General features: G+C 39.8%; 2 protein-coding genes and 2 non-coding genes across 4 annotated transcripts; 2 read left to right on the forward strand and 2 right to left on the reverse strand.

Moving 5' to 3' along the window:
- Positions 1–30854: 30854 nt before the first annotated feature.
- Positions 30855–45655, forward strand: LOC124553498. The gene is made up of 3 exons (XM_047127352.1): positions 30855–31508; positions 31583–31754; positions 45468–45655. Exons 1-3 carry the CDS (start codon positions 30855–30857, stop codon positions 45653–45655), a joined length of 1014 nt encoding a protein of 337 aa, XP_046983308.1.
- A 6270-nt stretch (positions 45656–51925) lies between these two features.
- On the reverse strand, positions 51926–242023 carry LOC124554140 (chymotrypsinogen B-like). The gene is made up of 5 exons (XM_047128205.1): positions 241904–242023; positions 209322–209491; positions 146939–147037; positions 78543–78679; positions 51926–52103 (listed from the first exon to the last, which is right to left on the reverse strand). The coding sequence occupies exons 2-5, from the start codon at positions 209359–209361 to the stop codon at positions 51936–51938; spliced, it is 444 nt and encodes a 147-aa protein (XP_046984161.1). The 5' UTR covers positions 209362–209491; positions 241904–242023; the 3' UTR covers positions 51926–51935.
- On the forward strand, positions 79406–79475 carry Trnai-gau. Its single transcript has one exon. It is a non-coding gene; the product is annotated as a tRNA-Ile (tRNA).
- On the reverse strand, positions 159452–159526 carry Trnas-uga. The gene has a single exon. It is a non-coding gene; the product is annotated as a tRNA-Ser (tRNA).
- Positions 242024–243793: the final 1770 nt, after the last annotated feature.

Below are 243793 nucleotides of genomic sequence, written 5' to 3' on the forward strand. Positions count from 1 at the left end.
TTTTGAATTGGGTTTGGTTGTTAATAACAAATTTCATAAGAGAGTATATATACTGAGAAGCTACTGTGAATATCCCTAGATCCTTAAATAAATGTCTGCAGGATGATCTTGGGTGGACTCCAGCTATTATTCTGATTACACGCTTCTGTGCAGTAAATACTTTATTCCTCAGTGATTAATTACCCCAAAATATGATGCCATATGAAAGCAATGAGTGAAAATAGGCGTAGTAAGCTAATTTACTAAGATGTTTATCACCAAAATTTGCAATGACCCTTATTGCATAAGTAGCTGAACTCAAACGTTTCAGCAGATCATCAATGTGTTTCTTCCAATTTAATCTCTCATCAATGGACATACCTAAAAATTTGGAATATTCTACCTTAGCTATATGCTTCTGATTAAGGTCTATATTTATTAATGGCGTCATACCATTCACTGTATGGAACTGTATGTACTGTGTCTTATCAAAATTCAGTGAGAGTCCGTTTACAAGGAACCACTTAGTAATTTTCTGAAAGACAGTATTGACAATTTCATCAGTTAATTCTTGTTTCTCAGGTGTGATTACTATACTTGTATCATCAGCAAAGAGAACTAACTTTGCCTCTTCATGAATATAGAATGGCAAGTCATTAATATATAATAAGAACAACAAAGGACCCAAGACACCCTTGTGGAACCCCATTCTTGATAGTTCCCCAGTTTGAGGAATGTGCTGATCTTTGCATGTTACGAGAACTACTTATTTCAACTTTCTGCACTCTTCCAGTTAGGTACGAATTAAACCATTTGTGCACTGTCCCACTCATGCCACAATACTTGAGCTTGTCTAGCAGAATTTCATGATTTACACAATCAAAAGCCTTTGAGAGATCACAAAAAATCCCAATGGGAGGTGTTCGGTTATTCAGATCATTCAAAATTTGACTGGTGAAAGCATATATGGCATTTTCTGTTGAAAAACCTTTCTGGAAACCAAACTGACATTTTGTTAGTACTTCATTTTTACAGATATGTGAAGCTACTCTTGAATACACTACTTTCTCAAAAAAATTGGATAAAGCTGTTAGAAGGGAGATTGGACGGTAATTGTTGACATCAGATCTATCCCCCTTTTTATGCAAAGGTATAACAATAGCGGTCCAGGAGCAGTCAACTTTCATCATCATGGGAAGTGTGCTGTGGCCATTACTTACCTTCTAACCCTGTAGACATCCTTCAATGTGACACTTACTCCTGTCAGAGGGTGTAGCATGGCTCCATGCAGAGCCAACGGTTGTTCACTGAGGCGCCATCTACAATTTCAGTGACGTCACTCTGGTTACCCACACCCCTCAGCTATTAACACCAGAGGCAGCACAAACAGGGCTGACCAAGCCTCAACCAGCTGCCTGTGGCGTCAGTGGATACTGAGCCCAATGGATCCACCCTGGCAGCGAATGAGGTGGCACAGTGCGCGCCAACATCAGCGATTCTCGTGTGACGAGAACAACTTGTGCCTTCTGTAGCCGCTGGCAGCTGTGAATAAAGACAACTGTCTATTTTGGAGCATAATTGTTTGCTTTGAGATTTTAACGTTTTAGTGATGTTTTAATAGTAACTTCAGGCGTTGAATAACGCACTTGCTCGCCCATGTCCAGGCTAAGTGGATAATAGTCTGACCATATCCTGCCATTGACGACCATTGACCTAACACAGTGTCCACCTCTGCAGTTGTGTGCCTCTTTGTTTTAACAGTGTTAATGATATGACCTTCCATGCATATAATATCAGCAGGAGATGAAGTCAATTGGAATAGAACAGACGATTAAATAAATTCTAAGTAAATTATTATTTCCTTCCTTTATGATTACAAACTCAATTAGGTTTGCAACATAGTTTTCGATTAACATTATATTAGACTTTCCATCATATGCTGGGTAGTCTGTTCCATCAGTCTGAACAGTCCTAAAACTTACACATAACTAAACATGATTAGTTGTCTACTGTCCATTGCCAATATAAATGTTGCTAATCTCTGTATCCTTCTTAGGAATAGTCACATTACTTTTGTTCTTCTCATTCAGAGAAAAAGAAGAAATCTGATAGCTTCCAATCATGTTCATTTATTAAAGCTAAAATCATCATTTCATATCTAAAAGATTGGTTTCAATAGCAGTGAGGAACATCAGATTATTATTTTATTCGATAAGAGTTATTACTAAATCATGCATTTCACCATAAATTGGAGCTAATAAAGGATTACATGGTTTTTAAATAATAGGCGAACCAGATTCAGTATTAAGCTTAAATCATCATTAAAATTTGTCTCCCTATGAATGTGATCAGTATGCTTTACATACATAACGTCAGGAAAATTAAAATTAATGTGTTTGGATGCAAATGGTTCATATTAGGCATCTTTGTATGAATAAATTTTTCTAAACTTTTCAAATTGTGGTGATGAATGAAAATTACAAGTGTTTCTCTATCACAATATAGTTTTTTACTTTTTAATGTGACATTTGGTGTTAAATCCAACCAATGCTGCGCTAATGCTGCTATCTCTTAGAGGTACAGTCGGTCTGTCTTTACAAACTGATGAATTACCAATTAATTGAAATAATCTATTCATTTGTTAGAAATTAACTGGAAGCACTTTGAGAGCCTAAAATAAGAATTCCAGAGAAGAGGGCAAAAAAGAAGTACACTCACATTCTACTGAACTCAATTCGATGTGCGATAATAGTTCCCAGTAGGTAGAGAAAAACAATATTAATGATTGATAAACATTCTTAGGTCCAAGTAAATGTAAGTGTCGTGTGACTAGGGCCTCCCATAGGGTAGACCATTCGCCGGGTGCAAGTCATTCAATTTGACGCCACTTTGGCGACTTGTGCGACGATGGGGATGAAATGATGATGATTAGGACAACACAACACCCAGTCCCTGAGCGAAGAAAATCTCTGACCTAGCCGGGAATCGAACCCGAGCCCTTAGGATTGACATTCTGTCATACTGACTACTCAGCTAGCAGGGGCGGACTTAGCTTCTGGTTTGTCAATTCGAATAAAATGAACTGGGTATACACTTACCCCAAAAGCTCTGAGCAGTCAAAGTACAAAACGCTTATAAAGCAATATAATGCAGCAGGTGCCTCATTAGCATCATTTGTTAGTCACAAATACGATGTTATACCATTAGAATACTGTCAAGATAAATAATTTGTAGTATGATGAATTTTATTGGAAAATCTAAATAGTGCAAGAGAATATTTTACTTGATGTATACATGAAAGAATAAACTGCTTTTATTTACCTCAAACATATTAAAAAATAATTATTATTATTGTGAGGCAATCTGAACTTTCTAAATATATTTGGTCAGGATTATGTGCATCTGCACAACATTGACCACGAATTTGGTGTTTTTCACACGAATTTTAACACATTCAAAGAACTGAGCACAAGCAGTTGGATCGATGAGTTTTGTTTCATTACTGCTGATTTAACATGTCACATATACAATGGAAGATTTTAAAATAAAATCATGTCTTTATAAAGCTGTAACACAAACACACTTTTTGTATTACAGGAATGTTTCCAAAATGCAATTCAAAAATATTTAAACTAGGTAAACGAAACACATGGAAAGTTGAGGAGTTGTAAGAAGGATTGAAACTTTGGGAAAAGGAACCACATTCACATTACAAATAAATTAAAAAAGGTGATAGATCAGTTATTTTTGCAGTTAAAGAAGTTCAAGAGGAAAGAAATAGTAGAAAAAAGAGAAATTGCTAACTAAGTGATACTTTACTGCAAAGAGTTTTATCATGACTCAGTTCTAATTCCACAAACACCACCTAAATCATCGTTTCAAAACGGCATTTTTGATTAGACGTTAGACTTGGATGACCTATGATTTCTGTAGAATTTTTAAATTTGATTTTGCCTTCCTCATTTAATAGCATCTTCACAGTTTTTGTACTCTAATATCATAGTTACATTTGTAGCTTTAAATTGTCAATACACGTAACCGCATTTTAAAGATAATAGGATAATAGTTAGAAATTCCTTCACAGCTCCCCAGAAATCCTGTCTCAAAGAAACATTGAGTTCGCTATTTTCTCTCACTCTTTCATTAGCCAAATCAACACTGTCTCTCTATAAAGGAAAGGGGTACTGCTGTGTTCATGACTCGAGCTGTCTGCAGATGCAGAATCGATATGTTCACAAAATTGGTTACCTGTGTATGTGTAGTCTGTATCATAATACTTATTACGTGTAAACTCATAGGGATCCAAAACTCAGTATATTCTAAGTTTTAATCCCTTAACAATATAATGAAATATTTTGAGAATTCTTTTCTGAGGATATTATATAATGAATGAAATATAAATATTATTTGTAATCAGTGAAGTATATTCCTCAAACAGTGGAAACCATGTAATTGAATCAAGTTAATAGTCGTTATGGTTAATGAATTTGTGTTATATTTAATGTAGCTGCTGACTGAGAGTTACTTTCGCTTGGATACATTTCATTTTTAATTTAAGTATGTGACTTTAGGGCGAACTGGGAGTTCATACAGAATGAACTGTATAGGATTCATTCATTAATAGAGATGCTATTCTTCATTAACTCTTAATGGGTTCTGACACTACCCTTTAATATATTACTATCATCTGCATCTAGATATCTTAGCTATGCACTTGAATTATTCTTATTGTTGCCTCTGGTGACTCTTTCAACTCTTCATATTTTTTTGCTCCCTCTTGAATATTAGACTGAGTCATTCATAAATAAGTTTTTAACTTCAATCTCCCTGTTATTGTGATTTGTGACCTCTATAGTGTTTTTACATTTAATCCTATCTTCCTCACCTAAATGCTTTTTAACTGCTTAATCAGCTACATCTTTACTTTCTTAATCTTTACTTAGCACTGAATGCCTCCATTAGTATTCAGGTAATTTATCTTAGCCAGGAACTGCTTGTATAATTCGTTATGGGAGTATATTCGATATTCAATCATTTATATGAAGAGGAAGATTATAAGAAAGATTGAACAATAAAACAAAGATTTTTTTGTCTAGTTGATGACTGGGAGGTTAGTAGTTTTATGAAGGAGCATATATTTGCTTTGTCTTTTGGTAATGAGGATGAATGTATGAATTAGAATTTTTTATGTATAGTTAACTGACATCACCAGAAAGTGTGGTGACTGGAATGTTGTAAAATATGTTGAAGAAATTCGTACTGATAAATTTCGAAAAGGTAGATTTCGTAATGTATGTAAGGAATTCGCACGTTATTGAACTAGGAGATTGAAAAAGTTGCATGTGAATCTGGTAGAGAAGTAACCAGGTGTAAACTCAAACAGATTGTAAAATCATCGGTTTATGACAATATCATTGCTATTGAAAGTCCTAAATAGCTTTTACCGCTATGAATGGAACTAACTTTAACGAAGGTTATGGAGCTAAAGACTTTATACAAGAGCTTAAACTGTTGAGGTTATTCCAGTTTACATAAGAAAGAATTGACATAGCTTATTGGACGTAGTCAGTCATTATCTCGAATTGCTGAAAATGTCCATCCTTATAGTCGTCAGGTGTATTTTCTCCGACGTTTCGGCAGATATTTGCTATTTCGTTTTTACAATGTGTAGCTGGAGTCACTCCAAACAAATACTGCGCATCAGATCTTTCACGCAACGCCCAGTGTGGACGAAAAGTGCCAGTTTCCTTACCCTTGCAAAGAAAATTATTTGTAAAGCGGAATTTTAGCTGCCCACTCGACAGAGTGGCCCATCGTGTTTCACTGTCCCAGTTAATACATATCGGTATAGCACTACACCAATATGCGACCTCTCTAAGAAATCGGCGTGTAAAACTCCGCTTTTACAGAGCGACTTAGTTAGCACACTGGACTCTCATTCGGGAGGATGGCAGTTCAAACCTGGGTCTGACCAACCTGATTAAGGTTTCCCATGATTTCCCTAAATTGTTTCAGGCAAATGGCAGAATGGTTCCTTTGAAACACCACATCCGACTTCCTTCCCTAATGGAATGGGACCAATGAATGTCTATTAATCTTTACCTGTCGTCATTTGGGGTTTCTCTCTTGCACGGGTAATGAAACAGTCTCTGCTTCCTCAACCTTTCCCAGATATCATTCTTAAACCTTGGTGAGTCTTTTTCGTCCTAACTCTGTTGTGGATTGGCAAGACAGCCAACCCACTATGAGGAAGCCGAAAGGCACGCGCTTAAGCTCACGCAGGCTGGCGTGAGGTCTGGAACAGGACACGGAAATGAGAATAGTAAAAAACGTACGTAGCTGCTGGAATACTTAACTTTAATACATAATTGGTGAACATCGCTCTTGACGGTACATGTTTTACAGCATCAATAGTAACTGGTAATGGCGCCTTGCTAGGTCGTAGCAAATGACGTAGCTGAAGGCTATGCTAACTATCGTCTCGGCAAATGAGAGCGTAATTTGTTAGTGAACCATCGCTATCAAAGTCGGCTGTATAACTGGGGCGAGTGCTAGGAAGTGTGTCTAGACTAGACCTGCCGTGTGGCGGCGCTCGGTCTGCAATCACTGATAGTGGCGACACGCGGGTCCGACGTATAGTAACGGATCGTGGCCGATTTAAAGGCTACCACCTAGCAAGTGTGGTGTCTGGCGGTGACACGACAAACTCCACTTGCTAATTACATATTTCTCCAGACCACATTAATAACATATTTGAACTTTGCCCATGATTCCTCTACATCCCTCTTACTGTAACTAGGAGACGTCAGTTCACTGTGTAAGTGAGGTACACTACTTATCTGATCTTTCTAACAGAAACACTCGCCTAGCCTTCTTGACTGATTTATTAACTTTCATAACCATAGTTGCTATAATGATATCATGATCACTAATCCCCGTGAATAGTGACGCTGTCGATAAGGTCAGGCCTATGTGTAGGTGCTAGATCCAAGATATTACAACCGCATGTAGGCTGCTGGACTAGCTGCTCAAGATAGTTTCCAGAAAATGTGTTCAACAGTACTTCGCAGGACTGTCTGTCTCTACCCCCTCAATGAATACATAGGCACTCCAGTCTATACTCAGTAGGTTAAAGTAGCTTCCAACTAATATCGCAACATCGGGGTACTTACGTTATACTAACTCTGGACTTGATTTCAATGACTCTAGAATTGACAGAGAGGAATCGGATGGCCGGTAAAAACATCAACAATAACATACTTCCACCTACACCTGTTATACGTGACCAGATAAATAAACTGTCACCCTTTTCGACCGCAATAGACTCAATATTTTTGTCAATTGCAATGGACACCCCTTTGCCTATGGTGTCTAATCTGTCTCTCTGATATATGTTCCATGACTCGCTAAATATCCCAGAGATTTCTATTTCATTTTGCAGCCAGCACTCAGTGCCAAGAATGAGAGTGAGAAACTCCCTGAAGGGCAGTAAATTTGGGAACTTTGTTACAAATGCCTCGACTCAGTCAAAGTGTCTTTACTCTGAATGCGCTCTGACTTCCGTTTCTACGTTTCGTCATGCGAGAGTTCATCAAAGTATCTCAAACTAGTGCCTAGCCTAAAAACCTCTCGTGTGCACTCCACAAGTACTCTGCCACCTGAGTAGCTGCTTCCTTTGTGTACTGCGCCCCTGACCTATCGAAGGGACTCCTACAAAATACCAGCTGATAGAGATGGTCTAGAAATCTGCAGCGTGGCTGTCAAACAGTCGATCAAGCCTTTCGTTGAGACCCACCACTCACAATTTTGGGAACAGCGCTGCAAATTGCGAGCGCTGCTAGCACCCTGCATGTGAGGCCAGCAGCCTTCACCACCTCCTCCAGCTGATGCATGAACTGAGGATGGCCTCAAACCTCATGGGACAGGCGTAGTTGATGCCGACATTAGCCACAACACACAGATGACTGCACCCTACATGCCCAATAACAAGCCTCCAGCTCTTGGACGAGGCCTCCCAGTAGGTGTATTGAGTGCACATTGGTTTTTTTCCAGTCTTGAATGCAATCTTTCTAAGGAGCTCCATAGTAAACCTAACACAGGAGCTCCAGGCAAGGGCAGACAGCTAACATCCGCATTGGCCCTCTGCCTCAAGCAACATCAACACATTACCACCCACCATTTTCCCAGCTGTGAGGGTGGATCCAGCACACACTAGGAGGTGCCTCAGCAGCAGAGAGACCATGGACGAAACAAGCAACACCTGACGTCTCCCATGTGTTGCGCTGCAACTCATGGCAGAAGCCTGAAGGCAGCTGACCATAGCCAAAAACGCATTCAGTTGTTTTTGAACAGCAGCCAGCTTCACACCAGGTATCCATATATTTTAACTTGTAGAAGTATAAATTACACCTTTATGTTGATTATATTGACTTCACTTGTTATTTATCTTATCTATATCTAACAGTACAAGTCACTGCGATTTCTTGCTTCAATACAAGTGTTTTTGCTATATACAATTTTCTTATCGACGCCAGAAATAAATATGCTCGTTTTACTAACACGTAGGTGTCCTAATCCACACCCTGGCAGTCGCCCAGCAACTGTTGAGGTAACGTCCCGAAAACTAACAGCAGCGTTGCATCTGGTATCATTCATCCACTTGGATAAGTGGTATGTGATAGTGCCTTTACATCAGGTAGGTAGGACCTCTAAACAAAAGCAATCTGGGATGACAGGTTGTATTGCAAACAAGAACATAGGTTTCCATACTCGTTATGTAACTCATGATAACGGCCATGTACCGTAACATATTGAGTGATAAATATTAGCTCAATTCATTACAGATAAGATATTGGTCCCAGAGTCATCTACAAAGGCATGTACTTGCTAGTCAACTACAATAGGCGGCAAAACAAAAGAACAGATACAATCAATATTATGAATCTAAAGGTGTAATAAATGCTACTGAACATTAGATTAGGTGGAACCATTTTCATCATATGAGTATAGTTTCTTTATGAAATAGATTAGTCATGATATGACTTTCTAGTCATTTATGATATGTACTAGACTGACTGTTGCCAGAATCACAGACAGTTCAGCCCATCTGCATATGGTTTCAATCTTTATATTGTTGTTGTTGTTGTTGCCTTCAGTCCTGACACTGGTTTGATGCAGCTCTCCATGCTACTCTATCCTGTGCAAGTTTTTTCATCTCCCAGTACCTACTGCAACCTACATCCTTCGGAATCTGCTTAGTGTATTCATCTCTTGGTCTCCCTCTATGATTTTTACCTCCACGCTGCCCTCCAATCCCTTGTGATCCCTTGATGCCTCAGAACATGTCCTACCAACTGGTCCCTTCTTCTTGTCAAGTTGTCCCACAAACTCCTCTTCTCCACAATTCCATTAAATACCTCCTCATTAGTTATGTGATCTACCCATCTAATCTTCAGTATTCTTCTGTAGCACCACATTTCGAAAGCCTCTATTCTCTTCTTGTCCAAACTATTTATAGTCCATGTTTCACTTCCATACATGGCTACACTCCATACAAATACTTTCAGAAAGGACTTCCTGACACTTAAATCGATACTCGATGTTAACAAATTTCTCTTCTTCAGAAACACTTTCCTTGCCATTGCCAGTCCACATTTTATCTCCTCTCTACTTCGACCATCATCAGTTATTTTGCTTCCCAAATAGCAAAACTCCTTTACTACTTTAAGTGTCTCATTTCCTAATCTAATTCCCTCAGCATCACCCGACTTAATTTGACTACATTCCATTATCCTCGTTTTGCTTTTCTTGATGTTCATCTCATATCCTCCTTTCAAGACACTTTCCATTCCGTTCAACTGCTCTTCCAAGTCCTTTGCTGTCTCTGACAGAATTACAATGTCATCAGCGAACCTCAACGTTTTTATTTCTTCTCCATGGACTTCAATACCTACTCCGAATTTATCTTTTGTTTCCTTTACTGCTTGCTCAATATACAGATTGAATAACATCGGGGACAGGTTACAACCCTGTCTCACTCCCTTCCCAACCGCTGCTTCCCTTTCATGCCCCTCGACTCTTATAACTGCCATCTGGTTTCTGTACAAATTGTAAATAGCCTTTAGCTCCTTGTATTTTACCCCTGCCACTTTGAAAGAGAGTATTCCAGTCAACATTGTCAAAAGCTTTCTCTAAGTCTACAAATGCTAGAAATGTAGGTTTGCCTTTCCTTAACCTATTTTCTAAGATAAGTCATAGGCTCAGTGTTGCCTCACGTGTTCCAACATTTCTGTGGAATCCAAACTGATCTTCGCCGAGGTTGGCTTCTACCAGTTTTTCCATTGGTCTGTAAAGAATTCGCGTTAGTATTTTGCAGCTGTGACTTATTAAACTAATAGTTTGGTAATTTTCACATCTGTCAACACCTGCTTTCTTTGGGATTGGAATTATTATATTCTTCTTGAAGTCTGAGGGTATTTCGCCTGTCTCATACATCTTGCTCACCTGATGGTAGAGTTTTGTCAGGACTGGCTCTCCCAAGGTCGTCAGTAGTTCCAATTGAATGTTGTCTACTCTTGGGGCCTTGTTTCGACTCAGGTCTTTCAGTGCTCTGTCAAACTCTTCACGCAGTATCGTCTCTCCCATTTGATCTTCATCTACATCCTCTTGCATTTCCATAATGTTGTCCTCAAGTACATCGCCCTTGTATATACCCTCTATATACTCCTTCCACCTTTCTGCCTTCCCTTCTTTGCTTAGATCTGGGTTTCCATCTGAGCTCTTGATATTCATACAAGTGGCTCTCTATTCTCCAAAGGTCTCTTTAATTTTCCTGTAGGCAGTATCTATCTTACCCCTAGTGAGATAAGCCTCTACATCCTTGCATTTGTCATCTAGCCATCCCTGCTTAGCCATTTTGCACTTCCTTTCGATCTCATTTTTGAGACGTTTGTATTCCCTTTTGCTTGCTTCATTTACTACATTTTTATATTTTCTCCTTTCATAAATTAAATTCAATATTTCTTCTGTTACCCAAGGATTTCTACTAGTCCTCGTCCTTTTACCTACCTGATCCTCTGCTGCCTTCACTATGTCATCCCTCAGAGCTATCCATTCTCCTTCTACTGTATTTCTTTCCCCCATTCCTGTCAATTGTTCCCTTATGCTCTCCCAAAAACTCTGTACAACCTCTGGTTTAGTCAGTTTATCCAGGTCCCATCTGCTTAAATTCCCACCTTTTTGCAGTTTCTTCAGTTTTAATCTACAGTTCATAACCAATAGAGTGTGGTCAGAGTCCACATCTGCCCCTGGAAATGTCTTACAATTTAAAACCTTGTTTCTAAATCTCTGTCTTACCATTATATAATCTATCTGATACCTTCTAGTATCTCTAGGATTCTTCAATGTATACGACCTTCTTTTTTGATTCTTGAACCAAGTGTTAGCTATGATTAAGTTATGCTCTGTGCAAAATTCTACCAGACGGCTTCCTCTTTCATGTCTCTCACCCACTATGTTTCCTTCTCTCCCTTTTCCTACTCTCGAATTCCAGTCACCCATGACTACTAAATTTTCGTCTCCCTTCACTACCTGAATAATTTCTTTTGTCTCATCATACATTTCATCAATTTCTTCATCATCTGCAGAGCTGGTTGGCGTATAAACTTGTACTACTGTAGTAGGCATGGGCTTCGTATCTTTCTTGCCCACAATGATGCATTCACTATGCTGTCTGTAGTAGCTTACCTGCACTCCTATTTTTTTATTCATTATTAAACCTACTCCTGCATTACCCCTATTTGATTTTGTATTTATAACCCTGTATTTGCCTGACCAAAAGTCTTGTTCCTCCTGCCACCGAACTTCATTAATTTCCTCTACATCTAACTTCAAGCTATCCATTTCCCTTTTTAAATTTTCTAACCTACCTGCCCGATTAAGGGATCTGACATTCCGCGCTCCGATCCGTAGAACGCCAGTTTTCTTTCTCCTGATAACGACGTCCTCTTGAGTAGTCCCCGCCCAGAGATCCGAATGGGGGACTATTTTACCTCTGGAATATTTTACCCAAGAGGACGCCATCATCATTTAACCATACAGTAAAGCTGCATGCCCTCGGGAAAAATTTATGTCTATGATTTGAATTAACAGTTCATCTCTTGCAATCATTTTTTGCTTAACATTTGGCAGTGGCTGCATAAACATAGCATGACTATTCTCTCAAAACAGTACTTCTAGACACGTTGTTGCATTTTAACCATCTCCATAGGATGATGGAAAATCTGTGCATAAGTGAATTTTTTTACATCATTTTTCACATGGAAACGAGGTCATTTGGTATAAAATAAGCTTCGAGTACTTCGTACTAGCATTACAAATACATGTCTGTGTGATGTAATACACAATGGACACTTTTAAAGTAAACTAATTGGCCCTCTTCATAATCTGTCATTAGAAACTTCGTGTGCATAACAACAAGCCTACTAAATTACACATTTACCTTATTTATCATAAACAAAACCTCACTAACTATGAAGGTATAGACACTCCTCTTGGCACACAGAACTCGTGTCTATCTATAAAATAACCCATATTGAGAATGTTGTTACATGGTTGCAAGTTGGACACTGATAAACATTGCGCCTTGTAGTGGCAAGGCTATTACTCCTTCACAGGAAAGTGCTCCACTGAATTTATTCTCAAAATTGCAAGAAGGAAAAATAAGGTACAATCACATCTGATCAGTACATGATAGTGAATCATTGGAAAATATACGATAAGTGCAGATGATCAGTGTTGCACAAACATAAAACCAGGTTGAATATAACCATTTGGTCCCCAGTATCCAAATCCTTAGCATAAGTTAACTATAGAAAAAGTATTGTCCAACCAAACATAGTGTGGATTCCATAAGTATTATCATAAGTGATTCTGATACTAACATGTAGTAAACATTTTACTTGGTAACGAAAACATGAAAAAAAACTATGCTAAACCTTGGGCCATATCACTTCCTCTCATTGAGAAACATTTATTTCCAATGTAAGAGACCACTCATGTCTTGTGTACTTGTTCATGCATATGACGTTTCATTTCCTGATACGTATACAATTCCTATATTCTCCATGAACCAGGAATGCTGAGTAAATACAATGTGGGCTGTTGGATAGATATAATTTCAAATAGCCCATTCCATATCTATTTCTGCTTCTTTATTTTCTTAGGGAACGTTTCGCAACACTGTGAACCAAAACTAAGCCACCGACTTTATAGCAGTGAATCTAAGAAACTTTTCCGTTGGTTCGCTGTCATGGATAATCTTATGAACGTTTGTCTCAGTTTTCTCATGAGATTGCTTAACTCTTACTAATACTGGTGTGGGTTTACACCATTCATCGTATGCTGGATTATAAGACTGCAACTTACGTAGTGGATAACCTGTTGTGTTTAGCACATCATTTACTACATTCATGAAGGAGAGCAGTAAATGACCTCAGAGAAGTAGTAGACAGAAGTGGTAGATATTATGTCCATACAGATTTTGTACAGTCTTCTAGTATGTATATGCACATAAATAAGGTCACATAAACATTGTGTGACAGGATTCCCTTCTGGATGGTTTCTTAAAATCATAATTTGTTTTATCCCATTGTTCCAGAGGAAGATTTTTCACTTGTCAATTGTAAACTGAGTGACACTGTTTGAGAGTAACTGTCAGAAAATAATCAGCTTGTGTGTATCTAATCACAGGTGCACTCACCATATTCCTCACAGTGTACAGCTCCAAATATTTCCTAAATATATTATACAATGCTGGTGCATTCACTCATGGGAGATGCCCTTGAATATTTATGGCGAGAAATTAAGTTGTTTGCTTAGAAAAATATGGTGCAATTTCCCTTTCGTGGAAGTTTGAGGCTTTCGTTTTCTGACAAACCAAGCAGGTCTTGATTGTTTGTTGAAACCAATGACACATGCTGGAAAATCAGCAATACTCATTGAGTGTATCTGTATACTTACGTACACCGATACTGACTGCATATGATAAGCATGTGTCAAATTAGGTTTTTGATTGCTCTGTGAGGAACAGACATTTGCAAGGCGCATTAATCGAATTTCTTTGATACTACAAGATCTTGTTATCTACCAACTGCTTATGATTCTGTACTAATAGTTTCGTTATTACTGTGCACCAAGTAGGATCAGTATCTTGCAGATCCAGTGTACCATTGCAAAGGTGAAGACAATATTTATGCTGTACTACATCTTTCATTGCCAACATTTGAATACTGTGTCACTTTTATTGTGTATATTATGTGTGACATTTCCTAACCATTGTAGCAGCGTTAGCATTGCAGCTGTTCCTTTTATGTATACTATTTCAAAATCATATTCTTGTAGTGATAAATACCACTGCACTTAGTGTAGGAGTCGAAGTCTGCAACTAAGTGGAAAACTGAAAGCTTTGTGCTCTCTGTAAACCATTGTGAGATGTCCCAATGAGTCATAGTGGAAGCACATAAACTACTACCCTTCTTCTAATGTTTCAAGTTCAATTGTAGAAAAAGCCCATTCATAGCGATCGAAGATGTAACTTACAAAACCGATGGCTTGTACCACTGTCTTGCCATCCATGTGTTTAGTTTAGAATAGCCAGCACCTTATTCCTCCTTCGGCCTCTTCAGCTGCCAGACAAAAGTATAAATTCATACTGGAATGAGATATTTGTAATCTGACAAAATGGCTATCACCTGATACTCAAGTGATCAATACTCAGTGCAGTCAACACATTTCTATTGAGAGCCTGATCATTCAGAAATAGTCTATAGAAATAACAAAGGACCAGAAATGACTTAACTTGTTCCCTCATTTCTAGATGTGGAAAATTACATATTGCTTTTATTTTTTCCACATCAGTCCAAATTAAGATTTCTGCAAATTATCAGTTACAACTGCTTCCCTAAAGGCTTGCAATACTTTTGGAATAATGGTAACATGCTCTGTTGAGGTAGGGGTGCCATTACGAAATCTTGTGCACAAGACTATAGCTTGTTCCAGAAGTTCAGGCCAAGTTCCTTACCAAGAGCAGCTATAAATGTGACTGACTCGAAAGAGAAATCACCAGTTATGGTCTAATTATAGACTATTATGAAAACAAATGGCTCACATGGCTATGGTCCCACTGTAAACAAAGATGTTATTTGGCTTTGGCCACTATGTATTCTGCAGCCACATCACCGTCTCCCTCCCACACTCATCTATTCCTGAAAGAAATTGAAGAAAAATGGCGGGAAATTCAAATGGGGCGTTGCCCCATAGGCTGAGGGATAGTAGCATATGTCACCTATAATTTAGTTCCTAATTAGCTTATTGCTATAATATCTGTCCCCTCTATGTTAATTACTGCAGAACATGTTATTTCATTAATCTTAAGTTCTGAGCACTATCATAATATCGCTACCTCTGTATTGGTTATGATACTCTATGATGTCAAATACTTTGACAATAGGAAGAATGTGGGAAATTCAAATGAGCTTGATACCGTTAATACATTACTATGACAGAGTCACGGTATGGCACATATGATGGCTCTATGATGGGTCAGTAATTATTCTGGTACGCTGTCATACTGTTGAAGGAAGTCTATGAGAGACTACATGTGCGTATAGAATTAAGCTAGTATATGATGTATGGACGTAGTGTCTGTTAAAAACATTGTGAGAGACAATTTGTCAGTATACAGGGTGGTCCATTTATCGTGACTGGGACAAATATCTCACGAAAATATCAAACGAAAAAACTACAAAGAACGAAACTTGTTTAGCTTGAAGGGGGAAACCAGAGGGCACTATGGTTGGCCCGCTAGATGGCGCTGCCATAGGTCAAACGGATATCAACTGCGTTTTTTGAATTAGGAACCCCCATTTGTTATTACATATTCGTGTAGTACTTTAAAAAAATGAATGTTTTAGTTGGACCACTTTTTTCGCTTTGTGATGGATGGCGCTGTAATACTCACAAACATATGGCTCATAATTTTAGACGAACGGTTGGTAACAGAGAGGTTTTTAGAATTAAAATACAGAAAGTAGGTACGTTTGAACATTTTATTTCGGTTGTTCCAATGTGACACATGTACTTTTGTGAACTTATCATTTCTAGGAACACATGCTGTTACAGCGTGATTAACTGTAAATACCACATTAGTGCAATAAATGCTCAAAATGATGTCCGTCAACCTCAATGCATTTGGCAATACGTGTAACGACATTCCTCTCAACAGCGAGTACCTCGCCTTCCGTAATGTTCGCACATGCATTGACAATGCGCTGACGCATGTTGTCAGGCGTTGTCGGTGGATGACGATAGCAAATATCCTTCAACTTTCCCCAAAGAAAGATCCGGTGAACGTGCGGGCCACGGTATGGTGCTTCGACGACCAATCCACCTGTCATGAAATATGCTATTCAATACCGCTTCAACCGCACGCGAGCTATGTGCCGGACATCCATCATGTTGGAAGTACATCGCCATTCTGTCATGCAGTGAAACATCTTGTAGTAACATCGGTAGAGCATGTCGTAAGAAATCAGCATACATTGGACCATTTAGATTCCCATCGATAAAATGGGGGGCAATTATTCTTTCTCCCATAATGCCGCACCATACATTAACCCGCCAAGGTCGCTGATGTTCCAGTTGTTGCATCCATCGTGGATTTTCCGTTGCCCAATAGTGCATAATATGCCGGTTTGCTTTACCGCTGTTGCTGAATGACGCTTTGTCGCTAAATATAACGCGTTAAAAAAATATGTCATTGTCCCGTAATTTCTCTTGTGCTCAGTGGCAGAACTGTACACGACGTTCAAAGTCGTCGCCATGCAATTACTGGTGCATAGACATATGATACGAGCGCAATCGATGTTGATGTAGCATTCTCAACATCGACGTTTTAGAGATTCCCGATTCCCGCGCAATTTGTCTGCTACTGGGCATTTTGATCACAATACCCATACATCAACACGATATCAACCTTTTCCGCAATGTATCACGAAGCAAATACCGTCCGCACTGGCGGAATGTTACGTGATACCACGTACGTATACGTTTGTGACTATCACAGCGCCATCTATCACAAAGCGAAAAAAGTGGTCCAACTAAAACATTCATATTTCTTTACGTGCTACACGAATATGTAATAAAAAGTGGGGGTTCCTATTAAAAAAAAAGCACAGTTAACATCAGTTTGACCTATGGCAGCGCCATCTAGTGTGCCAACCATAGCGGCATCTGGTTTCCCTCTTCAAGCTATCGAAGTTTCGTTCTTTGTAGATTTTTCTTTTGATGCTTATTTCCTGATATATATATATATATATATATATATATATATATATATATATATGCTTCACAGCTCCTAGAATATCTACTTCTAAGATACTCATGTTGGTGGCTGGTCTTGATTCGAATTCTGGCATATTTTACTTCGATTTCTTACGTGAAGGAATTTGGGAAGGCCATGTTTAGTACCTGTACCAACCAGCACTGTCACCGGTAGTATTCCCATTGTTGTCGCACAGAGGAGGTATTGATTGTGTCTTGCCGCCAGCATGGTTTACGTATGACATGAATGTCTTTGGACTTTCTGCCAAGTTTCGAGCCAAAATTTCGTTTCGGAAACCATTATGACATCTCGCATTCAAGTTCACGCTAAATTTCGAGCTTCTGTAAAAAGATCGCGAACATTGGGGATTTTGCGTTCGTTTAAATTTAGCATGCGTTTTCGTTTTCTCTGTAACAGTGTTCCGACGTGTTGCGTGTTCCATTGTGGACCAGCTCCGTCCTTTGATGATTTAATTAAATATCACATTTCCTATCGATACCATTTCTTTGTATTCAAGCCACATCTGGTCACAACTTCCATTGGTAAATAGGAAGGAGTGGATATTGTCTCTATGAATGCGATAAGTGAATTTTTATATGCTTTCTTGAACTGATATATTTTTCGTTTATTTCTTGATGAGTTGAGAGTTATGGTATTCAGTCTCACTACGACAAACCTATCCTCACTAACCCAGTTTTCATGTCTGTTAGCTTGTTGTTAGCTCAGGATTATTTGTTGCTAAGAGACCCAGTGTGTTTTGACAACTGTTTATTATTCGAGTGGGCTCATGAAATAACTGCTCGAAATAATTTTCAGACAATGCGTTTAGCACAATTTCAGATGATGCTTTCCGTATACCTCTGTATTTAAACATGTATTATCACCAATATATCGAGGTATAACTGAAGCCACCATCAACTATAATTATATGAGTTAGGTACAGAGGTGTACAAATTCCCCTTGCAGCCTGCTTGCCCCTAGCCCCTCTGCAACCATTCATGCAGGTCAGCCTGCCGCGACGTAAACACAAGAGTGCGCGTGTACTGAGGCATAGTGGGCAATGCGGGCGATACGGGCTCCCGCAAGCCCGGGCTACCTGGGTTCCCGCAGGCCTGCCAAGCTTCACGGGACCCGCTCAGCTTGCTGCGCCTGACAACAGGTTGCGCTGTCAAGCTACCGTGACTATTGTAGCCAGGTAGTTAGGCCGCAGTTCATTTATCGCAACGGTGGAGGCAGCACAATGAATAGGTCGAACTTTAGTGAGATTGAAAAAACAATTGGCAACTGGCGAATACATGCTGGTAACGAAACAGAGCACAAGTGCCGCATGGGAAACGTTTTCGTGAGTTTATGAGGCCGCTTCAAATAAATCGGTAGGTGTGTCTCAATGCAGACTATGTAAAAAGCTCTTAAGTACTTATTCGGGAACCTCGAGTATGTTGCGACATGTGTGCAAATTTGACAAGCAGTTCCCTCACTCCGTAAATACCTTGAAAGAGGACAAAGATTTAGTGGCCGAAAAGTGCGTCGAAATGTGTGCTAAGGACCTGAGACCATTTAGCAGTGTAGAGGGAGAAGGATTTCTTAATTTAGGTCAGACACTGATCGACATAGGTGTACAGGATGGCGGGTATGGGCAGGCGGTGGGCGTTATGGAATAATAGAGTAATTTTTAGAGAAAGGCCATTTATTGGCTAAAGCATGATGAAAAGGGGCTACATAGGCCTAGGGAGGTGAGGGTGAGCCAGAGCTTGCAATTTGGCGAACATTGTTCGCGAAGCTACCGAAAGTGGTTGTCTGCCAAAACTAAGTCCACAGTGCCGCAGCACCGGGAGAAGCGGGAGATGATCAAAGCTACAGGGCGCGCATCCGACTCGCGGGTGAGCAAGAATACAAGAGAGCGAGCCCGGCGACGGGCGGCCGGGTATATTCGACGCACCACGCGGCTTCCTCCGCCCTGATTGGTCAGAACCGAGAAAACCGTGCGGGCGGCATGGAACTTTCCAGAGCGTTGCCTGCTAAGCGACGCCTGGGACGGCGTTACCTCGTAAGCACACGAGAGAGGCGCGTGATCAAGGTGCCCTTCCTCAGTGCTGACTTCCTGTTGCTAGACCGTGGGACGAAAGAATTTACAGGCAGCTAACACTGCCGGCCGTGGCTTGGCCGTAATGGAGTAATGAAGTTACCGTTTGGGTGCTCATATAATAAAGTAAAATCCCTTATTGTCTGGCTCATCCTTTACATTCCTCCCCCTTCCGTGGGAGCGGAGAACGTATGTGAATTCGCTCAATGCAATTATTATTTGAATGTAAACAAATTTAAATTTATCTTGCAAAAGAAAGTGAACATTGGCTCTCACGGAAGACGGCAGGGGTCTTAATCTATGGGAGGGTATAGAGACTCTAAAGACCTCCTAAGGGTCGCAAGGGGACTTACATCAACAATATTGTGTGCATGCAAGAATCATCATAAGACATCAAATCATCATAGAATATCAAAACATCATAAAATATCAAAACAAAATTAGAACAAAACATAGCAGTGTGAATTAGACAAACATGTCAAGTGTTCTTGTTGCTAAGTTGGAGTAAAAATGTCTTTTTTTTCTTTTGTTGGAATAAGTTGAAAATATAAACACATCACCACTGATGAGTCACGGCGAGGGCGAGTGGCACGAGGCGGCGTGGTGTGTTGTCCTCAGCGGGCAGCGTGCAGGCTGCCGGCAGGAAGGGGGCGTGGCCGTGGCTAGGTCCGTGCACTGGAACTCAGCGCAGGGGGGTATGAGGGGAGGTCCACATGTTTCAAAACACAGTTGAAAAGGGAGTTATCACTAAGGGAACACTTCACTACACTACACTAGTTTCTCCAATATTAGTTGACATCTCAGTTTCACTCTTATAACTAAGGGAGGGCACATGCCTGATAGGTTTTTGTTTTCTACTTTTTGTTTAGTTCGTGGCTGTTTGCCATTAATTTAAGTGTGCCAACAGGCGAACGTAAGAAATTTGTCCTTTTTCATTTTTTAGCAAATCATCAAGTGACGTTAGGATGTGATTATTTGATTTATTAGATAAAACTTGAACGTTAGCTGACAAGGGATCACGAATAAGCTTTCAGGTATAAAAAACATAATTAAAGGGGTGCGAATACTAAGTAAGGCGTGGTGGCATGAAAGGTTATAAGTGGTGTTCCAACGGGAACCGTTTGCTAAAGACCTGCGCGGAGGCTACGTCAGAAAGGCGCGCGGCAGATAACTTCAAAAGCCAGCGCGTCGTCAGGGCTGCACGCGGCAGCTGAGGGGTCTACGACTGTCAAATGCCGACTGTCAAATGCAACAAAATAGAAGTGGGATTACGCGTGACATAAAGCTAGATGAGCTGTTACAGTGGGTTCTGTTTAAAATTACATTAACATACATAAATGTAGAAATGAGGCACACAAGTATATATCAAATTGTTGCAAATGCCATATCAATAACAAACAAAAAAGTTAAATGCCTCCTTGGGCTAACCATCCAAGTGTAATAACATTCACATTTTGCGAAGCATTTTCTCGTAACTCAATATATTTCCTGAACACCATAAATGGAGACTGACCAAGAAAAATGACACCAGTTTGGTGCAGGTGGGGCGTAGATTGTGTCGTTGGATGTCAAGGCTGTTGCTAACGAGAGGGGGCAAACAAAACTCGACGATGTCCATAGTAGACACAGAGAGTATAAGGAATTGGATTAGAAAAGACTAAGTTGAGCGTAATTTCTGAAGGACTTCTCCTTAATGAAGGTACAGTGCACGGCGCATCGTTGACACAACATTATCGCCTACTTAACTGTGTAAATGACAATTCTGCGATTCCAAGATAGCTGCTACTTACTTCTTCTTAAAACACGACTTCTCTCACTTAAAACAAAACTTAACTGTGCGACAAAATTCACCGTCTTTATCCTCTCAACATCTTGCGACTAACTTTACTTTGCGACCAAATTCGTCGTCTTCATCCTCTCAACATTTTGCGACTAAACTCGCCGTCTCTATAACTCCGTAGTGCTGGCCTCCTCGGGCCCAGCTGGTTGCTTAAAACTCCGTCTATCCTTGGTTATATCGCAGTGTCCTGGGACACATCATACAGTTAAATGCTACTACTTCAGTAGTCGGTATTCCTTCGGAAAATACAACGGGAAAACAAAGAAGGCTCAAGGTTTTGAACAGAGATTTCCGCTTACTGGCGTTTAGCTGCGGGCTAGACGCGGTTAGCGTCTGATGTCGCCTGATCAGCTGTCGTCAGAGAGCACGGAACACTGTTCTCGTGAACTCTTCTTCGAGATGGAAGACCAAAGTCTGGGCCGAATAGTTTTGTGTCTGTTGAAAGTTGACAGATCAAAGTGGGTAGAACGGACTATGCCGCGAAACGGAAAAGTGAAGAAACGACACAGACAGCTAAGGGACCGCGCGGGTGCCGGCCGCGTCACGTAAGGTACGTGCCCCTGCGGGTGGTGCATGTGGTATGTCCCTCCAGATAAACATTCAAATACAAATCAAAATAAAGCATAGTTACATCCTAAACTACTCTTCTAAAACAATTTATCACCTAAGACATCATTATTATTAACCAGATAATTGGCAGTACTCGGGAACTTACTCTAGCATGCTTGAAATCCTACAAAATTATTATCCTCATCAGTATAGTAACACAGCGACACATGGAAACACTAGGCTGATACAAATACTAAATTACTGGTGCTGGCAAAACTTTAGCAAAATTCTCTAAATAGTTAGTAATAAAACAGTCAAAATGAACAACAATAAGATAATACATGGACTTAAGTAATTGGACACAGGTAATTAGACATAAGTAATTGGACGTAATCAATTAGACATAAGTAATTAGACATAAGTAATTGGACGTAATCAATTAGACATAAGTAATTAGACATAAGTAATTGGACGTAATCAATTAGGCACAAGCAATTTGACATAAGTAATTGGCAACTCGTCATAGTGATATAAGCGGTGGCAAAGCCGTAACAAAAGCAAAAGTTTAAAATATTATTTCCTTCAAACAAAACTTCCTTACTCTCCAGTTACATTTCGTAGCAAAATGAATGTAAGCATCCCTTGGTATTCCTTTATGCTCTCGTTTGTGTCTTCATACCAACTAATAGTCTTTGGTACTTTTACCTAGAAGAAAACTGTCGTTAAGTCATGGCAATGTTATGTGTAATGCTGTGGAATAGTGTAATGTCACGTTAATACTTCCTGTAACAAGATTCTGATGAAAAATGATTTTATGTCTCCTTCAATGGACAGACCAATAATTATTAAACGTGTGATAAACCGTTTCCTGTGTTGATTTGTATTTGCAAATATTGACGATCATCAGTCACCCAACCAATCGTTCCGGTGTGTATTGGTTGTTCCTTTTGTTCATTCTCTCACTTACCTGCTTCCATATAATCAATATTGGCGGCTCGACGAAGCTAGTTGCATCTCGAAGACGTCGATATGACTTACCTGTCGGTGCTTTGGTTTTTAATAAAATTAGAGTTCATCTGTCATATAAAGAGTGTGTAGGGAGCAAAGTAAGTTCCTGACTATTGAAAATGTGCATAAAGTTATTCATAGGGTTCGTTATATCATGGTTAAGAATTTCTGTGTTGAGATTCAGTGCAGCTTGAGGTGCTAAGGTGCGACACGCGTCGCGCTCGTGAGATTGTAAGTTGCTGACAGCACAGCTGACAGTACGGCTGCGTCCGGTTTCACTGGCTGGGCGGCAGAACTGGCGTTCACGCTGGGTCCGTCCTCCTGCTACGCATGGAGTTTATCTCTCGGTACAGTCACAAAATTTCCTTCCAGAGTTATCTTATGTTGTTCACGACAGTTATGCATGGAGAATGTTCTTTTCTAAGGGACTCTAATAACTTCAATCGCTAGAGGTCACAAAACTATCGGGTTACAACTATTTTACTTAAACACTCTGTTCTTCAAAATTTAGGTAAATGGCAGGTGTTAGACTTCTATATAAACTATATTTTGCAATGGCATTCCAAACCCAACTCCTTGGCTAACGCGTTCCCCACTCAGCGGTCGTTTACAGGACGGATATAGCGGCAAGTGCCGGCTTCCTTGACACCATATAGATCCGTTTATTAACCGTGGTGGTAATACAACATAGCCGGAGATCGATCTGAAATTCCAATGTTTTCTAATCCTGATAGTTTCCACAATGCGTACCAGGAAAAAGTTCTCTCTTACGATTTTTGTTCCATACTGAAAATTCAAATAGACAATACACATAGATTCCCGTCTTTAGATAAGACTAATAAAATCTGTAGGGCAATATTAAGCTGGTGATTTTATTTCTATAACTATCCCTTTAGGTTTGCTGTTTAAACTGCAACGTACGAATGTACGAATGTGTAGCGTGGCTGAGGCACGTGGCCTGCAGGGCGTAGGTATGGGGGTGAGGTGGGGCGAGGGGAGAGGTGCAGATGCTGCACGCACCAAGGACAGAGGCGGTGGGTGGGGAAGGGGGATCTGCAATGGCCGCTCTCTCGGCAGGCCGGTGGATGGGGAGGGGAGGGGGCCGCGTCGCCAGCTGACAGGGAGGGGCGGGACTCGGCGCATGTGAACAGCTGTAGACCACAGTGGAGGTATTTACGCACTCCTTCCGTGGCATTTAATATACAGAAATACGTGGTACCAAAAAACTTACCTCGTTGTCTGTTCAACATCGCATCACGAAAACAATAAAATAGCACTTCAGGAAGACTCCTTTTACTTTAGAGTAGCCTATTTGTTGTTTAACTTGGACGTATTTATTCTTGTTATTATCGTTGTGTGATCATTTAGCAAAACATACATGTAATAGGGCGTCTTTCAAAGTACAGGTAGACGGCTGCATGTAGTCACTGATCTACTGGCAGTTACGAAGGCGTATTAGTATCATGTTTTTATGGTAAAGCTTTAATACCTGTGTTCGTGCACTATTCACTAAGTTAACAAGTGAAATGTGAATCCCTTTGAAATATACAAGATTAACTGATTCTTTCTCTACGTGTTCTTTTGACAAGAACAACTTTCCCCTTAATTCCATGATTAAAGAATGTTTGTGGTTTTAATTCTCGACTGCTACGATAACATGACTGGAGACGTTAAATGACAAGACAAAATGATTACATAACTTCAGTCACTTCCATTAACATGTGACGTCATAAATTCTATTACCAGTTACCAACAGTTGCCAATTTTTATGTCTACTTATAACTAACATGCACAATTTAATTAAATGTATAGTAACTACGGCGTTTTCCGTCAATAAATTCTCTTGCTGCATACAGGACTTTTCCAACTGTTTACATACCATTCCAGACCCACTTTCAGGAACGCAAATCATAGGGGTTTGACCTTATAGCATATCTACGTTGCTGTCTAGGCGGTTGTACTACCTTCTTCCTTGCTTTTTTGGGTGGAACTACTGGCGTAATAGGCCCGGTTTCACTGTTAGGTGGGGGTGGCTCGGGTCCTTTATACAGTTTCAATCTGTCAAAATGAACGATCACTGTGCGTTCCGCTAACTGAATTTCCGCATTTACTGGTGAAGTAAGCCGGATGATACGGTACGGTCCTTCATAAGTAGGTGTAAACTTTTTGGTTCTTCCCTTTTTTACTACTGGATTGCTCAACATAACTAGGTCTCCTACCTTGTACTCAGGCATTTTTGCTTTTTGATTACTTCTCTTTAGCTGTTGGGCGGTGGCTCGGGCATTGTTCCCTCTTACTTTTTTCCAAATGGATTTTAGACGTCGAGCTAGACCTTTCACATCTTTGGATTTAATTCCAGGGGGCAGTTTGTCAATTTCAAAAGGCGAATTCATAGGGCGGCCATATACTGCTTCATAAGGTGAGTACCCTGTAGCTTCATGGACACGGCTGTTATATGCTGACGTGACGTATTGAACATACTTGTCCCAGTCAGAGTGATGTTTATTAACATAGTAAGACAGCATGCGCATAACGGTGCGGTGGACTCGTTCCAGGCGACCGTTTGCTTTTGGGTGGAACGGTGTCGTTCGCCACTTTTTAATTCGCAATAACCGACAAACTTCGGTAAATACCGCAGACATGAAATTCGTACCCTGGTCTGTGAGTACAGCTTCAGGGCTTCCGTATGGTAACACCAAATGGGTGACAAAAGCACGCGCTACTGTTTCAGCGGACATATCTGGTATAGGAATGAGAATCAAGAACCTAGAGAAATGATCTATAAGGGACAGAATATACCGATTATTTTGGGGGCTCACAGGGAAAGGACCGACAATATCTGCTGCTACTACTGCCCAGGGATAAGTGGCTTCTGGTACCTGCTGTAAAGGCACTTTCGTTCGAGGTGGTAAGGACCTCTTAACACAAGGTAGACAATTTTGTATATACTTTTGCACGTCTTTCCGTCTTCCTGCCCAGAAATAACGGGCGGCTATTCGGCAGTTTGTGGCGCGAAGGCCGTTATGACATGCCTGCAGGCTATCGTGACACTGTGCGATAATCTTGGAACGTAATTCTTTCGGGATTACTGCCTGTTTGCCCAAGTGGGTCTTTCGATATAAAATTCCATCTTCAACGGAAAATTCAGGCAAAGCCACATACTTCTGACATTCGACGTCTCTTTGCTGTGCCTCCCTTAATTCTTCAATAGAAACGTCATTAGCTACGATCACTCTGACCTTTCGGCTTAATGCGTCGGCGTTCTGATGTAACTTGCCCGGTTTGTGTTTCACCTCATACTCAAATTCGCTCAATTTCAAAGCCCAACGAGTTAGCCTACTACTAGGGTCTTTTAAGCTCAACATCCACTGTAACGCGGCGTGATCAGTGATGACAGTGAATTTTCTCCCATACAAATAACATCGGAAATAAGTTACACCAAACATGAGTGCTAGTAGTTCCTTCTCAGTTGTGCTGTAATTTGACTCTGCTTTATTAAGCTGTCGAGACGCATAACCAATTGGTCGTTCTTCGCCATCTATCTCTTGTGACAGGATGGCTCCTACAGCATAATCTGAGGCGTCCACTGACAGTATGAATGGTTTTTCAAAATCCGGGTACGCTAGTACAGGGGCTCTAGTTAAAACATGTTGAATTTGTTGCATAGCTTTATCACATTCTTTGGTCCAAATAAAACTAACTCCTTTTTTCAATAAATTAGTCAGGGGCTTAGCAAGGGTGGCATAATTATTCACGAAACGTCTGTAGTAGTTTGCAAGGCCTAAAAATGACTGTAGTTCTTTGACATTTGTCGGTGTTGGGAATTCCTTTACTGCGGTGGTCAAACGGGGGTCCGGTTTGACACCTTCTCCACTTATTATATGACCTAAATATTGTACTTGTGACTGGGCGAAAGCACACTTTTCTAATTTTACACTCAAATGAGCTCCTTTTAACCTTTGCAAAACATCCCTCAGTCTTTCTGCATGTTCTTTTATCGTTTTAGAAAAAATAATAATGTCATCTAAATACACCAAGCAGGTTGTAGGTTTCAACCCACGCAACAGCAAGTCTGCAAATCTTTGAAAAGTGGCAGGGGCGTTTCTCAATCCAAATGGCATCCTTACAAATTCATACAATCCTGTAGGTACAACAAAAGCAGTTTTATGGCGGTCCTGGGGTGCAACAGGGATCTGATGGTACCCAGAACGCAAATCAAGGGTGGTAAAATACTTACAGTTGCCCAATCGGTCCAATGTTTCATCAATGCGCGGTAACGGATATGTGTCTGGTGTCGTTACCCGATTTACTGCCCGCATATCGACACATAGGCGATAGGCTTTCTCCCCATTTACTGATTTCTTTGGCACAACGACCACGGGAGACGCCCACGCACTCGAGGAGGGTTGTATGATTCCTGCAGCTAATTGCTGCTGAATCGTATCTTCAACTACAGACTGCAAATGATATGGTATGCGGTAAGGTTTTTGTGCAATTGGCCGAGCTTCTCCGGTCGGAATTTCGTGCTGAACCAAATCCGTAGCCGGTAGAAACTGCCTCTCTTCAAACAACCACAAAAATTCCTCTAATACCGGCTGCAACATCCTTTTCTCCTCACTGTTTAAATGACCTAACTTCTCTGCTAACTGACTCCTTATCGTCGACGCGACATATCGCACTTCTCTAACTGAACATTTCTTTCCTTTCCTTCCTTTCTTATCTTTATTTCGCTGCTTCTCAGCTCCTCTTATTTCCTCAAAAATTTCCTGACCACTGGCAACAATAGTACCCTTCGGTATCACAACATCTTCTACACCAAAATTATCTATACTTACTGGTATCGCAAAACCCTTCTGTCTCCTTTCCGGTCGGCAGATACTTCTCTTTATATGTACTGACTGACGATCTAAAACATCATTCTGGGTGAGCGGGTCAACCAGAATGTCTGTATTAGGCTGTTCTTGATTTTTGACATCTATCCAGAGAATCTTTCCACTTCCGCCTTTTATCCTCACAGGGTCAGTGGTTTTTATCGCCCACATCTGCGGTTTTATGGGAGACTGTGAACGGCGCCTTTCGCAGCTCCCTCGCGTCTGACGGGGGTGCGCACTGCCAAATCGGTGAATTGCTTCGCCGAACTGCACAGTTCGCGTTCGATAGTCCACTATCCCCTGATAACGGTGCAGGAAGTCATTCCCTAGTATGATGTCAAATTCACCCTTCTTTAGCCTCACTACCTCCATCCTCTGACTGTATTTACCACCGTCTATTTGCAGATTCACTACACACGAACCTGCAGGGACAATTACTTCCTCTCCAAGGCCACTGATATTGTACCGGGGTGGCTGTAACACCCTTCGATCATTTTTCTCCACAAACAATACACTAACTTGAGCACCAGTATCAACTAAAATTCTAACTGATTTGTTCCCGAATACGCCAAATAGACTAACGTGTTCCACCTCTTTACATTTTTCGGTCCTAACCGGGTGTATTATTTTTGTCGGGGGCGCGGGTGGGTGGCGGAACCTGCCCCCCAAGCGTTTCCCTGATTCGACCCCGCGTTGCGGCGGTGGCCGCGCATCTGATTAGAAAATGGAGACTTTGTGGGGCAAACATTATTAGCATGGCCTACTGTCTGGCAAATAGTGCAATACGGCGCGCGACAGCGCATTGCCGTATGGTTGGGCTTCCCACAACGCTGACAAAATACTTCTTTTGCTGGGACCGGTACTGGGTCCGATGGGCGCGGGGCGGCAGCGCAAAAACGCAACACCTCTTCGCGAAGCATTGCCAAACGAACAGCTTCAAACAGAGAAGTGGGGGAGGCTGCTTTGACTTCTCCTCCGATGCGGGGGTCAATACCGCGGACAAATGCATCAATTGCACGCGCTTCGGCTTCTGAACGCAAAATTCTGTTTTCACTGGCATTTCCACCTAGCTTGTAGGTACGACAAGACACTGCTCGTATGCGATCTGCAAAGGCATCAAAATCCTCATTAGGCTTCTGCCTAAGGGTTGATAATTGATCTCTGTAATATGCGGTACCTCTGGTATCGGAATAACGCGTAGTCAATCCGCGGGCCAATACTTCAAATTCGTGCGTGTCACGCAATTCGTCCACCGTTTCTATGAACATTCGGGCTTCCCCTGTCAACTTGAGTCTGGCTACATTGACCAATAGATCATCCGGCCAGGCACACGTGCGACCCACATCACGAATATTTTGTAAGAACATAGCTACATTTTCGTGGGACTTCCCAGAAAAGGTGGGAATGAAATCAGCCGCAGGAAAATTGCTTACAGTCGCCATGTTAGCAGAAATTGTGGCGTTTGTATTAGAGACAGAATTAGTGTTAGTTGCCTCTGTTTGAGCATTAGTTACAGGGGTGGAGCTAGCCACAGGTATGGAAGTTCGCGCACTAGCTTCCAGCGTCTGTTTCAAGACGCGGTTTTGCTCAAGTAGCTCCTGATTTTGTGTGAATAACTGGCGCATTTGTGCATTTATGGCCTCGAGTGGGTCTTGCGAGGCAGGTGCCTCTACGGTGGTATCCCGTACCGTCGCTCGTGTTCCCATCGGCATGTTTACAAATTTATGGGACGCTAGTGACCAGAAAAAAGTAATGATTGTTACAAAAAAAGGACGGCCACAAAGATTCTCAATCCAGCGGCGGAAGATCGTCGAAGATATAGTTGTAAGCATCGCGGTGACTTACATGGCGATGGAGGCGGTGCGACGCATTGGTGGCGGCGACGGCGTGGTGCAGTGGCTGCGGCGGCGGCGGCGGCGGCGTCCGGACCCTCGGGCGGCGGCAGATGTGTTGGCGGCGGACGGCGCTGGCTCGGCCGGTCGGCGATGGCGGCAGCCCCTGGCGCGTCGGTGACAGCGGCGGGCGGCGGCGGCGGATGGCGGCGGCCCGGCAGGTCGCGCAGCGCAGCGCAGGCGCCTCGAACTCAGGCAGCGGGCAGCGCGGCGGCGTGCGGCTCACGTGGCTGACTAGCGTGGGCTGCCTCGCTGCAGCGCGCGCCCTGTGCGTGTTTAGTGGAGCAGCCACGGCCCACGTGAAGCAAACGTGGCGGCCGGTTGGCGCATTCCATGCGCGAAGTGTACGGCGTCTTGCCGGGAGAAATTTAGTGTAGCGACAAAGTCACTACGGGAACGGTATCCCACTTCTGACACCAGTTGTACAGGATGGCGGGTATGGGCAGGCGGTGGGCGTTATGGAATAATAGAGTAATTTTTAGAGAAAGGCCATTTATTGGCTAAAGCATGATGAAAAGGGGCTACATAGGCCTAGGGAGGTGAGGGTGAGCCAGACCTTGCAATTTGGCGAACATTGTTCGCGAAGCTACCGAAAGTGGTTGTCTGCCAAAACTAAGTCCACAGTGCCGCAGCACCGGGAGAAGCGGGAGATGATCAAAACTACAGGGCGCGCATCCGACTCGCGGGTGAGCAAGAATACAAGAGAGCGAGCCCGGCGACGGGCGGCCGGGTATATTCGACGCACCACGCGGCTTCCTCCGCCCTGATTGGTCAGAACCGAGAAAACCGTGCGGGCGGCATGGAACTTTCCAGAGCGTTGCCTGCTAAGCGACGCCTGGGACGGCGTTACCTCGTAAGCACACGAGAGAGGCGCGTGATCAAGGTGCCCTTCCTCAGTGCTGACTTCCTGTTGCTAGACCGTGGGACGAAAGAATTTACAGGCAGCTAACACTGCCGGCCGTGGCTTGGCCGTAATGGAGTAATGAAGTTACCGTTTGGGTGCTCATATAATAAAGTAAAATCCCTTATTGTCTGGCTCATCCTTTACATAGGTAAAAAATATGGCTCAGTTGATATTAAAAATGTTATGCCTTCCCGAGTGACAGTAGCTAGGAAAGTTCAAACCTTAGCTGATAAAGTGCGCAACAAAATGCTCCCAGATATAGTGCATGCGATTCGTTCTGGTATATGTGCCAGTACAATTGATCTATGGACAGACAATTACAAAGGGGTGCATTACATGTCCGTGACAATGCATTACATAAATTCAGACTGTCGTTTGAATAAATATGTACTGATGTGCTCTGCGTTTCCTGACTGCCCAAAAACTGGCTCGAATATTCGAAACGAGTTGGAAGATGGCTTAGAAACTATGGGCGTTTCTCGTGAAGACATTGCCAAAATTACGTTTGTCACAGACCAGGACAGTAACATTGTCAAAGCTCTCGAAGTATATCAGCGTCTTCCATGCATGGCTCATAGTATAAACACAGTCTTGAAACATGTTCTGAGCGAACAGTTTTTGAAAGAAAATGTTCCAAATATATTAGCCATTCTTAATACAGTGCGGGCTACGGTTTCGTACTTCAAGAGAAGAGGTCTCTGTGTGAGACTGAACTCATCTTTAAAGCAGTGGGTTTCAACTCGTTGGAATAGTTATTTTGACATGCTTGTATCAGTCCATTCTCAGATTGATTCAGTGAAGGCTGTTTTACATAATGAAGGTGCCTCTGATAAAATGCTGGGTTATGGCCACCATATAACTGGCCAGCTTATAGAATTTCTTAAGCCGTTTAAAGAAGCCACAGTTGATCTAGAGAGTGACAAGGATCCAACCCTACATTTAGTTCTACCGTGGTTTTATGCCTTAAAAACTCACTGTACCGTACGGGATAACGATGAAGAGGTTTGTAATTTTATTCCATCTGAATATTATAGAACCACTTGTGAAATATGTATGTTGAGAAAATGTATTTTCAGGACATGAAACCTTTGAAACAAGCCGCTGATGCCTTCCTAGAACAGAAAATGTGCGTTAGTATGTTGCATAAAATTGCAACGTTTATGGTGGCTAACTACCGCACATTAAGAAAGTTAACCGAGGATGAAAAAATTGAAGTTTACCAAGCAGCACGACAGATGTGTGCTGAAGGTAAGCTCCTAAGATAATGCATATATTCTTCATCTACATGTACATGGTTACCCTGCAAGACACACGCAAGTGCTTAGTTGAGGGTTCATCGAACCACTTTCAACTTATTTGTCTTCTTTTCTCGAATTTCGCGCGGGATAGAACACCTACAGCTCTCCGTCTGAGCGCTGCTTTTTTGTATTTTATTCTGATGATCATTTCTTCCAACGTATATGGGACTCAACAATATCTCTTCGAATTCGGAGGTGTAAGTTGGTGATCGAAATTTCATATATAGATCGCGTCACGTCAAAAAACGCCATTGTTGTAATGATTACCACCCCAACTCTTGTGTAATTTCCGCGACACTCTTTCCCCTGTTTTACGATAATACCAAACCAGCTGCCCTTATTTAGACTCTTTCGACCTATTCCGTCAATAGTAAGGCTCTCCAACTTCGTATCAATGCTCCAAAAGAGCGTTTTGTCATTAAAACGCCTACAGAATTTCTGTGTGTCCATTCCTATTTAAGTAGGTCGTAATTGTAATCAGAGGTATTAAGTAGAATCTACAGCCTTTAGATTTGACTGGTTGATCTTGTAAACGAAGTTTAACGGACTTAGTTTAGTACACACAGGGATAACCTCGCTCTTGTCATTATTTATTGCCAAGTGCTAATTTTCACACCAAAAATATATACCTTATTTAAATTGTCCTGCAGTTAGTTTTGGTCTTCTGTTGACTTTACAGGACGATAAATGATAGCATCATTCTAAAACCTATTATAATTTCAACTATGTGTAGTACGATCTTCACATTATTCTGCAAATATTAATTGGAACCTGTACTGTTTCAGTACAAGTGCCCAATCACAGCAACCAAGAAACAAATCCAGGGCCGTACAAAATGGCGAAATTTGAGGACTGGGCAGAAGAGCCTCCTCTCCTACATGATGAAGTCAGCAGATACTTGCAAGAACACTGTGTGAACGAGGGAGATATTCTACAGTGGTGGAAAAATAACTCCCAACGACTTCCTCGACTTGCGTGTGTGGCAAGAAAAATATTAAATATACCAGCCACTAGTGCGTCTAGTGAGAGAATTTTTAGTTGCGTTGGAAACCTAATTAGCGAAAAACGATCACATCTTAATGCAGACAGACTTAACGATCTCGTCATAATTAATTCAAACACTAATCAGCAGACACATTGAAAATACAGTAGAACATTAAACGGGAATCTGAGTTTGAGCGCAAATTTACTAATTAAGAGTGCAGATTTCTTTCTTGTGCTTTCTGGGCGTCAATTTCTGAGATAGAAATTTTGTAATGCATACAGTTCATTTTTATTTTAGACTAAACTTTTTGATTTAAATCCTCCCAAGTCACATTAATTATTGTTTGTAAACCATTTTCTGTTACTTGGGTTTGCAAAAGTAGCCAAATATTTTTAGGAGTATCTGGTTTGGCCTAAATAATACTTTCAGGGGAACTGAAGGAAAATTTGTAAAGATTTTATGTTGAAAAGTGTTCTGCAAAATAAAATATTCATTTGTGGAGTAAGGCAATACACATTATGAGTTTAAATTACAATTTACTTTGTTGAGTTCCACACACATTGCAAAATGTAATTTTATTCTTTTATTTCTATATTAAGGGGAATCCCACATGCAGAGTCAAGATGCTGAAGACCTAGACACTACAAATACTCCTAAAATGAAGAGCGTCTTTTTCCATGAATGTATTGTAGTAGGAATATAATGGAAACTCTGAGCCGCTCTCCACAGCGTCTATATCTGCGTCATGAGGATTCAGACTCGTCGTTTAGGTCTGTGTTATGAGGGTCTAGAGTCGTCGTTTGGACTTGCATCATGCAAGTAAACACTCGTCGTCTTAGTCTGCATCATGATGGTCCGAAATATGGTCCCTCATGATGCAGACCTATACTACAAGTATGGACTCTCATGACACAAACGTAGGAGCCGCGAAAAATGGCTCAGGGTCGCCATTGTATTCCCAGTACTATAGTTTTTAGATGAACTGGATACGAAACAAGTCCTTCGATTTTGTTAAAATGCATTTTGGCAATTTAGAATGATTTTGCCAACTTCGAATGAATTCACAGAACCAGTAAAATACATCCTGGAAACGTAGTTAAATATTTATATAATTGGTGTCATACTTGGCTGAAACATACTAAAGTTAAAGAATCTAGACTTCCAAAATCTTAATTTGGTTCTCATTGCAGTACAGTGGTTAATAGGGGCGTAGATAATTTATTCTTCTGGGGAGGTGACCAATCTTCTTTTTGGGGGGTGGAGGTTCACTTCTTTAGTACAAATATCCATCCGTTTCGGTGTTGAAAAGTGCAGCACAGACTGCATTGCGTTGCCTGGGCATTTATTTATTCCATACTCTCGCAGTCCATCTTCCCTCCCGTATTTTCTCTCTATCCATTTAGTCCTCTCCCACTATCTCTTTGATCACCTCCCCCCCCCCCTCCCCATCCCTTGGCCGGCCGAAGTCGCCAAGCAGTTCTAGGCGCTACAGTCTGGAACCGCGCGACCGCTACGGTTGCAGGTTCGAATCCTGCCTCGGGCATGGATGTGTGTGATGTCCTTAGGTTAGTTAGGTTTAAGTAGTTCTAAGTTCTAGGTGACTGATGACCTCAGAAGTTAAGTCCCATATTGCTCCGGGCCATTTGAACCATTTTTGAACCCATCCCTTGGCCCATCTCCCCCCCACCCTCTATCCTTCTCCTCGTCCTCTCTCTGTTGGATTCCGCCACCTCAGTTCATCTCCTCTTCACCTATCTATGAAAACTCATATATATCTGTCAACTTTTGTGGTGATCAGTGAATCAGTGTAAAAGTTTATTGCTAGGTAGCATTTATTGTAATACTTTCTGATACGCAGCATTGATAGTTTTGTTTTGTGGTGCGTAAACAAATGAAGTTGAAGGTGTCCCGACAGGGGAATATGCGACATGCAAATAGCCATGTGAAAAACATGATTTTCAAGATTGATGCCACAAACATATAACAACTGCCCTTGCGATTTATCTATCGACATGGCAAATGTAAGCTGCACTGGAAATTATAACCGTTTAAAGTCGAATGGCATGTCGGTCGGAATCTTAGTGATACTAGAATCAAACTGTCCTCACCTTTGTACTTTCCTTTTAAAATTGTGGCTTCGATTACGTTGTTCTTTAACTTCTTCCCCGCAAGCCGGGTGCCATTACAAAGACGTGGCTGGTTTACCTTTCGCGACATGATTGCCGATCCGACTTAATTACAGATTGGGAGGCGGTAATCCGGGGAAATCCAGCGAATTTAAAAATTCCGTGGGATAGTTGAGTGCATCATCTTGGTTAGTAACGGAATAAACCGACTTGTATGTCAGCATTTCGCCAGGTGTCATATTTTGAATCTGAAAATTCATTTCGTTAACATCAAGGTTTTTTGCAGCCAATATAACACGTTCACTCAACCAAAAATGGTTTGCAACTGTTAAACGACATTTGCTGTGCGTGAATTGTCCAACATGATGACTGTGAATGTGTCAGACAGCTCTCAAATTTCAGAAAGATTATAGACATTTCGTTTAAAAGAAATATATATATATATATATATATATATATATATATATATATATATATATACACACACTCATAGACAAATACATACACACACACACACACACACACACACACACACACACACATATATATATATATATATATATATATATATATATATGCACATGTAAATATTCAAAAACCTTCTCCATGGAAACATGCGTACATAGTGAACTTTCATGGTAACCCGCAAACGATGTCAAAATCTTTTGTAAGGTACTCTCTTCAATGTACTGTCCGAAATTTTATGTAGACAGTGATGTTCCTCTTGATGGTCAAATGTGCAAAATTTCTTCAAGATCGGAATAAAATTGTAGGTTGGTGTAGAAGTGTGTAAGTAAAGTACCCTCCGCCATGCACCATTCAGAATTTTAAGCAGACAGCACCCTTCATCCTGCTTTGAATATCAAGTGTGCCAAATTTCATCAAGATCGGAATAAATACGTACAATTTGTCGAATTCCGTTATGTAAAGGAACCTCTGCCATGCACCATATGAAATTTTATGTAGACGGTGACCTTTCTCTTGGTTTCAAGGTATAGTGTGCAAAATTTCATCAAGATTGTATGCAATACAAACACACGGACACAATGAAAACGCACTTTCAGTTTTTGTCAAATTTTCCAATTTTTCGGTCGATTTTCGAAAAATTTTATTTCATAGAAACCTTGTCCTGAGAATTACGAACACAGCAAAAAAATTTTTGCCGAACTGGTCAAGGCGTTCTCGAGTTTTACGCTTATCAACACATTTGGCAATTAATTTTTATTTATATAGATAAGAAGCCCGAATATACGCGTAGAGGAAGAATATACAAATAAAACCAATATTCTTTTACCTGAAATTAACACATATATATAATGTTGGGGTTTGTCTTTTGGTGCTCAGGTAAAATAAAAACTTTTGATTAACGTTCATAATACAATGACGCGCGCAGACTAAACGGCTGCGTAGCGCAGCTCAGCAGTAATATGAGCAGGCAAGCAAGTTTCCCGCAGCCTGCCCGGGTTGGGTTCTGCTTGGCTTGGCTGGGAGTGAAGCAGCCTGCCCGTTCTGTTGACAACGAGCGGCGGCCTGCCTGCCTGGCCACCGGGCAAGCATGGGCGGGTTAAAAGCGGGACATGTACACCTCTAGTTAGGTACATGTTTGGAACTGGGCTCAGATTCTGGTTTGAACCTTTCGGCAATTGTATAATCTGAGTTAGGAGGTTTGTAAAAGAATCCAATTATTATTTTATTCCGATTGCCAAGAATGACCTTTACCCATACTATCTCACAGTAACTATCTACTTCAATTATGCTACAAGATAAACTACTTTTAACGCTTCAGAACGCTGTAAGGTCCATCGCAAAAATTTCGATAGAACTTATCTCCAGCTTTATACAGCTTTCAGTACCTATAACGATTTGAGCATCAGTACTTTCTATAAGTGCTTGGATCTCTGGTACTTTCCCAACACGGCTAGGACCGTTTACAACTGTTATCCGATTATTCCTAGGTCTACGTTCTTTCTGTGTTCGATCTGCACCCTCCGAGACTGAGGCCCTTCTTGTGTTTCCCTGAGACCCTCTAACCTAAAATAGCATCCAATCCACGCCACCGAGATCACGCTACCCGTGTAGCCACCTGCTGTGTGTAATGGACTCCTGACCTATTTAGTGGAACCCAAAACACCACCAACCAGTGGTGCAAGTCGAGGACTCTGCAACCTACCCGGTTTCAAATCCGTCTGAACCTCTGATTCAGACCCTCCACTTCACACTGTACCAGAGCTCCTCATCTGTCTTGCCGACTATGCTACAAATGTTGAGCTCTACTTTCATTTCGCAATCAAGATTGGCGGCCTATATCACTTTAGATAACCATTTAAAACCAGAAAGAAACTCTTCTGATGCATAACGAGATACATCACTGGTACTGATGTGAGTCACACCTTCAGTTGACTGCACCCTGTATTCTTCATGGCATCTGGATGGACTCATTCCACATCTGGAATGGCTGCACCCAGTCTGCACACAGAGGACACACTGACTTTCTTCCTCTCCTTGGCAGCCATGCCACTGCATGGCCCTGTAACGCACCTAACATTGGAGCTTCCAACTACCAATAATCCAATCCTCTGTGATTGTCCAGATCTTGCAGGCTGAGAGGTTTCCTCTGTAACAGGACAAGCGACTGCATCCAGCTGAGTGTCGGCCCTAGACAACACCTGCAACCTGTTTTTCAGACAAACCAGAGACCTTACATTCGGCGCTGCAGGAAATTTTTCCCAGCCTGTCACACCGTGAGCCGACCAACCACTCGACTGCGTGGGAGGCAAGCAGCAACTGGTCTGCCCGCTGGTGCAGACCGACTGGCGAACTCGTGGGTCGCACTACACGCGAGTTGGATCCTCAGAGCTGGCCCACAACAGTGATGCCTATCCACTGGAGCCTCAACATGTGTAACCGAAGGCAACACAGCGTGGAGGTGAGAGCAAAGTGTCATCAGCTCAACTTGCATCTGCGCACAGCAATCACAGTCACCGACTGTACTGAAGACGGTGGGAAACTACACAGACAAACAAACAAGTATCGGCATATGCTCTGGAACAGCACTGTACACACTAACGAAAACGCGAAACTTTGTGTAGCAAATTAGATCAACGGGTGGAGATTAAAAACTAAGCTACCAAAGCACTCAGGTGAGACTAAATAATTCGCTCCTGTTTAGGAACTTGTAACAAGTCGCAAAATCTGTTATTTTCCGACACATATAAACAGGCGAGAGCAGTATCTAGTATATGTTGAATTAACAAGAGAAAATTTAAAAACCAATCTACTACATCACACAGCTGAAACGATATAACAATATAACTCGCTCCTGTTCAAGACCTTGTAAAATGTCACAAAATCGATAACTTACCAGTTGCTGCTTGTATTTCAGCCAGCTGCCTGACTGATGTTTCCGTTATGCACCAGGATCCTTGTTTTCAGTTACTTTGCATACTCATTTGGGGTGTTTCCTCACGCTGTTGAACGTCATAATGGTATGCAGCCTCCCACAATTGAAATCTCACACATAGTGTCCTCAATACACATTTTAATTTCCTGTCATGTTAACTCACAAGTCATGCAACTTGAAGTACAAACTGACACAGTAGTTACCAGTTTACTTCCATAATTTGAGTGGGTATGATGCCCACTACGCTGTTGAGCTCTTCCATGCTTTCAGGTTGGAGAAAAAAAATGTTTAAATGTGTGTGAATTCCTAAGGGACCGAAATGCTGAGGTAATTGGTCACTAGACTTACAAACACAATGTGATCAAAAGTGTACGGACACCTGGCTGAAAATGACTTAGAAGTTCGCGGCGCCCTCCATCGGTAACGCTGGAATTCAGTATGGTGTTGGCCCACCCTTAGCAGCTTCCACTCTCGCAGGCATACGTTCAATCAGGTGCTCGAAGGTTTCTTGGGAATGGCAGCCGATTCTTCACGGAGTGCTACACTGAGGAGAGGTATCAATGTCGGTCGGTGAGGCCTGGCACGAAGTCGGCTACCAAACATCCCAAAGGTGTTCTATAGGACTCAGGTCAGGACTCTGTGCTGGCCAGTCCATTACAGGGATGTTATTGTCATGTAACCACTCTGCCACAGCCCGTGAATTTTGATCATGTGCTCGATTGTCTTGAAAGATACAATAGCCATCCCTGAATTGCTCTTCAACAATGGGAAGCAAGAAGGTGATTAAAACATCAATGTAGGCTTATTCTGTGATAGTGTCACGCAAAACAACTAGGGGTGCAATCCCCCTCCATGAAAAATTCGACAACACTATGCCACCACCGCCTTCGAATTTTACTGTTGGCACTACACACGCTGGCAGATGACGTTCACTGGCCATTCGCCATGCCCACACCCTGCCATCGGATCGCCACATTGTGTGCCGTGATTCGTCACTCCACACAACGTTTTTCCACTGTTCAATCGTCCAGTTTTACGCAGTTTACACCAAGCGAGGAGTCGTTTGGAATTCACCGGCGTGATGTGTGGCTTATGAGCAGCCACTCGCCATGAAATCCAAGTTTTCTCACCTCCCACCTAACTGTCACAGTACTTGCAGTGGATCCTGATGCAGTTTGGAATTCCTGTCTGATGGTCTGGATAGATGTTTGCCTATTACACATTACGAACCTCTTTAACTTTTGGCAGTCTCTGTCAGCCAACAGACAAGGTCGGCCTGTACGCTTTTGTGCTGTAGGAGTCCCTTCACGATTCCACTTCACTATCACATCGTTTAGGAGTGTGGAAATGTCTCATACAGACATGTGACAAAAGTGACACCCAATCACCTGACCACGTTCGAAGTCCATGATTTCCGCGGTGAGCACATTCTGCTCTCTCACGATGTCTAATGGCGCCTGATTTGGAGTACCTGGCAGTAGGTGGCAGCACAATGCACGTAATGTGATAAACGAGTGTTTTTGTTGGCGTCTGGATACTTTTGGTTATATTCTGTACCACTTAAACTAATGTTAAGACCAACACACACAGTCATGCCTGAGGGAGGACTCGAACGTCCAGCGGGAGGGGCCGCGGAATCCGTGAAACGGCGCCTCTAACATCGCGGCCACTCTGAGCGGCTCAGGTTGGAGAAGGATCAGGCCAGTATCATACCTGACAATGCAGAAAAATAAATTTCATTCCCCAAGCAAATGATGCCAGGTATAATTGTTCTGCTTCCTGGATTTGGCACGATTTATGAAGACACCTTTTCACAAGCTTGCCGAGATATGAATATCGTTTAAGCTACACTTCCCGATAATGCAAAGATCTAGAAGTGGGTCTTTCCATGTGAATTCCTGGATTCTATGGAGAGACGCCATGAAAGCACATTGTTCAGTATAACTGAGGTCATACATTTTGGATCCTGCCTTGTATCAACCTCAAACTATTGACCGATGTTGATAGCTTGCCTTTTTTTGAATGTGGGATTTGCAGGGATTTCCACAAGCTCGCCAAGGCGATTAACTGACTATGGGGGTGTACAGATGATCTGATGGTCTGAGTTACATACTTTACTTGGATGTAGGCGATGTCTGTGGACAGACCATGCAAGAAACTCTGCAGTCTCGAGGGTTCCAGTGGTTGTACAGAGATGAAATCGTCGGACTGAAGGATAAGAACCTCAGTGTGGCTGCTGATGGCGGTAGGGGATATGTCCTGAAGGCAGACCTGTAGTATCCAACTGATTTGCTTGATGAGCGCAGCGACCTACCGTTCTGTTCACATAGTCCCACAAAATAGTTCCATCCCCAAGTTGATGGCGATGCTGGTCAATAAAGAGAGATACATTCTACACTATAGAAGCCTCCACCAATGTCTTACACTGCGGATGCGACTTCTTTGAATCACCTGCTGCATTTCCTTCAAGTAACTCCCCAGTTTGAAGAAGTGTATTGATTTAAACAATAAACAGAACATGCTCGCAATGTGTGATTTCACAAAGGTTTTTATAAATTAATGATGATTTCCTTTTTAGGCAAATTACGAAGAATCTTAGAAACCACCACAATATTTATTTTACTGTGGAGATGGGCGTTGTGGTGCAAAAGATTACTTCACCAGGCCAGATTTTAAGTAAGGCACAATCTTCAATTGACTAGTTCCTGTGGAGATGACTAATGTTCACAAAGCCTGTCTCCGTTGATATGTGTGGTCTTGATCTCTTCAAAGTCCACATGTACCGATTCTATAGCAAGCATAGAAAACCAAACCTTTCTGATATCAACTTGGATATTGGGATTTTGACCTATTGGGTGAAAGGCTGTAATCCATATGAAGTAAATAGGTGCAAACCCGAAGTATTCGACTCGTCTGGACATGCGACCGACAATCCTTATGGAGTAACACCGCGCCGGCCGCTGTGACCGAGCGGTTCTAGGCGCTTCAGTCCAGAACCGCGCTGCTGCTGCGGTCGCAGGTTCGAATCCTGCTTCGGGCTTGAATGTGTGTGGTGTCCTTAGGTTAGTTAGGTTTAAGTAGTTCTAAGTCTAGGGGACTGGTGACCTCAGATGTTAAGTCCCATAATGCTTAGAGCCATTTGAACCATTTTTTGAATAACACCACAGAACACGAAGGTTATCGGCCTGATGAAAGACAGGCTTAATTGCTTGCAGATTGTGGAGTTTGTAGAACTCGGGCAAAGAAGTGTGGATACTGTGTAGGATCTCCATCATGCAGCCTCACAGGCACTCACAATGGAAGGGTGGGTAAAGGAGTACCACTTCTCTGGTAATGTGTCTTCTCAGATGGCACAGCAAGTAGTCTTTTGGTCATGGAGCCATGAGATGCATACTGCACTGCAATTGAAATTTTGTCTGTTGCATCACGATAACAAATGCTTAATCTGTGCAGATGAGATCAAGACCCCCTTCCCCATTCTCACACTATTCACATGGGTATGTCTGTGTGTGTGTGTGTGTGTATGTGTGTGTGTGTGTGTGTGTGTGTGTGTGTGTGTGTGTGAGTGTGGAATAGTTAGATGAAGCATATATCATAGTTATGTTTATGTATGTGTATTTGCAAGTGAATTATGTATTAATATTTGTGCCATATAGAAGACTGCACACTGTGTGTGCTTGAGAAAATATTTGTGTACATATATATTTCATGTCTTTGTGTGTACATTTGTCACTCTTCACATGCTGCTGTTCGTCCATATACACTGTCAACATCGTTAATAATTAAAATTATTCTCCTCCTACCTTAGAATAATGTATGTCTGTTGCTGTAAATATTGCATAACTGATCAGTCGCTCCGCCACACACCGTTGCGTGGCTTGCAGATGTAGATAAATAAATTCATTCTTTATTTACACATTTTTTAAACAAAGTTTTGTTACTGGTATTATGTACCTCTGCTGCTATAAATATTGTATAATTGATCAGTAACTGTTATGTAAATAAAGTAATATTGCTTTATACCATCTCTCTTTAAAAAAGTATTGTTGCAGGTATGATGTATTTCTGCTGTTATTAAAGTTTATAGTTGATCAGTAGTGTTATCCACATAAAATATTTGCTGTATCAGTGTTATTATTATTATTTGATCTTTTCACCTTTAAAGTTATTGTAGGGAGAAAGTAAATAACAACATTGTAGAACATTTGTTTTACATACAATCATTGAATTTTACAAAAGTATCCAAGTAATATTTTTTATATTGTTTTGAATTACGCTTGAATTATATTCAGGCCTGTAGGTGATTTTATGTACATAGGCATTCTTTGAGTAAATTCATCCTCCACTGATTTTATAGGTACAGTTTCGACACTACACGCTTTGTTACAGGGGGAATACAGACACTGATGCATTCTCTACTTGATTTATATTTAAACTGTTATTGTGCAAACACTCGATAAATTCATGATACATCCCTCTCACATATGAACGCCAGCAGCTTAATCTGCCTGCAGCAATCAATAAAGCATTGTACAGATTACTTAAATTTGCCACACTACAATGTTTAATTCATGTGTTGCACACTCGGATTTTAACTGAAGAAATGGCTCCTCATACGGATCTGTAAGTGATGCCTTACCCTTTAACACGCTAATTTTAATAGAACTATGAGATGGAGTATTCAGTTGTCATCTTTCGGTCTACGAATTCCATTTTACTACGCAGAGTGTCCCACACATGCTATGAATACTGCAGCCTAATGCCAAGATACTGAACGTTCTCCATTCAAAGTCACTGTTGGGTGGTAGACCGAAAGTTACACGTTTAGACACATTGACGTTAAGCAGTACATATTGCTGAACAGTAGTATTCTGTGAGACTTAGGTTGAGACTGCTACTGCATCTGCATTATGGTGTAGTCCAATGACACCATACCGACAGGTCACCATGACATCCTGCGGGCTGCAGCTGCTGTGGTGCTGCAAGGAGCTGCTGCGTACTCTCGTCCAGCATTGGATCATAGTCCGAACCAACCACAGCAAAAAATTGGAGCTTATACATTTAATAATGTTAACGATATTCATAGTTAGAGATGGGTTGACATAATACAGACTGACAGTCTTCTTCATACCAGCTGATCGCTGCTGCTATGAACACCACATTCTGGGTGGCAAACGATGATGCATATGCAGTCACATTATTATGAACAAAAATGCTGAAGAGGTGGGGAGCTGAGCTTGCATGCCATTGGCCACACATTAGAGCTGGGGAGTCGTTTGAGGTGGGAGATGCTTCATGCAAAATTATTAGTGGCGAAGGATGCGTGGGAGAGGTCTTTCCTCTCCACCCCTGCTGCCCCCTCCTTGATGTCGGCATGCGGCAGGACATACTTCCTGGAATGCCGTGGAGATAAGGAAGTGCTGCTGGTGCTGCTGTCAGCAAAACATGACGTGCACAGATGTCTCGGCTGTCATACGATACCACAGATAACAAAGAGCTAATGCTGTTGTCAGCACCATTCTCCACCCATACCTGCAGTGCCCCAGTATGCTACCATACTATCCTACTGCAGGTAGATAAAATTTCGAAATGGGTTAACTCCTGCAAATTCGGATTGACGTCAGCTGTTTGTGACACATGAAAATTTGTGATGACCCAGTACTCGAATCCAGATTGCCTGCTTATCAGAAGTGCCCACCTTAACCACTTTGCCTATCGGAGTCCACAGCCATTACTCTGATGCATTTCATGATCAGTTCAACTCATTGAGAAACATATGCACTGTACACAGGTACGATGTCTGTCCTTACACAGTGTCTGTTTCTTCATCTTTGAGAAACGTTGGTTTCCTCTAATACAGTACTAAAATGAAAATAAAAAGTAAAAAGACAACAGAGTTAGACTAGTTCCTCTGACGTCTAAAATTTCTGAATAAGCAGACAATTCATCAGTAAAATCGAAAATCTTGAGGAAACACTGAAACAAGGGCTTCACAGCTTCGTTGAGAACACTCCATCATGTACCTGAAAGTCTCTTAACTGTAATGTTTTTGAGAAGAATCGCCCATCTACGCTCACACTTTCTGAGGTTCCAGAAGAAGTCATACATACTGGAACTCATGCAATCCCGTGTAATCTGCACAGAGTGAGAGAATGACTTGCTCAGCATACAAATAATGCCTTAGGATTAAGTTCACAAATTACTGCTCGAACTCCTGGACGCGTACCTAGAGTACTGTCATGTCCTTGTCCTCGGCACAGAGTTGTATTAGAGAATCCTGTTCAATAACCTGAAGAAATATCTTTCGTTACCTTAAGGCTTTTCTGTCTACTTTACTGAGGATAACCTAGAAACAACTCCTTTTCTTCCGTTTTTTTCTACATAAAACTAACTTAGATTTCTTTGATTTTGTACAAGCAACATGACTGAAAAACTGTCAAAGGTAATAGCCCCACAAAAGTACATCCATTTTTTATATCATTTAAAATATTTTCCTTGACATATTCACAGAGAAGTGAGATAAATCCATTTTGTGTAGTGCTGAATAAACAACCTGAAAAACCTTTTCCTGCACTGTGACTGAGTGATTGTTCTAGCTCGACCAAATGTTCCCTTTGCACAGGGTCATACATCGATAACAGTCGAATCAGATTCAGGAAATTTTCTTTGTTTCTTGCACATGTAAGCTCTGTGTGGGTTCGGAATAGGAGGTTATGTTTAGTCAAAGACATCGCCACATCTGGCAGCCTTTTCAAAATATCTCCCCATTACATTTCTTTCTATTTCAGATGCTATATGAGTAACATGATTAATTGTTCTAGTAGTATTAAGACTTGTTTATAAGGTTTTTCCATTTTTCAAACCGACGTTACATGCCCTTCACACTTGCATGCATGCATGCATGCATGTCAAGTGGAGTTGGAATGTTAACGTACAGACGATGTGTGAATACAGACATCGTAACAATCACTGTAGTTAGGGGAGAGATTAAGAAAGAAACTAGCGAGCTCAAAGGGAAAGTGGAAAATCTTATAGGTATTTTAATTTAAATTGAAATAGATAAACCAAACAAAGAGTGTGCAAAGGAAGAAGACACACTGAAAGCAGTAGTAATATATTCTGAAATATTTCAGTGGTTTTTCCTTGTTTCAGGAAAATTAAAGGATGACTTCAATAAAATAAAAAGTGAATCGTTTCAAAACAAAGAAGTACCATTTGTTTCTTTTAACAGACAAGGCGATAAGGGCGAGATGAAGGACCCTAACTGGCAATTGATTTCTGATTTCTATGTCAATAAACCAAAGAGGGAGAAAATTCTAAAAAATTTGGTGGCATACTAAACGAAAAAGCAAAGTTTTTACTTTCCTTGGTCTAGGTTCGTTAACATAGACGCAAGTTCGAACAACACATCTAAATTTTTAGTGGCTTTGAAGATTTATGGTTGCTTAGTCAGAAACTTTGGAGTCATGCATCAGAAGAACATCATAGTCCTTTTGAAAAATTAAAAACCTTAAGAAGAAGTGTTAATACTAACAGAACAAATGACCATATTCCTCACACAGCATCTGAAACGGAAAAATATGCAGTGGGGAGATATTTCAAAAAAACTTCCAGATGTGGCAATGTCTTTGGCTAAAGGTAATCTTCCGTTCCGCACCCACACAGAGCCTACACTGGTAGAAGATGAAGGAAATTTTCTGCAGCTCATTAGATTGTTATTTACGTATGATCCCGTGCTAAGGGAACACTTGGTCAGGATAGAACATTCCTGACAGCCCAGCAAAAGATTTTTCATATTATTTATGCCACACTACACAAAATGGATTCATCCCACTTCTCGGCTGGAATGCCAAGGAAAAGACGTTTTAAGAATTGTAGAACAAATTGAAACTTCCTGGCAGATTAAAACTGTGTGCCCGACCGAGACTCGAACTCGGGACCTTTGCCTTTCGCGGGCAAGTGCTCTACCAACTGAGCTACCGAAGCACGACTCACGGCCGGTACCCACAGCTTTACTTCTGCCAGTATCTCGTCTCCTACCTTCCAAACTTTACAGAAGCTCTCCTGTGGGTACCGCACGTGAGTCGTGCTTCGGTAGCTCAGTTGGTAGAGCACTTGCCCGCGAAAGGCAAAGGTCCCGAGTTCGAGTCTCGGTAGGGCACACAGTTTTAATCTGCCAGGAAGTTTCATATCAGCACACACTCCGCTGCAGAGTGAAAATCTCATTCTGTAGAACAAATCGTTTGTAGGTTTCTCGGGTTAATGGTTCAAATCGCTCTGAGCACTATGGGACTTAACTTCTGAGGTCATCAGTCCCCTACAACTTAGAAGTACTTAAACCTAACTAACCTAAGGACATCACACACACCCATGCCTGAGGCAGGATTCGAACCTGCGACCGTAGCGGTCGCGCGGTTCCGGACTGTAGCGCCTAGAACCGCTCGGTCACTCAGGCGGGCTTTGTCGGGTTAGAATTATGCTTTCTTTGTGCGGTTAGCGGGGAGAGTGGAAATAGGTGACATGTTAAAACTCCACACTCGGGGTCAAACTATCAAGCTGTGCCACTGTGCAAGATTGAGCCATTTGTACCAAATAGAAAATTAATAGTATATTAAATTCTTCAATATCTTTTGAAAAGCAAACAGGTTTAGCAGCCAGAATGATGTAGTTTACAGTGCCATACAAAATTAATTTTAGTTTAATGTGTTGCCAGAAAAGTTTCACCTGCAGGCGCCACTTTTTGCTTTGTTGCCTGTTATGTTGACTTCTTTCCTAATCGACAGTTATTATATCACTTTTTTGTACTTGTCGGCAGTTATGGCGTTTCAAATCGTTGCAGTTTGGTGTTTCTTCACGTGCAGTTATGGTGTCTGTTCTCATTGCCAGTTATGTTGCGTTCACCAAATTGACTTGGTGTCCAACAGAAAGATGACGGGAAACAAGCCAGTACTAACGAAAGTAGTTGCTGTACTGGGAACTACTACAGAATAATTGTGGCGCCACGTAATTAGGAATAATTCATTAATAACATCTATACGAGACCTAAGACGGGTGTGACGTTGAGGCGCGGCGAGGCTGTTGAACGGTTCTCTCACAGATACGGCTCTGCCTACCGGTCTGATTTGTGCTTCCAGCCAACGATGACCGACTGCAGCAGTGCTGACTGCAGTCTGGCCGCGCTGGCGGTGTCAGCAGGTGGCTCCCGGCCCTGTTGACACTCGCTCGCTGCGACATCCGGCGGGCGCTGTGGAGGGACTGCGAGAGTGTAGAGGCACCGGATGTGAGTGGAGGAGCTGTGCGTCGGCTTACATCCACCACTGGCGTGTGGTACTTCGTTTGAGAAATATTTGCATTTCTTCTAACAACTCCCACGGTAGTTTATGAGGTCTTCTGTGACACGCTCACACTGTTTAAACAAACCCGTCGGCAGTCTTTACAGCTGTCGTTTCAACGTTTTGTAACACGTCTGGGAACAAGACTTCGCAAACTTTATAGAATAAGGAACAGTGCTCAACAAGTCGTCGAACTGTGGTGTACCCAATGGCCGCAAATTTCACAGGATTACATTGCTAAACGTGGACAAACTGCAGGAAATGGTCACTGAAGGGATTGGGATCAAATGAGGATCATATAGTCTTACAACCAGAAATGCGGTCCAAGATACACTATGTGATCAAATGTATCCGGACACCTAGCTGAAAATGACTTACAAGTTCGTTGCGTCCTACATTGGTAATGCTGGGATTCAATACGGTGTCGGCCCACCCTTAACCTTGATGACAGGTTCCACTCCCGCTGGCATACGTTCAGTCAGGTGCTGGAAGGTTTCTTGGGGAATGGCAGCCCATTCTTCACGGAGTGCTGCACTGAGGAGAGGTATCGATGTCGGTCGGTGAGGCCTGGCACGAAGTCGGCTTTCCAAAACATCACAAAGGTGTTCCGTAGGTTTCAGGTCAGGACTCTGTCCAGGCCAGTCCATTACAGGGATGTTATTGTCGTGTAGCCACTCTGCCACAGGCCGTGCATTACGAACAGGTGTTCGATCATGTTGAAAGATGCAATCGCCATCCCCGAATTGCTCTTCAACAGTGGGAAGCAAGAAGGTGCTTAAAACATCAATGTAGGCCTGTGCTGTGATAGTGCCACGCAAAACAAGGGGTGTAAGGCCCCTCCAAAAAAAAATAAGAAAAACAACACGGAAACAGCATAACACCACCGACTCCGAAATTTACTGTTCGCACTACACACGCTGGCAGATGACGTTCACTGGTCATTCGCCATACCCAAACCTTGAAAACCTTGTCATCGGATCGCCACGCTATGTACCGTGATTCATCACTCCACACAGCATTTGTCCATTGTTCAATCGTCCAATGTTTTCGCTCCTTGCACCAAGCAAGTAGTTGTTTGGCATTTACTGGTGTGATGTGTGGCTTATGAGCAGCCGCTCGACTATGAAATCCATCTTTTCTCACTTCCCGCCTAACTGTCGTAGTACTTGCAGTGGATCCTGATGCAGTTTGGAATTGCTGTCTGCCTATTACTCATTACGAGCCTCTTCAACTGTCGGCTCTCTCCATCAGTCAACAGACGAAGTCGGCCTGCACGCTTTTGTGCTGTACGTGTCCCTTCACGTTTTCCCTTCACTGTCACATCGGAATCAGTGGACCTAGGGATGTTTAGGAGTGTGGAAATCTCGCGTACAGACGTATGACACAAGTGACACCCAATCACCTGACCACATTCTAAGTCTATGAGTTCTGCAGAGCTCCCCAATCTGCTCTCACACAATGTGTAATGACTACTGAGGTCGCTGGTATGGGGTACCTGGCAGTAGTGGCAGCACAATGCACCAAAAATGAAAAGCGAGTGTTTTCGCGGGTGTCCGGATAATTTTGATCACATAGTGTTCACACGATCTTTAATGAGACCCCAAAGGAGAAACATCCATTGACTCCAAGCCTGGAGAGCGAGGTCGCCATGGTATTGGCCCTTCAAGGCTAATTTTTGTGTATTATCATGTTGCAGTGAACAACCAGTCCCAACAATGTCCTTGTACCAAGAGTCAATTGTAGACCTCCTTGGAGGGTCTTTAGCGTGTTCAGTGCGAAACTTACGCCAAACAGTTGTTACAGATTTCGTGTCTTGAAACCAAAACACGCAGCAATCGCACTCCGTGCAAGTGGCCATTGTAACTGTTCACGACGCTGGCGATCATGCTGCTGGGATGGGCTACTGATGCATTACGTGAATCGAGGTTATTCGTTACAAAATGACACACCTACTGATCCTGTAAGTTATTTCAATAAATTTCCATATAATTCCAAAGTTGTAAAGTCCATTTTGACTTTGGTACTTCTGCCTGTCCCACGGCAGACAAGGACTACTTTGGAAGTATTGCAGTGCCCCAGTTGCTTCAGCTACCGTGGAGGTGCGGCCACAATTGTCAGTTCTGCCGATCTACGTCGTGAATTCTGTCAGCCTAAATCGGTGGGCACCTGCTGTTGGATGACACCTGGTTGTATTTCTTGCCCTTCCCTCTCTAAGTCTTACTCTCTTTCTCAGTCATCTGTTTCATAGTCCGTTACTTATTTAGCTGAAGGAGAGTAGTTTCAGATACACTCTGCTGGATGTACTGTTTGTCTACCTCGCTTTGCATCGGTCCTCCCTTCTTGTAGTGTCCCACTACTACCCCTCACTTCCCATTCGAAGTATCTCCTACAACCAATAAGCGATTAATGTTATCACACTGAATTGTGTTTCCCTTGAAATCTACTATTTGACATCACCCGCTTTTATTTTAAAACCAGAGCTATCCCTGCACTGGGTAGGGTTTACTTATTTTTCACAAGTTTTCATTTAAGTAAATGCTGTGTTTCACTACTACCTGACAACACAAGGACCTGGCACATTCCACTGTAAGTTATCTTCATTTATCATATAAAAGGTTTAATTGAAATTTAATTTTGTCAGAGTATAAGTTCCCAGTATTCTAAGCAAATCATACACCTGCTTGTATCCATCAATAAGATATTTTTGTGTTATTCTCAAAGGGATTGTGCTGTGTAATACAAGAAAAGACTTTGTGCTTCTGTATTTCGACACAAATCAATAATCTCAGGTTAGGGTGTACCGTCCATTTGAGTTCCAAACCGAATTCTGTATTTTTACTGATGTTTACTGTTTGTCAGACAACACAAACAACTACACCTCTAGAGGCGCCTGTGAATCATTACAAGGTCAGTGCTGATTCAGCTCAGCCAGCTTCTGCTCTTGTTAAGTGTTGTAACAGAATCCATATAAACTCATTTAATTTGTGTGAAGCCCTCTGGCATGACTTCATCTTTATGTTCTGATAAGGCCATAGCCTGAAAAGTAAAATAAATTTTATTATAATCATTGTTTTACAATTTTGACAATGATTATTTGAGTTACTATGAGTAATCTGATTTATTAAATATATTTTGTCCTTGCACAAACTTCAACATTTTACATTTTTTGTTATTTATTTACGTGACAAATCTGAAACTTCAATTACGTGTTCAACCCCACCGCATTTGAGAAGCTCATTTCAAAAAGGTAACAAATCCGTAAAGTCAAATTTAACAAGAGAGACAGAAAAGTTTTACAACGACATCAGCATCAGAATATGTTTCATAGCTTTGTTGCTATATTGAGACAGATGTTGATACACATTATGCCAAGTATCTCTGTTAAATATCACATACAATGCCATGTAATCAAATGTCGGCCATATTGTGTGCGACATCGTTACCAAGACGAGTAGCGATTGGTCTCCAGGATTTGTTACTTATTGGAAGGGAAATAAGACTGAATTTGGTACTCCTCGCCATGAAGAGCAAGTCTTAAGGTGAAAAATATGATTAATATGGTTCGTTTTGCAATAAATAAGGGTTTTATTACATTGGTAACGGTTCTACGTAGTGATGCCATCTATTATCACATTTTTCAATTTTTCGTGTTTGATACCTTTTGGAAATGAGTTTATGATTTACAGTATCAAAATCATTGTAACATTGCCTCTTAATTTTAAGCCTTCTATCTGTGAAACCCACTTTCTGTGGAAGTGTCTGACGCTCTTTTCTAAACCTCTGTGAACGACAATTCCTTATGGAAGGGCGAAGGCATACAAGCTACCAGGCAGTAGAGGAGTGTTTAGTGATATAGTTTACAAAATTTTTATTTCAAAGTCTCCAGCACACTCTTTTACAAGTTTCCTCCCAGTATAACTTCTGCTGTGGCTGTGTGACCAAAGTTGCCTGTCTTTCAGAACTGAGGTACTTCTGCCCTCTCTCGCAACCTTGTCACACGTCGCCTCCATGTCTCGGGAGTGGTCCCGGACAGCAACCTCACCGTGGCTTCGCATGACATTGCACACACAGTGAGCGGCGATAACGGAAAAGGAGATGAATAAATATCTCCCCCCTTCCACCGAGAAATCCCAGTGTCCCAACAAGTCCATATTGTACGGTGGAAATGGTAGGTTAATGAATAACGACAGTAGATGTAAGGAGAAAATAGGAGCCGACACCTTGAGCAGACCGCCATCAAAGTCCCATAATCACTGAAGCAACTGTAATGACGTCTTTTGGCAGTTTCTCAGTCATCACGGATCTCGGCGGTTCTGGTGATCCATTCCATGTAGGCGGTCACTTTGGAGTAGGCGCCGGGTGTCTCGTCCGTGCAGGTGCGGTGGCAGAAGCTGGCCACACCCACCTGCAAGAGCTCTCCGTCGCTGTCGATGACGAGGGGGCCGCCGTGGTCTCCCTGCAATGCAGACACTTGTTTCCCCACAAACGCCCACTACACTTCTGTTACAAATGTTGAGAAGCGTTACGAACGGTACGGCACCTTGACCTGTATGAAGGATGCAGTAGGGGTACTGGAGGACTCTACGAAACCTGTGAGTTTACCGATAACACTAATGAAGGGCACAGACAAGGCAAACAGCCAGGGGTATTACGCAGCAGACTTACGACTGATTCCCAATAAAGAACTACACCTTCCAACAAATTTCTGTACTGCGCGATTCCAGGCGTCACAAGCGGATGTAATTGGGTTGACACTAGGTACGGCTTCATGCGTGACAATTCTTGGCATGGAGGTGGAAAACAGACTGAGGTGTAAGCAGCACGTGGATACGTTTAGTAGGAAGCCCATTTATCCTGCTCTACACACAGAAATCTCGCTTTGAGGCGATATGCAGACTGCATTCGTAACCCCCACTTCGAATCTTCGCACAGTAGAAACACTTTGCCTAATATTATAGGGAGATGCAGCTATGAAGAAGAAGCATCTACTCTGCGACTGTTTTACACTGATCAGGCAGAGGATTATGACCACCTCCCACAGTGAAGTTATTATATGCCGTCTGGTGGCGTTGTATGCGCTTGATGCAGTAACAAAAGTAGGTGAGTGGATCAGCCACGGATGGGGGATCACCCTATGTAAGACACGGGCTCAAAATTGGGTAATCCATTGTGACATGCGACTTTGACAAAGGGGAGATTATTATTGCGCAGAGCCTGTGAACTAGTATCTCTAAAACGGCGAAGCTGGTCGAATGTTCAAAACATCTACAGAAAGAGGTGCAAATACAGTGAGTGAAATTACCACTAGGCGCTAAATTGGTGGACGTCCATTACTCATCACAGAACATGGGGGTTTAGAGGCTTGTCTGCTCTGTAACAAGATACATGGTGGTCTGTGTGGCATCTCTGTCTAAATAGTACAGTGGTGGTGCACGCACAAGTGTTTCGAAGCACACCGATCATTGTACATTGTTGTACGTGGGCCTCCGCAGCAGACCACCCCTGCATGTTTGTACAGGGTGTTTCAAAAATGACTGGTATATTTGAAATGGCAATAAAAACTAAACGAGCAGCGATAGAAATACACCGTTTGTTGCAATATGCTTGGGACAACAGTACATTTTCAGGCGGATAAACTTTCGAAATTACAGTAGTTACAATTTTCAACAACAGATGGCGCTGCAAGTGATGTGAAAGATATAGAAGACAACGCAGTCTGTGGGTGCGCATTCTGTACGTCGTCTTCCTGCTGTAAGCGTGTGCTGTTCACAACGTGCAAGTGTGCTGTAGACAACATGGTTTATTCCTTAGAACAGAGGATTTTTCTGGTGTTGGAATTCCACCACCTAGAACACAGTGTTGTTGCAACAAGACGAAGTTTTCAACGGAGGTTTAATGTAACCAAAGGACCGAAAAGCGATACAATAAAGGATCTGTTTGAAAAATTTCAACGGACTGGGAATGTGACGGATGAACGTGCTGGAAAGGTAGGGCGACCGCGTACGGCAACCACAGAGGGCAACACGCAGCTAGTGCAGCAGGTGATCCAACAGCGGCCTCGGGTTTCCGTTCGCCGTGCTGCAGCTGCGGTCCAAATGACGCCAACGTCCACGTATCGTCTCATGCGCCAGAGTTTACACCTCTATCCATACAAAATTCAAACACGGCAACCCCTCAGTGCCGCTACCATTGCTGCACAAGAGATATTCGCTAACGATTTAGTGCACAGGATTGATGACGGCGATATGCATGTGGGCAGCATTTGGTTTACTGACGAAGCTTATTTTTACCTGGACGGCTTCGTCAATAAACAGAACTGGCGCATATGGGGAACCAAAAAGCCCCATGTTGCAGTCCCATCGTCCCTGCATCCTCAAAAAGTACTGGTCTGGGCCGCCATTTCTTCCAAAGGAATCATTGGCCCATTTTTCAGATCAGAAACGATTACTGCATCACGCTATCTGGACATTCTTCGTGAATTTGTGGCGGTACAAACTGCCTTAGACGACACTGCGAACACCTCGTGGTTTATGCAAGATGGTGCCCGGCCACATCGCACGGCCGACGTCTTTAATTTCCTGAATGAATATTTCGATGATCGTGTGATTGCTTTGGGCTACCCGAAACATACAGGAGGTGGCGTGGATTGGCCTCCCTATTCGCCAGACATGAACCCCTGTGACTTCTTTCTGTGGGGACACTTGAAAGACCAGGTGTACCGCCAGAATCCAGAAACAATTGAACAGCTGAAGCAGTACATCTCATCTGCATGTGATGCCATTCCGCCAGACACGTTGTCAAACGTTACGGGTAATTTCATTCAGAGACTACGCCATATTATTGCTACGCATGGTGGATATGTGGAAAATATCGTACTATAGAGTTTCCCAGACCGCAGCGCCATCTGTTGTTGAAAATTGTAACTACTGTAATTTCGAAAGTTTGTCCGCCTGAAAATTTACTGTTGTCCCAAGCATATTGCAACAAACGGTGTATTTCTATCGCTGCTCGTTTAGTTTTTATTGCCGTTTCAAATATACCGGTCATTTTTGAAACACCCTGTATATTGACCCAACGGCATCGTCAATTATGACTGAAGTGGGCGCGGTACCATCGGGATTGGACCGTCGATGTCAACGCGTCAGCTCTTCAGGTGAATCACATTCACCCTACGTTAGGTCGATGTTGGTGCGACCGTCGCATGCTATGGGAGACATTCTCCTCCACTTGAATGGGACCTGTGGTAGTAGTCGAAGACACGCTAACAGCTGCGAACCACCTGCATCCCTTCATTCTTGATATCTTCCTCGACGGCTATGTCGTCTTTCAGCAGTGCAATTGTCCGTCTCTCGGAGCCATAGCCTTGCTACAGTGGTCTGAGGAGCATTTAGTGAACTCACGTTGATGTCTCGGAGACTAAATTCGTCTGATGTAAGTCCTATGGAACCCATCTGGGTCGCTATCAGGCGCCATAACCATGTACGGAAAAGAGCGGCCCGTCATTGACGCGAATTACATGATCAGTGCATAGATATGTAATGGCAATACTTACACAACCTGTCAACACTGTCGGATCGCTGATACGCAGGATCAGTGATGTATTTCGTCCCAAATACGGACAAAAAAGCTATTAAGCAGGTGGTCATAATCTTTTGGCTCATCAGCGTATATCCGATATGATGGTCGAAGAATATTCCTACCTTGCCCTCAAAGACACTTTTTGACACTTCCCTAGAAAGTTTTCGTGACATTTATTGCGTCTCTGCTCACAAACATTTTCCTGCACTTCTGGTGCACTCTTTAGTAAGTCTAGTGAGTATGTGACCATTCACACCACTCATCTTCGTATGATCGCGATGATTCTTGCCATTCAAACGTAACATAGATCCCACACAACTGAGCAGTAATCAATTATGCGACCTACAAGTCATATGCAGTATCTTTTGTGGAGAATCTGCAGTTTGCAGGTATGGTAGCAATGAATCGCAGCCTACTATTTATGTAACCTAGAACTCGTTGTAACATAGCTACACACAACACTAAATATTTCTTTTATGAACGAAGAAATCTTTTAATTTTTCTTCATTTGTAAGAAAATTATTTTCATTAGTTTTAGATATTTGAGTAAATTGTTTCATACTGCAACTGTGTAGTCTCAAAAATATACACTGCTGGTCATCCAAAAAGCAACATCGAGAAGGAGCAGACATATCACAGCCAAACTGATTTGGGAGAAAACACGTTGTACAAAGATCATGTGACTGAAACTACAGAACGATGTAAAGTGATGAAGGTAATGAAATCAGTATTGAGTGTTGCTGCCATTGCTGGCTGTAGGCCGCTGCTACACGCCTCGGTATTGAAACAGAGAGGCTCCTAATGTATTATCGGTGTATAGCATTCCATGCTGCTTCCACATATTGCCGAAGTCGGTCTGATGAAGCAACGGATAGGTATCCCGAAGCATATGTTCTGCCGACGTTTTAGATGGGCGAGAGATTGGGTAGCACTGCAGTCCGATGGGGGATGAAGAAGTCTCGAACATTGCGTCCCACGTGTGGTCGCGCTTTATCCTGTTGGAATGTGGCCGTTTGCGAGCTCGTTTGAAGGTATGGGAGGTCAACAGGCTCCAACACTGCGGAGATATAAAGTTTGCCGGTTATTATACTGGCAATGCGTACTAGGAGGATGCGGGAGTGGAACCCGATACCAACCCAAACCATTATATACTGGGTTCAGAACCAGTCTGGCGATGCATATAGGAACAGCTCAAGAATCTCTCACCGCAGTGTCTCCGGACTCTAATCCGACCGCTGTGGCGGTGCAGGTAGAATCGGCGTTTGTCGGTAAAAACTACGTCGTTCTTTTCGGTTGTCCATGTCCACCCTTCGCTGCATCATTGCCTGCGCTAACGCCTGAGGCGTTGACTCACTGCTAAACGAAACAATGGACGCCTCGCCGACAGTCCACTCTGCTCCAAACGACGTGGTACAGCACGCGCGGACACTGTTTGTTGCGCAACAGACCGAATTTGTAGCAATATGGTTCGTGATGTAGCAGAGCGATCCATAACCGCCACGCACATAGCATGCAAGTCATCACATACATTGGTCCAAAGAGGTTGTTGCAATCGTTCCTGACGATCCGTTGTACCCTCTTGCAAATGGCAACTACAGACGCACATCTCAGTTGTTCGGTTCTGTCCGAAGTGATCACCGATTTCTCTGAAGGATAACCCAGGGGTATTGCATTTGGGTGGGCAGGGTATTGCATATGGGTGGGCAACAGTGCAGACGGGAATATATTGTTGCCACTGGTGACACACAACATCCTGAGCAAAGACACCATCGTAATATCAGACAACGCAACAACCTCGCAAGAAACTACACAGAAAAATGGAGTGGAGTGTTACAGTCCTGTTCATTGTACCCACACACGACGTGGTCCTAGCAACAAGAACGTCGGCTCCATCCTTCAAGATCTATATATTCGCAGACGACATGGTGGTGGGATCACACGATACAAATGAGCTACAGAAAGGAATAAATGCTCTTGGAACATGGGCCGAACACAACATACTGCAGATAAACGCAGATTGACTGTACACATGGTCTTCAGGAAAAAGAGGACGCCTATCCACGGAGGACAAAATGTACCTCAAACGAGAACCTCTACCAACTACGAACAGCTTCACATATCCTGGCGCAACGGTTGAGACGACAGCTCACTCATACAGAATCCAGACTACACAACGAGCAGCAGACGCAACCAAAGCCGTCTACGACATCAGGTCACTAAGCAAACTATCCCTGGATACAGCCATGGCCCTCTTCGAAGCCAAAGTCGTTCCTGTTCTAACATATGGAATAGAGATAACTTGGGAAAAGCTAAGCTATGGAGACCTGCTACGAATGGAAAAAGTGAAAGCCAGATTCCTGAAGGCAGCCCCGAAATTTCCAAGTACACCAAGTCAAGACTAGCGTAAGAACTCGCGAAAGTAGAGGACCTGAGATGGAAATGCCCTACACGGACCACTGGAAGAGAGTATGGCTAGAGATGGAGAAGATACAACCAGAGGTCTACTCTTCAGAGGCCATGATGAACAGAGCATCGACCGGCGCAAACCACGAACTGTCGCTGCACGGCTGGCGGTCCACGGCTACCATCACATAATCCGCAGGACGAAGACATACCAAGACCCGGACTCGATATGCATATGTGAAATCTGTGAAAAACATTGTGACCAATACCACGTTTTTTTTTTTTTTTTCATCAGTCTATTGACTGGTTTGATGCGGCCCGCCACGAATTCCTTTCCTGTGCTAACCTCTTCATCTCAGAGTAGCACTTGCAACCTACGTCCTCAATTATTTGCTTGACGTATTCCAATCTCTGTCTTCCTCTACAGTTTTTGCCCTCTACAGCTTCCTCTAGTACCATGGAAGTCATTCCCTCATGTCTTAGCAGATGTCCTATCATCCTGTCCCTTCTCCTTATCAGTGTTTTCCACATGTTCCTTTCCTCTCCGATTCTGCGTAGAACCTCCTCATTCCTTACCTTATCAGTCCACCTAATTTTCAACATTCGTCTGTAGCACCACATCTCAAATGCTTCGATTCTCTTCTGTTCCGGTTTTCCCACAGTCCATGTTTCACTACCATACAATGCTGTACTCCAGACGTACATCCTCAGAAATTTTTTCCTCAAATTAAGGCCGGTATTTGATATCAGTAGACTTCTCTTGGCCAGAAATGCCTTTTTTGCCATAGCGAGTCTGCTTTTGATGTCCTCCTTGCTCCGTCCGTCATTGGTTATTTTACTGCCTAGCTAGCAGAATTCCTTAACTTCATTGACTTCGTGACCATCAATCCTGATGTTAAGTTTCTCGCTGTTCTCATTTCTACTACTTCTCATTACCTTCGTCTTTCTCCGATTTACTCTCAAACCATACTGTGTACTCATTAGACTGTTCATTCCGTTCAGCAGATCATTTAATTCTTCTTCACTTTCACTCGGGATAGCAATGTCATCAGAGAATCGTATCATTGTTATCCTTTCACCTTGTATTTTAATTCCACTCCTGAACCTTTCTTTTATTTCCATCATTGCTTCCTCGATGTACAGATTGAAGAGTAGGGGCGAAAGGCTACAGCCTTGTCTTACACCCTTCTTAATACGAGCACTTCGTTCTTGATCGTCCACTCTTATTATTCCCTCTTGGTTGTTGTACATATTGTATATGACCCGTCTCTCCCTATAGCTTACCCCTACTTTTTTCAGAATCTCGAACAGCTTGCACCATTTTATATTGTCGAACGCTTTTTCCAGGTCGACAAATCCTATGAAAGTGTCTTGATTTTTCTGTAGCCTTGCTTCCATTATTAGCCGTAACATCAGAATTGCCTCTCTCGTCCGTTTACTTTTCCTAAAGCCAAACTGATCGTCACCTAGTGCATTCTCAATTTTCTTTTCCATTCTTCTGTATATTATTCTTGTAAGCAGCTTCGATGCATGAGCTGTTAAGCTGATTGTGCGATAATTCTCGCACTTGTCAGCTCTTGCCGTCTTCGGAATTGTATGGATGATGCTTTTCCAAAAGTGAGATGGTATATCGCCAGACTCATATATTCTACACACCAACGTGAATAGTCGTTTTGTTGCCACTTCCCCCAATAATATTAGAAATTCTGATGGAATGTTATCTAACCCTTCTGCCTTATTTGACCGTAAGTCCTCCAAAGCTCTTTTAAATTCCGATTCTAATACTGGATCCTCTATCTCTTCTAAATCGACTCCTGTTTCTTCTTCTATCACATCAGACAAATCTTCACCCTCATAGAGGCTTTCAATGTATTCTTTCCACCTATCTGCTCTCTCCTCTGCATTTAACAGTGGAATTCCCGTTGCACTCTTAATGTTACCACCGTTGCCTTTAACGTCACCAAAGGTTGTTTTGACTTTCCTGTATGCTGAGTCTGTCGTTCCGACAATCATATCTTTTTCGATGTTTTCACATTTTTCCTGCAGCCAGTTCGTCTTAGCTTCCCTGCACTTCCTATTTATTGCATTCCTCAGCGACTTGTATTTCTGTATTCCTGATTTTCCCGGAACATGTTTGTACTTCCTCCTTTCACGTACGAACGTGTAAAAACCGTGGGAAAGCGATCATAGACCTCTGTGTTAAGTAATGTATCTCAATATGCACAACTTGTGCACAATAAAGTTTACTATGTATTATGATGTGTGCATCATTTTGCTAAGGGTCATAGTCATTGTGGTACTTTCGTGGAAGTAAGACACTGCACGAAATTCGAAAAAGTTTGCAATGAAAAATATGGCTCACTATGCTTTTGGCGGATATTACACACTACGTTACTGCCTATGAAACGTAGCTAAGATACTGACTTTTTCTTTAGACTTGGCTGGAGGTCTCTATCTGTCACCAATCTCGAGAAAATTGATCTGACGTGGTGCACTCATTTGCGCTCGTACCACGCCAGGGATAAAGCCAAGTGAAATATCTGCAACATTCCTCATATTTCGTAAACGGTTTTATATATCGAAATGAGATTTTCGCAAATGACAGCACACAAAGAGGACAGTATTTTACTGTATGGTTATTACGCAAAACTTCATTATCTACCATCTTATTGCACTAACTACAGACTATTATGATCAAAGAATGTAATTTTTAAGGGCCATCTATACCTGGTGAAAGATAAATGCCACGGGTTTTGTAACAACATAGGTGAAGTCATTAACATCTACTTTGGACCGAGGTTTTGCTTTTTCATAAGCCGCTGACATTATTTGTCCTCAGTTCCTTACTTAATACACTTAATAAACCACTGTTTCAGAATTCTCGTTCAGCTGTGTCTGTACAACATGTTAGTGAGGTCAGACTCTGTAAATTCGACTGAGGTTTGGCAAAACAAGAAAATTTTAACAGGGAAATAACAGAAAAGTGCAGGTTTTACTGAAAATTCCCCATTCGTGACTCTTCTCTGAAAGTTACAAATGCTTAACAAACCAGACGAAAACAAATCGCTGCATTTCTGGGTTCAAATGGTTCAAATGGCTCTGAGCACTATGTGACTCAACTTCTGAGGTCATTAGTCCCCTAGACCTTAGAACTACTTAAACCTAACTAACCTAAGGACATCACACACATCCATGCCCGAGGCAGGATTCGAACCTGCGACCGCAGCAGCAGCGCGGTTCCAGACTGAAGCGCGTAGAACCGTATTTTTTGTGTAATTGTTTTTAGCTACTAACTAATGAAGAGATGATAGATCTTTTTGAATGTCATCATGCAAGTGCGGGCATGCTGGGGCCCCACTTAACATTTCCCAAAAAATGTTATTGTAGGCTTCAGTTTAGAACGACACTTCCCCTCCAGCGTTCAGCGTTTCCCCGACAGCGTTCTGAGCGCCCCCCCCCCCCCCCCCACCAACACCACCGCCACCACCACTGCCTCTCTCTCCACGCTCCCCCAGTTGACTCCACATTAATTTGGGCGTACTATACATCCCAGTGTTGCAGAAAACTTAGGACTCCCTACCACACGCACTGCAGCCAATGGTACGAAGACATCAGTCAACAGTGAATATTATACTGTGGATGATCTGTTGCCAATCAGTTTCTAGCTTTATGAGTTTCCTTGTCTAGTCACTAAATGGAGTCTATCATATAGTCACATATTAACAACAGTCAAGTCCAAATTCGAAAAATGTGTCGTCAATGAAGCACAATGTTGGAGCTGAAGCAATTATTATGAACACCGACATGGAAGAAGAAAAATTGTGATCTTTTGGACAAGCTTGCCGCCGTTTCTGCAGCCATCGAATATTCCAGAACATACAAACATCAGAAATTCCGAAATTCGACCATAACTGACTAATACCACATAACAGACAACTTTCCAGCACTTGTGTTTGAACAACTGGTGACCTGCAGCAAGTCAACCAGCTACTCTAACCACTGCACCACACTACATGCTCCAGAGCTCACACCATTGCTCGCTCTCCAGGAGAAACAGTGACCAGCAGAACACATGGAGCTAACCACAGAGCCCTGGATATAGATATTGTCTTGGTGCTCTGTATGCCAGCAATGGCGAACCCTCCATTCTGGTTGTGCTGTTGCATCTTATTCACTATGATGATCCTCAAAGTGCAACTCAGCATTACAGTACAGCTCCGTACAGAGGACATAGACGACGTCACTGCATTTTTGTCTTTTTGAGTAAGGGTCAGAATCCTTGACTTCATTTGTGACCTCTGATAAACAACGAAGGATACCACACAGCCCAAACTAGCACTTTAGTAACTTGTTTGACAGTCTCACTTCTAGCACAGGCGTGAAAATCCACATGAAGTCACCTGAGTTCTACCTCGCTGGTAAGTGCTTGGCGTTACTGTGCTCTTGGTTCTTCTCCTGGGTGTCCAGGGTCCATATGCGAGCCAGACGCCTTGCTTCTTCTGTCTCTGTGATGAGGTGTTTCATGTATGCAGGAAGGCATTAGTGTTTAACATCCCGTCGACAGTGAGGTCATTAGAGATGGACGACAAGCTCGGATTAGGGAAGGATGGAGAAGGCAAGCAGCCATGGCCTTTTGCAGGAACCACCTGGCATTTGCCTGATGCAGGTTAGGTAAATCACAGGAAACCTAAATCAGGAAGGATGGGCACATGTCGGAATCATGTGCTAACACCTGCAGTAACTCATATGGTAGTTTCTTGTAGTCATACTGAGTATTGTCAGGTTAAAATGGGATAGTGTATCCACTGTTCTTTCGCACTCACTATTGTGGAGTTGAAATAACACTGTGAAGCCAGTAGTATCTTGCTTCGACATGTCATATGTGTGTGATGTGTTTGTTCAAAACTGACAAACATAGAGGAAATCGAGTTCATACAAGTTGTGAATATATAAATACTAGATTTGTAGGAGAGCTAATTTGTAAGGTGTTCTGTGTGGTCATTCGTGCCTGAGTGGGAAGCAGTTGACATTCTGTGGACCATATTGCAATGTGAAATTCATTTTGACATTAGTCTCAGGTCGTAAAAGGTTCAGCAGTCAGAGATTAGCACTTGGGGTGCATCTTACTTAAAAATAATGTCTTCTACAAGGAACATTGCAACTTCTGGAGCTTTGACAGTCAACAGAGCTTTGGTGACAGTGTGGTGGAATAGATGAAAATTGCTAATCGTCCCCTCGCACCCCCACCATGTGGGGCGATCAGCAATCTACTACATCCAATATTATTCCCCTTTATCTTAACCCTTACAACCTCCTTTTAAAAAATAAATTCAACAAAATATAATCAATAAATTTAAATTTAAATTAATTTAACCAGATATAAAATAATTATACATTTTAACACAGAATAAAAATGATTGAAATCAGCTACATATAAATTTTGACCTAAACAAAGAAACCTCACACATGAAAAAAATTTAAAATTTTGAGAAGAAAGGAATAAAAATATTTATAAATTTAAAAATATTTCTTTATATGAATGGATTCATTTCTAAATCAACTCAAGCTTTCTAATTTTTCAAAAAATTAATGAGTTTGACTTAAATTTTTATGTATATTATTGGTTGTGAATATTTAAATACAACATACAGTGAAAAAGTTTGTGTGGGGCTTAGTAATGAATTTAGAATTATTTTGGAAAACAGATATAATAAATAAATTAATTATATAATTTTTAATTACAAACGAATAGAAACAAATAAAAATAATGAGTTCAATGATGTGCAATTCACTAGATGAACACCATAAGTATTTCACTAAGTGAAGTATCATCTAAAATTCAGTTTTTATAAATGCAATAGATAATTTTTAAACTGAAAATTGTAAGTCTAATAAAAGTATAAAATCAATTTTTTCATTTTTAAAAAAATTTATAATTTTTTATTTTTCATTTTTAAAATCTAATAATTTTCCATCTTACGAACTAACTCTTTCACCACTCTAGTATTCAAATATTCACCAGTGTTTTCTTTTCACCACTCTAGTATTCAAATATTCACCAATGTTTTCTTTTTTAAACATCTACTAAATTGTGTTATATTACAAATTAGCTCTCCTACAAATCTAGTATTCAAATATTCACAACTTGTATGAATTCGATTTCCTCCTTTTCTGTAAAAACCAATAATTTCTTTATTTTTCATTTCTTTTTAACATATTAAATATTTTATTTTTTGAACCTAATAATTTTTTTCCTTTTCAATAAGGGAGCAATTGAACAATCTCACAAAGCTCAACTTCCCCACTGTTTACTTGATCTCATTCTTTTTTTCTATACAGCCTTTATATAACCATATTAATTCCTCTTCCATTTTACATTCACCATGTTCAAGAACAGATGGTAAAATGTCTTCATAAACACCATCTTGGAATTCTTCAGCTAACTGCTTTTATTATATTCTTAAATTCTAGAAGTTAAACACATCTTTTGCTTTAAACCAATGATCATTTTTTCATTAACGATAATTAAAACTTATTTATTATTAGATGTAAGCATGTTGTTGACAAGCTCTATGAATTGGTCCACTTACTAGAAAAATTTTTTATTATAATTTTTGTATTTTTAGATGATTCTTTTTTATATTCTAATTTTTTTATTTTCGATTTTCAATACATGAAAGCCATCGAATCTAAGATTTGTAAAAACTACAGGCTTGAGAAAATAACCAAATATTTTACTTCACAAAACTATACAAAATATGGTTATAGAACAATTTGTATACTATGTTTATATAAATACCATTAAGAAATATATAATAAAAATCAAATTCTTTATATGGCGGAAAATATGTTTTTAAACATTATTACATAGAAAGAGAACATTATAATAATTGTTAATTCTATCAGCATTAGCTAAAAAGTATTTTTCTATGTAAATGGGTCTCTCTACAGTTTTGGAAGAGTTAGATAATCGTAAGAAAAATATATTTAAAAAGAAACATTGAACTGACAAATGTACAAAAATGGTACTATCACATATATATTCAGCATTGAGAAATGTGATAAAAAGAGTTTTTCACGATTTCTGGAAATTACAAGTTAAAAACTAATTATGATAGTTTTAGAGTATGCCTTAGACATATTAGTTTATTTCTTAATGAAAAACATAAATATATTAAATGTGAATTTTACAAAAATTAATCCAATCTTTTAATTGCATAATTTCAATATGGTACTGTGTCTATTTCATTTTCTAAAACATATCTTTTACTATCATGAGGATTGAAAAATTATTTATCAGTCGCAAGAGAATAATTTTCGTGGTTAAAGCTTTGCATTAAATTCATAGTTCTATTTACTACTTATTGTAAAATTTATTTTTTTGTTAATTAAACAATGTATAATCTGAAACCTAATTTTACTATTAAAGGCAAATTTATTCACTCCTTTTAATTTTTTCTTTTCCTCATCACCAACTTTAAAAGCTTACATTTTTGCTCTTAAACTGCAAAATTCTTCTATAATTTTACCAATATATTAATTTTTCAATTTTTCTAACACTTTTTTATTAATCTTAGGTACATTATAAATATTATTTTGTGCATAATCACTAGTATCAAAATAATCAGTTTTTATCTCTATAGCTTCATAAAAAACTTCAGTTTCTAAATCATAGATATATCTGTCCATATCCTGATAACAAAGATCAATATTTTCTCCATATTTTGGTTTTATAATGTTACAGTTAAAATTTTACGTTAATTCTTTTGATAAATTAAGTATAAACATTTCAATATAAATGAGATTTATAGTATTAAACAAAATGTTATGTTTATTCATATGGATAACAACTAAACTAGTGGTGCAGGGTACCCTCCACCATGCAACATACAGTGACTCAAGGAGTATCTATGTAGATGTAGATACATATGTAAATGTTCTGTTTGTTTGCCAAAACTAATATTTCTCTTTCATTATTTGGTATTAAGTCCAGCTCGTTTTCATTGTAACCAAGCTCTTTCACAAAGAGGTGATAATTATAGTCATATAAATTATTGATCATCATGATGAGCTTTCTTTCTTTTTTGTATAATGTTTTCTACACACAGAACCGATTTCAGTTTTATTCTGTCTTGATTGTTCTTCAAAAGTGAAAGGTTTCATTTCTTATTCTTCAGAATCAAGTTGCCCAATTTAATCAGCTTTTTTTTCATATTTTCAATAAAAATTTTATGACAGCTGGGACCTCTATACATGAATGGATATTTCTAGTATTGATTTATATATTTAATATAATAACAAAAACCACTTGGTTCACATTTTTATTATTTTATAGCATAAGATTGATATTAAATTTTTGAATTTTAATTCGATTTGATTTATTTGTTCGTTGTTGGGTTACACATATCATTCGATTCTCTGTACAGAAACCATTAGAACTATCATCAGCTGCTACTTCTAAATTTTTTAAATTACGTGTTATAACAAGCTTCCAAAAACTCCATAAATCAAAAAAGTAACTCTTTGAGCACACTTATGATTTTCAGATTTCATGTATTTACCTTTTCCTGGTAGTTCTACATTTAATGATTATTATTTAAACAATTTTTGAGCGATTATATAATTTTCCCTTACTACTAAAATGTTATAAATTTAAATGACAAATTTATTTTAGATATCCATTTTTATTAATGTGTCTTGAAATATGTTCAGATAAAGCTTTTATTCAACGGTAGTGTGAATAGTATAAATTAAAATATAAATTTAAATATTGTAATCTAATATGTTTTTAATTAAATTACTGTACCTTTTATGGGTTTACTTTAAATTTTTAGGAAATGAATAAACAGTAATAGATACATTAATTTGAGTCTCTCATTTTGAAATATTGTTATTTTGAAAAGGAAACGAAATATTACACCTTATTTCTTCAAGCTCTGTATAAATTTCTTGTAATTACATATTCTATTTAGATTTTTACATTTCTTTCTGCCAATGACAATGTGTGTTACTTGATCCTACCTTAAATTATGTGTACACAATTTCAACAACCAGCTCGGCCACTTTCATAAAACGATCGCAAAATTCGAATTCGGAAAGTCCAGAGAGCTGGATTTAATGCTGAAGCTATAGTCCATAGAAAACATCTTTGATCATTGTTTTTAACTTTACTTTATGCTTGTTTTTCTTTTGTTTTTTCTGGTGTAGACCTCTTAATGGAACATATCTGTGAATTGCTACTTGTACTTCAGTAATAATATTTAATGTACAAGCAAAACCTCAAGCTTGATAATTAAACATTTGTCTCAAAGTATTTTCTTTCCTTTCTTAAACTTTTAAAATATAATTTTGCATAGTAATCCCATAATTTTGAGTTTGATGCCCAAATTGCAAAACTTTCGCGTTTGACTTCATTTTGTACTCATAATAAATTATAAAATCTATATTCAGTCCATTACATAATTTTAAATCTCGGTCAGCTACATTCATAATTTTGGTTTCGATACAAGAGAAGTGATTAGTGTCAACGAAGTTCACACTATTTTCGAAATTAATAGTTTTTAATCATTTTAACTTCTTTATCAGCTAAATATTATTTCACTGTTTTACCAAAAACATAGTAGAAAAAGTAAATATTTCTATTAATGATTTAGCTTCATCATTTTTTAAAACATCATCACTTTCTCAATGTGATCATCTCCAGCTTTTTCTTTTGCTGTTTTTCTGATAGATGATAATGTGTTTAACTTTAAAATTAATTAAATTTGCTTTCCTTAATTTATGATATCACCTTAAATTACTTAATTTGCAGTAGTTATGAAGTTGAGCAACTGTCAGACTGTTTAATTGCTCCCTTATATATAAGGAAAAAAGTTTTATACTTAAAAAATAAAAATTTAATATATTAAAATAAAAATAAGAAATTTATTACGTTTTTAAAAAAAAATAGAGTTTATTGTTGGTTTTGAATATACAATTAATGGATTTTTGGGAGAGCTAATGTGTAATATAAAAACTTTATAAGATTTTAGAAAATGGAAAGTTGCAAATATTTGAAAACTAAATTGGTGAGAGGGCTATTTTAAAAATAAAAACAAAACATTATTAGTTTTTAAAAATGAAAAACGATTTTATATTTTTAAAAGTTTATGCCTTTTATTTTAAAAATTCTGTATTTTATTGCTACAAACTGAATTCTAGATTGTATTTCACATAGTTAAAACTTACGCAGTTCATGTAGTGTGCTCCAGATCATGAAACTCACTGTTTTTTGTTTCTCTTCCTTAATAATTTAGTTTAGCATCTCCTTATTCTAAATAATTAAAATGATATTCACTAACTAGTTTATTATATCTGTTTGGCTAAATAATTCATTATTAAGGTCCATACAGTTTTTTCACCATATCTAGTATTAAAATATTTACAGCCAGTGATATACATAATCATAATTTAATTCCAACTCCTTAAATATTTTGAAAGAATTCGAATTGTTGAGCTTCTTAAGAAATGAATCCATTTATTTACAGAAAAATTTTTAAACTTTTTTCATGCATGAGATTTTTTTATTCAGTTGAAAATTTATATTTAACTGATTTTCATACATTTTTATACTCAGTTAAAACTGTGCTGAACTAGTTTTCAGATTATTTTATATTCGGTTAAAATGTATAAGTTTTCCGATTTTTATTTAGTTTACTTCATTATATATTAAATTTTTTTGTTTAAAGGAGATTAGAGTTTTTAATGAAGGTAAAGAAAAGATCATATATATTAGATGATCACCCCACCAGTTTGGGCCAGATTTGTAGCTTTCATCTACTTATTGAGTGAGATAGTCAGTGCAGACTATTAGCCATCAATTCCAGTTTGTCGACTCCTAGAACCTCCCCAAGAAGTCAGTTCATGAGAGTGGTACCAGACGGCCAAGAGGTAATTGTAGCACATGTTTCTGTTGCTGGCATTCCTTACAGTGGCTCACATAGTGCCTGTCAGATCAGTAGAGACAAGGCCAGTGAGACCTGCGTCTGATACTGCCTAGAGTCTTCCCTGATTCCAGTTGTCCGTATGTTGGACTGTTGTAGAAAAACTGCAGGGTAGCTAGCTGCAGGTCTGGGACATCCAACTGGAGATGGTGGCTGCAACAGATCATAGTTTCTGTCACAAAATGATCCAACTATTTATTGGACTTCTTCTTTTGTCAGTAACTCCTTGTTTAAGATAGTATGGTTTTCAGCAGACCTGGATCTTCCCTTGTTCAGCATTCATGCCATTTAAAGCAGTGATGACTGAGATTTCGTTCACACTGCTATGTCCTGCCAAGTTATTCCTTGAGAGACAATCAGCGTCCTTGTGATCCATCTGTTTTGTATACCACTGAGACTTGGCACTCTTGCAGCCTCAGTGTCCATTTCATCAGTCGATCTGGCACATCCCTCAGACTGGTGACCCAGCATAGAGAGCGATGGTCTGTCATAATGATGAATGGTTTGCAAACTAAAGAAGGCAGAAACGTGTCGATTGCCTATTCTACTACAAAGTAATTTTTATTGGTTGCAGAGTAACTCATCTCTGAGTGGGAAAGTACTCTGGAAGCATCCTCCTTAATTTGCACTAAAGCTGCACCTATCCCATAATCTCTAGTGTCAGCGTGCATATCTGTCTTAGTATTCTCGTCATAAATGTTAGGATTAGACAAGATGATGTTAATGTCGCCTTACGGACAGGGAAAGCTCTTCCTGTTTGTGCATGAACCAAGGTATGCAAACACACAGATGGACATTTTCATCCTTCTTCAGAACACTCTGTTCCCACTGGCTAATGCAGGGGACAGCGAAGCGCAACCACTCGCCATATTGAATCTTCTCCGAGAATATTTGCAGACGCTGTCCAACACGTATTGAGTACTAGTTCCCTATTCAGCCTCCCACAGGGCGACATGGTTAGGTCAACTACAGCCTCGTACCCCACCTGTCCATTATGACAGGCTCAGTGACAGCTCACGCCATAAGTCAGGAACGTCTATCCATTCTGGCGACTGGTTATCTTCTCCACGCACCCAGACACCAAGCAGAGTCGTTCTAGAAAACCAGTCACACATTTATCGGTGTAATTACAAATATATTTCGGTCGCAGCTCCAATCCGGTTATATTAGACACTGAACGAAATATTGGAAACAGTCACTATGACGTCTGTGGCTCTGGAAATATCAGTGTCACACGTATATCTGTATCCTCCTTGTGACTGAACATAATTTTCCATGTAAAATGTATCATACCCCTTATGCTATCACTACGCTGAAATTGCAATTTACGGCATCAAGTCTATACCTCCCGTATGAACGGTCAAAGCCCCATTGACATCATTTTTTTGCACATGTCAGAACACTGACCACAGTAACTTCACACTCCAGCAGATACGTATTTCAGACTAGCAGCGCAATTATCGTTTATATGTGCACAGTGTCCGGAAAATTTTTTGTATGCCGCCACTCACACAAGTAACGTGTCTCGATTCTCCTCAGCTCTAGGAGATTGTTTGATGTTTTTGCCTTCCAGCCAATCAGATTCGAGAACAGATTCCAGGTATTTTCAGCCAGCTCTTCTCTAGGTGTTGCATCCTGCCAAGACTCTCTCAAAGCACAGGCGTCCCACACTATGTGATAATCATGGAAGAAAGGGTTGGACGTCATCACCGATGTGGATTTGTGTACAGTGATAAACATCACAGTCGATAGTGCGACAAAGGACATGTGAGAATGTGCTTAGATGAGCTGATGAGAGCACTTTCTGCGCATCCGTGATGTTACAGCCATACTGCCTGCCCTGTTTGTACAGGTATACTATAGCAGATCCAGTTGAACCCTTCCGTTGCTATATTGTGCAGCTGTTTACGAAACGAATCTGTCACCCCTTACTTATAAATGTGTTGAAATCACAATTCCCCGCGTAAAATGTACCCCGCCCCCATCTTTTCACCTACACATACGTAAATTTTTACAGGAATAGTAGTCTGATCACTACCCACACACTCTTGGTGAAATGTCGCAGCACTAACTACACTAACTTCACACTCCAGCAGCATAACATTCCCGACCAGTGGCGTGATTATCATTTATAGGCACAACAGTAGCGAAACACTATCACCTCACGTCCCTATCACATATATAAAATTCTCTCAAAATCCCATCACATTTCGAGAGCACTGTTCCACAGATAGAAGGCTGTCTAGGCATCCATCCGTCACTGACTAGGTACACAGCTATCACAACGAGAAAAATGGCACACTAACTTAGAGGATGTAATTCACAGCAATGCACAGTGTACACAGACTGCCCAAAGAAATTCAAAAGCATAACACTTACAACTCATCGACATCGATGACTGTTAGTAAACATCCCTCTTTATATGTCCTAGTCTCCAATATCGTATTCTTATGATTACCGCGCTAGAAATACGATAGCGTAAAAGTGTAGGAGTCTTCACTGACCGGACAGTGTCTTTCTCTCTCCCCCTCCCCCCCTCCGTCTCTCCGTTACTGTCGCCTGTACTGGAGGAACACCATATCCCACAGACCGTTAGTCACAATAGAGGGTTCTTGTGTTGTTGTTTCTTAAGCATAAGCAGACTGATCCGTTGTTGTCTGCTGTAAAACATCGAAGAAGTATATGACTACAGCTTCATACACAGCCATACATCTACCATGAATTTGTGATATGTGTCAGGTGCTAAACCCACATTAACACGTTCCGTTACATTGGCTCTCATAGAAAGTTGGACATTGCATGGTGTAAGCTTAAATGCTTAGCAGCACACAGAGTGGTTGAAATAAGAGACAGAGGACGTGTTTCTTATTAACAGAAAAGTGGAAGCCATCGCAGCATTTGGAAGCTAGAAGAGTTAGCGGCATTGTGGAGCGTTTCGAAACAGCTGTCTGAAGGTTATGACCTTTCAGTTTCATCTTCCACAGTGACGAAGTAGCAGACGTCACGATGTTTCGTTTTCGGAGATACCAAGAGCATGGATTCCTCATATTGGTGGTGCACACTGCAAGAAGCTATATGATGGCTGTTTTAGTTGTTCTAACTGGTGGTCATTCTGACCTCCAAATCATTGGACACTCGATCTATAGACTTGCAATGTATAACCAGATGTGGAAAAGGGGTATTCTGCAGGACTTAAACCAATAGACCAGTCAGTTGTCAGTCCGACCAGTGGAGGAATGGAATGATTTTCATACTCCCAGAAGACCATGGAAGTACCCTCATCCCTTCACATTTTTGTCGTAGTTTCAACAATTTTACATATTTTCCAAGTTTCATAATTTTATCAGGTTTTCCAAAACTTCAACGAATTTTACCCAATTACTCGAGGTCCAAACCGCCATTCTCGACGAGTTCTCAATTCAACATAACGTATCATCTCGTGACATTGCAGCGTGTTTCTCAGTTTCTGAACCATTGATAAACCACCCAGCCCATGACTTTACGAGTGTCATACACATGCAGACATATCACGAACCCTGTTACTCTGCCTACGTCACATGACACAAATATTGTTTCTTAGTGTAGGAAATAGCCATCGGCAAAGAGGCGGTGCAAAACCGAAGCACTTTATAGATTCGGTAAGATTTTATTTCGATTTGCTATCTCCCACTTTGTGGATGGGAGTCACAAAGTATTCTCACATTGTAGGATAAGGTCAGAGATTGAAAGATCTCGCCAACACCTTTGATTATTACCACCCCAACGAATGAGACGTGTCCATAGCAGCACTCAGCCCTGTATTTCGAAACGAGCTGCGCCTTCAGTCTCCAGATGTAACCATGAGTGCTGCGTCATGCTCGATCTCTCTAGATGCATGCATGTGAGGAGGTTAGCACTCCTTATTGGTGTGTAGAAGATACAAGCCTCATAAATTTGAGAGTGTTGTGGTGATATAACAGACAGTTATAAAGAAGAAGAAGAAACGTGTGGTTTATGCATGATGGAGGTCCGGATGGAAGGAGTTTAAAATGTTTTACATAAATTACTTGTGCTATCTCCTCTGTAGTATTGTTGCAGTGTTTCGACCCCATACCCAGAAGGTGTTTAGTTGTAACTATACGAAAATTCTTCCATTACAACCAATACACTGTACTGTACACTGTGACATCTTATAGGTGTAACCTAACGGAAACGATTAACAAAGAGAACTCATCTACATCGACATCTACATCCATACTCCGCAAGCCACCTGACGGTGTGTGGCGGAGGGTACCTTGAGTACCTCTATCGGTTCTCCTTTCTGTTCCAGTCTCGTATTGTTCGTGGAAAGAAGGATTGTCGGTATGCCTCTGTGTGGGCTCTAATCTCTCTGATTTTATCCTAATGGTCTCTTCGCAAGATATACGTAGGAGGGAGCAATATACTGCTTGACTCTTCGGTGAAGGTATGTTCTCGAAACTTTGACAAAAGCCCGTACCGGACTACTGAGAGTCTCTCCTGCAGAGTCGTCCACTGGAGTTTATCTATCATCTCCGTAACGCTTTCGCGATTACTAAATGATCCTGTAACGAAGCGCGCTGCTCTCCATTGGATCTTCTCTATATCTTCTATCAACCTTATCTGGTACGGATGCCACACTGCTACCTGATAGACAACTGAATTAATTCAGATGGTGAGAAATAGGGATGATATCTTTAAAGGTTTGAAGCCAAATCCGACATTTGAGCTTTACAGAGAATGCAGAAATGTACGGCGCAGGGCAAATCAGTGCAGCGATACTATATCGACGACTCTGTGGAAGATCCTACATCTTCATCTTCATCTAGATGGCTACACCGCAAATCACACTTAAATGCCTAGCAGAGGGTTCATCGAACTACCTTCACAGTGATTTTCTGTTACTCTACTCTATAAAAGCGCGTGGATTAAGTCAACACCTATATCTTTCCGTGAGAGCTCTGATTTCCCTTATTTTATTATGATGATTGTGTCTCCTTAAGTATGTCTGCGTCAAAAAAAATTTTTTTGGATTTGGAGGAGAATTTCGTGAGAAGATACCCCTTTGTTTTAATTACGTCCACACCAAATGCTGCATAGTGTCCATGACACCCTCTCCCCTATTTCTCGATATTACAAAACGTGTTGCCCTACTTTGATCTTTCTCGATGTTCTCCATGAATCCTGTCTGGTAAGGAGCCCAGACCGCCCAGCAGTATGCCAAAAGAGGACGGACAAGCATAGTTAAGGCAGTCCCTTCCTTGGATATGTTGCACCTTAAGTGTTCTGCCAATAAAACCCAGTATTTGTTCGCCTTCCCCACAACAGTTTCTGTGTATTTCTTCCAATTTAAGCTGTTCATAATTGTTATTCCTAGGTATTTAGTTGAATTTATGGCCACTGTATTTGACTGATTTATCGTGTAACCGAAGTTGGATGGATTTATTTTAACACTCTGTGTGTCAATAGACCGCTCTCTTCAAGGTAAGAGTCTTGCTAGCTTGGGTGTCGGCAAGGCAAACTCAGAAACTGTTTCTCACGTCACAGTTGATGAACTGAATAGCTTCTTCTCTGCCCCTTTCAATCCCTATGTGTTGCACCCAAGTTATTCACTACTCTGTGGTATGCTATTGAACGCTGTCGAGTTGTATAGGAAGCAATTCTTCGCGAAATTTTGACTTATTAATGTCTAATGCGACACTAAGATTACTTGTGACATTTTTTTCATTTCTTTTAAACTCCAGGTTCTTCGCCCATATTATCAGAGAAGAGAGATCATCATTCATCTGAATGATTGCAAATATTTGTATCCTCAGGTCTGGCAGCTGAGTAAAGTTGGAAGTCGTTTGCATAGATATGACATTTACAGAAGGACAAAACAAACCAAATGTCATTGACATGCAAGGAAAAGTCGGCCCAAGACTGATCCCTGTGGTACTCCTGAGAAATCGTTTCCAGGAGGGTTTTCCATTCCCACAGATAACTCACTGCTGTCTCTTTCTCAAGTGGCATCCAAACCACCCCAGACCAATACCTGAGAAACTCAGCTGTCGTTTTCTGACTACTACAGCATAGTTGGCAGTAATAAAAGCTCTGCTTAAGTCTAATAGTATCACTATTGTTTTCTCACAGTTGTCGATTTCATATTTCAGGTCGTCAGTTACCTTAACTAGTGTAGTGTTTGTGGTACTGTGTTTACAAATCCCAGCCTAATATTTGTCATACAGGTTGAAATTGCGCAAGCGTTCAGTGGTGTACTCCTGAAAAATATATTCCAGTGCTATGGAAACAAAAAGGTAATGTCCTAACTGGCTGTTAATCGCTAGGCGATTGCGAGTTTTCGATCTTAGGAATGGCTTAAAATATGCTTCTTTGCCACAGAGTTGTATGTAGGGGTGAACATTAATAAAACTGACAAACTCCAGGGACGCATTCCTATGAACATGTGTCAGGAACTGGATGGTGTGCACCTGACGACAACGAATCGTCCCCTAATACAGCAGAGAGCTGCATCGCATCAACACGTCACTATAGTTATTCAGAGTGGTCTCCATAGGATTCCAGATGACAGGGACAGCAAGGTTTCTCATGCAGGATACACATAATCGTACTTTGACTCACACCATGTTGTTGGGCTACTTGTTCGGAGCTTGCAGAGTCCACACAAAACAATGTGGCCAGTAGGGGCACGATCAGCAGGGGACACATGGGGAGAGTGGCAGTGGTGGGGGGTACGGGCAGGCTGAAGCTCACATTTTTTACGAATATTAAGTGGAGCCTCTCCACACCCACACATACTTGGTGACCATTCTAAAGTATCTGTCACTTCTGCTTTGGTTAGTATCTAAAAAAATAATTCCGCTGAAAATGCAAATATTTCATTTCGCTTGTCTTTTTAACCATTTGTAACTTTCAAAGAACCGTCGTGAATGGTGAATTTTGAGTAAACATACTCATCCCTCTGGTTGAAATGTTGAAATTTGCTTCTTTTGGCAAAACACACCGGAATTATAGTGTCACCTCACTAACATGTTATGCAGATAAAATTGTGAGGAAATTCTGAACCAGTGGTTTATTAAGTTTAATAAATGAGGAACTGAGGAAAATAGGTCAGTAGCTTCTGAAAAAGCTTATCCTCGGTACAAAAAACATGTAAGTTTTTTCCCTTCTGTTGTTCAAACTCATAACATTGGTCAACTGTGCCGAGAATAATGTCACAATGTCCCAGGAAACTTACACTGGTCTTTATTCCCTGAAATGGTTTCGGAACATATTTCCACGGCATTTGAAACGTGAACTCCTGCAATTACTCGTCCTACTGAATCTCTACTGTTGTGATGCATTTCAACATGGCATGCGTAGTAAAACCAGAAAACACAACCATACTGCTGAGGTCATCGGTCTATAGGCTGACAAACTACTTAATCTGACTTAAACTAACTTATACTAAAGACAGCACACACACCCATGCTCGATGAAGCACTCAAACCTCCGGCAGGGGTAGCCGCCCATCGGCACGATGAATAACATCAGACCGTGCAATGCTCTACGGCTGCGCCACTATTCAGTGGTGACGGTCATGTGTCCGTTTCAGTAATAGTTGCCGATGTCGTGGAACGTGTACAGGTCGTCGGCTGCAGAGGCCCATCATTAGGAGTCTTTGGCCCACTGTGTGTTCAGACACACTTGTACTCTGCCCAACCTTAAAGTCTGGTGTTAGTTCCGCCACAGTCCTGTTTTACCAGTCCATCCAGCCTACGATGTCCGAGATCTCTAATGAGGGATGGACGCCCAATCCCTCGACATCTAGACATTGTTTCAGCTTAGTTCCACCACGTGTTGAAGACGCTCACACAGCACTTCTCGAACACCCGACAAATCGTGCAGTTTTCGTAAAGCTCGTGCTCGTAACTCTGTCAAATTCACACAGATTGCGCACCATTCCCCATTCTACACACGGACAGCATGTTCACTGATCTACACCCACATGTGTGTGCAGTAATTCCTCGCCAGATAACGCTGCTACCGCTTGAATGGATTTATATAGACATTAGGATGGCGGTCATAATGTTCTGGCTGATCAATGTACGTATATGTAATGTGAAATATGTAGAAAGCCTGGTTAGATGTAAAATAAGGCCTCATGGTCATAATCCTGCCAGCTTAAACAAATAAAAACCGTCACAGTACGCAAACTGGAAGCTTTGTCATTGGAAATCACTAGCACCTCCTTAGGAGGTTGGAACAGGTGGGGGACCAGAACTCAAGTGACACTCTCAGTTAATTTACAAACAGCATTTTTTGTTTGCTTTGTGGTCAGATTTCGCCCTACCTTTGTGCCTGCACCGTTAGTGGGCGCCGATCTCCCCAGGACCTCTGTAAGTCCCTGAATGCCAGCAGACTTACCTGACTTTGATACCAGTAGAAAATTCTGTTGACGGGTTAGTGTGGTAACATGATACTGAATTTTGGTAAAAAAATATTTTTGCTTCAATATATTCTTCAGTATATTCACTGTTACAACGCCAAAGGGTTGTGTGAAATTCGAAAGAGAAGTGTAGATAAACTTATAATTACTTCAACTGAATGGCTATGGGAATACAGGAATTGTTAAGCAAGGCCATGTGTATCACATTGCGAAATAACTCAGACAGTATTGAGAAATATGGTGAAGGAAGTCGGGCACAAAACATGAATCTCGGTGGGAAAGCACACAAAAGTTTGAAAGACGAAACAATTGTAAAGCTGACTCATTACTATAGAAGAGCCATTGCTGACAATGCTCCAAATACTACAGCAATGAAGAGTGCAATCTATGCAACAGTGTACCGCTGGATGACCATTGACGAGAAGCCGCAACACATGAAGTGTCCAAAAGGCGAGAATTCTTGGTATTTCTTTAATCGTGCCCTTGCCAAAAGAGAACAAGCAGAACCACATAAAACCGCTATCCATACCGCTCTGTTTATCAGAGGCGCATTGTGATACAATTCTCTCCCGATGTACTGCTCGAAAGACACAGAATGCAAGTGAGTGTCTGCATAGTATACTTTGATTAAAGTAGTCAAAGGACGCATTTGTATCCAAAACGAAAGTAGAACAAGCGGTGACAGAAGCTGTTTCACAGTTCAATGAATGGTGCTGTCTGGCAGAAGCAACACAAACAGAAAAACCCCTCCCTGTTAGCAATAACGACACGAAGGAGCAAAGTTGCAGACGACCGAATTTGCATCCAGATTGACGGTCATACAAGCCGAGGAAGCTCAGACGAGAGCAGAAAGAACAACTTACAGCCCAGGTGTGTTTTAATCAAGAACTGGGGAGTGTTCCTGTTGTGTAACTTCAACAGCATTATCTCTGATTTTTTAAATCGAACATTCAAACGTAATTTTTCCTTATTCCCCAAACTGGATGAAACTTTTAAAAAACCTCTTACCATAACTGCTAACGGTCTTGAGCACAATTAAAAAAAAATCAGAAACGAAAATATTGATATGCAAATGTTTTGACTATTTCAACAAAAAGATACAGAACTTTAAAAACTAATTTTAGGGTCACTGTAAAAGATATCCAAAAAGGGTTACACAAAGCAGTCTTCAATTTTTCAAGCACGTTCAACTAAATTTACTGTAATACATAAGACCTTCAAAAAACCATGCAAAATAAAATTTCTCACTGTTGGATAGATCGAGTTGTAGCATCATACGTATATTTAGCAAAATGCAGAAATTTGAGACCAAGTGATATTTCTGGGAACAAGTTTCATTTTTTACCAGGATATCTTCTTAATTCTATAAAATGAATTGTTAGAATATTAACTAACTACAAGGTTGCATTGTAAAAAGAATGTATGTTTTCATAACTAATACAGAGTTTGAAAAGCCGGAGAATAAGCAGTTGCTAAGGAGTAAGTGATCAATACACTTTCTACTCACATGGCAAAATCCAGCGTAATTGTTTGTGGCACACAGTATTTTGGATGTAATGCGATTCTCTTCATAGTACATTTGGCATATCGAATTGGGGATAATAGTCACCTCAGTCCACCGAAGAATTTCTTGATTTTCTGTAGCTGGAACAAACAGAATTAATAATCATGTCATCTTCGTGTCTCTTTATCATAGGGAATACACAGTTACTGGATGAAGCAACATTAAATAAATGATCGCTATCAGTTCCAATGGGTTCACAATGTAAGAATGTTTGAGAAATGAACTGCTGAAGTCACAATAAAGGTTTTCGTTATAATTAGATAATGTTGTTAGAATATTTACTGAACTTCACTTCTCCAGTTCTTTTCATTATGATGGAGACTGAATCGGTTTCTGTGTGATGAATAAATCACATGTTTGTGTACACAGTTACAAACTGACTGTTAACAGACGAATGAACGACGCAGAGAAATATATTAAAATGTTCATATGGAATTATATTATTCTGGAGAGATATGAGTCTCAACCTAGCTGCAGAAATGATTTAAAATTTCTGCTAAAGCCAGGACTTGAACCTAGATATGTACTTTATTAGGCATGTGTGCTAACCACTGCAGCTAAAACAACTGCATGGACTACTCTAGTTCAATACCCTCTCTAACACAAACTTCAATTCATGCCTTCAGATTAATTCAGATCAATACCTGAGGTATAGGCAAGATTTCCTCATTACATACAAAGCTGGGGTGCTATGCCAATGTCAGAGAACCTCGACAACACTGACGATTTAAGAAGGGGGAAATAGGCTGAAGGCATGAACTGAACCTGGTGTTAGGGAAAGCACTGGTAGTTGTTTTAGCCACAGTGCCATGGTGGTGTAGTGGTTAACACATCTGCCTGATAAGCAGGAGTCCTGGGTTCGTCCCAGCTTTGGCACGAATTATAATTCATTTCTTCAGCTCCTATAATTATACTAAATTGCATTCAGATGTATCCATATTAGTCTTAATCCAGTCACGTGATTCCAGCGAGACTCACCTAAAGTGAACAAAGAAAATATGAAGTTAATCCCCTTCACCATGTATGCAATTTCTTTTTAAAATTCGTCTCTGAGATAAAAAAAACAGGTTGTCCAAAACAAGCAACTACATATTAAGTGAAAATTGTTTTTGTCACTCTTGACTTCTCTTGTTATTTGGGAGGGATTATTGTGACATCTGCATCTACATTACGCCCACAGAGTGTCTATAATTCCAGTTTCAAAACGCTGTAGAAGGACAAACAGTTGTAAATTTTCCAACTGGTGTGCAGCAGGATAGTAGGTCTTCGTATCGATAACATTTTCACTGACAGTGCTCAGGCAGAAACAATTAATGTGCACTCAGTTGTGAATGGGCTATCTGATCATGATGCACAGTTAATTGAAATAACACATATAGCACCTTACAGTATTTAGGCAAGTTCATAAAAGGTGGGGAGGCTTATTAATGCGCACAGGATACAGACCTTTAATGGTTTGAAGTATACACAGAAAATGATGCTGATGCCAAATTCAATTTATTCCACCGTAAATTTCTCTCAATACTTGAGAGTTGCTTCCCTGAAACGTTATCCAAAAATGCCATTACAAAGTCAAGTAAGCCATGGATTACTATGGGAATTAAGGTATCGTGTAAGAGGAAGAGGGAAATATATGTACAGGCCACAATAAGTCAGGATCCGATGTTACTTGCTTACTACAAAAGATACTGTACTATTCTAAGGAAAGTCATTAAGAGGTCGAGAAGCTTATGTGTTCTGACAGAAATTAATAACGCAGATAATAAGATTAAAAGTATATGAAATTTTGTGAAATGGGAGATGGCGCAGCCTGACAGTTCACAGCATACCATAGCAATAAAGCTAAATGATAATGTTGTGAGTGATAATTCACAAGTTGCAAGTATTTTTAACAATCACTTTCTGAATGTAGCAGCAAAAATAGGGTTAAAGGGTTCAGCTGAAGAAGCAAGAAAAAATGTTAAAAATATCATTCCCAGGACTTTCGGCCTTTAGAAATAACATCAGCATACCCCACTGAAAATAAGGGAAGTATAAATATACTGAAAAACAAGAGCTCATGTGGTGTTGATAGAGTCTCTAACAGTCTTTTAAAGTGTTGTTCTAATTTAATAAGTGGAGTCCTTAGCGATATATGTAATGCTTTGCTGGCACAGGGAATTTTTCCAGACAGATTGAAATACACAATTGTCAAACCTCTTCATAAGAAAGGGGACAAGAGTGACATAAATAACTATAGACCAATTTCATTGCTGACTTCATTTTCTAAAATATTCGAAAAAGTTATGTATTCAAGAGTAGTCTCACTTTTAATTTACTCAGCATGTCACAGTTTGGAATCTGGAAGGGATACTTGACTGAGAATGCTACCTACACATTCATGCTTCAAATAGTACAAGCCCTAAATAACAAATTTTCGCTAGTTGGTATTTTTTGTAATCTCTCCAATGTATTCGACTGTGTGGATCATGTCACACTCTTAGAAAAACTCAGGTTTTATGGAATTGAAGGCTAAACACACAGCTGGTTTGAATCATACTTAATGAACACAAAGCAACAAGTTGTGTTGAATAGCACAAATGATGTTGGGAGGTGGTAAATTTTAGTGACTGGGAAGTCCCACAGGGTTCAATTTTAGGTCCTCTGCTGTTCCTTATTCATGTGAATGACGTCGCACTTAAGGTTCAGCAAGCTGAACTAGTACTTTTTGCAGATGACATGAGTGTTATAATAAATCCTATTCCAGAAAAAGCAGCTGAAGATATTTTTAAGAATGTCTTTCAAACAATTATTAAGTGTTTCTCAGAAAATGGAGTCTCATTTAAGTTTAAAAAACTCACTATATCCAGTTCTGTACACCGAATAGAATCATACTGACAATTGATGTAGCATATGAACAGGGCTCAGTTAACAGGGTAGATTTGTCCAAATTTTTGGGTGTTCACATTGATGTCTACTTGAACTGGAAGAAGAATATTAGTGAGATTCTCAAACAACTAAGTTCAGCTTCTTTTGCTCTTTGTATGATCGCTAGTCTTGATAATAAATAGATCAGCCTTCTAACGACCTTACAAATTTCCACTCAGTAATGTCTTATGGAATAGTTTTCTGGGGTAACTCTGCACTTAGACATAAAGTATTGATTGCACAAAAGAGAGCAGTGAGAATAATTAGTGGTGTTCACCCAAGGACATCATGTAGGCACCTTTTCTAGGAGTAGGGTATTTTAACTGCACCATCAGAGTACAATATTCGCTAATGAAATTCGTTACAAATAATCCATCTCAATTCATGAAGAACAGTGATGTTCATACGTACAACGCTAGGGGGAAAAATGACCTTTCCTATCCGTTATTGAAGCTGTTAGTTGCTCAGAAGGAGTACCTTATTCAGCAACAAAAATCTTTGATCATTTGCCCAACAACATAAAGTGTCTGGCAGGAAGCAGATCAAGTTTTAAATCTAGTTTAAAACCATTTCTTTTGGACAACTCCTTCTAGTCCATGGACGAGTTTCTGTTTCAGAAATGGTAAAAAAAAATGTAGCTCTAAATGTAGTTGCAAGTGTAGATCTAAAATTTTCAGTAATATTAATATTAGCACTATTAATGTGTGCATACATATCTTGTAATCTGACTTGTTCCAAATCATATCGATAAGATAATCGGGAAAATGATCTACAGAAAGTGACATAACTAAAACGAAACTAAACTAAAACTAAGCATTGACACATTGGGTGTGGTCCTGAACTACCTGTTAGAAACAATTTGCTGAGAAAGCACTCAGTAATATTTCGCATGACGTTTTAAGTCTTCTACCGACTTCGAACATGTGTTTTTGGCAGGATATCGAGAGTAGATTGTGTCACCACCAACTATAATTGTATGAGTGCGGTACCTATTGCAAATAAGACTCAAATTTTCTTTGGACTATATAATCTGAGTCAGGGGTCGGTAAAACGAACCAGTTATTAAATTATTACGGTTGTCAAGTATAGCCTCTACCGACACTAACTCACAAGAACTACCTCAGTTTTACTAGAAGGTAAACTACTTCTGACGGTAATAAACGCTCCATCACTAATCGTATTTAATTCATCCTCTCTGAAATTTCGGCTGAATTTATTTCTCGCTTTAGCCAGCTTTCCACACCTGTAACGCTTTGACCTTTCATGGTTTCTATAAGCACTTCGATCTTTAGTTATTTCGGACCACAGCTACGACCATTTACAACTACAGTACCGATTGTTACTAGGTTTATCCTCTCATGTTTGTCTTTCACTTCTAAATTGATGCTGTTTCTGCATAAGACTTACCACCTCGCATCGCCAGTTAATAATTGCCTAGGTTTTCTTTGAGCAATTAAAATGAAGCAGCCAATCAATATCCAAGATGTCGGAACCCCAGACAAACAATCTTTGCTGTGCTGAAAAATATTCAAATCATCTGAATTATTCGGCAACAAACTGCATTCGCAGTATTTCCACAAATAAAATACAGCACCAAACACACACATACTTTAAAAAACATGTAACGTCCAACTGTATTGCGTAAAATGGCGCCAGGTTAATCAATTGTTAACTATATTTTCATTCCTGATTATGGACTGTCACATCAGTTGGATCAGTAAATTTCATTTGAGACTGTACTGCATTTGCTATGAAGAATGAGAATGCGTAAAAACATACTCTACATAAACAGTTAAAAACCAATAATTGCTTCTGGACTGTAGCTTATGAAAATTATAAGCAATGCTAATATGTTACTAACAAGAGTCTCACGATGCTAAACTTTTTATTTATTGCGTTTTGGGTGTGGTAACTTATCAAGTGATCAGAATACAATGTTAATAAAAGACTCTCAGCACACACTATGTCAAGTGTTAAAAATTCACGATGATAGAACAATAGTGGCAACTGATCTACATCAACGCCAGGGTTTGAGTTTAACTTTAAATGCTCTACTGCAAACATTCATACACTCAAAATAAAATCAACAGCTGACTTATGTTCTGTTGCTTGTCTTCACAGACCGACGAATGCACTCATAAACGTCCAGCGCTCGACTATAATGCCATGCTTGGCTTAAGACACAAAAAAGCCTCAAACTAATCACTTTACACATCTATTATGCTTGTCAAAAGCGACACTGTTAGTTCAGCATCAAAACATCTGCAAAAACACATCAATAGCCCTTAAAGAAAACATAGGGGCAATGTTTAAACACATCCTCGGCGCTTGCGTAGTGGTGGAGCATGACATGTTAGCTCATCCACATCAGTTAAAGAGTTAATTGTGGTCTGGTGCTCGTTAAGTCTCATAATGTTTTCTCGAAGTCAAAAATGCAGTAAACGCAATGTTTCCAAGTGTCACAATAGTATTTACCACAAACACGCACATGTCCATCAAAGATAAACATGCACATGTCCATCAAAGAGGTGCCTAAAAAGGATTATGAACTGTGCAGTATGAGCCCCAAAGCGATTGCCATGCCTTAATACAAAACGAATTCTTGAAATATTTGCACATCAGAACTATGGGACCAAGGCTCTCTAAAACGATTGAAATCTGCATTTTTTATGATCCAGTATTAAGTAACACCAACGTCTAACGAAAGTACCGATGTTGAAACAATCACTTTCAAAACATAGTTTAACATGATTTTAGGAAGGAAAGAAGAAACTGATTTTATTACTATGTATCACATAAACTGCAATATGATTTTAGATATGAAAGAAGAAAGTGCTTTTATTAAAATCTACCACTTAAGTTCCAGAACATCAGCTTTGTTTACACACAAAACAAGATTAAAGATGGTGGTATAGGTGCAACATGTTCAAGGAAGATAATAGAGTTGATATTTATCACTTAAAAAGTATAAAAAATACATGTATGTTCCACTCATCTATAATTACAAATCTCTAAAATCCTAGCTTTGCAACAGAATTTAATTGTAAGATTACGTGCACAAAACGCACTTTACAAGCCGAATGGACCTTCAAGTCCTATATTTCCACATATAAATTGTTTGTAGAAGTACATGAGACCTGCTTGTTAACACTACTTCAATCAACCATGTGCACTGAGGTGACAAAAGTCGTGGGAAACCTCCTGATACCGTGTCAGACCATCTTTTGGCCAGCGTAGTGCAGCAACTCGATGTGGCATGGTCTAAATAAGTATTTAGAAGTCCCCTGCAGATATATTCAGCCACACTGCACCTAAAGCCATCCATAATTGCGAAAGTGTGCCGCTGTAGGATTCTGTGCACGATCTGACCTCTCGATTACATTCCATAAATGTTCAATGGGAATCATGTCAGACGATCTCGATGGCCAGACTGTTTACTCAAATCGTCCAAAATGTTTTGCAAAGCAATAGGAAACATCTGTGGCCCAGTGTCATGATGAATTCTCATCCATGAAAATTCCATCATTTCATGTAAATACAGCCCAAACCATTATGGAGCCTCGACCAGCTTGCACAGAGCCTTCTCGACAACTTGGGTGCATGGCTTCATGCCGCACTCGAACCCTAACTTCAGCTCTTACCAGTTGAAATCGGGACAATTGACCAGCCCACGGTTTTCGGTTGTCTATTGTCCACCCAATAAGGGAAAGCACTCGCGTTGGCCGTCTGCTGCCACAGCCTATTAACGCCACATTTCGCTGCATTGTCCTGATGGCAACGTTTCTCTTATGTCACCTCAGTGAATATTCCGCATGACAGTGTTCAAGTGGAATTATCGTGCAGACACATTATATGATCACCAGTTAACAGATATTGTAATCAGATTTCGTTTTTGTCAGTGGTTTTTTTACTTTTTTGATCAGAATAAATATATTTATCGCAACTGTGTACTTTATCAATTCCTGTAGCCACTCCATTATCGTAGCCCACATCATGATCATAGAGTAATGGGATAAGGGTGATTCTGGAACAGTTTTAATTTACTCAAGGTGGTGGACACTCTCCCCCTTCATCTCTGGGAAATCCATAGCCCATTGGGCTTAGCCTAACACTCCCTTTCTGAGATATCCAAATCATCTCTATCTCACCCCATCCCTCCCCTCCTCCTCCCCCTCTCTTCACCTACTTCGAAAATGTTGGTGGAGGTCGCACAGTCTTTTCTGAGATTTTGGTGTGGATGGACAAAGGGTAGTTTATTTTCTTCATTTTGTGTGTTATCCTCATGGAAATTGGTGAGACTGATGCACCCAGTCTTGTGATCATGATGTCAGGGATATAAGGTGAGCACAGTAGCCTGACAGTCTCAGCTAGTGGAAGAATCATGAAACGTTAACAGCAACAGCAACCAAGATCGTCCGGCGCGTCCCAGCAGACTAAGAAGATGTGGAAAAGTAAGCACTCACTACATGTCTTTGCTGTTGCTAATGCTTCTTCTGTGTCCAGCTCCATTTGTTTGTCCCACATGTACCGGTTCTTCTTCTTCTATGTAACACAGCTGACATGACCTCCAGCATTTTGGGATCTGCAGCAGTAGCAGTAGTTTACAAAATGTCAGGACCTGCAGCAACCTCCAGCCTGTCAGGACCTGCAGCTGCAGCTGGCATGTGGGAGCCTGTAGTGTGTCTGGTCAGCATGTACGTGCGGCACAAGGAGCTGCTATTGTCCACGCCACTCATTAATGAAGACACTCGTAGTGTCCCCAACTCACAGAAATGCACCAGGAGACTCATGCAGCAGGGCACAGTGACTCCAACATACAGGCCATCCATTGAACTGAGGAACATCCCTGTGATACTACAATGACAGAGAGTAGAACCATTTTGTAGGTTCTACCTCACTTGGCTTAGTCCTGGCTCATGCCAGGACCAACCCAAGTTACCAATAAGCTACATAATGGTTCTACTATTATACACAATTTTAGGTCTAACTCACATAATTTCATTTAAAAGTACCTATTATTGTAAAATAACTTAGAAAATTAATGAAAAGGAATATTTTTCGTGTCGGATTCACCTAGTATAAAATAATTATTTTTCATACAAAAGGTGAAAGTAAGAAAACAAATTTATTATTTTTATATAAAAGCACATGTAAGAAAAAAATTCATTCTCACGAAGAATAATTAATATTAAAATTTTGTTGGCTCTCCAGTTTAGTGTATTTTATTATAAAAGCCGAAGGTAAGTAAATAAATAAAAACTGTTCTATTCCTTACCCAATTTTTTCCAATTCTTTCTTCTTAAACAGCCATAAGATTTTTATAAACAGTTGAATTTTAATGATTTATTTACAGTTTTACCACATTCAAATGTAAGCTTAATTTTTTGCTAATAAGACAGACATACATTACAAATACAATGATATCCATCTTTTGATACTTTTCTTTAAGAAATTCATTAATATGCTTTTTCTCTAGATAGTCACCACACTGCTGCAGCTGTTTCGTATTGTCAATTTACAGGTCATAAAAATGAATAGGAAAAACAGTGACTTCGAGATCACAAACTTCATTATTTCTATTTTTAAACTTCTACATTCCTTTATATTTCAGTATCATCTCCACTTTTTCAATTAATTGAAATTTACAAGCAGTAATTAAATTATAATACCTGTCTGGTAAAATAATCTAAAATTCATTCTTAAGTTCCACTCAAATTCACATCCAGTAATATTATATAAAACATTAACCTACAGCTCACTTAATTTTTTAATCTCTTTCGAGAGACTTACATTGTTGAGCTTCTTGATTAGAGTTGCAATTTATATAGAAAAATTTTTACTACATTTTTTTATAATTTGTAATGCCTGTATGGCAATGTATCTACCTTATTCTCCTAAACATATGTTTTGTAATCATAAGGTCACAATGCTTTGTTTATTTCAACCTTGTATATTTCGTGTTTTTCACTTTGAATCATACTAATTATTCTGTACTGGTTTCTATTATGAAGAAAACAATATTTACAATCTTCTAACTTTATTCTATTTTTGACAGTTCATTCCTTAATTTCTTTAGTTTTTTCTATTTTATCACCAACTTTACAATCATACAAACTTCATCCATTATTTTTCCACTATGTTTACCTTTCATTTTTCCTAGAAGTTTCTTGTTCACTTGTTGAATACCAAAAATATTATTTTCAGGATAATCGCTAGTCTCAAATATATCGATCGTCGATTTCATATCTTCATAAAATCTTCAGTTTGCATATTATAGACATAATTGTCTGCATCTTGATGACACAACTCAAAGTTTTTTCCACAATTCTGTTTCCTTATTCTATAGTGAAATTCATACATCAGTTGTTTTAATAAATCAAGTATGCTCATACCAACATAAATGGATTCATTTATTGAAATTTTTGTTTTATTCATATGAATATCAGCAAGATTTTCATTAAACGTAGTTCTTGCTTTAGAGTTTGGCTTTGCTCTTAATTTATTACACTTTTTTCCATGTGATACTAATTTTATTTAAACTCTAATACTTTCCATTGAATTACCAAGCATACAACTATTCATCAATTAGTAGAAATCTTTTTCAAAATCATGTTTTACTTTAGTTCTTATTTCTGTATTGGTACGTGTATACCTCTTCAACTAATAACTTAAATTTTAAACCTCTGTGCATATTTATTTATTTCATTCCTACAGACAGATAGTGCTTAAAATTTCTATAGTGAACTATATAATTAATTTTGACATTCAGAGCAGTCAACAATTTGCTTACTTTAGTTCCTGGTACAATTTCATTTTCAGGAGCTAATGGCAAATCTTTATATACAGAATGTAAGTCTTTTGGATATACTATATCCACTTTCAAAAGATATCCATTTTTAGGAGTATCTGATACTTTACTTATCACAATCAAAATTAATTCTTTCATCACATTCAAATCGACAATATGGTAAATATTGTCTCATAGTGTAACCATATAAATTATTTATACCTAAATATGTTACACAATTTGATATCATTTTGATATCAGTACCCTTCGTATATATATATATATATATATATATATATATATATATATATATATATACCTTAAATGTATCTTACATAAGACTGTGTTATTCCTCCCCTAATTCCCTATTCAACCATTAAAATCACATTGTAATCATGTAATAAATCAAAGATTGTTTAGTCATTTTCAACACTGCATTCCAAGATAAATTGTGGGTAGTAAAATTTTGAGATGATGGATCAAAATAATATTCTTTCATAGAAATTTCTCTAAAATTTTCAAACATGTCAGGCAATAATAGTACATCAATTTTAAGATATAGAACATGATATTCATCTAGATTTATAATACAAAATCTTTCCCAAATTATTTTTGCATATTTACAATTTCACCACTTGTTTCACAGTGATTTAACTTATTATAAAATTCTTCTTTTGCTGGTAATTGAGTCTCTTCAAATTTCTTCCAAGAATCCGTGTAATCATTTGGATATACACTGTTCCTGGTCACTAGATTAAGTAAAACTTTATGGAAAAAATTTTCTACTGTTTTTCATATTGTATCTCTTTAATTTGATGAAAGCTTGTCAAGTGAAGAAGCCATGAATTTAAACGTATCAACAAACTTCAAAATCAACTGTCTGTACTCTTACCAAAGCTAAAAGATCTGTCCTCATTATTTGGTATTAGATCTGTTTCTTTTTTATCATAAACAAGTTCTTTCATAAACAGATGTGAATCATACACTAACAAATTATGTAAATAAATCAGTAGAAAACTCAGATGTTTTAACTATAAGTTACATTTATTAGGTAAAGGATTGCAAAATTTTATAGCTAAATTATCGTGATGTCAAACTTTTTTATTTTTCTGTAAGTAAAGGTATTTATATAGAGCGCAAATTTTAAATTTATTATGTCTTGATTGCTCTTCAGGAGTTAGTGGTTTAATTTTTTCAGTTTCAAAATAATTATTCCAATTTCTTTTTTAGTACATGCATATCAAAATTTAGCTCATTATAAACAAAATGACCTTTATATTATTGATTTACATATTTAATACATAGTAACAGCAGCCATATCGCTAATGTTTTTGATATTTCATTGTATATGAATTTTCTGAATTGGGTTGACAGTTGTCCATATTAAATAGTCAATTTTCAAAATCAACATATATAATAAATGGAACTTTCGTGTATGTTAATAATTTTAAAACAAACAGATTGACATTCATTTGACAATTCTACTTTTAATGGTTACCTAACTAAACAACTTGCTGTGTGATTATCTAATTTTTTCTTTACTGTGGAAAGGGGTAACCAAAAATCATAAATAAATTTTGTTTCTTCATGTTTACTATGTTTTGTTTCTTCATGTTTACTAATTTGACATTTTCTGTAACAATAATATGAATTAACTACATGTTTGAAATAAAGAAGATTTACGAGTTTCTCCAGCCTTCATTTCGTAATTTTTAATGGATGCACTTGATATTTTTCTTCAAGTGAATAAATATTATAAATACATTAATTCTACTCTTAATGTTTGTAATATGATTAAGTACTATAGGAAATTCAAATTCTACAAGTTTCTGATCAAGGTCTAGTCCAACATTTGTATATTTTGTAATTCTTTCTGAAATTTTCTCTACATAGAAAATATTTTTCAATCTTTATTTCTTACATTAATATACGCTTTTCTATTATTTTATCTGGTAATTCAATATAACTTGATCCTCTCAGTGGAAAATATCTAAAATTCCTTGCTTTCTGTTTAATATTCATCCTGATCCATGTTGTTGGAAATTACCTATTCTTGACAAAATATTTATTTTACCAATCTTAATTTATTAATTAACTCACTTCCATTTGTAATCCAATAGTTTTCTATCTGGAAATGAAATTCCATAGTATTTATATTTATCTGCATGTGGTACTCACAAAGAAGTTTAAAAGTTACATTCAGTCCATGATGTATTCTCATATTTTCTTTTACAATTTTCATAATTTTTACTGCAGCCAAGAAATGGTTAAGTTTAACAGAGTGTATATTATTATCAATATTTATAGTTTGCAATCTGTGTACAAATGCATTACGAACTAGATAATAATGAACTGTTATCCTGTCTCTTGGTTTCTCGAAGTAATCATTACAAAATGAAAATAATATTTTATCATTAGATTTGGGTTTTTTTTGCAAAGATATTGGTAGGAAATGGAAATATTACTCGTGGTTAAGATCCATTATTTTGAAAAATGTCATCATCACTTACAATTTAGTAATGGGGTAATTATTTCCAAACACTTCATCCTCACATAAGATGTTGGCCATTAATAAATCTAAATAGATCAGCTTTATTTAATTTACTATGACCTCATAAAATATTTCCTTTACAATAATCACAAAGTTGAAAGATTGTGAATTGCTCCATTTGGCCTTCCTATTTATAGAAATTAAAACTTATTAGATTTCCAAAAAATACCATTAAAAATTTCGTTGGCTAAGAATTCTTATGTAGAAGATAATTAAATAATCGCTTTTTATTATTTTTCACATATTCTAGAGTATCCTTTTACATTTATTATTATGTTTATCTTTGTATGATTGATTAACATAGAAACAATCTGAATTTTTCATCTCTTGACAAACTTAACATGTTTTGTAGATGCATCAAGTTCTTTCATCATTATTCAATGATAGTAATATTTTCGAAGTTCTTCACTCAGAAATCATTGTAAATGATTTTATAATATATAGAAATATTCTCCCACATACAAAAAGAATTTGTTTCCTATTGTAATTTTTTACAGGATATTTGTAGTGTCACCGCCAGACACCACACTTCCTAGGTGGTAGCCTTTAAATCGGCCGCGGTCTGCTAGTATTCGTCAGACCTGCATGTCGCCACTATCAGTGATTGCAGCCCGAGCGCCGCCACATGGCAGGTCTAGAGAGACTTCCTAGCACTCGCCCCAGTTTTACAGCCGACTTTGCTAGAGATAGTTCACTGACAAATTACGCTCTCATTTGCCGAGACGATCGTTAGCATAGCCTTCAGCTATGTCATTTGCTACGACCTAGCAAGGCGCCATTATCATTTGCCATTTATCTTGTGATGCATGTACCGTCAGACCAATGTTCACCAATTATGAATTAAAGTTAAGTATTCCAGAAGCTACGTACTTTTCTTGATACTATAAATTACCTTAACTGCTCCAGACCTCATGCCAGCCTGCGTGAGCTTAAACGCGTGCCTTTCAGCTACCAATCATAGTGGCTTGGCTGTCTTGCCAAGTCACAACAATATTTATCTACACCTTGTCTACTTAACGTTCTATAACCATCTTCTGTATATTACTGTGAAGTAAATTTACTGATTGACTTCATAGTGTTACAGTATTTACAAAATTTAGATTTGACGCAAGACTTCTTTGGTTGTTGTTGACCTGTTCCATTTATATTGAAAAAATTAAATTAGAAAATAAAAAATCTAACAAAATTTTTTCTCTTAACTGTAGTGATTACAGATATGTTGAGCAATAAACTTACATATAATAATAAACGTGTGTTTATGATCATTGGTGAAAAGAATAATCTGTGGTTTTATGTAAATCAAGTTGCTGATCATTTAGGGTATGTTCCACCTAGGAAAGCAATTCACAAATTAGTTAAACAAACATGTTGTAAATCATTTGAACATCTTGGTAGTCCCATTTAGGGACTCTCCACTTATACAAAATTCGGCAAAATGTGTCAGCGAAACTGGTCTATACTCTTTCGTTATGAGATCCAAAATATATTTTGCAGAAATTTTACAAGATTTGGTTCATGAAGAAGTTTTGCACTAAATTTGAAAATGTGAAGAATTCAAAATTAGAATAGAAGTAGTATCTTTTTGTAAAGATCAGATAAATCATAAAAATTATTGTGTAGAACAACTAGAAAAAATAAATACAAAATGAAGAAATCATTAAATTAAAGGAAGAACCAATAAAAAATTTGATAGAAATTGTTTATATTGCTTCAGAAATAATAAGCGAAAGAAGCAAGGCAATGACTACAATATTGCTTCATGTTGTTCCTCAAACAGTCTATGAAAATTTGAAAAACTTTTATTCTTTAAAAATTATTGGTCAATATCATCAAAATTCTTATTATGTTATTAGAACACAATGAAAAACTTACAAAAACAATTTTATAGAATCAAAGCTAGATATCCTAATTATGAAGAAATGTTAAGACCTAATTATAATCTTAAATCAATAAATTTATATCAATGAATGAAAGAAACTTTAGGAATTCCTTTTTGGCACAATTATTTTAATATTTTAAGTGATTTCACACAAGAAGAATTGATTTATGACATAATAAATCTAGGTGTGAGAAATTGAATTAATATTTTCTTAATAACATTTCTACAGAATCGATAAACAATTTTTCTTTTAACCATTCATCAATACACTCTTTACCAAAAATTTGATTACATTTTGTTTCTGCAAATTAGTGATTTTCATTACTTAGATACATAAAACACTCTATTATCTTCAAATCGTTCTGTTAGTTCACATGCCATACATACTTTTTGTTTGAATGATTGAGATCATTCTTAGTATTTTTAATTTATTCCCTATTTAATTTATCTTGAAATTCTATTATGAACTGTTCAGATAATATTTCTTCCCTTGATATTTGATCCCAGTTTTCCTTATCTTTAAATTCTCTAACAAGATCTTCAGATAATTTATGTTTATATGATATATCATACCAATCTACTTTATCTGTAATTCTGTTACAAGATTTTCAGATGAATTAAAATGTGATATTTCATCCCAGTTACTTTATCTCTAAATTCTCTAACATTATTTCCTGTAAAATTAAGATATCTTGATACATATTTTCAATCTCATTTATCTTGAATTCTGTAATAAAATCTTAAGGTAGTATTTTAGTAGATGATACAAGCCTCCAATTCAATTTGGTTTGAAAATCTCGCATAAATTCAGTCAATTTACGTTGTCATAATATCACAGTTCAAATTATGTTGAAAATCTCTTACAAGAATTTAAATAATTGTTTTCACTTGATATAATTTCCTAATCTAAGTTGTCATGAAATTTTCTTATGAAGTCATTATGTGAATTATTATGAGTTGTTGCATTGGAAACTATTTTATCTTAAAATTCTCTCATAGAACTTTCAGACAGTATTCGCATAGTTGATCAAAAAAACAATATTATTTCTCTTATATTCTTCTCAGAAAATCTTCAAATAAAATTTGTCGTAATATTTTTATAATATTCTAACCTTACTTCTCTTGAAACTCACTCATAAAATCAACAATTAATTCATCCTGGCCTGAAATAAGATTCCTATCTGATTTATATTGAAATTTTGTTTTGATGTAAATGTTCATTCTGTATCATACCCATGGGTATTTTTAATACAAATACCAACTTTATTTCTACATGTTTCGGGTATTGCGGAAAATAATTTGTTATCGTCCCTTAAAATTACAATTTTTCAAAACAAAATTAATTATTGTGATAAGTTTTTCCTTTTTTGGTTTATAATATCGTTTAATTCCTAATTGTTTTGCTTTAAGTTTTGATTCTTTTACAGTACAATTTTTCACTTCAGTTTTGTTATTCATTTCTTCATTAATATTATGATTATTAATAAAATCAATAAGCTGTTGTTTTCTATATTTAGAATAACCTGTGCTAATTCTTTTGCCATATATTTTAATTCATTGACTTTTAGACCATTTAAACTTGTGAGCTATTAGAAATAATTTTTATTAGGTTTCGAAAAAAATTTAAAATCAATCCTTTTACTTCTTAAAAATACCTCATTTTTGAAATATATTAAAGAAATAATCATAAAGGAAAATTATTATATTTTATGGGACTTCTTCACGAAAGCCAGTGGTTGGAAAAATCGATTACTGAAAAAGTTTAAATAAAATTAAAACTCTAATAAAATTCCTTCCAATAAGTGACAGCTATTGGAAGCACATCTAAAACTGAATGATCTATTTCAGTTTATTAATCATAGCCATTGCCAACTAATTTAGGTTCTTGGTTTAAACATACTTGGTTTCCATTATTTGAAGAAAATAATTTATTAGTGATGATATTTTCTCATTTCTGTACAGGATTCCAGAGGAGGCTAATTATTCCTGTGAAGACTGGTTAGAGGCTAAATTTATACCCCTGTTTGATAGTAAAGATTTTCATAATTATAAAGCAATTTTTAGATAGGGTGGGTACCAATCATGCTAATAATACAACAGCATTTAATTGTTTTATGGAACCAGAATAATGGAAAATTATTTTTAAGAACCAATAACATACAATGAAATTGAAACTACAATTATTTATTAATTATTTCTCAATAAAAGTAAATTTTTAATTACTTTTTTATAAATGTATTCTATATAACATACATAATAATTTTTATATACATCCAGCACACAAAATGAATCAAAACCGTCAAATTTCATCAACTCCAATTTAAAATCCTCAAATAATTCTGCCATTAAATCATTTTGTTAACCTTTGTCTTAATATCGAAACATACTGTATCTTATTTAATAAAAGAATCAGTAGAATGAATATTGCACTCAGTACCAAACAAGTTTGAAGTTTTAATCACGGCTTTCAGTTATACACACATCAAAAAATGTTTTGCATATCCTCGGTTCCGAGAGTTCCGGAACCTCTACAGAAAATTGGAATAGAGTTCAACATAAACATCATTTCTGCCCTTTTTATTGCTCATGAAAACCAGACATAGCGTGTTGTACCACCATACAGCGAGACCTTCAGAGGTGGTGGTCCATATTGCTGTACACACCAGTAGCTCTAATATCCAGCAGCACGTCCTCTTGCATTGATCCACATCTGAATTCGTCATGGCATACTATCCACAAGTTCATCAAGGTACTGTTGGTCCAGATTGTTCCACTCCACAATGGCGATACGGGGTAGATCGCTCAGAGTGGTTGGTGAGTCATGTCGTCCATAAACAGCCCTTTTCAATCTATCCCAGGCATGTTCAATAGGGTTCATGTCTGGAGAGCATGCTGGCCACTCTAGTCACTCAATTTCGTTATCCTGAAGGAAGTCACTCGCAAGATGTGCGCAATGGGGGCGCGAATTGTTGTCCATTATGACAAATGATTCGCCTCTTTGCTGTCGATATGGTTGCACTGTCGATCAGAGGATGGCATTCACGTATCATACAGCCATCATAGTGCCTTCCATGACCATCAGTGGAGTACATCGGCCCCACATAATGCCACCCCAAAAGAAACATGGAACCTCCACCTCGCTGCACTCACTGGACAGTGTGTCTGAGGCTTTCAGTCTGACCGGCTTGTCTCCAAACACGTCTCTGACGATTGTCTGTTTGAAGGCATATGCGACACTCATCAGTGAAAAGAATGTGATGCCAATGCTGAGCAGTCCATTCGGGATGTCGTTGAACCTATCTGTACCAGGCTGCATGGTGTCGTGGTAGCAAAGATGGACCTAGCCATAGATGTCGCGACTGGAGTTGTGCATCATGCAGCCTATTGCACACAGTTTGAGTCATAACACAACATCCTGTGGCAGCACAAAAGCATTATCCAACATGGTGGCATTGCTGTCAGGCTTCCTCCAAGCCATAATCGACAGGTTGCAGATATCCGCTGTGGTAATAGCCCCTGGGTGGCATGAGTGAGACATATTATTGACAGTTCCTGTCTCTCTCTGTATCTCCTCCATGTCTAAACATCGCTTTGCTTCACTCCGAGATGCGTGGACACTTCCCTTGTTGAGACCCTGTCCTGGCACAGAGTAACAATGCGGACGCGATCGAACCGCTTTATTGACCATCTAGGCATGGTGGAACTATATACAACACCAACTGTGTACCTCCTTCCTGGTGGAATTACAGGATTTGATTGGCTGTCAGACCCCCTCCATCTAACAGGTGCTGAATCATTTGTTTTCTATAATTCATACTCATAAAATTGCATTTTACTTCCTCACCATTTAAATCTCTTAATTTATATGTTATTGGATTAGGAAGAATAACATTTTGGATATCAAAAATGTCTGTTACCAATTAGCTGTATACCCTTTCTCAAATATTTCTTTTAATTTAGTAATTCAAACCTTATCAAATTTTTGTAATTTCGGTTTATCATTACATGTTACTTTAGTCTAGGAGACTGTTCGTAAATTTTTTCATATACTTCTGTCGGTTTTATTTTTTTATTGTTGATGTTTTGTGTTACTATATTCATCAACTAATTTTGAAACTAGCTCAATCCATTTATAATTTCCTTGTAAGACAAAGCTTTTCCACATCTTTTGTTTATGTACTCTGTCAAATCTTTCAACAATAAATGCTTTGATACTGTAAAAATTGAATAATGATTAATATTAAATTGTTTAATCAGTTCATGAAAGTCTTTGTTATAAACTTCTTTGCCATTACTGTTTGTAAATTTTTTTGATTTCTATCTCAAATATTTTTTCAAAAGCATCAGCTACATTCTTACCTATTTCCTCATCAGCTGGAATCGCCCAAGCAAATTTTGAAAAACATCTATATGAGTTAATAAATACTTATATCCTTTATTTTTTTGTAATTCCTTTCAGATTACCTAAATCCATTTCTTCTTGCCATTAATCATCAATACCAAGAGAAATTACATTTCTTCTTTTAAAATTTTTTCCCATTGATTATGTAGTTCATTAACAATTTCTTCACGAATATTTACACTTTTACCCACAAAATGTTTATACAAATTTACTCATTTTAGTTTTACATATTGTAAACAGGCCTTCTATTCATTATCTTCCATTTCTAGTTGTTACTCTGTGAGGATTATGTGATTAAGTAATTTTTTTACTTTTCAAACAGTAAATGTAATTCCCCAAGATATATAAGATTATGTGTAAATTTACAGCAACTGGAACAGCTTTGACAGAATCTTTTATTCGTGCAGTCAGAAAACTTGTTTTAACAAGTCAATTAATTTTTTCAATAACTTGTAGACTGCTGTCATAATTACTGAGTTTGGTTAGAATACCTGTGTATTCAGGTTATGTAAAAGATTTGTTAACTCATTTTGTAAGTACCATTTTGTAACTGCATCATTTACTGGATCCTTTGTATCTATTATATACTTTAGCTGATTCAAAAACTTATGTAATTCCTTAAGAAATGGTTCAATAAAATTACTAGTCTTGGGTCAGTTTTTGTTTCTAATTCATTTGTTTATGTTTTATAAATTCTATTAATCTTGTGAGCTTTATACTGCAACTTAGTTCCTAGAATTTCGATTTCTTAGATTCAAATTATCATTATATTTATAATTATCTGATAAAAATTTTTAAACAGACATAAACGATTACAAATTACTTCATCAAAGTTTTGTGTTCTCTCAGTATTGTAGAATTGATCTTTTTTCTCAAATAGTTAACTAGTTGTTTAGGTATATTTCCTCCAAATGAATCAAAAACAGTATTTATATCATTTTTTGTAGTAATAAACACAATAAGTACTAGGATGATCAGATGTACCTAACTTTACTATTTCACTTTCTAAATTTTTTGGTTCATTAGGTAATTCATCAATCATAAAAACACATTTAAAATATTTAATTTTCAATTAGTTACAAAGACTCTTATATCACAATTAGATAAAGGATTACAATCTTTTATGATTATTACTTTCTAATTTTTTCTACATCTGCTTCATTTCTTCTCCATTGCTCAATTATGTCTTTTTTGTTCTTCTAATTCTTCATCAATTTTTTTCTTGTTTATTACTGCATTTGTGATTGCTGTAGAACTACCAATGAGTGAATGAATAGTTGCTAACAGTAATGGTAAAAATCTCCCTTCATGTTTGTTAATCTCTCTTTCTTCTTTTGTGCATCAGTGAAAAATTGATCAACACTATATAACTGTTCATTATTTTATTTTATTTTAATTTAATTTGGTTTAGTTTTGCCACTTGGTAGAAAAGTGTAATCAATACTAAAGTTATTCATTCATATAGGAAAAATTTATAAAGATTAATAATTTAACAATCCTCAAACATTTTGGACAACATATAAATCCATTCCTAATTTTAGTTTTCCATATTATTCCTCTAACTTCAGATTCAGATATTTTTTGTCCCAATGAATCATCTCTTGCATACATTCTTCGTTTTGTAGCTAAAATCCAAATATTCACATTATGGCAGATGAAATCTTTAAATAGAGTTACTATTGAATGTGATGTAAAACTGTATATGGATGCAAAATATCATATTGGAAGAGTGCTCAGATTTACTAGACAAGCCGGTGAAGCCAATAAAAAGACTATTCTAATGATGATCCTCAAATTATTCCATTTGAATTAAATAATATAAATTTCAATTTTGCTGGTGGACTATTCGCTATACATACTGATCATTTTCATGGAGAGACTAATATTGCGTAATTTAAACCAAATGCACAATTTGATTCTATTCAAGATTTAGAAATTACTATAACTGATGAAAAGGGCAATCTGATTGACTTTAATTATGTTTGTGTAATAGTTGTTTTAGAAATTACATAATAAACTTTATCCTTATGGAATAATGAACAAAATCGAGAGTTATCAGTTCTATTGATTTTTTCTGAATGGGAAAGTGAAAATAAATTAAATGCAGCAAGCAAGGATACAGAGATTAAAATTAATGTTGGTGATAGATGGCACATCCAATCACGCACATTTATACATGAACTTTAGAATTGTTATAGGTAATCATGGTGGATCAGAATCATATTATCTAACATATGGTGGAAATACAATAAAAAATCAGTAATTCCTTCTATTTCATCAACAGCTATGTTAAACCTGACTTTGTCTGTTACTGATAAAATAAGTTAAAACAGGTCCTGTGCCCATTAAAAGGGATCGAGAATGGCAGGGCCTCCCCTTTCACCACATAATGTGGATTGTGCTCAGAACTGCCCTATCAGTGTGAGGACTGTGGTTAAATTTCATACAGATAACCACATACAAGAGTCGTCAGCTCATCAGAAAGGATTAGGGCCTGGCGCAACAACTATGAAACTGTGTGCAACTTTGAATGAGAAAATTCCTTCAGATACTTTATTGTATATAACGATACATGGTAAAAAAAATTTAACTTATGATGCACATCACAAAATACTTAATGAAAATATTTAGCTATATAAATGAATAAAAAATTATAAAAAATTATAGAAATGTTAACTTCATGTTTGCATTTCCTTTGGAAGCATGTTCAGAAAGATAGAGAAAATAAAAACAGAAAAAACTGAGTATGTCAATTAGAATATGATATTTCAGTAAGCTCTTGTTATGTAGATTACGTTAGCATTTTGAATTTTCAAAGTCGGTTCATGTTTGCACATCGGTACAAAATGACATAGGTCTTGCCTGTGCAAGCCTTCTTAGGCAACTGACAGCTCTATGAATTTACAGTTTGTATTTATCTGGCACTGAGTGGCGTCTAGATAAGACAATGTTGATGTAGTGTAACAGAGTCGACAGTGCTGGCGTCAGAGGAAATGAGATAAGATGCTCTCTGGCTTTTTCCAGTTTACTCCAAGCACATCTTGCTTATACATTCTCTCTGCACCATTCACTAAGCAGTTCATAGCTTTATTCAGACATGGCGCTGAAGTAACTGCCATTTACAAGAGTATGGGAATACACTTCGTTTTTAACATATAGTATTCTTAAATCTTATTTTGAGTGTTGTAAACGAATATTATATGTTACTTACATTTCATCACATCAAGCAAAATAGGAAAATGTGAAGAAAATGATTTACTTACACTCAAAAATCAACTAATGAAAATAACATTTTTAGAATTTACTTTGCCATTCAGGTTCTACCTCTATATATATATATATATATATATATATATATATATATATATATATTGCATTTGAAAAGAACTGCTCCCCTAGTGCCTTGGGCCGGAAGGGGGCTGACCAGCCAACCAGATGCAAAGAAGAACAGCTCCATGGTTTTCGAGATGGACTTCAAAAAACTCCAGAGGGTGGAAATGAAATAAAGTAAAACAACAAGAAAATGCCCTATGGGTTTCCTTTTCATGATGTCGAAGGTTTATGGAATTTTTGAGAATAAATTTTTATTTAAATATTAACTGTCCAGTTAAATAATAAAACACACTGAACTGGAGAGCCAGTAAAATTTTAATATGAATTATTCTTTGGCAGACTGAATTAAATTTCTTTTCTTATGTGCATCTTTTCTAATTTATTTTCTTAAGTTCACATTTTGTATGAAGAAATAATTATTTTATAATAAGTGAACATGATAAAGAAAAACATTCATTTTTGGGTCATTTAGTATGTATTTCAAAACACAGACAGTATTTGAGAAGTCATACCTACCAAACTGGTCAACTGAGATATTTACAGTTCCCTAGGAGCAAGGAACGAATCCTAGAACTTATATGTTAAAGAACAGCTGTAGTACAGAAATTGCAGGATGCTTTTACATGGAGGGAATGCAAAAAAGCTCAGAACTTGATGTGTATCTCGTAAAATGTGTTTTAAGGTGTCAAGGGAATCAGATGCTAGTTACATGGCTTGGTTTTCCTGCAACGCAACAGAATTAGATTGACATGGAGCATTTGCTACATAATGGGGAGCACAGAGTAGTGTATCACACCTAATAGGATACACATTAGAGGAGGTGGTGGTATTCTTGACAAACTGCCAGTCGAATTATACGTTGTGGGATATAACTACTGCGAACCCCAAACAGAGCTTCAAGAACAATTGGCATGTGATGACAAGGGGATTAATCTGCTTGACAAGGCATGTATGGAACACAATGTTACATATGCAGCAAATAAAGGTCTCCCAGGAAATCATGCTGCAGATAGAATTTTGGCTGACAAAGCCAAGACAATACATGCAAGAAGGAATGTTGGTGTAGGACAATTGTGGTTTGCAGCTGAAAAAACTATGTGTGGTAAAATGAAGTTGGATTCAGGGATGAATTTTCAAGCTAGCTATGAACGCAGCATGACATGCATTGAAGAAGAAGAAGAAGATGATGATGATGATGATGATGATGATACCCAAGACATCAGTTGGAATTATTCCTTTCCTCACTCTGGTCCTTATCAGTCTCTTAGGTGGCTGGTGGTGATTTGGCTATTGACAGGACAGTCAAGAATGCGCAGATCTCCCAAGAGCAACTGGAGGAAGCAAGCAGACATAAGTGCATGGTGGAAGCAGCACCCAGCGGTAAAGAACTATATCTGAAATCCTACAGGCAAAGGATAGGGCTCTTCATAAATAAACAAAATTTGTAAGTAGGCTGTTTATGTTTTCTCTATGTAAGTAGGCTGTTTATGTTTTCGCTATGTAAGTAGGCTGTTTATGTTTTCTCTATGTAAGTAGGCTGTTTAGGTTTTTTATTGGTAACGCCACCTCTGTATGACAATCACTGGCTGTGCTGTGGGCAGTCTGTGTCTGCTTTGCATTGTTGTAATACTCGCCATTGTAGTGTTAGGCAGCTGGCTGTGAACAGCGCGTAGCGTTGCGCAGTTGGAGGTGAGCCGCCAGCAGTGGTGGATGTGGGGAGAGAGATGGCGGAGGTTTGTAATTTGTCATGAACTGATATATATATATTATGACTTGTGATGATATTAAGGTAAATACATTGTTTGCTCTCTATTAATATCTTTCATTTGCTAACTACCCCTATCAGTAGTTAGTGCCTTCAGTAGTTTGAATCTTTTATTTAGCTGGCAGTAGTGGCGCTCGCTGTATTGCAGTAGCTTGAGCAGCGAAGATTTTTGTGAGGTAAGTGATTTGTGAAAGGTATAGTTTAATGTTTGTCAGGGCCATTCTTTAGTAGGGAATTTTGAAAGTCAGATTGCGTTGCGCTAAAAATATTTTGTGTCAGTTTAAGCACAGTCTTGTATTATTGTTCAAAAAGGGGACGTTTCATATGGCGACCCTGCCAGGATACCTCACTGGTATCTTCTGATTTTTGTTGTAGTTTGTGTAATTAGTGTAGATTTTGTTTATTGGTAGCGCGTAATCATAGAGAGAATTTCCTTTGTAGTTGTAGTTTTTCATTGTTGTACAGTAAAACAGTTGTGGCATGCATGTAGATTTGCACCAAGTATTTCGCAGCTGCGCTTGCAATTAACTAGATATTATTTTCAGTGCTATGTTAATGTGTTCTCTTATTTTTGATCTTCAAATTGTGTTTTTCTGTGTTGTCGTGTGAAATACTGTGACAATAATGGCGTGTGAAAAACGTAATACTAGGCTCCAAAGTAAACTGAGAAATGACAGTGAAAATGAAAGCAGTGTGTTAGCGCCACCGAGTAATGAATTAACTGATGTTCAAAGTAGTAATTTGGTAACTGTTCATAGGGAAATGGAGCAGGCGGCAAACAATGGCGTGGACAGTGAAACAATTAGTGAAGAGGGACGCATTATCGATCGATCGGTCGGCAACAGCTCGCCTCAGGAATCCGAAATGACAGGACACAATTTCGCAAATACTGTAGATTCAGGTTTTGGGTCATCACCGTTTTCTCAAATAAGTCAAGACACATTTTCTGCTTGTCAAAATGTGAATGTTGTCGGTGCAAATGCACTGCCGAAAAGCGTAGAGAAACAGATTCCAGACACTAATACATTATTATTGCAATTAATGCAACAAATGGAACAAAATCAGAGACAAACACAGCAACAGTTAGACACAGTGGAACAAAATCTCAAAAAGTTAGACACAGTGGAACAAAATCTTAAAACGTTAGACTCATTGGAACAAACACTTGAACAAACACGTGAAGATTTAACTACTGAGTTACATCACATTGAATCGAAATGTCAAAAAGTCTGTAATGACGTAAAAACACAAATTTGTGAGCATTTTCAACCTATTTTTTCGCGGCATGAAAATGAATTACAGAATCACGAAGCAGCCATAAAAGAACTGCAAATTATTGTTCATGAAAATCATGAGACCTTGCAAGCTAAATTTGACTCAGTTGCATCTACCGATTCGGTTACGCAACTTGCAAAAACTCAGGAAAACTTTAAGGACACAGTAGATACTCTGAAACTTGGTTCAGAAAAACACACTGAAGAAATAAGTACACTATCGGAGAAAGTAGCCGAACTTTCGGATCAGGTCACTAACTTATCTACAAAGGTAGATGATGATCTGAATGACACAAGACCCGTAGCCTTCACTGACACAGAAGAGTATGAACAAATAAGAAAATTCAAACAAAATCAGAATCAAATTAATACACAATACAAAAGAGAAATCCGGGAAGTACAAGATCAGCTGACACAGGTAATACAAGAATTACGTATTTCAGAGGACACTCGCGCTCCAACACGGGAAGAGGGACTTAGAAATACGGAAAAGACGCAAAATAATAACACAGGGCATTTCGTAAGTTATGAAAGAAACTGGCAATGTGCACCGAATTTCGATATGGAACCGCCGACACGACGTAACAATGACCGATATGCTACTCGCCGACATGATGATTTTGACTATAAGCTGTTCATTACTACACGCAAATTCAAAACATTTAAGAATTCTGGCAACGACATTCATCCACAAGCATGGCTCCATCAATTTTCTCATTGTTTTCCTCCCAACTGGTCATTGGAGCACAGATTAGAATTTATGTGTGGCTACTTGGAGAATGAACCAGCTGTAAGAATGCGATCGGTAATTCACGATTGCCACAGTGAAGGAGAGTTTTACCATGCCTTCCTCTCAGCATATTGGTCTCAAGCCACACAAGACCGTGTAAAACATAGCATCATAATGATGAAACGTTTCGAACAATCTGAATTTTCCAGTCTTATGAAATATTTTGAAGACATGTTGCATAAGAATCAGTATCTTTCAAACCCATACAGCCCCTCAGAACTCATCCGCATTTGCTTAATCAAACTGCCTGAACATTTACGACATATTATTTTGGCAGGACGTTGCAAAGACGACATTGAAGCATTTCAGGGACTGTTACAAGAATTAGAAATTGACACTGACAATCGCGGAACGCGAAACCAGGAACACAACAATTACAGGTCACATCCGTCGCAATTCCGCGATGAAAGAAGTAATAACTTGACACGACAAGGCTATTCTCACAACACAAATCGTGACCAAAACAGACACCACCCGTATGACAACCGTTGGCAGAGTAGTAATAACTACAGGGAAAGATCACCTCTCCGTGGTAATGACTATCACAGAGACAATAAGAGAAACAGACAATATGGGAACCAAAATAAATACTATCAAGGGAGACAGAATAACTTTAGACGCAACGGACCAGCGCGCAGTTACGATTCAGGGAGAAATTCTCCACCATGTGACCGACAAACAAGAAACTATGTAAACTACCGACAAAACGACAGACGTGAATTTCATCAGAACTGGCGGGATTCTAACAGAGCTGGGCCCTCTCGGCAAGGCGAATTTGTAGAAGTTAGGTCTCCTAATCCCAATAACAACGCGCGCCAACAAAGAGACAGACAATGACTCGCGCCGCAGGCACCCACGTGCGCCGGCTGGCTCAGAGAAAAATAACATAGACGCTAACCTTGAGAAAAATTCCAGTATTCTTTGCCGACGTATACCGCATGACAATTGCATTCAAGTTCAAACTCTGAGTACTATGAAGAGTAAAGGATTGCACCACATTTCACATGTAAAACCATTTATTGAAAGATAATCTGCTTTTTAACTTAGTCTTTGCCATAAAATTTTTCACTTCACATTTCTAATATGCATTGTCAGACTTAGAATCTGTTAACATACAACAATGTTTGAAGTTAAATATCCAATCAAGAACCAAGAGAACTTACTTAAACAGAAATGACGAATGCATTGCTATAGTGAACAGACGTCACAGTGTTATTGTGTGTGTACATTCTTGCTTGTTAGTTGCACGATTATGGAACGACTATAAGGCTTACATACTTAGAACATTTACCAGTACTGCTAATGAGATTTTAATGCAACATTTTGGTTTATTTGAAAATACATTCTGAATTTAAAGTGCTTTCTGAGAGATACCAGATGACACAGAGGTTAGTTTATGTGACAGCTACACGATTTTATCACGACGCTACTAATGAGTGACAATATACAATGTTGCTTTTGCGGTGTTTCTGTTTTATATCTGCACAGTTTTTCTGTTTTATTCTGGAAAGTAAAACATGTTTTAGTAGTAACTTTTGTAGTATAGCTACAATGAGACAGGGTTTTCCGTAGCACAACAATACGTTACAGCACAGTACGTTCTTCACCACAACAATAAGCGTAATAACTCAGATATCTGTACATAAAGCATTTCACTTTTGTTTATCATGAGGTAAGTACATTGGCTTCTGCAGAACTTAGCTTTCGGAGGAAAATAACTACGACACTTCCACAGAGATTATCTTACAACAAGATGCACATTTAGCGCTACAGGACACGCATTTCAGTGATCAATTTTATACTTAAAACATTTATTTTTAAAGATTTTTGAATTACAAAGAAAGTTTTGCGTGATACATTTCATTCCATTGCTGTAATCTGTAACACCTGAGGGTATAATTACATTAATCCTCAGGGGGGTACACGCTTACTTTGTGTACCATGTGTTTGGCAAGCACAAGGAGCCCTAGCTAATATGGTATTTGCTTATACAACTTTACACATCGGTACCATATTTCTCTAACACACAAATTACACAGCTATCTGATCATTTAACTGAGAGATAAACATGTTTTTTACTACATCAGTGACAGATGTTTACGCAATTACACCGTTGGATAACTTCACACTTATGAAACTGTATTTTGTCTGTACTTTGTAAACTGTTCATATTTTTTCGGAATCATTGTGATACTATGACAGCTTTGAATGATGTATTTGGTATGAGATCATGATTTTTAAAGTACGTTTGAGGCAGCTGACACTTTTGACATGAGCAGAGAATTTTTTTAGGCTTAGAAATTATTGGAAGAAGTTATGACGATTTTGAGATTTGACTGAAGTGTTATGATGTTATTATTACGACGACGATGTGTATTATGTTGTTGAGGAATGTTTATTATGCTACGTATTTCTCACGATGAAATATTGAAGAAGTGTCGACGAACATGTATATGTATAATGAGGTAAGGAGTAATGAATAGTGGGTAGGGACTCTTGACTTGTGAAAAAGGATGTTGGAAACCAAGAATCGTACTTTAAGAGTTATGACATGTGTGAATCATGTGTGAATGTATCACAATGCCACTGAACATTTTTTGGACACTGTTATATTCATAGGATTTTGTTTCTACAGATTTGCAACGCTAATTCTTGACCTGTGAAGTATTTTTATGTGAGACTGTCACTTTAGCGAAAATTGCTGTCGTAAATATTTCCGTACGAAAGTTAAGTGACCACCTGCACGTAATGCGTCGCGGGCACCCAGCTGTGTCAGACGCCTGGAGAAAAAGTCATTAGCGCGTGCCTTTCAGAGCACAGGAAGAAAAAAAAAAAAGAAAGGGAAGGCCATTATCCTGGCCATTGTCATTCCTTTAGAGAAAGCATCGCAAAAACGACACGGTCGAACTTGAAAACATATGATTACACTAGCTCTTAATTTACGATATTTACTGAAATGCCTAATAAAATGACAAGAAATATTTTTACATCTGCACACCTGATTATGACAAGCGTCTTTCTATGAGAGTTGAGAGAATTTCTACTAACTTACGAAATGTCACATGACTACTGAATGATATTTTTATGCTTTGCTTTTCATAGTTGCTTATTTCATTTGATGTCTGTTTTCCAGCTGTGTTGCAGCATTGCTTTTATAAAATAAAATGCATTTGCTAATGTGAACACTTTCTGTCAACAGATCTATTAAATAATTATTTTATGATCCACATTCTTTAAAAAAGGAGCACTTGGAAAGGAAAGAACAATAAGAAGGAACTAGTAACTGCATTCATAATTTTCTTTTCAAGTACTTGGTAATTTCTTTTGTAGAATAAATTGTGATGCATCACTCTAATGTTAAGATGTGACATAGGTATTAGACATGGCCATTTTAGTGTAATATTTTTTCTGCTTGCGCTATGTCATGTTTAGGTATAAGTTGCTGCTGTTTGCCAGGCATAGTGTTATTGAATTTGACTTTTGCTCATTTATGCTGCTAGCTTTGCCAATCTGTATTTTTTGTCATTGCTGCTTGTGTTAATTGTTTTGTGCTGCTGCATTGCCTCGTCCCTTAGTTTAGCATCTGAGCTCAGTAGATTTAAGTTAGCTTAAGAGGGGGTAGACTATATGAGAAACTGACTATGGAGAATAGGTAAAGAATGCATTGCGAAGTTATATAAAAAGGATTTGGGCCCAAATGAGTAGTGTACAATCAGAAATAATTATTTTGAAAGAAATATGAACAGAATACAGAAAGCATGCTTGGATAAGATTTTTTTGGTGGAAACAAAAGATGAAATAAGAGGAAAGATATATGAAGTTTTGGGTTGGACTGCAGTACCACATGTTACACTGACAACGAACCCTGTCCTTTCCTATTGGTGTTATCCCACTATGTGTTTGTGTACCCTTGTGTATTTGTTTTCTTCCTGTCTCTGTGTACTGTTTCATAGAATTTTTTTCTCTTCTAATACTAAGCTATATTCACTAGGAGGAGGAATACTGTTATCCTCAAATATAAGTTGCATTAATAATATGTTATTTTCTTTGCAAAGTTGTTTACAATTCTGTTCTGTTTCAATGTTCATGTGTGAAATTAATGTTTCGAAAACTATTCTCATTATTTTATGTATGTACTTATGTCACTATTTTTGTAACACTGATGTATATGTTTATTTCTATTCTTTTGTAAAGCCTGTACTACAAATGTTATCTATATTATTATGTTTTTAATGATGTATTTTGTACCTTTGTTATTGTATTCTTATGTTATAAAATTGTAATTGTCACCAGTTCATGATATTATTAACTTGTTAGTTGCATTTCACTGCACACGTTTCTGTTGGTCATAGTATATGGACAATATGTGAGAAGTAGGGACTGATAGTGTTTGCATGTGTGTTAATGATTCAGCAAGGGACTGGATAACAGCATTGCTCGTTCTAAGGACAATTCCAAAAACTTTGTGAGTGCACAAGTGGTGGTTTATGGACTTGCTATATTCTCCGCAAGACTCTTCGATGGTGAATGTGCACCTGCACAATCGCAACAGATGGCTGCTGGCCATCTCTACAAGGACTACAGTGGGTCTGCACCTCTGGTGGCCCACCAATACCATTATCTCTGCAAGGACTACAGTGGGTCTACATCTTTGATGATCCACCAATACCATACTCTCTACCAGGACTACAGTGGGTCTGCTCTGTGATGACCTACCTACCAATCTTCGTCAGAACTTCGAATGGCCCTGCTGTGGGTTTGCTCTGTTGTGGCCCATTACCTGTCTGCATGTCAAGAGTCAGCACTGTCTTTCAGTTGGAAGGACAACAGTACTTCTTCAAGACTGCATGGAAATCCACTACTTCTATGTGCATTTTCTTTTACTGCTTGGACTTTGAGAAAAACTCTGCATTTTTACTGTGATGAACAATGTGGACTGTCTTTATGGACTGTGAGAAATTTTGATCTTTTGACCAACATAATATTAATAAGTGTGTGCATTTTATATCTTTGTTACTGTAATTGTGAAAAATTTTTGTCAAATCTGTATTGGCCAGTGCCCAACACCATTTGTAAAAATTTTTGTGGGGAGCATGGGGGCTATGTAAGTAGGCTGTTTATGTTTTCTCTATGTAAGTAGGCTGTTTATGTTTTCGCTATGTAAGTAGGCTGTTTATGTTTTCTCTATGTAAGTAGGCTGTTTAGGTTTTTTATTGGTAACGCCACCTCTGTATGACAATCACTGGCTGTGCTGTGGGCAGTCTGTGTCTGCTTTGCATTGTTGTAATACTCGCCATTGTAGTGTTAGGCAGCTGGCTGTGAACAGCGCGTAGCGTTGCGCAGTTGGAGGTGAGCCGCCAGCAGTGGTGGATGTGGGGAGAGAGATGGCGGAGGTTTGTAATTTGTCATGAACTGATATATATATATTATGACTTGTGATGATATTAAGGTAAATACATTGTTTGCTCTCTATTAATATCTTTCATTTGCTAACTACCCCTATCAGTAGTTAGTGCCTTCAGTAGTTTGAATCTTTTATTTAGCTGGCAGTAGTGGCGCTCGCTGTATTGCAGTAGCTTGAGCAGCGAAGATTTTTGTGAGGTAAGTGATTTGTGAAAGGTATAGTTTAATGTTTGTCAGGGCCATTCTTTAGTAGGGAATTTTGAAAGTCAGATTGCGTTGCGCTAAAAATATTTTGTGTCAGTTTAAGCACAGTCTTGTATTATTGTTCAAAAAGGGGACGTTTCAAATTCTTAAGGCATTCTACCACATAGAAAGCTTGCAAATACAGATATGTTTAAGTTTCTTAGAGAAAAAATTTAGCAATTTAACATTCCTACATTTCATGGTGAGTTTATGTGGTATACATTACCAAAGAGTATGTGGAAATCCAGAGTATGTGGAATTATGAATTTAGAAGTTTCTGGAGGATCTGGAACCAACTGGGGATATATGCAAAAAATACAGATATCGTCCACTCTTGCAACTCATTTTGTGACCTGCAACCTCCAGAAGAATTAAAACGATACTGCACCAGCAGAAGACATGTGTTCTGCAATTTTCGACGTTACCAAGACTTTAATACTTACGTATGGGTTCATGTATGTATCATGCTCGTCCTAACGTTTACAAAGCAGTATATACAAGACAAGAAGGTGCATTTAGCTTCCATTCACCAGTTATGGTTCAGATGCAATGTCATATACCCTGATCTTAAAAGAACAGTCATCAGTATTACATGCTAATTTCTTCCCCCTCATTGATTCAAGAATTTTAGAATGGAGTACTGCGCTGAGTGGGCAGGAGAGATACAACAGCATCCTGAATATCACAAAGGCTAATGATAAACAGCATCTGGAAATCAGTGGCAGAAAAGAAATTGTGGAAATAGAACTTGGTGCATTCGATACTGATGATTTAAACAAAGTTTTGAAATGGTCTGGAAAAAGGATTGAGCTATGTGTAACATCAATATACTTAAATCCGAAATAAGGGCAGTGGATGCAAGATTGAATCTAACCAAATGGATACAATAGGATGGTTATTGTGCTTTATAAAAGGACAGGCTTTGTAGAAGGATTGTAGTAGATTTCATAGATTTGATGAGGCAACAGACATGGACATATCCCCTGTCTGTGTACAATCCATGTCGAGAGTAACATTGCAATATACTCCTATCTCAACGACAAATTGATTCATACAATTTACGTTTCTTCTCGTCACTTGGATCGGGTTTTTGAGACCTCCACCAACGACAGATACCTCTCAGTGACAGTTCCGACATTGGGCTATCTGTATCTCTGTACTGAGGACCAGAATAATCAACTTGTTGACTTCCATGGTGAGGAAATGATTGTGTCACTACATCTAAGACAGGCTGTGTGTACGGTATTAAACCAGCACACACAACCCATGGCACAGCACTTTACAGCAGAACTGCACAGTGATAACATGTGTGAAATATGAGTTTCTTAAATCAGTGGGCCTGAAACCTTGCAGTGACATTGCTCAGTATAATGGTCCCCCTAGAATATGATGAGTGAATTATATGCCAGTAATACATCTCACATAAACCTTATGCTTCAACAACATTTAACTAGTATGACGCAATTAGGATTGTTATCAAGCACAGTAGGATGATTCAGCAGCCTCTAGCTTAGTTTTTGTGAGTTAATTCACTCACTCGTTTAACTCGCTCCTTCTCTTGCTCACAAAATCTTAGCTAGAACCTACTATCTGCATATTACAAGACACAGTTAATGCAATTTCGTCAGGGTCTACAGCAGATTTCCGTGGCGCGAGTCGATAGTCGTTTGTTTGCTTGTTTTGAAAACTAGTAACCGCTTGTTGGCGTTAGTCAGCCAGTCAGTCAGGCAGCAGTAGCCGACCGAGACAGACGCAGCAATAGGGAAGTAACTGCTTTTGTGACATTTACGAGATCGTAACCAGGAGCGAATTTTATTATATCATCTGTGTGCCTTAATAGCTTAGCTTCTTGAGTTTCTGAGTGTAAATTTAATATCTGTTCTAGCGTTTTCTATTGCATTGGAAAGTAAACCAATATGGTGACTTATTACAAGTTCCTAATCGGGGCAAATTATTTAGTTTCACCTGAGTGCTTCGGTAGTTGGGTTTTTGAATACCTGTCGCGACACCACTGGAGGCGGGCTGCACGATGTTGGGGCGTGAGCGGGAGACGGCCTAACGGTGTGCGGGACCGTAGCCCAGCTTCATGGAGACGGTTGCGAATGGTCCTCGCCGATACCCCAGGAGCAACAGTGTCCCTAATTTGCTGGGATGTGGCGGTGCGGTCCCCTACGGCACTGCGTAGGATCCTACGGTCTTGGCGTGCATCCGTGCGTCGCTGCGGTCCGGTCCCAGGTCGACGGGCACGTGCACCTTCCGCCGACCACTGGCGACAACATCGATGTACTGTGGAGACCTCACGCCCCACGTGTTGAGCAATTCGGCGGTACGTCCACCTGGCCTCCCGCATGCCCACTATACGCCCTCGCTCAAAGTCCGTCAACTGCACATACGGTTCACGTCCACGCTGTCGTGGCATGCTACCAGTGTTAAAGACTGCGATGGAGCTCCGTATGCCACGGCAAACTGGCTGACACTGACGGCGGCGGTGCACAAATGCTGCGCAGCTAGCGCCATTCGACGGCCAGCACCGCGGTTCCTGGTGTGTCCGCTGTGCCGTGCGTGTGATCATTGCTTGTACAGCCCTCTCGCAGTGTCCGGAGCAAGTATGGTGGGTCTGACACACCGGTGTCAATATGTTCTTTTTTCCATTTCCAGGAGTGTATTTCGAGCAGTTAGTTCATGAGCCCATGCAAATAGTAAACAGTTGAGAAAACACACTTGACCTCTTAGTAACAAATAATCCTGATTTAATAACGAGCATCAAAACCGGTTCAGGGATTAGTGAGCACAAGGTTGTCGAAACGAGACTGAATATTGTAAACCCCAAATCCTCGAAAAATAATCGAAAAATATACGTATTCAAAAAAGCAGATAAAAATTCACTTCACGGCTTCCTGAGAGACAATCTCCATTCATTCCAAATTAATAATATAAGTGTAGACCAGATGTGGCTAAAATTCAAAGAAATAGTATTGGCAGCAATTGAGCGATCTATACCAAATAAATTAATAAACGACAGAGCTGATTCTCCTTGGTACACAAAATGTGTTAGAACACTGTTGTAGAAACAGCAAAACAAACATGCCCAATTTAAACAGACACAAAATCCCCAAGATGGCGATTTTTTACAGAAGCTAGAAATTTAGTGCAGACTTCAATGCTAGATGCTTATAACAGTTTCCACAACAAACTTTGTCTCGAAACCTGGCATAAAATCCGAAGAGATTCTGGTCGTATGTGAAGTATGTTAGTGGCAAAAATAATCAATGCCTTCTTTGCGCTATAGGAGTGGAGATACTATCGAAGACAACGCTGCCAAAGCAGAGTTACTAAACACAGCCTTCCGCAATGCCTTCACAAAAGAAGATGAACTAAATATTCCAGAATTCGAATCGAGAACAGCTGCCAACATGAGTAACGTAGAATTAAATATCCTTGGAGTAGTGAAGCAACTGAAATCACTTAATAAAAGCAAGTCTTCTGGCTCAGACTGTATACCAGTTAGGTTCCTTTCGGAGTATGCTGATGCATTAGCACCATACATAACAATCATACACAACTGTTCGCTCGACGGAAGATCTGTACCCAAAGACTGGAAAGTTGCACAGATCACACCAATATTCAAGAAAGGAAATTCACTAAATTTCAGGCCCATATCTTTAGCTTCGACATGCAGCAGGATTTTGGAACATCTATTTTGTTAGAACATTATGAATTACCTCGAAGAAAACGGTCTATTGACACACAGTCAACATTGGTTTAGAAAACATCGTTCCTGTGAAACACAACTAGCTCTTTATTCACATGAAGCTGTACCACACAAGCGGCTCGTAGAGAAATTGCGTGCTTGTGGAATATGGTCTCAGTTATGTGACTGGATTTGTGATTTCCTGTCAGAGAGTTCACAGTTTGTAGTAATTGACAGAAAATCATAGAGTAAAACAGAAGTGATTTCTGGCGTTCCCCAAGGTAGTGGTATAGGCCCTTTGCTTTTCCTTATCTATATAAACGATTTGGGAGACAATCTCAGCAGCCGTCTTCGGTTGTTTGCAGATGATGCTGTCGTTTATCGACTCATAAAGTCATCAGAAGATCAAAACAAACTGCAAAACGATTTAAAAAATATATCTGAATGGTGCGAAAAGTGGCAGTTCACCCTAAATAATGAAAAGTGTGAGGTCATCCACGTGAGTGCTAAAAGGAACTCGTTAAACTTCGGTTACACGATAAATCAGTCTAATCTAAAAGCCGTACATTCAACTAAATGCCTAGGTATTACAGTTACGAACAACTTAAATTGGAAGGAATGCATAGAAAATGTTGTGGGGAAGGCTAACCAAAGACTGTGTTTTATTGGCTGGACACTTAGAAAATGTAACAGACCTACTAAGGAGACTGCCTATACTATGCTTGTCCGTCGTCTTTTAGAATACTGCTGCATGGTGTGGGATCCTTACCAGATAGGACTGACGGAGTACATCGAAAAAGTTCAAAGAAAGGCAGCACGTTTTGTATTATCGCGAAATATGGGAGAGAGTGGCACAGAAATGATACAGGATTTGGGCTGGACATCATAAAAAGAAAGGCGTTTTTCGCTGTGACGGAATCTTCTCACGAAATTCTAATCACCAACTTTCTCCTCCGAATGCGAAAATATTTTGTTGACACCGATCTGCATAGGGAGGAACGATCACCACGATAAAATAAGGGAAATCAGAGCTCGTACAGATATAGGTGTTCATTCTTTCCGTGCGCTATACGAAAATTGGAATAATAGAGAATTGTGAAGGTGGTTCGATGAACCCCTTGCCAGTAATTTAAATGTGATTTGCTGAGTATCCACGTAGATGTAGATTATCCTACTATAATCCAATTTTCAGGTCTAACTCACATATTTTCGTATAAAAAAGGATATTTCATATAAAATTACTTAGAAAAATTACTAAAAATAAATATTTTTCATATCACATTCACCTATTTTCAAAATAATTACCTTTTACACAAAAAATGAATGTAAGAATAAAATGCATTATGGTGAAAATAAGAGATCTATTCCTTCCACAACATTTTTCTAATTCCTTCTTCTTGAGCAGCCATAAGATTTTTATTAACTGATTGTGCATGTTTTTAATGTTATTTTACCTACAGTTTCCCTCATTCACATGTAACTTTAATTTCCTGATGTCACGATACACATTCTTTTCAAATCCTACAAAATCCATATTTTTGATACTTATCTTTACGAAATTCATTAATATTCTTTTTCTCTAGGCATTTGTGACACTGCTTTAGTTGGTTGGTATTGTCCATTTAAAGAATATAAAATTTAATAAGAAAAATAAAATATTCAAAACATTTTCGCAGAGTGAATTCCAGATCGTGAAAATCCTTTAAAACTCATTCTCAAGAAGTGCAGAACGTCTTCTATCGAACACCTTCCACAGGTTTATTCCTATAGACTGAGTGTCTGGCCTCAGACCTTCTGTACATCAGTACACCATGGGGACCCGCCTCTGAGTTATCAGACTGCTCTTTTATTTAGAGCTGAAACACAACACCCACCCCTTAGGACAGGTTTTAAACTCATCTGTGGGATGGTGATGAATGATAAATAAGCGAGAATAGAAAAAGTTTTGTCAAATGGCTAGGTCTCTTTGCACCATTCACACTTTGATGACTTCATGAGATAATATCCATAATCCTTCAGTCTACATACTCGTTTAAGAGTTTGACAGAATATAGAAGCTCGAAGATTGTATATATATCTGGCATTTGAGTGACGTAGTACATTCTAAAAAGCACTACTTTCATGAGTTTATTTTGGACATAAATGTATGATTTTCTTCAGATTATTGTACTTCATTTGAAGAGATGAAGTGTAAATTACTAGTAATTGTTAGTATGAATACTGAAAATAACTTTAAAGAATAATTAATTTGTGTACAATGTGAAATATGTTCCCAATTATTTTCATTGGAATGTATATCAGTGCCATCTCTGAATGAAGATTTTAACTGCCTAGATAATGGCCCAAGTGAATGTGTACATGAGGCAAAGCCAAGTCAGTGAGCACTCACAGAAGTGTTGTGCTTGGTCTCTATTAAGTTATCTAGAAGCCACACACTGTCAGATAAATATGAGCTGTAAATTCTCAGAGCTGTCAGTTGTCTGAGAAGGCTCACACAAGCAAGAATTATGCTGTTTTGTATAGTTGTGTGGGGGACAAGCATTGATCTCACACAAAAATTAACTGATTTTGAAAATTCAAAACGCTAATATATTTAACTGATGGACTAAATATTTTCAGTTTTTAATCCTCTATCTTTCTGAAACAAAACATCCAAATGAATTGCAAACATGAAGTTAAGACTTTTATGACTTTTCATGATTTTGAATTCATGTACAAAGTTAAAAATTTTCAATAAGTATTTGTGCTGTGCATCGTTAGTTGAATTTTTCGTACCATACATTTTTATATACTCTAAATTATCTGTAGGAATTTATTCATTAAAAGTTGCACAAAGTTTCATCCCACAACATGTATAGTTTGTAGTTCATAAAAACATATTGAAACTTCTGCATTTTTCAGAATATTTTGCTGTTGTTCTGATTTATAAGTTGCTTCATATTTAACAACTGGCATGCAAAATTCCATCCTCTCTATTATAATATTTCCTCCCTTATGAACTGTATCTTTAATTACAACTCAATCATCATTATGAAAAGACCATCTACGAATTGCATTTCCAGAACTAGAAACTGTAGTAAAAATTACAGTCAAATCTACTTCCCACATCATTTCTTATAATCTTTAAAAAAATCTAACAGGTAGTCCAAGTGGGTAAAGTAGCCCATTTTTCCTACTCCTTGTTTTCCCATTGTGAAGAATATGTCCTACCAAGCTTATTTTATCAGTAACAGATGATGTCAAATACACCATGACCGTTGGTAAAATAAAAAAATTTTCCATTCTAGATAAAATATTATTTCCCTTCTTTATGGTCACAAAATCAAACAGTTTTGCCATATAATTTCTGCTTATTTTTTATTGGACTTCCCACTATATGTTGGGTAATCTGATGCTGATCCACCATGATTACCTATAACAATTCTAGAGTTCATGTATAAATGTGCATGATTTGGATGAAGAAATCCATCACCAATATCTATTTTAATCCCTGTATCCTTGTTGGGCAAATAAAAATTATTTTTAATATCTCATTCACAAGGAATCAGTAGAACTGACAACTCTCGATTTTCTTCATAATTCCATAACGAAAAAATTTATTGAGACTTTTTAAAACAACTGTTCCACAAGCACAATTAAAGTGAATTAGATTGTCACTTTCATCAGTTGTAATAATTTCTAAATCTTGCATAGATTCAAAAATATAAATCTCTACAGGATAATGTGGTTCATGGTATTGGTCCACCAAATTCTGCATTTGGTTTAAATGAAGCATTAATATTAGTTTCTCTATGAAAATGATCTAGATTAACATTTATATTAGTTAATTCAAATGTAATAATTTTAGCAACATCATTACCAACAGGCGTTTAATTGCTTCAACAGTTTGGCTGCTAAATCCGAGCACACTTCCAATACTATCTTTTATATCCATATACAATTTTACATAACTTTCAATAGAAATTCTATTTAAAATATCATCTGCTGTAATGTTAATACTTGGATTCTTTGACTGAATAAATTTTTCTAAATTTTTCAGACTATAATGACCTACACAAATTTTGTATTATTTCACTATTGCTATACTGTTTATCAATGTTCAGTGTAATATTTGGGGTTCAAAAAGTTTTATAAAAAGCTACTAAGGTAACATTTTTATAAGCTTCTCTTACTGGAACAGAGAATGTATTCTTTAAGAACAGATGATTTATCATTCAACTGAAGAAAACAAACCATCTACACTAATAAAACTTTATTTAAATAAGTGGCAGATTGAGAACTAAATTAAGTATTTCAGAAAATTAATCAAAAAATAAACAAAATAAAGTGTTACCAAATTCTATTTGATGTTTAATAATAGGCCCAAGTGGTTGTGGAAAAACAACATTAATGACTGGTACTTGAATTCCAGCTCCAGGATGGATGAATTGGAATAAAATTAACCATTTCTATTTTTACTCCAAAAGTTTAGATCAACCAAATAGCCAGAATTTATAAAAAGATATATAGAAATTGAAGACAGGCATAACGAAAAAATTGGTAGTTATTGAAAATAATGTTGAAACTATTTCTATGAATCAATGCCTACACAATTCAGTAGTAGCATTTGAGACTTCATTCTAGAAAAAACAGGATTTATTTGGAGAATAGAGGAAGGCATAAAGGAATAGATTACTTTACTTAGCTTAGACTTATTCAAAAATTCCAAAATAATTACTTAGAGATAAAGAGTAAAACAAGGAATCAAAGGACTAAGTGACAATGATTTGAAAGTTATTGAGGATAATAGAGAAGTTGAAAAACAAAAAGTTCCTTATCATCAACATCCTCATCTAGAAGACTTTCGAGATTTCTCGCCAATTAGACAAGTAAATGATAGTTTGAAAATGATATTGTTAAATATAAAATCAAGTGGAGGTAAAAAATATAAATATTTGATGAAACAAATTATTGATGACTATTTCCCCAACTTAAAAACATTAAATGTTTTATTGAATGATGTTAGAGATTTAATCGATAGAATAACAGTAATTCATGGAGAAGAATTAGCTGGAAATAAAAATTATCATAATGAAAACGTTGGAATAACACTGATGTTAAAGAATAAATTTAGCGATTTCATTATTAATAATCCCAAAGAAATTCAATACTTGGTTAGATTTTTTAAGAATCTTCCTGACACATTTTGATACAGAGAAAAACATGGTAATGAATTAGTAAACACTTTGATTAGTAAATTACCACTTGAGATGCATCTTTGAGGCTACCTGCGGCCAAATTAGAAGAAAGAAATGCATGTGGAGATCCGGGAATTAATAAATTAGATGGAGCTTGTAGAAAACGTGATATTGCTTATAGAGATAATAAAGATTTGAAAAAAAACACGATGCTTATAAAGAATTTCACTTAGCTGCAAAAGAAAGAATGTGTGCAAGTGATGCTACATTAGGAGAAAAAACAGCTTCAACTGCAGTTAGAGAAATAATGTATGAAAAACGAAAATTAGGTCTGGGCATTCAACTAGACAAAAATGGATGGGGATTGTAATATTATTAAACCTTATAAATTTTTTGTCTATTAAAATGAATAACATTTCAATTTCTTACACTTTGCTATCAAGTGGCAAAACTAAACAAAAATCAATCAAATTTAAACTGAATAATGAACAATTATATCACATTGAACCATTTTTAACTGATGTTCAAAAAGGAAAGAAAGAGACAAAAACTGATACAAACCTACTTGTCACATTAGGTATTCATGTTGTGAAACAGATTATCAAACATCAAACAATAAACAAAAAACATAAAGGACTAACAAAACAAGAAGGCGGTTTCCTTCTATTACTACTAGCTGCATTAAAACGTCTAGGAACTATTGGCTCTGTTACTGGTGGTTCTGTTGCGATCACAAATGGAATAATAAACAAGCAACAAGGTGATGAAGAATTAGAAGAATAAGACATAAACAAACGATGGAGAAAAAAGTAAAGAAAGTTTTCAAGAAATAACTACAAAGTTTAATTATCCTTATCTAATTTTGAAGTAGGAGAATTAGTTAAACAATTAAAAATTTACAGAATGAGATTTTTCACTTTGCAGCGGAGTGTGCACTGATATGAAACTTCCTGGCAGATTAAAACTGTGTGCCAGGCCAAGACTCGAAGTCGGGACCTTTGCTTTTCGCTGGCAGAAGTAAAGCTGTGAGGACAGGGCATGAGTTGTGCTTGGGTATCTCTGTTGGTAGAGCACTTGCCTACGAAAGGCAAAGGTCCCGAGTTTGAGTCTCGTCCCAGCACACAGTTTTAATCTGCCACGAAGTTTCATAAATAAAAATTTAATATTTTCGTGGATTTTTTGTGACTGATAAATTACCTAATGAGCCAAAAAATTTAGAATGTGCAATAGTAAATGTAGATACCGATCACGTTGGTACTCACTGGATTTGTTATTATAAGAATAATGATAAAATATTTGTGTTAGATTTATTTGATGGAAGTATTTCGGAAGAACTGGTCAAATGTCTGGTTCAGGTGAAATGTGCTATAATGGACAATGAATTCAGAATTTAGATGAAGTAATATGTGGTCATTTGCATCTATTTGTTTGAAAACTATTATCCACAAATTGTAAGTTTAATGTTATTTTTAATTTATTAAATGGACCCTTTTGGATATAAGGTACAGCCTAAAGGTTACACAGTTAATGGTCAGAGGAATTTAGAATACGTAAAAGACGAATTAGAAGCGAAAACTGATCCAAAAATAGAAAGGCTAATTAAAAAGTTTCATAAATAATTACATAACATTTTTAAAGCAACTAAAACATATATTGATCATAAAGGTAGAACAATAGTAGATATAAAAGATCCACTACATGGCTACAATGCTGCTACAAAACAATATTTAGAAAAAGAATGTATTATGAAACCTGCATATACAAGTATTGTAATGCAGTTGAATGATGATGTTAATAAAACAGATTTAACTCCATACTTAAACGATTTAAGTAATATTAATGTAAAACTATACAGTAGGCAAATTAATGACTTTACTTCTATGAATAGAGGTGAAAAAAATTGCATGATTTCAATTAATACCAGTTGATTCTTAAGATATTTGTTGTTTGGGGTGAAAACATAAACAGAGATTTAGCAATTAATGATTCTGATCTTTTGATGAGTGTTTTTGAAAAACTTTACAAAGTAATGCCTGATATCCAATCAATAAAAATAGCACAAAAATAAATTTTATAACTATAAGATTAAAATATTCTGTTAAAACTGTTCCAGTTGATGCAAAGTTAATTATCTTTGGCGAAATAATTTAAAACTTATTACATTTTGGTTGTATATAAATCGAAGACCATATCTACTGTTTCAAGTGTAAACAATTTACTGAAACACATATTCCTCACAGAGCACCAGCAAAATTGGAAGACACTGAATGAAAGGTTTTTGTACAGTATATAAGACTAAAAAGAATAAATTAGGTAAAAAATTTAATAGGTGAAGGGAAGAGCACACTTTCAGTGTTTGATTCGCTCACCCCTTCAGATACTCATGAAGAAATTATTTATGATTTACATAAACAATGAGAAATCATTTAAAAGAAGAAATGTAATTTCTATTGATATAGACGATTTATGGCACACAGATCTAGTAGATATAGATTTAGGTAATTTGATAGAAATTTCAAAAACAAATAAAGGATATAAATATTTGTTAACTGTTTGGGCTATTCCAGTTAAATATAAGACAGGTAGGAATGTAGTTGATGTTTTTGAAAAAATATTTGGAGAAGGAAGCAATCCAAAAAATTTACAAACAGATAAAGAAAAAAACTTTATTATATAGATTTTAAAGAATGATGAAAAATATGTTACTAATTTTTAACTTTTAACAGAATTAAAACCGTCTCATGTTGAAAGATTTACTGGAACATTTAAGGAAAAGACGTGGAAAAAATTTCTGTACAAGGAAATTATAAATGGACTGATCTAGATTCAAAATTAGTTGATGGTTATAGCAAAACAAAACAATCAACTATAAAAATAAAAGTAACAGAAGTTAATGAAAAGAATTATAAACCAATTGTTAATGTATCTAAAGATAAAAATAAATTTAAAAAAGGATATAAAATTAGAGTCACTAAACGTAATGGACTTCTTGAAACAGGATATACAGCCAAGTGGCAAATATACAAAGGAGAAAATTGGCACTTTCATTTTTTCTATCTGTGTGTTATATGATGAAGAAAAAGATATAGACTCTAAATTCGTAATCAATTAATACATGAAAATGTAATTTATTTATACAGTCTCAATGGAGACGAAATTTGTATTGTTTGTCAATACTTTAAATAGCAATTTACTGCTTAAAGTTTATTCTTAAAGTATCTGCTATCTCTTTCCATATCTTTTCCTTTCACTTAATTTATTCCCCTTTGATTCTAAAAGATCTTTGAACGTTTCTTTATCAACAGTATCTTTATCTGGACATTCTTCAAAGATTTCAGCAAGAACTGAAGCCAATTTTTCCCTAGACAATACTTTGGTTTTTATTTTATGCGTTTTATTTCCAGCCTGCCACTGTTCTACAACTTCTTGTTCAATAACGATTGCATCAAACACTACAGGCCGTTCAGTTCATGTATTAGTTTATATTTTACTTCTATGACAATGTAGTAAATCAACATACTTATTCATATGTTCACAGAATAATTTGAGCATTTAAGTGTATTTGAAGCATTTCATTCTGTATATTATCTTCTTGTACACCTAAGTGTTTTTAGCTACGTTTTTAGTTAATTTCTAGTTATAACATTCTTGAATGAATACATAAAATAATTTATCATTATCTAACTTACCACTACTATCTGTAGAAAACCTACCTTTCAAATGTAATTTCGATTGAACTCCAGCAACTTTAAAATAATTTTTCTCTGCATAGTTTCTAGTTGTGGCAATGTAAATAATCTCTTCTTTTTCCATTTCTATGGCGTTATTTACTACAGTTTTAGAATGTAAGCATTCTTTCTCTTTATCTTTTAATTTCTGTTGTAGTAATTAATTTTCTTTATTTTTTAATTCTATTGTTTCTTGTAAATTATATTAGCCTTTTTTCTAATTAATGTGTTACACATTTTTTAAAATCTTTTGCAGCTGGAGGTCTGATCTTAAAATAAGAGAATAAAGACCTGATTTGTTAGTAAAAGTAGTATTGAGACGTATATTTGAAGAGAGCGATTTGAAATTGGTATTCAATTGTATTGAATCTACTATGCACATTATATCGTCTTAATTATCGTTTATCCTGATAGCAACTCTTGGTCATTAATAATCTAAAATTTCTGCAGTATCGTTTCCTTTAAATAACAACTTATTTCCCTTTTCAGTTATCAAAAAACTTCTCTATTGTTAAATACAATTCTGTTGCCATTCTGAATAAATACAAAAATATTCATCATAGGTGTTTTTGAACTAGCAACAACTGCATTAGCGTCAGCTAAAGCAGACTTAAGTCGGTGACAGGATGTATTTGTCACTGTTACAGTTCTTGCTGCAATGGTTGAGATTTAGTAAAATTAATTTTTTTGCATTTTTTACTTTTTCAATAAAAATTATAAATTTCCTCACTCTTATTTAGTGGTTGTCATATTTCACTGCTGACTTTTTTATGTAAATTATTCGGTTTTATATGCTTAGCAGCAGCCCTGAAGCTAATTTATCATTGTAATTCATTTCTGAATATTCTAGATTATAATTTTTTGGTATTTTTTTAATAACTCTTTTAATACCTATTACTTTTTCAGTCTCTATGCCCATACAGGCTGAAATTACACAATGAATAGAGTTTAAAATATTATTTGTATAGGGGCCAAAATGGCTCCACTAAGATTTACTAATGTATTTTTCGCTCCTTGATTTGTAATCAAAACGTATTTCTGTAGAAAAGGTTTATAATTTATTTTTTGATTATAAAAATCTACATTTTATGTCCACTTGAAAATCTTCACAAATAAACTATAAAATATCATTGGTTTAAAATTTACAGAGGGGAAATTTTTCCCCTATGCATTTCCATATTGAAGAGATGACATGTAATTGGTTCTATATTTCTAATTTTTAAGGGGTCAGCTTGCTGTATCCTGAATTATCAAAACGAATAATGTTCAAATTTTTCACATTAATAACTGCATTCCTCTGTAAAAATATTACTTTTCCAATTTTTTCAACACCTGTCATCGCAGGCTCTGAAATTCAATGACAAATAAAACACAATATATCATTAGTAATCAACACTGTCGTTTTTCATTTGTCAAATGTTTTCAGGGTCTATGCTCATATAGTCCAAAAAAACCACATTTAATGAAATATACAATATCATGTGTTTTAAATTTTCAGGCAGTATACCTCCCAGAATTCCAAGTAGAAAATATAAAATCAGTTTGCTGTGTATAGATGTACTGCACCATTAATCAATAGTTCTTGAGTGTAATCATTTAACGTATTAAAATAATACTGACGAATAATTCTCAAAGTTCCTGACATTCATTGGTATAAATTTAGTGAATTAGGATTGTTATTAAGTCTTAACATTTCTTCACAATATGGATCCCTATCTTCGATTCTATATAACTGTTTTTGTAAATTTTTCCTTTGAGTTCTAATGACATAGCATGCATATTCACATTATTGTCAAATAATAAAAGAACAAAAGTTGGGCTTAAATTTTTATTAACTGTTTGAGATACAACATGAGGTAATAAACTACTTATTTCCTCTTTTATTACGTTTTTTATTCCAATGGCACCATGAATTACTTCTCTGAAACCATCTATACTTTCATCTCTGATTTATTTAAAATTTTACAAGACAGGTATTCTCTCTTTCAATTTATATTTGTGATGTTTTCTGAAGGATGGTAAAACTTCTTCATAGACCCAATATTCAAAATCTTGTGCAAAAAGGCATTTTGGCTGTAATAACTATAGAAAAATAGATGTGGTTTATTGATTAATTTTTTTGAATTTTGTAAACATTTAGGTAGTCCTGCAGTAGTACTACCAAGCTCTTCAAATGATTTGCAATATTTTTTAACAAGGACTGGAATAATATTCCTAGGTCCAACATATTCTAAAAGATCAGTACCATGATTTGCATAAAAGCATGAATTATTCTTTTTATTAATATTCATAAATACTTGCCTATTATTACATGTAAGCTTGTTGTTAGCTAGATCCATATTCGACTCCATTTAAGGTAAAATTTTACATTTTTAATTTTTTGGATTTTAAAAATAATCAGTTAAATTTTTATTCATTAATAAAACAGTTATTTGAATGTTAGTGTAGCTGTTGGCTTAGTAATCTGTATAATATTTTTAAATTTGTTCAAAATTATCAGGTGGGGAATTTTTTCATCTGGAATTCCATAGACCAAAGTTAATATATCATATTTAATCAATGCATTTGTTTGTTCAAGCAATGGAATATTTTTTATAGGAATATAACAATGTTTTACATTCTTTTTTATATATGTAAAAAAATTATTTCCAATTGGCAGGTTTAAATACTGAAAAGTAACTGAAAGAGCAAAAGAATTATGACTTAAAGGTTATTGAAAACTGAGAAAACAGGAACTTATTGAACTTATTACTAATAATATTAATAAGCCAAGCAGGAATTATTCCCAGCACAATGAGCTGAATGAAAAACTTACCCAGATGATTCATCTTATGTGCAAAAAAATTAACTTTGATCTTAGATCAATTATATGACTTGTATTTAACAAACAAAACATACAGAGATATAGTTGTTGATTATATTAAAAAGGAACACCCATTTAATGACTTCTAATGGAAAGAATTAAGAGAGATTTTATAATATTCCGTAAAGCTTTATGAGGAAAATTTATGTTAAATTGGATTGGGGATGAATACAAAGAAATAGTGAAATATTAGAAGATTTTATAAGAGAATTTCAAAATAAATTAGATTCAATAATATATAAAAAAACATCAAAAATTATTTGAAGATTTTACAAAAAATTTAAGGATAGAATGAAATAGGAAATAATTCTAAATGCTAAAATCTATCATGATATTTATATAAAAAACAATTAAACCTTATGAAATAGAGACAGAACAATCTACAGATTATGAATGTTCAGTGTGCTTAAGTAATGAAAACTATTAATTTATAAAAACAAACTGTAATAATATTTTTCATAAGAAGTGTATACATGAATGGTCAAAAGAAAAAAATAAATGTCCCATGTGGATAAGTGTTTTTCAAAGGTATAATGTAAAGTTTATTACAACTCAGTTTAATGAAGATTTATTATATGATGTTGGCGTTTATGGTGACAATGATGATGATAGTGCTTAGGATAAGATTATTCTTATAATATTCGATCTGTATATAAAGGAAGATAGTTTTACTTTTGTTGCTTGTGATAACAGTGGTTTCAGCACCAGGTGTAGGCAGCAGCCGGATAAGACTAGAGCTATTAAAAGTGTGAATGATATTGGTTATGTAGATCAACAGAATGATACAAAAACTTACTCAAGAGAGTGATGATTTATTATGAGAACTATCAATGTTATTTCAACTAACACACAATCTTAAGATAAATGGCGAGTTAAGTGAAGAAACTTTAAATTCTATGAACAGATCTAGATGTGGTATACTAGTTTCACTCTGTAGATATCAAACAAAGATTTGTAAATTGAATAAGAAAAACATGAATTGGAATTATAAAGGAACAAATAAAATGTGTTAGAAGTAACAGAGGTTTCAGTTCTCGACATGGGTCACTCATTAGGTTTATAACATTCAGATGTCTATGAATCAATAAGGTATCTATCACATCATAGCACACATTTAGAACTGTTTCAAAATGATATTGGTGGTATTCAGAGTTTATATGGTACAGCACAAATGACTATAGAAAAATCTGCGCCATTGTATCAATAGTTAATTAACATGAATCAGTTTAAGTGGTATGTGAAATTAATAAATTTAAAGACTTATTAATGAGGAATGGAATTCTAGCCCCTTTTCTGTTAGAAGATGGTATGGATAGGTTACAATATGAATTCACAGTTAATAACTAATTGGTTAAAATTTGTACCTCAAGATTTTAAAAAAATAGCTAGAATGTATCAAATACCATGTGGTAAAGTGTATTATTTCTTCACAATGTGATAAATGACCAATTTAGAAACATTACAATTAATTTCTTGATATGCAAAGTCAATATCTAGTACAGGATTATGTAAAAACTTTTTATTAAATTGTGTAGTCAACACTTATTCAGGTAAAACTTTTTTATTCTTTAATGAACTTTTCTAAATGGAATTAGATGACTGTAATTTTACATATAAATCACAAGGAGTTAAACTAGAGTATTTCCAGCTTTACCTACCAGAATGAATTCTGGATTCCGATACATTAATGGATTGTATACATATAGCAAGTTCAATAACAACCATTCAAATACAAATTTTGTAAATATTGTAACATTAAGTCAATCGATAATTTTACTTCACAGAAACATGCAAAAGATGGATATAGAACGATATGTAGACAAAGTGTAGATGAATATCACGTAAAAAATAACAAGTTGAATTCCTTATGCACATGGAAAAAAGATATGTAAATATTATTCTAAAAATCATTTACAACGAATTCTGAGTGAAGAACATTCAAAAATATTATTATCTACAAATAACAATGAAAAACGAGAAATTGATACAGCTACAAAAAACGCAAAACTTGTCAAAACATGAAAAATTTAGATTGTGTCTACATTAACCCATCGCATAAAGATAAATGTAATAATAAATTTAAAAACGTAGTTTAGAATATCCGCAAAATAAGAAAATATGATTACCCCATGCTTAATATTTACCTATCCATTAAATAAGAAAACTCAGAAAAATCTGAGATCTTATTTTTTACAAACCTTTTAAATTTAAGTTCCTGAAAAAGAGCAGGACCAATATGGAGTGATTCACAGTTATTCAACTTCATGATTACTGTAGAAGAACTAATTAGAGAGGATATAGTAAATTAAATAAAGCTGATCTAAACAGATTTATTAAAAGACTTCTAGTCACAGAAGAAAGAAGTCTTTGGAAACAATTATCTTATCATAAAATTAAAAGTAATGATAATATTTTCAAAAACAATGAAGATAAACTGTTGAAAAAAATTTCCACTTTCTAATGACATATTTGAGGAATGTATAAATAGAACTAATAACGAAGATAAAGTATTGTAAAAATATTTCCGTTTCCTAACAACATCTTAGAGCAATCTAAACACTAGAAGTAATAATGAAATTAAATTTTCTTTTATAGTAAATTATTTAGGAAACTAAGAGACATGTTAGAAATTATATAGTTGAGAGATTTTATAGTTGACACTGCATTTGCAAACAGATTACAAAATATAAATTTTGAAAATAATAAAATCTCAATTTAAACTGATCATTTCTTAACTGCAGTAAACTGAAAAATTATAAAAACTGTAATAGACATTCTAAGAATACATCACAGATTGAAAAAACTTTAAGACTTTTTATGAATATCAAATGCATATAAATAGAAATATTATGAAATTTCAGTACCAGACTGAAAACTATAGAATTACCAAATGCATAAGAGATAATTGAAAAATTTGAGATTGGTAAACAACATATTTTGTCGTGAATGGATGAGTTCATGCATATAGACCAAGATGGACATTAAGTAGAATTAATGGTTTACAACTAGTAATTAACAGATGTGTTCCATTGAGAGGGTCACATTACATCGAATTACCAGATAAAGTAAAAAATAAAAAGGATGTATTTGTGTAAAAAATGAGGATAAAATTTTTTCCTGTTGCCTATAAAATCTGCATTACATCCTGTAAGGAAAAGTTCAGAAAGAGTCATGAAATATAAAAAAGGTTGGCATTGAACTGGATCAGACACCTAAAAATTTTGATTTTCCTGTAGTGGTTGATTCTATTCCAAAAATTGAAAATAAAATTAATGTATCTATGAATGTTTGTTCGTTTTATGGAAAATGTCAAATGTATCCATTAAAAATTACTAAAATTAAGAAAGAGAAATATGTATCTCTCCTGTATTTCAAGGAAGGAAGTAATTCAGACTATTGTTGTATGAAAATTTATTGAGGCATGTTTTGAATCCAATTAATAGACATGAAAAAGTATAATTTATTTGTGATATGTCTTTGCTCCATTTCACTAGTAAAGAAAAATTAGATACATAAATATCAAGCTCTTTACTTAACAAACCATTAAATGTAAAAATGCCAGAGAAAGGTTCCTATGTAACTTTTAAAAATTATCAGCATATGCAGAAAGTTCCATTCATTATTTGTGTGAAAGTTTTCTATTGAAGATAGCAACATCAACCAAATCCAAAAAATTCAAATACAATGAAATATCAAAAACATGAACCAAGTAGATTCTGTTATTATATTAAATATGTAAATGAACCTATGAAGGTCCAGGCGTTTATAGAGTAACAATTGTCATAAAAAATTTATTGAATGTATAAAAAAGAAAGCTAAAGGATTTGGAAGAATTTATTCTGAAGTTGAAGAAATGAAACCATCATCTGTTAAAGAACAATCAAGACATAATAAATCGATCGTTTGTACTCAGTATAAATGTCATTACTCACAGAAAAAAAGAGATTAGACATCACGAATATTTGAATGGAAAATATATAAATCCATTACACAATTAATGTAATTTGCAGTTAAAACATCTGAGTATTTTGCCAATGTATTTACATAATTTATCAGAATCTGCTTGGTTATGGTAAAAAAATAGATTTAATATTGAACATTGAGGATAAATATCGTAGTTTTGGTAAGAGGGCAGGAAGTTTGAAAATGAGTTTCACTGACACATTTAAATTAATGGTTTTTTCACTTGATAAACTGTCATCAAATCTGAAGAGACATCAAATGACAAACATTAGAAAACTTTTCCCAGAAGATTTATTCGATTTAGTGGTCAGAAAAGGAGTACATATATATATGATTGCATGGATTCTTGGAAAAAATTTTAAGACACACAATTACCAGCAAACGGGGAATTCTGTAATGACTGAATGATTATGAAATAAGTGATCAAGCGAATAAACACACACAATTAGTTTGGAATTAATTTAATATCAAAAATCAAGATGAATATCATACTCTGTATCTTAAAATTGATGTATTCTTATTGTCAGATGTATCTGAACCTTTTTACAAAAACTTGTATAACAGGATATGACCTATACCCATCTTAAAATTTTGCTGCTCCAGGATATCTTGGGATGCAATGTTGAAAATGACTAAACAACCACTTGATTTATTACATGATATGATTTTAATGACTGAAAATGGAAAAAAAGAAGGAATATCACAGTGTTGTAAAAGACATATTAAAGCAAATAATAAATATATGACAGATTTTGATAGTAAAAAGATATCAAATTATCTAGCTTATTTAGCTGCAAATAATTTATATTATTATGCTGTGAATCAATATTTACCATATGGTTAATTAGAATGGGATGAACCAAATAATTTTGATTCTACAAAAATAAGTGAAATATCAGATACTGCTAAAACTGGATATTTTTAAAGTAGATTTTAAATACCTGGAAGAATTACATGATTTACAAAAAGATCTTCCACTTGCTCCTCAATATGAAATAGTGCCTGGAACCAAAGAAAGCAAATTGTTAACTACTTTAGAAAAAGGCAATTATATAGTTCACTATAGAAATCTTAAATAGTATCTGTCTCCAGGAACGAAATTAATAAAAATACACAGAGTTATAATATTTAAACAATCCAATTGGTTGAAGAAGTATATAGATTTAAAAACAGAAATAGAAACTACAGCCAAAAATTATTTTGAAAAAGATTTGTATAAACTGATGAATAATTTAATATTTGGTAGAACAAAGGAAAATATTACAAATAGTTGATATAAAATTAGTGTCACATGGAGAAAAATGTGTTAAATTAATAGCAAAACGAAACTTTAAGTGTAGAACTACATTTAATGAAAATCTTGCTGCTATTTATATGAATAATACATAAATTACATGCAATAAACCCTTCTATGTTGGTATCAATATACATGATTTATCAAAAGAACTGATGTATGATTTTCATTATAGAATAATGAAACCATAATACGGAAAAATATTGAATGTTGGTACCAAGATACAGACAATTATATTTATAGTATACAAACTAAAGATTTTTATGAAGATATGAAATCGATGATTGATAAATTTGATACTAGTGATTATACTGAAAATGGCCAGTGTCCTTGAGGCAGTGGTAACACCAGTTCCCATGAGATCGCCAAAGTTAAGTGCTGTCAGGCTGGGCTAGTACTTGGATGGGCGACCATATGGTCTGCTGAGCGTTGTTGGCAAGCAGGATGCACTCAGGCCTTGTAAGGCAAACTGAGGAGCTACTTGACTGAGAAGTAGCAGTTCTGGTCTCGTAAACCGAGACTATTCTGAAAATAATATTTATGATATTCCACAAGTAAACAAGAAAGTCTTCAGAAAAATGAAAGATGTATGTAACAGAGAAATAATGGAAGAATATTGTGGTATGAGAGCAAAAATTTACGCTTATAAATTTGGTGATAACATAGAGAAACAATTTAAAGGAGATAAAAAATGTATTGTGACAAATGGAATAAATTTAGAATATTATAAAGATCATTTCTTTAATGATAGAGAACAGTACGTAAAAATTAGTATGATTGAAAGTGAAAAACACGAAATATACACAGTTGAAATAAACAAGAAAACTTTGGCCTGGATTATGACAAAAAATAAGTTTTGCAAAATAAAATAGGTAAATTACCATACAGAAATTACGAATTAGGAAAAATCTAATAAAATTTCTTCTTCAGGGGTTGCAACTTTAATTGCGGCTTCTATTTATTTACAGCTTGTACAAAATGGATACATGTTTCAAAGTTTTATTGACCTTCAAAGTAGTCACCAGCATTGTGTATAACTGGCTGGCAGCAGTGTGGAAGTCGTAGGATACTCTTAGCAGTGCCAGTTGTGTTGACAGTTCGAGCAGTGCAGTCTGTTGCCTGACGAATTTGTAGCAGTTCTGAAGCGAATGCCATGAAGTGTTTCTTTTAGTTTAGAAATCGAATTGAACTCACAAGGGCTTAAGTCAGGTGAGTGCAGTAGGTGGTATAGCATACAAATCAGTAACAGCTTGCACTGTACATGCTTGAGCATTGCCCTGCAAAATGGTGGTCATGTCCTGCAGAAAGTGTCATCACTTCTGTCCCTGTGCTGTTCATTTTTGGAACACAACCTACAACCAGCTTAGGGACAGAAGTAATGAGACTTTCTGCAAGACCTGACCTTCATTTTGCAGGACAATGCTCAAGCACATACTGCGGAAGCTGTTACTGATTTGTTTGACTGATGGGGCTACTAAGTGCGATACCACCTACTGCACTCCCCTGACTTAAGCCGTCCTGAGTTCAACTCGAATTCTAAACTGAAGGAAACACTTCACAGCATTCGCTTCAGAACTGTTACAAACGAGTCTGGCAAGGCACCGCGCTCCTCAAACTGTCAACACAAGTGGCACTCCTAAGACGACATCCCTGGCAACGGGTTATACACAATGCTGGTGACTATTCTGAAGGTCAGTAAAACATTGAAACACGTATCTATTTTGTACAAGCTGTAAGTAAATAGTTGTCACTATTAAAATTCCAAACCTCTTATATAAATGGAGACTCAACAACCTAAGTGTCTCATAAAAGATTAAAAAACTGAGTTACAGATAAATATTTTATAAGTGATATTACTGGATATGCATGTTTATATACTAGATAGTGAGAAAGAATTGGTATGGAGCTTAACAGTGAGTTTAAGATTATTTTACCTGATTGGTATTCTAAGTTAATTACTGACTGGGATTTTCTGTTAACTGTAAATGAACAGATGAAACAGAAATATAAAGGAATGAAGTAACTTACAAATATAAATAATGAATTCCATGTCCTGCAATTCACCCTGTGAGAAATTTGGAATTTTGATAGTGAATTTATTTATTTACTTTTTAAATTCATCTCAATTCATTTTATTTATTTCCTTACATTCACCTCTTATTAAAAAAATATTAAATTATTTCCTTGCATTTGTCATTTGTTTCAAAAAAATTTAATTTATAATAAATAAATGCGATACAAAAAATATTCATTTTCACTAATTTTTCTAAGTAATTTTATATAATATACTTTTTATGTGAAAATAAGGGAGTTAGACCTAAAATTGGAATATAATAGGATAATTCAGTAGGTTCTAGTTTTTGTGAGCTAGTGAAGGAATGAGAGACACGAGTGAGTGAGCTACCTCACAAAAACTGAGCTAGAACCTACTGAATCATCCTATTCAACACCAAGAGAATTTAACTGTTCCATGTAAGAATTTAATATATTGAATGGGATATTTAGGAAAACCAATGTTTCTCTAACAGTGGGATCGAAGGTAAAATGTAATGCTCTAGTATGACCTGTTTTAGGAGAGACGATATGAGCTTAACAAGGTTGATAGACTCTATGCACAACAACATAACATAAGAATAGCATCAAGCCTTAAAACATATGTATCTGCATCACCCTCGGATTTGAATGGTTTAGAAAATGCAGAATGATTTATAGATGGGCCAGTGAGTATAAAAATGGAAAACTACATTAGATGCACTGTGTCCATACCTCTAAAGCTGCTTATGGGGTACTTTGAGGATAGGCAGATAATTATTATGAATGAAAAACAGGAACTTATTCTGATATGAAGTGCGACAGCTAACAACTATTACATTCAAAGAATCCAGGAGGAGAATGAGATCATCATCAACAAAATGATATGGAAAATGCCTCACATCACTGTAGAAAATGAGAAGTGTTTGAAGGTATTAAAAGTTTCGAATGCAGGTGCATGTTTGCCATTAAGTTTCTGATCGTGGGAGCATTTTGAGTACCCAGTGCTATCGATTGCAACCAGACAAACGAGGGGCTACTGAAACTTCTGTTGAATTGGGTACACCCAGATTCATCATACTCGCATTTCAGACAAAAAGAAGGGTGCATGTAGCAAATAATATCAATGCATTTGACAAGTGCAGCTTAAGTTAACTAATGGCAGAGTCTACTTGAATTCAGAATTCTATCCACGTGAATTTTTCCTGCTGTAATGGGATGAAAATGTATACAGTCTTGCATTTAACATTTATGCCAAGTTCCACGCCTCTTACTGTGAAATAGTCGAAATGATGTCTACTCTTGTAACACACTGCTCAAAACAGAACGAGATAATTAAGTCGAAAACCGAGGTATGAACTGAATTTGAATCTTCAGCAAATTTCCCATAATGCACTATGTGATATGCTCTAGTTCTATATAATTGTGCGATTAACTATCGCTCACGCTGCATAAATGAACAAGGTTTGTGCCACACTCAAAGCATTTCACAATGGCGTCTTAAAGTGTACACCTCACCATAGACGTTCAATATTTCTACGATAACGAATGTAGATGGTTCATATGTAAAGATACTGCATTCATAGCATGCACAGAAGATGATGATGTGATAGGGACATTCTCAGCAAGCATTGAATCACCAAGGTCTTTCAAGGTTGCAAAATGTCCTAAAAGATGGAGCGGTGAAAGAGCGTTGTTTTTTTTTCATGGAATGCTCTGGGACGATCCTGGTATACACTATGGTGACATCGTTTCGATTATTTGACTACACGGATACTATCATCTGTGTCAAAGGAAAGGAGAAGATCACATGGATGTGTCGAATCTTTTAGTTCGCAGCTTTTCAAGACCTGGAATTCTACAGGTAACGTACCGTCCATTGACTCAGGAAAAAGATGTGTGAAAATAGTGATGTGTCTGCTTATGAAAACGTGAAATTACATTTAGGCTGGAAGAGAAATAAATACATTTTTTACCTTCATTCAGTGTACTTTTTCACTGATTTCACACTTTGCTACTTACGTAGTACGCTACTTCGCCCTTATACCACGTCCATGGCTCTCCTAAAGCACAGGTGATATGCGCAGCAAGATAAGCGAAGTCCCATCGATTACTTATATTTTGTTATTCTCCATCTTAAACTTCACCTCCTTATTAGTACTCAAGTTAAAAACTAATGTCATATGCGCGTCTTCCACACTCTTTATGTATACAATGCTATGGGGGGATAGATTTTCTGTAAAGAAAAACAACAAAGACGTATAGTAACGAATTTCATTTATTCAGTTCTCACAGGTATTTAGACATGATTTGGTTCTTAAGATATGATTTGATTCTTTTTTTCCACAACACTGAGACTGTCTGGTTGTTCAGATACAACTCAGTTCCTGTTTACAACACTGAGGCGATTTTGTTCTTCAGATACAATTTGGTTCTTTTTCACAACATTGATTAAGCATAGATCTTTTCACATAATATTTTTCAATGCAGAGATACTTTTTCTGTTTACACACTATTACTAATACTACACCACTGGCCATTAAAATTGCTACACCACGAAGATGACGTGCCACAGACGCGAAATTTAACCGACAGGAAGAGGATGCTGTGATAGGCAAATGATTAGCTTTTCAGAGCATTCACACAAGGTTGGCGCCGGTGGCGACACCTACAACGTGCTGACATGAGAGAAGTTTCCAACTGATTTCTCATACACAAACAGCAGTTGACCGGCGTTGCCTGGTGAAATGTTGTTGTGATGCCTCGTGTAAGGAGGAGAAATGCATACCATAACGTTTCCGACTTTGATAAAGGTCGGATTGTAGCCTATCGCGATTTCGGATTATCGTATCGCGACATTGCCGCTTGCATCGGTCGAGATCCAATGACTGTTAGCAGAATATCGAATAGGTGGGCTCAGGAGGGTAATGCGGAACGCTGTGCTGGATCCCAACAGCCTTGTATCATTATCAGTCGAGATCATGGGCATCTTATCCTCATGGCCGTAACGGATCGTGCAGCCTGAGTCAACAGATGGGGACGTTTGCAAGACAACAAAAATCTGCACGAACAGCTCGACGACGTTTGCAGCACCATGGACTATCAGCCCGGAGACCGTGGCTGCGGTTACCCTTGAGACTGCATCACAGATAGGAGCGCCTGCGATGGTGTGCTCAACGACGAACCTGGATGCACGAATGGCAAAATGTCATTTTTTTTTTCGGATGAATCCAGGTTCTGTTTACAGCATCATGATGGTCGCATCCGTGTTTGGCGACATCGCGGTGAACGCACATTGGAAGATTGTGTTCGTCATCGCCATACTGGCGTATTACCCGGCGTCATGGTATGGCGTGCCATTGGTTACACATCTCAAAAAAGTCATCTCTTGTTCGCATTGACGGCACTTCGAACAGTGGACGCTACATTTCACATGTGTTACGACCGGTGGACATTCGATCCCTGCAAAACCCTACATTTCGGCAGGATAATGCACGACCGCATGTTGCAGGTCCTGTACAGGCTTTTCTGGGCACAGAAAATGTTCGACTGCTGCCCTGGCCAGCACATTCTCCTGATCTCTCACCAATTGAAAACGTCTGGTCAATGGTGGCCGAGCAACTGGCTCGTCACAATACGCCAATCACTACTCTTGATGAACTGTGGTATCATGTTGAATCTGCATGGGCAGCTGTACCTGTACACGCCATCCGACCTCTGTTTGACTCAATGCCCAGGTATATCAAGGCCATTATTACGGCCAGAGGTGGTTGTTCTGCATACTGATTTCATTTTCACCCAAATTCCGTGAAAATATAATCACATATCAGTTCTAGTATTATATATGTGTCCAATGAATACCCGTTTATCATCTGCATTTCTTCTTGGCGTAGCAATTTTAATAGCCAGTAGTGTAATAACTATGACTCGAAAAACCTCCCCACAGTCCATCCAACAGTAGCATTGTTTGAGCATTTACAATTTTCAGGGGATACAGACACTTGCTGAAAGTGTTCAAATTTTTTTCGGTTGGTAGTACTGGTTGCAAGTATTCAGAATTTTTTTCGGCGGACTGGTGTCTAAATATGTCTGCACTAAAAACTAATCAGACTTGGATGGCTAGCTGCAGGTGAAACTGAAAACTGTTTTATTTATGACATGGAAGGATTATTTAGAAGTGCACACATTTTTAAGGGCTATTTACAAGAATGCATTCTGTCAGCACATGTGGTGTACATACATGTTACACGATTTTTGGTCTATTTACTCTATCGATGCGCATATGGTGTGTATATGTTTGCAGTTGCACGACTGTGTCTGCCCACATGGCATGCATTTATTTTGCACTGTTTTTGGTCTATTTACAGTATCACTGAACATGTGGTATGTATAGATATTTACATGTCAACTATGTCAACACATGTGGTATATGTATGCACTGATACTCATAAAATATTTACACTATAATAAATGAATCATACGATTTCACATTCAAGCACTACTCATACAAATTCTCAGTCTTTTTCACTGACATGTAGACTGTCAGGTGAATACTGAGAATACATATGAGTTTCCTTCCCCTCAAATGACCCACATACTATCATGAGGGGACAGGACAGTTTTAGATTACAGCATAGTGTACACCTTATGCCCTCGCAATTCAATACTAGTTTGCTGCAGTGTGTGCTGCGACTGTGATGGAGCACTGTGAACACTACTGTTCAACCACTGCAAATAATCGTCAGTCAGAAGGTCCCTAATGCCACACAATGCACACCCTTTGTCCACCTCTGGATGGCACCTCCCAATGTGTGATATGCATACACTTTGGATCTTAGACTGAGAAACTCCATAATTGCTGACCGATTTGCCTCATCTTACGTTAGGTTGATAACCTTTTTGTTCTACAGGACAAAACCATAAGGATTACTGGCCACCTAGGAAGACGTATTAAATGTACTGATGCAGCACCTCATCACTTTATATGGATCACAGCCCTTCACCCAATAGATGAAATTATCTGTAGCCATATAAAGTAATTTCGGATCAGCAAAATGAATTTTCTCAAACTCATAATGGAATCGGAACAGAGGCAGGTCTAATAAGCGCATAACAACATAGACAGGTTTTATGAACACTACTGTAGTCTCGGCCATCCCCACAGCAACTAAGTTCTGGTTGAAGATTATGACCCATTTAAAATTTGGTCTGACGATACATTTCCTTTGGTCCCAATGTGTGTCCCAAGATGACATATGACATAAACCGGCGAAACGGTAGTATGTTCTATGTCATCTTTCACTAATAACGATGGGTGCATTATGCAGCATTCGTTGTGAATGGGCCAATATATTCTAATAGTGTAAGTCGGGGTAGTGTGTTCGAACTTATATAAATTCATGCATAGTTTGTTACATTTTAGGCATAACCTGGTTCAGAGGTTTTATGTTTAAGATTTTCAACCTTTCTATAAGTTATTTGTTTTAAGATATAACTGTGTTGGTCTTTTATCTTTGACAGTCTTGGTCTCCATCAGACACGTGCAGTGTTCCCCGCCATGTTGATTAGCAGCGCTTTATCTAGTCCTACTTAGTTTTACATGAGCTCCTGAGGCCCACCGCATGGCGTCCATGGAAACGAGGCGCACGCCAGAGTTTAAGTTAAGTCTTGGTGTAGATTTAGTACTTGTGTACCGCGTTCTGAATAGGTGACTACGCCTATTCACACTGTTTTAGTTTTATTTCTAGGCCATGCCCTCTTAGACAAATTCTAGATTCAGGTATATCTTCTGAAGAAGACTCAATTATTTGGGCTGAAACTTAGTTTCATTACCACAATAGAGGCTGATATTTTCTTATATATTGTACTGTTCTTTGTTGGTCTTTCTAGGAAGCTGTCACTACAGGTTTGCTGGCTCAAACACCCTGCAGGTTGGGGAGGTTCACGAGGGAAGACTGTCCTTCAGAGGGAATGAAGGAAATATATTGTAAAGTGAGCACTCCTTCCAGGAAAAGTCTTTGATACAACCACCACAAGCTGACAGACCATATCAAAATGAGACCGACACAGCAACCACAAGACACTGCTTTTGATTACCTATCAGGGTGGGGACAAAAAATGTAAAAAACTGAGAGAATGTTTCGTTCTCAAAGATATGCATAAGAATGTGCAAGTGGTTGACTACCAACAGAGAAGAAAGCTGCCTGCACATGTTTCTAGTGGAACCCACGAGTTCAATGTGTGTTTTACAACATACAGGTAGTGCTCCATTCCCATGGAATATTCAAGTGCTCTGCAATGCATGTAAGTACCGTTTTCTTCCGCGATCTTTAGAACTATGTATTGAAATATTTTTAACTATCGTTTTATCATAATGTGTATACTTACCACCAACTTCTACATGTGATCAGTTTCCTGTGATTATTTCTATCTATGATAATCTTTGTAAGTACCCATTTTTTAGTGATATGTGTGATTTCCCGCCAATTTCTGTGTGCATGATCGGTGACAGTTAAGTTTTTTTATTATTTCTATGTGTGAAGACGATTTTAACTACCTGTTTTTCTATGATATGTGTTTTCATGATATGCATTTTTCAAAAAGACCTCTGTTTCACACGATATATCTGGACTGACTATATTTAGTGATATAATTGAGATCTGTAGCAGTATAATTACGTGCAGTAAGTGTTTATATGACGTTGACGCCAATTTCGTGGCTGCATTGGACATACAATCCGGGAAAAGCGACCTATTTGCATATTTAGTAACTTTTTGAGATGTCGATAATTTTTTCAAAGCATTTTACAACACTTAAATCTTCCAAAATCAAATAGACAGCAGAGAGTGATGAGCTTTTCCCGCAAATTTCCAACAGGATAACAAGCAAAATGAAGAGTAAATTATCCTGTGTCCATCTACACTAACAGCTCAGAACAGACTGGACAATTTTGCCCGTCATTTTTCCAGATGAATGAGGGGAGGGAAGAGGAGAGGAGGAGAAGGATGGGGATGGGGGGAAGATGGTTGGGCATTTCCTACAGGGGGACGGGGTAGTTAGTTGACCAGGGGACAGGGGAAGGGGTGGTGAATCTCCACCATCTTGAATAAATTGAAACTGTCCAAGAAGCACCCTCATCCCTCTACTCAGTGATCTGGTGCACAGTAAAGTTGGCTCACTGCATGGCTGACATGTAAGAGGCGACACCCACACACTCCTGCTTCAAATTCATCAAAAGTTATGGAAACACAACTGGGAAGCTGGAAGGTGACTGGTAACTTGCAAGTCGCACTCCAAACCAAGTTAAAAAGGCTGTCACACCATCTCTTCCATTCAGAGATACAGTTACATGTCACTACAATAGGTCGCAGAACTCTCTAGTTTAGAAAACAAATCCCACTGTGCCGCTCTATTCTCTTCTGCCCTGAGTTCCCCCGTACGTAAGTTTGTGTAGAAGCTCTTCTATCCTATTACTCAGTGTTGTGGTGATCTGATGAAATACGATAACATTACTTTTCAGTGCATTCCTCAACATTTTGTAGGGCTGTTTTGTTATAGTAGCTTTTCTTTGCATCAGCATGCTTGAATGCAGAGTAATCGGAAAAAGATACCCCTCTGTTACCGGTAGCTATGGGGATCTTCTTTTGTGTGACGATGGCCCCACCTCAAAGAAGTACAGACAACCTATCTTTCCCACTCTGATTGAGCTGTAGATCATGTCATTTTCTCCAAATTGTAGGAACTGCGGTTTCCTAAAAGTGAGCAGCAGATTCATCAACTCCGTGGTCATATGGCTGAGGTGTCGCCCTAGGGTCGAACACGCTGCTGCAAGCCCTCCACAAAACTCACGCTGGTGTGGGCAGTTAGTTATAAGTCCATCTCTGTCCTGGTTAGCAGTAAAAACTGAACTATCTATCTTTACACGTCACATACCCCAATCTAACTTAGGTATGTACAAACATTATTCAGAGTAAGGCTTGTACTTGCCTAAGTTCGGTTGGAGTACACGTCAGCCACAGCAGATTACAAAGAGTGTGGGGTCTGTGGTGAACTAAAATTTCAGCTGGACCATACATACTTGTGTGGACTGCGTGATAGGCTGCGACAGCGTTCCCCGGGAGTCAACTGTCGTGGTTACCTGTCGCTTTTGAGTTTTCCTTGTCGTGACCATCTCCTCAGCCTCGAAACAGTGGATTGGAAAGGAGTCGTGGTCATTCTCTCAACATCAATGTGAGGACTTCTAAATCAGAGATGCCATGAATTGTAAGATGTTTACGGAAGATAGGGTCAACGTAGGCCTCTAGTAATGTGCATTTGTCCTACGACCCTTTTTGAAAACAGGAATGACCTGCTCTTTTTTCCTGTCTCTAAGTGCCCTACGATGCTCCAGTGAACTTCGGTGAACTGCTTCTAGAAAGGGAGGAAATCCTTTCGCATAACCTTTGTAGAGTCTTATAGGCATCTCATCCAGTCCTCATGACTTTCCAGTACAAAGCGACTGTAGATGTTTTAAGCTCATTTCATTAAAACACCACGTACAAGTACAGGATAATTTAAATGAACTGTTTCCAGCTGGATTAATTGTTCGAGCAACTACCTTCAGTGGTCACATAATTTTCTATACACAATTTTCCGGCAGATAAGGTGAATGCGAATTGCAGAATAGCAGTGAACTTCAAGACTTGTACTGCAGCAGTGGATATTCGGGGATTTGCTTTCCTTCGATAGGTGTTACAACCTAGTAAGGTGGAGTAATGCATGTAGATGCCTAAGCTAGATTGGAATATGAGCCGTTATAACCATTTTCAGTCTACATGACCAATTATAAGGCACTAATGACAGCTGCATGGTCAGCTAAAATCTAGACGTGCAATAGAAAATACAAATGATGGTATGATTGATGCTGACCATCTTTCTGTTCTAAAATCTGCATTTCAATTCATCATGAAATCCTTAAAGCAGTCACATTAAATTATTAAGTATCGCGAACAGTCATTACAAGTCTTGGTGAAATAAAATAAACACACACAGAATTATTGCTTGTACCGCTGCTGGGCGTCTAGCTGGTTAAAAAAATGGTTCTGAGCACTATGGGACTCAACTGCTGAGGTCATTAGTCCCCTAGAACTTAGAACTAGTTAAACCTAACTAACCTAAGGACATCACAAACATCCATGCCCGAGGCAGGATTCGAACCTGCGACCGTAGCGGTCTTGCGGTTCCAGACTGCAGCGCCTTTAACCGCACGGCCACTTCGGCCGGCTCGTGTAGCTGGTGACAGTCGTTTTCGTAACTCGATATTTCGACAAAGTACCTTGTCTTCATCTTCAGGTGATATCTGTAGAATGAGCGTCTTTGCTACATCCCACCTCCTTTATTCTCTGACTGCCCCCCATTCCTTCCTCCACCACCAGTCGCACGTCAGGGAAGTCGTTCTCGACTGATGCTGCGATTTTAGTTGGCTGAGTGTGTGGGTGAAATCTTAGGGGACTTAACTGCTGAGGTCATGTGACCCTAAGCTTACACACTACTTAACCTAAATTATCCTAAAGACAAACACACACACACACACCTGCCCGAGGGAGGACTCGAACCTCTGCTGGGACCAGCCGCACAGTCTCAAATTGCAGTTGGTTGAGTGCTGGGCCTCAAGCTTTGCTCAGGGTGAACCAAGTGTCCCTGTTGATGAGCCCATCAGCCTTTCGCATTTCAACGGCCTCCTTCACAACACAGTCCCAAAACGCTGAGATCTGATCTAGGAATTCCGTTTCTTCGTACTTTATTGAGTCCACTGCAGCTATGCCGTGTTCTGAAACCGCACATTTTGTTAATTGCTTAAGTTCAGTGCGTCTCCTGTGTTCCTTGCATCTTTCTTCAATTGTCCATACACTCTCCCCAATCTATGCCCCCCCCCTCCCATTTACATGGAATACAGTAAACGCAAGGTTTTTGGACCCCAAGACATCTTTCATCATACCTGGTGGAGCATTCCGGAAGTGGATGGAAAACGCATTCATTGTTGCATTGAGTCAGGATTCTGCCGATTTTATTTGATACTTTGCCGGCATACGGCAGATACTCCATTGTCTTTTAGGCTTCTGTCTGCTGGTCTTCTACTTTCTGCTCGAAAGCACGTCGGATTTTGTTGTATCCATTCTTCTTCAAAACGTGCTTCAGATGGCTAAGTTTGCGTACCACACCCTCACCGGTGGAAGGTCCGCCTCCATAGTGTAGCGGTAGCGTTACCGCCTACCACGCAGGGGGTCCGGGTTCGATTCCTGGCAGGGGACTGGGTGTTGTGTGTTCCTCTGAAGTATCCAAAGTGGCGTCAACTAAAAGGACTTCAAATACGGCGGCCGAAAGCCCCCGAAATGTAGCCTCCTGGCCAACAATGCCATATGATCTTTTCCATTTTCCAACGCTGGAAGGTCACTGTTCTCCTCCACCTCCACAGTGAATTTGACACTAGGCTGGAGAGAGTACCGATGTTGGAGGAACTCCTGAAGTCCTTGTCTCCCATGTAGCCACACCACAAGTGTGTCATCAACTGAAAAAGCATGTAGGCTTCAGTGCTGTTGTTTCCATAGCTTTCTCTTCCAAGTCCTCCATAAAATAATTTGGTTCAACTGGTGACAGAGGGTACCCCTTGGTGACGCCATCTGCTTGATCATAATAGTCGCCATTGAAGAGAGAGAATGTCGATGTACACAGTCATCAGCTAGAACATTATGACCACCAACCTAACAGCCAGTATGTCCCCTTTTGCCATGGATAATAGCAATAATGCTTTGTGGCATGGAACCAATGAGGCCTTGGTGGACCGCTGGAAGGATTTAAAATCACATCAGCACTCACAAGTCATTTAACGCCTGTAAATTGCAGTGAGAGGGCGATGAGCTCCGACACCACGTTCTCTCCCATACCAGGTGCATTCGACTGGGCGCAGATCTGCCGAGTTGGGGGACCAGCACGTCAATTGGAACTCGCCACTGAGTTCCTCGAATCACTTCATCACACTCCTGGCCTTGTGACAAGGTGCATTATCTTGTTGAAAACTGCAACTGCCATTGGTAAACATGATCGTCACAAAGGGGTGTATGTGGTCCGCAACCAGCGCATGAGACTCCTTGGGTGTCATGGTGCCTTGCACGAGCTTTACTGGGCCCACAGAGACCCACGTGTATGATTCCTAGAGCGTAATGGAGCCACCACCAGCATTAAAGGCTGATTGTTAATTCCACCAAATTCTACCACCTGTCCTATTTTACCAGTCTGCCCAGCTTACGGCGTCTGACATCTATAATGAGCGGTGGCTACCCAATCCCACAGTATCTGGACGTGGTTTCATCATATTTTGAAGACACTCACCACAGCACTCCACAAACACCTGACAAGTTGTGCAGTTTACAAAACCTTCGTGTCGATCGCCCAGTCCATCACTGTCTGCCCTCAGTCTAACTCAGATAGAACGCCCACCTTTCCCATTCTACATATGGACAGCACATTCACCAACACTGCATGCATCATGCATGTGTCATTCCTCACCATGTGACACTGCTTTCACCTTGACAGGTCTGTATTGATAGCAGGTCGGTGGCCATAATGTTGTCGCTCACCAGTGTAAATAATTTTTTTAATTTGTAAAGTAATAGTTGTTAAAATCATATGCCGTTCATTTTGTAATCTTATTTATTAGGACTTGTTGGTTGTAATGTGGAAATAGCAAGAGCTGTGTTTCTGAAAAATAGAAATCTGTTAATAATGAGTATGTTTGGAGGTATTCTTCTGAATATATATGCTCAAACTACAAGTCAACAGAATTTTTTGAACTGTATTGCTAAAGACTATCTAATCAAGAGGCACTGCATCGAATCAGGCTGAGAAAACATTTATGGTGCAATTTCACTAAAGAAAGGGATCATCAACCTGGGGTATCAATGAACTGTGAGTTTGCTAATGAAAGGAAGTGTGGGATCGGGCGATTGGGTAAGAATTACAGAAGAGCGTCATAAATTGACTGTTGTAAGCAGATTCAGGCGGATATGGGTTACTGTAGGTACAGAGATGGGCGAGATTGGACAGGGCACACTGGCTCTGAGAGCTGTAGCAAACTGGTGCACAGGCTGATTTCCGGAACACCATTGCTTTTATCTCGCAAAGCCACTTCAATTAAATTTCTGTAAATAAAGATCCCAAACTAATAAAACTGAAATTTTTAAAAATTCTCCCGCATTTCATTAACTTGTGTTTTAATCTTATTTTCAGCAAAAAATACACTCCTGGAAATTGAAATAAGAACACCGTGAATTCATTGTCCCAGGAAGGGGAAACTTTATTGACACATTCCTGGCGTCAGATACATCACATGATCACACTGACAGAACCACAGGCACATAGACACAGGCAACAGAGCATGCACAATATTGGCACTAGTACAGTGTATATCCACCTTTCGCAGCAATGCAGGCTGCTAATCTCCCATGGAGACGATCGTAGAGATGCTGGATGTAGTCCTGTGGAACGGCTTGCCATGCCATTTCCACCTGGCGCCTCAGTTGGACCAGCGTTCGTGCTGGACGTGCAGACTGCGTGAGACGACGCTTCATCCAGTCCCAAACATGCTCAATGGGGGACAGATCCGGAGATCTTGCTGGCCAGGGTAGTTGACTTACACCTTCTAGAGCACGTTGGGTGGCACGGGATACATGCGGACGTGCATTGTCCTGTTGGAACAGCAAGTTCCCTTACCGATCTACGAATGGCAGAACGATGGGTTCGATGACGGTTTGGATGTACCGTGCACTATTCAGTGTCCCCTCGACGATCACCAGTGGTGTACGGCCAGTGTAGGAGATCGCTCCCCACACCATGATGCCGGGTGTTGGCCCTGTGTGCCTCGGTCGTATGCAGTCCTGATTGTGGCGCTCACCTGCACGGCGCCAAACACGCATACGACCATCATTGGCACCAAGGCAGAAGCGACTCTCATCGCTGAAGACGACACGTCTCCATTCGTCCCTCCATTCACGCCTGTCGCGACACCACTGGAGGCGGGCTGCACGATGTTGGGACGTGAGTGGAAGACGGCCTAACGGTGTGCGGGACCGTAGCCCAGCTTCATGGAGACGGTTGCGAATGGTCCTCGCCGATACCCAGGAGCAACAGTGTCCCTAATTTGCTGGGAAGTGGCGGTGCAGTCCCCTACGGCACTGCATAGGATCCTACGGTCTTGGCGTGCATCCGTGCGTAGCTGCGGTCCGGTCCCAGGTCGACGGGCATGTGCACCTTCCGCCGACCACTGGCGACAACATCGATGTACTGTGGAGACCTCACGCCCCACGTGTTGAGCAATTCGGCGATACGTCCACCCGGCCTCCCGCATGCCCACTATACGCCCTCGCTCAAAGTCCGTCAACTGCACATACGGTTCACGTCCACGCTGTCGCGGCATGCTACCAGTGTTAAAGACTGCGATGGAGCTCCGTATGCCACGGCAAACTGGCTGACACTGACGGCGGCGGTGCACAGATGCTGCGCAGCTAGCACCATTCGACGGCCAACACCGCGGTTCCTGGTGTGTCCGCTGTGCCGTGCGTGTGATCATTGCTTGTACAGCCCTCTCGCAGTGTCCGGAGCAAGTATGGTGAGTCTGACACACTGGTGTCAATGTGTTCTTTTTTCCATTTCCAGGAGTGTAATATTATTCAGCATGGCTTGCAACTCCTGACTGATTTTTGCAGACAATGCTAACTTCAAATAGAAACGCTTCGTGCAAAAGTGGAAGCCACTCCCAAACACCCGCAAGATCCAGTCGTGTGCCTGCAACTATTTGTTTGTCGATATGTTCAGTCTGACAATATGTCAGGCACGTTGGGTCGCAGTGCAATGGTGGTGTTTCTGCTTATATGCAGTGAAATCGACAGTATTTCTTTACATTAGCTACACAACATCCAGTAACCTAGTAATTCCACAAGAGTGAACTTAAGAATATTCAGCACCGTGATACACACACTGATAATAATGCAAATGTCTTTATTAGTGTGCAAATGGTCATTACTGAACATGTGTCGTTTGGCAGCTGTATTTCGTCAGTCACGAAAGGGAATCAGAAATACCGTAGAATGTCACACCTTCCAACATGACGAAATGACAGATTCCACTCTGGCTATGAACGCAAAGGATCCAAACGATAGAAACAAAATTAAATGTCTTCTGTACTTCGATAAGTGTCACAAAGTGAACTGATTCAGTAAACTTACAGTTTAGAGTCTGTCCCCAGCCGCTGACCTCGCCAGTTAGTCCCGTGAGGATGGTTTCCTCGTAATCAGGAGAAGGTAACGTGACCAACTTGATGTAACCTTGAGGACGAAACAGGAAAACATATTGATTGGTTCAAATGGCTCTGAGCACTATGGGACTCAACTTCTGAGGTCATTAGTCCCCTAGATCTTAGAACTAATTAAACCTAACTAACCTAAGGACATCACACACATCCATGCCCGAGGCAGGATTCGAACCTGCGACCGTAGCGGTCGCGCGGTTCCAGACTGAAGCGCCTAGAACCCCTCGGCCACTCCGGCCGGCGGAAAACATATTGACAAGATGTTATTTTTGGCTTAGCTAAATGTGGAATGCAGTATCTAAGTACAATGAATGAAGTCCTACGTCTTTGGAATCTGCGTGTTAGCTTTGCAATATGAATTTTCTGTGACAGGCTGCTTACGAAGAACGATTATTGTTAAGTGACTAATTTTTAAATAAGCTACAGCCCCTTCGTACGTCTTCTTGTCAGGTCTAGCTTCAGCCTGACAGTCTTGGTAGTTACGGATTTTTTTCTCTTTCCTTCCACCTCACTCTTTACCGTCTTGCGCTGCACCTGCGTCGCAGCCGGAAGTCGTCCGATCCGGTCCGGCGCCGGCCAAGGCCGGAGTAGACAACAAACAGCAGGTGGCTGCTGCGCGTGACTACACTGGAGGGAGACGCGCAGTACGGCGTCGACCGGCACAGGGCTGCCGGATTGGCCGACCTAACAGGATTGTTTCCAGTCTGGCGGTGCGCCACGAGCGGGGTGGTCGACGAGGAATTTCTAAACCATCTCGTGAGGAATGATCCTCGCCTGTGGAACCAGCGGATTGAAGACTACGATAACCGTGATATTAAGCGAGGAATGTGGGAATCTATTGGGGAGCAACTATCAGTCAAAGGTAAACATAGAAATCATTTTGCAATAGTTTTAATGCTTGCTTTCAATTCACTACATGTTACTACAAATCAGTACTAATTTCAACATATTACTTTTAACATATAATTATTTTACCAAATTGTCAAAAAGAGATAAGTTTTTACCTGCTAAAATACTACACGATGCGTTCGATTTGCCACGGAACGACGCCAACCCCATTGAAGGATGACTTTAATTTGTCTCTGTTAATTGGAGCCTGTTGTGATGGTCTGTTGAACGTTCTTGATTAACCACTTTCTTGACGCGGTGAAGCACTTGCGTCTTCTTCTAAACTTGTGGAGTTGAAGAAGTCACCACCTACACGGTTAATAATTATTTTGTGCAGTAAGCACATACATTTCACTATCCTCGCCGCTTCACCAGGTTCTGTTTCAATACATCTGCCCAGTGGACGGCACCTGCCAGTCAGAACACCGAAAGCACACTGCCCTCGATAGCCTGTAATTGAAAACTTTTTCTTCGTGTGAGAGACGTCGTTTGGAATAAGATTTCATGAGATCAATTTCCAAAGGGAGATCATCTCCAAGCAAGATAAACGGCATATCTATAGTAATTCTTTCGACAGGCTAAGGTTTCCGTAGGGTAGTGTGACTGTTCTCCAAGAATGCAGACAAAGTAAAAGCCAAAAACGTTCCTCCGTCACTCTGTTTTCCACAACCTCCCACATCTCTTAAAGTAAATCGACAACGGTACTCCACCAAAGCTTGTAAAACTACTGAAGGAAACTTTTTGTAGTTTAAAAACATAGTTCCACTTTGTATTGGACATTTAATTCCGATATGCTTGTTATCAATGCATCCACGTGCATGAAAAAAATTGCACTGCTGGTGGAATCCTCTCGCTATTTCCTCAAAACTTTTCAGATCAGGAAAGGGTAGGTGTCGCCAACAGAAATTCCTCCATTATCACATCCACAACTGCCAAGACACACTTACCTACTGTATAATCACTCAGTCGAAATGTTAGGCGCAAGGACCGAAAAATCCCTGTTGCTACGTGTAAGTACCTGAAAGAGTCAAATGATAATTGAATATTACTCAAATGATGTGGGTAGTCTTTGTTAGTGATATTTCAGTAATCTTAAACATATATAAACAATAACACAACATTTGTCCCAAGATCGGAGAACATCTTCTGTGCTGATTTTGTGAGATTTATGTTTCCTTTTTCAGATGTACAGGCTCGGATAAAGTGGCAGAACTTGTTAGATGCTTTTGGGAAAAGCTATAAAATACTGCACGACTCCAAGAGCAGTCATGAGTTTACTGCCATCATTCAAACAACTCGATCAACTGGAGAAAATGAGGATACTTATGAAAATCATGGGGGACGTCACCGAAGCCTTAGAAGCTCACCTGATAAATGGTCCTATTTGAAAAGCATGGTGTTTCTGAAACACATTATAACACCTGGGCCAAGCTCAGGAAACTTGCTTGCCACAGAGAAAGAGAATGAGCCTTCTCCACGTGATCGAAGTCCCACCATAGCAAGTTAGAAAAGTACAAATGATGGTGAAATGTGTCTCTTTTCAGAAGAGTTAGAGGTCTCCGCTTTTACGTCGTGTTCTGTGAAAGCAGAAAAAAAGACCAAAAGTCATGTAAAAAAATATGATTATGATTCACAGGCACTGGACAGCGAGAAAAGAAAGATAGACATATCTGAGCAACATGTTTCTCAAAACAGATATATCAGGATGATGACGACTACTTCTTCTTCATGAGTTTACTGGCATCATCCAAACAACTCGATCAACTGGAGAAAATGAGGATACTTATGAAAATCATGGGGGACGTCACCGAAGCCTTAGAAGCTCACAACGTTAAAAATTATAAGAGATTGTCAAGTTTTACGCAGACACACGTTGGATGTCCTTTACCATTGCTACAGCCGTTGCACTAGCCATCACCAAGTGCCTCTAATTATGCCCAACATTCGTCTCCCTTTGTGAGCATAGTTCAAATGTGTCCTCCTGCCCAACAACCTGATGGCATTTCATTTTAATGGGCTATCCCCAATGTACTGTTAATAAGTTTTTATGAATTATTTTCCACAATTTTCCTCATCACATTCATCGCTGATATTTGTAAGTCTTGAACCAAACAATTGTTTCATTGTGATTTTCAGATCATACATAGATACCTGTTTACAGTTGCTTATTTGTTAATAATATCTAATACTACTGTGAAAGAACATTAACAAATATATGTCTATGTTGATACATATTTTTATTGTAACTGAAGCCAGAATTTATTTATAATATTCATATATTATTTGATCAGTTATGCCACTCACAATAAAAATAGGCTATCAGTTGTTTTTAACATTGACTTACCTGATTGCGATAGTAAGTTTTTCTTCTGGAGTGATACATGCCCTGTAGTTGGAATGGCCAGTTATATTGCCTCTTATGCCTTCAAGTATATAGTCAAACGTTTCTATAAGCATGCGGTAGTAGTCTTTGAACTTGTCTGGAAAAATTCGCAGTGATCAGCAAGTTGTAAAAAAACTCCCCTGCAATTCTGTTTTCACTAAAACGATGCACTCAAGTCCTATTGCTTTGTCTTTTAAGGCGAACATTCTTGTATAGCAGCAGCCAACACAAAAAATCATCATCCAAATCACTCATGATAGCTTCTCAACAACTGCAGCTGCTGACCTAGGGCGTGTAACTGAGTCCACTGCGGAAACTGACGAATGACGACCGTACCCTGGGTCGGCGCTCAGTGTAACCTCTTCCCGTCCTGCGTGCGACAGCTGCCCACCGTTGCCGGATCGGCTCGCACCCAGTGTAAGGCGTTCACGTCGGACGACGCCAGCTCGAGTTCGTCGACCTTCACCGGACTCGATCGGAACGGACTACTTCCGGATGGAGTGTAGGTGCAGCCTTAGTAGTACACGGAGCCAAATAAGTACGAATCTATGTCAGGACACGAAATAACTTTCTACAACTTTATTTTTGCTTCTTAAACGAAGGAAGGGAGCCAAAGCGAGCCTGTGAATGCTGGTTATGAGACGAAACAGAGTGCAGAAAATAGTTACAATACTTGCCAACAGAGTTCAGTTCCTCATTAGGAGATTGTACAGTCCCTGGGCAATTTATTACATGCACTACAGTTTTTAATCACATTTTGATTTATATCTGACGAAATTTGTTTTTTAATACATAAATTGTGATAAAATGATTATGTGTAGTCTACTTCATAACTAAGCTCATTTAACAAATAAATAAAACGTAGTATTTGTTGAAAAATATTTTATTTCAACAATTACAACAAAATTAAAATATTGTGAAAGTCAAATCATTACTTTTAATATCTTGTTGAGACACCTTCTGAAACTATGACAGCCTTAATACGACCTGGCATGCTGTCGATGCAGTACTGTACTGTGTCCTGCATTTGTCGATGGCGATACCACACATGGATGATCTTCTCTAAGAGCTGTGGTTTTGTTGTGATGAGATCTTTTGCCACCTCCCTCTTCATTACTCCCTATACATTTTCTATGGGGTTCATGTAGGGACTATTATCTGGCCAGTGTAACACAGGGATATTTTGTTCCTTCAGAAAGGATTTAACTGACCTGCCTGTGTGACAGGGAGCTCCACCCTCCATGAAAATAAGTGGTTCCCCATTCGGGAAGCATTCTTTGAGCTGTGGTATTAAGGGTTTTTGCAGGACTTCCGTGTACTGGTCTTGCCTCATTATGCCATTAATCACATAAAGAGGTCCTGTGCCCTTGGCACAGACGACAGACCAAAAAATCACCCTAGTTAAGTGTTTTATGATATGAATAATGCATTAGGGGTGAAATGTTTCTCCTGTTCGCCGGCACACATACTGATAGTTAAAATTTCAAACGTCTTTTTATCGCTGAACCAGACCTATAAAAATCAACAAAAATAATTACTATACTATGAATAAATGTACATAGCTTATACCATATCGTAAATAATAATTGTAAAGTTAAATTACCGATCTCCAGACGTCCACATCCTTACCACACCACTGTTTAGCTCACTTCATACGCTTTGCTTTCATTGTGGCTGTTAACTATGGTTTTCTAGATGGTCGACAAGTCTTGATATCAATCTTTCAACTTTCTGCGAACAGTGCGTTCAGATGCATTCAGATTAGCCTCTTCCACTTGAGATTTTATCTGTTTCGTTGTTGCAAATCTGTTTTCTAGGCTAATTCTTTTCAGAAATCTTCCTGACCTTGGGGAGAAAATTGGATTTCATCCACATTTATACTTCCTTCTGAGGCTCAATTCTTCACTTGAATGAATTTTCTTCTGTATCCGCCTTGCGCTAGCTTCGTGAAATTTCCCTATTGGAATACATTTTCATATTAACGAGGGTTTTGACCTCAGCTTTTTTATGCGGTGAAATGTCCCCCTTTCACCCATTTTTAAAGGTCACAGTTAGTAATATCAGGCTGTTAATCAGTCAATTGTGATGTAGAAATTGATAATCAAAGCGAACCCATTACACATGAGAACGCCACTGAACACATCCTTTCCTGTACGCTTTACTCTGCACATTGATACCTACAATAAGTCAACAATCCAATGTCACGTAGCAACAATAGATACAAAATTTAACAATGTAATAATTTTGATGAATAACTATAATAAATTTTCCGATTAATCGCATTAAATATAGTACTCAACATTTAGTTATGGCGAATAACATTAAAACTGTGCAGTGTGTCTAATATTTTGGCCAGGGACTGTAACTGCAACTGGTGGACTAATTTAAACAAGGAGGTACAGTGATGAGCCAAAACATTATGACCACCTGCTCAAGAGCTTGTTTACCCGTCCTTGGAACTAAATACATCACTGATTCTGCGAATCAGGTATCAGGCAATTCGTTAGTAGGTTTGTCTACGCACAGTTCATGTAATTTGCGTAAATAACGGCCTGCTGATTGGCATGCGTGGTAGTGGCGCCCGATAGCGGCCCCGGTCTCTTCCTTCCGGTTTACAACAGACGAATTGGGTGGCTGAGACATCAACGTGAGTTTACTATAATGCTCCTCAAACCACTGCAACACGGTTCTGGCCTCGAGACACGGGCAACGATACTGCTGAAGGATGATATCGCCATCAGGGAAGACATCATGCATGAAGGGATACAGGTGGTTCGCTGCTGTAGGCATGTCTTTGATTGTTACCACAGATCCCATGCCAGAGCAGTAGAATTTCCCCCATAGTATAGTATTGCTCCCTCCAGCCTGTGTCCATGGGACGCTGCACGTGTCGGCTGGTTTCACCTCTATGACGGCGTTTGTGGAGACGACCGTCGAACAAGTGTAGCAAAAATGTGATTCACTCGAACATCCGACTGTTTCCATTAATGTGTGGTCGAAACCCAATGGTCCCGTGCCCACTGAAATTGAAATTGATGCTGTCATTGGGCCAACATGTGAACACGTGTGGGTGGTCTGCTGCAGAGCTCCATGTTGAACTATGTACGATAAACGACGTGCACCGAAACACTTGAGCAAGTGGTAGCACTGTGCTCTTTCAGCAGATATGCCACAGATCACCATCTGTCCTACTTTACAGAGCAGACAAGCCTACGAACCCCAAGTTCTGTGAGCAGCAGTAGACGTCCAGCCACTTAGCACCTAGTGGTAGTTCCACTGTCCTTGTACATCTTTCCATATATGCTCATGACAGTAGCATGTGGACATTCGACCAGCTTCGCCGTTTTAGATATACTACTTCACAGGCTGTGCATAATAATAATCTGCTCTTTGTCAAAGTATCTAATCCCAATGGATTTCCCTATTTGCAGCTCGCATCTTCGCTAGGGTCATCTCCCATTCATGTCTGCTCTGTTTAAGTACCTTTGTCAGGTGGCTGCAACGACTGCTTCTTGGTCTTAACGTCTGTCACATGCAAGCAACAATTTTAAACAGAAAATGTTACAATGCTATTATGAATAACCCAGCGTCAGTTAGGCATTTCCAGACGTTTTTCTCGTCATATACGCTTATTTTATTCTGTAATGTAGGAATCTATTTGTTATATGTTAACTAATCAGCGAGAGAAGCATGTGATATAAAAAGTCTCCTCTCGTAATTCAGCATTTTTCTGAATATGGACTGCCGAAAGTGATGTCTGGGCTATAATCTCTTCCAGAAAGTAGTGAGGACTTATTTTGCTATTGGTCGGATTGCCATCTGTCTTCGAGGCAGCTTTCACTGGACCGGGCTGATAGAAAATCTGAAGTAAAGAGAGAGAAATAAAACCATCATGGTAAGATTAAACAGTACATCCAATATTATTGTATATAAAAGAAAGTATTGCTTGACCAAGTTCACACATCAACGAAACGTGATCCCTTTACACATTAGACTATAATCAAAATGAATAGTACACCCTTTTTCTCAAAACATTTCCACCAGAAGATAATGTTTGGGGCAACTCGTATTGTTGGAATTAAACTCCATTGTATTTTTTGTGCATGTTGGGGCACTTACCACGGATTTTTCAGAGACATAAGATAAAATTGGCATTTTTCGACGTGTCATTTTTCTCGCTGGGGTGCGATATATCGAAGTGACGATGTGTTTTTTAGGTCTGAAGCCAATGTTCTTTGATAAAATTTTTATTAATTTTATTGTCTGAAAGGAAAAGATATACTGACAAATAATTTTAAAATATGGTGTATAAAAAGTATAAAAAACTTTCGAAATTGGCCTTGAAAAGAATTTCCTAACATAAGGGGCAGAATGGAAAAAGTGATGGACTTTGGTGACCTAGTCAAGAATATCAATGTCTGGAAAGAGTCCTATGTATTTCCAGAACTATATCATCATCAAAGTGCAAATCAAACTGAAACTTACCTTTCCATATGCGTTAACAGTTATTTGTGGTTCAGTCTACTAGTCTGATAAATAAATGTTATTTTCACTCTCCACATACGATAAGTACATCTGGGTTGCTTACGGATGCACAAAGAAAGTGCTATTGTGACCATAATTTCTGTCGTAGCCAACATGCTAAGGGACGGTGCTGACTGAGAACAACATATAACAGCAGCAGGCGGGCCACAGGTGGTTTATACAGCATCTTTCCTACCGACTAACGTACGCCGACCAGTGAATGAACTGAAAAAATGAATCATTTATCAGCAACCATGATAGACTGGAGACTTTTGAGGTCCTCATTTCCAGGGAAATAGAGATCAGCAGACTGAGTAGAAAGTAATGCAAGAAAACTTCAGTTTGATTACTATAATAGCAGTAAGGGATTATCTCAGTATTTTATTTATATAAAAGTATTTAAGCAGCTCGATTAATGGCCAGACTGTTCAAATTTCGGATCAGCTCAGCAATTCTCTGAGGTTGAACTGACAAAATATATGGACTGTTGTATTTACGCCGAGGTAGTGCAATTCTAAACGGTATTTGGTGTTGAGAAAGGGCAAGGAAAACCAATATGGAAGTTTTTTTTACTGTAGAAAATGTATAGGTGCAAAGTAGTTGTGAGTGGTGTGTTGGTGATTTTATTTTGTAGCTCTGATAACAGTAATTTAGTTGACTGAGTAAAAGAAATTTGTAGACGGTAGTGACTTTCGAAAGAGACCGGAGGTGTGCACTGTGAAGGTAAAGTCATTATACCATTAAGCTACATTTGGTAGTTCCTACATAATGTATGCATGAAATATCGGTATTTACTGCAATTTGTAACCCGAGAGGGAAAGGGATAGATAAGAAAAGTGCCAGGAGAGAGAAAAGGAGAAGCAAGAAGAGAGCGAGAGCTACTCAAATATTTTAAAAAATAATTTCCTGACTTTAAAAACCAGGTGGACAGTAGTCTTTACCAGCAGTTAACTTCAACAGATGATAAAGATGTAACACTGAATGCTTCAGTGCAGAACAAATTGTGAAGGAACAGAAGCATTGTGAGCAGATTAAAAATTTACAACAGATACTAGGAATATTTATGAAGGGAAATCAAAGTGACAAAATAAATTACAATAGAAGCTAGATAAAATATTGCTGAAATTGAGTAACTACAAAATGATGCCACAAGTGATGAATTCTAGTGTGATAAGAAAAAAAATAGGTAAGTAGAATAGTTACCAGTAATGATACTACACAACAGTACAGTAGATGGGATGGTGTCAGTAGACTCATAGGACCTTGAGTATACGTCGATGCCTGTTGGAGGAGACTAGTAAGTGGTGCCAAATGAGATATAAGTGGTATACATGAGGTGAACTACTGACAAGGAACACATAATCCAATCCAGATTGTCAAAATAGAAAAAAAACGAGAGAGCAGGTAGGTGCAAAGGAGATAAATGTTCTTGGCAAAAGCCAAGACCAGTGAACAAATATTTAGGAACAGTGAATTTGGTCAGACCATTTAATCAGTATCATATTATTGTCTCTAAGCAAGCAAATAGTGTGGAATGCTGTATGAGGAAAGAAAAAGTCAGCCAACTGGAATTCTTACAATGTGAGAAGGGGAATGTAAAGGTCATGTGGTTGCAAGAAAGAGTGGAAGAGAGTGTGAGCTTCACTGCCAGCTTAATATTGAAGGGCAAGTGAAGAATGAAAGGGTAAATTTATTAACTGAGTAAAATACAGGAAGGAGGCACGGTCTTGGTCATTTAAGGGAATATATTTACAAGGAATATTTAGAAATGGAAGCAAAGTGGTGGCTAGAGTGTATTTTCCATAAACAGTTTCGAGTTCCTCCATCCAATGCACAGGATGTCAGACCTAGCTGCATAGATTTTATTGGAAGTAGATTGGTTGAAAGAATACTAAGGAAAAATATTATTTAGGGGTCAACAAATAAGTTTAAGCTATGAAAGTAAGCGTAAGACAGTTAAATTTAATAGCGAAAATGCTCATATTGCAGTTGAAAACATGGAGAATGTAGGGAGAACAATGAGAGAAAATTTCATTTCGAAACATCACGCCAAAGTGAACAGTAAAAGCATAAAATGATTATTTCTTGGAAATGTGTAAAAAAAATTGCAAGCCAGCAGAAAACGAATTAATGTTTTTTATCAAAGATACCTGGCTGGCATCATTAATGGATATGAGTGTAAATTGAAGATGAAAGTAGGAGCCCAGTATCATAAAACATGTCAGCTAATGCCTTTAAGGTTGCAGGAAAACATACAGGCTGAAAGTAATCAAAAGAGGTCATGGTGTAATTTTGACCGGTTGCACAGTCCTTTTAACAATTCTGATGAGCCTATCAAACAGCCATTTGGGAAAACTAGATTTGTTCTGGATGTAAGAATGATGAATCAGTATGTAGAAGTTCAGAAAGTTCCTCTTATTAGAATAGAAGAAGTGTGAATGAAATGTTCAGGAATATAATACACTGACACAAAAATGTGAAACAACGAGAAGTCAATGTTACTTTATTCACAGTCTCATTATGAATGAGCATGTAAATGATTGGGGGGGGGGGGGGTAATATTCTCTGTGTTACATAGAATGGCCACTGGCATTTGGCATTTTTGCTTTTCGGGTTTAGTGTTGTTACCAGGCCCACTAGGATGCACTAGGAGTGGTAGATGTCGAGTGATCTCTGTGAATGATGGTGATGCCATATATGCATGTGACACAGTGTTAACACCACATGACAGAGTGTGAAAGGAACCTAATTGCAGGTCTCCATCTGCTGGTTGGTCGAATCCTGCAGTATCCAGATCTGTGGGGTATTCAAATGTGACAGTGACCCAAAGTTCGACTACATTAGAACGCAGGGGCAGGCATACTTCTCGCCAAGGTTTCATTCCCCATGACTGCCCACCACAAATGATTGGAACTGAAATGTGCACCAAGTGCTTCATACCTCCTTCACTTGTACACTGGTCATCTCAGAACAAGTAATGGACCTCCTGCAACATGCTGTATGATAGCGCACCATTGGTCAGAGACTAGAAGCAGCCAGTCTAGGGAATTACCGTCCCACACACAGCCTGTTGTCACCACCACAACAGAGATGTCTGTGTTTGGAGTGGTACCATGAGTAGGAAGCATGGACTGCTGCTGAATAGCACTCTACTGTGTTGAGCAATGAATTAGAGTCCCTCATTCCCATAGACGACCATTTTCGACGAAAGTGCTGGCGATCTGGAGAGCAGTAACATTCTTGGAATGTTTTGGAGATTGACCAGCAAAATCCCCACATCTATCTCCAATAGGACATGTTTAGGACCAGCTCGAATGTCAACTCCATCCCAGTGCCTCTATCAAGGATATCAAGGACCAGATTCAACAGTTATGGGCCAGCTTGCCTGAGGAGAGGATACAATAGCTTCATGAAACCCTTCCCAGCTGAATCAGAGCATAAATCAAGACCAGAACGGATGAAACATCATAGCAAATAGGCTTTGTAATCAAAGATAAAACACAATCCATCTTCTCAACTGAAGAAGTTCCATTTCGTTTTCTCCTCCTTTTTTTCATCTTTTGGGCACTTCACTTTTTTGTGAGGCAGTGTATTTTAGTTATCTAGATCCAAGCACTGGATGCTGGCCGGGGCCATTAGCAGAATAAATACATAAGTTCTGGCTCATTTTCCCCAAATCGTCAGATAACCATAGAATTTCTCGGATTCCCAAGAAATTTTCTGCTGATTTTTCTAGAAAAATAACCCAGAATCTCCATTTGCTTGTTTTAGCAAAAATTAGGCGAATGGGGGTTAATGCAGGCAAATGGAGGGATATGGAGGGAAATGGAGGTAAACATAGGCAAACAGAGGGAAATGGAGGTAAAAGGCAGTAAATTGAGGGAAATAAAGGAATGTCATCAAAGGAATGCTTCACCATATGCAATTTTTTTATTTTTTTAAATTTTTTATTATTCCAGGAGGGATGCTTGTCCCCTGAGATTCCATAATGAATAAAACATAAAACATTTTTCTCTTCAAATAAAGTAAGTAGTAAGGTAAAAAAGTCTTAACGATATCCATAGGATGATATCCAGATCATGAAGTTCGTTATTATTATTTTTAAATTTCTTCATTCCATTGTATCCTAATTTAACCTTTCCATCTTCAAAAAATTGAAGATGTCAATCGCTTATTAATTTCAGATACATATCTGGCAAAATAATCTTAAACTTGTTGTTAAGTTCTATACAATATTTTTCTCCATATGCAAAATTTTGCAGCCATAAATGTTGTGCAAAACATTCACTTGTAACTCATTAATTTTTTAGATATATCATAATTGCTTACATTATTGAGCTTCTTGAGTAGGGGATCCATTTAAACATAAAAATTTTCACTAACAGGATTTAAATTTTATGTGTCATGGTATGTAATAAATCTGAATTATTTTTTCACATTTTAAGGATTCCAGATTTTCATTTCCGTGATGAAGAAGATGACAGAGGCAGCTGATAGTGTGACAGCTAAAGTAGTGGCAGCTGAATCAGCCTCTAGGCAGTGTCCAGTGTCACTGATTAATGTCCACGTTGTAATGTATGTATCTTATTTTGTAAAACATGTTTTTTGTTGAAACTTCCTGGCAGATTAAAACTGTGTGCCCGACCGAGACTCGAACTCGGGACCTTTGCCTTTCACGGGCAAGTGCTCTACCAACTGAGCTACCGAAACACGACTCACGCCTGGTACTCACAGCTTTACTTCTGCCAGTACCTCGTCTCCTACCTTCCTTGGTAGAGCACTTGCCCGCAAAAGGCAAAGGTCCCGAGTTCGAGTCTCGGTCGGGCACACAGTTTTAATCTGCCATGAAGTTTCATATCAGCGCACACTCCGCTGCAGAGTGAAAATCTCATTCTGGAATCATGTTTTTTGTTTTTTATCATCATGAGGACTCACCCAATTATGTACCTCAATTGAATAAAGTTCATGTTTAATGCTTTGGTTTAAATTCCAAGCCTATTATATTTTTCAAAACATATTTCTTTATGCCTTTTGATTTCTTCTCCTTCTTGGCACCAACTTTATATAAGCATACATTTTTGCTCTCAAACCAAAAAATTCTTCCATTATTTTTCCATTACATTCATCTTTCATTTTTCCAAAAACTCTCTTGACTGCATAGCGAATTATGTGTATATTTTTTTTCGATAATCGCTTGTGTCAGTGACATTAACCATTGATGTCATGTCTTCACTGAAATCTTCAGTTTGTAAATTGATATGTATGTGTCTGTTATCTCCATGGATCTCCACATCAGAGGTCAATATTTTCACCATATTTAGGTTTCATATTTCTGTAGTGAGAATCATACATTTTTATTTTTGAAATAAAAAAAAATCATTTCAATAAAAATCGGTTTATTAAACTTAATTTTGGTTACATTCATGAAAATTGTAGAAAGATTTTCATTAAATATTGTTCGCCCTTTGAAGTATGGCTTTGCCACAAGTCTTTCACACTTATCTGCATCTGAAACTATATTTATATTCCGTGTGTATCTTACGTTTTCAATTGTCATGCAATTCATCAACTTCTACAAATTCTTCTAAACATCATTCTTCACTTTGGTTCTCATTTCTGTGTTCAAGTTTATAAATTTACTTAACCAGTTAGATTGTTTAAATTTTAAAATTCTGTATATTTTTGATATCTTCATTCATAGAGGGAGGTATTGTTTAAGATTTCTATAGTGAACTACATAATTATGTTTATTATCCAAAATAGTAAACAATTTTCTTTCCTTAATTCACTTTCAGGAGCAAGTTGTGTACCTTTATGGAAATCATGCTGTGCTTTTGGATATTCTAAATATACTTCAAATATATATCCCACCCAAGAAGACTAGAACATCTCCTTTTATTAAATAAAAGAATCTGGATCATCCCATTCACATCCACCATGTGGTAACTATTGACTTAAAGCATAACCATAGAGAATGCGTCTAAATATGCTGAACAATGTAACATCTTTTTTGCTCCATAATTTTTCATATATTTACTACTTGGCTTTACATGGCTTTTACAACATTGGGCTGTACCACCTATTATTTCTTTTTCAATCATTAAAATCATATAGTAATCATGCTTAGCATTCCATAAAAAATAAATCACGTGCACTAAAATACCAAGATGAGTCTAAACCTTATGCTTTTTGGAAGTTTTTGTACAGCTTTCAAATGCATCAGCTAATAAAAAAACATCAGTTTGAAGACAGAGCTCATGATATTAACCAAGATTCTTTATACTGTATTTCTGCAAACTAATTTTGCTTGGCTATAATTTGCACCACTTATTTCACAGTAATCTTGTTTATTGTAATATTGCTCTCTCGATGGAATCTGTGTTTCTTCAAAATTCCTTCTACTATCCATATAATCAGAGGTATAATCACGTTTCTTAATTACTAGAGTGTCAAAATTTCCTAGAAAAAACTTTTTAATCTTGGTCAGTTAATCTTTTTTCAGATTTTAAAGAATTTTTCGTGGTTTGAAATCATGCATCAATAAACCACATCTCCAAATACTTTGCTTTCTTATCAAAATTATTATATTGATCATCACTGCTGAGTATCAGATATATTGTATTTTCGTCATAACCAAGTTCTCTTTTGAACAGATGTGAAGCATATCCTGAGAGATTATTTAAATAAATTGGCACAAAACTAGGCTACTTCAGTTGAAAAATACACTAATTACATGGTGGAGCTATATATTTTCCAGATAAAGTACATCACAAACTTGTTTTTTTTTATAATGATATCTACCTAATGAGCGTATTTTAGATGCTGTATGCCTTGACTGTTGTAGCAGTGGTAATCGTCTCATTTCTTCAACTTCACAATTACTTCTTCCAATTCACTGAACCTCATTTTTTTCACACATTAAATGAAATTTTGAAACAACTTGGTCTTCAATATATGATAGTATCTTTATAGTCCCCAATAACATATTTGGTAAAGCAACAAAAGCACTTGGTTTATGTTTTTGATACTTCACTGTACCAGATGTGGCTATTTAATTCTAATTCTATTACATTTATTCGTTCATTGCTAAGTCTATATCTCTCTTATAATATTTTGCTCTACAAAGCGTTACCATTATCATTCCCTGTTAACACTAGATATTTTAGAATTAATTTTAAGAAGTTTGTCAGTTTTTGATTTGGTTGACAGGCAATTTTTAACAGCAAATTCTCAACATCTGCATAAATAACAAATGGAACTTTCTGTGTATGTTGATAATATAGGAATCTGTCTCTGTAAATTCTACATTTAATGGTTTTTTAACTAAGCAGTTTTGTGCGTGACTATCAACTTTTCCTGACTGTTCAAGTGAACTAAACACATAACAAATAAATTTTATTTTACTCAAAAGAATCCTAGGTAAATCTGTTAACTAACAGTAGCATGAATTACTCTAATTCTTGAAATAAAAGAGGTTCACATGTTCTTTTTCTTACAGTTCGTAGCTTTTAATGGACACACTCGACATTTTTCATCAATGAAAAAACATTACTAGATAAATTAATTTTAGTCTCAGATTTTTTTATATTATCAATCACAACTGAAAACACAAATTTTTCAAGTTTTTGATCAATATAAAGACCAACATTTCTATGTATTGTAACTTACAGTGCATTTTTATTTAAGGGAAACAAAGCAGATTTTCTAATTTGATCATTATTTTTCACATTAATAGAAGCTTTCCCATTTCTTACTGTTTCTGGCAAGTCAACATATGATGAGAATCTTAATGCAACATATCTATTAATTCCTAATTGCAAGCCAATAATACTGCTTAATGTGTAAGTAGATGCTTGTGAATGAAAATTAGACGTTTTTGATGCAAATTCTCTTTTTATTTTCATATTTTTAATCAAATCTCTTTCATTCACGAATGTATAATATTTTTTATGAAACATACATTCCATAATTCTGTGACCTATAAGCATTTGATACTCACAAAACAGGATAAAATTAAATTTCAGTCCAAAGCAAATTTTTATATAATATTCCACTATTTTTATAATTTTTTGTTTCCATGGACTCAAGAAACGATTGGCACGTTTAAGTAGAGATTATTTTCGAAATTTATATTTTTTAGTCTTTGAGCAAAAGTTTTACTAACTATATGTTTTCTAACTGTTCTCCTGTATCTCCATTCCTCAAATACATTAGTAGAAGGAGGAAATCTGTCTTTCAATGGTTTAGGTTCATTATTTTGAAAAATTTCATCATTGTTTCCAATTGTAGAATAAAGTAATTGTTTACAAGTACATTCTTGATGTTTATTAATTTCATCATTGTTTCCAATTGTAGAATAAAGTAATTGTTTACAAGTACATTCTTGATGTTTATTAATATATGTAGTTATAGCAGTTTTTTTCAAATTCCTATATCAAATCTAATAAGTCCTTCTACAATAATCACATAGTTTGACAAATGTGATATGATCAGTTTTGATCCTTATTTAAGTCAAATATGTTTTTAATAGGATAAATGTAATTGGGATCCTGATTTCTAGTGGGAGCTTTCCTATTTTTGTTATATTCTATACAATATTTTTTTATTTTGCTTTTATGTTTGGCTTAGACTATGGATTTAAATAAAAAGAATGTAAATTTAAATTTCTTGTCAGCCAATAAATTTTTTTTGAGATATTTTTTCACACTCATCTTGTTTTTAATTATTTTTAATGATATCAATATCTTGTCATGTTCTTCACTCAGAATTCATTGTAAACGATTTTTATAATAATATGCACAAACGTTTTTTTCATATACACAAGGAAGTCATTTGCTGTTATATACTGCAGTACAACATTCACTTAATGTGGTTTACACATTGTCCTATAACCATATTTTGCGTATTTCTGTAACAAAAAATTATCAATTGTTTTCTCTACTTGACATGTTTTACATATTATAGATTTGATTGGTTCTGGTGTCAACTTTTTATCTTTCTTAATTACATCCACTTATATGGCAAAAAATTAATAAAAAATAAAATTAGTGTACTAGAAAAGTTACTAGTATTTACAATATATGTTTTGACACAGTTATTACTTCAGGAACTAATGCTAATGATATACTGCAATCAATACCATATAATGAGAAAGCAGGCATACCAGTTCTCACTATCATTTTTTTAAATTCACTGTATTCCTGGAATGTCATCCTTCAAAAAATACAACAGTCCATTAATATAGCTGTATGCATAAATTTTTGCACTGGGTAATCCCTAAAATTCTCTAATTATACATTCAAACAATTCTGCATGGAAAAAAAAAATACATTACCCGAATATGTATTGTCAACACCATTTACTGCTGCATGCTGTCATAATCATATACTAGATAGTGGCTTTAGATATCCTGGAATTAATTGCAATGTTTGTAAATTTACCACATGCATGAAGCTGGTAACAAGTAATACAACTTCAGCACTAGGTCTTTTATATGCTCCATCAATTTTTTGTATATCTTGTGGTAAGATAGTTAACTAATTATTTATTAGCTGTAAATTATCATCCACCCACACCCAATTCTGATAAAAAAATATATGAAATTCTTTTCATAAATAAAGGTTGATCTTCATAATTTGACATAATGATTCACTTGGATCAGGTGGTACAATATGTACCTGGTGTTGATATGTCTGTGTCACTGGTAATGACATTTTTTTACCATACAAACTATGAATACCATCAACTTCACCTTGTGATAAGTGTAAATTTGAACCTACATAGACACAGATACATATTGCTCCATAAACATCTGATGTATGTGCACTCTCATGCTTAATACTTCAAATAGATTAATTTGGAATTTTCGTGTATTACAGTCTGCAAGTACCACATTTCATATTTACCATTCTGTATCTCTACTGCATCATTATTCACAGTTGGAAAAAATGTGTGACACAACACATCACTTTTCCATTTAGTTCGTTTGGACATTGATGCTTACACATTTCATAGTTATGTGTTAGTTTTTCACTCATAATCAAAATATCTGCAGTACTACTAGCATGAAGAAACTGAATATCTATATATTTTTCCATAAAATAAATTTGCCTTTGATACTTACACTATCTTTGATTTGCTAATTTATAGTGCCACAACGTATTTTTTACTTCAATTTATACATCCTAGTTCTATAATCAATATCTGCATCTTTTACACTACATCCAAGTCTATTCATAAAATTTAAAGATATGTAAAGCGAAATACTTAAAAAATTTAACCCCAGCAAAACATCGGGTTAAGAGGTAATGAAAAATCAACTACAGTTATCAGTGAATCGGTGTTATGTTTGAAAATTTAGACCCCTCTAATCCAGAGGTACTGAACAGAAACGAGAATCAATTATATTTATCGATGAATGTAAAAAAATTACTATTTAAATAGTTTTCTATTAAACTCAATCATCAATCTTGCAAACAACAAGCTTACATACGACGATAAGCATGCACATATGATAAATGACAGGAAGAAAACTTTATAGTTTTCTGCAAAACAAATTGCTATTCTTTTATGATATAGAGACACTCACAAAGCAATTATAGAACATCTAAGAGAGAAACATGGACGAATATACAAGAACATAAGGGTAGTGAAATGGGCAAACTAATAGTGTTTTCCATTATTTTCATTTTGAAATAAAAAAATGAAACTAACTGACCAATCCCAAGATTTGGTAACTCAAGAAGTTTTACCATCCATTCGAAAACATGAAGAATCTAATATTAAGGAAATGTATAAAGGTGAAATGGCTCATTTGGAAAATATAAGTATAATTTGACAAGATTACATACAAAATTTAAATGGAATAGTTGAAAATGCTTCAGGAATAATACAAGAAAGAAACAGAGAAATCGACAGAGATGTTGTACCTCAAACAACTTATCGAGATTTGGACAATCTTTTGTTCTTTCAAGATTATCAGTGATGACTATATATATAATTATTACATGATTAGAACACAAAGAAAAATCCTGCAGAACAGTTGAACAATATTAAAGCTATTCATGCAGATTTTGTAGAACTGATAACACTTAATTATTATCCTAGCCCAATAAACTTGTACCAGAGTGCGACAGAAAAATTATGTATTGTTTGCTACCACAATTATTTCAGTATTTTGAATGGCTACATATAAGAAGAATTGAATTATGCTATAATTAGTCTTATAAGACTGTATTAGTATATAATTTGATTCCAAACAAGAAATATTTGTACTCTGCTAATTTTATCTCTCAATAAAATTCCTACACATTGTTGAATCATTTATGCACATGTTATGTGACAACACACTTAATGAAACACATGATTACATTGTGTTTCCTTAAACTGACAGTTTTGATCAATCAAACGAACAGACCAATCCACTTGAGGCTGTGCCATTATTATGTAATGTGTTATTACTCTGATGTGAAAGATGCTGATATGTGTGGATATTTTAAAATGTTTTCCCAGTTCACTTTACCTTTGAATTCTGTAATAAAATCTTCAGACACTATGTGTACAAATGAAATATCCTTACAATTTAATTTATCCTGAAACTCTCTCATAAGCCTTCAGACAATTCTTGTTCATTTGCTGTGATATCACAATCTAATTTGTATTGAAAATCTGTTATAAAGTCTTCAGACAATTCTTGATCAACTAATATGTAACCCCAGTTTAAATTACCTTGACACTCTTGCATAAAATCTTGAGATAAATGCAGGCCAAATGATATAGCAACTTCCCTTATATTACAACTTTCTCATAAAACTTCAGATAATTTTTGATTATGTGATACACCAACTCAACCTGTTTTGTCTTGAAATTCACTTACAAAATCCTGTGGTATCTTGATATAGATGGCCAATTTACTTTACCCTGAAATTCTCTCATGAAATCTTCAGATATTGATGTGTACACTCAATCAAACTTATCTTCAAATTGTCTCATGGAGTTTCCAGATTATTTCACGATGTCTTAATTTATATTCCCTATGTAATTTAACTTGAAATTCTCTAAAATGTTTTCAAATCATTTATAATTTTGTCGTATTACATGTTTCCATACAACTTCGCCAAATGGATTTTTCCTTTTAATATAATTAACAACTATTGCTCCATGTGCTTCATCTGTTAAATACAATTGGTATAATATGAATCATTTTAATGTGTTGTTGTAATTTATCTGTTTGTTCATTCACCACATTGTTCTAATTGTTGATGTTGTTATTGTTGGTTTCATTGTTAATCAGATCAATAAGATGTTTTTTTCTTAGCTTGGAAAATCCTGTAATCCCAGTTCCTCTGCTTTATATCATAGTTCTTGTACAGTAGAACTCTTCAGTCCATTGTTAATGTGTTTGTAGCTACTATGGGAAATGTTTCAGCCTTGCATGCTTTACATTTCATTTCATTATGGTACTGCATGGTGGATTAGGGTCCACACCAATAAATGGAAAAAATATAGGGAAATTTCATAAAAATAGAAACATTGATAATAAAAAATTTTGCTAATTACACCAAGCCAGTATCAAGCACATCTGTTTGAGCTGGCATCAGTGTTGTTTGCTCTTCAGAAGCATCTTTAATGAATATATTTTATTTCAATAACAATAAGGACTGTCAGTTAAAGTTAGGTACTTGGTTCAAAAATACTTGTTTTCCACTGTGTGAACAGAAGAATATTTGACCACAGACGATGTTTTTGTTTTCTATATATCAAAAATTCAGTCCCTCCAAATATTAAACAAATCAAGATTAATTATTCAATTTCTAAAAGACAAGGAAATTCCATTCTAATTCCATTCCTGAAACAAAATTAGATAATCCACTAGCAACATGATACAAATACATTCAAAACGAAATTAAAGCTTTAACACCATATAATTCGGTTCAAAAGAATTGGATTCCAGTAACAGTTGATGATTTCAAGGAATCGGTCATGTCATAGAATACTAAACAATGCAAGCAAGTAAGAAAGTATTAATTGGTTGCAGAAAAGATTAAGTGGTTTCATTGAAAATATAGCAGAATGTAAAGTTATTTAATCTCAAAATGTTATTAACAACAAGCTATATAATTGGAAAACAGACTAAAAATAGAGGAAGAACAGAAACAACAACTTTCTATACAAATACAAGGAGACAAATTGAAGAGCAAGGAAGTCACAAAGGGAAGCTACAAAGCATCCAAAATAGAATTGAAGGATGTTACCTACACCATTACCACTGATACATTTCTTTAAGACTGATGAGAGCACCAAGAAAGTTAATCAAATCTAGATTATCTACATACAATACAAGAGACCATTCAGATGACAAATTTTATGAACTGTACATCAAAGAGTGAAACACCTACAAAGAGACTGAAGAAAAGTTTAAATCTGCATTTAAGAGCTTCATGATTGAAGAAGACAAAGAACTATAGAACATGAACTTCGATGACATAAAATATCACCTAGATAACTTATTGATGGTTGAAAGTATGATCTGAACAATGATGAATCAAAACGTAAGCTATATGACAATATTCCAACATCATAAGAATATATTCAACCTTTTATCATCACTCAAGAGCTTATTGTGAAAGTAAACAACAAGATAATTGATAAAACTATATTAGATGATCTGCCACATTCTCATCAGTTAATTGATTTGTGATTGTAGATTTGTTTTCATCATTAAGATAACATAAAGACAGAAAAATGAAAGTGTAGCTATCTGATTCATGTTGTATCTATTTATATATACAAAATTTTACGAAAATCCGATTAGAGCAATTAGAGATCATGTTCATGGAAAATATCATAAAACATGTGAAAATTTCTCCAAGAAAAAATCGTTCTACCAACCAAACATAAAATATGATCTAATATTTAGGAATGAACCAGAAATGTATGTTAGCCCTCATAAGATAATGATATAACACACATAAGTTTTAATGAAAATGTTCTAAAATTAAATATAAAACATTTCCCTAATAAAAAAGTTTTCAATTGAATGGCAGCAATCCCAAGAACATCAGGGTGCAGTCCTAAGGCTTCGCATGCTGTCGCTAATACCGCTTGGAATTCGAGGAATCTTTTTCAATTTATTCAGAATAATAACAGGATTCTTTATAACAATTAGCAAGCATTTATGATATCTGATGAAGAGAATAATCCTTGGTTTAAAGCTATGGTCGCTGCACTGAAGATATTGAGGTGAGAAATATGTTTGTTCTTTTAAATTTTTTATGATGAATATGAGTATGATTCCTGTGTAATAAGATGTCAAAGAAGAAATATTCAATGTCAATTTATACACGTGAAGAGAGATATCTAAATTGTGGAGAATTAATAAGAATCGAATTCAACCAAAACTCACATTTTATTGGAACAACTTTTACATGGTGTAAGAAACCTCTTATAAAATTGCATTACCTTTATTTGCCCACTGACTGCATGTGTATTCGAAACCCAAACATTAAACATTAACTTTATCTCCTTTGTTTCACAAAATTTTGTCAACAAGGTATAGAACAGGATAATGTGTTTTTCATAAAAATTTTCTTTCACATCTTATCCATCCAATGTCTTCAGCTTGTACATGACTGGATTAGAATGGATAACATGATCAATCATAAATATTTCTTTGAACAACTAGCTGTGTATTCCATTTCAAAAATTCCTTTAACTTTACTGATTCTAGCTTTATCTCTCATTTCAAATTATGGTTTATCATTTGATACAATGGCAGGTAGTTTATAATTTTTACTATACCTTCTATGGGCTTCATTTCTATTGTTGAATGTTATTATTGTTGTATACATGAATTAGTTTTATAATGAAGTCAACCCACCCATAACTTTCTTGAAGAACAAATCTCTTCCACATTATTTCTTTAAATGTTCTATTAAATCTTTCTGCAACTGGTGCTATTAATTCAGTTGAAGCTGAATAATCATTAATGTTATATTTTTTATAAGTTCTTGAAATTCCTTATAGCATAATGCTTTTCAATTGTCTGTTTGTAGATTACTTGGAGTTATTTTTTTTTTTGTGAGGCATAGCTACATTTTTACCTTTTGTAATTGTTGTTCAGTAATTGCATCATAACCATTTATAGGATATTTCAGAACTACTAACCTTCTACTATTAAGTCAATATATCCTTTAGTTGCTTTAAAGTTGTTATGTAATTCTTTATGGTACTGTTTAATTAAATTTTCAATTTTCGCATCAATGTTTGATTGCAAATTTTCGATTTTATTTCTGATGTTTCCTAATTCTCCAGTGCTTTACCCATTATTGAAGTAACCTTTATGTTGTAGCCCATTTCCGAAATTATGCATTTATTAGCTTTAATATGTTATCAAATTCATAACCATCTGACAACCACTTTAGCATAAATATAGACAAATGACCAGATTAAGTTCATTGTAATCTTGTATTCTTTCAATACATATTCATTTTGACCTAGATATTAAACCAGTTATTTTGATGCATTGCAACCAAATAAATCAAACACAAATTTCTTGTCTTAATTCTTGTAATAATATAACCAGTGTGTGCCATCATGATCGGATGTATGTAAGTCTACTGTACCACATTTTCTATACCAAAATCTGATAAAGGTTTATTATATTATGCTGGAATTAAATAAAAGAAATTCTTCCAGAAGGAGGTATAATTGTTGGATAACCTATGGATAATCGTGTACCTGACCTAAAATATGAAGCAAATTATGAACTTCAGTGATGAGAAAATATATGGGAAAACATAAGAGGGAAGAAGAATTCTGAGCTTGATATCACAAATTAGTATAACTCAGTGGAAATTGATATGCCTTTGTTTTTTTGTGTTTCAGACTAATCATAAAAACAATCATATGCTTCATTCAAGTGAAACTACAGAATATCTATTTGAAAAAGTGGAGAAATCAAGTTTTCCCACAGAGGCTCTGGAATATTTAATCCAACAAATAATTTTCTCAGAGCTTGTGATCCATTTCTGGATTTTAAACGCATCACACCGTTAATGGGCGCTGTAGCCTTAAACCTATGTAATTTCATTACGAATTATCCAGTTTATACTATTACTATGAGTCACAGGAAAAAGTATTCTTACAAGTCAGTAGACAACAATGAAACTGTGTGCAACCTTTAATGATAAAAGCTCTTCAGATACCCTAACACACGTTATCATGTATGGAAAGAAAAATTTGACATATGATGCACAACACAATAGTAACTAAGATTTTCAGGCAGCAAACACAAAGCTCTGTATGAACAATTCTAATATTTTACTCATAATTCTTAAGCTCTCACAGAACTTACGTAAATAGAGGTCTTCCTTTCACAGGGATCATAAGTCAGCTGGATGAAACTCCAGCTGTGTGACTGCAAAGTGAAAGAGGAGATGAGATACAGCCTGAAGACTAATTAGCCATTGTGAGATAATGTCGAGAACTTGCACTGCTTGAGGTATGAAAATAGAGTGGATTATGCTGCCTTTTATGGTTACCTCAATATGTAAGCTAAGTGTGTTTCGATTCATGAAACATTTGCTAGCGACATTTTGTGGTCCAAATCCACTCAAATACTGGGCATTTTTTAAAAATCCTGTGTTATGTAGTCTAGAGTTTCTCCACACAAGAGGAGTTTTGCAGGAAAAACTGTGTTTTAATAGTCAGTTTTCAAATAAATGGAGCCCCTCCTCAAGAAACTCAATAATCCAAGCAATTTCAATTTCTTTAAAAAATTGGTAAGCTATAAGTAAATGTTTTGTGTAAATTTACTGGCGGTGAAAATTTGAACACTAGATGTGGAAAGAAAACCTGTATGGTATTGATAAGGATTTAAAGATTATTTTGACAGATAGATATTTGAAATTAGTAGCTGACTGCGATTGTCAGTTTTTTGAAGATTTCAGATATAATGTAATGAAGTAATTTAAAAATAACAGTTATGAATTTGTGATCCATAACTCATGCTATGAAATCTATTTAAAAAAATTGCCTCAGAAAAATATTTTCTATTTTATTCATTATGGAATCTCATGGGGGACGACCATCCCCTGGAATTATAAAAAATATAAAAAAACAGATATGATAAATCATACCTTTGATGGGATTACTCTGACAGTATTTCTTTCTTTCCCTCCATGTATCTCTATTTCCTTCCATTTACCTCCATTCACCTCCATTTACCTCAATATCCCTCAGTTTTTCTCCATTTATCTCTGTCTCCCTATTTATTTCCTACAAAAAGTGAAATTACTAGGAAAAAATGGCTTATAGTAGAATAAATATGTAAGTTTTGGGTTAAATTTCAGTCTGTTGGAATTTATAAGGGCAATGGATAAGTGTTAGAGGAGAAGGTACTAGAAAATTAATTTAATTGCTATTAAAATGTGGGGAGGAGGCTGTCCAAACAACTCTGGAAGTTGCGGAATGACTTGAGAAAACCAACATCACTATCAAACTGAGGGATGTTAGTGTTGGGTTGTACTGAAATAAAATTTTTAGAATATATGATTTTTAATGGAAGTGATGAGCTGAATCCCAACATGAGTGACTTGGAAATGGACTGCACAACAATAAAAGGAATTTGAGCAGATAAAAGAGATTTTAAAAAGAACAAGGATACTAAGCTGTCCCAACCTTACTGAGAATCTTCATATAACCACTGAGCTTTCGGATGCATAATATCGTCAGAGATTTATCTAATAAAAGAGGTGTAAAAGTAAATAATGCAAAGAACTGTTATTGTCTTTTCCAGTAGAGTGCTTACAGAGCGTGAACATAGTCACTCTGTCACTGGGAAAGAGATGTTGCCAATAGCCTGGACTTTCAAAATTATTCGTTTACTCGCAGGGCATAAGGTTATCATACTCTCATATCATAGAGCAACTGTTTCTCTGATGAGCCGCAATTTATTATATAATAGACAGGCAAGACAGGTGTTATTCATGCAAGAACAGGATTCTCTGGCAATGCATGTAAATGGAGAAATGTACTGAGTAATAAGTGCTCTATCGAATTTACACTGGTAATGAAAGTGAGCACTGATGATCATGAATTCATAGATGATCTTTGAGTTTATTTTTTGAAACAGGCCATCAGCGCCAGAAAGCTCAAAGAATTAACGACTAATATTAGACAAAAATAATTATCTATAGATTGCAAAATACTGAAGAAACTGCAAGCAGATGAGGTTCATCACAGCCTAAGAGAGAAATTTAATGTAACAAAGTTGCAATTTTGGGAATTCATATTTGGCGACTTTGTGTCTTGTATAATTTATATCACTGGTCAAACGTCAAATACATACATACATGATATTGTCATTTTGACCATAGAAATACAATAATGGCAGAATGAAATGCAAAGGGAGAATAGAAGACGCAAAATCATGAAAATAGTGTGAGCTATGTCGGAAAACAGAGTGGAGTGCATAAGGAATTAATTATGCCTCTTATTCAGTCTTGTCAGTAAAATATAGGAACTAGCAGCAGGAGGTCTTTATCGAACATCCACAGCACGAGTTTTTGTCACATTAGAAGTTTGGACAAAATTGGAGATACTTTAACTGATAATAAAGGCAATTACAAAGATATTTATATGTATTTCAGTAAAATATAGCGACCAGAGAAACTGTTGTCAGGTAATGAACCTCTGTTTACAACTACGAATTGCAAATGCGTGAGGTACTGCCAGAAGAGATTTAAGGAGAAGAGATTCAGATTCAATGGGTTTGAATAATGGAGAAGTCAATATAACATTGCACTAAGGTAGCACTTTTAGAGTACTTCTAGAGGAATTCTGGAACAGCTTTGGACAACCAAATAGGGTGTGGTATGCAGTAACTGAATTAAATGAACGAGGAGTAAATGAAAGAAGCAGTAGTTAAGTTAACAAAAGAGCATTCATTAGGTAAAGGATGTATGATATGCGTTTTAGTCAGTCAATGTCTGTGTTATCAAAGATAAGGGTAAACATTTTAATTAGCTTTAGACTGGCTGTTTGAGCAATAAGCTTAATGTAAACAGTATAAAGCAATTTAGTAAGAAGTGTTTCTGTGTGCTACAACTATCAATAGGGCGAAAATTAGAGAAGGAGAAGTAATGGAAAAAAGTAAGGGAAAGAGAAAAGGAAATAAATGTCGTTCAGAGCAAATTTACTGAAAGTATTAAGTTCCCCTCTCATTATTAACTAATATTATTGATCCAGATACTTAGTTTCAGTCTTCTTCTGATTTTAGGCGGTGGTGGGTAATGTGTACTGATAGCATTTCATAGTTGCCTTCTCACTACAGAACACAGGTCTCAAATGGCCTCTATTGGGTGAGAGTAAAAACAGGGATGGAGAAGCTTGATTCTGATGGGTCAACCACCTCCTTCTCACAACTTGCTCTCCAAAACCCTCCCCTCCCCCTCTCTGGGGACCTGGGTATGTGGTGCAAGTGACCTTGAATATGACATGCACAATATTGTGTCAGCTGTAATAAGACGCAAAAGGTCATTTGAAGGCTGTCCCATACTGGCATTGATACCCTGCTGTCAATAAATCTACAATCCAGTGTCACCTCCTTTGTATGGTGTACAGAGTCACTAGCTCTCATTTGAATTTCTACTGACTGCGTTACACTTGTCTTCCTTGAGTGTGAGATTGCAAGAGGTCAATGGTATTTATGACATTCCACATCCCACATATTGTCTACCTTGCAACCACAATATTGGCTGCTAATCGCTGCACTGCAGGTATACTGCTTAGTCGATGAGTAACTCACAACAGTGTTACAATGCTAGTGGTGTTGATACAAAGCAGAGCAATGGCAATGTTAAACAATGCAAACATTACATTATTTCTACAATAACAGTTGCCAAAGTTGACACATCGTCAGAAAGAAAGCCAAGGAACTGCACAGAGTGAGAAAGAAGTGTCAGATGAAATATTAGCATTTCTACAAGATGGGTCAGTGGAATGTGTGGTGTCATATATGCACAACTGTGCAGGCAATGTATATGAAGAGTACAATGATGACGATACATCTTTATTAAGTGAAAGCGATATTGAAACAGATGTCGAGTCCTGTAGTTGACCATGCTTGTCAGATAGGGAGCTACAAATCCCGTCTCCAGTGAAACGCAGTTAAGTGAAATTATTGTCGAAGGAGCGGATACTAAACGTAATTACATACGTGGAAGATTATCCTCAGAATTGTAAAAAGTACTTATGAACAGATTTCGAATAAATCCGTAGCAATATGACAGTGTAGTACATAAAAAGGCGGTGGATATTCAATGGAGGAAAAGGCGCAATTCTTACAAAAAGTGGTGTTTGTGCATTTCGAGGATGGTCATGATAGTGACATACTACGTTATGCATGTCAAAATTCCGCGTGATATACATCCCTTTACAAATTCAAAATTTTGTTATAACAGCAGCTGTTGAAATATTTTAACAAAATTTCTTTTATTGTAATCAGTGTTTCTTAAAGTTTTTATATAATAAATTTTGTTTTTGTTTCAGAGACTCTGTTGATGGAAGGATCTGCACCTCTATAAAATGGGAACTCCTCAAGAGAAGGCACAATGTGTGTCCTGGTTTATTGAGACAGAATTGGATGTTCAGGCTCAACAAAACTTCAGAGCGAAGTACGGAAGAGATCCACCATCGCGACATTCACTCTATGAATGGCACAAAAAATTTATGGATACAGGGACAGTGTTGGGTAAAGGAAGGAGACAGTGACCAAGAACATCCGAGGAAAACGTCGCTCTCGTTTTAAACGTCTTCGCTCGTTCATCTACAAAGTCCATCCGCACTGCTGCCAAACAGTTGCAACTACCATGTTCAACTGTGCATAAGGCCCTCCACAAGAACTTACAAAGTGTAGGTGTTACAGACACTTGAGCCAAATGACAAGCCAAAACGGACTGAGTTTGCACTGAACATGCTGGAATGCCTTTCGGAGGATGAAGCATTCCTCAAGCGAGTTTGTTTCAGTGACGACGCAACTTTTCATGTTCATAGAGATAGTCCAAAAGTGAACGTGTGGTGTGGAATCATGTGCAGAGAAATAATTGGTCCATTTTTTTCGACAACTGAACAATTACTGCAGATGTTTACCTCAACGTTCTGGCCGAATATGTAGCACCACAACTGACTGAATTACAAGCATCATTTTCCAGCAAGATGGTTCACCACCACATTGAGAACTGCATGTTCGTCGGTTCCTCAATGAGACATTTGCAGGCAGATGGATTGGGATGGATGGGCCAATTCCTTGGCCACCGCGTTCGCCAGATATCACTCCCTTCGACTTTCTTCATGGGCTATATGAAAGTATTGCGTATCAAACACAGATACGGGACATTGCTGACTTGAAGCAAAGGATTCGTAATGCCATTGCCACCACTGACGACACTGTGCTGCAGCGAACATGGCGAGAAATTGAGTACCATCTTGATGTGCTTCATGCAACTAAAGGCCCCCATATAGAACTTGTAGAGGACAAGGGGTTTAGTCCGCAGCTCGTAGTCGTGCGGTAACGTTCTTGCTTCCGACGCCCGGGTTACCGGGTTCGATTCCCGGCGGGGTCAGGGATTTTCTCTGCCTCGTGATGACTGGGTGTTGTGTGATGTCCTTAGGTTAGTTAGGTTTAAGTAGTTATAAGTTCTAGGGGACTGATGACCATCGATGTTAAGTCCCATAGTGCTCAGAGCCATTTGAACCATTTTTTGACAAGGGGTTATTTTTAGGACATACAGTGCGAAATTGTGATTTAGTGTATTTCAGTTCGCGATGCGCCAGCCTCATGGCAGACGGCGGACGAAAGGCTGGCCGGCGCGTTATGCAAGTGACACAGTTTCGCAACGAGCGTCGGTATGTGTGTACGTGCGTGGCAGCCATCAACAGCCAGAGCGCAGCATTAGCAGAATTACACAAGCGCTGGCCGCGTGTGGCGCGGTTGCGTTAGCCACCTCATCGAGAACGTTCTAATAAACACGGCACCTCGTAGCCGGTGGATTCAGCAGCGGTCTGCACTATTTAAGGACATAAGAGGTGGGCGTCGGCATCGGTTCGTCCGATTGAGCGTTCGTTCGCTGTTACGTCGTCGCCATCAGTGACGCTGTACCCGAGGACCGGCCAGCGATGGGCGTTGCCCACTGCTGCACCGGCGACTCCCGGCATCGTCACGAGCTGCCGCGTCTGCAGGAGGCGAGCCAGGCCGGTTCTCGGGGACGGCGTCACTGATGAGGATGACGTAACAGCGAGCGAACGCCCAGTCGGTCGAACCGATGCCGACGCCCAACTCTGATGTCCCTAAATAGTGCAGACCGCTGCTGAATCCTCCAGTTACACGGTGCCGTGTTTATTAGAACGTTCTCGACGAGTTGGCTAATGCAACCCCGCTGCGTAATTCTGCTAATGCTGCGTTCTGGCTGTTGAAGGCTGCCGCGCGCGTTCCAAAACTGTGTCACCTGCATAAATCACCGGCCAGCCTTCGTCCACCATCTGCCGTGAGGCTGGCGCATCGCGCACTGAAACACACTAAATCACAATTTCGCACCATATTTCCTAAAAGTAACCCATTGTCCTCTACAATGTATATTAAACATTGTCATAAACTTTTATAAACACTGATTACAATAAAAGAACGCTTGTTACAATATTTCAACAACTGCCATCGTAATAGAATTTTGAAGTTGTAAAGGGACTTTATGGACACCCTGAGTATTACAGTGACTTTAAGGGAAGCAATGGATGGTTGCATAACTTCAAACAGTGCTACAGAATTTGAAGACGTAACATAACGATATTTCAAACAAAGCATCGACTTGACGATGTACAGAAAACTGCGGAAACGGCTTGAAAATTTGTAGATGATATAAACAAAGTTATCCCACCATTTAGTAACGAATTCGTTTTCAGCTCCAACCAGTCGGGATTTTAAGAGGAAATGCATATGAAAGAAACCCTGGAAATTAGAGGTAGCAAGAGAGTTGTATCAAGATCAACTAACATCAGTGTTAATCTGATTGTAAATTGTTGGGAAGTTGTGCTACGAGAAGCTGGAGGTGCTGTGCCCCCTATGATTTATTCTTGTGTGCGTGAACCTGCTAGGGCGGTAGGGAATATTTACGTCACAGCAAGCAGGAGTGGGAAAATGGGCATAAGAGAACTACAAGCAGGGGCGCCTCCTGTGTTGGTTTGCAGGTTTGCCCCACCCTCAGGAATAATTTTGTTAAGCTGTGCTAGATTTTTCAACTTTCTATTCGAGTGAAGAAGCAGCACAACATTTATCTCTTTCGAAATGCGCGCACTCTGACGCCGAACGCAGCCGAATGGGATGGAGACGTGCCGACAGTGACTTGGGCTGCACTGCGCTTGCAAGCTTGGACCTGGTGTCACAGGGTTGTGCAGGCTACTGGGGAATGCTTGGCAACACTGTTCTCGTATAAGGACCTTGCATGTACAAACGCCTACAGCGAGCCACCTGTGGGCAAAGGGGGAAGCTGGGAAATGGAGGAGGATGGCGGGAGCAGACTGAGCAGCAGTCTAGCGGTGGGCCAAACAGTTACACTGGCCATTAAAAGTGCTACACCAAGAAGAAATGCAGATGATAAACGGGTATTCATTGGACAAATATATTATACTAGAACTGACATGTGGCTACGAAGTCTTTCGCGACGTAATTTTTGAATAAAAGTCTCTCAGTGTACATGCCGCGTCAATTCACGATAAAACTCCAAGCTTTCGACCACTACCTCCATGGTCGTCGTCAGGGCTAAAAATGACTATCGTAAACTGTTTTTTTTTTCCTTTATTGTATTTCAATTGCCCATCAGGGCGGGCTGGCAGAAGCATAAACGCTGCTCTTCAGCCGAAAGACATAGAACAAACAAGAGAAGACGTTTAAAAATATACAAAGGACAAAATATGGTGAACATAGATATAAAAAAAGGGGGAACATCATGGAAGGCAATAGACAAAAAAAGGGGCGACTGTAAAATGGAGATAAAAACCGTAAAAAAGTAGAGCACACAAAAAACCACACACTGGGACAATTAAAAGAACACAAGGCACAGTATGACCAGAGCATAAAAGTATCGACGGTTGGCATAGCACATAACAAACACTGACAGTGAACCTCAAGGCAGCACACAATGAAAATCACACCTCTTGACGCACAGGAGAAACACCACTAAACACAACACTCACATGCCACACTGACGATGATCAAAACTGAGGATCTGCCAGGCACAAGGAGGTGAGGGAGACTGGAAGAAGGGAGGGAGGGAGGGGAAGAGAGGGGGGAGATGGGTGGGGGGCACGCTGAAGAGGGCCAGGGAGGGAGGGATGTGGGAAGGAAAAAGGCAAGGATGGGTGCAGGGTCTCAGGGGGGGAAGGAGGAAAATCCGCTCAGGGAGAAGGAGGAGAGAGGAAAAAAGGGGGCCCTGTGGAGGGGGGAGCAAGACCAAGTTATAGTTGGAAAGAAGGGTAGATGTCACGGCGAAGTTCATCATCCAGGAGGGGGAGGCGCTGGAAATTGCCCTGATGAAGGAGGATGTGGAGGTGGAGAGAGGGAGGGATACAGCGATAGAATTGCGGCAACGGGCGGGGGGTGGAGAGGAAGGAGGGAACCAGATGGTGGGGGGATCAAGCCTGCAGACAATGCAAAGGATGTGGAGATGTTGTAGGAACAGGAGGAGGTGGGGGAAGGGGACGAGTTCATACAGGAGCCGTGCTGGGGAAGGAAGGCAGATACAGAAGCCAATGCAGAGCGCATGGCATTCAAGGATTTGGAGGGCCTTGTAAAAGTGGGTGGGTGCGGAGATCCAGGCAACACTGGCATAACAGAGGACAGGACAGATGAGGGATTTGTATGTGTGGAGGATGGTAGAAGGATTCAATCCTCATGTCTGGCCAGACAGGAGATTCAGAAGGCAGAGGCAGGAATGGGCTTTCTGCTGGATGGTCTGGATGTGAAGGATCCACGTGAGGTGTCAGTGAGGCCAAGGTATCTCAGAGTGGGGGTGAGCTGGATGGGACGACCATAAAGGGTGAGGTAGAAATCATGGAGACGAATGGAGCAGGTGGTGCAGCCTATGATGATTGCTTGGGTTTTGGAGGGGTTGAGACGGAGGTTCAAATGGTTCAAATGGCTCTGACCAATGTGGGACTCAACTTCTGAAGTCATTAGTCCCCTAGAACTTAGAACTAGTTAAACCTAACTAACCTAAGGACATCACACACATCCATGACCGAGGCAGGATTCGAACCTGTGACCATAGTGGTCTCGCGGTTCCAGACTACGGAGCCTGAACTGAACGGTCACTTTGGCCAGCGAGACGGAGGAACCACTGTTTACAGTGGTGAACTGGTTAAGGTGGGTTTGGAGGGTATGTTGGGACTGTTGAAGGGTAGGATAGAGAGGCAGGAAGGCGGTGTCATCAGCATACTGGAGAAGGTGGACAGGTGGGGTTGGTGGCTTGGGCATATCAGCCGTATACAGTAGATAAAGGAGAGGGGAGAGGACAGACCCCTGGGGGACACCAGCAGTGGGATAAAAGATACAGGAGTTGGTGTTGTGGAGTGTGACATAGGAAGGATGGTGCGGGAGGAAGGAAGCGACCAGATGGACAAAATTGATAGGCAGGGCGTAGGTTTGGAGTTTAAAGAGAAGACCGGGATTGCCATACATGGTCATAGGCATTTTGGAGGTCAAGGGAAACAAAAATGGCAGAGCGACGGAACTTGAGCTGGAGGGACAGAAGGTGAACGAGGTTAAGGAGTGGGTCTTCAGCGGAGAAGGAGGGTCGGAAGCCACACTGGGTAAGGGGGAGGAGATGGTGTTGAGTAAAGTGCTGATGGATACGGTGGGAGAGGATGGATTCGAAGACCTTACTGAAGACGGAGGTGAGGCAGATGGGACAATAGGAAGAGGCAACAGAAGGGATTTGAGGAATAAAAGGACGTGGGAGGTCTTCCAGTAAAGAGGATGACGTTATAGAGATGGGCGAGGACAGTCAGGAAGGAACAGGGGCTTTCTCGAAGGTGGCAGTAGGTGACACAGTCGTGACCAGGGGCCGTGATGCATTTGGACCAAAGGATAAGTTTAATGTCTTGTGCTGTGATGGGAGTGTTTATGTCAGAGGGGGAAACTGCCCCAAGTACTGGAGACAAGGAGCAAGTGGAGCGACTGAGGTATCGGCACGTTCCATGACGGTGGGGAAAAGACAATAATCAAAGTGGAGGTCATCTGGGATGGAGAAGACCTCAGAAAGGTGGGAAGTGAAGTGGTTGGCCTTACTGAGGTTGTCTTGTCAGGAAGGGGGCGATCGTTATGGAGAAGGGGGTAGTGGGGAGCGGAAAGGGAACCTGTAAGGCGATGGAAGGCGGACCAATACTTGGAGGAGTTGATAGGGAGGGTGGCGTTGAGTCGTGTACAGGTCTGGCACCAGTCTCGGGGTGTCGTTGCTGTAATAAGGTTCCATACGTGTCACTGTATTTGCCAGTGGTGTTGGAGTGTACCCCTGTCACGAGTGCTCAGAAAGGAGCGATAGAGGCGGCGGGATTCACAGATGAGGAGGACAGCCCGCGGAGGGAGAGTGGGACAGTGGGGTTGGATGGTTTTAGTAGGAACATGGGCCTCCACGGCGTCAGTAATTACCTTCTGAAGGAAGGACAAGGCGTGGATGATGTCGTCAGGCGATAGGTAAGAGGGTGGCTTGCGACCTGGGTGGTGATGGATTCCCAGTAGGCATCCCAGTTGGCATGGTGGTAGTCATGCAGGGTGGGGAGCTGGTGGGGGGCAGTGAGCAGACAGTATGGTGAGAAGGACGGGGAGGTGATCGCTACCTGTGGGGTCAAGGACGGCAATGGCGATATGCCCAGGGAGATTGGCGGAGGCAATGACAACATCTGGGGTGGTGTCACTTTCGGGTCGGGTGTGCTGGGGAAGGGGAACAAGGTCACCTTGGATCGTGGAGAGGAACTGCTGCCATCGCCAAAGGGTGGCCGGAGTGCGGCTATGGATGTTTAAGTCAGCAGCAATCACATAGGTGGAGAAGGTGCGGTCAATGTGAAGTCATAAGGAAGAGGAGCAGTGGAGCGGACATAGATGGTGGCACAGGTAACGGTGAGGGAGAGGAAGAAGACGCTGAGGATAAGGTGTTCAGTGGAGTCATTGAGGAGAGGTTGTGGCCAGACAGGGATATGCTTAAGGTGGCCAATCGTGACTCCACCCTGCACATGAGGACCAGGAGCGTCAGTGCGGTGGAGGATATAGGGAGAGGTGCAGATAGAATGGTGGGGCTGGAGAAAGGTTTCATTCAAGAGGAAGGTGTCAGCCTGGTGGTGGGAGTGGGTGTGCATGAGTAGGTATTTGTTGGAGCGGAAGGAGCAAATGTTCTGGAAGAGGATGCGATACTAATGCAGTGCCATGGTGGGAAGAGAGGAGGGGAAGAGAGGGAAGGGAAGAGGCTTAAACTGGGGTGTCGAGGTGGGTGAAGGTGAAGTGGGCTTGGTTGTGGGAGTAAGTGGTAAAGGTGTTCAGGTGGAAAACGGAGCGAGTGGCAAGGGAGATTTGTTGGAAGGTGTGGGGGCGCTGAAAAGGGTCAATGTTTTGGAGTGCAACGGTAAGGAACTGGACAATGTCCTCGGCCGTGGAGGGTGGACAGAGGGAATGTTGGGGTGGACAGGGGGATCAACAGGGCGAACAGGGACTGTAAGCTCAGAGGTGCCTGGAGCGGGTTTGGCTTTACACTTGTGGGAGTAGGTGTATGGGGGCCATTGCAGGTGTTACAGGAAGGAGGAGCAGCGAGGTTGGGGCAGTTCTTAAGAAAGTGGGAGGCCTTGCAATGGGGACAGGTGGGGGGGGGGGGGTTGCAGTTGGGTGTCAGGTGGTCATTGTACATCAGGCACTGCTGGCAACAGTAGAATTGGGGAGGGAAGGCGACCCTAGGTGAGGAGATGGTCAATGGAGGGGGCAGACTCAGAGAAGACCCGTATGATGTAGGTGGGACCAGAGGCATTATGGGTACGGCGGGCAGAGCGGATTTCCAGGTCTGGGTGGGAGTTTAGTTCTGCCAACACTTCATCCTCCGTGATCACCGGGCTGAGCTCGGTGATCATAGCGGTGTAGGTGGGGGGGGGGGTGACGGGGAGGCTGGGGCTGACGAGGAGTGGAAGAGGAAAGGAAGGGTGTCAGAGATGCATGGGGGCCAAACATAACTCGTGGGAGTTTACAGAGGAGATCTGTCTGAAAGGAGGGAAACGGGGACTTGATAACAACTGAGTCCCTGCGAGGAATGAGTTGGGAGATGGCAGCACCAGGTAAATACTTTCATATCTCCATGGTGAGGGTATAGGCATCGAGGAACTTAGGATCAGGAGTTGACAGGACAAAGGTGTGGAGGTTGGGGGCCTGGGTATGGGTGGCTGGAGGAGGGGTGGTGTCCATGGAGACGACAGAAGGAGAGGGAGGTGGCGTTGACTTTTTGTGGGAAGTGGCGGGAGCAGAGTCGGTAATGACGCGCTTTTGGGGTTTTTTGGAGACTGGGGGCTGGGAGGAGCGTTGAGGGACAGGGAGGAAAGGGAGATGGCAGGTGGCAGATGCCTGTGGCGTAGTGGAGGTGCCAGGAGAAGCAGCCGGTTCAGTGGTGGCGATTGTGGCTCAGCGTGATGTGATGCGTGCGGGAGATGCAGATGATGAAGTGATGGGGTGGGTGAGAGAGGGGAAGCCAACCACCTGAGCGGTGGCAGCAGAGGCGACAACAGAGGCGTATGTGATGGCAGGGGCAGTAGTGGGAGCTGTTGAGGGTGGAGGAAAGGTATAGAGGTGGGGGTATACAGCAGGGGAGAAGATGGGGGAATGGATAAGTGGGGGAAGGGGAGGTGAGGTGTAAGGAGGAGGGCCAGGGGCGACACTCCAGGAAGTGACTGTGGAGGAGGGGGAGGGGGAGGTGTAGATGACAGTGGAGGTGGGAGTACTCATGGTGGACGAACGGCGACGGAAGGACGGACAGCAGGCGGCGGCAGTGGAGGCGGCGGAGGTGGCGGAGGCGGCGATGGACGGCGACGAACAGACAGGCGGACAGCAGGCAGCAGCGACAACGATGGACGGCGAGCAGGCAGGCAGGCAGGCAGGCAAGTGGATGGATGGATGGATGGACGAACAGCTACAGCAGCGAGTGGCGGACGGGCGGGCAGACAGACAGGACAGACCGACAGACGGACAGACAGCAACAGCAACAATCTTCGGAGATGGAGATTCCACCCTGAGAGTAGCCCAGGCTTTGCAATCTGACGTTTTCGAAGGAGGGGATCCAACCCTCTAGATGGTCGTAAACTTTTGGCCAAATTGGATACGTGGGCTTCCATCAACTCCCCCTCCTGGATGATGCCATCTCTCCCTCCATTTATCCCTCCTATCAAATCTGATCCTCACCCCCCCTCCTTTCCTCCATCCTTTCCCTGGGCTCCCTCTTCCCCCCTTCCATCCTGTGTTTCTCCTCGCCTCTCTACCTCGCTTCTCCAACCCCGAGTCCTTTTGCCTTCCCATCCTCTGCCTTCCCCACTCCCTGTCGCTTCTGCCCAGCACCCCCCACCCCTCTATGGGTCCTCATCCTCCATTGACTCAGTTCCCCCTCCCCCTTCGCTTTTCCTCACCTTCCCCCCATTTTTTACTTTCCCATCATCTGACCAGATTCCCCCCTCCTGCTCCTGCTCTCGGCTGTGGTATGTCAAATTTTAGTGCAGTGTTCCAGTGACTGTTCAGTGTTTTTTTTTTATTGTCTGTCTATTATTTTACCTGTCTGCTGCATATGTATTTTATTAGCATCATCATCCCTTTGTTCTCTGTTTTAAGTTCCACGATTTTTTCGCCATGTTACCCTTTGTCTCCGATTTTGTCGCCTGTTTTTTTATTGCATATTATCTTCTCCTTTTTTAAAACAAAGTCTGTAGGCTGAAGAGCGGCATACTAAGCTGCTGCCAGCCCGCCCCCATCAGGGGCAATCGAAATTCAATAAAGAAAAAAAAAACAGTTTACGACAGTCAGTTTTAGCCCTGACGACGACCATGGAGGTAGTTCAAATGGTTCAAATGGCTCTGAGCACTATGGGACTCAACTGCTGCGGTCATAAGTCCCCTAGAACTTAGAACTACTTAAACCTAACTAACCTAAGGACATCACACATATCCATGCCCGAGGCAGGATTCGAACCTGCGACCGCAGCGGTCGTGCGGTTCCAGACTGTAGCGCCTTTAACCGCTCGGCCACTCCGGCCGGCCATGGAGGTAGTTGTCGGGAGCTTGGAGCTTTATCCTGAATTGACGCGGCATTCAAGAAATACGTCGCGAAAGACTTCATAGCCATATTAGTTTCCTCTACGGGGAGGATATAGCGCGCAGCGTTCGTCACCTGGAGAAACTGCGCCTGAAACAGTCTCAGTTGCTGAGCAATCTGGCTTTTTTACAACGCTGTCGTGACAAGGAGTACCAAAGTTTGCAGTCGTCAAACACCACATCAGAACTGCTGCAGTAAACAAAATTTTACGAAAGACCAGCCATGCTATCGTGAAAGAGAGGATACGTCATACCAGGTATAAGCTAGACATGAACACTCGTCTGTTATTTAGTTGCCATTTATTTTTGGCTGGAGTCCTCTCACCATTGGACTGGGAATGGGTGGATATGACTCTGGCAGCAACCCAACGAGCCAATTTAAGCAGGTCTACGGCGAAACAGGCCAATAAATTTGAGCGGCTTAACCGTGATCAAGGAACCACTAGGTCCAACGGCATTCACCGCACTGACTTCTCTGACAAGGAACTTGGTGAAGCTACCATCTCGTCTCTCAGTAAAGGATTGAACTTTGTCCCAGCTCCACGTGAGTTACCCGTGGCTGAGATTATTAGCGGAGTGGAACAAGCAGTTCGTCATCTTCCTCAAGAAGCAGCGGATGACGTAAGGTTTGCTACTAACCGGATTTTAGCGACATCCAAGCTGCCTTAGTCAAACATCAGCAGAGAGGAGAGCCAAGGACTAAAATTGTTGCAGAAGGATGAAGATCTAGTTGTTTTACCTGCTGACAAGGGGAACACCACGGTAATCCTCAATGCTACAGATTACCACAAGAAAGTTGGATTGTTACTGGAGGATAGGACATATCGGATTCTTAGATGGTATCCCACATCGGCGCTGAGCAGGAAGACAAGGGAGCTACTAAAAAACTCTGGCCTCTCCGACGAACTGGTAAAGAACTTACGGCCGAGAGCACCTAGGCCACCAAGATTGTACGGTTTGCCAAAGGTTCACAAGGAGAACGTCCCGTTGAGACCGACTGTTAGCGCTATTGGCTCTTCTCCTACGTACAGGCTGGCATAACACTTAACTAAATCGTTGGTCTATAGTTGTTCACTGCCCACATCATATTAAGAATTCAAAAATGTTTGTTGATATCATAAAACGGATGAAGATAGGCCCAAATGATATCATGGTCAACCTCGACGTGGTTTCTCTGTTCACCAAAGTACCTGTGGATGACACATTACAACTGTTGGCTGCCCATTTTTCCTCGGAAATTTTGAAGTTGTTCCGGCACACTTTGACGACCACTTACTTTTTATATACAGTGGAAATTATTGTGAAATGACGGATGGAACAGCCATGGGTTCGCCACTGTCACCAGCAATAGCGAATTTTTTCATGGAGGATTTTGAAGAACGAGCGTTGAGCAGTGCTCACCTCCGCCCATCATGCTTCTACAGATACGTCGACGACACCTTTTTAATCTGGCCACATGGCAGTGACAAGCTGCAGCAGTTCGTCGAATATTTAAATGGTGTACATCCAAACATAAAATTTACAATGGAGGTAGAGAAGGAAGGGAAGTTACCTTTTTTAGATGAGTTGGTGCAGCGAAAACCGGTTGGACGACTGGGCCATTCTGTGTACAGGAAGCCAACGCATACAGACTTATATCTGCATAGCCACAGCTTCCATCATCCGTCTCAGAAGAGAGCTATGCTGAATACTTTAATACACAGAGCCAGGACTATTTCCGACAAGGACCACCTAGATCCCGCGATTAACCATTTGATGACTGTTTTCAAGAGGAATGGTTATTCTGCCGGTGAAATTAAATCAGTATTGTCCAAGAAAGTAAGACACGATGCCGGCCATATACAAGAAGAGGACCAACACATAGCACGGCTTCCATTTCGTGGTGCTACAACAAGCAGAATAGGCAGAGTCCTAAAGAGGCAAGAAATAAAACCAGTTTTCCGACCACTTAGGAAAATAAAGGAAATGTTGAGACGAGTCAAAGATAGTTTCGGCTTAAGGGTGCCGGGAATCTATACTATTCCTTGCGAATGCGGCAAGAATTACGTGGGCCAGTCTGTAAGAACCGTTGCCGACCGCTGCATCGAGCACCAGCGCCACCTGAAATACAGGTAGTTCGAAAAATCAGCGGTGGCTGAGCATAGCCTGCTTAATAAGCATAAGATTTTATTTGGAGAAACGAGAGTAACAGCCCACACATCGAATTACTGGGACTCTGTGATCCAGGAAGCAGTCGAAATTAGACTCACCGATAGTAATTTTAACAGAGACAACGGTTATGCACTTAGAAAAACCTGGAAGAGTGCACTGGATAAAGAAAAATCGAAGAGGAAAACTTCCCGCACTTTACCTCCTGATTCAAGGGATGCCGCTGCAAGCAACGCGGGATAGAAACTACATCTATGGAAGTAGAGGGCACCATTTCACTACGAGCCATATCGCTGTTGCTATGACGTATTCCAGCCAATCAGAAGTCGTTCTTTGCATATAAAAGTGGGAGCTTCGCAAGTTTACGACTTACGACCTCGTCCCCTTCCCCCACCTTCTCCTTTTCCTTGAACACATCCGCACACTATATATTATCCGCCGCCTTGATCCCCCTCACCCCCAGGGGTCTCCCTTCCTCTCCACCACCAACCAGTTGTGTCCCACCCTCTCTCCATCTTCACACCCTCCATCTCCTTTCCCAACACATCTTCCACCGTCTACCCCTCCCGGATGATGAGCTTCGCCCTGACATCTACCCTTCCTACCAACTCTAATGCCATCTTCCTGCCTCCTCCTCAGGGCTCCCTCTCCTCCCCTTCCCTCCTCCTGAGCGGCTTCCCCTCCTACCCCCCTCCATCTCTTGTGCCTCCTTTCAGTGTCTCTGCGCTCCGTCCTGCCCTGTCTTCCCTCTTCATCTCCCACCCCACGTGTCTCCTGCCTCTTCATGAACCCACTGATGCCCCTCCTCTCTTCATCCCGCCGCTTCCCCTGCTGCCCCATGCTCTCCCCTCCTTTTTCATCCTCTCTGCCCTTTCCCTCGTCAGGTCCCGCCTGGTGGTTTTACTCTTCGTCGTGTGTGCTCCAAGTGGGTTTTACATGTGTTGTTCCGGAGTGTTTTTACTACTGTGGCCGACTTTTAACGTGTGCATGTCCATTCAGTGTCTCTCAGTGCTCGCTGCTGCCTGCAATCATGGATGCCCCAACTACCACCATCATCAACACCTCACCTTCACCTGCCACTGTAACATCATGGAGTGCTTCCTCTGGGATTAACCTGTCTCATCCCGCTCTCCTACTCACAGTCACCTCCCCATCTATCTCCTCTCCATCACTGTATCCCCACCTGTATGTCACTCCTGCTCCTACCCCTGCTACTGCACCTGCTGCTGCTCCTGCCCTTGCCCCTGCCCCTGCCCCTGCTCCCACCCCCCTCCCGCTCCTCTTGCCTGCCGATACGACTTTCCCCCACTCCCACATGCAACTGCCACTGCTTCCCCTGCCCGAGTCACCGCCAGTCGCGCCACAGTCGCCACCACAGAGCGCCCTACCCTCTCATCCAGTGCTACTGCCTCACAGGAGGGCCCTGCCTCCCAATACCTCCCCATCCATCCAGTCCGTCATCCCTCTCCCCAGGCAACACCTACCAAAAAATCTTCCAAACAGCCCAGTGGCGACCTCTCCTCTACTCCCTCATCCAAAAAGCCACTGCCCGCCCCACCACCCGCGGACCCCACTATGGATGCCACCCCACCTCCCTCCTCTCCAGCCCCCTCCCTGTATACCTTCGTCCTAGCCAACCCTGATCCGAAATTCCTGGATGCCTGCACCCTCACCCTTGAAATCCGGAGGTACATGCCCAGTGCACCCATCACCCAACTTATCCCTCGCAGAGACTCTGTTCTCATCAAGTCTCCATCCATCCATACTGATCTCCTCCAGCACCTTCCCCGCATCACCTTTGGGTCCCACGCACCCCTCACCCCATTCCTTACATCCTCCTCTCCTCTTCAGCCCCAAACGCCTCGTCGTCCGCCAACCCTCACCGCCATCATCACAAAACTCAGCCCTGTGGTCACGGAGGCTGAGTGTTGGCGGAACTGAATGCCCACCCTGCCCTGGAAGTCCACTCTGCCAGCCGTATTTACAACTCCTCTGGCCCTACTTTCCTCGTGCGTATATTTACAGAGTCCGCCTCCTCCGTCGACCACCTCCTCATGCAGGGAGCCCTGATTTTCAACCGCCACCACCCTGTTGACCCGTCTCGTTCCCCTCCTCAATCCTGCCCCTGCCAGCGCTGTCTTCTGTACAACGACCACCTCACCCAAAACTGCAAGAACCCACCCACCTGCCCCCATTGTAAAGCCTCCCACTTCCTTACAGTGTCCCAATCTCGCCTCTGCCCCTTCCTGCACACCTGCAATGAACCTCACCCCACCTATTCCTCCAAATGCAAAGCCAAGCCCTCTCCCACCAACCCTGAACTCACTGTCCCCATTCGCCCCATTGACCCACCCATCCACCCTAACAATTCCCTCCGCCCTCCCCCTACAGCAGAAGACATCATCCAGTTCTTCACCATCGTCCTGAAGAACATCCACCCCCTCCAGCGCCCCCACACACTCCAGCCGATTTCCCTTGCCGCCCGCTCTGTTTTCCACTTAGACACCTACGCCACCCACAACCAGGCCCACTTTACCTTCACCTGCCTCGACACCCTCGTTTAAGCCCCTCTCTCCCCTTCCCGCACCCTTCCCACCTCAAACCTTCTGGCGAATCAACAGCATCGTCTCCTCTACCTCAACATTCGCTCCCTCCCTGCAAACAAATACCTCTTCATGCATACCCTCTCCCAGCAGCAGGTTGACTCTTTCATCCTTAATGAAACCTTCCTCCAACCCCACCATGTTGTTCACACCTCCCCCTCTGTCCTTCACCGCACTGACAATCCCCTTCCCCTAGCCCAAGGCGGGGTTGCTATAGGCCACCTCAGGCATCTCCCTGTCTGGCCACAACCCCTCCTCAATGACCCAAATGAACACCTTCTCCTCAGCCTATTTTTTCCCTCCCTCACCGTCACCTGTGCCACTATCTATATCCGCCCTGCAGCTCCTCTCCCCTTTGACTTCATTTCCCATGTTGACCATACCTTCTCCACCTATGTGACCGCCACTGACCTCAACACCCACAGCTGTTATCCCGCCGCCCTTCGGCTGTGGCATCAGTTCCTTGCCACCATCCATGGTGACCTTGTTCCTCTCCCACAGCACACCTGTCCTGAAAGTAACTCCACCCCCAATGTTATCCTCGCTTCCCCCAACCTCCTTGGTCGCATCGCCGTAGATGTCCTTGATCTCGTCGGTAGTGACCATCTCCCTGTCCTTCTCACCATCTCCTCTACTCGTCCCGCCACTGCAGCCACCTGCCCAGCCGCCCCTCCAAAGTCTGTCCATGACTACCACCGTGCCAATTGGGATGCCTACCGGGAATCCATTGCCTTACAGGTCGAAAGCCGCCCCCTCACCTTTCACCACCCTGATGACATCACCCATGCCTCTTCCTTCCTTCAGAAGACCATCACTGATGCTGTGGAGGCTCATGTTCCTACCAAACTCATCCACCCTCACCACCCTATGCTTCCTCCACATGCCGTCCTTCTTCTGCATGAATCCCACAGGCTCTACCGCTCCTTCCTCTGCACTCATGACCGGGATACTCTCACCCGCCACCGGCAATTACAGTGACATATCCAGAACTTCCTTACAGCATAGAAACGCCGGGACTGGCGCCAGACATGCACATGCCTGAACTCCACCCTCCCTGTCAACTCCTCCAAGTACTGGTCAGCCTTCCACCACCTTACTAGTAGCCATCCCACCCCACATTACCCCATCCTCCATGACGATCGACCCTTTCCTGACAACCTCAGTAAGGCTAACCATTTTGCTTCCCACCTATCCGAGGTCTTCTCCATTCCTGACGATCCCCATTTTCATTACTCCCTCTTCCCCATCGTCCTTGACCGCACTGACACCTCTGTCCCCCCTGCTCGCCCCTAGCTTCCAGTATTTGGATCGGTTACCTCCATCAACACTCCTATCACCACACAAGACATCACACTCGTCCTCCACTCCAAACGCAACACTGCCCCTGGTCATGATGGCGTCACCCACCGTCACCTCAAAGAATCCCCTCCATTCTTCCTGTCTGTCCTTGCTACCCTGTGCAATGTCCTCCTCTCCATTGGATTTTACCCTGACCTGTGGAAGACTTCCCGTGTCCTGCTGTTCCCTAAACCTAACAAACCCCCCTCTGACATCTCATCCTATCGTCCAGTCTGCCTCACCTCTGTGTTCAGTAAGGTCTTCGAGGCCATCCTCTCTCACCGTATTCACCGCCACCTTAACCAGCACCGCCTCCTTCCGCTTACCCAATGTGGCTTCCAGCCTTCCTTCTCTGCCGACGACCAGCTCTTTAACCTTACCAGTCTTCTTTCCCTCCAACTTAACTCCCGTCGCTCCGCTATCTTTGTTTCCCTTGATCTCAAGAACGCCTATGACTGTGTCTGGCATCCCAGGCTCCTCTTCAAACTCCAGACCTATGCTCTCCCCATCAACTTCGTCCATCTCGTTGCTTCCTTCCTCTCCCATCGGCCCTCCTATGTGACTATCCACAATTCCAACTCCCATACTTTTTATCCCTCTGCCGACGTGCCCCAAGGTTCTGTCCTTTCCCCTCTCCTCTATCTCCTGTACACTGCTGATATGCCCAAACCTCTCCCTCCCGCTCATCTTCTCCAGTTCGCTGATGACACCGCCTTCCTAGCCGTTTATCGTACCCTTCAACGGTCCCAACGTATCCTCCAAACCCAATTTGACCAATTCACCGCTTGGTGCAACCAGTGGTTCCTCCATGTTAATCCCTCCAAGACTCAGGCGATCATCATAGGCTGCACCACCCGCTCCTTCCAGCTCCATGATTTCTACCTCACCATTTATGGCCGTCCAATCCAACTCACTCGACCGCCACCTCACCTGGACTCCCCATCTCCTCACCATCCAACACAAAGCTCACAACCGCCTCCACCTCCTGAAACTCCTGTCCGGCCAGACGTGGGGTCTGCATCGTTCCACCATCCTTCATACCTACAAATCCTTGATCTGCCCCATCCTCTGTTATGCTAGCGTAGCTTGGTTCTATAAAGCCATCCACATCCTCGAACGCCAGGCGCTCCGCCTCGCCTTCCGCATCCGCCTTCCGTCCCCCACGTGCATCCTCTATGACCTCATCCCCTTCCCCCACCTTCTCCTTTTCCTTGAACACATCCGCACACTACATATTGTCCACCACCTTGATCCCCCTCAACCTCTGGTGCGTCCCTTCCTCTCCACCCCCAAACCAGTTGTCAGGCCTCTACCGTTGTGTCCCACCCTCTCTCCATCTCCACTCCCTCCACCTCCTTTCCCCTCCCAGACGATGAGCTTTGCCCTGACATCTACCTGTCCTACCATCTCTAACCCCATCTTCCTGCCTCCTCCTCAGGGTACCCTCTCCTCCCCCTGCTTCCTCCTGAGTGGCTTAACCCTCCTATTCCCCCTCCCTCTCTTGTACCCCCTTTCAGTGTCTCTGCACTTCCTCCTGCCTTGTCTTCCCTCTTCATCTCCTGCCCCATGTGTTTCCTGCCTCTTAGTGTACCTGCTGACGCCCCTACTCTCTTCATCCCACAGCTTCCCCTGCTGCCCCTTGCTCCCCCCCCCTTTTCCATCCTCTCTCACCTTTCCCTCGGCATGTCCCACCTGGCAGTTGTATTCTTCGTCGTGTGTGCTCCAAGTTGGTTTTCAGTGTGTTGTTTCGGAGTGTTTTTAATACTGTGGCCGACTTTTAACCTGTGCATGCGCATTCGGTGTCTTCTCTCTGTTTTAAGAATCGCCAAATGTGTTTTTTAACTTTCTGGTGACTTTTGCAACTGTCCCCCACGAACGTCTCCATGTCAGTGTAGTTTTACCTCCATTTTCTCCCCTTACTCTGTTTTATGTTCCCCTTTTTTATCGCCTTATGGATGTATCATTTTATTCTTGTTTTAGTTGTCGTGTCACTCGGCTGAAGAGCGGCAGATTGTGCCGTTGACAGCCCTCCCCTGCCCATATGGGGCAGGGGAATGAAACCACAATAAAGGAAAAAAAACAGTTGATGACAGTCATTTTTAGCCCTGATGACGACCATGGAGGTTGTCATCGAAAGCTTGGAGTTTTATCCTGAAGTGAGGCGGCATGTACACCGAGAGACTTTTATTCGAGAACTGACTTGTGAATACATTTTCACGCAATTTGGGTGCATAGATCCTGAGAAATCAGTACCCAGAAGAAACACCTCTGGCCGTAATAACGGCCTTGATACGCCTGGGATTGAGTCAAACAGAGCTTGGATGGCGTGTACAGGTACAGCTGCCCATGCAGCTTCAACACGATACCACAGTTCATCAAGAGCAGTGACTGGCATATTGTGACGAGCCAGTTGCTCGGCCACCATTGACCAGACATTTTCAATTGGTGAGAGATCTGGAGAGTGTGCTGGCCAGGGCAGCAGTCGAACATTTTCTGTATCCAGAAATGCCCGTACAGGACCTGCAACATGCGGTCGTGCATTATCCTGCTGAAATGTAGGGTTTCGCAGGGATCGAATGAAGGGTAGTACCACGGGTCGTAACACATCTGAAATGTAACGTCCACTGTTCAAAGTGTCGTCAATGCGAACAAGAGGTGACCGAGATGTGTAACCGATGGCACCACATACCATCACACCAGGTGATACGCTAGTATGGCGATGATGAATACACGCTTCCAATGTGCGTTCGCCGCGATGTCGCCAAACATGGATGCGACCATCATGATGCTGTAAACAGAACCTGGATTCATCAGAAAAAATTACGTTTTGCCATTCGTGCACCCAGGTTCGTCGTCGAGTACACCATCGCAGGTGCCCCTGTCTCTGATGCAGCGTCAAGGGTAACCGCAGCCACGGCCTCCGAGCTGATAGTCCATGCTGCTGCAAACGTCGTCGAACTGTTGGTGCAGATGGTTGTCGTCTTGCAAACGTCCCCATCTGTTGACTCAGGGATCGAGACGTGGCTGCACGATCCGGTACAGTCATGCGGATAAGATGCCTGTCATCTCGACTGCTAGTGATATGAGGCCGTTGGGATCCGGCACGGAGTTCCGTATTACCCTCCTGAACCCACCGATTCCATATTCTGCTAGCAGTCATTGGATCTCGGCCAACAAGAGCAGCAATGTCGCGATACGATTAACCGCAATCGCGATAGGCTGCAATCCGACCTTTATCAAAGTCGGAAACGTGATGGTACGCATTTCTCCTCCTTACACGGGGCATCACAAGAACGTTTCACCAGGCAACGCCGGTCAACTACTGTTTGTGTATGAGAAATCTGCTGGAAACTTTCCTGATGTCAGCACGTTGTAGGTGTCGCCACCGGCGCCAGCCTTGTATGAATGCTGTGAAAAGCTAATCATTTGCATATCACAGCATCTTCTTCCTGTCGGTTAAATTTCGCGTCTTTAGCACGTCATCTTCGTGGTGTAGCAGTTTTGATGGCCAGTAGTATATTTCGCAGTACTAGTTACCACATTATGGTTATTCTTTATGCCAGTCATTTTTAACAGTTATTTTTAACTGTCAGTCATTTTTACTACCAAATTCTCCTGTCGAGGCTAAAGTTAATTCTGAGCGCTGATGAAACGTGGGCAGCTAGATTTGCCTCAGCTCATGAATGTGCTAACTCAGAGAATAATGTCTCTCTAATCTATTTCTTATGGGCGCGACTTTTGTCGCTTAATCTCCAGGCAGTCCAGTCTCTAAACGTAGCCAATTGGCAGTGCCTTGTCGCGCCAGCACAGTTGTCTGATGTGACAGCCCATTTTGAAATATTTTTGTTAATTATCATTTCTCGGTTTTTGTTTTTGTTATTGTTGTTCTATAGTTAAATCTGCGAAACGTACGATGTGATATTTAACTTCTTGTATTTGGTTTGCCAGTTGTGCAAGTAGATTCTGGCATGCGGAATCTGGCAAACAGCTACTGCACAGAGCTTAAGGGGAGATGGACGGCAAGTGGGCGTCAAAAATTCGAATTTTAGATTTTAACATATTTGAAATGCCTGGTCTTTCCTGCGTGAAACAGTTTTTGTTTTATATAAATACGACAATTTTTTCGTGAGATATGGCTGTTTTCCTGACGCTCTGTGCAATCTCGCATTTAAATGCCACACCTTCCTTTTTGCGCCATGCAGAGATGATGCACAGCATTCTTTTACTCCTTGTATATTATTTCTTGCTTCCATTATTTTATCGCTTCAATGTTTCCTACCCTTATCTACTATCGATACTCGTTTTTCCAATCGTGTTTGTTATTGTTTTCGAGCATTAATAGTTGTACTTAGTTAAGTTTGTTGTGAGTGAAGTACATGTTGATTCCTTTCCTTTGGTTCCATGTGTTTTCGTAAAAAATGCTACGAATAAAGAAATTCTCTCCTAAATTAAAATTAAGAGGAAATAAATACGTAAAGGTAAATGAGGTTAGTGGGTCAAAGGAGCCAAGAATGCTAGACATAAAGAAAATCAGCACATCAAGAAACAAACTGCAGTGCCGCAAGGCATTTCCTCCTGCAGCTTGTGGAGATGAACACCTTTGGAAATATTATGGTGAACCTTAGAATGCTCTGTGATTTCATTTCCAAAAATACTGTGCAGAATATGTGGTGGTGACGTATCTTTGGGTGAGAATCGGTGCCTTCGTAAAGGGATTGTGTCTAATGTGACATTGAGTTGTACAACATGTGGTGCTGTTGCTATAACAATGACATCAAAAATAGCAAATAACAATTTATATGTGAACAACATAAGGCAAGTTTATGGTCACAAATATATTGGTAAAGGGATGGAGGCAGGCAAACTCTTATGTGCTTAATTGACCCTCACAAATTCAAATAACCAAGTACAGTTAAACTCCACTGGAGGGTGGCTAAAATTTGCCAGCTTGAAAACACACATTGTTGCTCATGGGAATATCCCAAAAGCCAACAATGAACTCCAAACGACACAATGTGAACAGTCGTGACTTGCTGGTAGATTAAGTCAACTTTCATGCCCAGGATCTGTGAGCCACGGCCTCCTAGTAATGGGAACAGCACCACACAGTCCGACACCACATAGAGGCCGGCAGTGGGCCCGGCCAACCTACGCGCTGTGGAGATTTCCTCACTGCTCCACCAACCGACCAACTGCCAGGCCCGGAATCGGTGAAAGGACCAAATATACGTCAGCAAATGAGACGACCAACCGAACGACCAAGCAACGGAGGCCCCACTCCAATCTCCGTCTGTCGGACACTTCATGTGTGTTGCCAGCGGTCAGCGGGCACTGGCTGTCGGCGCCTCATCAGCGCTCCGTCCCCCGACTTCACTGCTGCTGCATCCCGACTGCACTGCTGGTCCGTCTCCAACTGACTGCCAGACACACGACGACCCAGAAATACTATCAGTCGCTCCAGAGGTGGTACGACAGTGCACTTATCGATACGCACTGCTGCTGCTGCTCACAGGCAAGTAAGGCAGAAAGTTAGTGACGCCAGTAAATGGAATAAGACAACGAGGCGGCAGGTCCGTAATAGAAGATGACAAACAATAAATGGGATAAGCGCGAGCCATGCACAGCTCAAAGTCGACACATAACATGCAACCCATTTCCTTAGATGACTGGTTAGTTGATATTTTTTATGTTACCTCGGACCAGGTGCATACCATCTATTTTGATACTGAGATTTATGTGTTCTTTGTAAAATTCGCAGATCCCCAACAAGTAGACAAGTGCCTGTTAAAGCACAGTACTCCGTTTCGTCTCAAGTACAGAGATGGTTCGCTCTGTATGGTGCTCCTTGACAATGCAGATACTGAATATATGAATGTTCGAATATATAACCTTCCTCCACAAGTAGAGGATATTTATCTTAAGGAAGTTTTGGCGCAATATGGTGACGTGAGAGGCATTTGCCATGAATGATGGTCAAGTTAACACAAGCAACAATGATATAGCGTTCAGTGGAAATGGTAATGAAAATGAAGTTTGTGGCTATCGTATTCGTGTTACATACAACGGACAGGTGGGACCTCCTTTCTGTGCAACAAAAGTGGCCATCTCCGAATAAACTCCCCATGGAGAGTTTTTGTTTAATGGTCTTCCTTGGAGAACTGCCGTAAGTTTATGGTTGCTGACGTTGTCCCCTATGGTAACGAACTTGCGCCTACGTCTTTCCTCGTTTCTGGAGAATATCCAACAGTTCACTGTCACTGCAGGTGATTTTCCACAGTCACAAACAAAGCCTGACCCCGTTCCTGCTACTGCTTGGACGGCAGTACAAGTGATTCATAATAAGCATCATCGCACACAAGATGGTGATGAGTTAGTTGTTCCTTCCCTTGTTGCACTTTACCCTGAGACGCGCTTGTCTGCCACTCCTACCAGTAGTGTGGTACCACATGGCCCTGGTGAAGTGGAGACCAGGGAGGCTGTATCTGGCGTTCCTGCAGCTGCAGGGGTGGTTCCCATGGAAGTGCCCTGGACCGAGTGTGTGTTGAGGCCGTCTCCTTCACACCCTCCACCGCTAGACCTATACAGCAGTGCCCTCCTGTTCCTCTCTCTGCTCTGGGCCATGGGGATCATGATTTGTAGCTTATTGCGGCTCACGTTGTGGAAACTGTTACCCCAGAGTCATCTCCCACTGTCTCTGAGATTCACTCTGACGGCTCTCCACTGGGGAGTCGGTGTACCTTGCAGAGTGACCCTTCTGTAGGGCAACTCTCAGGTCCTGGGCTGCCACAGACTGATATGCATGTGGCGCAGGACCCGCCCACGGCGCCTGCTGCGGAGGCTGTTACACCCTGCACCCCCTGCTCTCGGATTCGTTATTTGCTATGGGCTGTGCCGGGCAACTGGTAGAATGGTGATGCTGCTCTGTTGTTCTTCCTGTGTTTTTTTCTTTTGACGGATGGCTCAAGCAGATAAGCTTGTCACACTAACTGTTAACAGAGTGGTATCAGGGCAGCGCCTAGCTTCGCTGCCTCAGTCTATATACGACCCCTGTGCGAATAAAGTGTTCCAGCAAGAGATTTTATTTACCAGCTTCCCTCTCCCTGGATTTCCCACTGTTTCTAATGTAGCGCCCCTAGTTTCGACAGGAACTGCCTTACTGTTTCACGAAGGTATTCCCATAACCGAGGTAGAGGTTCTCGAATATGGCAGAGGAATCGGCTGCAGACTTTTTGAGCTCACCTTGGTTCTCTTATGTGCTCTGTTTCTGGTCACACAGTGGAACATTCACTTTTTTTATACAGTAAAGCTGCATGCCCTCGGAAAAAATTACGGCCATAGTTTCCCATTGCTTTCAGCCGTTCACAGTACCAACACAGCAAGGCTGTTTCGGTTAGTGTTACAAGGCCAGATCAATCAATCATCCAGACTGTTGCCCCTGCAACTACTGAAAAGGCTGCTGCCCCTCTTCAGGGACCACATGTTCATCTGGCCTCTCAACAGATACCACTCCATTGTGGTTCTACCTACGGTACGGCAATCTGTATCGCTGAGGCACGCAAGACTCCATCTTACTGCAACTTCTAGAAGCAGCATTGGTCGATTCTACATGTGATCCAAGTATATGGATTCCTGGCTGAAAATGACTTACAAGTTGGTGGCGCCCTCCATCGGTAAAGCTGAGATTCAGTATGGTGTTGGCCCACCCCTAGCCTGGATGACAGCTTTCACTCTCGCAGGCATACGTCCAATCAGGTGCTGGAAGGTTTTTTCAGGAATGGCAGCCCATTCTTCACGGAGTGCTGCGCTGAGGAGAGGTATCAATGTCGGTTGGTGAGGTCTGCCGTGAAGTCGGCGTTCCAAAACATCCCAAAAGTATTCTATAGGATTCAGGTCAGGACTGTGTGAAGGCCAATCCATTACAGTGATGTTATTGTCGTGTAACCATTCCGTCACAGCCCGTGCATTATGAACAGGTGCTCGATCGTGTTGAAAGATGCAATAGTCATCCCCGAATTGCCGTTCAACAGTGATAAGCAAGAAGTTGCTTAAAACATCAATCTAGATCTGTGCTATGATAGTGCCACACAAAACAACAAGGGGTGGAAGCCCCGTCCATGAAAAACACGACCACACCATAACACCAGCGCCTCCGAATTTTGCTGTTGGCGCTACACACACTGGTAGATGACGTTAACCGGGCATTCGCCATACCCACACCCTGCCATCGGATCGCCACATTGTGTACCGTGATTTCTCACTCCACACAACGTTTTTTCCACTGTTCAATCGTCCAATGTTTACGCTCCTTACCCCGAGCGAGGCGTCGTTTGGCATTTACCGACGTGATGTGTGGCTTACGAACAGCCGCTCGAGCATGAAATCCAAGTCTTCTCACCTCCCGCCTAACTGTCATAGTACTTGCAGTAGATCTTGATACAGTCTGGAATTCCTGTGTCTGCATAGATGTCTGCCTATTACACATTACGACCCTCTTCAACTGTCGGCAGTCTCTGTCAGTCAACAAATGAGGTCGGCCTGTACGCTTTTGTGCTGTACGTGTCGCTTCACGTTTCCACTTCACTATCAGATAGGAAGCAGTGGACCTAGGGATGTTTAGGCGTGTGGAAATCGCGCGTACAGACGTATGACACATCTGACAACCAATTACCCTGACAACGTTGGAAGTCCGTGAGTTCCGCGGAGCGCCCCATTCTGCTCTCTCACGATGTCAAATGACTACTGAGGTCGCCGATATGGAGTACCTGGCATCAGATGGCGGCACAATGCACCTAAAATGAAAGACGTATGTTTTTGGGGTGTTCGTATACTTTTGTTCACATAGTGTATCTATTGAAACCGATGCGCGATCGCTTTCTTGCAGTCGACGTTATCCCTGCTAGTTTTTCTGATCACTGTGTTTTGGCCGCCCCTCTACAACTTGACTGGCAATTGGTGAAACTATTCCTTCTCCAGTGAATGTTAAATGTCCGTAACTTGACGGATCCTTCTCTCTATGATGCGACACACAATGAGAGGGAGCTTTGTCTTCTATCCGCTATGAGGTACTCTACCACTCGGGAATTGTGGACTGCCCTGGCTAAACCGGTTTCTACGTCAAACTTTGATTACTTATTGTGCTGATAGGGTGAGGGATTTTCGGACAACTCATGAATTTTATTATTCTCTCTTGCGCGACTTGTAAGGCGGTACAGATCGCTCCTCCCCCTGCGGCTTGTAGATGTGCGATATATTAAAGCAAAGTTTTTTGCAGTTGAAGCGGTGGCAGATGGAAGGGTTGCGCGTGCAATTGTAGCCATGACGACTGCTGGCGGAGGAACTGGCTCCGTTATACCACTTGGTTCGACATCAGGCTGGGTGTCGCCGCTCTTTGCATTACTTCTCTTACAGCCGCTGGGGGCATCAACTGACAGCGCAAACTGACCAACTCCACGACTTACGTCGGTATCAAGTGGATATTTATGACGTGGATACGCCTAGCGACTTTCCCTTCGGCCCAGCTATTGAGGCCCTAGATAGGCCACTCACGCCTGAGCAGAACACCACCGTATTCTTGGCCACCTTTCATCCAGATTATGTACATGGTCTTACTGTTACTCCTCCTTCTAATGAATCGACGGCTATGCATGGCCTCCCCAAGGAATTTTATGCGCGTTTTTGGCTCCTCGTGGACGTCACATTTATGTTGAATGACCTGATGAGGCGGCAGTTGTGCCTGCGCTATTCAAGGTGGAGAAAATTGTGTTGACACCTAAACATCCGTGTCGTAATACTGTTGATAATCTTGGTCCCCTCACGTTACTTAATTTTGATTATAACGTAGTTGAAGTGCCTGGGCTAGCAGGCCAGAGCGGGTAGGTTGTGGAAAGGGGCCAAAATGAGTTCCTGTCAGTTGCACTCAACATACAAACTTTATTATGAACACGCAATATTACAACGAGAAGGCAAAACACTCAAACCTTTAATGGACCTTCTTGATTAACCTTAGATCGGTGGAAGGCCACATTTAAAATGGAAGACACAAGAGCTAAACAAAAATTGAAATACAAGGTTCTTCTGGAGGTTTCTCCCAAGAATATTTTCTAAATCTTCAATCTAATCAGCTGAAAGCCTTAGCAATTTAATTGTAATGGAACTTAGCTGGAGGTCGCATATTAAGCAATAAGAAGAGTTTCAATCAAAAAGCAGAAGGCCTTATCTTAAAACACTGAATACAAAATTCGGCTGAAGGACCATGCAAAAACATCACAATCTTATCCCTTAAGGGCAAGACAAGAACATTAATTTAAGAGACTGGGCCAAAGGCCACACACCAACACAATAATTTAACGGCTTAAGGCCTTGATGTGAAATTCGACTAAAAGCCCCATATAAGGAATAAAAATCATGTGCCTAAAGGGCAAGAGAGCAACATTAATTCTGGATTTATAAAAACTCGGCTGAAAGCCACACATCAACCAAATAACTAAAACTCAAATAGGGAAGTTACTATGTAACAGACATGGAACAGTGCTCAGGAGTTACCAAGGGTTGGCCTGGGATTGTGATACTAACGCCCGTTTAGGTGAGACAGGCAGCCTGTCCAACGAGTTTGGAGGCAACCCAACCGACAGACAGCCGAGTGACCAATCAACCAAATCAGTTCCACTCCACACAACCAGCAAACCGACCACAAGATTTCAATACGACGACACACAGAATATTGGCGCCCACAGCGACTAACAACAACTCAGCTGTCGAACTACACGCCGCGCTGGACAGCAACAACCTGACGAGGAAAATACACTGCCTAAAATTACGTCAGCGACCAGGGCAGGTAACCGGAACGTCAACAGCCACAAGGCAGAAGATACCGCTGGTGAACTTCCATAACAGGGAATAAATTAAGTTAAATTCCACAGGAAGATGCCTGTAATGTTAGCCGACTTAAATAAACACACGTCGTTGCTCGCCGGAATGTCCCAAAAGTGACAACCAGGATCAAACGAAGAAACGTAAACAATTGACGCTCGATAGTAAGTTAAGTGAGGACTCAACTTTCATGTCCAAGATCGTTGGGCGACGAACTTCGTAGCACTCACAACCAGCACCTCACACTCCAACTGTGCGTGGACACCGCCAGCGGCTCCAGCCCGACTCCACGCGACGGGGGCTTGCTTGCTGCTCCACGCCAACTGACCGACTGGACTGCTGTTCCGTGCCCGACTGCATTGCTGGTCCGTCTCCAACTGAACTGACTTCCTTCGGACGGACGACGTCCCAGAGACACTGGCTCAGACCCAACCGTGCAGAGGGAACACATCCGACATCTCTGCACAGGAAGGAACCGACCCAAATACACGGTCGTCCCCACTGGTACTGGCTGTGCAGACCTCACTGGGGCTCCGTGCCCGACTGCACTGACGCTGCATCGCGACCGCCCTGCTGGTCCCTCTCCGCCTGACTGCCAGACACACGACGACCCGGAAATACTATCGGTCGCCCAGAGATAGCACGACAGTGCACTTCCCGATACGTGCTGCTGCTGCCGCTAACGGGCAGGCAAGACAGCAATTCAGTGACACCAGTAATTAAAATTAAAATGACGAGGCGGCCGTATGGTAAAAACAAGGTGTTACATAATAGATGGCACGAACATGAGCCATGCACGGCCCAGTAGTGATGAGGGCGGCAGCTGTTGTTGGCGAGTGTCACAGTTGCTTCTGTGGTGGCCCTATTCTTACACCTGTGACCGATTATCTGCTTTCGATTGCTGCAGTTACTTCTGTTCATTGTGTCTTTGGCTTTTTGGATTTTAGTAAAGCTTTCGATCGTGTAAATCATGACTTTCCGCTTCGGATTTTGGATACGATCTGTTTTACTGTTGAGGATTGTAGAGTGTTATCGAACATGTTCACGGACATTACAGCATCGGTAGTTACGAATGGAACACTGACGCCCCCGATTCCCGTCCGTTGAGGACTGCCACAGGGAGCCCCCCCCCCCCCTCGATGTCTTAGTTTCTCTTATCTCTCGAGCCACTGCTTTGTAAGGTTTCGTTTCCCGCTTCAGGGTTGGAGGCTTTCTGGAAGGACCCTCATTGTTTGCGCATACACTGATGATGTGATGATTTTACTCCGTAGACAGGCAGAGACACCTCTGCTGAAGGTGGTCATCGTAGATCATTGCATGTCTCAGGAGGACACTTGATGAAGGCAAAATTAAAGTCCTTCATTTGTGGGGTTTTCATGGAACAGTAACCACAAGGGCCACTGCTGTGAATTATCATACGTCACTATGAGGTGTTATTGATCGTTGTCTGCTCCAAATGGCGTCTTTCAATTGTAAATACATTGCTGATGAGATCCAGGAAGTACTGCTGGGACACGGATCACATTCTCTTACCCTTCTTCAGAAGGTATGACTTTTGGATATGTATGTGTTGTTCAAGGCCAATTACATCGCACGACTTGTCCTGCTTTGTTAACTATGATGTCTAAGAAACTGAAGTAGTCGACTGATCACTTTTTTATGGAAGCGTCAATATTCGGGTTTTGATGCGAGGTTGTGATGAAGCCACGTTCCCTCGGTGGATTGCGCCTTTGTGACATCAAGGGGAAGTTGTCTGTCATGTTCAGCGCACCATTTTGACGATCAGTCAGGAGCTTTATACTTTTACATTTCAGCTGTTCACCCTAACGCATTGATCTAGTCTTGATCTCCCTGTTCTCATCTACATCTACATCTACTCTCCGCAAGCCACCCAACGGTGTGTGGCGGAGGGCACTTTACGTGCCACTGTCATTACCTCCCTTTCCTGTTCCAGTCGCGAATGGTTCGCGGGAAGAACGACTGTCTGAAAGCCTCCGTGTGCGCTCTAATCTCTTCGTCTGAATTTTAAGCTGAGACACATCCGATGATGATGATGATGATGATGATGATGATGTTTTTGATTTGTGGGGTCCTCAATATGATGGTTATCTGCACCCACGTAAATTGCCAATCTTTACACTGTCCAGTCTCGCCATTTTCCCTAATGATGAAAAAATTATGAGGACAACACAAACATCCAGTCCCCAGCAGAGAAAATCCCTGACCTGGCCAGGAATAGAATATGGGACCCTGCGATCCAGAGGCACCATCACTAACCACTAGACCATGAGCTGTGAACAAGACACATTTTAGACTCTATGAGCTAGTATTTTGAGGCAGACGTGTAGCAGCAGCTTGTGCTCATGACCAAGATTTTGTTGTCATTCTGTGATGGGGTTACCTGCCCCATTCCTACTGAACAATTATCATGGTGGATGTCCAGGAGAACTGTGTGGTTCAACATCAGCTTCACCGGTTCTGTCAATGACAGCGGCCTCCTACTGGTACAGAGTGACCATTTGATTTCCATCAATTGTGACACAGATAAATGCAGTTGGTCTGTGTCGGTAGCTGCAGCACCAGTTTACTTGTCATGGTCACCTAACAAACTGGTTCTGGCTCAGGAGGCGATTGGTTTTCCTCACTAGATCTGTTCAAGTTGTATATTCCACTGGTATAATTTTGCAGTCAGCTTCTTCTTTTCTTCTCAGAACGAAGACTGATATGGTAATTCAGCTGGTTGGTCCCTTTGTAGGTTTTGTCGTTGCTGCTGAATGTGATGATAGCCATTTGGCATTTCGCCTGCTTATGTCCATGGCTTACTGCTCCTGCTTGCAGCTACTCCGATTTCGAGAACTCAGTGCCAACATGCTGACTCTTGACTTTCAAAGACAGGGCGTTGGATAGACCTAGCAACAGTTGCTGTGCTCATTGGCTTTTGTTTTCTCGTCTCTCTTTTTCCTCTGTATTCCTTCCTGTTGCGCTATTGTTATTATTTTCGGGAACTTACAACACACTAACAGAAAAGATATGAAAGTATGTGAGGCAGCACCTCGGTGACAGTGGGGAGGCATTCTGGCCGGGCCTCAGGATTCGACCCAGGCCCACCTTGTCTCCACCAGAGTGAAGCTGGCTGTGGCCATTACTGATAGCTTTTTGTAAAACACATTTCCCGTTTGCACAAATATTCATATACCTCTGTTGAGCATTTTCTAAGTAATTATAATCTCTTACATGTAATCTGTGTCATACTCATGTGTATGATTTTTATTTCAATGTTAATTGACTGTACTTGTCGACTATTCCATAAATAAAAAAATAAAAAAATCGGCATCGGGTTAAGCAACAAAAAAAGTTGTCAGCCCATCTGCCTAGTAAGCAGGAAACGCAGGTCCAGTACAAATTTTCAACATTCTGCTTGGATTCAAATCAATGCGTGCTTGAAGCCTATGTCTGTGGTTCCTGGACTCTTTTGAACAATTTTTCACCAAAATAGATGCACACATCGAGTACATGGATTTTGTGGAAATATCAGTTCCAAATAAGACTGAGGTAAATATGGTAATAGAAAGTCGTGTTAGTTACATTTTTTATAACTCAAGAACGGCTAGACCAATTTGCCTGAAAATTTGTGGAGAGGTAGCTTAGAACCAGGAGACGAACATAGGAAACTTTTTATCCCATTCGACCGCTATAAAACGTGGTATAACAAAAACGCATCTCGCATGGAATAACAAAACGCAAATGTCAGCTAAACGTCACTATAATTCGTGGTATAACAAAAACGCATGTGACATGGAATAACAAAACGCAAATTACAGCTAAACGTCTATGCTTAAGTATCAGTATATATCAAAAATTAAAAATTTAAAGGAATAATTTGTATTTTCTTTGAATCATCATTAACAATACCGCGACCAAGACGATCGAGTATTTCTCGACAAAGCCGTAATGCAAGAAGGACTGAAGAAGAATAAAAAGTTGCCCACGAAAAGCGCCGCGTTACTATGGCTCGATTTCGTGCTTCTCAGTCACAAGAGCAAAGTGAGAGCAGTCCGCGAAACGGCTCGGTTGGCAATGCGAAACCGTCGAGCGAACAACAGAGATCAACATGTAGATAATTTTCGACGCACAAGAAGAGATTTATCGCCTGATGATTTGAATCGAGCAGCATTTAGATACGATTGCAGCACTGATTACTGCTTGCATCCTTGCGGTTGCATCGGTCCAATGGACGTTGTTTGCGAGTATTGTGGCGCATTGAAGTTTTCCGGAGAAACGCACGGATTGTGCTGCCTTAGTGGGAAAGTGAAACTGCCATTATTGACTCCGCCACTTGAGCCATTGCATTCATTGCTTTGTGGCGAAACACATTACTAACTACAATAGTAATGAATGGTTAAGTGAGCAATTTCAGCGGGTAAGAATAAAGATGTAGATGACCTAAACTACATAATTCAGAATGAGATCATTGGTAAAATGCATTAATTCAAATCTATTGACTGTGTAACAAATGAAGATGAAGCCACCAACTATCCAACTGAATTTTTAAACTCCTTGGATGTGCCTGGCTTACCACCGCACAATTTACACCTAGAAGTTGTCTCCGTAGTAATCATGCTTCGAAACATAAAGCAACCAAAACTGTGCAGCGGTACACGTTTGGTGGTAAGTAAATTGATGAACATTGTTATTTACGCGACGATACTCAAAGGAAAATTCGAAGGTGAGGAAGTTCTCATTCTGAGGATCCCGATGATCCAAACCGATATGCCATTTGAGTTTAAAAGATTTTAATTTCCGATCTTGCATTTGCCATGACCACTAACAAATTACAAAGCCAATACTTGAAAGTATGTGGTTTAAATATGGATTATCCATGTTTTTCACATGGTCAGTTACATGTGGCATGTTCACGGGTCAGAAGACCATGTGCGTTGTTTGTTCTTGCATCTGATAATAAAACAAAAAATGTCGTGTATCACATGGTACTTAATTGAAGAGTGGAAGCTATGCACCAAGAAACGTAAAGAATAAAGACTCATTAAAACAGTTAATTTTTTTATTTGTATTTCCTAATAAAAAATTGAACTTAACATCCAAAATCTGATTATTTATTGGCATTAGGGCGGAACAGAATTCGCTGGGTCAGATTATATATATGTATATATATATATATATATATATATATATATATATATATATATATATATATATATACATGTTCACAAAAAACAAAACACCTTGAATGGCTAGAGGAAGGACAGTCACATTCACAGAACATGTACATTAGTATGTTCTGCAGAAATGATTAGCATTTGAGCCATGTCAGCCTGTTGCTTCAGGGTCAACATCAATATCGAGACACAACACCACCTACTGATAAAATGTGCCTGCAGCTCTAATCATTGCTACAAACTGAAGGCAATGAATCAGTGTGACTTGAGTAGACCATCAAATCAAAATCAATGAGTTTGAAAGAGGGTGCATTATTGGCATGAGAGAATGTGATGCATCCATCAGGGAAATTGTTGCTTGTGTGGAACGAAGTGTATCGGCAGTGTATGCAGGATGGTTCATGGAAGGCCGCAGAACACGACTAGAAGGGTCAGGTCACACCACACAGACCACCGCCGAGTACATCGACCCCTTATTCAAATGGCATTGCAGGACAGATATGCGTCCTCCTCTAATATGGCGCAACAGTGGAACAATGCAACTCATCGTATGCTATCAGGGGTTAACGTCTGGCACAGATTGCGTGTGCATCATCCACTTTTCCACCTACCTCTGCCGAATGTGTGGAAACATGCTAGATGGCAAGTGTGTTTGGAACGACGTCACTGGGGACAGGAACAGCATCAGATAGTGTTTTCAGACGAATCCAGGTTATGTTTGTTTGAAAATTATGGCCGCATTTTGGTTCGCTGCAGACAGGGGTAGTGACATTACAATGACTACATCTGCACAACAGCATTACCAACTTAAGGTGCTATGGTGTGGGATGCTTCCTACTGGGTACAGCCAGAGATCACAACTGGTGTGTGTCTGGAGCACTGTGACCAGCGTGACCTACGTGAATGATGTCTTGCAACCTATAGCCATACTGTTTCTGCACAGCACCTCAGACACCATTTTGCAGCAAGACAATGCACGACCACATGTTGCTGCACGAAGATATGTCTTCTGGCCCGCCAGATCACCAGACTTGTCGCCAATCGAAAATGTGTGGGATGTGGTGAAATGAAGAGTGAGGTGCTGTGACCCAGTGCCAACCACCACAAATGGACTTTGGAACCAGGTGAATGCAGTATGGACAGCTGTACGACATGATGCCATTCACATCTCATACATGTCCATGCTACCACATGTGGAACATGTAATCAGGGCTCATGGTGGACCCTATGGCTACTAGGCAACAGGACACATTCTCGACCAAAGTGACTAAAATGCTAATCACTTCTGCAGAACATATTAATGTACATCTCATGTGAAACCTGCCTCTAGCCATTCAAGGTATTCTGTTTTTTTCTGTAAATGAGTGTCCCTCACACACATACAGATACACACACACATACATGTATATATGAAGGGCTTATTTCAATAGTGGTACAAGTCCATTTTTGTTCATTCTGAGATACAGAGTTCTAAAGTTAAATGAGCATTTTTGTTGATTCTGAGATACAGAGTCCTAAAGTTAAATGAGCACTGAAAAATTTGCAGTTGAGATACCATAAATATTCAAGTATATATACTTGAATATGCTGTATATATATATATATATATATATATATATATATATATATATATATATATATATATATATTTCTGGTATCTCAATTGCAGATTTTTCAGCGCTCATTTAACTTTAGGACTCTGTGTCTCAGAATGAACAAAAATGGACTTGTACCACTATTGAAATAAGCCCTCCATATATCTATGTGTGTGTGTGTGTGTGTGTGTGTGTGTGTGTGTGTGCGTGTATTTAGCAAGCTGAGAACTGAAAGAAAAGCAGCTATGTAGTATATTATAAAGAAATTCTTTCTCTCTCTCTGTCTCTCTCTCTCTCTCTCTCTCTCTCTCTCTCTCTCCCTCTGCCTTCCTCCTCGTCTATCTGCGCATATCTCCCTCTCTATAAAGCAAGAATGCAACGTTAGTTATGTTACACTTACGGTTCGTAGGAGCTTTCTTGGGCAGAAATATAATAGCCATGTTATTAGAGAGAAAAACTCCAGCGCCGTATTCCGGGTGCGCCACAGCCCATCTGGATTGCACAATAAAGGCGGTTTTCTCTGTCTTATTCCGATAGATGCCGCCCAGGCGAACGGTGAATTTGGTGCGCCTGTGACAGCAAATTTCTTAATTACAGATGCGAAGCAGAATAGTGAGGATAGTAATGTTTTACCTATTGCTGCTGGTAGTCAGTACTATGGGAATGGAAAAGCAACAGAAAACTCGTCTTCTCTTTATCAAGCTGTCTCAGGTGATTTTTCGGAAATTTGCAGATAAGTTGAAACCCAATAAAAACCAACAAACCTAATTCAACAGGATTCTGTGTTTGGTAGATGTTAAGTTGTTTGTTTGTGTAGTCTGTCGTTTATCAGTGCAATGTTTCCCGAATAGTTTAAATATGGGAAAGTTAATACCTTGCATAAGAGATGAACTAAAGAAAGACTGTTAATTTCCTGCCAAATTTCACTTTTCCCAGCATTCACATAAATTTTAGAGAAGTTAATATACCAGCAGCCTCTAAAACACCTGACTGCAAATAATACACTAAATTGCATTGCCTGTGCTGTTCTGATGTACTTTGCAATGCCCTCCAGACAAGCAGTTATGATTCTTGTATCTCATCTGGCTCTTGTTTGCTGCAGTGCCCGTTGCTCCAGACATGTGTGGATGTCTGAAGGACATTGAAAAGTACATTAGAACAACATGGCCATTGTATTTTAGTATTTCATGCTTAACAACTGAAATTTGACTTTAATCGTACGTCTCTTCCTGTACAGTACCCATAGCATCTGCGTGAGTCTAGGGTGTAGACTCACCCAGTGACATGTGGAAGTGTGGGTCTGTCAGGGCAGCGCCACCACCTCATAGCGTAGTCAGAGTGTAGCCACCGTTCTCGTAATAGAAATACCATATTGTTAATGATATAGCTCAGATTTATAAAGGACTGTGAAACTGAGAAGCCTGTTTACACATACAACGAGAATGCACTTCATTCAGTAGAAGTAATTACAGGCTACTGGTATGTATGTGATCTGTGAAGAGCATTAGATGATTAGATTATCCTGTCAAGTAAATTAGGATAATACAGCGCGACAGTAAGAACGGCAGAATGGTTCAGATCGTATCTCTATGGTAGGAAACACAATGAGCAGGTAGTTTTACACTACTGGCCATTAAAATTGCTACACCACGAAGATGACGTGCTACAGACGCGAAATTTAACCGACAGAAAGAAAATACGAATGATTAGCTTTTCAGAGCATTCACACCTACAACTTGCTGACATCAGGAAAGCTTCCAACCGATTTCTCATACACAAACAGCAGTTGACCGGCGTTGACTGGTGAAACGTTGTTGTGATGCCTCGTGCAAGGACGAGAAATGCGTACCATCACGTTTCCGACTTTGATAAAGGTCGGATTGTAGCCTATCTCGATTGCGGTTAATCGTATCGCGACATTGCTGCCCGCGTTGATCGAGATCCAATGACTGTTAGCAGATTATGGAATCGGTGGGTTCAGGAGGGTAATACGGATCGCCGTGCTGGATCCCAACGGCCTCGTACCACTAGCAGTCGAGATGCCAGGCATCTCATCCGCACGGCTGTAACGGATCGTGCAGCCACGTCTCGATCCCTGAGTCAACAGATGGGGACGTTTGCAAAACAACAACCATCTGCATGAACAGTTCGACAACAATTGCCGCAGCACGGACTATCAGCTCGGAGAGCATGGCTACAGTTACCCTTGATGCTGCATCACAGACAGGAGTGCCTGCGATGGTGTACTCAACGACGAAACTGGGTGCACGAATGGCAAAACGTCATTTTTTCGGATGAATCCAGGTTCTGTTACAGCATCATAATGGTCGCATCCGTGTTTGGCGACATCGCGGTGAACGCACATTGGAAGCGTGTATTTGTCATCGCCATACTGGCGTATCACCCGGCGTGATGGTATGGTGTGCCATTGGTTACACATCTCGGTCACCTCTTGCTCGCATTGACGGCACTTTGAACAGTGGACGTTACATTTCAGATGTTTTACGACCCGTGGCTCTACCCTTCATTCGATCCCTGCGAAACCATTCATTTCAGCAGGATAATGCACGACCGCATGTTGCAGGTCCTGTACGGTCCTTTCTGGATACAGAAAATGTTCTACTGCTGCCTTGGCCAGCACATTCTCCAGATCTCTCACCAATTGAAAACGTCTGGTCAATGGTGGCCGAGCAACTGGCTCGTCACAATACGCCAGTCACTGCTCTTGATGAACTGTGGTATCGTGTTGAAGCTGCATGGACAGCTGTACCTGTACACGCCATCCAAGCTCTGTTTGATTCAATGCCCAGGCGTATCAAGGCCGTTATTACGGCCAGAGGTGGTTGTTCTGGGTACTGATTTCTCAGAATCTGTGCACCCAAATTGGTTGAAAATGTAATCACAAGTCAGTTCTAGTATAATATATTTGTCCAATGAATACCCGTTTATCATCTGCATTTCTTCTTGGTGTAGCAATTTTTATGGCCAGTAGTGTATTAAGCTATCAGGCAACATACAACAGTGAACTAATCACATGTGGGCTCCAACTAGGTTCTATCAAGCATTCCTTACTTTTTTGTGTACATCACGACCTCTCATCAGTAACATTACTAAATAACAAGTTTATTTTGTTTCCAGATGATGAAAACATCTCTGTAAATAGCAAAATGGTTCAAATGGCTCTTAGCACTATGGGACTTAACATTTGAGGTCATAAGTCCCCTAGTACTTAGAAGTACTTAAACTTAACGACATCCATGACCGAGGCAGGATTCGAGCTTGTGACCATAGCGGTCGCGCAGTTCCATACCGAAGTGCCTAAATCGCTCGGCCACAACTGTAAATAGCAAATGAAGTATAGTTTCAGAAATATTGGGAAATGAAAGTTTGATGGACGTTTGTAAATGGTTCTTAGTGAATTCCCTGTCACTAAAGTGGGAAACACCACACTGTATTCAGCTCATAACGTGTAAGAGGTTTTCTCCCTTGTATATTCATAATTATGACAACAGGTGGGCAGAAGAGGTTGATAGTGTTAAATTATTGGGAGCACAGCTTGCCAATACATCCAACAGGGGTGGCCATAAAATAGAAGTTGTAAGGTTTAAAGTTTATTTTTCGTATTGAAGGAAAGTGGTATGAGGTTTATGTTTTCATTGGATGTGTCATATTCCATAGTTGTGCGCTAAACAATTTTCAAGCAGTAGTTTCCAATAGTCGATATGTTACACCACAGAGTTTCTGGGTACAAGCAATGTGATCTTTGGTTGCCAGTGGCAATGTCACTGCGGCAGCCTTCTAAAAGAAGCTAGTGAGTGAATGACTTATGTGTCGGCTATGCTATTGAGGAGATTGAAATAGCTCGTAAAACGGAGAGATGAAGTTAGAGAGAGGACTGAATTTTGAAATATGATTTGCTGAAGATTAATTTCGGAAGTTAAGATGTCCAAGTAAAGTTGTTGCTGCATTGTTTGCTTGTGAGTAATTATGATGAGTTCGAATAAGAGAAGGTTTTAGTGGAACTTCTCTTTATTAGTTTGGGTTAGTTGGTTTCATTGCTCAAATGAGAATAAGTTAAGTTATCAGTTCACATGATTTGCACTAGAAGTGTTCGGAAGTTAATTTTATTGCAGAGAAATATTTGCTATCAAAGTTAATTTTTGTGAAGAGCTGTGTAATAGTCAGACAATGAGTTTCAGTTTTTGCAATACAGTTTTTAAAGGTCAATTTTCCTTTCATCATTTAGCAAGATCAAATGCCACCACTGTCTCCTTATGAAAGAATTTCACATTTTCTTATTGCACTCTGCAGAACGCAGTAGTCTTGAAGCATGAGGCACTTAGAAGAGTTGTGCGTCTTTCCATTGCACTGGGCAAGGCTTGTCTTTGCTTTTAGCTTGCTTGCTGCTCAGTTGCACATTTTGTGTTCATCGCTTTGAGTAGCAGCGAGGATCGGTTGCCACAGGTAAGCCACACAAAATTTGTTATGTCCAGTCGGTTTACAGTAGATTTCATTTCATACACAGATAGTTTTGCTTCACCTTCAGTGTTACGTACAAATAGGCAGTATTCAGTGCCTGGAACTTGTTTAGTCAGACTGCATAAGTAAATTTACAGTGGATTTTTATAGAAACAATTTAGGTGATTTATTCTTTGGAAATTCGTTCAATAATTTTATGTAACATTTTTGATCTGTTGTTTTTGTGTGTTGCAGTTGCACCTGGGGTTCTGCAACGTCACACATTTTAGCACTGCTCACTCCTTCACAATACATAGTTTCAAAATGGCAGCTGGTTTAGTTTACAGTTTTGGGATTTCTTATTAGTTTGGTCGAAGTTCATTAAAATACAGTTATAAATTTTCGTTTTTGGCACTCATTTATTGAATAGCATTTCCATAACTCCACCATTTGCATTGTTCAGGATTACAACATAGACACATGAACTACAAAGAAAAGCAGCTCAGTTTACTACGGTTTCAGTTCACAAGATGAAATATAGAAAAGTTACAGTGTTCGACCACTTTGAAAAAAATCTCTATTTTAATGGCAGATGTTGTCATAGATCATATAAAAATATTAAAAAAAACTATTATATTTTTCTTACTTTCACTCAATAATGCCAGGCTGTACAGTACTTGTATTTAGAAATGCGAATGTGGACAACTATCAGTTGCATTATGGAATGACGACAATGAAAATTTGTGCTGGACGGGGACTCGACCCTGGATCTCCCACTTGTCACAAGCAGTTGCCTCATCATTTGGCATACATGTCCGAATGGAAATTGATTCGCAATTTGGAATAATACAGACAATGGAATATAGTGTTTATCCGCCGACACCAGGAAAGCGACTTTCAAGCAAAGTGTCTCCCCTGTACAGAAATATACGTAATAGATGTACGAGTCCAAGTTGTAGACGAGATATGGAAGTTTGCATCTGATCATGAGTCGCGCTCGGGTAGCCAAATGGTAAGGCAACATCTCGCAACAACCGAGAAATCCGGGTTTCAGTCCTTGTGCGGCACAAATTTTCACTGTCCTCATTCGATTCTACATCTGATGCTTGTCCACATTCGCAACTGTGAATACATGTAATGTATTTCACAACGGTTGTAGTTGCTACAGTGCCTGCTCCATCATGTCGGAAGGATCATTGCATCGTAATTTGGAATAACACAGATTATGCAGGACTGTATCATATAATACCACACTGCATAATTTTTCGGGGTAACTCATTAAGCAAAGCGAATATTTTCCTACTCAAAAATGTGTAATATGAATTATTTGGCAGACATAGAAGAAAATTCGAGAGTGCTCCAGGCAAATTTAGTGGAAACTTCTTTGTTTCGGTTGTATACTTATGAACTTGTAAAAACATCATCCCCAGAATTTTCGCAGATGATGAAGTTATGTATAATGCAGAACGCACTGAAAAAGCTGCACAAACAATGTCTTATCCTGCTAAGACTTCAAAGTGGTACCAAGACTGGCAGCTTGCTGCAAAGGCCCAGAAATGCAAAACTGTGCACTTGAGAAAACGTAAAATGTAGCACCCTGTGAATACTGAATCAACAAGTCACAGCTGGAATAGGTCAACTCAAGCACCTGGATGTAACACTATGCAAGGACATTCAATGAAACAAACACATAGGATCAGACATGGGTAAAGCAACTGGCAAACTTTGATATCTATATAAAATACTAGGATAATTTACTCATTGCACAAGGGAGAGTGTTTAAAAATAACTCATACCACCCATTGTAGAATATTGCTCAAGTGTGTGGGACCCATGCCAAATAGCAGTAACTGAGGATACTGAACATGTACAGTGAAGGGCAGCAAGAATGATCACAGATTTGTTTGACCCTAGATATAGTGCCACCAAGATGCTGAAGGAACTGAACTGGCACACACTTTGAGCAGATGCAAAGCACCATGGCAAAGTCTTCTTATAAAGCTGTAAAAACCAGATTTAATGTATTCCTACCTGCAATATACTACAATCCCCCAAAATATTGCTCCCTTATGGAGCACGGACGAAATTAAATTAATTACAGTGCACACAAAGCCATTTAAACAATCATTCTCCTCGCACTCCATGCGTGAATGCAAATGGGTGAAAGTCTAATATCTTACACAGTGGCATGCACCGTCTGCCAGACAATTCGCAGTCGTTTTCAAAGTGTATATTTAGATATAGATGTGGATGTAGATTTGCCGTGTGAACACAATAACTTCCGAAAGGGTCCTGTTTACTAAACTCAGTTAAATTTTGATAACCTGCAGTAACAACTATGGCAGATAATTGTTGTGTTATACAGGAGTTGCCAACTGCAGCGCCATATTCTGTCTGTTTACATGTCTTTTTATTTGAATACACACTCCTATCTGAGTTTCCTTGCACTGCAGTATAAAGGTAAAAGTCAAACGTCACTCTAGATCTAAATATAGCACTCACGAAAACTGACAGGAACAAAGCAACTTGAAGGGAGCGCCATAAACAGGGAATTTCAGAGTGAACTGGAATTCGAAAACCACTGATCAGGGCTTCAAATGCCCTTCCAGGAAAACGTGGTGCTGAAGCCATGAAATCTGGACTATGAAGCAGTGGAATAGGATTCCCAAAGGATGCCCACAAGACTCTATCTCAGCTCTTGAATTTAATCTTGTGCTGGAAAACAAGGCCAGTTGCATGCTACACACATTACAACAATGGTGCAACCAAAACAAATTATCCATAGCAGCACGAAAAACAGCTTACATAATCCTTAATCGTTCACTACGAAGACATATGGTAATTAAAATAAACTATACAAACATAAAACGCGAAATAATAACTTGATATCTCGGGATACACATTGACGAACGACATAGCTTCAACCAACATATGCGACTAATCACAGAGAAAGTATACTTCACAAACCAGTGACATTAAATTACACACGATACAGAAAACGCGAAATAATAACTTGATATCTCGGGATACACATTGACGAACGACATAGCTTCAACCAACATATGCGACTAATCACAGAGAAAGTATACTTCACAAACCAGTGACATTAAATTACACACGATACAGACTACCATTCACATCTACATCTACATCTACATCCATACTCCGCAAGCCACCTGACGGTGTGTGGCGGAGGTTAGCTTGAGTACCTCTATCGGTTCTCCCTTTTATTCCAGTCTCGTATTGTTCGTGGAAAGAAGGATTGTCGGTATGCTTCTGTGTGGGCTCTAATCTCTCTGATTTTATCCTCAAGGTCTCTTCGCAAGATATGCGTAGGAGGGAGCAATATACTGCTTGACTCTTCGGTGAAGGTATGTTCTCGAAACTTCAACAAAAGCCCGCACCGAGCTACTGAGCGTCTCTCCTGCAGAGTCTTCCACTGGAGTTTATCTATCATCTCCGTAACGCTTTCGCGATTACTAAATGATCCTGTAACGAAGCGCGCTGCTCTCCGTTGGATCTTCTCTATCTCTTCTATCAACCCTATCTGGTACGGATCCCACACTGCTGAGCAGTATTCAAGCAGTGGGTGAAGAAGCATACTGTAACCTACTTCCTTTGTTTTCGGATTGCATTTCCTTAGGATTCACCCAATGAATCTCAGTCTGGCATCTGCTTTACCGACGATCAACTTTATATGCTCATTCCATTTTATATCACTCCTAATGCCTACTCCCAGATAATTTATGGAATTAACTGATTCCAGTTGCTGACCTGCTATTTTGTAGCTAAATTATATGGGATCTATATTTCTATGTATTCGCAGCACCATACACTTGTCTACACAGATAAGAATGTACCACCATGCACTTTCCGAGTCTGTACTGAGCTTTACAACTAGTCCATGGGCACACAGATGCACTCTCATCATGAACAGGATCACTGTTAGGCAGATAGACTATCTGGCGTGTTCGGTACCACATCATTCAATTCGCTGTATGTGGTGCTTGGATTATACCTGATCGATATAACGATCAGAGGTCAGGCCACAACATACTGGCTGAAGATGGGTTGACCTGAGAGAGCGTTGCAAATCACTGAGCAGCACAAGGTAGATAGACTAAAAAATTGGCGTGTGGACTCTTGGCAAAAAGAGTGGAACAAGAGTGATAAGGGCCATCAAGTCTTTTCACATCCCCCCCCCCTTTCAGGGAGCAGTTACGGTTGCGCCATGTCAATCTCAGCCAAGGCATGATTCATTTTGTGACTGGACATGGACTTTATCCCATGCACTTGCAGTGCATGTCACTTTCAGAAAACAATCATTGCACATGCGGGGAAATTGGCCCCTGAACAATTCCTTTTGAAATGTATTACATGCAGGGACTTATATAGTGATATAAAACACATATCAGAAACAACACTATAGATGCACTGAGGAACCCAGATACATTGACACAGTTCGCAATCGCCAATAACATCTCAGAAGCAGAACATGATATACACAAACAGATTCATCAATCCAGAAGGCGCAGAAGACGAAGACAAGCTGATGTAGATAGCTCGAGGAGCTGATGGTATGTGCGACAATGAGAAAATTGCCATAACATACAAAATATACATAACGTAAAACATGCAAAGCATGCACAACAACTCATGTGATCATTAATCAAAGACTGCAGTTTATAACGTATTATGAATGAGTCTAATTAAAATTAGAAGTAATTGGAATATTCCTTGAATAGATATTGTTCTAGAATCCATGATAAACCTGTACCCAACATTATTACATAGTTACATACATAAATGTATCATTGTAAATGTAATAAAATGAATGTAATGTAAATTTTGTATAAAGTAAACAAGCAAAATCCAACAGTTCAAATACAAAAAAGAAACAGATCATGCATATTACGTAATTGTGCAATATTGATGGTTCCACTACTCAAAAAATTCTAGTTTTATTCTACAAAAATGATTTTACAAGAGTAATAATAGGTTAGTGGTGGCTTGTTACAGTGGCTTATTACAGTGAGGCAGGATATTGTTCCAAAGTCCTGAAGAATTTGTTTACTATCTAAATTAGTAGTAACAGTTATTATGTAACATAACATCAATCACACAGCACTTTAACAAACAACATTGAGATAGATTGGATCTGCATGTACTGAACAAACTGTGTTTTCCTGAATAGGGATGTTCATGTGGATATTTACTAAAATGGGTAGCATCACATGTGGTCGCTGGACTTGATACTGAATACCAAGTCCCCTTCCCCAGGTGGTGTTCGTGAAGGGATATTTATATCTACTTTTTCAGTCTTCTTTTATTCTCTTCTTAAATTATACCATAAATTTATATTTTGCTACTTCCAAATTCCTGTATTTTTCTTTTAAAAAAATGGTTATTGCAGTAAGTAAATAAAAGGTAACACCAAAGAAGAGACGTATGAACTCCACCAGCCCCACGTCCACATGAAGCTGCGTGAGCAACAGTGCCCATAGCCTCAATTGCACAGCACAATTTTGCTGTGTGGTGGTGGCCATGGGTACTGGCTAAGAGGTCTGTGTGGAGCACTATGGCCTACGTATAGTAGTAAGATGGCATACTGTGGTAATCATAATTCAGTTTAAAAAAAAAAGGATCAATGGAAAATGTTATTCGTCAGATGAGTCTTGTTCACACTTACATCCAATTTCTGGCCGTGTTTACGTCTCAGGAGGAAAATATGAAGGGGATTTGGCGATTATTTAGAGAGCCATATTATGGTATTCCAAGGGCGCTCTGATTACTTCACACAGTCGCAATATTGCCATGTGTTAAGTGACGATTTTGGATGAGTTCATCAATGCCATGGTACAGAGGTGATGCTGTACTCCAAGACAACAGGGACTCTGTTCACACAGCTGGCGTTGTCAAGCAATGTTTTTATGAGCAGGATGATGAACTGTCATGTCTCCCCAGTTCACTGTAGTCACCTGATCTCAGTTTCATTGAACCTGAGTAGTCCACTTTGGAGAGAATGGTGCATGATTGCATCCATCTCTATGATAACTACCTGAACTTCCCACTGATTTGCTGAAATAGTGGTATAAGATTCCCCCGACAATCGTACAGGGCGTTTATTTATCCACTGTGACACGACTGGAGGCTGTTTTGAATGCCACCGGCTTTCCCACACCTGAGTGGTCATGGTGTAGGTTTCTGGTGTTACCACATTTTTGTCCACCTTCTGTACTAAACTCAGCGAGACGAAAAGTTTCAAATGATGGCACTGAGGTCACTAGGCCATGGCCAGCCCCAAGTCTAAACAGCGGGATGCACTGCCCATCCCACACTGTGCGGCTCTAGCACAATATATTAGGTTGGTGCATAAGCTTTTAGCGTCTTTGTTTTCCATGATGGTGTTCCTGTTGTTATCGGCTTATTTATCGATTGCCATTTTTTTTATTTGTACTTCGCTGTTGATATTTGAGTTTACATAATCTCATTTTGTCATTTGCAGACAGTGAGTGGAGCTGTGGACGCTATTCACAATATACATAAATGACCTTGTGGATGACATCGGAAGTTCACTGAGGCTTTTTGCGGATGATGCTGTGGTGTATCGAGAGGTTGTAACAATGGAAAATTGTACTGAAATGCAGGAGGATCTGCAGCGAATTGACGCATGGTGCAGGGAATGGCAATTGAATCTCAATGTAGACAAGTGTAATTTGCTGCGAATACACAGAAAGATAGATCCTTTATCATTCGTCTTATTACGAAAGGAAGGAAAGAGACAACACAAACACATTCACAGCTTAGTGAGCTTATGAACACACGACCAAAGATGTTAACAGTAAGAAATGTACCATTTCCAGAAACAATACCAGAGTCGATATCTCGGAAAAAAACTACATACCGTATATTGCGGGATGCGTCACACTTCGCAAACATAAATTAAGTATTGTCATATTTAAATTATCTGTTTAATTCATTATTACACCTGTCTTTATGCAAAATCACCACGAAAAGTCGATTTTGTACGCCTTGCAGTCACAAAGAGCCTCTATAATACGCGTAACACCTAATGCAAGAGTTGAGTCCCATGGTGCTCAGAACCATTTGAACCTAATGCAAGACTATGTATGACCACCTTACATTGTTATAAAGGCTATACAAACACCACAACATGAACTAAAGTGATGCTATTGTCTGTGGCATACAGACACACGCGAGCTGCAAGCAACACAGCAAATTGCGATGACGACGCCTCAGGTGTAAGGGAGTGAGGGAGCAAGGGTGTGGGAGGTCCCAGCTTGGGGATCCAACACACGAAATACGTGAACTGTGCACTGATATGTGCGTGTTTACAACAGAATAGCGTCAGCACCCTACCTTACCACAGTGATCCATTTACGTACGTGTGTGTTTTTACGATAGTTTGGAGATACCATGACTGGGTTGGAGGCTATGTATCGGAATAAAATGGTATAAACAGAAATAGCAAGTCACATCTGGTAAGCAGTAAGTGTATATACATGAGGATAAATATCGCAAGTACGGAAACACGTCACAAAATCTGTACAACTATGTTACGACATGTTCTTGCTGGATATCTGTACTTAGAATGTAGTGAAAATGCATCAGTTCACAGAATAATTGCTTGGGATTTTACCTATCCTGCATGTATGGGTGTGTGATCGAAGACATATGAAAGAAGTTTTGTCACCTTGGATACATACATCAGAATTTTGAGCACTAACTTGACAGGAAATGTCTGCGTTTCTTTTACTTTCCATGCGTCTTTTGCAATATTGTGACATCAAACAGTGTTATTCCGTGTATAAACGTCAAGTAACGTAACATTGTACTTTTTGCACTGCCTCAGAAATATTTTAGTGAAGGATGTGCTGTGAGCAGATACACTCAGTCTGTCTGTTTGCCTGATAAGTTAACACACAATTTTCTGCAAGTATAGGCGTGGTCAGGCTAGCTTTGAGGCTTAGAATTTTTAGGCCTAATTCGTATGAGCATCAGCTGTTGAAATCTACCATTGGGGCACATATTTCAGAATTCTTGGCACTAATTTGTTGAATATATATACATATATGGGGATATTAACTCGTACTTTCTTTTACGTTGCAGACTTTTTATGCAATACTGTGGCGTCAAACAGCATTTTTCATGTATTAACCTCTACCAGCAATATAAACATCGCTTTTGGGACTGCTGCTCTATTATGTGGACATCTAGAATATTTTCAATATGTAGTGTTTCTTCAAAACGAAGGAAGGAAGATTCGATTTAACGTCTCATCGACATTGTGGTCATTAGAGATGGAGCACGAGCTCGGATTGGGTCAAGGATGGGGAAGGAAACTGGCCGTGTCCTTTGAAAGGAACTATCCCAGCATTTGACCGGAGCAATTTAAGGAAATCACAGAAAATCTAAATCTGGATGGCTGGACACAGATTTGAACTGTGATCCTCCTGAATGCGAGCTCAGTGTGCTAACCACTGCCCCACCTCACTCAGTTCGCATTTCTTAAATTAATACTGGAGCTATCTATTGGTGTAGTGCAAAGATCGAAATATGGTCGCTATTTTAGAGTGCAGCCATCTTCTGGTGACTGGAGGAACTGGGATTTGCTATTATTTCGCGTTTTCTGGATTTTTGGTGTGCTGTTTAAGGTAAAACTCATGTTCAATAAATACGAATTCCTAATTGGTTGTTTATATTTTCCAGGCTAATGTTCGTTTTTAATTGTTTGTAGAGAACTATCGATATTTCGGTGCAGGCATATGCTGGTGGCCGGTACAAGTAGGATGTGAAAGTAGACTTGCTTTTGTTTACGTTTTGAGACATTGTGGGAAAGCGTTTATGGTAAAAACTCATTTTCAACAAACGGATGTTCCTGTTTGGTTAATAATACCAATGTAGCCCAGGTAATCGAAGCCAATATAAACTAACACAACTGATGGAAAATGCATCACTGTTCTAATTACACATCGAAATTGTCATGAAAAAAATAGCAGTCTTAATGAGTGGGTCATAATGCAACACATGTACTGGGGCAAAATCGCCGTCCCAAAAGGCTGCAGAGGGGCCAGTAGTTGAACACGCGCTCCCCTGTGTATATGATCACAACTGCTGAAACTGGGGGCCCTCTTACTTCCCCTCACCCCTTCCCCTCCTTCCCTCCACCTTCAGGGGAACGCAGACATTTTTTTCCAAACGGCCAGCTGCTGCCACCAAGACCTGCTCTGCAGTCAAAAGCCACTCACCCGGCGGACGAGATCGTGACCTCCTTGATGTGATGGTCCAAGCGCTGGCCCCTCACCAACACAAAGGGGATATTTAGCAACACTGCCTCGCCCACAGGCCACGCCCTGACTGGAGCACAGCTGCCTACAGCAAACACACACACACACACACACACACACACACACACACACACACACACACTGGACTGTCCCTCACACCAACCCACAGAAGTGCCCACTGTTCTCATTGTGGAAGCATTGCACTGTAACAAATGTATTTAACGTCAACACACCTTCCGTAATCGAGTCTCTTAAACAAAACTACAGTCGTGACGATAATAAACGTCTTCTTTCAACAAAAATAGGCGCAGTCAGTTTTCTTTTAGTTTTATGAGCAAATCGGTATAGTTTTTATGTTCGACTGCAGGACAGAATTCGCATCTCATTATTTTGTGATATCCAACAAAGGCACCGCCACCACTTCCAAATATCAGACAACAGAGGCGTATTTATGTCCACCCTGTGTAAAATTGGAAAAACATCTTCCACTATTTTGCTGCGCATATAACCTCACAATGTCTTCATTATTTCGAAAGTATCATCGGCGTAAAGAAAAGGCAAAAACTTAAACTTCGAAAAAAAAACAACTATGTTAAGCAATTTCTTTTACCTTGATGGAAAAATTACACGACCTTAGAGCGTTCAAATCAGTATCTGTAAGTAAACTGTCACGCACGTCTATGTTACAGGCATTTCAGACACGTGAAACAACATTAGAGAATACACTCTTTCACGACATTCGGTCACACGTCGGAAAAAAACACAATTATTTTACGTTTGACAACAACGAACCGTAATTCAAGAGGACGTTGCTGTTTTGTACACCATCGCACGTTCTGTTTTACCAATGCAATGCTATATTACACTGACATGTAAGAAACAAATCGTGAAAACTTGTCTTGTAATAGAACCACTTGTAAGATTTTGTCGTGTCTCTCTCTCTCTCTCTCTTATATTACATCGAAACCGATCGCCAAAGTGTGCATATATTTTTGCTCCATAACTCTCCACTACCGACATGTCTGTAAAGTTTCTATCATACAGCAGATTATTGTATTCCTCGTTTGTAAGCAATTTGATCATCACAGCCTGTTTCACGCAATATACTCACATGTCCTGAAAGAAACTATCATTTCTATGTTCCACTGCGAGCTATAATTCAAGTGGTGTTTACTTTTTAATTAGAGGTTATGAAGTATGATTTAACACAGGCCTTGTGGTAACATCTGTTTTTTAAACAAGCAATCGTGATGATAGTATTAAAAACAGTGATGATTCCATGAGAAAAGATTTGTAGGAGCAAAATCGGTGTAGTTTTGAGAGTACCATCTGCATCCAGACTTTAACCAGTTATACCACTCCGTGTAATAGAACCTCCCATAAGATTATACTGTGTCTCTCTCTTCTGATATATCGAAAAAACAAATACCATCTGTATGTTGACATCGAGCATATTACATACAGAAGTACTTCTCCATTGGAGCATGTGGCCAGTGCACGATGCTGCTTGCACAGATCTGTCGACTGTCCTGGTTGATACCATATCAAACAGACTATTAATCAAAGAGACGGTTCCTGTATTGGTTGTTTGGTTCTTTAATATATTGGTTTTTCGGCTGTAGCACATCCACGCAGTGTATGACTACACCTTTGTACACTGCCACACACTTCATTGTTCTACCATGACTTTGAGATCTGTGTCGGCTACTAAACTGACATTAACACGTTTCGACCATTTGGATCTCACAGAAATCTGAACATCGCATGTTGTAAACTACACAGCTCCCACAACACACAGGTTGGTAGAAATAAGACAGAGAGTTGTTATTTCTCATTGACAAAAACATGGAAGACATTGCAACGAATGGAAACTGGAAGCGTTTGTGGCACTCTAGAGCGTTTCCAACGGGTATCTGAAGGTCATGACCTATACAGTTCATCTCACCTTCCACAGTGACAGGGTAGTGAATGTCTAAAGTGTTCTTTTTCAAAGGGCCTTGTGTCCTCATTTGGCAGTCATGTACATTATTACTTTCCGGTGTAGACCATCGCTGGAAGGTGCCATTCATAACACCCCCAAGGTAGCTGAAATAAAAAGAGGTACATTATCTTGTTGGTGAAAAAAATAAAGAAATTAAAAACATGTGGAGAACATCACAGCATATGTAAGTAGGATGAGTCCGCAGCATTGACGAATGCTGCCAGACAACATTTAATCTCATACTCCATGGTGACAAGTAGTAGACATCCTATGTTCCACCAAGTCCCCCTCCATCCCAAATCAAGTCTCTCAGGTCGTGTAATTTTTCCATCAAGATGAAAGAAGTTGCTTGACATAGATGCATTTTCTTCGAAGTTTAAATTCTCGCTTTTTCTTTCCCCAAATGACGGTTTCGAAATAATATGGACATGCTGCGGCAATTTTCGCAGCAAAATAGTGGAAGCTTTTTTCCCAATGTCATGCAGGTGTATTCAGATCATTTGTAATCGGTGGTGGTGCACTCCGTTGGATGTCACAAAATGAGATGCGAATTGTATCCTGTAGTCGAACGTAAAAACTACACTCCTGGAAATGGAAAAAAGAACACATTGACACCGGTGTGTCAGACCCACCATACTTGCTCCGGACACTGCGAGAGGGCTGTACAAGCAATGATCACACGCACGGCACAGCGGACACACCAGGAACCGCGGTGTTGGCCGTCGAATGGCGCTAGCTGCGCAGCATTTGTGCACCGCCGCCGTCAGTGTCAGCCAGTTTGCCGTGGCATACGGAGCTCCATCGCAGTCTTTAACACTGGTAGCATGCCGCGACAGCGTGGACGTGAACCGTATATGCAGTTGACGGACTTTGAGCGAGGGTGTATAGTGGGCATGCAGGAGGCCGGGTGGACGTACCGCCGAATTGCTCAACACGTGGGGCGTGAGGTCTCCACAGTACATCGATGTTGTCGCCAGTGGTCGGCGGAAGGTGCACGTGCCCGTCGACCTGGGACCGGACCGCAGCGACGCACGGATGCACGCCAAGACCGTAGGATCCTACGCAGTGCCATAGGGGACCGCACCGCCACTTCCCAGCAAATTAGGGACACTGTTGCTCCTGGGGTATCGGCGAGGACCATTCGCAACCGTCTCCATGAAGCTGGGCTACGGTCCCGCACACCGTTAGGCCGTCTTCCGCTCACGCCCCAACATCGTGCAGCCCGCCTCCAGTGGTGTCGCGACAGGCGTGAATGGAGGGACGAATGGAGACGTGTCGTCTTCAGCGATGAGAGTCGCTTCTGCCTTGGTGCCAATGATGGTCGTATGCGTGTTTGGCGCCGTGCAGGTGAGCGCCACAATCAGGACTGCATACGACCGAGGCACACAGGGCCAACACCTGGCATCATGGTGTGGGGTGCGATCTCCTACACTGGCCGTACACCACTGGTGATCGGCGAGGGGACACTGAATAGTGCACGGTACATCCAAACCGTCATCGAACCCATCGTTCTACCATTCCTAGACCGGCAAGGGAACTTGCTGTTCCAACAGGACAATGCACGTCCGCATGTATCCCGTGCCACCCAACCTGCTCTAGAAGGTGTAAGTCAACTACCCTGGCCAGCAAGATCTCCGGATCTGTCCCCCATTGAGCATGTTTGGGACTGGATGAAGCGTCGTCTCACGCGGTCTGCACGTCCAGCACGAACGCTGGTCCAACTGAGGCGCCAGGTGGAAATGGCATGGCAAGCCGTTCCACAGGACTACATCCAGCATCTCTACGATCGTCTCCATGGGAGAATAGCAGCCTGCATTGCTGCGAAAGGTGGATATACACTGTACTAGTGCCGACATTGTGCATGCTCTGTTGCCTGTGTCTATGTGCCTGTGGTTCTGTCAGTGTGATCATGTGATGTATCTGACCCCAGGAATGTGTCAATAAAGTTTCCCCTTCCTGGGACAATGAATTCACGGTGTTCTTATTTCAATTTCCAGGAGTGTATATCGCTTTTGCTCATAAAACTAAAAAAAATGGATTGCTCTTATTTTCGTGGAAAGAGGACATTTATTATCCACTGAAACGCCAAAGAAACTGGTATAGGTATGCATATTCAAATACAGAGATATATAAACAGGCAGAATACGGCGCTGCGGTCGGCAACGCCAGTATAAAACAACGAGAATGGCAGGTTAGCAAGATTTGACGTGGTGTTATAGTCGGCTCACGAGCGTTGGGTCACAGTATCTCCACGCTAGCGATGAAGTGGGAATTTGCCCACACGACCGTGTGCGTGGAGGTGCGCACAATGAACTACTGCATCTACATGACTACTCTGCAATCACACTTAAGTCCCAGTCAGAGAGTTCATCGAGCCATCTTCATACTAATTCTCTATTACTGCACTCTCGAACAATTTTTCCCTATTTATGTCGACGTCAGCAAAATATTTTCGTGTTCTGAGGAGACAGTTGGTGATTCAAATTTTGTGAGAAGTTCCCACAGCAACGAAAAACGCCATTGTTTTAATGAATCCTGTATTCTGTCACTGACATTCTGTCCCCTATTTCTCGATAATACAAAACGTGCTGCCCTTCTTTAAACATCCTCGATATACTCCGTTAATCTTATCTGTTAAGGATCCACGCCACGCACCACTACTTCAGAAGAGGACGGACAAGCGTAGTATAGGTAGTCTCTTTAGTAGATTTGTTGCATCTTTTAAGTGTTCTGCCAATAAATTGGACGCTGGCCGTTTTAGCCGAGCGGTTCTAGGCGCTTCAGTCAGAAACCGCACGGCCGCTACGATCGCAGGTTCGAATCCTGCCTCGGGCATGGCAGTGTGTGATGTCCTTACGTTAGTTAGGTTTAAGTAGTTCTAAGTTTAGGGGACTGACGACCTCAGATGTTAAGTCCCATAGTGCTTACAGCCATTTGAACCATTTGAACAAATTGCAGTCTTTGGTTCGCCTTCCCCATAACATTTTGTGTGTTCTTTCTAATATAAGTTGTAATTCCGAGATTTCTACTTCAATTTACAGCCTTTAGATTTGATTGATTTATCGTGTTACTGAAGTTTAACGGATTCATTTTAGCACTTGGATGGCCTCATTTTCTGATTATTTAGGGCCAACTGAGAATATTCACAACATACAGAAATCTTTTCTAATCGATTTGCAATTTGTTTTGATCTTCTGATGACTTTACTAGACAATAAACAACAGCATCATGTGCAGACAACCAAAGACGGCTGCTCAAATTGTCTCCTAAACCGTTTATATAGATAAAGAACAGCAGAAGGCCTGTAACACTACCTCAAGGAACGCCAGAAATCACTTCTGTTTTACGGGATGGCTTTCTGTCAGTTACTATGAACTGTGACCTGTCTGATAGGAAATAACTGTTCCAGTCACATAACTGAGACGATATTCCACATGCATGCAATTTGATTACATGTCACTTGTGAGGTACTGTGTCAAAACCTTCCGCAAATCTAGAAATACGGAATTAATTTAAAATCCGTTGCCTATATCGCTCAACACTTCGTATTACAAAGAGCTAATTGTGCTTCACAAGAACGATGTTTTTTAAATCCGTGTTGACTATGAGTCAATACAGCCTCTCTTCGAGGTAACGTACGATGTTTGAACACAACGTATTTTCCAAAATCGTGCTGCGTGGTGACATCAGTGTCTCGTGCCTATAGCCTTGCTGCGACCTGTGCAACTTCCCAGTCTTTGGGTATGGATCTTTAGTCGAGAGAGTGGTTGCACATGGTTGTTAAGTATGGAGCTGTTGCATCGCCATACTCTGAAAGGAGGCTAACTGGTATACGATCTGGACCAGGAGATTTGCTTTTAATAAGTGATTTAAGTTACTTCATTATTCTGATCCATGTGGGGTCAGCTCCGTCTTTTGTTAAGTAATTTGATATAAATTTTCCAATTGCTGTCGACACTATTTCTTTGAATTCAGGCCACATCTGGTCTACACTTACGTACTTGATTTGGTAGGAGTTGAGATTATCTCTCAGGGAAAGCGTCAAGTGAATTTTTATTCTTTTTTTGGATAGATATATCTTTCGTTTACTTTTGGAGTATTTCAGTCTCGCTGCGACAGCCCTGTGTTCACCGACCCTTATACACGTTTTGATGCACGTTATTAAGTAACCAGCCTGAACCGTGCTGCGGCTCGCATTGGTGCTGTTTGCAGGTTTCCGCCCTCTGTTGGAGGCCAGACGGTATCTTTTAGTTGGCACGGTTGCGGTTCTCGTGTTGACTGGCGCCACTCGGTTTCGCAAGCGTTGCCTGTCCGCTAGTGGCAGCAGCGGCGGTTATCGATGTGTAGTAACTGTTGCCCTATGCTTGGGGTGACGTCGTTCTTTTGCCGGGTCGTGTGAATGTGCGAGTTCGATTGGGGACACTGGAGGAACAAGGTTCGCGCAGTGCGTGAACACCCCGGGACTGCTGGCGGCGCATATGGATTGCTGGATGGAAGGGCTGTGGTCACGATGGTGCACGGCCTCGTCGTAAACCGGATCCAACAAGCTACAAGATGAGTGCATTTCAATCCAAGTAGAGAAACCTCCACCATTGTGACACCTCGCGATTCCCCAGTGTCTTGGGTTCGTGTTGCTGCTCGTAGTGTCGCCGAGGCGAAGAGTAGTAGTGGTTCCTTTATCGTTCCGGGCGCTCTAGTCACAACATTCTGGGGACATAGTGCAGTCCGCCGGTTCCGGCTTTGGCGTATTGTCCCACCATTTCATTCGGTTTATCGGACATCAGGTAGCTTCAGCAAGATTATCATTAGCCATTCGTTAGACCGCCACTAGTCTGAGTTACCATCTTGTGAAGTGAATGCAACTCTTGGCTGCCTATCTCATCGCTCGCGGAAGAGTTACTTGCCGGACCTTCTCAGAGGCCGATTCCTGGAGCACTGTCTGGATCAGTTGCTTGTTTTTTAATTAACTTTTGCTAATGCATTTCCTGTTTTACAGCAGGTTTCAAATTTTTTTTATATTATTGCCGTTCCTGGCGTGTATCGCCTTCAGCCGTGATTGTGGTCATTTCCCTTAAAATTCTAATTTGATATTTGTATTTTAGCAGTAAGCCTTAAAAACTTATGTACTGCCATTTGTGGCGTTTGATGCCTTCTGCTGTGTTTGTGGCCACTTACATTAATATTTCAATGCCTGTAAGTTGTAAACTGCAGCGAGTTCTTAAAAAATTCTTTATTTATTGCCGTTCCTGTCGTGTATCGCCTTCAGCTGTGATTGTGGTCATTTGCCTTAAAATTAGAATTTGGTATTTGTATTTTAGCAGTAAGCCTTTAAAACATTATTTACTGCCATTCCTGATGTCTGATGCCGTCTGCTCTGTTTTTGGCGACTTGCCTTTATTATTTCAATACCTGTGATTTGTAAGTTGCAGTGAGTTTTAAACAATTCTTAATTTATTGCCATTCTGGGCGTGTAAGGTCTTCTGCTCAGATGACAGTGGCTTGCTTTTAAAACGTTATCTGTTGTATCTGTATTTAATGGTTATTGTTGTTGTGGTCTTCAGTCCTGAGACTGGTTTGATGCAGCTCTCCATGCTACTCTGTCCTGTGCAAGCTTCTTCATCTGCCAGTACTTACTGCTACCTACATCCTTCTGAATCTGCTTAATGTATTCATCTCTTGGTGTCCCTATACGATTTTTATCCTCCACGCTGCCCTACAATGCTAAATTTGTGATCCCTTGATGCCTCAGGACATGCCCTACCAACCGGTCCCTTCTTCTTGTCAAGTTGTGCCACAAACTCCTGTTCTCCCCTATTCTATTCAATACCTCCTCATTAGTTACGTGATCTACCCATCTAATCTTCAGCATTCTTCTGTAGCACCACATTTCGAAAGCTTCTATTCACTTCCTGTCCAAACTATTTATCGTCCATGTTTCACTTCCATACATGGCTACACTCCATACAAATACTTTCAGAAACGACTTCCTGACACTTGAATCTATACTCGATGCTAACAAATTTCTCTTCTTCAGAAACGCTTTCCTTGTCATTGCGTCTACATTTTACATCCTCTCTACTTCGACCATCATCAGTTATTTTGCTCCCGAAATAGCAAAACTCCTTTACTACTTTAAGTGTCTGATTTCTAATCTGATTCCATGACCCTCGTTATCCTTTTGTTGATGTTCATCTTATATCCTCCTTTCAAGACACTGTCCATGCCGTTCAACTGCTCTTCCAAGCCCTTAGCTGTCTCTGACAGAATTACAATGTCATCGGCGAACGTCCAAGTTTTTATTTCTTCTCCATGGATTTTAATACCTACTCCGAATTTTTTTTTTTGTTTCCTTTACTGCTTGCTCAATATACAGATTGAATAACATTGGGGAGAGGCTACAACCCTGTCTCACTCCCTTCCCAACCACTGCTTCCCTTTGATGTCCCTCGACTCTTATAACTGCCATCTGGTTTCTGTACAAATTGTAAATAGCCTTTCGCTCCCTGTATTTTACCCCTGCCACCTTTAGAATTTGAAAGAGAGTATTCCAGTCAACATTGTCAAAAGCTTTCTCTAAGTCTACAAATGCTAGAAACGTAGGTTCGCCTTTCCTTAATCTTTCTTCTAAGATAAGGCGTAAGGTCAGTATTGCCTCACGTCTTGCAACATTTCTACGGAATCCAAACTGATCTTCCCCGAGGTCGACTTCTACCAGTTTTTCCAATCGTCTATAAAGAATTCGCGTTAGTATTTTGCAGCTGTGACTTATTAAACTGATAGTTGGGTAATTTTCACATCTGTCAGCACCTGCTTTCTTTGGGTTTGGAATTATTATATTCTTATTATTATTATATTCTTATTATATTATTTAATGGTAATTTGCTAAATTGTAACTTACTGGAAACACTATTACTTACACTGTTGGTTATTCCTTCATTAATAACGTGTGGTATTTTTTAATTTATTGTTGAGTCTGGAATTACTGATGTTGAAATAAATTGTGTGTAACCGGAAAAGGCACCAATAGCAACTGATTACGGCCCCGTGCGCAATGCTGTCTCCCCTCGACTACCACCAGGTTTCACAACCTGTTGCTGTAACTCTTTGGTAAGAATCAGACACGAATGCAGAGCAGTGTACCTGTAGCCGGTCGCCAGTGGACGGCAGGCAGCGGCGACCCGGGCGGCGGCTAGGGCTAGGCGCACGAGTCTACGGTCTGCCGCTGAACTGAAGAGCGAGCGTGCGAGTGCCCACTCTGCCAACGAGGCGCTTCTACAGGCTGTTTCACAACGGAGTACCGGCCCTGCCGCGGCGCACGCTTAAAATCTGTCGCTAAGCCGTGTACAGATACGTCTCGGCTGCGATTATTTTTAGACAAATGCATTAAGACCATAAGGAATACAAAAAAGATAGCTTCTTCCGAAACACAACTTTATAGAGTAAATAATACTAACATGAGAAGGGAAGTCAGGATTCTACTACAAACATAGAACCAAATGCCTGTTGATGTGAATGTGTGTTTCTTCTATTGCTAATCGTAAAACGAACCCCATAAATGCAATCAGTGTGTCGAATTTAAGGCTTGTCCCTACTTTGTGTTTCTACTAAAAAGTAGTTTTCTTTGAAGGGCTGCATTGAAACTTAACAATTCTTGCACCACAAAGAGTGTTTAAAAAGTAAGCAGAAGTTTATAATTTTGTGTGCTGTATTAGTCCAATTTGCACTACTTTTATGTCACTGTCTTCATAAACACGCCTCTAAAGTATGTGTTCAATGTTATGCATGTTGTGTATTTACTCTGTTGTCAGCTGTCAGAGAGGTTACATGTGTTTTGGTAGCATTAACGATTATTTGTTTTGTATAGAGATAAATTTGAGTATCTGTATTAAATGTTGTTATAAGAATGGAATAAAGTGTATGACATTTTTAGAAATGGTAAATATTGCTTTTGGTGAGCCTGTTATGAGTAAACCAAGGGCAGACAAGTGGTATAAACATTTCAAAGCAGGTCTTAAAGGACAGCGGTTTTACAAGCATGGAAGAGATCAAAATTGCACAGTTAAGAGACTATAAAGTATCCCGAAGAAACAGTTCCTAAAGCGTTTCGGGAATTGGAAAAAGCACTGGCATAAGTATATAGTATGTAATGGAAAATATTTTGAAGAGGATAACATTGCAGTAGATTAACAAATAAAGTTTTTACCAAGAAATAAAAATTAATATGTGAACGCACCTCGTATGACAAGCTTTTTGCTTAGAAGTCCACAATCGGTGTACACGTTTCGAAGGAAATTTCAGCAGTGTTTAGAATAGCTATTGCGCACAAGTTTTAAGCAATATGTCTTAGAATCAGGTGAATAGAGACCGAGATTGAGATTTAGTGTTCCATAAGCATCAAAGGTTTTACGTGATTTTGAAACTGTCTGTAACGATGGGTGGCCTCCTAAAATTATTAGTTTTCCTTCGTGGTGAGACCAGTAAACCACGCGGCTTATTTCCCCATTCCTACTTTATGCGCCCTATTGGGTGAGACTGACGTTTGCATAAATTGCAGCCCTTTGATTGGGACTGGTAATATTAGCCAACATTTCCTTTTGGGTCGCCTCTTCAATACAAGCTGTAATAACATTAGAGACGACCGAAGACTCGTTACTCCGCAGATACCTCCTCCTCTTCCTCATATTCTGCGCATTTTCGTGCAATGCTAGACGATTATCCATCACTTACACATACAGAAGTACATCAGTAAGTATACAAAGTTAACCCGCTGACACTGGAAACTAAGATCCCACGAACAGAAACGATGCGTATCACTGGACGCCCATCGATACCACTAGACAGGTAACAGGCAACAGATTTTGGGTGCCCCTGTAGGCCGGTGGCAGGGTTCTTCCGGGAAAGGCCACTTCCCCCACCAAAAGCGCTGCTCGCCCTTGAGTTCACAGACAGACTACAGCGGGACTGTCTGGGCCAGGCTGTTCCAACCGAGCTCCAGGGAGCCGGAGCGCTCCGGAGCGCTCACTGCGGCATCTCGGAGCCCGCGTGGAGGGGGAAAGCGAACTCACTGCCCCCTGTACCTCTGTGCCTCTATTGGAGGATACCTTTCTGTTCATTGAGAGGGATGGTCGACCGCAGTGTTTTGTATGTCATAAAGTATTTAATTCTGCGAAGAGGTACAATATACAGAATTAAATACAGTAGGTAGAAGGCGTTGCACGCAGAGAACTGGTAGCCAGGCTTAAGAACGACATACCAGTAGATGTATGTTTAAAACGGATTCGTAATATGGAGGGTATCAAAACATGCAACATAGTTCGTGTTCTGTAATGCACCAAGAGGCACTGTGTGCTGAAACAGTAGAGCTAGGTGGCGTAATGAAAGATGTCGTGAAGTGTGTGAATTTTGTGCGTCGTCAAAGGATTCCTGAAAGATGTGGAAGCGGAGTATGGGGATATATCTTACCACAGTACAGTTCGTTGGCTGAGTCGGGGAAAAGTTCTTGATGTTTTCTTTGCCATTCGTGAGGAAATATCCCATTTTCTCGAAATGAAAGGGGAAGAAATGCGTTGTCTGAAAGATATAAAATGGATATCAGACCTGGCGTTCCTAGCTGACATAACTATGTATCTGAATAATTTAAATCTGTCATTGCAGGGCAAAGGGCAGCTAATCGTTGACATGCACTACCTGTTCAAGGTGTTCATGGAAAAGTTACGTTTATTTGAGAGACAGATGAGTAATGGACATCTAACGTTCTTCAATCATCTTGCTTCTTTAAAACTACCTGAAGGTACTATTTCCGGCGATTACCAAGCAAACTTAAAGCAGCTCATCACGTCGTTTGAAACACGATTCCGAGACCTCACTAGTTAGGAAATGGAACTTAAGGTGTTCAGCACTCCTTTTTCAGTTTCCACCGATGACTTGTCATCGTCACTTCAATTGGAGATTATTGATTTGCTAAATTCAACTTTGTTGAAAGAGAGGTACTACAACACGTTGTATTTGTCACGATGGTAGCGTTCATTACAGAAAAAACGTTTCCCAAACTTCACAACAATGCCGCTCAGATCATGTGCATGTTTGGATCTGCGTTTTGATGTGATCAGCTTTTCTGTGCAATGAAAACAGTTATAAAGTAAGGAACGATCGCTTCTTCAGGATGCAACAATGAAGGCCATCCTCCGCATTAACGCTGCGAACACTTTGACGCCTGATATTTCCGATCTTGCAATGAAAAGAAAATTTAAAACTACAGAGGCCCAAAAAATTTAGTATGCAATTTCGTGTAAAACATTTGTTTCTTATTTATTTCCTGAACATCGTATTTCCTGGTGTAGCACGTCACCACGTCTTAGGAGCTAAAAGTATGAGGTTGTCGATCTTGTAAGACGCAGCTGGCACATCAAAACCCTTGCCTTGCCGCCTGCCTCAGCCAGCCGTGCCACGTGCCAGCGTGCCGGCCCACTTGACTGGTCACAGCGAGCGACGCGGCTCCCTGGAGCAGGGAGCGCTCCGCGGCTCACAGCGGAGCCCACGAGCTGGAACAGCCTGGTCTGGGCGGGGGGCGCGGAGCGATGTGTGTGGGCTGGAGAGCGACGGCAGGCGCTCGCAGGACTGCAGCGCTCCTCCTGTCGCACTTCCTCAGGGTCCTCCTCATACTACATCTGTCAGATTTGTTCTGTCAAGAGCGACGTGTTTTGTTCTATCTGCATCGAAGTCTTGAATCCAGTTGCAGGTCTGCTCCGATACTCGGTAAGCTAGCATTTTTCTCACCAGACGGCATTGCGGGACGGTGTCAAGTGCCTCCCCGGAGTCGAGGAACACGTGATCAACCTGAGTGAAGCTCTCGACAGCGCTGTGGTTCTCTTGGAGGAACAGAACGAGCTGAGTTTCGCAACATCTCTGTTTGCCGAATCCATATTGCTTTTTTATAGATAATATTTCCGATCTCCAAAAACTTCATAATTCTTGAGCATAAAACACGTTCCATAATTTTACAACATATTTATTTCAACGATAAAGGCTTCCAGTTATGTGCATATGTTATACGTTCCTTCTTGAAAACGGTAATGACCTGCGCTATTTTCCAGTCGCTAGGTAGGCCTACCTTTCGTTGCTCCAGCGATCTACGATAAACTACTGCTAGAAGGGGAGCTAGTTCTTTCTCATAACCTTTGTACAATCTTACACGTATCTCATTTGGTCATGATGTCTTTCCGCTAGGAAGCGAGTAGAGTCGCATTCCTATTCCGACAACGGTTATCTCAATATCTGCCATTTCGGAGTGTACACGACGATTCAAATGAGGGATCCTTTACGATCGTCCGCGGTGAAACCATTTCGGAAGAGCGAATTCAGTATTTTGGCCTTCTCCCTGTTATCTTCCGTTTCGATAGCTGCATGTTAAGAAAGTGACTGAATAGAGAGTTACGAATCGCTTACTGGTTTTACGTAAGAAGGAAACATCTTACGGTTTTTACTCAGATAGGTTGATTTTCAAAGGCGCTGAATGCCTCTCTAGTTGCTCTTCTTACAATCATTTTCGCTCCGTTCTGCTTTTCTTGTCACCTGGGTTTTGACTTTTCTTAGATCTGTGATGAAGCTCACTTTGTTTACGTAACGGTTTTAAAAAATGGCTATTAAATTGCGGCGGGTCTTTCCCATCTCGTAAGACCTTGCTCGGAACATTCTTCTCTAAGACGTACTGAAAGATGCTTCTCAATCTTCTTCATTTGTTCTCGACATCTTCGTATTTATCACCGAATATGTGGTGTGGACTACTCAGATGCTTTGCCATTTGTACCCTGTCATCCTTGCTAACCGTAAATATTTTCCTACATTTCTTAAGATTAATTGTGAAACCCATAGTGACTGTTGCTATCACAGACTCATGGTCATTGATACCTTTCTCTACATTAATTGATTACGTAAGTTCGAGAGTACAAGTTTATATGCTAACTAGCACCGCAGATGAGGAGGAGATTGAAGAAATGTGTTATGAGATAAAATCAGTTATTCAGATTATTAAAGGGAGATGAAAACTTAATAGTCATGGGGTACTGGAATTCCATATTAGGAAAAGGAAGAGAAGGAAAAGTCATAGGTGAACATGGACTGAGGAATGAAAGAGGGAGCTGCCTTGTAGAATTTTGCACAGAGCATAATTCAATCATAGCTAACAATTGGTTTAAGAATCACGAGAAAAGCTTGTATGTGTGGAAGAGACCTGGAGACACCGGAAAGTTTCGGACTGATTATATAATGATTAGACAGACATTTAGAAACCAGATTTTAAATTGTAAGACATTTACAAGGGCAGATGTAGAAGGCTGTAATTTAAGGAGAAGGGACCTAGATAAACTGAAAAAACAAGAGGTTGTGGAGAGCAGCATTAGGGAACGACTGACAAGAACGGCGGAAAGGAATACTATAGAAGAAGAGTGGGTAGCTTTGAGAGATGAAATAGTGAAGGTAGCAGAGAATCAAGTATGTAAAAAATTGAGGGCTAGTAGAAATTCTTGGGTAACAAAAGAGATACTGAATTTAATCGATGAAAGGAAAAAACATAAAAATGCAGTAAATGAAGCAGGCAAAAAGGAATACAAACGTCTCAAAAATGAGATTGACAGGAAGGGCAGAATGGCTAAGCAGGGATGGCTAGAGGACAAATGTAAGGATGTAGAGGCATATATCAGTGGAAAATTAAAAAGACCTGAATGAAAGTCAAGAGCGCAGATGGAAAACCAGTCCTAAGCAAAGAATGGAAAGCAGAAAGGTGGAAGGAGTATATAGAGGGTCTATACAAGGGAGATGCACTTGAGGACAATATTATGGAAATGGAAGAGGACGTAGATGAAGACGGCGAGAGAGGTATGATACTGCATGAAGAATTTGACGAAGTGCTAAAAGGCCCCAGTAATAGCTAATACTCCGTTAGACCTACTAATCACCCTTGGGAGAGCCAGCCATGACAAAACTCTTTCATCTAGTGCGAAAGATGTATGAGACAGGCGAAATACCCTCAGACTTCAAGAACAATATAACAATACCAATTCCAAAGAAATCAGGTCCTGACAGGTGTGAAATTACCGAACTTTCAGTGTAATATGTCATGGTTGGAAAATACTAACACGAATCCTCTACAGAAGAATGGAAACACTGGAAGAAGTCAACCTCAGGGTAAATCAGTTTGGATTCCAAAGAAATGTAAGAACACGCAAGGCAATACTGACCCTACGAAATCTCATAGAAGATAGGTTAAGGAAAGGACAGTCTATATCCATACCATTTGTAGACTTGGAGAAAGCCTTTGACAATGTTGGCTAGAATACACTATCTCAAATTTTAAAGAAAGAAGGGGTAAAGTACAGGGAGGAAAAAGGTATTTACAATTTGCATGGAAACCAGATGGCAGATATTAGAGTCGAGGGGCACAAAAGGGGAGCATTGGTTGAGAATGGAGTGAGACAGGATTGTATCCTGTCTCTGATGTTATTCAGCCTATGTATTGATCAACCAGTAAACGAAACCAAAGAAAAATTTGGAGCAGGAATTAGAGCCCAGGGAGAAAAAATTAATACTCTGAGGTTTGCCGACGACATTGTAACCCTGTCAGAGACATAAAAGGATTTGGAAGAGCAATTGAACGGAATGAGCAGTGTCTCGAAAGGAGGATGTAAGATGAACATCAACAAAATCAAAAAGAAGGTAATGGAATGTAGTCGAATCAAATCAGGTGGTGTTGAGGGAATTGTATTAAGAAATGACTCACTTAAAGTATTAGATGAGTTTTGCTATAACGATGGTCGAGGTAGGGAGGATATAAAATGTAGACCGGTGATGGCAAGAAAAGCGTTTCTGAAGAAGAGAAATTTGATAAGATCATGTATAGATTTAAGTGTCAGGACGTCATTTCTGAAAATATTTGCATGAAGTGTAGCCACTTCTGGAAACGAAACATGGACGATAAATAGTTTAGAAAAGACGAGAGTAGAAGCTTTTGAAATATAGTGCTACAGAAGAATACTGAAGATTTGATGGGTAGATCACATAACTAATGAGGAGGTACTGAGTAGAATTGGGGAGACGAGAAGCTTGTGACACAACCTAATTAGAAAAAGGGACCAGGTAGTAGGACACATTGTGAGGCATCAAAGGATAACCAATTTAGTACTGGAGGGAACTGTTTCTCTTTTCCTGATGAAGGCTATGACCGAAAGCTTTGTTTAAGTGTCTTTTGATTGTGCCTGTCTGCAACTTCACGTTTCTTCTTTACGGTAAGTAGCAATTGCCTATATTTTGACTGTGAGACGTGTCATCAAATGAATTCACTGTTACAAAACTGATAGCAACCCAACAGGAATGGAAAGATCTAAGTTGAGCAAGACAAAGAAAGACAGAAGGAAAGCAATTTATATCAGATAGACAACAGTGGTCAGCGACATACTGAAAAGAGTGAATACCTTTAAATGGCAGTGAGTTGGTCATGTCACTCTAAGAGAAGTTGGCAAATGATCAAATGCAAAAATAAAAACCGAAGGAAAGACCACTGCACATATGGGATAGTGATGTAAGAAAGACAGTTGGGCTGAATTGGCAACAAGAAGCTCAAGCTACGCAGAAATGGAAGAACTGCAGGAATTTGTATGTTGCACACAGGCTCAGAGAGGCCAATCACCAAGTGATCAAACTGCCTGCTAATGATGATGATGATATGTGAAAGACACAATTTTACAATTTTAAACGTGAATCAAAACGTTCCTATCTTGCTGAGGCCCGCTTACAGAGTTCATTATTCCAAGTTCTATCATACTTTTATTTGTACTTGAAGTTGTGCATTTATTTATGTTTGTCATTTCGTTACTTTACAAAAAAACATTAACTTTGAATGAGAAATCCAAGTCTAAGTTGCCTGTAAGATGTACAGATATGCACTTGACAAACCAGTTTAAATTACAGTTAAGGAAATATAGAGTAAAAATCAAAATTTTTATTGAAAGAAACTAAATTAATTTATGGCAGGCAAATCGTCTTAATGTATCTGGTTATAACTGAGAATGTTTGTCAGTTTAAGAGATAATAAATGTTTTAAGAATTTCTTTTGGTCGCAAAATAAAGGAATAAAATATTAGTCTGCCAAAATTAGAAAGACACATAATTTTAATTTTCAAGTCTCTTAGATATTTATATGTAACTTGAATAATGTTGAAAGTCAAGAAAAAAGAAAAAAGAAGAAATTCAATTGAACATATTTTCAGGAACGACGGTGATAGACAAAAACTTAAGAGAGTTTCTTCTGAGAATTCGATGATATGAGTTATTATTTTACTTCTCATCGCATTTATTTGATCGTCTGCAATACAATTTGATTATGTATGTATGCCAGTTTGATAGCGGAGCTGAACGAGAATTACTTTTGGTCCATTAGCCACAGAACTCTGTTGTATCACAGACATGCGTGTGTGTGTGTGTGTGTGTGTTTGTTACAAATTATATACAGTTTAGACCACTCACATCTTTCACAAAATCCTGGTTGGTTCCTTGTGTCGGACCGCCCTCCATGTGCAAAGCTACATCTAAATGTTGTCCCACAAAGTCTACTTTCAGCATTCTAATCCTGATATCTGTTATGATGGACCCTTGCATTAATTTACAGTATACTATACACTTATGTGTCCCATGACAAGCATAGCAAATATTACACTACTGGCCATTAAAATTGCAACACCAAGAAGAAATGTAGATGATAAACGGGTATTCATTGGACAAATATATTATACTGGAACTGACATGTGATTACATTTTCACCCAATTTGGGTGCATAAATCCTGAGAAATCAGTACCCAGAACAACCACCTCTGACTGTAATAACGGCCTTGATACGCCTGGGCATTGAGTCAAACAGAGCTTGGATGGCGTCTACAGGTACAGCTGCCCATGCAGCTTCAACACTATACCACAGTTCATCGAGAGTAGTGACTGGCGTATTGTCACGAGCCAGTTGCTCGGCCAGCATTGACCAGACGTTTTCAGTTGGTGAGAGATCTGAAGAATTTGCTGGTCAGGGTAGCAGTCGAACATTTTCTGTATCCAGAAAGACCCGTACAGGACCTACAACACGCGGTCATGCATTATCCTGCTGAAATGTAGGGTTTCACAGGGATCGAATGAAGGGTAGAGCCACGGGTCATAACACATCTATACACTGTTCAAAGTGCCGTCAATGCGAACAAGAGGTGACTGAGACGTGTAACCAATGGCACCCCATACCATCACGCCGGGTGATACGCAAATATGGCGATGACGAATACACGCTTTCAATGTGCGTTCACCGCGATGTCGCCAAACACGGATGCGACCATCATGATGCTGTAAACAGAACCTGGATTCATCCAAAAAAATGACGTTTTGCCATTCATGCACCCAGGTTCGTCGCTGAGTACACCATCGCAGGCGCTCCTGTCTGTGAAGCAGCGTCAAGGGTAACCGCAGCCATGGTCTCCGAGCTGATAGTCCGTGTTGCAAAAAACGTCGTCGAACTGTTCGTGCTGATGGTTGTCGTCTTGCAAACGTCCCCATCTGTTGACTCGGGGATCGAGATGTGGCTGCACGATCCGTTACAGCCGTGCGGATAAAATGCCTGTTATCTCGACTGCTAGTGATACGAGGCCGTCGGGATCCAGCACGGCGTTCCGTATTACCCTCCGGAACCCACCGATTCCATATTCTGCTAACAGTCATTGGATCTCGACCAATGCGAGCAGCAATGTCGCGATACGATAACTGCAATCGCGATAGGCTACAATCCGACCTTTATCAAAGTCGCATCTCTTCTCCTTACACGAGGCATCACAACAACGCTTCACTAGGCAACGCTGGTCAACTGCTGTTTGTGTATGAGAAATCGGTTGGAAACTTTCCTCATGTCAGCACCGGCGCCAACCTTGTGTGAATGCTCTGAAAAGCTATTCATTTGCATATCACAGCATCTTCATCCTGTCGGTTAAATTTCGCGTCTGTAGAACGTCATTTTCGTGGTGTAGCAATTTTAATGGCTAGTACTGTAAGATACCAAAATTACAGCTGAAAACTCCGTTAACAACAGCTTTTTAAACTATAACACATGACATAACACGCTCAAATGACTACACAGCAGCAGCACCCAAACATATTCATCACCGAACAAAGCTATGTTACGTTTTCAGCACCCTCCGAGCGGCTGAGTCTACTCACTTGACGGTGCAGTAGGCGGCGGTGAGGACTGCTGTTTGGGTGATGAGCGACCCGCCGCATACACTGTTACTATCGCTGACAATGAGGGCCTGGTATGGGAACTGGCCGACACCTGCCAGGTGGCCATCGAGGATGCGAAATTGTATGCTTTCAGCATCTCGGGGATATCGGGGTCGGGGGCACCCTGAAACAAGACGTGATGTCTGCTCTGAAGTCTCTGCTGTTTTCATCACTCCGAGGTGTGCAGCAAACACTCTATCAACGTCTAACCGAGCACTTCAGACGGAAGCCTACAACTGATTTGAAAATTTAAAAGAAAAGAAGGGAGAGAGAGAGGAAGGAAGATTGGGTTTAGCGTCCCGTCCCGTCGATATTCAGGTCATCAGAGACGGAGCACAACTCGGGTTGTGTGAAGGATAGGGAAGGAAATCGGCTGTGACCTTTGAAAGGAACCTCCCCGGCATTGCCTCGAGTGATTTAAGGAAACCACAGAAAACGTAATTCTGGATGACTGAAAGCGAGTTTGAACTGTCGTCCTCCCGAATGCGTCTTTGTTTAGTCGACCTTTCACGTAGCAGATGTTGGTTACGATGTAAGACAACAGACGCTTTTGGTTACAACTGGAAATTTCCTACACTGTGTTTAGCTTATTACGCCATTTACTCTGCTTATATTTACTCAATCAGCCCTTATAGTACGATTCCAGTCTTCGCTTTACGTTTCATTTTTATAAACTGTGTCTAACGTTATTCGTATTTATTATAAGATAACATCACCTGCTCCTGGCAGTCACATAACAGATTTCGTGTTTGACCACTACCAAGAACTATCTCAACAACAATGACAAGTAATAAGCACTGTTCTACATATATATGTTACCGTGAATGACCGAAATTGGAGAATGTCGACTTTCACCTGTGAATGTCAGCAGATACCAAATACGTCGGTGAAAGATCGAATATTTCATTACATTTTTTTGCATTCGGACCCTCTCTGGTGTGTGTCGACAATCACAAATATGCTCTGGTGGAGGTCCAAAACAGAAGAGTCAAAAAACAAGCGACTGGCTCTCTCCCGCCAAATCCTTTGTTCTGCTCGGAATCAATCAGTTTTGTCAGTCTTATGCAAGCTTTGATAACGCGATCAACGTTTTCTTAATTTTTTTTCCGATACCCCAATTTATACTAAATGAATACTGCACTAAATCGTGATCTTTTTCATGAAAAGTTAAATGCATTAATATCGGGTAAACGAGAAGACAATTGTTTTTATTTTTCTCAAGAAAAGTATTCTAAAATACTTTCTGAAATGGTTTCGGCTAAAATTAAATGAAACATACCTTTGGATTTCAGACGATTAAAACGTTTTGATGTTTTAAAAATTAATGATGAAGAGAAGTTAATTGTACCATTAAAACCAGGGGAAACGAACATACAGTATTATGTTACCAATGAAGAATTGTACAGTATACTATATGAAACTCACATCAGAATAGGCCACCGAGGAAGAACACATATGCTTAAAGAGTTGCAAGTTAAATACAAAAATATTACATATGAAGTTGCATGTTGTGTTTAAATTTATGCAAACAGTGTCAAATGAAACACAGTGCACCTAAAAAAGGTACTGTTGTGAAGCCAGTGGTTAGTTCTGAATTAAACTCAAGATGTCAAGTTGATCTGATAGATCTGCAGTCAAACAGAGACGGCGATTATAAGTTCATAATGGTGTATCAAGATTATTTAACTACGTTTGTCCAGCTACGACCTTTGAAACCTAAAAGAGCTGAAGAAGTAGCGCATCACGTTCTTTCAATATTTCTAACATTCGGTGCACCAGCAATATTGCAGTCAGATAATGGTAGAGAATTTAGTAATCAAGTCATATCCG

The sequence above is a fragment of the Schistocerca americana genome, chromosome 11 (genome assembly GCF_021461395.2).
Source record: "Schistocerca americana isolate TAMUIC-IGC-003095 chromosome 11, iqSchAmer2.1, whole genome shotgun sequence".
NCBI lineage: Eukaryota > Metazoa > Arthropoda > Insecta > Orthoptera > Acrididae > Schistocerca > Schistocerca americana.

What these genes read in the sequence shown, in the direction of transcription:
- LOC124554140 (XM_047128205.1), bottom strand. Translation starts at nt 209,361, where the DNA reads ATGGCTATTATATTTCTGCCCAAGAAAGCTCCTACGAACC. An exon ending in CAAGAAAGCTCCTACGAACC is followed by an intron (nt 147,038 to 209,321) that starts GTAAGTGTAACA and finishes TTCGTCCTCAAG; the next exon opens with GTTACATCAAGTTGGTCACG. An exon ending in CTGGGGACAGACTCTAAACT is followed by an intron (nt 78,680 to 146,938) that starts GTAAGTTTACTG and finishes TGTTTGTTCCAG; the next exon opens with CTACAGAAAATCAAGAAATT.
- LOC124553498 (XM_047127352.1), top strand. Translation starts at nt 30,855, where the DNA reads ATGCATTACATAAATTCAGACTGTCGTTTGAATAAATATGTACTGATG. An exon ending in TACGGGATAACGATGAAGAG is followed by an intron (nt 31,509 to 31,582) that starts GTTTGTAATTTT and finishes ATGTATTTTCAG; the next exon opens with GACATGAAACCTTTGAAACA. An exon ending in ACGACAGATGTGTGCTGAAG is followed by an intron (nt 31,755 to 45,467) that starts GTAAGCTCCTAA and finishes TCCTTGTTTCAG; the next exon opens with GAAAATTAAAGGATGACTTC.